We start from the raw sequence: 288,358 nt of genomic DNA, 5'->3' as shown, positions 1-288,358 counted from the left end.
ACTGCTAAGTATTATGTGATCCTTGCACCTATATATATATTTTTTTTTTTATGTAACCCTACATGAACAAAACAGAAATTAATACAAAATGTATATATTATTATTAATATATTTTCCCTCTGCCTTCACACTAACTGACCTGTGTATTTTCTGTTCATTAAAATAACTGAATACATTTTAAACAGATTGATCCACCATGACAGGATATTGATTATTCACAGAGATTAATTCCTCTCTGGCAGGTCCCTAACTGAAAACAACTTATTGATTGATCTGCTTTGTAGGGGACAACAGAAAGTCCAAAATAGCCACCCAGATACCTTTGGTTAGAGGCTTTGGCATTACAAAAATAAAAAAGACATGTATTTGACATAATAGAATCTCATAATTTTTTTATGAAAGTTTCTACAAGTAATTAGGCAGTAGCAGGTCTGGATGTTGCAGTTTGAGTACAGTTGTGTGTAGTGATTTTGGTCTTATGTAGTCATCTCTGTCTGTTTCCCGTCGTGCACACTTTCATGCACATGAAGTAATGTTTGAGCTGCAGCCTTATCATTAATGAGAAGTTTTTAGTGCAGGAGTCCCAGTGGTGCTTTGTTCCTGTTTACCATTGGTAGTACAGGGGTGATGGGGGTTGGGGTGTGAACTTTGAAATTGACTTCTGTCTCGGACTGGAGTAATTCACCTTTATTTGTTTCCGGTCTCTGTTTTCACTGTCAGTTTGCCTTTTCCTCATAGGCAGTTGGAAATAAAACCTTTATATTCTACAGTAACTCTTGTGTCATCATTCTAGATATTAGTCCCATAGAGGTCCCCATAGAGGTCCATTCAAATGCAGAGAGTTTTAGTATCGCTTTGAGGAAATAAGATATCCAGACTCTGATAGATGATGTTAGGTCACAGACGTCAGGAAGTCATGGCATGCAAAGGATATGCAACAAAATAGTAAACATGACTACCTTCATTTAGATAACATTGCTGTGCTCCTAACAGTATACATTATACACCAGAATACATGGTTAAACCAAAATGTATGAAAATGCCCTTTATTCACAGACAATGTAACCACATATCTCAGATTGTGGAGTACAGAGGCAAATAAATAAATAACGGGTCTTTGTCCCAAACATTAGGGAGGGCACTGTATATTTAATTACATACCATACATGTATACAGTATAATAACAAATATTGCAAGGTAGCATTTACATGCTTGTAAGCATGTGCGTGTTTGTGTGTAAACATGCATGCAGTATGTGCATCTGTGTTCTGGAGTCATGTAGTCCTTCAGCATACACTGAACATGGGCTAGACACTTATAAAAACAGCAGTTTCATGTTGTTACAAAAAATACTTTTGTCATTTGCTTAGGTGGTCCATATACTAATGCAAAAGTCATGGTGATATCTTTCATAAACGATGAAAGAAAAGTGTGGGCTATATTTCATTAAAACCTTAAGAATGACTGGAGTACACTGAAGAATATTTCCCTAGCTGTTGCTGTCGAGGAATGAACGGTTCTGACGTAGATAGGACAGCTGTACAAATTTTCCTCATGGGAGACATTTAAAAATCAGGAGTGAGGTTTATTTACAACTTGGTCCAGCTTCCTTTCTGTCAGAAATGGCTCCATGAGACCCAGAGAACTGCTGTTTAATGTCCTTTGTGGAGATTTGACAGTGCGACAATATAGATTCAGACTGCAAGTACGAAAGTACAGCACTCCCGCACATCAAAAGACTTCACATCCATTTTCTGAGTGCGGAGCTTTTTTTTTTTCGGCAAAGCTGGAACTTTTCCGGCTCGTTCTCCTCACAACAGTCCCCGTACATCAGTTAAATTCAGCCATCAGGGACAAGTAGAAACCACAAGGAGTGAGATCTTTAACAGGCTGGGAAGTGGTTTTCTGTGCTGTCCAGCCACAAGTCTTCTAATGGTGTGGAGCTGGGGGGTGCTGAGGGGCCCATAGTTAAAGCACATGTGGTGTAAATTACACTGTTCTGAGGTGCACCCTGGTTCATTTGAAAATGTTCGTTAAACTAAGCGAAAAGTGTAGACATGTCACTTTTCGCTCACTGCAGGCAGTAATAACACTGCTGGGGGAAAATGCTGTATTATTGTGTTAAGTGTTTGTGTAGTGCAGCTGGGATTGAATGACAAGGTTGGACTCAAATATCAGCTTCGACCCCGTTCTAAAAAGCTGTTATGGTTTAGCGCTGTCTGTAATGCTCAGAATGCACTTTGATGAAGAGTGGAAGATTAGACGTTCAACATTATATTATATGACTGCTAAATTATTATTTTGTTTCATACAGAAGGGAATATTGGGGCTGTTTGGCTTTTGTTTGTTTTTCCTTAGTCTTTTGCATGTGAGTATTGTAGCTGTACTGGAAAGATTGCTGGCAAAGAGAAGATCATGGCTAGCAGTTTCTGTCATACAATGTGTCATTTACCAACTGTAGAGAGAAATCAAAGTTTAATCAGTTAATTGGTGTCAGTCTTAAACTCAAGTATTTAGTCTTAGTGAACCCTAAGAATGGTGAACTGCATGTTTAGTGGAAATACTGAAGGATACTGGAAACCTCGTGTTTTGAAAATAATGTTGGCTGGCTAATTGTTAATTACTTTTTACATTTTTATAAGCCCTACTGTAGTTAAATAAGCGGGCATTTACCATTATTTCTGTACTCTTCAGTCAGGTATAATTTGCGTTGGTTCCTTTAAAGGTTCATAATTATTAATGGCCGCTTCTATTTAGAAGGAAAAGTGCATCTCACATTATCATCACAGTAGTCTCACATACTGTGACTGCTTATTTATGCACAAGTACTGTTCTCTCTCCTTAAAACATTTTTCAGCCATAGAAGTGTTCTGTGGAAATGTGAACCTTTGCAATATGTAAATTGGCAAGTGATAAATTGAATGTGTTGAAACAAAAAGTGATTTAAAAAGCCTAGTTCTGCACCTTATTCCCCTCACCTGAAAACACAAGATGCTCCTTTCAATTGCAGTGATTCTATTCCAACTGCAGGCAGTGGTTATATTGTTGCCCCCAAAGCTGGGCATTGTATTGTCAGGGAGTACTTTACATGGTAGTAGCAGGAAATGAATATAGTAGAAAAGTGGAAGTTGCCCACAGCAACATAGCCTTCAGCTTCCTCCTCTTGTCTGTTCATCGCTGGGTGTGGGCAGTTGAGTCCCGGTACAAAGAGATAAACTCACAGAATGTCTGAGGCTTCTGAAGCAGGGGCTACATTAGAGAGACACAGATTTTCCCATCTGATAGAGGGGAACAATTTGAGTAAACCTCAGACATAGCACCCCCCTCCTTCCTCCCTCCTCCTCAATCTCAGAAAAATACTTTCTCAGGCAAAGAGGCCTAAATGATCACATTTTCCTTGAATGCATCTTAGACTTAGTGATGGCTTATGTTGTTGTTTTTGGCGGTCTCAAAAAAAACATGTAGCTTAGTGAGGTCAGCAGCAGAAGGATATGACACAGTTGCAGTTCCCCTGCGTTGCAAGAGCACATGACACATCTCTGAGGCGGACTCAGCCACCCCTGTTGTTCTCCAGCTGCTGGACTTGGTTGTTACTGCTCTTTTATGGGGCTGCTTTTTGCTTACAGCTGCCTTTTAATTGCATCCCACAGACTTATGAAGCTCTCATTTGCCCTAAATAATGACAAGGCTGTTTCTCACCAGAGCTTTGAATCAGACACGGGCCGTCTCTCAGAGTCTACAAATGCACTCAACCGCCTTTTATATTTATGTTGTGTTCCTCTCCCTGGTTGATGAGACTGAAGCTTAGATGATGCAGAGAGACACTGTCTGCCGTGACAGTAGCCTGGCCCTGTGGCTACATGTGGAAGCGCTGTGACAGTAAGAATAGTTTTTAGTGTTTTAGGGAACGAGAAAGCGTTTCCTCTGAACCTATCCAGTAAAGTTTTTTTTTTTTTCTCCTTCATGCTCATACATGCTTAAATTTCTTTTCACCATAATTACAGGACATTGGCCCAGTTACAGTCAGAATGTGACCTTAACGTTGATTCACGAGTAAAGGCATGTGCTACATTTTTTGATGTGGACAAAAAAATCTGAAATCTTAAAATAAAATCTGTAAACAATTGTCAATAAATTGTGTAACTAAGTAACTCCGAAACTATGAAGAGAATAAACACTTACATTTAAATGTGAGCATAAATAAATATATATAAATGTAAACATTTATATAGCCACATTAATGAATGGTTAAGTTAATTATAATACATTGCATTAACTTGCATTTATTGCTATTAATAAATTATTAAAGCATGACATTCACCCTTTTAATCATGAGATGCTCATAATGTGCTGCTCATGTCAATGGATAAAGCATTGTGGCATGGTGTACTAATGATCCAGGAATAAAGAAAGTGTCTCACAAATAAAGACCTATCCAGATGCTACACACATTTTACAATAATAGTTTGAAACAAAAGCTCCTTGTGGAAATTGAAACATGTCTGTAGTCCTCATGCACTGATGTAATGAGATTTTCAGATTTTTTCTTCTTGAACACATCGTACTGCATAGACCTCTATTGGAAAACAAAGCCATTTATTTCTGAAAGACTAAGCCTTTGTATTTTGCCAAAAGGGATAGTTTTATCATAATATATAGGACATGTTGACACCCCTGAATTTGTATTTGTCTTCAAAAAGGTTAATAAGCAATATGCACACTAGTAAGGAACCGTTAACATACTACTCAATACCCACTGGTGACACTTGGTGTCATAACAGAAAGCAAACATTTGTGGAGTTATTGCAGAAATAAAAGGTGCTACTAATTGTTCATGTCCTCCCTTATTCTCCCCTTCTGTTCCTTTCAATGACATATGTGGCATCAAATGCAGCCCTGTATATTATCGACTGCCTGAGACTCTTGGAAAGGTCAACTCAGTTGTCTCAGTTTCTTAGCCCTGTTATTCCTATATTTCAGTGTCTTAATATGGAGGCCAAAAGGTCTCCAATTTTCAATGAAGAGAATATTCTTTGTCTGATGGGATTACATTGGCCATTCCCATAATTCAGTTGGCGCTCAATACTGCATGGAGTTTGACGCCTGCTCTACTTAATTTTACTGCATGTTTTGGCTGTCCAGCATGTTTCTGTGCAACGTCTGTGCAAGTTTCCAAACCAGCATGATAATTTACAGGGTGCTCACTGAAAAATGGCTTCACAGTGTATAAAGCACTCCAAGCTTTGTGCGTGCAGTGGGACTGACTGCTGAAGAAAATATATATATACACAGTTACATGGTGGTCTGTAGCTCATTCAGTTAATCATTAATGTCTCAATGTGACCTTGAGGGGGAAAGGCCTGTAATCCTCTAACAGAGAGGTCTGGCTTGGTTCGGAGACTTGCATAACAGAAAGTCAACAGCAATTCTGAAGAAGTTCTGGCTGAGCTTTGAAACAAGGCACAGGACTTCCTATCCCAGCAAACACTTCTTTCTTCCCTGTGGCTTATTGCTGCCAGATGTTGGAGCATCCTGGGCCATTGGTAGCTCGGTGAAAGGCTGACCCTGCCTCAGTCGGGGGGAACGTCAGGGCGTGTTCCTGAGAGAGAGAAACCATTTATAAATCAAAACTTCTGCCCTTTATTTACAGCCATGGGCTGCTGGGCTGCACCCTGCCGTGGGGAAATAAGTCTTGCGTTTGGTGGACAAACATCGATGAAAGCCCCAGGCCGAGCTCGCAGTGTGTGCTGTTGCATTTAGCTCTCCAATGGACTGGAGTTAATGACCTCTCTGTTTGCCATGTCTGCTCAAGTGCTCCCACTGTACACATTACACTCACTAATGTTCAGACATCACCAACAGACCCCATATGTGTGCTCTGGTGAGCAGTTATCTTATGGAGATGCTACATTTTCCTTTTTGATATGTAAAGGCACCCGGGCTTTGTTTAGATCTTATATGGTTCCCTCATAAAGGGAGTATTTTGAATAAATCCACACACTAAAAAGAACGCCGATACGTTTTGAGAGGATGGCTACTGAGAGTAGCTGAATTGAGAACATTTCTGGCAGTTTTCAGCTGCAACCTTCTGAAGAGTTCTGAACGTTTTCAATGGCTAACTTCCAATGAAAAGGTGAATCCCCTTTGTAAACATGTGATGAGTTACGATGTACGTGAGTGACTTGTTCAAGGGAAAACGTTTCATTTTGAGTACCAGACCTCGTCTTGAGATCATCTCACAGAAGTGAGAGTGAATGTTAGGTAGACAGGGCCCATAAAGCTGTCAACCCTTAGACCTGGGCAGCCAACAGAGGCTCCCAACAGCTCACATACAGGACACACATGTTGACCTTATTACCTGTACCACAGCCGTGACCTAGATCACAGATACAGAGCGTCAGTCAAGACTAGATAACATGACATTTACCAGTCAAGAGTTATCAGCATTACTCCACCAAGAGCAGTATGTCATTGTTTTTGTAGCAATGTATGCAGGTAATTATTTTGAGTTTGTTACTATTTCAGTAACTACACACTTATCACAAATTGATGTGAGATTTGACCATGTAATACACTTTGGACTGTGAGTTTTGACTGCATGTCCATCAAAATAGTTCTCACACTGACATTTCTTGGATTATCTTAGTCAATGCAGGGGGTGTGCTAATTAAAGGAAAGTGTCTCAGCAGTCGGGAAATTGGCACCAGTGTAATTGAAGAGAGGAAGTGTACTGGAGGCAGTGAGGAAGAATGGACAGAGAAAGGAGGGAAAAGCCACATCATTAACTATTGATAGACATGGTGGAGCTGTATGAACTCATTTACAGAAACCACGCATACCCCCTTGGAGGAAACACAAGCTCAGACTGGTGTAAGTGACAGAGACAGGAGGCTTTATCAAACTTCATTTCCATTACCCATTCCCCCATCATACCCCCAACCCCCTGACCACAGAGACTGACATATTGATCTTAATTTCTGCGCAAGGTGACATAGAACCTTCCACAGAACAGAAACAGACAAATATGCAGAAAAGGAGAAAGCTCTTAGATTATCCAGACTTAAGAAATAAGAATCGGATTTGTTTACACTATCCAAATTAATGCATATCACCAAGGCCTGTACATATCATTGCTATTCATTATACAGTATGAGTCATGGATATGTAGGCGACCAAATGCTTAAGTAACAAAAATAACAAAGACCTGTGAGATTTTATATTAAATGAGAAATGTAATGCAGGTAAACTGGAGTTGAGCTTGGAAACCTGGACCCTTTTAAAAAGCGAATGCGAGGTGGGCCACCCACGTATCCTGTTCCAGCCTGTAAACAGCTCGCTGATAGCCGTCTGTGTGGTGATAAATGCAACAGCATGCAGCGGGTCAACCTTCCTGCCACAGCGCTGAGAGTGCAGTGCAAGGTGTGATTAAAACAAACAGCAGGACAGGGGCCCCTCAAAACCTGTGTAAAAATGCGAAAGAGCACTACTGCTGATAATGATACATTACAAACTGATAAAGTACAAAAGAAAACCCAGCTCTGTCCAGCAGTGCGCTGCTGCTTTGAATTAATGTGGGCACTGTTTGAGGCGCTGTAACACTTATCGCGCTGTACTCCTGTTCCTGTGATGGCGGGCTAGCTTTTACCAGTGTGTGGCCCCCTTCTTGGCTTTGTGTATTATCCAAACTATTCTGTGATTACAGGCCAGTGCTCTAAAATGTAAACACTGTGTCAACATGCAAGGGCTGTCCAGCATGGCTTCCATTAGCTTGATTGCTCTGAATTAAACATGCACTTAGTTCTGTACATATACTCAGCCCAGCCGTGTTACCTTTTGCACTACTGGTGATAATTATCAAAAAGAAAGAATATTCATATTTAATTCTCTAACATAACCTTGAATTACAAGGAAACAAAAAGATGTGAAACAATTTGGGACATCCACATTGTGGCAGGCCATAGAGGTCACCAGTGGGAATTCTTTCGAGATGAGGGTCTTGGGATAGTGTCCAGGTCCTGGGGTTAAATCACAGGAACAGTAATACTCTCAATTTACCATTTTACCTGACACCAGAGATGGAAAATTCAGGTTCAGATAGGCTTACCCTGTATTTTGCTCCAAGTACCTAGATTTTCTAATAATTAGCACATTTATTCAGCCAGGAGGTAGAACTAATTCGCAAATTCAGCTGGGTGGAAGAAACATGGCAAGACTTAACTTTCTGACCCCTGGACAAGTCCAGCTGAGGGCACTGCCCACAATTTCAACAATGGAAAGTTTGTCTTGCCTGACATAACATACATACATTCATACTGCACCTGCATGTGTTTATCATTCTGTGGCTATTGTAAATATTGAGCCATGCACATTCTTGGTTGTAAAGATAAGCAATGCGGGAATCGTTAATCCATACAGATGCATTATTTACATTTTTTAGACAACAATTGTAAGAGGAATGCAGTTAGGCTTTCCAGCAAGGATTAGCTTTTATTTGTGCCTGTCCATTGACACTTCAATTCATGAGACTTATATTGTACTTTACTTGATATTTTGTCAACCGGAGATTGAAGAGAAACAATATACTATGCGCGACAGCAGTAATTTAAAGATTTGCAGGAGGATTTTGTGAATTTTGTGCAATACATATTTCTTAAACACTCTTTTAGAAATGATAATTGTTAATTTAGCAGTTTTTACTTGGACATCATTTCTTGTTTTGCGCAAAACAGTTCATTTTTTCCATTACGTTTCCCAAGCCAAGGAGCTCATTTAAGAGAATCTGCAAATGTTTTCCAGCTGCAATAAAGTATTTCAGAGGGAACACTGCTTAGTTGGTCTAGACCACATGTCCTCTACAATTTAAAAACAAATAGCCAAAAATGTACCATAATGACTGCTTCAGGCAACACAATTTAATGTTCATCATTAAAATTTGTCTTTCAATGTCAAAATCAAAGAACAATGTCTCTCTGTTTTCCATGGCTCATCTTTCTCAAAATATTATAGTTCAAAAAAATTGCACTCAGCTTTGAAGATGGGATTTTTAAAGTTCCTAGTGTGTTTCAGACTAAAACCATGCATGCCTATTTTGGTTTGACTCATAAAATCCCAATTATATTATCAGAATCAATGACGATACGATGATGAATATGGTGGTTGAAAGCAGATGGCATTTTCCCACACTGTTTTTTTTTCATATCATATTTTTGGTAATTTATAATATTTACTGCACTATGGGGAAAATGAACTTTTTTGTAAAATGTGTAGTTTTTAAGCTTTTTATGCTATGTGATTTTATGGTAGAGTTACTGAGATAGTGGGTTGCAAAAATTGAGCAGAGTATACACATGCCACAGAAAACACACATGAACCATCTGCTGTACTACAGAATGAGTGCATTGCAACCCTGCCATTGCAACCCTGATCGTGTGAGAAAAATGTCAAAAACTGTTGCAAAACAAGAGGAAACTCTAGCATGATGTATGTCTCTTCTTATGAAAAATGTCACTTCTGTATGTTCGCAAGATGGTGAATAAAAGAGGCTACATAGCGATGGGAATAGCAGCTGAGACACAGAGCCAGGTCTAACTTCCATGCTGTTTGATTAGGGCTTAGGGGTCCGGGGAAAAACCATGCCTGACAAGCATGAAAACCCAGAGGTTGTCTCAAGGAAATTACCCTTAAGTGTTTCTTTGGGGGTTGTGGCTTCTTTGTGTAACCTCGCATTCACTTGGCATTCCATCACACACACATTTCACAAGGCTAAGATTTAATGTAATACATATTTAATATTAATGTAATCGCAAGATGTTAGCTTAATAATAAGGTAGAAAGCGAAGACCTTCAAATCTGAATTCGCATCAACTGGTGTAGTCTGCGTTCTGTAATAATGAAACTCAAAGTAATATTTCAGTAATATGTAACATATGGTAGTAACCTTGCTCATATTGTATGTCCACAGGCACCAAAGCTAATTCAACATGTCCCAGTATGTGGCAGTGTGTTGTTTGTTTGATCAAACTGAGGAATTCTTATTAGTGTCATTATAGATTTCTATCGCAAAATATCTATATGTCTACACTATATGTATCTGCAAGGCTGTGTATAATACTTCTAGAAATGAACACTTATTTTTACTGTAATATGACCAATCAAATTAAATATGTGTGCTAAATTTGTATTTTAAAAAGTATTTCTGAATACTGATACTCGAGGCAGCAAAAATGTGTGAAGTGAGACAGCGTTTTTGTCTGTTTTTGACTTCTGCTCCCCTCCCTCTGCGTTAGAAACCTGATGCCTCGGACATTGGATGGCCAGGTCACCATGGAGAAGACGCCCAGCTACTTTGTGACCAAGGAGGCTCCCCACCGCGTCTTCGCCATGAGCCGTCACACCAAACTCATTGTGGTGGTCCGGGACCCTGTGACAAGGGCCGTGTCTGACTACACCCAGACCCTGTCCAAAAACCCGGGGCTGCCCACCTTCCAGAACCTGGTCTACAAGAACTCGAGCAGGGGGCTGATAGACACCTCCTGGAGTGCTGTCCGCATCGGTATCTACGCCAAGCACCTGGAGAACTGGCTGCAGTATTTCCCCCTCTCGGGTCTACTGTTCGTCAGCGGGGAGCGGCTGGTAACCGACCCCGCGGGAGAGATGGGCCGAGTGCAGGACTTTCTGGGCCTGAAGCGTGTCATCACCGACAAGCACTTCTACTTCAATCAGACTAAGGGCTTCCCCTGCCTGAAGAAACCGGAGGGCAGCAGCCGCCCGCGCTGCCTGGGCAAATCCAAGGGTCGCGCTCACCCCCACATCCCCCCCGAAGTGCTGCTCCGGCTCAGGGACTTCTACAGACCGTTCAACCTTAAGTTCTACCAAATGACCGGCCAGGATTTTGGCTGGGACTGAGCACATAGGCCTGGTCTTCTGAAATGTTGTTGAGGGGGCCAACACAATGTTTTCGCTTCTCATTTGATGTTTAGAGGAACTGACTATGCTGCAGAAAAAAATGACATTAGAATTGAAGAGTACATATTGTCCAAATGTGGTTGGTGATGGCAAAATAATTCTATCTTCTTGATACTTTTCTGAAAGGCATATATTATATGAATTTGTTTGTGTTCTTTTGAACTTTTTTTTCTTTCAAATTATACTTTTGTTTCACTTTGAATGAAAACTTGTATGACTTATCGCTGCCTGTTCTCCAGTATTGCGCGTATCAGGCAGTAATGTGCCTGTCTGTACAAAACAAGATAACAGTATCTTAAGAGAACAATTATTCATTTCTTAAAAAGGTCATGAGTGAAAAGCACAGATTTGTAATCTTGGGTCAAATATTTCACAAGCGGTACTCATTGTGACCTTTGACATCAGGAGCTTAAAATACTTGGGCACTTGTAATATGTTATGAAACTGATAAGCCATGGTGTTAATAGCCTAAATACAGTGTCCATGTAAAGGCATCCTTATCTTCCATCTATTTCAGAAACGTACATGCCTGCATTCTTTATTTATTTTTGCTTTTGGGAGAGTAAATATGTGTATCCGAGCATAGTTTTTTGTTCTTTTGTCCAAGTGGACATGGTTTTGTGGCAGTTGGTTGTTGGCAACATTCATATATCTGATGTGACAATGCTGGTTGTTGTTGAGTTTCTTCCCTTCACTATAAAATGGTTGGAGATTCTGAGGTCCATAAATGCAATCCATCATCAGCATAGAGTCATGTTTTTTTTCAGGAGGAAGTAAAGCTATTTACTTTAAAAACAACAATGAAAATGGCACAGTAAAATCTACAATATTTGTTCTCCTTGTACAAAATGACATGGATTGTTTTTATTACACAAGGACCCTTTTAATTTTTTGCTCACACTATACTATAAGCATTATGCACACACCATTACCACTTAGCTATCTCAGTCCAGCTCAGTCCAGGGTGAGAATTAAGAAAGCACAGATTGAATGCATTCCCCTTTTTCAGTCGCACAAGCCAGAACCATTAATATAAAAACAGTGGTTCCTTTTCACTTACCAGAGAAGAAGCACTTATTTCTGTATGTTTTGGATGTGTTAAAGCTACAAATAGACACACATTGTCACATACTCTACCTGACCAGTGTGAGGCTGCCATAGGTCTGATTTAGGGACACCTACCCAGGCTTCAAATGCATCTAGGGGACATTATAAGTTGAAAAGGGCTATATTTTTTTATATGTTCCCAAATCTATATATGACCATACAGGACATAAAGGAATTTCAAGGACGCCCAGGGGTCCTCAGACCTGTTAAAAACCAAGGGTCTAGTAGTGCACCATATAGAGAATGTGACAGTTTTACGTTCTGGCACGTTTTTGTGCTGACAATGTATTAATGATATGCTAAGATCACTGTTTTACAAACTACTACCCAACCCATGAGGTAACACAGTAAATGCTGATATTATATACTGTAGATTGGGGTGCACAACTCCGGTCCTTTAACATGCTGATTCACTCCTGTACTTGAGCCCAGTAAAATTGTATGAATACCCTTGCAGTTTGCAGCTCCAGCTGGTACTTATATACATGTCAAATTAAGATATGATTGAGCTAAGTACTAAGTGAACCAAATTGGCCCATGTTGTGCACTGCTGGTGTAGAATGACATTACATGAAAAACCCTCCTTTCATCCCTTTGCCGAACGTATTATGCAAAACCACCCCTAGCTATTTAGAAGTGAGAAACAGGATTTATTTATTTATTTTTGTTTGGTATACTGAAAGTCTTCAGGTATTGAAATAATATTTAAAAAGTGTTGCAACAGTGGCTTGAGAGATTTTCTTTTATAAATAAAACCCTTCCTTTTTCATAGAAGTTGCTGTTGCTTTATTTAAAATCCTATTCATTTGCTATGTATTTCACACATTTCATTGTTTATCTGTGTACATTTATGTACAGCCATCTCTGCTGGTCCTCTCTGATATCCTTTACTTGCTGTAAATTTCATTGAGATGAATGCTGGATTTCTGTTGGCGTTTGTCTTATTCTCCCGGTACAATGTAAATCTATAAAGAACATAAAGTATATGCGATATTCACTGTAAATCACCACATGTAATTTATACTGTAAATGTCATGATATTGGGGATCATGGTCCTATGTACTGGACATATGGAAAAAGGTGTTTTAATCCTTATTTTTTCTAATCCAAAACTAATACTATTCTTTTTATGTACAAAAATGTATTGCTAATTTATATTAAACAATACTGTTCTCTATAGATGGCATGTTTTTTGTGTATATTTAATTTTAACTCTTAGTAAACATTTCAAATGTGTGCCTTATCTGACTCATGGAAGATGTCCCTCATTAATTGTTTCACTGTAGTTCTTGCTATATATTTTTTGGCAAAACAGGTATAAGGAGTCTGCCCATTACACCTGTTGTGCCAAAAAAGAGGGCAATTAAATACAAATGCACAGATGGGTCATGCATTTTTCACCCTCTATTGACATGTAAACATCTCACAAACTGTGGGCTCTGGAAACCACCAAGCAAGATGTGTTGAAATGTGCATAAAATTCATGGATAACACACAATTGGTGCAGTTTGTATACACACATTTTAAACAAACCAGGGTTCCTTTTAAAATGGAGTACTCCAGAGCTTTGTGAGGGAAAGGGGAAGAAGAGGTCATGGTTCCAAGGCTAAATTTGAAGTTAACATAAAGGGGAGTCTTCTGAATGTGTAAGCAATCAATTGGCAAGGGTCATTTGAAACCTTAGGAATGGCATTCTTTGACCCTTGCCTCCCCTTTGACCCATGTGCTGTGTTGCATTAAACTGCTGACCACTGCCACTGGCCACAGGAGCTGCTTGGCCGTCTTTTCTGCAGAAACCATTTGTATTGCTAACTGAACTCCCAGACCCTGGCCAGAGGGAAATGGTTGAATCAATAACTGCCTTCTTAGTTTATAGGTGCTGCAATATGTGCTTATATGTACTATGTGCCCATGTCCGTTTGATTTAGTTAAGGTCAAGAGTAATACGCATTTATAAATTATTTTTAAGGAATGATTTAATGCATATGCCATACAAATCCAATTGATGCAGGGTTTACAGATAATAGTTAAATGTCTGCTTAGCAAGTACGTGGCATTTCATTTGAGTTGTTCATTAATTATTTTGCCCTCATGGTTTCATTTTGTTCTCTAAAGTCCATACTTCAGATATTCAACGGACTCCTCTCAGTGCACATGGCATTGCTCTCACAGTGAACTGGTCTCATTTCAACAACATTTAAAAAAATTTTTTTTAGAGATACCTGATTGTTTAGGATGAAGGATTTTTGATTGACTAATGATTCCTTGTGAATTCATTTTCTTAGAATGTCATATATACTCAGTGAGCACTTTTTAGGAATTTATTACACTTACATCTTATACCTATTTATCTTCTGCTGCTGTAGCCTATCCACTTAGGGGTTTGACCCATTGTGTGTTCAGTGATGCTCTTCCGCATACCACTGTTGTAATGTGTGGTTATTTACATTACTGTCACCTTCCTGTCAGCTTCGGCCAGTATGGCCCTTTTCCACTGATCTGATCTGCCTGCCTAACTGCTGCTCTCTGGATGTTTTTCGCACCATTCTCTGCAAACTGTAAGACTGTTTTGCATGAAAATCACAGGAGATCAGCAGTTTCTGAGATACTCAAATCACCCTGTCTGGCACCAACAATCATCCCACGGTCGTAGTGACTTATATAACATTTCTTCCACATTCTATTATTTGGTCTGAAGAAACATCTGGAACTCTTGGCCACGTCTGCATGCTTTTACGCATTTAGTTGCTGCCACATGATTGCCGCATGAATCAATATTTACATTAACAAGCTGGTGTACAGGTCTACGTAATAAAGTGATCACTGAGTGTATATGTCCTGTGGGATAAATATTAACTCCTCTAGGATTCTGTTCTGCTGGTAAGTCAATTTACTAACAGCTGTTCAGAAGTCTTAAGGATACGAATCTACCCAAATTGGAATAGACTTGTAAACAGTCCAAAAAAACGTAAGTTTTATCACAGTTGCACATGCTCAGTGGAAGACACTCCCTCCCCATTACCAGGGCAACCCAACAGAGCCGCATCAAAATGCCCGTTTTGTTTCATCCCTGAGTCATTCGCTATGGCTCTATCTCAGCATTCCTGTGCAACTAAAACATATTCCAATGTTGCCTTTTCATGTGCTTATAGCTAAGAGTTCATGAATTTTCATACACACTGCACGCATCAAGACAACACTATTTGTAGGAAACAGTTGATTGGCTATATAAGGAGTTTGGTGAAGGATTGGAGGTAAGTGGGAAACATGGAAGAGGCTAAAGGTTCACTAAAAGGGAAGAAGGAAAAAAACTGGGACAGAGGTACAGGGCAAGGGCAAGGGTCCTTTCTAGGTCATTGTTCTTCCGAAGAGGAGTGTTCAAGTCGAATCTCTTTGGGGTGAAGAGCCTTTGAGAGCTTTTCTTAGGAAAGTGGCCTTTATGAGGCAGGACGAGAGGTCTGAAAGCTGAGATAGTGGTCCTATTTATCAGTTGAGTGGCTGCATTCAGGCCCGGCCATATTGATATGCAAAGAGGCATGCCCGGGGTCTGCAGCCCGGCCTTTGTCAGTGGGCCCTGCTCTCTGCTCAGGCTGTGGCTCTCCCGCCAAGGCGCAATGACATGCAGGCACAGTCCCGCTCAGCCGAGCGCCATCCAGGCTGGCCCTCTCAGCAGCCTCTGTGCTGTCAGAGGGCCGCAGGGCTGGGGCTGGAGTGGGGTGAGTCCATCTACGGATCAGGCAGAGCTGACCTGACTGGACTCGACCTGCCCAACGAACATAGTGAGACTAATTGCTGACCCCGACCACCAGGGTCAAGTATTGGTGTTCAGGGTAATGGAGAGGTGCTAATTCAGGACTGTCCTGCCATGCGTAGCTCATCAGCCTACCGATGGGACTGCAGAGGTGGCTCAATAGGTCTGGATAAGCGACTGATGGTGAATGATTGGTGGATGATTCCTAATTATAGCTATAGCAATGACAACCTTTTCTGACCATAGCGAAATACTGGACATACATTACTGGCATGAAGGCCTACAAAATATAACAAGCACAAAAAATATTGACTCAAAATTAAATTAAGATCTCAACATGTTTAAAATTCCTTACTGTAAACATTAAATCTTGACTTTGTATATGCAGATAATTTAGAAATATGCACACTGGTACGCTTTCTCCATTATCTGAGCTTAGTATATGATTGTCTGCTTGGACTAGTGGACAGCTGGCCTTGGAAATGTCTACTGTCACATCCACACAAGTGGCCACACACATTCTCCACATTTCAACAGACTTGAACAACTGTCCCTGCAGTCCTGCCAGGCCAGTGTGGGGGGCATAATGTGCTCTTGTTGAACTGGGAGGTCAGAGTGAAAGAGCATTCCCAGGCCCTCTCACCTGTGTGCGGCAGAGCCTCTCAAACATATGCTAATCTCGCCAACGGGAAAGTGCATCTCTATAATATAATGATTGGCACTTTTATGTGCAGTTTTGGTGTTAAATCTGGTAAAGATAGAGAAATATTTGTTTTGTACACCCCCACAGAAAACACGAATAAATTATGATTTGGCCAAGTATGAGAGTAGACTGTGGAACATCTATAACATTAACTGTATGGACTCTGTGACTTCTGTGACATGCTCAGTGGAGAATTGAACTCATCTTAAAATATATGCTCCAGTATAGCGATGGTTAATGGAGTATATGCTGGAGAAAGGGAAGCTGCCCCTTAAAAGAGAGAGGTGACAACAGTTGTCATCTGACCCTATCCCCTTTCAACACCCAGGGTAATGGGGTCATGGGAAGACTGGCTGACCGAGAGCAGCACCCATAGAATAATGTACATGTTAGCCCTTCTATCTTCACCCTTGAGAAGGTACACATACAGTGAGCTCCAGAATTATTAGCACTCGATAAATATGCGCAAAACATGCTGTAAACTACAAAATAATACAGTTATTGATACATGCGTAAGAGTTGTGCTCTTCATTAATGATTTATCAATAGAATCAACAACAAAAAAACATTTCCCCAAAAAATCGGGTTTCACAATTATTGGCAGCCCTGGTTCAATATTTTGTGCAAACACCCCTGGCAAAGATGACAGCCATGAGTGTTTTTCTATAATTTGTGGTTAGTAAAAAAATGGTGGATGGATTTTTGACCATTCCTCCATCCAGAAATTTTCAGAATCATTGATATCCTTGGGATACACCGCTCTTCAGTTTAGCCCACATGTTTTTCGTGAAACTTTCATGAGAAGTCTGGAGATGCCATAGCAGAACAAAATTGTTGTTAACCATCATTCCTGTGTATGCTTGGAGTCATTGTCCTGCTGGACAATCTACTTACAACCAAGACTCCAGATATTCTGCCAAGATTTCCTAGTTTGTTGAATTCATTGTGCCATTGATCTTAAAGAGTGCCTCTGGACCACTGGCAGCAAAACACCTCCAAAACATCAATGATCCACCACCCTATTTGACAGTAGGTATGAGGTCCTTCTCCTTGTATGTATTCCATTTTGCTGCTAAGCATGTTGACGGTGTGTGTGGCCAAAACATTCCATTTTAGTCTCATCGGGCCATAGCGCTCTTTTCCAGTTATAATTCAAAAGAGGTTTGGCAAACTCCAGATGCTTGGTTTTGTTTATTGTGCCCAGTAAGTGCTGTCTTTGTGCCACCCTTAAACATTTATGTATTCTTTTTGTACCCATTACCTGACTGACAGTGGCAGTGGTCAGATGTGTCTCCTGAATTGACAGTTCTTTGGCTTTTCCCATGCTGATAGTTGACAAAAGGATTTTGCATGCTTGTTACCTCATTTTTATTCTCTAGTGAAAGAGGAAGTGATGGAATGACACAATATAGTTCCTTTGGACTGAGATTGACTAAATTACAGTAAAACTGTATTGTCAATTTCACTTTGTTTGATTTTATTCACAATCATTTCTAGCGGTGCCAAAACATTTGAACATAAAATATAGATCATTATCCATGTTGTTTATTATATGCAGCCTTTTTCTCAATTGTTATTAATAATTCTGGAGGCCACTGTAACTGTAACTAATTGTTGTATTCCAGTACACAAATTAAACTCATTTCTGCAGTTTAAGTTATTTCACGTGTTATTCCTTCAAATTCAATGACTTGAGTCAGTACTTTGCCAATACTAAAAACCCCCCTCTGCAAACAGACACTTCAATTGAGAAACCAGGTCCTTTATGCATTCATGGGAGGGATCGTGCACTGTGTTATTTTCTCAGACAATCAGGCAGTGGAACGTCAGGACATGAGAATGGGCTTTCCATCATCAGAGAGCTGCAGACACAGTCCCTTACGTCCCCCTGTAATTACATTACCTGGAGGGGTGCACACAGGATGGCTCTGTCTGAATGAGAGCGGCAGAGAGGAGGGGAAGCAGTCTTGTGCTGGCTGGAGGGAGAGTCACCTCTTTCAGCAAAGAAACATGGCTCTGCACGCTCTTTTGCCTCGTCCATGGTGAGTGACTCACCATGTGGAGACGAGAGCCCCTGCACTAGAGCAGATGGCAAAGCCCAAGCCTGGCCCAGCCGTTTTTACATGTGAGGTTTCCTCACTGGAAAAATGTCTTTCATTATGGAATGTGTAGTCTGTCTTTAATAGCATGTTCGTTCCGTGCAGGATTTGCACCCATGTTTCATATTTGTTATGGTTTTGTATGACGTCATCTGCTCCATACTGCATGTGCCGCTATAATGGTTCTCATTATGAGAACCTGCTATTTGACAGTCAGCTGAACATTTAATTTAATAAAAAAGCGAACATAATTTAGGGTATTTTATCATTCTAAACACATGTGGTTCTATTGGTAATTGGCTATAATAATAAGTAATGTATAAGTAATGTAATAATAAATATAAGTAATGAATAAATGTGATCTAAGTGACTTTGACCATGGAATGATTGTTGGTACCAAACAGAGTGGTTTGTGTATCTCAGAAACAGTTAATCTCGTGTGATTTTCACACACAACAGTCTCTAGCTTGCAGAGAATGGTGCGAAAAACAAAAACCATCCAGTGAGCAGCAGTTCTGCTGGCAAAAGCACTCGAGAAGCCTGATTGCTCAAAGCTGACAGGAAGGTGATAGTAACTGAAATAACCATGCATTACAACAGTGGTGTACAGAAGAGCATCTCTGAGTACACAACACATCAAACCTCTAAGTGGATAGGCTACAGCAGCTGAAGACCTATAAGTCTAAAAAATAAGTCTAATACCTAATGAAGTGCTCACTGTGTGTATACCCATAGCAAATGCAACATTTAACTACTAGGCAACTAGCAAGTTAACAAAACTGCTAGTTAGTTCGTAAGCTTATTAGTACTAAGTTACAGTAGCTACATCACTGTTAATGTGATGATAGGTAAAGGAATATGTATAAAACAAAAGGTGCAAGCTACATAAATGCAGATAAATGCATAAATACATATTGGTATCCAGTTAGCCAGCTAATATGCATGCTGCTATCCATTTAGTATGCTAATATTTGGCTCAAAAGTTTGTAGCTTGCCACTTTGGGTAATTTATTGGGGATATTTTCTTCACAGATCCCTGTAATACCCAGTATTTTGGCTACTTCCCCCCATCTGATATCTCACTTAGCTAGTCATTATAATAACCCAGGCTGTCCAATGTGCTTAAAAAGGCACATAGGTGAAACCTATGAATAAGGTATGTGTAGTGTAGGAGCAATATTGCATTTCTTCTACAAAATGCCAAGCATAATCATTCAAATATATCATGTCTAACACAATGTGAGATGATTGCGATGGCCTCTGAACTTGAAAAGCACATCATGAATATCCAAATTATTTATCATGGCATGTGCAACTATGTGATTACCAGCTTAGTTGTCAGAAATTGCCTTATACCCTAATGCAGTAGCACAGTGCATTACGTATTATGGCGAATAAGGCAACGGTCGTCTACAGCGTGCTGAAATGAAATGATGAATTTATAATGATGGAATGATACTGGCCCGTCATCATTTTGGTGGAAAACAGGAGAAGTAAACAGAGCAGACTTGTCCTCTGGTCCTGTTATTAGCAGCAAATGAGGCCGAACTGGAAAGGGAGATGAATCTCAGCCCCCTGCACATAAATAATCTCTCTGCTCTCATCCCCCAGACTCAGGCTTTACTAATGCCTGGAGACAGAGTGCCTATTCTAATAGGCAGGGAGCAGGAACAATGCCCAGTCCACACTCTTTCATAGCACGGTTGAGCGCTCTACTTCCCCACAGTGCTGATTACTCTGCCCGGTCCCTGTACTTGGGCCGTGATTATACAGCTGGCCTCGCACTATGTACGCTCACCACCTGTACTGGGTCCACACACAGGCCTCCCCCCCAGAGAGACCTAGGGAAGGCCCAGCCCCCAAAGGTAAATTGGATGCAACCCCACTTAGCAGCTGTCCTTCACTGCCTTGGAATGGACTGGAGTCAAGAGCTCCTCCTTGTGATGTTGCCTTTGAGACCTGACTCTGACTCGGTAGCCCCCGTTTTGTTCTTCAATGAGGGAGGCATAGCTGCACCCTGAGGGCAACCTGTGATCACTATAGGTTGTAATTTTCCTTCAAGGGATGGTGGGGGGTGGGGGGCAGGTCATTTTACTCATGGGTCTAAACTGTAATTGTCAAGTGAAGCATCTCATTAGGGCTTTTAAGACAGAGGTCTCATTCAGCAAAATCACCAGGCCAACAGGGAGTTCACCTTGTATTTTCTGCTGGCAAATTACAGGTAGCTGTGTGTGTAGAATATGGTTGACAGGATCCAGGACAATCCTTGGACCGGATTTGTCATTGGGGACTTATTCATATCCTGTAGGATTAAAACTTTTTACAACATATATTGTTACATTACATCCCCTCATGTCCAGAGTCTACCTTTAAGGTTTTTCTTTCTACATTTATAAATTCAGTTTCCGCAAAACAGAAACCGTGGCAATGCGAAGCATGGTCGTAGAAGTCGCTCTGTGGGAAAGGGTCACGCAGCCAGACGGTGGAGGGTCTCCGCAGAAATGCGATATTATTTCTTGTGATTAGTGATCAGATCTGAGACAGTGTCCACTTCCTGTGCCACTGTGGGAGACAAGGCTGCTGATTATTCCCACATTTTCAGACGCACGGAAAACAGCCACAGAGCCAGGAGGCCCCCTAGGGCAGGCTGTAGCTCCTCACTGTTTAATATCAGACTACTGTATGCAGAGGCTGCAGGGAGGTCAGAGATTTACCACATATGATGTGTTCAGTAACAAGGCCGTTACAAACAGCCCCGGACCCACAGCTGAGCAGAGGGGATTTGTTCCCTGCATCTTCCTGAGAATGGAGTGACCTCCTCTCTGTAAGAATACTCTGAGGGAGTTTAGTTCTGAGAATAGTTCAGAGAGACCAGCACATTGATCAAATGCCTAGAACTTGGTTTCCTCTTTTGAGCAGAAGATGAGTAAAACGAAAGTTTTAAATATTCGTTTTAAATGTTTCATTATCTGTGCATACTGACCATCCTCTGCTACATTTTGAAAGTGTTTCATTTACGTACGTCGTTCGCAGGAAATATAAATTGCATTCGCTAATGAGTACCTGCAGTAGAATTGATTTAAATGGGCATTTCGCCAGGACTGTAGCTGGCACCCAGGACCCGTCTGCTCTTTAGATTTTCAGTAAAAACGAGTTGCCCTGTACAGAGCCGTGTGTGTTTAAATGTTTAAGGGCTAAAGTTACACGCAGCACTAAGCTCCCACTTGGCTCTCTGGGACCCTTCCTGACCACACCTCACCTTCCCTGGAGCAGGCACATTCCTCCCCCTCACCCACTCCGCACATACCACTACGGGGGACGTTTTAATGGCCTGGCCCGCCGCATAGCCGATTAGTGGTTTCAATGCAATGAAACGCTATTGGCATCCAGCTTCTGCCAGCTTTTATTTTATTTTTTAATATGGCTGCCTTCCGCTGCTGATCGCTCCTTTTCCCGCAGACAGTTACTCAATTTGTGCCTATTTGCAGCTCCTGCTGCCAGCTCTACTCAGGACTCAGAAGAGTAAAGTGTCAGTACCACCCCATCGTCTGCAGGACAGAACTTACAAATACAGCAGCGTTTGTTCATCAATGTGTTACAATCTGTGTAAAAACCTCAGTATGCAATGACGTACGGAAACCTCAACACTCAAACTGTCATGTTTCTTAAAAAAGAAGGCAGGGAAGGCCGCCCATGAAGGCATTTGAAGGCATCTCCTAAATATTAAGAGGAATATAGGAAAATCTAACAAACAGAAAAAGATACCTCAATGCATTGACATCATCAAAAACAAAACAAAAGTACTACTTTATAACTGTGAAGTCTAAACAGTGACCCATATGCATAGAGAGTCATATAACAATGACACTTGACATCAGTGTCTGAAGTCTAATATTTAGGTGAAAAGCATGTTGCAGTGCTATATACGTTATCTACAGCTGCAGTGTGTTTTCATTACTCAAGGTGCTGTTTGTGTCAGAATGTGGTGGCCCAGTTACAGAACAGCCTCTTGATATCCTGGCTTTTTCAAACCTTGTATAACTGGTATTTCTTCTATGTAGTTTCACAAGAACCAAAAACCTTGTGCAGGACTATGACAAAATTAAATGGTTCAGTGTATTACTTATGATGAAAAATATGCACCAAAAGTGACTTTGGCTGGGTGACGGGGGAATAGAGGGTCTCATGGCTTTTACCTATGCTGCAGCCCCTCGGTTCATGAAATCAGATTCATTTCAAGTGTCAGGACCATTTAATCTTCACATTATTGTGCCAACAATGATTTACAGTCTGTTTACGAGACTGAATATTCAATCATGCATTAACCCGAATCCAGTTAGCTGATATTAATATTCAGGGCAAAAGTAATTTAATTTTGTCCAATGTTTATGCTACGGGAGGAGCTGAGAGGTTCTGCTGGGTCACACGGTGAGGGCCTCCTAATGGAACACATGCCATTCACCTCTCTAGCGATCGATCGGCAGCTCAAAGCAGCGCGCTTTAATTTCGTCCCTGCCACCGAGGGCCGCGACATGCAGAAAAGGTTATGGAGCGGATTGTAATCCGTGCGGCAGCGAGTGACGGCAGGGCAGATCAATAGGGAACTATGAGGACAGGTAATAAAATATTGATGGTCTGGGTGTGAGCTGAGGGGAGCAGGATGAGCGGGAGGGGCAGGGGAAGTGAGGGGGGAATGCGGACGTATCCTCAGGACACGTTGGGAGATGACATAGCAGTGCATCTATTAGAGCACTTTCCCTCAGTCCCCTCCTGTCTGGCTAGGCTGGGCCAATGTATCACAGCACAGTCGCGGCAGAGGGAGATCAATGAGCCTGAGAGCTTGTTAATTGGAGCTCTACATTAGTGCTCGATTTGACACCTTGTCCCAGACATGCCAGATGTTGAGGCAGCAGAGTGACATTCACACTTCAATTAAAATGATGCATCATCATTATCATAGAGGTCTTTTTAAGTGAACAGCAATTCCTTATACGGCTACATAATCCTGTGGAAGGCAAAGATAACTATGAAATACAGTACAAAGAGATTCTACAGAAGCCATGTGCAATTGGGACTGGTGAGGAAGTATAATATTCACCCCATCAAATATCCTGCTGAGAGCCGGCAGCTACTGCTAACTCAAACTCAGCACACTGTGCACACCAGGGATTCACATGCATTCACAAGTTGTTCATATTCTTATGAGCCATGTTTATCACACATCTAATATCTGAGTGGATACATGCCTTAGGGGGCTCAGGGTATTCACACATGAAAGCGATGACATGATCATTTAACCCATTGAAAAATAAACAACAATTCACTTCAGTAAATACATATGATCATTTAAGAGAGTTTTATAACCTGTGGATTATCTGAGACGGATTTCAGTATCCTGGCTCTTGCAGCCCTGAGTCCAAATATGCACCATGGTATCTCCTCGATGTACATGCACTCATAAAAACTGCCAACATTTAAGCTGTAAAGGAGCCGATTTAGACCGTGAATTGACATTGTAAAACACAAGCCTTGGGTATTTGCATATGTGCCAATAGAAAGGTCCCTTTGTGGGCTTGTGTGTGTGTGTATGTGTGTGTTTGTGTGCATGTGTGTGTGTGTGTGTGTGTGTGTGTGCGTGCCTGCGTGTGCGTGTACGAGCGTGCGTGCGTGCGTGCGTGCGTTCGTGTCTGCGCGCATCTGTGAGTGAGCATGTTTATGTCTGAGGTGCAGTATATTAATTCCTATGCTGAAAGGGTTTTTCATCCATTCGTTTTACTCCCCTTGAATGGTCGCCTGATCAAAGTGCTCGGGCCAGACTGTGAATGGGGACAGAGCCTCAGACAGCCCGAAGCCCAGAGAACAGCCAGAGCTGGGGCCCCTGAAACCTGTCTCCTCGGATGATACGGTCCGGAACAATCCGCACCCCCCTCTCTACCCAACCTTTCATCCTTTCATCAAATGGAGGGAAAAGGAGTGTTTAATACAGTAACACTGTGGGGTGTTGAGGAGAGGGTGTGTGTTCAGGGGCAATGCAGCCCTTTCTCGGTGAAGCCTAACAATAGTAAGATGTGGCCAGTCCGCACGATAGCCCCCGCTGGGGACCTAAACGAATTCATTCCTTCAGAATTACCTAGCAAGCTATTAGCAAAATAAACGCATATTTAAAAAATAAAAGCAGTCTTCTTTCTATTTAAAGCACAAAGACTGCCACAATCTCTCCAAAGAGTACCAATAGCAGACCATTTTAATATACTGCAGCAGGTTAGCATGCCATTCCTTAAAGTTCACAGAATGCAGACACAGAAAGCTCCAATGGAACAGAACCAAGAAAGAAATCTGCGCCAATTCAGACCAAATCATGCCCTAGGTGCTTCAGTTAAACAAAACATCTTCCAAATTATCTAAGAACAATCTAACTTTCAGGCATGGTTTTAAACTTTTGAGTTGGGATTTCATATCCATAGGAATTTACTCATTACTTAAAGTTATCCTCAAACAAGTATACATTTTTATTTTCAATGTTTAAAGATGAAAATAAAACCTATTATATCTGACAGGCATGAGGTTATAAGATACTTGTCCTTGTATGTAGTTCATAAGAAATTTACCCCACAATTAAAGTAAAGGCATGCCATAGTTTCATACAATTGCGGCTTTTTTGCCTTCTATAAAAAAGATGAATCCAATTACAGTTCTATAACTATGGAAATTATATTATGCATTTTAAGTAGGATCAGATTGTGGCTGTTCCTTCAGTGCATAGAAACAATAATCAGAAACACTGAGGATGCTTGGAAGAACATATGGATATTTTGTATAAGAAAAGTCTAATTATATAGAAATTGTAGCTTCACAATTTTCTTTTCCAGAAAGGAATTGACCAGGAAGGAAAAAAATCTATTTATCTTTATATTATGTAGTCCTCTGAAGAATAACTTTGAACTATTTTAAGGGTTTATTCCCTTTTCTATTGTTCTGAAATCATCAGTGTGTTCAGAAATGAACTCAAGTCTATTCAATTTGGGATTATTTGGGTATACCATACATAGATATATGCATTATAGGACCAAATACTATAGAGTCATCACAGTGCAATTCTCTCCCAACATACTTTACAGCACACATGTGGGCAAAATCTCTTCTTTTCCTACAGTATGCAAAGATCACTCAGTTAAATTTAGACTATGTATGTTTGTGCTTTGGAGAGTTAACCAATGAGCAGGCACATTTTGTGAGCCATCACATGCCACGTTCAGCATATGTAAATTCCCATCTTCCCAGTGTAATTTATTGCTCCATTTGCAGTCTTTCATTCAGCAGGGTACTGGCTGCCAATGTCTGCAGCAGTGACCGGGAACTTTTCCCATATTTCATTTTGTGTAATTGAATTGACCTTTTTTTACTTTTACTTGTATGTTTGTACTTATTCGTCTTCTTTCTTTTGCCAGTTGTTTCATCTCCACAGCAGAAGCCATGCCTACAGGTCTTTGGCTTTTTCCTATAATGTGTACTTATTTCAGTTATTTTAGATTGGACTCCGACTGAGCTGTGTCAGCGTGGTTGAGGAAAATAAAAGTATCGAAAGGTAAAAAGTTCAGAATTCCTCTACTATTATGACTCTTCATCCTGCTTTCTGATCACAGAAGGGAACCTTGTTTCCATACATACCGTGACCATCCATAGGGTTGCCTATCCCAACCGTGGAACAGACCGCAGGGCTTGACTGGTTAGCGTCCAGTAGCCTCCTATTCAACTGAAAATTCTTGATCTGAATCATGTTTCCAATTCATGGAATTGTATTTGGCCATCCTCATACGAGGTTCTGATTGGTTAATAATACGTTCCATGCTTTTATTAAACAGAACCACTCTGTTATTAATTCTTCATGAATAGTTGCCTATAACAAAATCTGATTGCTCCCATATGTAGCATAACACCCAGTCAAGCGTTTACCATGCAGAAAGGGACTGATGCAGGAGACAGGCAATACCAGCAACACACTCTGGATCTTTTCCCCTCGTGGGCAGAAATTAGAGAAAAGAATGTCCAAAACACATCCATTTACATCTTCCTCAAATATCTCAAAGCAAGGCTATTAGTAATAAGTTATTACTAATAACTAGTCACTGCAAGTAATCCCCTTTTACTTACATGTGTATCTTCTGATAATTGTAATTATCTATTGAATTGTAGCTTCATTGTTTCCTGGACTCTGAAGACAAATATGGTTACTTTTACGTATTTTTATATTTATAAGTGAGCACCATTTGTCACATTGATGAGATGTGGGCTCCTGGGGGTAGTGGGGAGGCAGCCTGTAATGTACATGACTGAGACCCACGAGGTTGGTGGTTCATGCCCCAGTGTAGCCATGATAAGATCTGCACAGCAAGACTAATAACACATTGATCCTGGGTGGATTGTCTCCTGCTTAGTCAAATCAACTGTAAGTCACTTTGGATAAAAGCATCAGCTAAATGACATGTAATGTCATGTTTGGGAAATGGTCAGAAAACTGTCAAGAACAATAATGATGTAACTAGCTTTGTTAACTGCTTTCAATGGAAGATCAGGAATAGGTCATGAAGTCATAAAAATGGATAACTTACAGTATGACATTCACATGAGCCAGTATTTTAAGATATATTTAAATGATTAAATATGAATGTACACACATATACAGCACATATACTGTGCAAAAGTCATTCAATGAAAGGTCTTAAATAGACATACTATACATTTTACATTACATTTTAGTAATTTGGCAGAATATTTAAAAGCTGAATCAAATCAATATTTTCTGTGACCACCCTTCGGTATTAAAACTGCATCAGTTCTCGGAGATAGCCAACGTTGTCCTGCAGTTCTATAAGACAATCAGCAGGGAAGTTGCTACAAGCATGTTGGAGAACTTGCCATAGTTCTTCTGCAGACTATGGTTGGCTCCTTGCTTCTGATCTCAGACAGCCTTGATAAAGTATTTATGTAAAAAGTAGACAATTACTTACAGTAATATGTTAATTTTAAAAATGAAATACAGAAATGTCTCTGTAAAATAAAATCTTTTGGAAAATGAATATTTGGAAATGTGTTCTTTTATATATAAAAAACATATATATATAATAAAGTCTAGGGTACCTAAGACTTCTGCACAGTACTGTACAAAAATCTAAAAAATCTAAAAGCTAATTTTAACTGTTAAACAACAACAGCCAAGATTAATTATCATGTTTTGGTACTGTACTACATATCATCACATAAGTGTGCAGAATAAACAGACTGCTTAGTGTATAACACCAGTGTCAAACTAGGGACAGAGCACAGCAGCCAGTTGGCCCAGAGATTGATGCTTTCCATAAGTCTGTCAGGCATGAGAGTCTGTCTCAGTTGTGGGTTTCAGATTCACCAGAGCACAAGCACAGCAACTCACACAGGAAATGATCACAAAGGATGGGACTGCATGTCAGATTTCACTCTCCTGAGAAAGAGAATCTTACAAAATTACATTATGTTCAATATACATCACAAAGCTGCTTTTTTGCCCTTCCGGGAATAGGGTGCAAAAGATACATTTACTGCAAGCGTGACACAATATTGTGTAGAGAAGAACAATGAAAGTATTTAAGGTCAGGAAACAGGATGCATCTGCGTTCTTCCTGCTGCTGCAGCTTTTTCCACATTTGTTTTGTGCCATCCGTGTCGAGTCCTGCCCTCGGGTTCAGTGCTTCCAGGCAACGGGGATGTGCTGGTGTGGCTCTGGGCACCATGGAGGACAGAGCAGCCACACCGCTGGTATAACACGGGGCCCCTGGCCCCCTGGTCCCCTGGCCCCCTGCATCAGTCATCTCCTTCACTGGACTCCACTTTCATCACTGGAGTCACTTTCTCATGTCATTGTCAGTCTGACAAAAGAGGATGATTTCAAGGAAAGAAAAGAATACTTACTGAGAAAAAATGCTTAGAATTGTTCAACATTGTAATGTACCTGTTTCCACAATGAATTTATGTGGAAGGTCATTTGATGTGATTATATGGTAGTTAATACAGACTCACATTTGCTTCACCGTGGAGCTTTGCAACCTTTTGACAAATGATTATTCATAAGAGTCAAATATTATGATGAAGTCTTTATTTAGTCTATGAATAGTTTATACATCATTTTTGTGCACATTGGTTTCAGCTAGTACTGCACAGGACTGATCATGTGGATGATACACAGTACAAGACATACTGGCTCATGTTGCCAGACATATTAGCGCTACAGGCAGTCTGTCTAGAGCAGTGTGTAACCAATACCTTAATAATAACACCTAACCCCACTGGGCAAATACTTCTGCACTTTACTAATATTGACAGGAATCATGCACTGTAGGCAGATTTACACATGCCCAAAGCACGTCAGTGTCAGAGAATGTTTTTGCTTTGGACAAAGTAAAAAGTTTTTTACTGACATATATTAATGGCATGCAGATGATACAAGGCAACTTGTTTCTCAACTGGATATTTCTTTGATAATCAACTGCACAATCACTGAACACTTTATTAGGTAGACTTGTACACCAGCTTGTTAATGCAAATATATAATCAGCCAATCAGCTAAAGTCATAAAACCAAGCAGACATGGGCGAGAGGTTCAGCTGTTTTTCAGACTAAATGTCAGAATGGGGAAGAAATTTAAGTGATCTAAGTGACTTTGACTGTGGAATGATTGTTGGTGCCAGACAGGGTGGTTTGAATATTTCAGAAACGGCTGATTTCCTGGGATTTTCACGCGCAACAGTCTCTAGAGTTTGCAGAGAGTGGTGCGAAAAACAAAAAACATCCAGTGAGCAGCAGTTCTGCTGGCAGAAACGTATTGTTAATGAGGGAGTGCCAGAGTGGTCAAAGCTGACAGGAAGATGACAGTAACACGAATAACCACACATTACAACAGTGGTATGCAGAAGAGCATCTCTGAACACACAATGCATCAAACCTCTAAATGGATAGGCTACAGCAGCAGGCCATTAAGTCTAAAAATAAATAATAATATCTAATAAATACCTAATAAAGTGCTCACTGAGTGTATATATTTTACCATATCCCATCGGCACACAAACCGTCACCATTTGAAATGTTTTTCATTTTGTGAAAAACAAATGAATTACTATTAAAAGAGAGAATTAAAGGATCAATATGAAATAGCATCAAACAAGAATAAAGAAAATAGCCTTAGGCTAAAGGAAGGCCTTTAAAGAGGAGACTGTGTTTTCTAGCCTGATAGCATTGTTCCAAATGACCGGGGCCCTAACAGCAAAAGCTGACACCCTTGGACTTTAGACTGGACTTTGGAACAGTCAAGAGTTCCAAAGGATCTCAGATTGTGGTACATACAGGGCTAGACGGTCAGAGACATAGCTAGGAACAAGACCATGATGTGCATTAAAAGTAACATTTAAAATCAATTATAAAATGTACTCGCCACCACTGAAGAGAACTTATTGTAAATACAAGTGATATAGTCCTGCCTCATGGTTTTAGTTAAAAGCCTTGAGTTTTAGAAAACTTAAAGTTTTATTAAAGAATTACAGAGCACTACAATATTCTCAGAGAGAATAAAAGTATGGTAGAGACACAGTTTCCATGTATCTAAAAACGCTAACGGACATTTTATCCTGTATATAAATAATCACCTGGACCACCATCTCAAAAATACAAATCAATAACCAATACATTTGTATTTATTCTTCAAAGGGGACATGACTCATCAATGGTTAGTTATTAATAGAACTAAATGCTATGTTGTACAAGAAAAATCTGAATAATGCTACAATGCAGACAAATTCTCCAAATATAAATATTAGTGGATAACATAATGGATTTATCAAAAACCTAAACTACAGCCCATCAGAGGGTCAGTCACTCATACCATTTCCAAATGTAATTTTTATATGTCAGGATACAAAGATTTCTGCACTCACTTCCCTGAGAAAAACACCAGGAGCAGTGCAATGTCAGTGATAAATAGTGATAAATGTCACCTTGAAATTTCCACATGAGACTGGAGTCAAAGTTCTGAAAAAAAGACAACATATGCAGCTGGTGATGTCAGCAGTGGATTAATGAGCCCATTGTCCTTTGTCATACATCATCGTGACCAACTGTGAAAGTTAATGACTCCCTAAACACGTGTGGATGGTTTACCTCTAAGGGGCACAGTTGGAGCAGGACTGACTGCTGAGATCTCATTTTAAATGCAGGAGTAACCTCCTTCCCATTACTCTGATCAATGATGCTTTACTATGACAAGTGGAACTGCTCGAGGAAGTCATCACTAAAGAGGTTGTGAGGTGTTCCTGTTTTCCTGCAGATATTAGGGTAAATTCAGTCTCATACGTACAGTTTGCACTGATTGAAGCTGACTTATAGTGTACTACAAGTGATCTTCATTCCCGGTCCTTGAGAGCCCAGGCTGATCTGCTGATTTCTGTTCTTGCTTAAATATCAGGAACCAATTTAGGCCAAAATAAAATAATAAATAATAGGTGAGGTGAGTTGACTGTGGAATTATCTATTTTAATTAAGCAATAAACTGGAGAATAAAAACAAAAACCAGCAGACCCGGCAGCTCTCCAGGAAAAGGAATGAATATCACTGGCGTACTTCTTGCATTCTGCAGTTAATTTCTTCCATCAGTTTGTCCTGAGAAAATAATAAAGAAAAAGGAAGCACTTCACTATTTCATGTTTGATGTTACCTCTTGAATGGTAAGGGGAAGATACTTTCCCTGTGGAGCAGGGAAACTCTGATCCTGGAGGGCCGGTCTGTATGATGATTTTTGTCCAAACCAGTTAGTTTTAGTTTTCTGACAGCTCTATAAACCACACTGGTTCACTCCAGTACTTGAGCACAGTCAAATCTTTAGGATTCACTTGCCCTCTGGCTGTGGCTGTGGCTGATGCTTCTTGCAAATGTCAGACCAGAGGTGGAAGTCCTCCCCAGTATATTGTTCCAATCAGCAGGATGTACTAATTAGCAGAATTCTTCAGCAGGAAGTAGGAATTAGTGAAATCAGCCGGTTGAGTTCAGGGGTGGACTTTTTCTTTCTGACCCCTGGAATTTCCACCTCTGTACCAGATTAAGATATGATTGAGTTAATTAAATAATTAAAAGCAGAAAAGCATGAAACAGATCAGCCCTTGTTGTGTACCCCTGCGTTGAAAATACATCTTTATTCTGAGTTAACAAATTTGCCATCTGACATTTATTTTCAAGATGGTTGCATTTGCATGACAGGTACAGAAACTAGCCACGATCAAATACATGAACAGTTTTTTCTGTTAAGTGTCTACAATTTTCAGTTTCCCATAACAGTATCATAACAATCCAATGCTATAACTCTCAGTAGACAAAGTGTACCACCCATTTCTGTGCAGTAGATCTGTACAGTGCACTGTGTGACAAACTGTAAATATTCAGTTATTCCGAGTAATAACTGCAAATATGTGTCTTATAAAATAGAATGAAGCTACCACTGCTTGACAGTTGCTGTTAATGTTCTCTCCCTTATTTACAAAGGAGATCTAAGTGTAAATGAGAGTGTGTGAGACAGGTGCCCCCTGTGGGATTAGCCTGCAGGCAAGGAATGCACGAAGGAAAACCCCAGTCTGGAGGCAGCTCTCTGTGCCTGACATTAATGACTGCCATCCAAGGCCTGTGCTGTTCATCTGGCACTAAAGTAAGGGCTGCCCTTTCTCCTTGCAGGTATAATCTCATATACTCAAACATTTTCCAGAAGAAATCCAGTAAATGGGAACATTTCAAAACTTTTAAACGTTTTTTCAATTGAAATATATTTTATGGCATCATCTCTGATGCTGTTTCAAATTCCTTCACAATGACTGAATAGCAGGATCTGTGCAGACCATGAAATAGTAATTAATTCCCTTTTCATTCCCCTTTCTGGGCCTGCTCAGAAGCAAAATGGCCTCATTGTTCTGGAACATATGCAACTCAGAAATGAAAGCTCCCTCTTTATATATTTTGAGTTCTCAAACAAGTTTGTGTGCCTTTCTATTTACCACTTGAATGACCTGTTTTATTGATGGAATGAAAAACATTTGTCAAACCCAGATTTTATTTATTTATTTAAAAACACACTTAATACATATACTGTACAGAGAATAGACAGCATAAGAGTGATGCACAACACAAATGAAACACTCAGTGAATGTTTATCAATGGTGTTGTACTAAAGACTATTATTTACAGCGGCATGCTCTTTTATGCAGTATTTCAAGCAGCCTTAAAACAGAATATGAGCGAAACATTCCTACTGTCGAAAGAAATATGATAACATATCTGAGATTATAGTGACTACACTGTGTTCACCTATGGGTTTATTAATATGCATTTATATGTACTGGTATTCCAGATTAGTCTTTACATTGTGCATTTATTAATTCATAGTTTCCCATATACTGTATAGTGCCCAGGAGATTGTGAAGACATTTGATGAAAAATGTATGCTTTTATGTATTCTGAAAAAGTTGAACTCGACTCGAATTTCAGCTCATATTTCCAGAGACATAGAATTCAATAGTATTGCAACAATACCACTGCACATGTCTCTACAATGATGAATGGTGATGCATTTATAGCCTGCATACCATTCTCCTGTTTGCTCTGACGTAACAACTGCACATATTGGCAAGAAGGAAGTTAGTAGCATAGGCCTCATTTATTAAACTTTTGATCAATTCAGTTGAGTAAATAAGGTTAAATTCTTCACTATGGTAATATTAATCAAGATAGGAATCTTTTCTTATCTCAGATGATAAGAATTTCCCAAGTAATTACTTCACTTTGACATCAAGCCATCAATATCCATTAGTGGCTTAATAGCACGTTTTTGCCAACTTAGGGTACAGCATTGCCTTTTGAAGAAGGTCAGAGGCATGCCATTTAGAATCAAATGAATGAGGCACTTTGTCTGGTCCTCCCTATATTATATTTCAAGAAATAAAGCGTTCCTTCAAACTGACTACTAATATTTCACCCAGGATTAGGTACATTTCTGTGTAGCTATGGCACAAAAACCAAAACAATCTATACTGTATTTACAAATTGTGCATGAAGACATCCTGCATTGATACCAAAGGTGATGTGAGGTCTTCGATAAGTTCAGCCAGCTATAATTTCATCCAAGCCATTCATTCAATTCACTAAAACAGCCAATGAATAGATTGGTGCTGGTGCTTGAAATTAATATAGCAGATGCATTATTTGAGAAGAGAAACGTTCGAGCTCATACACGCTGATTGCTGACATCATGCGGAGCTGTCTCATGGCCTTCCATCTGTGCTGTTTTTCATCAGCATTCAGCACATTATGAATGCGATTCTGGCCCGCTGCAGAAGGCCAGCTTCCGCAGACCTGGGGGAAACAGACTGCTGGCTTTGTTCAGCTCTGAGCAGGTGATGGGAGTTACAACCTGAGAACTAAGTCGTAATGTTCTCTGCCCAAATGAATGCACCGACTTGTCTTTACCTGTTTCTCTTGTATTACTTAAGGCGATCACATCCGTGGAACTGGTTTTGTCATCAGTATAAAAGCTTCCAGTGATCTTTCCCGGTCCCTTTGGCTTTTAAACAAGGTAAAGTATCCGTGTCCATGACTCACACCCCCCCACCCCCCCACCCCATCAAGAAGCTATTTAGAAAGTCAGTCTATGCAATTGGACAACATGACTGACATAATCACTCATCTTGATCTATCATCAGGGTTCAAAGAATGTCCATAGCATCATGCAGGCAGACTGAGGGGTTCCCATGGATTTGCTTTCAAAGATGACATTTAGTCTGACTGCCTGTACGGAATGGTGATCTCATGGTGATATGACTCTATCTTTATTCATAGTATAAGTGTTGGTCACCAATATTTGAAAGGAAATCAGATGTATCAAGCTGTTATGACTTCCTCAGGTTAGCAATATAAAAATTTCTTACGGTCAGTGTGATGAATACTATCATACTGAAATATGACTATTGGATATTGACAATTACATATCAAAATGAAGATAACACAGGTGATAAAAGATAAAACATAGTACTGGAGCTATATCATCCATATTTTGCAACCTGCACATCAGCTAACAATGTGGAATCCTTAGGTTCAACAGCATTATGTCAGGCAAAAAAGCCAAAACAGCCATTCAGATGGATGTTTAAATCACAAGACTGTGATCTGTCTGTAATTGTCTTGCACATGACAAAATACTAAATACTAAGCATATGTTTATTGTCCAATTCTTGAAGACTTTTCAATACAAAACAATAACCGTCAATTAAAATTCAAAATTGCCTCAATTAATAATTATGCATATCTCTTTCTTTAAAAAAAAGCCAATAATACCTTTGCCTTGCTACACAAACAACAGTCATAATTTCCATATTTCAGTCCTTTGGGAATCTACAATGCAGGCTCATTCAGCAAAGATGTTATATCACAGGTCTGACTGTAAGGAAGCGCCATTGTTTGAGCCGGGTGGGAGGCTTTTGGTTCACAGCCTCCGTAACCCTGCCCCTGAGAATATGAGGTAAACCCTCTCGGTCTCGTATGGCTCTTTCTCATAACCACAGTAATTGATTGCACCTCTATTTTCACTCAGTCTATAACTACTGGGGCTCACGCAAAACCTGAGAGAGTTGCAGGCCTTTGATGGTTATCCCTCTCAAGAGGAATATATTCACAAACAAATGATATAATAAGGGCAGTCTGGGGAGGAAGATGTCTGCTCTCGTTTTCAAGGAGTCAATTAACTATAAAATAATCAATTAAAAAAAACACTTGGAATTGATCTTGACCATGTTAGAATTTATGACAAAATGTATATTTTATAATTTTATCGATTGAATAGTACAATACATGTAATATTTCTGTGTTTATGATCTGACACAGCTCTACAAGTAAGTGTGCGTGTGTGTGTGTGTGTTAACTGCAGTAATGCACATAACATGCTTGTTATGTAGGGAGCCATGCCATTTAGGTTCAACCCAATATTCTCAGTGTTTTCATGAACACATTTTTGTGCACTCAAACCTCTAACTAAAATGGAGTTGTGACAGAGCACAACTGTGTATTTCATTACATTACATTATTGGCATTTGGCAGGCGCTCTTATCCAGAGCGACGTACAGTTGATTAGACTAAGCAGGAGACAATCCTCCCATGGAGCAATGCAGGGTTAAGGGCCTTGCTCAAGGGCCCAACAGCTGTGCGGATCTTATTGTGGCTACACCGGGATTAGAACCACCGACCTTGCATGTCCCAGTCATTTACCCTAACCGCTACGCTACAGACCGCCCCTGTATTTCCCCTGTACTGTCAGCCCAAATATGTCTAGGGCACCAAATTTACAATGTTCAACCAAGGAAACCTAATATGAATTCCCACAGTTTGATTTCATACATCAGAGAGTAGGCAACATGCTTAGTAATCTGACAGTTACAAGATACATTGTTCCAGTTCTACATGTACACTTTCTCATTGACTTAACACTGAAGATAGTGTTAAGTCACAGTGTAATGTTACTTATGACCCGTATGACTCTGAGTATGTGTGTGTGTGTGTGTATGCGTGATCACGCATGTCAGTGTTCATGTGTGTGTGTGCGTCTGTGTGTGTGCATGTGTGATCACGCATGTGTGTTTTAATGTTTTTCCTTCCAATCATGGAATGCTGCAAGTGAAATTGTGCCCTGAAGGTGGAGTTTCATCTTTTCTGAGGGATCAGGTTACACAGGATGGGTCGGAGACAGCCGGTGCCAGGACTCTGAGATGAGACATGCAATGCAACCTGGAACAAATTCACACCCAGAGAAGACCAACAACTCCAAGTCATTATAAGAAAGAAGCCTTTTCCCTGGCTTAGAGGAAGGAGATGGATATGATGACATATGAAGTCATGTTGAATCACAGTATAATTTATGGAGTCATTTATAAAATATATCATAACGGCAGAAGTACAGATAAATCTGACATTTGCCTACCCAAAAGCCAATTCGCAAAATGTAAACCTATAAGTGCAAATCAACCGCTGGAATAGAGATCCATAAGTAATGTACTTTTGGAAAAACAAGAAGAAAAACAGCCAGTGTGAACGGTTTATCCCTAAACAAGTACATATGAAAGACTTACGATGGGAGCATTAGGAAAGGTCTGATGAAGTGCGTATTGATGACCCCTCTGATATGACTACAGCCGTCTCTGGGGTTAACACCGCAGCCCCTTCAGCTGAGGGGAAGTGTAGCACAGTTGATTAACAATCCTGGGGTCAGCCATTTCAACTCTGACCTCCCTGCAGTGCACTCCTGGGAGATGCCTCCTGATGTTTGTGCGTAGTTGTAGGGGGGGGGTCACCCTATTACAGCACATTCCATCACTGACTACCTTTTATGCATTGGGCATGTCTTTGAGGATGCCTTTATTCAAGACTGCTGAAACTGCTGATATGTATACATATTTTAAAATTCAAAATGCGTTTAATGGTAATGTGACTGTCTGTTACAGAAGCAATGTAATTTAAAAATGATGAATGCAAAGCCAATGGCAAAGGAGGTCTGAGAGAATTTGTGCTTTGGTCATCCGGGGAAGATTGACGACACAATGCCAATGGGCTGTCAATGAGTCTGACAGCCCAGGGTTTGTAAGGGGAAAGGGTTTGGTGATTTAGCGGTGTTAGAATTATCAAATTGCTTAAATTTAAAGTTAAATTTAAAGTTCTGTGTACTAGGTTGAGTAAGTGAACAGCATTTTGTAATAGTGGATTTTCAGTTAGCTAAACTGTGTACGGTCACAGAAAGATCAAAAGATATGTCAATTAACTCAGATACTGTTACTAACTCCTAACTCCTTACACATCACAAAAGCATTTACATGTTTTGCTTCACTTTAGCATTCAGAGAGTATTGATTTCTGTAAAGGAAAATTGAAAAATAATTCATGCATTCATTTGTTTTACTGTGTCTGAATCAAAGCAGGCAGGCACATGTGGTTCAGATGTGGGTCCCTGTCCCCTCCCAAAAACGATTGTGGTGTAATCAAGTGAAATATGAGTATTTCTATTGTTTGAGAAAACTACAATGAGTTCAAGTTCAAAGAGAAAGACCATGGGCGCAATTCTATGACAAATGAAGCTATGTGTCAGTGGAAGGTGAGTATACCTTTGGCGAAGGTGAAGTAAATGGTGATTATGGACATGAATGAGTTAGTTATAGCAGTTATATATAGGGTTTCCAATTATACAGGCCATTTACCTTAAGTAAAACCAGGGCCATTTTGTTATTACAATTTTGCTCAGCCATATTGCATGATCAATTCAAAAGCCAAGTCCAGGAGGAGGTGCACCTCTGCATCTACATTCACATCTAGAACTTCACCAGCTGAAAAAAATCAACAAAATAAAACAAAATAAAATGCTTTTTCTGTTACAGTTGAAAATAAGGGAAATCAGCCTTTCTGCCTGACATGGGCCTATGATTGACTGGTGTCCTGATCATCACAGGTGTACTTGTTTATCAAATCTGCTTTACCCTCGAGATAAGTTAGACCCCTTGAGATTTACACAGGTTCCAAAGCACCCATGCTGTTAGAATACAAGAGGAGATCATATTGTGCTTCTATTCTGCTAAAACATTTTTTTTCAACTGTCAAAATTGCCTCTAATTAGTGCTGTAGTACTGTGTGGCCTCCAGTATGGAACCTAGCCATGGGCCTGGGGGTGAGTACAACAGAGGAGTATGTGCACTTCAGCATAAGAGCTCCCTGGGACACGTGCAGGTGGCAGAGCAGTCATGTATATTAATAACTGTACTGAATGAATGCATTACAACTCACTTATTTAAAGAAATATTCAGACATACCACTATTATGTGGATGCGAAACATGAATACAGAAATACAGTGCTGCATGGGAATCAACCTGCACTGAAAACTTGATCCCAGGAATAATCCTAAGGATTAGAACCCCTTCATGTGACTGACGACACCTGGATGAAGTCTTTCACCTTTTGATATCCTGGTGCCTTTGTAATGCCTGCTGTATCGCATTCCAGGTCCAGCCCTGTTCTTCGCTGTGCCTCAACGTATCGGGTGGAAGGATGGCATGCCATAACTGTCTCATTAAATAAATATAGTACAGAATCAAAGAGAGGCTGGCTTACAGAAGAGAAACAGACTGGGACAATGCCGTGCCCTTAGGCACCGCTCCCCTTTATGTGGTAACACTGAACCAATCTAGCTGGCCTAAGACCTCTTAGATGCAGGTGCACCCTGAACTTTTGTCCCATTAGGTACGTGTGTTTGAACAGCTGCAACTCTTTATTGGGGTGTTTGTATTAGAGCTAATATCTCTTTAAAATAAAATTGAGATTTGCATGTCATGCCGCCATTCAAATCTGATGTGTATCAGGAAGCAACTGAGTGAATTGCATTACTGAATTGAATATTGATATACGTATAAATATTGAATGCTGATACTCACTGTATAAGCATTCAGTTATAAATAAACATGCAGTATCTTCTGTTTAGTGGGGAAGGCATATTCATCAGGGTGTGCACTCTGTCCAAGGTAACAATTATGGAAAGTTAATAAATAAAAGCTTGACTGCAGCTTAAATTCTGTGACAAAGTTTGTTCATCATGTATGAGCATTTATTTTTTGTGAACATTTATTTTTATTTTCAGAAACTTAGTGGGTAAGGCATACATTTACAGAGAAAATCATCCATAACGGGATAGCATATCTGTGCCTCTCTCCCACCACCCAACCCCACAAACAATGAAAGAAAGAGAAAGAAATGGTGGTGTATAAAAGGATGAATGATACTTAAAAATAAGTGCAAACAGTAAACAGTATAGAGTGGTTTACATATATGTGTATACATGAACAAAGGACAGCCCTGCCGAGTGCCTCTGGCTAAAGTGAATGTATGAGCATTTCTTGAAGCAGCCTACCTGAATGTTCTCAACTTTATAACTGGAGGTGTGCATTTCCTAAGGAAAACGCGGAGTATTATTGCGGTAAATCAATGGACTATTGCCATTACTGCTAATACTATGATGTTTAAATATTTGCATTCACAAGCGGTACCTAATAAAGTGGTTTAATTGGCCATACAATTTTACTTTAATTTAGTTGATCTCAGTCTAAACTATAAACTATATTGTGTCATTCCATCACTTCCTGTTTCACTAGAGTATGAAAATGAAGTAACAGACATGCCCTTTGTAAACAATCAGTCAAAGTCAAAGAACTGTCAATTCTGGAGACTCAGTAATTTACCATCACAAGTCAAATAATGGGTACAAAAAAATACAGAAATTGTTAAACACACCACTTAGCACTGTAAGGGCAATAAAAAAGGTGTAAAACATAGCGAACAGTTACAAACTTGGCAGGAAGAGGGTGCAAGTGCATAGTATCCCCACTGACAGTACGGAAGATGGTAAGGAACCAAAAGAACTACCAGCAAACTCTTTGGAAGGGTGGCACAATAACAGCCCTTACTGAGCACAATAAGCAAAACCAAGCATCTGGTGTTTGCCAAATTATAACCCGAAGAGAGTGCTATGGTCAGGTGAGACCAAAATTTGGCCATACACACCATCAATGTTTGGCGGCAAAATGGTATGCATACAAATAGGGTGCCAGTTGTCCAGGGGCACTATTTAGGATCAATGGCACAATGAATTCAACAAAGTACCAAGAAAACTTGGCAGAAAATCTGGTTGCCTCTGCTAGGAAGCTGAGTCTTGTTCGACTCCAAGTATACATCACAATCCACACAGAAATGGTTAAGTAAAAACAACAACCATGCTGCAATGGCCATCTCAGTCACCATACTTAAATCCCATGAAAAACCTGGTCTGAGGGGAATAAGAATCCCTCCAAATGTGTTCTCTAACCTTATCACAAATTACAGGAAAAGACTCAGGACTGTCATCTTTGCCAGGGGAGTTTGCATAAAGTATAAATCCAGGGGTGCCAATAATTGTGGAACCTGTTTTGGGGGGAAAAATTTTTTTTTTTGAAAAATGTACGATTTTGGTTGATTCCCTTGAAGTGCACTACTTCACAAATGTTGAAAAATACAGCTAATGTCAATAACTGTGTTATATCTTACTTTACAGCATGTTTTGTGCATATAATTCTGGAGCCCACTGTATAAGCAGTAGTACTGTGCAGAGGGACCCAGCTAGCTGACATACAAAACTGTATTTACTTAGTTTATGCGGCAGCTAATTAACGTTACCAAATGCCAGCCAGCCACTTGATTAATGGTTAGCCACCAAGGCTAATCTCTAAAACCCAGTTCACCACCGTAGAAGCTAATCCAAGTCTCATTTTACCCTCCCTCTATTGAATCATAGAGTGTATGTGGCCTGATGAGTTTATATAATAACAAATACAAGTACACAAGCAAGGTATTGGGCAGAAGCGAACACAGACACCAGTGTATCATAGTAAAGACTGAGACTGTTTTAGAATATTTTCAAGATGAAAATCCTGCATAGTAAGACTTGGCCAGTTTGTTCACCATGTGTTCATCATTAACTTCATTCATTTGCATGTTTCTTGGAAATCGTCTGAAATAGTGTAGTGTTTTTTCCACTTATTTTTCATCCAAGTTGTGTAGTATAGTGCAAAATAAAGCCATGCATAGAAATCTGCGCTCCCTGCTTTAATCAGCCTATATTCTAAGAAACATAATAGATTAAAAAAGATGCACTCATGTTTCATTGACACCTGCCAAACTTCTGATCTTTGTTTCTTTATGAACAATGCCCTACTGTGCACATTTAAATTAGACAGCTACAGTCCTATTGTACTATTGACCTTAACAAGTGATAACTGCACCTCCAGAGGGGATTAGTTCTTTGAAGAACTACTTTCTATTCACCCCCTCTTTTTTAGTGAAAATTCAATTTTAATCACAGACAATACGTAATATTGATGTGGTAAGTCTCTTTACCATTAGCAACATATTTCATCATCAATACACAATTATAATTCAATTTTACAGGTGAAATAAATATGAGCCCAGGTGGTTTGTTCCCCATCATGCAATAATGCAATGAAAGTGTTTTGTAGTACTGTGCTGCCACACTGTACTTCATTGACAGCACAGAAAAGTGAATCACTGTATAAGGCAGGATCATAAAATCTCCCACAAAGGACAGGAAGAACCATATATCGCTATGTAATGTAATATATCAAATGGAAATATGTTTCAAAAAATGTTTACGGTAACCTCAGAAAGGCTCAGAGGACTCATCTCATAATTTGTGGCCCACTCCATTCGAGTGATTATTTTATTATGAATAAATATATAAAAAATAAAGGAATCTAGCCTCCCAAATATGTAAAGATATGTCAGGTAAAAAAACATTTGTTTAGGAATTCAGGAATTATATCACAAAATAATAATTTTATATGTGGATTTGCAAGACATGGTAAAATTGACTATGTTATAGTCATGATTAAAATTTATTTGCACAGCATACCTATACATTTGTGTTTTACGTTTTACACATTGTTTCAAGGTAAACACTCCCTTTGATATGTCATAGAGCTGAATTTCACTGTGAGAAAGCACAATGCTCCTTAAACACTTATCTATTTCCTTTATGAGAAATGTGTAAAGGTCCTTATTCTACTGTATGTTTAATCCCTGTTTATGCAGAATGCTATGTCATAATTTAAGGGGGAATGGTGGTAAGGCTGATGAACATCAAAAGAGGCCTTGCAAAACATCTTTGGACACATTGAAAAACACAAAGAAAACCCTGTTGAACCATCTGTGAGAGATGGCATCTGTCAAATATTGAGTTCAATTCTGCATCTAAATCCACCAGCACACGCCAAAATGTGAACAGTGGCATGTTCTTGCATTACTGGAACATTAAAGATGAAGTGAAAAATAATAAAAAAAGAAAACAACAAAAAGACCATGGTTCTTAAATACACAGACTACTGTAAAAGCCAGGACAAAAACCGATTTTAAGAAACACCACACAATAAAAATGAGTTAACAATACATCATGTAAAAATGTTTGAAGAAATGTTTCAGAAAATTCTAAGTTTTGTGTTTACAGTTTTATATAACTCCATTGGCATTTGGCAGAGATTATGTGCTAACTGTGCCATGCACAACCACAGAAAGAATAAACTGGATAAAATAAAATGCCAAATATTTCGTAAATCGAATGTTTTCAACAATAATTAAATGCCAATTTTGAAAGGCTACAATACACTGTGGCCTTGGAATAATTATATTCAATATTATTTTACAATCATGGGCATATGTCCTCCTTCCAAGTCGGAAAACTGCTGGCTCCACACAGATTCAACATAATGTAGGATGCATACAGAATTTGAGTCTCCAAGCAAATCGTTTCTTACACATAATCCATTAAGAATACAATACACTCCAAAACTTGGATTAAAATGGGACAAAATTGATAATGTTTAAAACTGAGGAATTCATGAAAGATAAATCCAATAAAAATCAGCAGTTTAGTAGACAGGGCAACCTAAAATTCTGTTTTCCTCAATATTATGATTAAAATAGGCTAATGATAGTACCTGAAATGTTCTGAAACCTGAAAACTTACTGCGGTGAAGTAAGTTTTATATTCGATCGCAGTGTTTGGGTACTTCCCTGGAATGTTAATGGGAGTATTTTGTGACCTTTTTGTGGCCTATGATATATTTTTACGGCAAGGTTTCAAATATGCCCTTTGTGCTAAATGAGCTGGCTGAAGCAAAGTAGCGCATCAAACTACCTGACCAGCTAGCTAACTATCTAGCAATAGTGCACGCGCATCATGTCATGTCCCGCTCGTGCCGCATTGTCAGTCACGTAACTGGGTAATGTTAAATTAGCCAAGGTTAAATATTACTGTGGTAAGACTAATTTAAATGTGTACGCTATAAGCGATGATTGATATCATACTTTGGAATATAATACGAAGTGTTTCCTGTTGTCATATATGGGATAACGTGTTGTGTGAATAATATGGCCTATCTTGTTTGACAGGAATGTAAGTTAAATTTCAGTATTGTTTTCGTCAGAAAATAAATTGGCTAGCGTTACCGCCAAACGTAAGTGAAGCGAATTAACTTAACTAGTTAGCTAAGTGAATTATCGAAGGTTTGAAGTTATCTATGTATCTAAGTTACATATAAATAAAATATAACTGATGAGCCTTCCTAGCTTTAGCAAGTCAACCTTCGTGCCCTTGTTTATATGGTGACCTCGGTCGTGCATTCTGTTTTACTTTCTGGTTTCTGGTTTGTCTAGATTATTCGAATGAAAATGACGTACCATGCTCATACTTATGTCGCCATATCTGATTTACATCCAAACTGTACGCACTCGGTGAGTTATCCAATGTGTTTATTTACCATGAATATCGCAGTGTCTCGGAAAATCTAGGTTTATTCGCATATTCCATTTTTGTCCTCCAGGCCAAAGCATTATACAGTAACAAAATTACAACCTTCCTGATTTATTATTGAATATTTGTCACACTGAATAGGCTAATAATGAAAAAAAAAATTATTTAGCTGATGCTTTTATGCAAAGTTACTTACAGTTGATTAGACTAAGCATGGTACAATCCCTCCTGGAGCAATGTGGGGTTAAGGCCCTTACTCAAGGGCCCAACAGCTGGGCAGATCTTATTATAGCTGCACTGAGGCTTGAACCACCAAGCTTCTAGGTCCAGTCAGGAACCCTAGCCACTAAGCTACAGGCTGCCCCCTGGCAAGCTTTCAGATCTTTAGATACATTGTAATATTAGACAAAGGGAACCTGAGTCAATGTGCAAAACACATTCAAAAAATATATTATTTCATTTATTTAATGCAATAGGCATGTCATCTGTGTAAAAAGCAGTTGCCCCCCTTAAACATAATAACTTGTTGCACCATCTTTAGCAGAAATAATGCAACCAGATGCTTTCTATAATTTCATGTCACATATAATTTGATTTTCACATTGTAGGTTCATGAGCATGAAGTGCTCATTTCAGGTCCTGCTACAGTTTTTCAGTTTTTGAAAAAATTCCAAAAGCATCTTTTCACTTTGTCATTATGGGTTATTGAGTGGAGATTTTTTGGTGATTTTATCCATTTAAAATGAAATCTACAACGCAATAAAATGCAAAAAGTGAAGGGTCTGAATATTTTCTGAAGCCACTGTATCCATCTTAGGTAGCACAGCATCCCCACACCATGACACTACCACCACCATGTCACCATGGCTGGGTATGATGTTTCTACTGTAAATTTGCTTTATGCCAGATATAATGGGACCCATGTTGTCCAGAAAGTTCAATGTTTCACTCATCTGTCCATAGACCATTATCCCAAAAGGCTTGGGGATCATCCGGATGCTTTTGAAATGTGAGACATTGATGCTTCTCTTGGTTAGCAGTGGTTTCTGCCTGGCTCCTCTCCCATGAATCCACTTTTTGCCAGTCTTTTTGTTATTGTGGAGTAATGAACACTGAACCTAGCTGAGGCTAGAGAGGCCTACGGTTCTTTGGATGTTCTTCTGGGATCTTTTGTAACTTCCTGGGTGAGTTGTCCCTGCACCCTTGGATAGATTTTGGCAGGCTGGGCACTCCTGGGAAGATTCACCACTGTTCCAAGTGTTCTCAATTTGGAGAAAATGCCTCTCACTGCGGTTCAGTGGAGTCCCAGAGCCTTAGTAATGGCTTTATAACCCTTTCCAGACTGATATATTTCAACAACTTTTTTCCCATCTCTTCTGGAATTTCTCTGATCATGGCACAGTGTGCTTGTAGAAACTTGGTGGCGACTACTTCACTCTGATGGCAAGGTCCAATATGAGTGAGCTTTAGATTCAACAGGGCTGTGTTGAATCAGAAGAGTCTCATTATCAATTAAAAGTGGCTGTTTGATTGAGTAATTATGGGGGCAATTACTTTTTCACATGGGTGTTGTGGGTGTTTGATAACATTTTCATGAAACTGATAATCTGTATCTTTTACCCTGATGATAAAAAAAAGTTTTGTGTTAACTCTCTTTGTCTGATATTATATTTTGTCTAAACATTCAGTGTGACAAATATGCAACAATAGACGATATCAAGAAGGGGGAAAAGACTTTTTCACGGCATTGTATTTCACTTGGTTGGAAATTTAGATTTTTATTTATTTTCGCTTCATCTGAATTTATTCTGTTATTTTTCATTTGCAGAACATTTTAGGGGTTGTTATTGGGAAAACTGATGTCAAAGGCTTTCCAGACAGGAAAAGTAAAGTATTTTTTTCCTCTTAAAAAATAACTTTTTGGTTAGGTTTGTCAATGGTCGTAGTAAAATAAATGTGCATTTTCACATATTCCAAGGTTCACAGTATTGATTTCTCACATTGAAATGTGAAAGGCTTTCTACTGCCCTCTTCTGACAGGATTTCAAACATACTTGACAAAGTCTGAAATTTTTTTACTCTTGTGTTCATTGTGTAAATGACCAATTTTACTTGTCAGATATTGGTTCTGAAAGATTCACCTTCAGCTTCACCATTAAAGACTCACCAGACCATTTCATCAATGCTTCTTCATGGGGCCGAGATGATTATATCCACGGGCTGTCCAACAGCTTCAGAATTGGAGACTGTGGTAAGATCATTCAGTTTTCTGAATTTATTTCATAATCATGTGACATTATTTACCAGTTATGTTACAAGAATAGTAATTGCAATCTACAATGAGATTGTCAAATCATTTCTAAAGGGAAAATATTTCTGCCAGCAAAATATATTTGGTATTATGCATAGGTTAACTGACTATTACCATTTGATTTTACCATCAGATTCTCAAATGTCTTTTATCTAATTATTTTCATTTCAATTAATACACCCTTCAATTTCAAAAGTTAATCTTAGCAGAGGATAATGAAAAGACATATTCTCAAACTAATTTCCTGTATATACCATAGGACATTCAGGCCCAGAGCATAATTATGTATTTTTGTGCCAATGTTGGTAATAATAATAATACTTTTATTCCTATCTAAGAGATATGATGAATCAATAATTAATATCCATTGCTACAATGCAGAATAAAATTAACTTTGATAATTCAAGGCATCGCCCTTTTGTTACACTTCACTCTGAAGTGAAAGATGCAGATCCATTTTACTGTATAATCTGTATAATCCATTTTTCAAATGGTTACAGTTTTTGTTTTCAAAACCAAATAAAATTACTTCATCCCTTCCAGTGTTTATTTACGCAGACTTCTAGCTTCATGAAACCAAATGCTTCATCAGCCTTTTTCCAAAGCCCTGTAGTGAGTTTGGACTGCTGACTGCAAAGGAAGAAGAATCTCTGATTCACACAGTTACATGATAATCTGTATCTTTTACCCTGAGGGATGAGGTCATGCTTTCTTATGATGAAAACATTGTCTTGCAGTAATGATTGAGAATCCTTTAGTCGTCACTAAAGATGCTGAAAAAGAGGACAGATTTTGCCCTTCAACACCAAGGTAAAGATTTATCCTCTGGAAGAGGCGTAAAGGACATTATTATTTGCACCCATAACTTCATATTTTCTTAAAGATATTGACTGTGTGAATCTTGTCTTTGTTATTGCTGTCAGTACTGTGTGTATAGAACAAGGACTGAAACTCCTGTTCTGCACTTGCAACACGCAACAAAATATATCATTGCCATTATAAGTACATATTTACATGTAAATAAACATTATAGTTTAGATGTACGAAGTTTCGTTACTGTCATTTGTTTTATAAAATAAGATAGTACAGTACAATATATACCCAAAATGTATCTGAGTAATGGTCTTTGCTGTATGTCTCTGATTTAAATGTCTAATTATCTGGAAGTGTAATTTGAAATCTGCCCATGTTTTTTACATTTCAGCTTCTACAGGCTGTTGGTGACTGAAAACCATTCTGCAATACGAGTGTACCCAGATATGGAGGCAGATGACAAGCTCCTTGCTCTGCTCCATCTGCCTGTGAAGGATCCAACTGACTTCTATTCATTGGGGGATATTGTGGCAAATGGGCAGACCTTGGACAGCAGTGTGATTAATATTCTCGCAGCTGTTCAGTCGGTAAGATCCCAGTCGCAAGAAGGCTGAATTCCGGACGAAGACAGCGCTCTTCACCTCTGTTTACAGCAGTAGTCGGTTCATTAAGTATATTCCATATTAGATTTATCATCTGAAATATATTTCCACTGCAGATCGGAGAGCCAAAGTACTTCACAACCTCAGACGGCCGCAAAGGGCAGAGGTGTGAGGTGAAGCTCTTTGATGAAACTGAGACACTGTTTTCCTTGATCTGGTGAGAAGACGGGGCATTTTTTCCAGTAGTTACTGCCTGTATGTACATGCAGTATAATTACTCCTTCTGCCTGCTGAAATATCACCTCTATTTCATATAGCTGGGACAGAGAAGCCATTCAGCTGGTCCAGGCCTGGATACCCAGAGAGACAGGTGCAGTGGTATTGTCTTCAGTGTGATGAACATACTTATTGAAATACATTTTAATGGTCACTGAACTAATTATTGTCTTTATTTTTATTTTAGTGCTCTTCGTTGCAGATGCACGTGTCAGTTTTGATAACTTCCGCAAATGTATGGTGGCAACAGTTACCTCAAAAACAGTCCTTACTGTCAACCCTGGTAAGAAAATCCATTGAATTAATAGTCTTATAAATGACAAATAGAAAGGGTTATGCAGTCTACAAACTAATAATATCAGGGCATAAACTGAGAAGCGACTGTAAATAAGTAAAGTGAATAATTTTCTTTCATTGATAAGACACAAAAGAGGCCAATCAGCTCTTTAATTACGCCAGAGAGTTCTCAGAAACTGGAGGACTGGATGATCAAGAAAAGCAGTCTGGAGAAGTGCCATGTATGTACTCATATATTGTTTAAAGATGCCAGAACCTCATTTCAAACTGCAATGATTATAACATGCATGTAGTAACCAAACAAAATAGGCACATCAATGAGAAGTCAATAAATAGCGTGTTTGGCCACCACTTGTGGTTCTACATCACCACTCTTCAATGAGAAGGTCAATCAACTCCTACTTAGCTGATGTAATTGAAAAATGCTGTTGAAGTCATCATTACAGCATATCCTATAAATGCTGTGTGGAGATGTGGTGACTGAGAAAGCCATGACATAGGGATAATGTGAGTGTCATGCTCCTCCTTGGATGACTTCATGTGCTGTGGACATTGTCATCTTGAAACACGCTGCTCTCTGCAGGAAATACATGCTTTACTATGGGCTGGAAATGGTCACCAATAAGCAGTTAGTGATTGATATTGACCTTCTCATTATGAGTCCAAACTATGGCAGGAAGTTGTGTGACGCTGTTACATAATTGGCAGAAACCATCATTGTTGGAATGCTGTTGTGTTTCCAGGTCTGTTTTTTGCTCAGCACCCTATGCTCACCATAATGCAGTTGTTCTATACCCACTCTTATTTTTAGTGGATTCCATTGCTGATGTGTTCACTGTGAACCAGTTGAAACTCAAAGCCCAGGAAAGTCTTGAGAGGCAAGACACCGTCTACGGAATCACATATGGCTTCGTGACCACTTTGAGGATTGACTCCTCTATTTCCAAAGTCATTCGAAGCAGGTGGTACGTGTACACGAATATTAAAAACACGCACGTTTAATGCCTGAGATTACTTGAGGAGTTGTGATTTCTCTAAATGTGACATAAAGCACTGTATATTTGCTCATTGCCTATTCACTGTGTCATGTTCGAGGGGATACTTTTGCAGTCGCATTCATTTTACTGCTTGTTTTGGCATTAATGGGGAAGGTGTGTATTTCAGTGCGAAGTGCAGATTTCAGGTGAATGAGGAAATGCAGGTGTGCTCCAACGCTGCGTGCCCGGCACAGGGCCAGCCCCTGGAGGCCACAGCAGGGTTCGACCTGCTGGTGGACATCACTGACCACACTGGCACACTGCAGTCCTGCGCGCTCTCTGGCACTGCAGCCGAAACCACGCTGGGATGCACGGTGAGTCAGAACAAAGGCTGCAACAGGGAGGCCACCGCGCATCGGCCAGTTAATCCAGGTCCAATGACAATACAGTGTTAAGGCTGCAAGGCTCCAGCCATTCAATTCCAGTCGCCTTGGGCTCATCAGAAGCAGCTGAGTTGGTGTGATAGGCCATACATCTTGATAGTCATACTTTAACGTGTTGTAAAGTTCCCACTGTTGCTTGAGGCAGAACTCATGATGACTGTTTCAAGTATTTATCATTACAATAAAATGTTATTGGGCATTGTTGAGAACAAATGCAGTTTACGACAACTATATTGTGATTAGGCTGCAGGTACCAAGATTCACTTTGAAACAATGTAGTTTGTCACTCAATGTGGAAACATAGGATGCATTGTGGTGCTTTAAAGCAGGTTTGGTGTCATCCAGTTAACTGGGATTTTGAGGTGAAACACACCTTTCATTAATACCTTTAATTGTATTAAATGTATCATGTAGCCTGTGTGCAATCATGCAATGGCAGAATTGGATCAAATGTGACATTTGAAAGATCCAGCATAGCTAAATTGAAGTATTAGGCATAATTAAAGGATAACATTTAATAAAAGAGCTGATTAAAAGAAAAGCTCATGTTTGAATATTATCTTTAAACGTGTTATTTTATGGCAGGCTGAAGACTTTGTTTGTCTGACAGAGGGTCAGAGGACAGCTCTGAAATGGAGATTCCTTCTGGAAAGATGCAAAGTTTATCTGAAGGTACATATACGATTTTATCAGGAACACATGTACACCTACTTATTCATGCCATTATCTAATCAGCCAATCGTGAGGCAGTGGTGCAATGCATAAAATCATGCAGATACGGGTCAGCTTCAGTTAATGGTCACATCAACTATCAGAATGGTGAAAAAATGTGATCTCAGTGATTTTGATTGTTGGTGCCAGACGGGCTGGTTTGAGTATTTCTGTAACTGCTGATCTCCTGGGATTTTCACACAGTCTCTAGAGTTCACTCAGAATGGTGCGAAAAAAAAAAAAAAAAAAATGCACAACACATCGAACCTTGAGGTGGAGGGGCTACAACAGCAAAAGACCATATCGGGTTCCACTTCTATCAGCCAAGAACAGAAATCTGAGGCTGCAATGGGCAGAGGCTCACCAAAACTAGACAGTTGAAGACTAGAAAAACATAGCCTGGTCTAATGAATCTCAGTTTCTGCTGAGGCATACAGATGGCAGGGTCAGAATTAGGTGCCAACAGCATGAATCCATGGACCCAACCTGTCTTGTGTTAACAGTCCAGGCTGGTGGAGGTGGTGTAATGGTGTGGGGAATGTTTTCTTGGCACACTTTGAGAACACCTTTGGGATGTGGTAGATTCCTAGCATGAATGTGCAGCTGACAAATCTGCATAAATTGCGTTATGCAATCATGTCAACATGGAACAGAATCTCAAAGGAATGTTTTCAACATCTTGTGGAATCCATACCACAAAAAACTGCAAATGTAGGTCCTACCCAGTATAGTGTTCCTAATTAAGTGTACAGTTTTACAATACATATTTATCTTACAGTGCCCACTACAATTATCTAAGAGAGATCAAATCTATCGCAAATTGAAAAAAACTTTTTCACCAAAGTGCACTATTCCCATTTGACATATAGCACAATCTCGGGCAAATCTTTTCTTTACAAACATTTTCAGTGGAAGATGTGCTTAATTTCAGGTTCTTCCTTCTTCTAAAGCCAGAACTGGGCTGAGAGGGAGCATCCTGTCCTGCACGTTAGCTGATCCAGGGGAAGTGCGTCAACATGTTCTGACTGAGCAGTGCAAGTAAATAACACATTCTGGGATTCTGGGTCAATGTTGTGGCTTTCAATGTACTTGTGGAAGTAATACCTTCAGTTATTACCATTTTGACCTGATACGTTTGAGTGAATATAGTAATGTTTATATAAATTTCCTGATACATTTATTGAGTTAAGTAATTTGATGTGTTCATTTTTAAAAATAAGGTGTTGAAGTATGTGATACTGTACATTACTGTTGGTTACACGTGGATTACAAAATAAATAGTATAAATAGATACAAAATAAATGTTTCAAGTATTACACAGTAACGTTTATCATTATGTTGTCATATTATATTACATCTTGCATCCCTACTGAAATACATCATTTTATATCACATATTACATTTCTGATAGGTACATTATTTCATGGAGTTGGGAGTTAAATCTGCTGAATCAATGTGATAAAAACCTATTTATTTGGTAATATTTTACTGAACAAAAAAGTAATGAATGGCAATACTCTTTTCCCTGAGTCATGTTGTCAGCCAGAAAGGACATGCTGAGAATGTCCTTAAATGTCAGCCTGGTGTGAATCCCCCTTGGGTGTCACCAGAGCACCTCACAGACAGTGGAGAATGGCACAGGAAAATGGCTGTAGCTTTTTAGGTCAGCTGCTCAGCTTTACAGAAGCATATCTCATCATCCATCCATCCATCCATTATCTGAACCCGCTTATCCTGATCAGGGTCGCAGGGGGGCTGGAGCCTATCCCAGCATACATTGGGCGAAAGGCAGGAATACACCCTGGACAGGTCGCCAGTCCATCGCAGGGCACACGCACCATTCACTCACACACTCATGCCTACGGGCAATTTAGACTCTCCAATCGGCCTAACCTGCATGTCTTTGGACTGTGGGAGGAAACCGGAGTACCCGGAGGAAACCCACGCAGACACGGGGAGAACATGCAAACTCCGCACAGAGAGGCCCCAGCCGACGGGGATTCGAACCCAGGACCTCCTTGCTGTGAGGCGGCAGTGCTACCCACTGCACCATCCGTGCCGCCACCATATCTCATCAGTGTACAGAATTTTATATTCAGATGAGTCCTACTCATAGTAAAATGAAAATGTGCCTCAGTTTTCTGTAGAACTATGTAATTGTGTGATGGTTGTGTTATCATTTACATGAACGTAGCAGTGAATGCATATGTACAGTTCAGTCCTTTGAGTATTATTAGTGCCAAAGCTTGTCCCATTATTAGTGTTGAGTGCAGCTGTACATCTATGCTGGGAACACTGGCTTTAGCTGTGCTGTGCTTTTACCAAATAAGACTGTATATGCATATGAATCTTTATTTGCATACAGGATGCGTTTTAACTTAATCTTGAAGTCACCATATGGAATAAAAATGTAAAAGAGGAGTATAGAACAATCATTGTTCGTCCAGGTTATAAGTGTACAACACTGGCAAGAGGCTTACCGTTTCCATGTCATTTTTAGCTGCAAAGGTCAGGGTCTGTGACTAACAAGCTGCTAATGGCTAATGAGACAGTGCAAGCAAGGAACAGATGTGACTGTGTACTTACGGTTAGTCACAGCCATTAGACATCGCAGCACATTTTGTAAAAAATAAACCCCTAATTACCACGGTTTTATCACTAGAAATGGAGAAAAATAATACATGACAGTATATACAGTATATATGCTGCCTTTCATGACTTTTCCCATAGTTGATATGGACCTTTAATTTTGTGAACTGTATGAACCTCATTAGAACATACCCAGCTTCCCTTGATCTCATGTACCTGTGTGTACATGCAGTAACTCAAATGATGGGATTTGTTATGTCTGGATTACAGCATCACAATTGCTCAGGGGGGTCCTATATTATTATGTAGAGATGATTCATGGCTATTGGTAATTGAGTCTGCAGTCTTTACGATGCAGAATTCAATATACTGATCTATACACAATGTCAATGACAAATTATCATATGTTGTAAAATATATTTAATTAAATTCATATATTATAAAACATCACTTACATGGTATTTAATATGCAAGAAATCAGAGTTTAATCACATAAGCATACTTTATCATATTCTGTGCGTATTTCAGACTTCACGGCTAATATCACTAGCCATACACTTGAATCCTCCATTAAAAGTTGGCACGAAAACTGTAAAACCAACAGGAAGAAAAGCCTGGTCATTTTTATGTTGTTTCATGCTTAACCAGGATAAATCCATGTAGTTTTTTTTAGATGGACTTCACTGCCACACACACTCTTAGCAGGCTGAGGATTCTCCACAAGGGGGAGCTAGTGCAACTAAAGAGTGGTGCTTTGCGTCAATTAAACTCCATGATTTTACTGCCAACTGCAAGGATTTAAACAATAAAGCAATTTTAAATAAAATAAAATCAATGGAGTAATACAAAATATATACCTGTGTCATTGACATGGTTGAGAAGCTAACACACATTTAATTCTGGTTTACATACGTGACAATACGTGATGACTTTTGGACTGAGGGCTGCAGACAGAGAGGACGGACAGCAGCGTGGCAGAAGCAGCGTTGTGCGGGGGCCCCGCCCGCCCTTCAGCTGAGTCCAGGCTGGACTCCACTCTGTACTGCACTGTCACCACTTCATGACCAGGCCGTTGGTGTTTTTGGGCACGGCGTGGAATCCCGTGTGCAGCAGCTCCCGAGCCTTCTCCTCTCCCACGTGCTGCAGCCAGGTCTGATACAGGTGTTCCACCGCGGCCTCCTCCTCTGGAGCCCGGGTCTCCTCTGCGCGGTACAGCTCCTCCACCTGCTCCAGCACCTCCTTGCTGGACCTCCCCGGTACCGGCTTCACCTGCCCACCCCCGTTCACTTTCCCTGCCGTGACGGTCACAGAAACGATACGCTCAGTATCATATTGTCCCAAACATCGTCAAATATAAAGATACCTTGCTGTACATCCTTCATTATGCAAGGGCCAGATTCAATCCCATTACAAACCACTTTATTAGCACCCCCTCTATGACACTATTTCTTCAAATAGTGACAAATGGTATGTATCGGTGTCCATAGCTATTACCTTCAGCAGTGTGGCCGATGGTGTGACAAGGAAAGTAACCATGTGCCTTACTGTAACATGCCGATTGCCTTTCATCTACCAATGGCATTTTAGTACACAAAATGCCATTAGGAGACTCCGAGAACACAGCATTCAGGAAACAATCAAAATACAGCAGGAATCTCACAGCTGGGAATGTTGAATGCTGAATCATTGAACTATTGCACTTAATCAATCGCATTATTACCACTGGTGTAAGGCAAGGATTTCCTTTCATTGGCCACCCTAGTGGAAAAGTTTCCTAGAACTGTAACGTACATTTTTACAATTACCTGCTTTCAATTGCAAGCATTTGTAATTCAGTCGTATCAAGCCAAATGAGATTTCACCAGCATTTTGCTGTTGAATTACATCTTACCACACCCTAATTTCTACATTCTCTTTCATTTCCTGTCCTCTACACTGCGGCAAATAGTGCACTGGTCCTCTTACAATTCCAAAAAGCTGTCTACATTTGAGAAATCTTGAGAAATGGGACAGTTGTGCTTAATGTTTGTTGAGCCAAGATGCGGGACAAACAACTGGAAACTCTTCATTCCCTCACCTGAAGGACAAGCCATCACTTCCACAAAGTGATAGGGCGACTTTCCTCTCTTTAATTTCTGCACCAGGTTCTGGATATTGCGGAAGCCATAACTGGTCGCAAAAGACAGCAAAACCGTTCCGTCCTTCTCCAGGGTAACTTCCTGGAAGTCCTTGTTCCTGAAGATTGACAAAGGAGGCCAGTCAACTGCTTGCCTCTAATGAGGTCTTTAAAAAATGAACGTCTTTAACGAAACGTCACAACTTCACCATTCTGAGTGATAGTAGTTCCTTACACACCGTAGATCACACAGCAAACTTGACAAAACCCCATTTTCTGACGACACATTTGACATACGTTATACGTGTACCACCAGGCCTTGCTGCAGGGCTTACTTGACGGTCTTGTACGTGATGTCCTTCACCTCCACTCCAAAGAGCTGCTTGGCAGCGTGCATGTACACATGGTGCAGGTATCCTCCAGAGCTGCTCCCCTCGTGACGAAGAAGCTCGTCCTCACGCACGCTACTGAACCTGCAGCCACACAGGACACAACTCACTCAACTTTATGCTATATGCTATACATTTAGCAGCACATTCAAAAATATAATGCTTTGTTTGGTATACACTTACTGAACCTGCAGCCACACACAACACAACTCACTCTCCCTTACCTCAGCTCGTCCTCACGCACGCTACTGAACCTGCAGCTACACACGACACAACTCACTCTCCCTTACCTCAGCTCATCCTCACACACGCTACTGAACCTGCAGCCACACACGACACAACTCACTCTCCATTTTATGCTATATGCTATACATTTAGCAGCACATTCAAAAATATAATGCTTTGTTTGGTATACACTTATCACATATTCCTGCAATAAAAGTAATACAGTTTTAGATACGCTAATGGGGGAAAGCTCACAGGGTGTCCAAAGGCGCTGGCTCCACATCATTCAGAGACAGCCCCTCCTGCTCCAGCATCTTCATAACCTCTCCTGCATGTCACAATTCATATCATTCTCAGGTTATTTCTAGGAACGTAAGAACTCGTCAAAATGTTCTATACCTCATACAGTCATACAGCACACAAGGCAGGTCACATAATAAGTTTATATATGTGCTATTGTTCTAATATGAACATAAGATCCAGCCAGGGTGACTTACATTGGTCAGTGTCATTCATGGTGTGAACCTATATGAACCTTGGTGAAGACTAGAAGAGGTTCTATGTTTCTTAAGCACTCCGAAAAATGTCCGTCTGCCGTTGTTGTAAACAACAGTTCATTTGCACTCCCACAGACAGACATATAGTATCTAGCTCAGCTCTATATAGAAATCTTAAATGTGTCACTTGTTCGTCAGCTTTTTGCTCCATACCTGACGTGATGACACAGTCCACCTCTCGTGTGTCTGCCTGTTTCATGAAGAAATCTGATCTAGACGCCTCCAGCTTTTTGTCAAAGCAGGGCATCACTGTCACATGGTAGATTTGTTTTGGGGTGAGGTTCTGCACAAACAAAATAACCAACATCACTCAGCACACACTCATTTCAAATGGAAACACCAATTTAATTGCTAAATAGGGTTGGAAAGAACGTTTTTTTGATTAAACTAGCTGCCCAAGCTCCCCCAAAACGTGCAGTCCTTCACCTTCTCACCTTGCTCTTCAAATGAATGCACAAACATCACAGTGCTTCAAGTGACACATACCCAACCTACGACTCAGGTCAGCGTATATCAACGTTGTACGGTTACTGAGCGATATACCATTACGTACGTGCTGATCAGCGAAGTAGCTCTTCACCAACGAGCCCATGACCTGCTGTGGGGATCGAGTGGTGCTGAGGTAGGGGATGATGAAATCGCCGTGAGTCTTCTCTGCATAGCAGACCCAGCCTGTTCACCATGCACACAGGAGCACAGGACGTGTGTGAGGACTAGAACAGATTCTACGCTGCATCGATGCATCAACGCTAGTTTGGTGGGAGCTGGCGGAGGATTGGTATGGCCAACAACATATAAAAGCAGTTCCTGGGATTCATTATTTCTTTACATTTTACCGAAAATATACATTTATTTAAAAGTTTATCGATCAGACTTCTTGATTAATAAAAACTTAAATATAGCATAGTTTAATACTGATATGGAGGGGTAACTAAGAACACTGTTTTTGCCTTCTGGCCAATAAGAAGGAAGTAGAGTGACTACCTGGACAAGCAGAGGTCAGCATTGGCAGGGCCTTCTTGTCTTGCTGTTTGCGCTGGTACCGTTCCACAAATTCTCTCTGGCTCTCCAACAGGCTGAAGTTCCGGCTGAAGCCAGTGTCAAACACATGGTGAACCCCTGAAACACAACCACCAACACTGACATTCAGAAGCCAGTGTCAAACACATGGTGTACCCCTGAAACAAAACCACCAACACTGAAATTCTGAAGCCAGTGGTCAAACACATGGTGCACCCCTGAAACACAACCACCAACACTGACATTCCACAACCAACTTCCACTTTCTAGACAAAAGTTGTGTCTATTGGGGTGTATATTATTTTATTAGCTTAGAAAACTCTTCTTTTTGCCTTCACGTTATAGTGCAGACATTCTGTCCATACTTGACGTCATCAAAGCTAGGGTGGGTCAGTGACAACCCACACATATCCTATTAAAACATTTTATGCAGCATTATCACCAAAATAGGGCAGAAGGACACCTGAAAACAGTCCAATACGCCGGGGAAAATAAAGTATAATTTCATCACTTGAAAACAGCTGGACTAGCACAATAGACAAAACATTTTGCCAGACCCTTTTGTAGAAGAGCAGGGAGAGGCAGACACTAGCTGGTGATAAAGCTGAGGTCAGTAGGTGAACACTCGAGTACAGTGGTCACTCACCAAGGTTTTTGAAGAAAGCAGTCAGCCTCCTGGCTGTATCACTGGTGCTCATGTTAAACCGTGCTGCCAGAGAGGCCCTGGACTGTGGTGACACAGACACCACCACCACGGTCTGCTCAGCGCTGTTCTGCTGGATAAAAACAGCACAGTGTGTGTAAAATACATATTTCATATCACCTTTTATAGTGTAAAAACTAAGAGTAAGATTAAGTTGTGGTGTAATTTTCTTCACTGTTTTTTAGTGATTTTGATCTCTTGTTGCTGTAGTTTAATTAGGAATATGGTACACTGTTGTGTTAGAGGTACAGTATATGGAAGGGGTACACTGTATAGGTCTAGTACTGTACCTTCACTGCATAAGCAATAGTTTGGTACAAGGTTGTATAAGGAGCACAGTATTCATTGTCATGCATTTATGCAAGGGATACAGTGTTTTACAGGTACTTTGTGTTGCTGTATATGGAAAACAGTATTGAGTATATAGTTAGGTAGGATGTGTAATGGGCGCAGTATATGGTTTGTAGTTATGGTGGATGTAATGGGCGCAGTATATGGTTTGTAGTTATGGTGGATGTAATGGGCGCAGTATATGGTTTGTAGTTATGGCGGATGTAATGGGAGCAGTATATGGTACGTAGTTATGGCAGATGTACAGCACACAGTACCTTGTTGTGTTGGAGCACTTTGTATAGCTCATCCTGACTCTGTTGGGCGATCAGTACAGTCTCAGCAGATGTTACACAGCCACTGCAGGCCAGGCAGTCATTCAGTGTAATCTTCGCCTTTTCCAACTTCTGCAGCCCACCATCCTGCCAACACACAGTGTGTGCACCTATATTACATTCACATTACGTTTAAGGCATTTTATGCAGCAATATTTTCACAAAGTATCCATTAATAGAGCTGGACATATACTGAAGCAAATCAGGTTAAGTATCTTGCTCTAGTGTACAATGACCTTGGAAATGAACGTGTAACTGGGTTACAACAGTTTTCTAAATATTAAACTATACTGTCGCCCATTATCCATTATTAAAGTTCCCACTTTCAGCCCATAGTATTAGAGAACAGCTGCATTTGGTTGAATATAAACTCAGTGAGCACTTTATTAGGTATTTATTCTACTTATTTTTTTAGACTTAGAGGTTAGAGGTTTGACCCCTTAGTGGTTTGATGTGTTGAGTGTTCAGAGATGCACTTTTGCATACCACTGTTGTAATATGCTGTTATTTGCGTTACTGTAACCTTCCTGTCAGGTTTGACCAGTCTGGCAGAACTGCTGCTCACTAGATATTTTTTGTTTTTTTGCACCATTCTTTGCAAACTGTTGGGCATGAAAATCCCAGGAGAACAGCAGTTTCTGAGATAATCAAACCACCCTGTCTGGCGCCAACAATCATTCTGTCACTTAGATCACATTTTTTCCCCATTCTGATGGTTGATTTTCTGAAGCTCCTGACCTGTATCTGAGTGATGTTATGCATTGCACTGGTGCCACATGATTGGCTGATTACATAATCGCATTAATAAGTAGGTGTATAAGTGTTCCTAATAAAGTAGACAAGAAAATGAACCAATTTGTATTTTAAGAGAGAAATGTGTGAATAAATGAATTGCAATTGCTTGCATTTTTACCTGGTTAACCTGAAAATAACTCCCATCATCTTCAATTTGAATTTTGGCAATTGATTTCCCAGGCTTCTTCTCCAACTTGACTGGTTTTACACACGCCTGTTAAACAAAAACACAATTTACACAATGTATACTTGTCAGAAATGCATCAGCCCTCAATATAAGAGATATCATAACATGGTACCCTGCAATACATCAATTAATGCAAGATTGTTACAAATAAAAAAGTAAATACCTCCTCAAACATACAGTAAATATACACGACAGCAAGCTATCGAACTAAACTATCTGCGATTTGACCGCAAATATTAATATGGTTTTACAACCACATATATATAATACAAGGAAATAGTAGCATACCCTGTTGAAAAAACAACTCAATCTAGGTTTTGAAACAGTTAGTAGCTGGTAATTTCAAACTGGTAATAGCTGGATTTTACATCAGGGTACATTGAAAGGGACATTTGAAATTCCAGTACGACTGATTGAGTTAGTCCAGGATGTGAACAGAAAGGGTTAAAGTCAATGTCCAATGTCAATGTCGCGTAGTTAAATCGTTTAACAAAATGACGAAAATAGGGCCTGTTAATATCAATTTACTGTTTTTACTTAATACCCGTTAGAACTTGTTATTCCTGTCTCTCTCGGAAAGATCGTTACTGAAAAATGAGTTTTTACTGGATATGAAAAATCTCGTTACAAAATGATGAGTTAGCTCAGTAGCTAGTCCACAAATGCGTATGGTCCTGTAGATCTACGTGGTCTGCTGGCCTTTGTTGCTAATCAGCAATTGACTAGTACCATAACAATTGACTCGTTAAAGCACTTAATTATACAGCTAACTCTGGTCACTTCGTTTCTGGTCACATTTAGTCACATGCATTCTAACTGTTACTGATCTTACGGTGAAAAGAAAAAACAGCAGACTGAGACTGTGGCTCTCCAGGAGCAGCACTGGGGATCACTGAATAACTAGCTAACTAACTAACTCGCTGAATCGTTCAACATACTGCGTGTAAGTTGACTTGTACCGTTAGTTACCGTTAGGCTATATAGTTAAGTTAGCCATCTCAGTCAGCTAGTTAACGTTGTCAAACTGGCAAATTTCTGGATCACCCTCGCCGGTAACCGGCTAGTTGGTTAAAATATGCATACGGGTTACTGGTTTGGCAAAATATATTAAGTCGAGCTAAATATGTGCGCAAAATGGCAATGCAATTAGCTAGTCATTACCTGAGATGGAGTAATAAAATCATCCAAATCCGTTAGTTGTAAGATACCACTGAATTGCGATGCCATATTTTACCCTCTGTTTTGAGTCCACGAGGGTTAGCTATAACGATACAGTACTATGCTCTGTGATCAGCGACTGCAACTGAGCGAACTACGTCACTATTGTAAACGTTGTACAACTCTTATCCTGTATCACGGAATTAATCTAACTCACAGGGAAAAAAAGGTTTAGAAGCAGGTTCGTTTCATAACTAGCACATAGATGGCAATATGACCAATCAGTCATCGCGCCAACAACTCTTAACCATTTCCGTAAATAGCCGTAAAATGTTACATTTACATAAATGAAGGAGTTCACGAGTGTCAATTCAGCTCAGTGACGTTACTGTACTGTGTGGCGGTATTATATATATAAATTGTATAGAAATATTACACAGATTATCGATAGTTTTACATTCACTACATTCTAAAGCCAGCCGAAATATTACTCACGCAATTTCTGTTCTCTTGATCTTGTCAAATGACTGTCAACTCTAGATGAACGCGAATGTGGTACGCCGTTTCTACTATGGAACCATCTATGAGAAGAGTTTAGTGACGGTGGGAGTGTTTTAGGGTGAACACCATAAAGATCAACTGCGCACAGATTCTGAAAAGAGGGTAAATGTGAGCTTTGTGAATATTAGACAGTTGGCTTAACTACTTATGCATGTTTGAAATCGGTTAGTTGTTGGATAAATGTAGTATCTGTGTAACTTAAATTTAAATGCACAGCGTGTCATTAACCGGAGTACATAATTGTGTTATACTCAAATTTAGCAGACTTGAGAATGGTAACATTTTAACGTAGAGCTAACAAAAATACACAATGTTTGGCTTTGTCCTTACGTGTGCATTTCCACCATTTCATTTTGTTGCCTTGATATCTTTGGAAGTGCTTTCTTGTATTTTAACTTAAAAGACGGCTGATCTATTTGCTGTGTCCTTTGCTGTGTTTTTGGTATTTACCTCGGGCCTGAATGTTCAAGTAGGCAAGGCTAGCTGTAATGTCTGTAGCTGTCTGTGTTTTGTGTGCGCAAGGGACTACCACGTCATAATGAAAAGCATGTGGCCGAATGGATCGAATATTTCAATAAAATTAAACAACTAAGTTGTCTATATTCTGACGTGCTATAATGTGAATATCCCTCCAGGTTCGGAGCGGCTACAAAGTTTGAAGATGAATGTGAACCAGGGAACAGTTGGCAGTGACCCCGTAATTCTTGCCACTGCTGGATATGACCACACGGTGCGATTCTGGCAAGCACACAGCGGTATCTGTACAAGGACAGTCCAGCATCAGGACTCGGTATCCTTATATGATCAGTCAATTTTTCCTCGAAAAAACACGTACTTGCATATTGTAACTAATGAACTAATTTTAACAATGCAGAAAACACATTTGTATTTTCTTTTATTTTTAGGTAAGTATTTTGTGAGACGATAGTCATCACACGTATAAATCAGCACTGGATGTGGTTATATTTTTAATAGTAGCTTTTTTTCCAACAGGGATTTAGACACAACACGATATTGTTCAGTGACAGACCCCTTTCTCCGCGATGCAGCTGATGTATATGTGTATTATTTTGATAGTTGATCCTGGTAGAATTTTATTTCTCTTCAGGACTCAAGGAACTGAATGAGCAGAACAATACTTGCACATTCACATTTCATTTCCTTGACACAAGTTTCAAGCAGGTGAATTCCCTGGAAGTGACTCCAGATCGGAGTATGATCACAGCTGCAGGTGAGACACACAAACACACCCTTGCAAAGAAAAATGCTATTTCATTGAACTATCAAGGTATGTGAGGTGGACACACACACACATACATTCCCAAAACATGTTTTATACCTTTTCGCTGAACCCTGTTTCAACAGGTTACCAACATATCCGCATGTATGATCTGAACTCTAACAATCCCAACCCTGTCATCAACTATGATGGTGTCAGTAAAAACATCACATCAGTGGGCTTCCATGAAGATGGCCGCTGGATGTACACAGGAGGAGAGGACTGCATGGCTCGTATCTGGGACCTGAGGTACGCTTGTGTCTTCTCCATATACACCACTGTAACTGCTGTCTCTTCTCCATATACACCACTGTAACTGCTGTCTCTTCTCCATATGCACCACAGTAACTGCTGTCTCTTCTCCGTATACACCACTGTAACTGCTGTCTCTTCTCCATATGCACCACAGTAACTGCTGTCTCTTCTCCGTATACACCACTGTAACTGCTGTCTCTTCTCCGTATACACCACTGTAACTGCTGTCTCTTCTCCATATACACCACAGTAACTGCTGTCTCTTCTCCATATACACCACTGTAACTGCTGTCTCTTCTCCATATACACCACTGTAACTGCTGTCTCTTCTTCATATACACCACAGTAACTGCTGTCTCTTCTCCATATACACCACAGTAACTGCTGTCTCTTCTCCATATACACCACTGTAACTGCTGTCTCTTCTCCATATACACCACAGTAACTGCTGTCTCTTCTCCATATACACCACTGTAACTGCTGTCTCTTCTTCATATGCACCACAGTAACTGCTGTCTCTTCTCCATATACACCACTGTAACTGGTGTCTCTTCTTCATATGCACCGCAGTAACTGCTGTCTCTTCTCCATATACACCACTGTAACTGCTGTCTCTTCTCCATATACACCACTGTAACTGGTGTCTCTTCTTCATATACACCACAGTAACTGCTGTCTCTTCTCCATATACACCACAGTAACTGCTGTCTCTTCTCCATATACACCACTGTAACTGCTGTCTCTTCTTCATATGCACCACAGTAACTGCTGTCTCTTCTCCATATACACCACTGTAACTGGTGTCTCTTCTCCATATACACCACTGTAACTGCTGTCTCTTCTCCATATACACCACTGTAACTGGTGTCTCTTCTTCATATACACCACAGTAACTGCTGTCTCTTCTCCATATACACCACAGTAACTGCTGTCTCTTCTCCATATACACCACTGTAACTGCTGTCTCTTCTTCATATGCACCACAGTAACTGCTGTCTCTTCTCCATATACACCACTGTCACTGCTGTCTCTTCTCCATATGCACCACTGTAACTGCTGTCTTCTCCATATGCACCACTGTAACTGTCCCTTCTCCGTATGCACAACTGTCACCACTTTTTCATACAGTGGTATGTTTTCACTTCCATGAGAGAACCACTTCCTTGATATATTTATAATTACTTTCTCTTTCACTTGAAGGTCAAGGAACTTGCAGTGCCAAAGAATCTTCCAGGTCAATGCTCCTATTAACTGTGTATGTCTACATCCTAATCAGGTAGGATCAACGTTGACGTACATTTTTACAAAGTGGTGCATATAACGGCTCTTTCACATCTCCAGCAGTATGATAATGGCTATATCTTGTCATTTAAGTAATTAAGTAAGAAATGCAACTGCGGTAAGCATTGCATAACAATGTGGAGTTTGCTCCCCACGTGTTTGTGTGGGATTGCTCCGGGTTTCCTCCCATGTCAAAAGACATGCATGTGATGTTAGGCATTCTCCCGTAGTTGCCCTTGACCAAGGCACTAGCCTCAGAACTGGAGTTGGTCCCCGGGTACTGCACTGTGGCTACCCACTGCATTTACCTGGGATGGGTCAGATGCAGAGGACAAATTTCCCCACAGGGTTAAATAAAGTGTATATTATCTCTGTCTTCTTGTTAATAATAGAGAAACAAACATGGTTGTGTGAATCACAGTATATATGGTAATTAGGTGGCACTCTATTTATTTCCCAGCATTTCCCACTAGAGGGAGTAGCAAGACTAATTTTCAAAGACATTCAAAAAGTGAAAATACACAATAGGTTACTGGACAAAATGGTGATGCCTTCATAAATCTTGGCTGTGAATATATCTTTTGATCCATCAACCTGCTTTGGCAACTAAATCTACAGACATTGAATTCTCCATCAGCTACTTGACAGATTCACCTGGTCATGTTTACTTTGAGTTCAACACTGAGCTTCTTCGTCCTTTTTTAGCTGTTTTTAGTGTGTTGGATAACTGAACATGAACATGACCTTACAGCCATCGAAAATTTGGCACAATTTGTAAAAATTGCAGTATTGTCTGGCTTGACCTTGACCTGGCTTGACCTTGACCTGTCTGGCTTGACAATGTCTGTGTCACGTATTTAGGGATAAGGTATGTCACACTGTTAAATCATAAGTGGCCAGTTTCATATTATAAATTATTTTGTTTTCAGATTGTGTAATGTTTCTACACTTTACACAATGTTTTGTGGTTATTGCAACCTTTAGTTTTTGTATGTTGAGTTTGCATGTGGCAGTCATTACAGATTACAGATTACAGACTGGGTAAAATAGCTGTATTGCATGCTTCTCTGTAAAAGAAGCACTTTATGCATTACTGTCTGCATTTCAATCTGTAGGCAGAGTTGATAGTTGGAGACCAGAGTGGAGTGATTCATATCTGGGATCTGAAAACGGACCACAATGAGCAGCTCATCCCAGAGCCGGAGGTTTCAGTCAACTCCGTCCACATCGACCCCGATGCCAGCTACATGGCTGCAGTCAACAGCTCCGTGAGTTCCGGCTTCAACCTTTACGAAGCCGTACAAACCACTCCCAACATAATGGAAAAGACATAAATCTGGGATGCTTACTCCAATTTATGTAAATATTTGCTATGAGAACTAATGTATGCAGAAATAGAGACTGATGCTTCCTTCTGGCGTGGGGAGGGATGGGTATAAAACTGTGTGTTTCTGACAGTTATAACTATGTGTGAGGGTCTGTGTTTTTGGGGGCCAGCCCTGATAGTTGGTGTTGGAGTTGGGGTGTTGTGCACATTCTGCAGAGCTTTACAGTCACCCTCTCTTCCTCAGGGGAACTGTTACGTGTGGAACTTGGCGGGAGGAATGGGGGATGAGGTCACCCAGCTTATTCCCAAGACCAAGATACCAGCTCACAAGCGTTACTCCTTGCGATGCAAATTTAGCCCCGATTCCACGTGAGTGTAGTCGGCCCGTGTGATATCAGACACGCATCCGACTCGCAGTCCATTTGTTCAAATGAATCCAATGTACCATTCTGAAAACTCATGTCTTTGCCACAGACTACTGGCCACGTGTTCTGCAGATCAGACGTGCAAGATCTGGAGGACGTCCAACTTCCAGCTGATGACAGAGCTAAGCATCAAGAGCAACAACCCCGGGGAGACGTCTCGTGGCTGGATGTGGGACTGTGCCTTCTCTGGAGACTCTCAGTACATAGTCACAGGTCAGTCCTCCTGCATGGCTCGCCGTTATGATGTTTAAAGTGATGTTTAAATGTAGCAGTCATGGCATAGTGTGGAGATACTTATGAGATGGTTCCAATCTATATAAATGGTGAAACGTATTTTAGAACTTGAATACCTGTACATGTCTTGAAAATAAAGCGTCAGTGAAACTCAGCTGAAAATGGTAACTGTGCATGAACTAAGGTAACAGCAAATTGCTACATATTCGTACTTTGTGTGCATACAGAGATTTCCAAGCATCAAGCATTGCTTTCATAAAATAAGTAGGTGTAGAGTGCCTTTGGTCAATATGAGCAGTAGGAAGGAATGTGAGCAGATATCTGAATAATGAAGTGTGTTAGCTGTCATTACACAAGGTTAGCCCTGGTAAGTATTTCATCAACAGCCACAAGTTGGTCAACATCAGTTTTGAAATCACTTGCCTAGTTTTGTGTACAGGCAGTTGAGTTGGCTAGAGTCTTGTGTGCCAGACCAGAGCATTACAGTATTGTGAAATGATCTAGGTACTTTTTGAACTGATCAAAACCATGCTCAGGCATTGCAGTGTCAACTCATTTTGTCTTTATTATTTTCATCAATCACATTTTTTACACTAAATTTGAATCAGGCTGGACTGCATCCTTATCAGTAACATGGAAAGTTCTAGCAATTAAGTATTAGTTTAACCCCAGATTTTGAATGCTCAGTACCATTTCATTGCACTCTGAATGTTTTAGGAACTGGGTCCAATTTTGAAAACCATTTTAAGAACATAAATTGAGTTGAGCATGGAACAGAATGCCTACTATTAATCTGTTTAAATGTGCAGATGTTCCACAACTGAAGTGGTATGGTGGTTAGAATGAATGAATGAGATTGTATGTATACTGGTAGTCTACCTCTGTGGAAGTGAGGAAATTTAATAAGGATTGATAAACCTCATACAGATATATTGGTTAGCATTGCAGGAATCACAACTAAAATTTCTGAAGGAGCTTGAGGAATATCAAGCATCATCAACGAGCCAATCAATAGACAAAGCATTGTCCATTTTCTGTTCATTTTACATTCCTTTTCCCCATTTAATCTAGTTTGACTTGTCTGAACAGGCACAGTGACCACATTACTGGTTCTCTTCTGTCAGAGAAGACAAAGGTAGCCTGTTTTTGTGTTGTGTAGATGGCCTTGTGTCGAGTTGATGGACTGATTGGGCTTCGATTGATTTCCAGCCTCCTCTGACAACCTGGCGCGGCTGTGGTGTGTGGAGACGGGCGAGATCAAGCGGGAGTACAGCGGCCATCAGAAGGCCGTCGTGTGCCTGGCGTTCAACGACAGCGTGCTTGGCTGAGCCGCCTGGGGTCCTCTGAGCTCCAGCATCACTCCCAGCTATGACTCTCCTCCAGGGCCCCGGTGCACAAGCTAATCTAATCTCACTTCACCTCAGAAGGAAAGGAAACTGCATTTTAAGCTCCTTATTTAAGGACGGACCAGATCGGGTATAGCTCTGATGTGCGTCTTGAACCAGATGTATGCAAAAACTGTAGTTGTCTGTCTGACCAAGAATGACCAAATGTAATAAATATTTAAAAAATGGAATTTAAAGTATCCACAAGTTCACAATAATGTTAGTATTTACTCTGAAATTGATTTGTGTAGGTTTGATTTTATTGTTTTATCATTCTCTAAATTTGGTGTTGCTTAAAGGGAAAACCCATGTTTGTAAAAATATTTATTTACAAACCTTACTTTGTTTATGCAGCGTGAGTCTCTAGGCTTTGATTACATGAACTTCTACAGACAGTGGTACCTTGTATAATGGTGCTTTATTGTTGAGAAGAGACACTCCAGCCAACAAGAATGTGTCAAGTCATGAACTGCAGGTTAAAAGAATCAATGTATCAATGGATCTTTTCATCTCCAGTCAAATTCCTCCACCCAAAAAAGTAAAAAGTAAAAAAAAAAAAAAAAAAGATGAAAAGGTTTGAGATTAGCAGATGGGGGTTCCTTCTGTTACCCCCCCCCCCAACCCCCACCCCCCCGGGAGGATGAGCGGCTGCAGCCCTGTATATTCCGCAGGGGAGTGGAGACCCAGCGCATGTTCCCCTCCGTGCTCTTTACAGAGTGGCCTTCACGGTGAAGAGAAGGGGCACGTTCCCTGGGCTGTCATATTCAGCACTGCCGCTCACTCTGGCAGGTAGTAGAAGCACACGGAGACGCAGATATTGCTGGGGAAGCAGATGTCGATGCAGAAGTAAATCAGCCTCTGTTTGCCGGGCCCTGCAAAGAAATGGAAGGAGTAGCGTCATTAAGCTGAACAGGGTTTAACATAACAGGACAAATCCCCTACACTGGCCTAGGGCCCTAACCACACAGAACTGGTGTGTGCAGTGGGTTCCCTTTAAAGGACACGGTTGTTCTTGTTATTTATGCCATCACTTCAAAGGTCACTCTTCTGTTAGATTAGGTTTCAGCTGGCTGCATAAAGAGCAGGCAGGGAGCTGTGCCACCCGCTCACACTTCAGCCTGTTGCTTCTGCCATCGTACAAAGTGGATTTTAGGACATGTGGAGAGATTTTTATTGTTAATATGAAGTACAAATCCACAACCAGGTTCTATTTGAAGTGGGTGCAGATGAACAGGCTCACCGTCAGTTCTGCGGGTCCAGTAAATTGTGCTCTGCAGGCAAAGGGTCTGGAGGGGTTCCTGGAGGGTAGAGGCATCCACGTGACTTCCCCCTAGCACGCCTAAAAACTCAGTGTGCCTCTGTGTCTCATTGCCCTCCAGCCAGAACTGGTTGACCTATGAAGAAATGACAGAGATAGGGAAGTCATTTTGTGTGGGATATTGTCTGACTAGAATAGGCAGGTCAGATGCAGTTGTGTCATCAAGCTATCAAGTAACGCTTAACATTTCTTAAGATGAGAAGGTACACGGTAATCCTGGCATCTGTCTCTGATCTGGTCTCATTTGTCCTCTGCGATATGTGCTCATGTAATTACACCATTTAGTCTGCTAATAAGCCAGATAAGCACAAATAAGTGGTGGTCAGGGCTGGATGGACATTTTCCTCCTGGCCTCTCAGCGCACCATATTCAATAACGGATACAAAGCACAAAAGGTTTTTGTTTGAATCAGCATTTCTGTCGATGTATTTTCATTATATTCAGATAGCCAGGAAGGCAGTAATGGAATCATTCCTCACCCTGACAAATCAGTTTTTCTGTTCAGAGAGATAGTTTTTAGCTGTGAACTGAGTAATTGGTGGTTGGAGATCCAAGTTCCCATGCAATGTTCCAACTATGTAATCCGAACTTTAGATAGCCAGAAGAAACTCACAGGGCAGTTGTACCCACAACCAATTAGCCCTATGAAAAGCATAATTTCTAGGGTATTGAGGTGATTACAATAATTCAGACAGAATTACATGGCTTATTGACTTTTTATAGATCGTATATAAAACATTTATTGAGCAAGTGAAAAGATGGTGTTATCAGAAATGTGTAATCCTGACCATTACTTAGAGCATTTGAACACGCCCGAAACAAAACGCCTCCATTTCGTACCAGCCACAAATTACCAGAGGAACACCCCATTAATGGACTATGAGCAAAGAGCTCAGAAGAAGCCCTTTGAATCTTTGATGGCAGGGCATTTTTCCAGGAGCCAATTTTAAAGGGAAAGCCAACAGAGCGGCCATTGTCCGCACCCTGCCCTCTGAGGTCCCGTGTGGTAAACGGATCCAGGAGAGGGCTGCAGGATCAGGTGTGCAGAGGAATCCGGGAGTGGCTGGACTCTACTACTCTGCTTCATTACATCCTTTCTAGAGTCGCAAGGGACAAAACGCCACCTGAGCTGCCTAATCCCTCCGTGCAGACCGAGGTGGCGCTGTGGCACCTGTCGATTAACCACGCTACCATTTAACATCTCTGAGTGCTGAGTTCATACTGTCACACAGCTAGCAGCCAGCCGTATCTCCACGTCCAAGTTTGAGGCGAGTTGCATTACAGTTAAACGTAGCTAGGGCTGTTCTGTGAGAAAGCTTTTTATTTTATGTACATTTACATTTCTTGGAAGTTTATTTATATTCCATATGCATTGCCCATCTAATGGAACACCTTACCAGGGTTTACTTTTAAAACGCACAACCTTTTCTGAGGGAACCAAAAATAACTAGTATACGTGCATCTAACAAAGGATTTGTTCAATGGCAACCTTGTAATTCAGAGAACACCATTTAAACCCATCACTGATGGGTTTTTTTTTTTGTATGTCACAAGCACTAAATATGAAGTTTCAAAGTAAAATATGTTGGTACCTTTTTCGATTTGTCCAGAAGCATGTGAACATTTTCATAATCAGTTCTCTCCATTTTGCGTAGAAAGCAGACCTCCTGGTTGTCAGGTTTGTAGCATATCAATTCCTGAGTGAGTGAAATATAAGAGTTGGTGACCATCAGTATGATCATGAGAAGTGAAATCATGGTTCTGAATGCTCCCTTAAAACAAAAGAAAGGGTCTCACATGCTTAATGTCAAACATCACCGTGGAGGTATGGTTGGCAACGGAGGTCACAGAGTAGGTCACCACATCGTTTTGCTTGTCCACCAGTGCTGACTGATTGACCAATGTGCCAGTCTGATCTGGAACTGTGATCCTGACCACCTGTAGCATAGACTATTGGACATCCTTACCTCACAAGTTTACTAGCTTTAGAATATCTGACACTTCAGTGAATTAAACACTCAGATAGCCAACCATAGGGTAAACAGAACTGTACAATTCTCATTATGGCAACAAGCATTAGTTGAGGCTGTGAACTTACCTGTGGTTCTGGCTGTCTGAACCCTATGTGTCCCATGATTCCGAGGGCTATGACTACCATAAGCAGGATGGCACTGAGAGTGCCCCAAAATGCCCTGTGAGGAAACTGGGGGGACAATGTTGGGGCCTCATCCTGTTGAGATGGAAACTGAGAGTACTTTGTTTGCTTCTCCTTTACCTGCAAATCACTGCATGCTGAACATAATTGATCAATACTATCAGTATACTATCAATATACAAACACTAGACATATTTCCATTCAATTTCTCCTGATAAAAGTTTAAAGCAGATAGGAATTATATTAAAGGCTCATGGTAATGCATACCGTCACTAGTATTTCTGAAGATAAATCTCAATTAGTGCACAATACCCCATCACATTGAGTAATCATCAATAATCAGGAGACACAATGTAAATATTCAGAAGTGAAAGTGTGTGGAAGGTCTCACCGAGCATGGCGATACTGAACAGTTCCAACACCTCTCCATCCTGCGTCCCGTTACGCAGCTTCACCGTGTCTCTCACTCCGCTGTGTGTGTCGAACTGTGTGCATGTCCAGAGTTGTATGAGCCAGACAGCACTACACCTGCCGAGTTACTCCGTGTGGTCCAGTCTCCCTCTCAGAGACGCACGTGATATGATTGGCCAGGCAGTTCACAGACAATGGACAAAGAGGCAAGAGAGACTCGCTCCTGCGGACAGCAGCTGTCACAGCGAGGTGGAGGATATGAAACGTCGGCTGTTTTACTTCCAGACGTTGACAGACCAAGGTGACTCAAAGCACTGTAGCAATTGTGTGGTAAAATGCAGTGCAACAAACTTTACCTTGTTCAACACAAATAGAGATGGGGCTTAGGGAAGGCGTTTGAATTATACTTGTTAATAAACCTTGACCATTGTTTCATTTACACATTATTTTTGGCTGAACACTAGGCAGGCTCATTTAAAGCACTCATATAATATTCCGTCAATGTAAAACTATTAACCCACAAAATACAACTTGACAAAATATAGTAGCAGACAGTACATGACTAAATTGATCTCAAAATAGAATTGCCACTATGGAATGGTAGTTTACTATATGCCACCTCTTACATTTGTACATGTAATGATAGACAAGAAGCTATATTTAAAAAAAAAAAAAAAAAAAAAAAATTTTAAAGGGTACTTTGAGCAATGTAGATAATGAATACACAGTAGACCACAATAATTGCAGTTTCAAATACTGTTTTATTGCCTATTTTTACTCTCAATGAAACACAATTACCATTCATGACCTGGAAACTAGCAACATTATTGTTCATACTCATCATACTTGTAGTTGATATTATGGAAGTAAACTTTGTTTTCACGATATGATAATGATATCATATCGTCAGGTTGAAGCAGTCTGAAAACATCTGAAATCTAAGTTATTTTATTTCTATATGTACAGTACATGTGTTCGAACAATATGCCTATTAAAAGACTTCAGGTTTCAACAATTCATACTGAAATAGAGTAAAATGCCAGTTTTTACTTTTAGCAAATGTAGACTTGAACAATGAGGACTATCATGCTTAATTAATATGTATTACACTTCAGATACATATAGACATTACTGTGATTGTGAACAGCTTTCTACTACATACTCAAGACACATTTCATGATAGCAAACAAAGTGAATAGTGAAGTTTAGCTTCAGTATATGAGACATTTGATAAACTTCAGCCTTGCTACGTCTGGACCTTTTGTTAGATATTGCACCGGTAGTAATTACTGTAACTGAAAATGACAACCAATGTTTTTACTGCAGTGTGACAGTTAACTCAAGTTCTCTTTGGAGAAAATGCTTAAGATGATTTATTATTTTTGTTGTCATAGCAACAAGCACCTTGAAGTTTTTTTAAATTATGATTTCATGCAAGCCTATATCAGTTCCAATTGGACAGAATTGAGAAGGGGCGTGTAATGGCTGAGTTTTAGGAAGCTGTTGCATGTCATTAGCGTAGCAGTGCTCACCTCTATGGGGCTATATTAAGTACATTTGAAATGTATTTTTTAGAACATGGGCTGCTTTTACAAGAGAAGGTGCTATAAAATACACTTAAACTTTGCATATTAAAAAGTAAAACCACTTTTGTCTAAACAAATGCTCATCTCCACATAGTGGCACAACAGCTTAATATTAATCATGAACATGTATGCTATTAAGAACTTTCCGCTCATCTCCAGTTAATAACGTAATGTATATCTGAGAAAGGTACATTGCTTTGTGTGTGTGTCTGTGTGTATGGGGTAGGAAAAATGTAATTATGAAATGCTCCATTCATACTCTATACCAATATACTGCATTTACAAACAAAATGAACACTGCAAATCGCTGAGTGCATGTCATCCATGTAAGATTTGCAACAAAAGAAAAGAAAGAAAGAAAAGTGTATCCATAGCACTAATGGAGGTAGTTGAAAACAATTAATTGTGCAGTTTTGCATCAGCAATGCATTGCTAAAATCATAAACACAAGACCTTAAGACCCAACAGATGTGTACACAGACATATCTGCATTGCATCGTTTCTGTCAAACAACACAAAACAGTGTGTTGAAGGTACATAGTAGAAGTGCAAAGACATTAAAAACAACCAAAAACAAGTAGTGGGTGATATTGATTGGGGTCATATTTTTACAAGATTTGACATTCAGATTAAGAATACTGCCTTCCTTAGAATGGCAAAACTACAATCCATTTAGAGAGGACTGCCACACGAAACCATACTTGAAAAAGGGGGATTGATCACTTTCTTTTTGATTCAGTTTTAGAATGTGCTTTCGTTATTGCATGAAAGATGTTTTCGATGTTTATTGAAGTTTCGGATGACCTGCTGGATTTACAATGGTTGGTATTGGGAGCATTCATGGTTTGAGGTCTAAAGAAAACACACTTCAAGTAACTCCAAAGTATCTTCTAAAGCAAAGAGATTGTATGTGTGTATATGCATTACCTAATTATTCTTCAAGAAATTATATTTCATTTAATTTCATTTCCAATTGTAATTAAATACTAAGGTGTATGCAAACTGAGACTGCTACACTTAAGAAACTGTGTTATGGAAGCCAGTATCAACATTACTACAAAGGTGCTTGAAGAGCTTGCAGTGTGACAGAACTGTGAAGGGAAGTACAGTACCTTGCTCTAAAACACTTTGTTACTTGAGTTACAAATTAATGAGCATGAACCCATTCACACAGAAATATAATCGCTAATATTATTCCAAATGTATTTTAAATTAAAACTGTAATCTCTATTCATATTTTAAAATATATATCTGGTAGTTTTTGTTCAATTTCTTTCAGTGCATATTTGCCAATTGAAGAGTGAGGTTTGCTCAAGTCATGGTTTACCCCTGCAATGCTGGCAAGAGCTCAGCAATGGACTCCACAAAGTAATCAGGCACCATACCAAGGCGTTCTGGGCAGCCACTCTTTTGGTGCTCCGTGGCATCAGCGACCGTGGACACTCCAGTCAGGGTCAGCAGTGTCTTCAGGCCACAGTTGGAGCCCATCAGAATATCAGTGTCCAGTCTGTCCCCCACCATCAAGGTTTTGGCAGGATCCAAACCATACTGGCTGGACAAACAGTTGAACATAAAACGGTTTGGCTTCCCAACCACCTGGGCTGTGCGCTGGGCTGCAGTTTCCACCGCCTTAAGGAGACAGCCAGTCCCTGTGGCAGTAAACACTTTATTTAATATTCATGAAAAACGACATTGCATTATAAAACTGATGAGGAAAGTTATATTTGCAACCTGTATCAAAAGCTTCAGTTTCATACCTCGTCAAAACATTCACAAAAGCAGAGGCTCAACTTACGTCAGCACGACCGCTTTCACGTACCTGGGACAGCTTTGCCTCCTTCTAGTGGCAGCCGAGTGTCAGTGTTGGTACCAACGAATATGCATTCCGTGTTGCTGAGGTACTGAAGTGCTCGGTTTAATTTCATATAGCTGAAGTGCTCATCAAAGCCAACAAGAACGGCTTTTACTTCGGCATCCAAAGGAACGTTGGCCCAGTCAATCTGAACCCCTGTAATTGGATCTGGACCAGCGCCTACTTGTTCGATTCCCACATTTAGAAGCTCCTGTTTCATTGCATTGCTACCAATCAGATACACTTTACCCTTCAGTTTGCATGTGGACTTTAGGTACATTGCTGAGCAATATGCTGTGCCGAACACTTCCTCTTCGGTGGCACTGAAGCCCATTTTAGCCAGTTTATCGGCGTACATTCTCCTTGTTTTAGTGCTGTTGTTGGTGACAAAAAAGACACGCTTTCCATTTTTCTTTAATGAATTAACGACATCTGGGGCTCCGGGGATAGCTTGATCTCCTCGCCAAATTACCCCATCGCAATCGAAAAGAACGTTCTCTATGGAATCTAGCAATTCCCCTATCAAGGACCCACATAAACGGTTGCATTTCGACATGGCCATTGCAGCAATATAGCCTAATATGGAACTATGTCTGTTCTTCAAAGGCGACGAGAAAATACTTTTCCGTGCAGTATCAATAAGAAGTGACTAAATGAATTCGATATCTGAGTTTTTAAAAAACGAGTTTCTATCAGAAGCAATGTATCGTGTCAAAGGAAATTCATACGGACCGGTTGAGCTCGCTGACCTTATTCTGATCCTGACAGGCGAACTGCAAGTACTTCCGCAATCAGCGCCGACTGCTAAAGCCACGAGGAAGACTACAGAATGTCAATTCTGCGTAAAGTTTACACAGCGCGATGGAAGGGTGCTTGTGATTCTGGTCAAAACTATGCGAATGAGAAATTTTGGAGGATAAAATAAATAAAGAAATACAATTTAACCCTAAATATATTATTTAGCATACTATGGATTTACATAAATCAGATTCAATGTAATTATAATCTTTGAATTTGAAATATTTCCCCAAATCAATAGTCATTGCTGTCAAGTCTGACCGGGGACCTCTACAGTACCTTCAACCAATTTGGCTACATTAGTTTTAGTTTTCTGACAGCTTTATAAACTATGCAGCTTCACCGCTGTCCACTTGCTGATGCTTTTTAGGTAAATACAATTTAGCACAATATGCACTACGTGAATAAGGGACTTATTCTTTGTGATATGCATAGCTATTTCCGACATACTTGTGTGCTCATAACGGTAAATAATCCATCTAAAAATTAAAAGCACCTAATTAAGAAATAAGTAATTGCAGTCTCCTTATCAAAATACAGGGACTGCAATTGCGGTAGCAGATACAGTAGTAGGCTACCCTAGGACCAAGTTTGAAAACCACTGCCTTTAATTGTGAAATAGGCTCAATTAAACTCACCAAATGGCCAATAGTGTAGGCCAATTCTCCCATGCGTTTGGTAAATGCAGTAATCGGTGCACCCAATTACCAGCGTCTTTACCTTCGAAACCAAATAATTGGATGGAAGGTGCTTTTTATGTAAAAAAAAAAATTGTTTCGTTGAAAATAAAACTCTTTCTGGCAATTTAAGTTGTCTTACGTTTCAGAGGCGTTTACACAATTTATCCTATCCGTTCTGAACCTATCTGAAAAATCTTAAAGTCAAAGTCAAACATCCAAAAATGTACAAATAAAACTACATGAATTACAATAAACACATTAATCTGTCTTTTTAACACAAATTATCATCAATCTTGGTTTATTTTCCGTTCATGTTGTTGCCTTTCTACTTGCACCACTGATCCGCATTCTGCATTTATTTTATGTGCCCTTTTTGTTGTTATGACTACGGGGTCGTAAATCCGCCATGTTTCTTAGTTGTGAAGTTGCGACAGGGACGGAGAGCTTAAACATGAGTGCAGAAAATAATACGGCAGAAACACCGACTGATCAAACGGTACCCACAGGGAACATCATCACAATCCACACCACACTCGGAGACGAAGGTAAACATTCACATTTTACGGTTTTATATCCATGATATAACCATATTTACAAGCTAAATTAGGAAAACTTGTTCAGGCCTGGGTGTGGGCCTGCTCTTGAAGAACTAGGCTGCCAGCCCGCTAGCCAGCTTGCAAAGATAACGTTAGTCAGCTAATGTTAGCTAGCTTGCTCGGTAGCTTGCTAGTCGGATAGGCAGACTGATATAATCAAGCGACTGCGTTGTTTATCCATTATGTTGGTAGCGGCTTGTCTCTCGTAATTGGCTAGCTGTATGTACCCTTTCCTTTTAAAACTGAAACTGAAAATGCCTAAGTAATTAACGTAGCTTACAGCTTGCTAACGTTAGCCACAACTTGCGCCAGCTGCCTGTTTAGCTAACGTTAGCGTAAGTAGCTACCTATTTGGCGACCAAACTGGTTAGTGAGTGAAGAGACGATTTAGGCAAATAATAATATTATGTACCGGCTATAACATACTGATAATGTCTAAAAATGACAGTTTTGCATAGTATTGCTTTGTCTTAGGACAATAATTCGTCCGACCCTTTCTATTTTAAAGCTACTCGCATAGACATCAGCTTCGGTATTGCTACTATTACTGACTACCACTGCGTGAAAAGAATGGTAATGTATTAGGTTTAAAAGGCCGCTCCTCCTACAATGTTTAATTACAAGTAAAATGTAACATTCTCTCACGTACGAATGCTTACAGTATCAATCCCTTGGACAACAAATGTTGCAGCAATCACATGAGCAGATTGTTTACAGTAGGCTAACTATAATAAAAATCGACTTCCCACATTAATTGTCATGTTTGTTTGAAGTAAATTAAAGGACGAGCACAGTAAAAACACGCCTTGTCCTTAATTTATGGTAATTTGTTTTGGGGTAGATGAAGATGTGCACAGATGTGGACGTTGCCAAGTGGAGTTCACCACCTTGGAGGCCTTTATTCAGCATAAACTGCAAAACAGCTGCCAGCGGGCTCAAGAGCTGGGTCCTCCGCAGCCTACCAGTGACACCCTCCATGGCATCAGCCCAGAGGTAAGAACTGTTCATTCTTTCCTTAATGAAGCTAAATGCAAAAAAAAAAAACACCCTTCTCCTCATGCTATGTTTTCTGGGAAGCTCAAGAGGTTTAGTTGTCCTTGAGACCAAATATCAGAATGAGGAACACGTGATCTAATTGATTGTTTGTGTTACAACAGTGACATTACATTGGTCTGGAAAATAGTGGTGGTAATGCTTGAATTGTAGAGCTGAAGTAATTTCTGCCATTATTAAATGTGATCACAAAGCAGTAGAATTGTATCGATATGATAATCTAACCAAAAAAAAACAATGCAAGTAAAAAAATTCTCAACTCTGTTTTCAGCACCTACATTAGACTGTTAGAAGTTGAATGGTGATTGTGCCGGTGGTCATGGCTGGATCACATTCATTGTACATCGTTAGCTCTGTTTATGTGGTTAAATAGGGATGTAGTTCATACATGCTGTCGTTGTGACTTGAGGCATTGCCTACCTAAAATATTAAGTAGTTTAGTAATGTATTTTTTTTATGATTGATCATTAAGCCTTGTTTTTGATACTTGTTTGGTTTCCAAAAGCCTTTTGTGTAATCTGCCAGGTAGTTCTGATTGAAGGGAGCTCTGTTACTGCAACAGAAATGGATGACAGTGCCATGTCCTCAGAGGAAAGTGAAAAAACAAAGCTCTCAGGTAGGGCAATGCTACCCTCCTCCACCAAGAAATAATTCAGCATTTATGACGAGTGATTTTTGTCAGGAAAAAAGCAGTCCCGTACTACTGTGTGTATTCCGTAGACGATGAGTCTGTTGATTCTCTTGGTGCAGTGAGGGGCCCTGCTGCCTCTGTGGCACGCCGCAGAAGACACTGTGCAGCAAGGAGCTCTGGGGTCGGTCAAAGCGCAGAGGCCCAGGAGGTCACCAAGATCCTCGTCAAAGTCAATGACGAAGGGCGCTACGTCTGCCAAATCTGCGAGAAGACCTTTAAAACGGTGCGTCACACTGATCATTGCAAAAGTACAGCTCTCCCTAATGTAAATGTAAAGTAATAATAATATATTTTAATGAATAATATTTTTAAATTGAATAAAAATAATGTGTAGTTCTGAGAAATCAGAACTAATGGCACATGGAGCTGTATTACTTTTGCCTGCATCAGTGAGTGGGAACCTGTGTATTCTCAGAATGGATCAGTCAGTGATTTTTTTAGCCCGTTGAAACTCCTAAGAATATGTGTCAGACCTGTGCACAGTAATAAAGTGTAATTTTCCCGTAGGCTAACATCTTAAGAACACACTTGACCACGCACAGTGAGAAGAAGAACTTTCCCTGTAAGCTGTGTGGGAACTCCTTCAGAACCAAAGGCTCTCTGATTCGACACAACCGTCGTCACACAGGTAAGTGAAGGGAGCCGTGGAGAAGGAGACTTCTCTTCAAAACGTCTGCAGATGTTATTTAGACCTGGTGATGTCGGGAGCCCGTCTCTTACAGTATTGTGTTGTCTCCCAGATGAGCGTCCTTATAGGTGTAATCTGTGTGGGCTGTCCTTCAGGGAGTCTGGGGCTCTGACCAGACACATGAAGTCCATCACTCCCTGCACAGAGAAGATTCGGTTTAACCAGTGCAAGGAGATTCTGGTCAGCAAAGATGGAGTGCAGAAAGGTATTGGACTAGTTTGAAATTGTTTTGGCCTTTATTTTTCATTTAATGAAACTGGTGAAAATCAGATGGAAAAATACGACAGCCTTAAAAAACGTTTTTAAATCCATGTTGGTCAGTGTCTCATGAGGATACTGTGTCCTCTTGCTGTATTTTCATTTGAAGTGCCTGTGAGCACAGGTTCCAGGGCCAGAGATGTTGAGCAGTAGATGCTATTGTACGGTCTTGCTGTGCTCCAGGTTTCAAGCAGGGGTCCTCTTCAGTGGTTACATCTGAGGAGGAACAGCTTCATGTGGTCAGTGTGATGGACAACTCTGAGGAGGTCGTTCATGAAGTCCATGTCCAAATGGAAGTGGACAGCACCGAACAGGCCCAGCAGGTCTGAAACCTTCTTTTTGCTATTTCCTGCCTTTCTGTGAAGTGCTTTTATGAGCATACTGTGAGCTCACCGAGTGTTTGTGTCCGTGCTCAGGAGCAGGAGCGGGAGCAGGAGCACGCGGAGCTGGTTGCGGAGGGAGACCGTCTGCTCGGCCAGGCCATCATCAACTCCGGCATCGAGCTGGAGACGGAGAGGAGCGAGCAGGATGGGGCCAAATCTCCCGTGCATCCCCTTCACAGCAGCGACCCTGAGGGCAGGATCACCGAGATCCAGGTCACTGAAGAGTGTGTGGAGCTGGACACTGACGATGCAGCGGTGAGCGGGACTAACCGAACCCATTCAGGATTATAAACGCCGTGCACCACGCAGTGTTTAACTAGAATTTAATATGTATGTACTGTATATAAACACACACGGCTGTATCATATAGTATAGCATATGCCTCGTACCTCATTCTTGAGATGTAATGTATGTTTTGTGCTTCCTTTTAGGACCCTGTGGAGAAAGAAGGCGAACCATCCTCTCCAAAAGTTCACCGATGCCCTCACTGTAGTCGGTGCTTCAAGGCGTTAAACTACCTGCGGGTCCACGTGAAAGGTCATCTCGGTTAGTATGTGGTACTGTAATCTCCCATAGCATGTCCACTTAATTCCACAGTGCCAGTTCACTTGGCCATTTCACAATGTCACCATTCACAAATAGTGGTTAATTGGTATATTAAAAAGCCCTTGGCCATATACTTTCTTTTTGCCATTAATCCTTACATGTGGGCACATTTAAACAATTAGGTGGAATACATTATTTATTAGGACAAGCTGAATTTATGGTAGAGCTTAATCATGTTCTAAACTTTTGCCAAGGTGCATATATATATATCCTAGCATGCGTTTCTGGTGTTAATTTGCCAGTATTGATTTATCACCCTTGCAACACGGTGTAGAAGCTTCACGAAGTTGACTGTATATTCTTCAGGGTTCAAGCCTTTCAAGTGCTTGGTGTGCCAGAAGGAGTTCCTCACAGGGTACCTGCTGAAGAAGCACATGGAGGCTCACCTCAGCGAGCGCCGCTTCAAGTGTGGGGAGTGCGGCAAGCTCTACAAAACCATCGGCCACGTGCGCGAGCACATGAGGGCTCACTCCGAGGAGCGCCCCTACCGCTGCAACCGCTGCAGCAAAGGCTACAAGACCAAGGTAGAGAAGCACTGACCTCAATCCACTCTGACTACTGCTGGTGTCAGGGATAGAGCTCATATCTCTCTCCTCTCCTTCTCTCTCAGAATGACAGAGCTCATATCTCTCTCTTTCTCTCCCAGAACGCCCTGCAGGTGCACCAGCGTACCCATGCACAAGACAGGCCCTACGTGTGTCAGTTCTGTTCGCGAGGGTTCAGGGAGAAGGGATCGTTGGTCCGTCATATCCGCCACCACACGGGCGAGAAGCCCTTTAAGTGCTTCAAGTGCGGGCGAGGGTTCGCAGAGCACGGAACGCTTAACCGCCACCTGCGTGCCAAAGGTGATTTTTACTTCAATGACCGAGAATAAGCCTCATAAATGTGCTCCGCTCGTTTCCTTTTCAGACTAACATGTTTTCCTCTTAATTATATCCATTAGTGTTTGACAGTTAGGCTGCCTGGTTTAGAGGGTGCACCAGAATCATTTTAGTTTATTCTAGTCAAAGGTGTATCCGGCTCCCTAAAAAATGATCTTATCGTTGGAGTGATTTGTGTATTGATTATATTGCTATTTGTGCTATATTCATATTTTAATACGCAATGTTGCATTGCCAGTTTTGTTTTGTCTTCCAAAAGATGGCAGGCAGTACTGGTACTTGATTCTTAAAACGTTGTTTTTTTTTTGTTTTTTTTTGCTGTATGTCTTGTGTGCCAGGGGGCTGCAATGGTACTCTGAAGGAGTCTGAACAGCCTGTGGTTTTGGAGGAACAGCAGTCGGCCAACAGCATGGCTGCCACCATCATCTCTGAGGACCCCCACGCGGTGCTGGTGGAGTTCTCCTCCGTGGTGGCAGATACACAGGAGTACATTATTCAGGTGAGCTCTCATTAACGCTGACACCAGCTCCCCACAGCAGGCTGGCTGGCAGACTGGTTGTAACCTGCATGTGGCTGCCAGCTGTTCGATTTGCATGCTGACGCATTTGGGACTTGTTGAATTGCAGGTGGGCATTTGTATCGCTTAAAAGATGTTTTTGTTTTAAAATGTATTTCAGGCTCCTCCAGACGTTGCAGAAGCAGATGGTGAAGTAGCTCTCAATAGGAATGAGGTTAGTTGAGGACACGGGTGACTCAAGCGTTTTGAAAGCAGTCACATCTTTGTTTTTATTCATGCTCGTCAGCAACCTGGGCAAAATGAATGCTAAAGCAATTGCTTCGGAACAAACTTCCATACCTTATATGTTTCACTCCTGTTGTAGTCTGAACTCGTTGACTGTTTTTACTTTACGTTGCCGGTTCGATTCCACCCTGGGTGTGTCGGAAGTGTCCCCGACACCTAATCCCCAAATGCTCCTGACGGCCATTTACCATTTACCTCTCCTCCATCCAGGTGGGCAGCCACATCATGAAGGTGGTGCAGCAGATCGTCAGCCAGTCTCAGTCAGGACACCAGATCATCGTGCAGAACGTGTCCATGGACGAGAACGCGGCCCTCTCCTCAGACTGTGGCGACACCATCACCATCGCCACGCCCGAGAGCCTGACGGAGCAGGTCGCCATGACGCTGGCCTCGGCCATCAGCGACGGCGCCATCCTGACGGCCGACGGGACTCTGGAGACGGCCGACGGCACGGTCACCATGGTGGAGTCCCGAGACATCGAGGTGATGGAGCAGGTGGAGGAGTTCGTCATCACCTCCCCGGAGGAGGTGGAGATACAGACTGTTATCGTGAAAGACTAAAATACGGCCATGCTGATTTCAGTTACTGAAGGAACACCGCTTTATATGCTTGTGAGACATGACAAAATGTGTGTTCTTAATATATGAGAACACTGAACTGGTAGCAGCCCTTAATAGAAACACGGTCACATTGCCTTTATTGTAAGCGTGAACCTGAACGTGGAAGATTTTCAACCATTTTGGAAAAATCCCCAATCTGTTAAAATGCATTTGAGTTGCAAACCTTTTTTTGATAATATATTAAGTTCTCATTGTGCGCTGCTATTCTGATTAGACTACTATTTTAGCAGTTGGGGATTTTGATGACAAAGAAAAGGCCAGTTCTTACCCAACAACTACCTAAAGCTTTTCTGTTGGACAGATGCCTACCTTAACTATAAATTGGAACAATGTAAAGAAACAAGTGGTCGTTCCTAACGTTGATTGTGCACCGTTATTTAGGGGAAGATGCTTGAAAAGTTTACACTGCTGTTCTGAGCTGCCTTGGTGCAGATTTCAGTCTTGTGTGCTAGCTTGCACAGTTCTGAAGAGGTCATTTGTTGTTTTTGCAGGATGGCAACTGGGCCAGCAAATGTAAGAAGCAGAAGTTGTAAAAACTGATATGAAATTCTGTATTTTTTTTATGCAAATAAATGCCATTTTTCAATAATTATTTTTGTTGACTCAAAAATAGAGCTCAGTGTGTGCATTTGTGGGTTGAATGCATAAGGTGTCCATAACTTCAGCCCAACAATGCTTGCTGTTTTCCTACTGCTCCATTTACCGATAAACTAGATGCTATCTAGCACCATCTCGAGCATTGCCTTGTAAACCACCAAAGTTTCTGCCTCCACTACATGAACCCACTTACTATAATAGCTAGGTTCAAGAAGCACTGTTAAGTCTTAAGTTTCACTTTATATTCATAAAATACATAATTGACATTCCAATCGGGGTAATTTAACAAACTTTATTTTTCATGGAACCAAAAACCATTGAGATGTTTACATTTGTACAAAAGAAAGTTAAAAAATCCAAAGTACAATACACTTTGTGATGAGAGCTGGTTATTTCTGTTTCTTGCGACTGTAAGTGAGAGGCTGAAAAACTTCTCTCAGGTTCCGGAAGATGCCCCTACTATAGAAGCCTTTTGACGGAGTGTGGCCCGGCGAACACTGGTGTCCTGGTGTGGGATGGCAGTGGTGGCAGCCATACTCTATGCGCTTGTACCACTCATTCGAGGTTTGATTCACCAGTGCCAGGTACAGGTGGAACACTGCATATCCCGCCAGAACCATAAATAAGAAAACTAGGAATCCCAGCATGAATACAATCCTGGGAAACGTCAGGAAAAGGTGCTGCAAGGCAAAGGTAAACTACATAAGCACTGCTGTGTGTACATCTTAAGTAAATAGGTTTAAAGCAAAAATGTTTTGTGATTACTTGCGTGAATGTGGTTCTGAGGTTAGAATAGATTTTCATAAATTTTTCATTTACTTACTCCCAACATCCATATGGTACTATCCTCCCTTATGTTGGGAAAATTAATTTCTGTTAACACTGAGATAGTATTTCATTTCATATTAAAAATAAACAGTGGCAATATACTGTGTGCACTACTGTACCACACAAAATACAAAATTGTAAATGCCTAATGTATATATTACTTGTTTTTAAGTATTTTTAATCAAAATTTGGAACATGTAATCACATTCCTGATTCGATTAAGTTGTGACGTTACTAAGGAGCTCTTGTAGGAAGCACCATGACTTACTTGTATGATGAAAACCGGCCCTGCTGCCTGTTTTTCCCCCTGCTCGTCAACGTAGTGAGCGTGTAGAAGGCCAGATTGCAGCACGACATTAAACAACATATCAGCAGTCAGCACTGCAATGTCAGCCGCCATAGCACACAGGAACACCAGGTACAGCAGGAAGTGTCTGGTGTTCTCAGCTCCAATACAGTTATTGACCCAGACACAGTGATGGTCAAAACGCTGCACACACCTGTTACACGCACCTGTTCCAGATAAAATGGGAAAACCACACAAATGTCTGCTAGACTTCCAAGCTGCAATGTAAACACAGACTCATTTCAGGGCAACCATGACCAAACTAGCATCTTGATTATTTGTTGAGTCAAAAGCTGTTGCACTTGTGAGCCTATCATTCCTTGAAGGAACATCTGAAGAAAAAAGGAGCAGGGTCATGCTATTCTTTGGAAATGTACGTACGGCAGTGCTTGGATCTGGCAGGTTTCACTAAAAGACATGTGGGGCAGGACACCCCGGGGTGGAACATGCTTCTGTCATACGGATACACCTGAACTTGGGCAGAATGCTTTTCCTTCGTCACTGTACCTGCATAACACAAGGTAACACAGTCAAACACATGTTATTAACACAGTGGCACACAAATGTAACTTCTGTTTAGGGAACCAACAAGTATACAGTCCGACTAACCAGGGTCTCTGCTGCAGCACTGATAGAAGAAGTAGGACTGCACAGCCAGTAACACATAGGGCACACACAGGCTGGCTAAGGTGGTATCCATCTCTCTGCAGAAACCGAATACTTCGTAGGAAAATTCTGCATACACTGCACCCTCCAGAAACAGGTTGAGATAAAGAAATAGCCTGTTCCTGTAGTTAAACACAATCATTTGACATTTTAAGGCACAAAATGCATTGAAATATATTTGACTGATCTAATACATGACACGTCTGTGAAATACTAATTATATTGTATTACCCAGTTTAAAAATTATAATATTTGACTATTTAATCAATGCAAATCACTTTTTGTGCCATGGAAGGGTGAGAGACAATAGGTTTCTTTGGGTCTGTACATACCGCTGATGAAACAACCTGTGCACAGTTTTGTAGCAATAATTCTGAAACCATTGTGGAATCCAAGGTGAGGTTATCTATGGAGAAAAATGCAATGTTACCAAAATACACAACTAGTGTAAGTGGTGAAACGTGTGTGAGATTGCGAATGACTGAATCATTTTTAAACCGGTTTGTCCTGAATAATAACCGGCTATAATAGGCTACCAACAAGTAGAATTGAAATAAAAAATAGTTTCAGCACATTGTATAGTATAAAATTTCAATTGTACGGCAAAGTTGTATGACATGTTCTATTAAATATGATGTATTACAAGTTCTCCTCTCCCCCCTTTACCCTTTACCAAAGGAAAACGATTCGATCGATTTGGTCGAAACCCACAGCAGGGCTACATAGCGCCATCAGGTGGGTAAGATACGTACCTTTGTAAGAGAGCTGAAAATCCTCCCAAAAGGAGTTTGTTGTTGGCCAGAATATTTACAAACAAGAACAATACATGACAGAACAAGCACCACATATATTGCGAAGAGAGTGAGGAAATCCATTGGTTATCCTGCACAAATTGAAATGTAAAAAATGTTTAAACATAGCTAGCTGCCACAAAACAAGCATTAAGTACTCCATCTTACCACTGTTCAATAAAATTGCAATTCTATTTCATTCGTGCATCCTCTCACGACCTAGCTGTTCACTCCCCGTTTAGCTCTAAGCATCTTACTAACATTTCATAACATTTCACCATTGATAGTCGGCAGCTTCGCGGATTGAAACTTAGTTAGCTAAGTTAGCTAAAGAAGAATGTCACATCAAAGCATGTAAAGTGATACATGACGTTATTCGCTTCTATCAATAAACAATAACGATATAAGTCGTGCCTTTACTTGCCTTTGCAGCATAACATGTTAGCTAGCCCATTTCTTGAATAAAATTGTTCCCGACAACCTGTATTCCAGCCTCATTTCCTGCTTCCTGGCTGGAAGGCTGTGGTGCCTTCACGAGTATCAATTTTACACGAGCGCTCCTTGTGCTGAAGTGCGCAGCTGTACTCGTGCGCTCACTTAGAAATGAATTATTGATTATTATGTTCCATAATATGTATATGTAAATATTTGTCATGTACTGTAGGTTAGGGAACTACCACTTTATAAATGCCAATTAAAACATGTAGCCGAGATTAGTATTTTCTGCCTGCAAAATGTCTCATTTCGTACAGGAGTTATTGTCATAACACAGGCTACATGCTAAACACGTCTTTGCATTATTCAGTGTTTTTCAGTGTTCATATAACCAACTGACTGGCTATAAGAAAGATTTACCTATTATGATGAACATTTATGCTGTTTTGATAAACTTGCTCCTGTCCTAGTATTGTGAGCTATTAGATCTGTTTATGAAACTCCAGTAACTTTAAAATAAATTGTTATTCATTCAGTTACACAAGTGTTGAGAGTTACCCCAAGTGGCTCTATTTGTCCAAAATTCACTTTTATCTTTGTAGATATAATTTTTGTATAATTTTTGGTGTTGCTGAGCTGGAAGAAAGTTGTCTCCCCAACCCCAATTAGTTATAATATAGGCTACTTCCTGCATCTGGAAAAGAAATTGATATGCACAGATTTCACAGAAACGGGCAACACCTAATAATAATAATAATAATAATAATAATATCATCCATCCATCCATCCATTATCTGAACCCGCTTATCCTGATCAGGGTCGCAGGGGGGCTGGAGCCTATCCCAGCATACATTGGGCGAAAGGCAGGAATACACCCTGGACAGGTCGCCAGTCTATCGCAGGGCACACACACCATTCACTCACACACTCATACCTACGGGCAATTTAGACTCTCCAATCAGCCTAACGTGCATGTCTTTGGACTGTGGGAGGAAACCGGAGTACCCGGAGAAAACCCACGCAGACACGGGGAGAACATGCAAACTCCGCACAGAGAGGCCCCGGCCGACGGGGATTCGAACCCAGGACCTCCTTGCTGTGAGGCGGCAGTGCTACCCACTGCACCATCCGTGCCGCCAAATAATAATATCATGTTAATGAAAATTATATTTTGTATTAACAGTGCCATCCATAATGTTTGGGACAATGACCCAATATGTCATTTGGAATCACACAAGTAACATGTGGTACTCATTCTCAGATTTAAAGAGTATAAAGAGTATATGGGGTGACATGGCTCTGGCAGTAAGAGCAGTTGTCTGGCAGTTGGAGGGTTGCCGGTTCGATCCCCCATCCGGGCTGTGTCGAAGTGTCCCTGAGCAAGACACCCTACCCCCAAATGCTCCTGACGAGTGGGTTGGTGCCTTGCATGGCAGCCAATCACTGTTGGTGTGTGAGTGTGTGTATGAATGGGTGAATGAGGAGCATCAATTGTACAGCGCTTTGGATAAAGGTGCTATATAAATTCCAACCATTTATTTTATTTTTTTACACATTTTGGTTTCACCATGCAGAAATTACAGCAGTGTTTGTGCATAGTCCACCCATTTCAAGGCACCATAATGTTTGGGACGCATGGCTTCACCGGTAATTGCTCCGGTGTGTTTAATTGCTTCCTGCAGGCAGGTATAAGAGCGGTCGCAGCACCTAATCTTTCCTCTAGTCCTTTGATCACCTTTGGAAACTATTATTGCTATCAACATGAGGACCAAAGATGTGCCAATGAAAGTCAAAGAAGCCATTATGAGAATAAAATGGTTAGAAACATTGGCCAAACCTTTGGCTTACCAAAACCAACTGTTTGGTTCAAAATTAAGAAGAAAGAGAGCACTGGTGAGCTTACTAATTGCAAAGAGACTGGCAGGCCAAGGCTGATGAGAGAAGAATTCTGTCCATAATAATAAGTAACTGGTGATGTCCATGAATCGCAGAAAAGTCATTGCATGCAAAGGATATGCAACAAAACTCAGCTGAGGGAGGGAGAGGGATAAAACATTTTTTAGCCAATTAAATCAGGAGATGATTAGGTGGCAGGTTGAGAGCCATGTTGGGAATTTAGCCAGAACACCAGGGAAACAGGGAATCCCCTACTTTTTGCAAATTAGTGTCCCAGGATCTTTAATGACCACAGTGAGTCAGTATCTCGGTTTAACATCCCATCTGAAAGAAGTCTCCTACACCATATTGTCCCCATCACAGCACTGGGGCATTGGGGTTTATGTGAACAGAGGGAAGATCGCCCACCAATTACAGCAGCAACAAGAGGTCTCCCATCTAAGTGCTAACCAAGCAGACAATTGCATAGCTTAATCCATTCAGCAGGAGTAGGGTCCTTGGTGGTATGGCTGCTTTATTTTGCATCTCAGTAATACAAGACAGTCTTATTCTTTATTTTACATCTCAGTAATACAACACATTATCTTATGTCTCATTCTTATTCTGAAATTGTTTCAGGCTCCAGTCCAGATGGGTAGATGGGAAGGGAACATGATTATTTATTTATTCACTTTTTTATTTGTATTTTATTTTAACAGCCCTCACTGTCCTGCTGTGGTTGGCAGCAAAGGTGATATCAATGTGTCATATCTCATCATGTATTTACAGTAACAATATATTAAATGCTATTTTAATCCCTTATTGCAAATACACTTACACAGTCTGTTTTAATATTCAGAAAACATGAATAAGCATATCGGGTGATCAGAAGAACACAGCCGCAAAATGAAAACATATTCTTTATCATTTTACAGCTATTTTTGCTAGGTGCTCTTTTTATCAATGGAATAAATAGATTCTATTCCTATGGATCGCTTTCAAGTGGCTGAATCAACTCTTAATTTTTGCCACATAAAATGTTGCTTCTTTTCCAGATCAATTAAAATGTGAGACTTTGAAGATCTAGTGTGACTGGATAACTGAGTTTCTAGTTTCTGAATTAAAAAATGAGTGCAATATCTGAGTCATCGATCGTTAGTTTGCATGGGATAACCGGCATATTATGTCACTCATGATTTATGACTCTCCCCATACTCCTACACTGGACCTGTTATTTTCTTGCGTTTATGCATGCTTTAGCACAGCAGAGCTGGGTAGTTCACAAGTCAGTATTTAAGTCTTTGTTTAAAAGGATAACTGAATTAGTAAATGGAAACCCATATGGATCCAATGTGTTCCACGTTCAGTGTGTCCCACAGAGTCTTTCACATTGGGCTGGTCTTTTCATTTTTTTGCACACCGGTCCTAAGGCATCATGTGACACCTGCCATTGGTTTGGGTTTCAGGGCTTCACCTGTTCTCATGTTACACAGTCCAGAGTCAGAGTTAGAGGAGGAACTTAATTCATGGCATTCAGGCTATGTCAGGTTGTAGCTCTGCTCAGACACTCTCATGTGTTTCTGACATCTGTTGAGGCTTCATCTGGGTCATATTTTATTGAATAAGGTGAGAGAGTACTTTAATTGTTATTTCAACTATTCAACAGAAAAACAACCTGAAAGAATTTTAAATAACCAATGTTCCCCTGTTTCATTTAGCTCAAGAAAGGATTTATACATCTAGTAAGAAAAGACAGTTAAAAATGCTTTATGGTCTTATTTTGCTTGTTATTTTGATTTGTGGTATGTTTAAAATGAGTCAGTATGCAGTTTCTAATGTTTTGGATTTGTGACAGGTATCTGAGCTGCATTGTAGAATGAGTTAAAAGTGTAATAATATATATATTTTTCATATTTTGGGCAACCTTTAGAACAGAACCTTATTTCTATTTATTTAATAAACAGTATACTGTACATGTCAGTGATGGCATGTTCAAGGATACAGTCAGGATCATCATGCCAGTAACAGAATGGACAGAGTGCTAAAATAGAACAGCCCAAGCTGTGTCATCCGAGTATGTGTGTCACTATCCTGATTAGCCTGCATTTCTCTTCCCTAAGGGGATGTTTAGGCAGGAATCCAGTGAACAATGTAGCTGGCTTTTTCACACTGGGAGCTGAAGGACGCATGATGGACAAAACTCTCCCGTGTGACAAGTCATCTCATTGGCTAAATAAGCATTCCTAGCTCAACTTGGATTAAGCCTCCATCCTCGCCAGTATATATATCGTACCAGTAACCATTAGCTGTCTGCAGTTATACCATATTTTAATATTCATCCTTCTGCCAATGCAAAATAACAGAATAATGAAGATAAATTGTCTTAGCTGTCGATGACTATGCTGTCAGGGAATTGTGCACAAATAATTGTTGAATGCTCATGGTTTCAACTGATATGGCATTGATTTGCATTTTTGCATTGTTGGTTGCAAGGCGTTTTCAAGTACATAATTACAAAATATTGAATTAGTTTACTTTAGTGGTTTACTTATTTTCATTACCCTGATTGACACGTGATGGGCTGAGTAGCCTGTTTGGGTGAGGTGTAAGTGGAGAACGAGGCTAAGGAGCAGTGTCTGTTTGGAGATGTAAGCAGCTCTGTTGAATTATTCAGCCGGTCCTGCATAGCTCACCCTAGGCATTCTTCAGTAAATGATGAGTCTAATTACCTGTAGTGGCCATGTTTCTGCATATTATTTCTCTGTTTGGTGTGGTTGTTGTGGATGTTTTTCTTAATTTTGGTATTACTTTCATTATCAGCATGTCATTTCTGAGTTTATACATTCGTTTACTTGAAATTGAATTGAAATACTGAAGGAATCACCTGTAGTCAGCAAACAGTTTTCCCAGTTGTCTTCTTTTTGATAGTCATTGCCTGAGAGATGGGGTGGGAGTATGGAATAGACCCTGCCCTGGTAACACTGAACATAACACGCAGTTATGTGAATTTAGTGTCAACAGGGGGCATTATGAAGGTCCAGATTAAATTCTAAACATTGTACTCAATTGCCTTAACTGAATGTGCCACGCAGTTGACCCTGAGAAATTTCATAATTGACCCTAATTCTAATACTTTAATTAGCAATTAAAATATATTGTCAAAAAGGATATTGATTGCTACCAGGAAAAAATATAAAGCGCATATTTTTAGGGATGTCAAATTGGAATGAGCGAAGTAGCTAGAAAGCTATATGGGCCATATGCTTCTGGAAATGGGGAGATATCAATGCACCTATGTTATGTTAACAAGCAAAACGAAATAAAAAAGTAATTACTACTATTACTACTACTACTACTACTAATATTATTAATAATAATAATAATAATAATAATAATAATAATAATAATGAAGACAGTGTTTCAAAACGGATATGGCAGTGTGTAACGCATAATATAATTCTTAAATTATGGTAAGTAGAAGATTAAAAAAAGGCAAGTAGAAACCATCACATTCCATCATTTATTCACATTGAATGTGCTGCTGGGTGGCAGTGTTGAAGGCTGAATGGTTAAATAACTCATCTCATACTTCAGGTGTCACATTTGATTCCCAGGTGAGGCACTACCACTTGTCACTTTGAGAAAGGTATTTCACATAAATTTGTGAAATTTTGCTTCAGTGAACGCATACGCTGTAGGAATAGGTTGTTCATAAGACGAAATTGCTCTAGATTTCTAAATTGATTGTACTGGAAAGTAGGCTTAATTAAACTGAGCTTAGTTAATGCTGCCTTGATTATTAGCAGGACCTCGCCACCAGTAGCCATATAGTAGCTAATATTATGGCATGGCTGCCAATAGAAGGTAGTCTAATACAGTAAGGACATGGCTCTGGCCAATCACAGGCTTTGATCATAGTAAGAAAGACACTTTGAATGACATTTAATCTTTTATGTGATCCTTGCCAATGATTTGTTGTTTTCTTCTTGATCAGTGATCAAAATGATAAATTCAGAGATCACAGAATGGTAATCCACAAAAGGACATGCATAAACAGTCCACAGATCATACTGCTGTAGAGTAGAGCACTCTGAAAGGCAGGAATTTGCCTATGATTATGTCTGAAATATGAGACAAGTTCATTACGTCTTAATAAAATTAAATTGCAGATTCCAAAAACCTCTTTTGAACAGCCCACTTTTGGCAATTGAATTTCCTCGTTTAAGACATCTTGCAACACCCACTAAGGCTTCTCTGGAATAAGCAATAACAGATGATTTGAGCACTATCTTGTTACATACACAAAATTGGAGCTGTCAATGCAGCCAAAACAAGAGGCTGTTATGGGTTCATTTCAACCGCAGTTGAAACATTTAACATTTATTCTAGAATATTCCATGTAATTGGATAGGCATTATATAAATAGACAATCTAATTTCCCATAAATCCAAGTAAATTAAAAAGTATTGATGCTGCCTGCCTTCAGACTAAGAGTAATTGGTGAAGTGTGAGGTCTCAGGAGGGCTTTAACAGGATCCCCTGTCTAAGCCCAGGTAATTGGGCCAGTTACGATGGGTAGTATACTGTCTCTGTCCCTGTTATTCCCAGCTCAAGCCGTCATTTATGATAAAGGAATAGCGGCTGTAATGCGTATTAAGGACACCAGAAGGTGTCACTCAAATTGGGTCCATTTAAAATATCAAACGGGGGGTCCTTTCACACATCGGGGACTCCAGTTGACGTAGCTGTAACTATGAAGTTCATCTTCCCAATACAGTGAGATTTATCATTATCGGTGTGCTACCCTGACAGAAGAGTTCATCTCCCTGCGTAGCTGAGAATATCAGCTTCAGATGCTCCTGCTAATCCACCTAATCCAGGCCAGAGGCTTAACTGGCCTTACCCTTCAGTAATATACCACATCTATACATCCAGACAAATGTAGTCATTGCAGCTAGTGCCATTGTCCTTTCCTGGCTCACACACACTTTCTGGGCCAGTTTACGTTCCTTGGAGAGGTACTGAGCTGGGAGAGGGAGGGCGGGAGAGAGACAGAGGTATTTATAGAAAAATGGGGCCTCACAGTACCCTTCCTGGAGAAAGAATTATTAAAGAACCAAGCTGGTGTGTCCCATTTTTATGATTAGCACTCAGCAAACAGGCATGACTGGCCAAACTCACCGGAGATGCTGAGCCTACTAAATGACAAGATTTCAGCAGGACCTTTCTCTCTCCTTCATTTTTTATTTTCATATCCTGGAGGGGGGATGTGCGTAGTAATTGTCATATCGAAGTGATGTTTAAAGGGCCAGGTTCTTGTGCCTGAACATGGGCTCGACTGGAAGTTGATTTTGCTGTTGTGACATAAGAGGGTAGTGGGTTTCCACTCTGGATAGAACCTCTCAGGCCTTAACCTGACACACGACCAACCTTTCAACAAAATGAGGAAGTTTCTTCAAAGTCGGAAAGGCAGGTACTCTCTGCGCCAGAGCAAGACTGGTGCTCGTTGTGTACCCAGAGACTTCTGTAAGTAATATTTTATTCCATCTACAGTACCTTTATACTCTGCTTCAGAGTATAAGCAATGTATAATAAGAGCTGAGTCTATCCAGAAATCTCCACAACATTGTCTAGTTAGCCTGGTTGTCCCTCTCTCTCGTGCGTGGCTGTAGCTGTGTTATCACTAACTGATGTAGCAACATAGACCCTTTTCAATTATACTGTGTGACATTACTTGGAATGTGAGTAGTGCTGGGATCAATTCTAAATGGAGCTAGAATATCTTGATCAATTTAAATGTAATCCTAATTCAGCATGCGAGAGCTGAATATAGGTTAATGCATGTGGATCCTATTTGAATGGATGTCATTTCATAATCTGTAAATCACTTTTTAGTTTACAAAAATGAAATAGCCTACTGGATTTAATATAGTGAGTGATATAAAAGGGCAGCCAGTTTTATTCCTAGATATAATTGTAACTACAATGTATGTAAAATATGCAAGCAATATGACTGTGGATAGGCTTTCAGATGATTTGTAGCTTGTGTCTAGTGATGTAGTTCTGAAATTAGCCATGGCATCAACTGTGTTTGTATGTATACTATCAAAGTGGTTAAATTCAAGGGGCCTCATTATGAAGCTATGGTGAAAAGACACACACAATTGAAAAGATATTTGTGTGTCTGTGTGTCATTGGTATATCAGTGTGTGTTGCTGTAGCAACTGTGTCAAATTATTCTGAGCTCAATTAGCACTTAATTTATGAAGTAAGCTCTAAGGGTTCCATTTGTATTATAAAATATATTTAATAATTAAGGATTAAATGATGCTGAGATTGTCAGCTCCATTTACAAGGTTAACAGTCTAGCGTGAGACACAAAATGGCAGCCATGCCAAAATAAGTGACCCAGTGGATGAAACCAGTTCATCCGGGGCTGTTTGACATCATCATGGCACGCAGCCAAAACACTACAGTAAGTCAGAACTGTTGTTAAGGGTGGTCCAAAAAAGCACCCTCAAAGAAGAATGGGAAAAATATGTTGCTCTGTGAAATCAAATCTCAGCCAACATCTTGCTTTAATCCAGGCAGTTTTTGTTTTTGCTTCTATCAAATGGCAAGACATCTCAGGTTCAACTGGTTCACCACAGGGTAAATAACAGAACCTCAGGAACGTGTTTTCATTGTCCATCTTTTTGCTTCAACTTGATATGCATTTAGTTCTTACACATATTAACCCAAAATCATACATTCATTTTTGTCAGATGGACTGGAATTTGATTTAATATTTTTAAAAGTACAGTATAATTTCGGTTCATGATTAAACATTCTATGACAGTTGCTCCTGGGCTGAAGGCTTTTATTTGACATAGATTATAAATATAATTTGAACATGAATTGCGTTTTCTTCTCTACGTCTGTGAAGTCCTGACCATGCCAGGCTCCAACCAGGGCTGGCCGGAGGAGTTTGGCTTCCAGCTGGGGGGAAATGGGCCCAGCTACATTCTGTCAGTGGAGGAGGGCAGCAGTGCCCATCTCGCTGGACTACAGCCAGGAGACCAGGTGCTGGAGATCGAAGGCCAGAATGTTTCTACACTTGGTACCCAGGCGGTAATCACCTTAGCCAGGACGCAGAAAAACATCCCACCTAGCATTGGAGTGGTGTCGCGCATACAGCAGGTCAGAGTCAATAACGTCACAATCTGCCACAATCTCCCACTGTGTAATTATGAGTCTCCTCAGTATTATGAGTCTATTCAGTATTATGAATGTATTCAGTATTATGAGTCTATTCAGTATTATGAATCTCTTCAGTATTATGAATGTATTCAGTATTATGAGTCTATTCAGTATTATGAATCTCTTCAGTATTATGAGTCCATTCAGTAATATGAGTCTCTTCAGTATTATGAGTCCATTCAGTCCATGTCTCTGTGCCCCAGATGGACATCTCACCAGGCCCCGACGGCCGCTTCGGCTTCACGATCGTGGGAGACTGCCCTCTGCTGGTGGAGGACTGCTCGCCCAACTCCCCGGCCGGGCGCGGCGGTCTGCGAGCGGGAGACTACGTGATGGAGGTGAACGGGATCCCGGTGAAGCAGCACGAGACGGCGGCGGCCATGATAAAGGCGTCTCAGGGCCGCACGCTGCGTCTGGGCGTGCTCTGCTTGGGCAGCCGGCAGAAGCACGCCAGCGCCAGCATAAAGGACTCCCTGCAGGGCGGCGACATCGTGCGGCACGACCGCAAATACAAGGCCCTGGAGTTCAACAAGAAAGTGAGCTCCTTTGTGGTGGAAAGAAGCCATTGGTATCTGTAGGGAATGTAAGGGTGTGGTATATGCAGTGTAGATGGTTCTTGATGAGGTGAATGAAAGGTCCTTTATGCCTTTGTCTGAGACAGATTGAGGAACTCCTGGGGGATGAGCCTGAAGTTAAGGAGAGGCTGTTTGCTGCGTTGAAGCAGTATGCTGCAGAGAGGAAGGTGGACCGCCTGGCTTCCATCCTCCCAGACATCCTGACTGAGGAAGAGCACCAGCAGCTAATTGACAGCATCAGGTACAGATACAGTACAACTGTTCCTTTCACTGCTGTCAGTGTTTCTTGCTGCTGCCTTTGCCATTTAGTACTAGTATTCAGTACTATCTGTCACTTTCAGATCTGTCAGTTCTTTTTCCCAGTGCTCTCTTTTTGGTGTTCCCTACAGTATATCCTTCCGTGCTGTCTTTTTCCAGTGCTGCCTGTTTTATTCCATGTATGCGTCAGCACAGCATGTTCCTTTCAATGATATCCCTGTAGCTTTCAGTGCAGTCTGTTCCTTTCAGAACGTGCTGTTGTTTTTAGTGTGGGCTGTTCTTTTTAGTGCTGGCTGTTCGCTTTATGGCTTTTTATCCAAGTTGTGCCCAACAAATTCATCGGTCTGTGGCTTGGCAGTATGCACTTTTCTTGGGTATGTTTGGCTATTTGTGCTGTTTATACATGATTTGTCTTTGGATAGTTTCCAGTTTAACTGAAAGTGATAGACACCCACTGAGCACTTTATTATGTATTTATTAGACTTATTGGTTTTCTGCTGCCGTAGGCTGTCCACTTAATAAGGTTTGACATGTTGTGTGTTCAGAAGCTCTTCTGTATACCACGATTGTGTGGTTATTTACATTACTGTCACCTTTGACCAGTCTGGCCCTTCTCTTCTGACCTCTCTTGATAAGGTGCTGCTCACTGGATGTTTTCTGTTTTTCGCACCATTCTTTGAAAACTCTAGAGACTGTTGTGCATGAAAATCACCGGAGATCAGCTGTTTCTAAGATAATCAATCCACCCTGTCTGGCATCAACAATCATTCCATGGTCAAAGTCACTTAGATCACATTTCTTCCCCACATGGCCAATAGCTGAACCTACTGGCCATGTCTACATGCTTTTATGCATTTGGTTGCTGCCACATGATTGGCTGATTAAATATTAGCATTAACAAGCTGGCGTACAGGTCTACTTGATAAAGTGCTCAGTGAATGTATGTTCCAGTCAGACTGAAAACCCTGATCTAAACATACACGCTCCCATTACATTTATTGCTCTCTGTGGTGTATAAATGGTGGTGAAGTTGTTGAATGTAGGTGGGCTGATTGTGAACACTGCGACATAGCTGAAGCATTCTTGGAAAGAAAAATTATATTTGCATGTAATAATAATTAATGTTGAGCTCATGCATGTAGGCAGCAGTCCGTCACGTTTCTGACCAAGACTAATTACTATCATAATAGCTAGTTGGCATTATAATTATGAATAATGTATGAAACATAGGTTGTTTGGCTGGCAGATTGTTTTGATGGAAGTGTATTTTCAGTCACTGCAGAATTTTAATTAGAATGCGAGTAACATTATTTAATCAACGCAGCCATTGGGGACTGATTTTTGGAAAGAATCTGATGGATATTGTGCACTGTAAGACTTTTATCAGGGTTAATGTTTTCAGGAGCTCAACGTAAAACAGATTCACAAGGTTTCTGTTTAACAGTCTATATCTGACTAAATTAGAATATTTAGATAAACATTTCACAACCCCATGTGTAGGACTGGATATAGAAAGACTGAGAGAGTGGCTCATGGATATAAAGACTTAATTGAGTCTCTTGACCTCTATTTTGTATTTATAGGATTGATAGCCACGCATTCATTCAGCATGAATGGCTAATATGCAGAATCTACATTATGTAAAAAATGGTATTCACCCATTCTGAGGGCAAAACTTAGAGGGCAAAAGAAGATGAGAGGCTACAATGTTTTGCAGTATCACAGAAATAGCCTGTACTCTTGGACATATGGAATTATACTTCATCCCAGATCATTATCTTCAAATGTATAGTAGGTCTGCTCCATCTGGTGTGGCAGGCGGGCCAGAGGGTTAACAGCTAATCCAGGAACCTTTCAGTGGGGGAATAGAAACAACCAGCCTGACAGCTCTGGGCGCCTCAGTTTACTGCACTGTACCAGTCAATAGATTCAGGGGTGCACATTGTGTGACTCATCAGCACACTGCAGTGTAAGGTTTATATTATTATTTATTCCTAAATGTGTTAAAATCAGAATAGTATTTGGAAAGATTCATATGAATTTCACTCTCCAGATAACAAGTTTGCTATAAATATCTGTAATATTTTATCTGAATACTTCTTACCTAACAGTAAAAGAAATTAACTGTGATGCAAATTGCCTTTCAGTACTTGTCATGTAATGTTAATTTAACACTATACTGTATGGGTTAAATAGAGAAATATGATCCATTTAATCAGTCAATCATTTTCTGAGTGGATGATTGAGTATTATTAGATGATGGCTCCATAGATTGCACCCAGGAAAAGTTGTAGTTTTTCTTTGATTCTTTTATTAGATCTTTAAACATAACAATATATACCATTTACTGACTGACCTAACTAACTAACAAATTAGTGTCTTTACTGTATGTTGATGAATGCAAGGCTAAGCACCATGACTACTTTCAAAAGATTCATTGTTTTAGCCTCTTTCTAACAAGACCAAGCATGATATGTTACGGGGGCAATCCAGCTCAGCTTTTTACCACATCTGAAAGTTAGAAATGTACTTTTAATAACAGATGTAATGGTTGCAAATTCCAACCGGCAGGCCTCAACATCAAGTTCTACATAGACATTAGGATATAATGAGATGGTTTCAATGCAATGTCACAGATTTTGCATTCAAACATAAAGTGGGAAAAGAAAGCTGTTACCCTCATGGCTATGTGTGGCTACACTGGGCCCTGAAACTCCATAAATAGCTTTTTTCTGGTGTCTCCTCTGAGACTATTAAACTCAGCAGCAGGTGAGACCCATAGATTGTACGCCTAGATTAGGGTATCAGTGTGACTGTTAATTGTCCCAACGGTGTTTCCTTTGTTGTTTGTGGAAGGGAGAACAGGTGGCATTCTTAGAAACAATATTACAATGTATGGACCTTGAAGTTTGCCCCATCCAATTTCCTTGTTTCTCTCTAATCTCTCTAATCTATACATATGTGACAAATGGAAAGGCCTAGTAATATACCAATAAACTAAACTGCTACATTTTATAACTGTTTAATGTTGTCTGTTGTACAGTCATTTTGAATTTTGTTTCATCAACTGTCAGAACAAATTAATTCTCTTTCATCTGTATATCAAAAGAAACAGTTACAGAGGAGATTACGTTGTCTCAACACGTGTAAGAGGATTATACACTCAGTGAGCACTTTATCAGGGAGACCGGTACACCAGCTTGTTAATGCAAATATATAATCATCCAATTATGTGGCAGCAACTAAATGGATAAAGGCATACATACATGGTCAAGAGATTCAGCCGATTTCAGACCAAATGTCAGAACAGGGAAGAAATGTGATCTAAGTGACTTTGATTGTTGGTGGCAGACAAGGTGGTTTGAGTATCTCAGAAATGGCTGATCTCCTGGGATTTTCACGCGTAACAGTCTCTAGAGTTTGCAAAGAATGGTACGAAAAATGAAAAACATCCAGTGAGCAGCAGAATTGTTAATGAAAGAGGTCACAGGAGAAGGGCCAGACTTGTCAGAGTTGGTCATTACTCATTATGAAGTCTGCCAAAGAGGTAATAGAACCCTGAATGAGATGCCGCCATAAATCTTACACATTGAAGTACTCTAACCCTTATCATATACCTATCACCTTAAACCAGCTACACATAAGAATGTGTCTGAATCCCGGCTGGGCCCTTTCTGTGTGGAGGTTTGATGTTCTGTGACCGTGTGGGTTTCCGCTGGGTACAGTCCAAAGACATGCAGGTCAGGCTAACTGGAGCGCCTAAATTGCGCGTAGGTATGAGTGTCGGCTGATCTTGTGTCACTATATGAAATGTTTTGCCACGGTCTAATCTACAAGTTAACTACCTTTTGTTCATAACAGTTAATTGGCTAAGTAGAAACAAAAACCTCCATACACATTGGCCCTCCAAGAGCAAAGATGCCTATGCCCACTCTTTAGTCTACTGTATGTGAGCTCATCCAATCAGCACGTCTGTGCACATCTGACTCAGTACTGGACACCCACTGTGTGCTAATTTGTCTTTCAATCAAAACTGTAACAAGCTGTTCAGAATGATAATGAGCTGTAAATAGTGATTAACACATTTAATGTCTTTGAAGGATTGAAGTATTCATCCTTCAAAGGTCACATTACGTCAGAAATAGCTGTGCCTACCACAATTATCCAACATTCGCATCCCATGTCTTTTAATCAGATCAACTAATGCTTTCATCTTCTTTAATGTGCTATATGGCAAGCAATTCCTTCAGAAATGTTTTAAATATTTAATGGAATAAATTATTGATTGGCAGTTGAATTCAGTGGGTTGTTAATTGCTGAAATTGTGCCCACCTGGTCTCTGATACTAAACCATTTTGAAGAAACGAAAATGTGAAAGATAGAGAAGTGATATGATGTAAATTTCCAACAAGATAAGTCAATGCCAATGGGTGAAATCTCTACGGTGAAAAGTTTAAGAAAAACTTAAATGTCCATGTTGAACAACCTTAATTAATCGGGGGATTGCAATTCCCCCCCAGCATCCGCCATCAGACCCCTCCAACTTATCCAGAATGCAGCAGCTCGTCTGGTCTTCAACCTTCCCAAATACTCACATGTCACCCCCCTGCTTACTTCCCTCCACTGGCTGTCTGTCATGGCTCGCATCAAATTCAAAACATTGGTGCTAGCCTTCCAAGCAGTTAAGGGGCCTTCCCCAGCTTACCTACAAAAAATCATCAGACCCTACACCCCTGTCAGACCTCTTCGTTCAGCCTCCACAGGCCGCTTGGCACCTCCCCCTCTCCGAACTTCCACCTCACGCTCACGACTACTGTCTGTTCTGGCTCCACGGTGGTGGAATGAACTCCCCGTTGAGGTCAGAACTGTAGAATCTCTCCCCACCTTCAAGTGCAAACTGAAGACGCACCTCTTCAAGCAGCACCTCTCCCCGTCCCTCCCTACCTCCCTGTGAACCTTAATTGTTGTCTTTCTGTGATTTACTTTTTTGTGTATCGGTATTTTTAGTTTGCTAGGTAAGCAGTGTTTGGCTAGTTAAGTTTGGTCACTTTTGCTTTGTTGTTTGTTTGTTAAAATTTTATTAAAAAATAGGCCCTGGTCCTTACCTTTGTTGTACAGGTAGCAGTTGAAATTGTACTTCCCTCTAGGGTCTTTCAGCGCACTTATCCCTGGTTATGGGTATGCACTTTGTTGTACGTCGCTCTGGATAAGAGCGTCTGCCAAATGCCATTAATGTAATGTAATGTAATGTAATGTAATGGATTGGCTGCAACAAAAACCTACATAATTAGAGAACCTCTGGCTTGACCTAGCGCAGGCAGCTCCCTGTATAAACAGGCTTGGCAAAGGCAATGATAAACACATAGGCTGATTACCAGTCTACGTACTTAACTGTGTATTCCAGTAAGACTGTCCATGGTCCTGAAGGCCTCCTGGTTTTGGGAGCCTCCTGGTTTTGGGTTTTTTCATATAATTTTCACTTTCAGAACCAACATTAAACCATCCTCCCCTTCCACAAAGCTGGCAGCCTAACTACATTTTAGTATTGTGTGCAGGGCTTTAAACTAACGTTTTAGCTCACCAGCCGCTGTGGCAAGTGGTTGTCCAAAGTCACTAGCCACTGAGAATTTTCACCAGCCAATTGCCCCCCAACCCCCACCACACAACTGTGTCTATACTAGTTCAACAGCAGCAGATTGGCCACATTTCATGTCAATCAAATGTACCTGAAGCCGTAGAGGGAAGAGGAATGAAAATGGGAAGAATCAAAATTTGAACTGATGCATTTTTTCAAATGACATGCGATCTACCAGCATGACCTCTGCGATCGATGCATTGGACACCCCGGGTTTAATGGGTTGGGTTATTCCTGTGGCAGTTTGAAAGCTCTTGGACTTGGGGCCAGATTGCCACCACTAGCATATGCTGGAATTACAGGATGCAGGACGTCAAAGGGCTTAATGGGCAGTTAATCATTCATGCACATACATAAACATATAAAGTCTAAATCTACATATAGATACTTTAATTTCCTTTTCCTGGCTTGACATAATTGAAAACTCCATAAAGTGATGAGCTGCCTTTGGTGAGTAATTCTGTTTGCTGGAAACCTGCCTAACTTTATGAATGCATAGTTTATCAGGCAGCCATATAAACGCCTTTAATGTATCATTTTAGGGGAAGCTGGAATATTATTTAACTCACATGTGGTCAATATGCAAAGAAGTTACATATAAAAAAAATGTGTGTGGCCAAAAGTCACAATGGCCATTCTTTTAGCAAGGCAGATATTACTGGAACCTCATGTTCAATGATAGTTGGTCATAAATCGTTCAATGATTTATTACATATAGAAACACAGCATTATTTTTTTATTCTGCATCCTAGACAACGCCTGAAACATATAATCCTGTGTGCATGTGTATTTGTTCATCAACTGCAATCATTAAAATAATATATGAAAATGATATTGGAATTTTAGTTTTTTTCCTACTAGGGCAGCTTTGAATTTTGTGCGTTTTGTGTTTATCAGGATAGTGGGACAGGAAAAATGGAGATTATGGAAACAGATTAAAGAAATGTTTCTGATGCTAAGAAATGCCAGAAATATTTATTTTCTATTAGGAGACCAGGGGATATGTTGACTTTTACTTCTACTTCTTTCTATAAATAATATTAACAGATTGAACATTGGTTATGTTTCGATTCAGGACTATTTGCCATCTAAAATGTGCTACTGCTTGGTATTGTATGCCTTTGCCTTGGTTTCATGCTTATGGGTTTTCATAGTTAACTAATGGTACATTAGCCCTTTAAAACATTGCAAGTAGCTTCTGTCTCTGGTTTAAGAGTATTGTTAATCTGGTTTATGTCACTGTTTATCATTCTCCTAATTTTACTTGCAACTTAAGACACTCTGATTAAGGCTAATGTAATACATTGTAATTTATCATAATAATTTGGATAACATCCTCTGTATGTACTGAAAAGCATATGTCCAATAATAGAAGGATGTTCCATGAATCATATTAGACCACGGTTTCCTTAGGTCATTGCTATTTCAGCTACTGTATCACATGGTAGTCTGCTATATGGTGTTACAAGCTACTGACAGCTAGCCACAATAAAATATCTACCTAGTTGTTTCAGTTGGTGGGTGAGCTTCATCATCTTGGGGATGTAGGCAGGGTTGAGAATGGGTGTTTTTGATTGTAAACACAGGAAGGAAGCAAGGAAAGAAATCCTGCATAGTATGCCTTTAAGCTTGTTAATTGTCTCTAAATGGCATTAATTGGTATTTCAACAAGATTATTCAGGAATAATGACATGAATGTTTGATCTTTAAATAAATGTTCTCACATGTTTTATGCTGGTAAGATTAAGACATTTTGGATGGACTTGACAGAGTTTCATAAATGTTCAGTTCCCTCCAATAGTATTGGAACAGCAAGGTCAATTCCTTTGTTTTTTATGAACAGTGAATACAATTGAGTTCAATTTCAAAATATGTGCATGAGATGACAGATCTGAATTTCAGCTTTTATTTCCAGCATTATTTCCAGTGAAGGGAAAAACCCCCGAAACAAACAACAACTGAAAGAGGCCGCAGTAAAAGCCTGGAAAAGTGTCACAAAAGAAGAATGCAACAGTTTGGTGATGTCAATGGGTCGATGTAGTTATTGCAAGCAAGGGATATGCTACAAACTATTATGTGTTATTTACTTTAATTTACATAAATACTCTGTTTCAATACTTTTGCTCACCTAAAAATTGGGTGGTATGATACCAAAGAGGCTATGTTGTAAGCAGTTTAACACATCTAGGTGTAAATACCAGGAAATAAATGCTGAAATCTCTTCTGAGATCTATTTATCTTCATCTTTTTATTTAGTGTATTGCAAAAACAAAGGAATTGGCCTTGCTGTTCCAATACATTTGGAGGGGACTGTATATTAAATCAGTATGTACTCTTAGTTAATGCTGTGATGTGAGCCTGCTCTCCACAGAGAGTTAAGTGGTGGTGGCCCCTTTAGCTCTTCTGCTGAGATTACTGTGTAACAGAAGCAAATTCAGGCCAATGGCTCTCCTGCTCACTTCATTAGCAATGGAGAATCACACATGCCAACTTGCCATCACAATTCAGGAGGGAGCTGTGCTCTCCCTCCTTTTCTGCTCATTTTCTCTTCCTGTGGTTCTCTCTAACATGAGCGCTGCCACAGCTCATTTCCCAGCAGTCAGAAACAGGGCAGCTCAGCCTGGGAGACCTGCCGCGGAGGGTGTGTGAGGGCACACAGGAGGAGCAACGGGAGGGAAATAAGACCGCATCTGCGGAGGGTAAAGACGTGGATGAAAGTGTAGCTCAGTTTTTTCCTGGCTTCAAAGTGCCATGGACAACATTCTGAAAGAAATAAGCGCTGGTCTCCAAACCCACCATTCCCTTTCTTCGGGCTGGAAAACATTATGAAGATAGACATGAACTACATGTGTACAAATTAACCGATTAATTCTGTCAGATTTACCACCAAAACAGTAGAAGACCGATGGGACGGAACAGAAGCCTCTACCAGCACTTTCGGTATTGCGTTCTCTTCACTCTTTGTCTCTTTAAAATATTTAAGGATTTCAATTTTTTGGAGATTTGGTTGCAGTTTGGATAACAGTTGCTAAGGCCTGTTGCAAGCAGTGGTCCCCTGCTTTCATACTTTTTTATTGTGCATTGGTAAAAGACAGGGCGGAAAGAAACTACTGCCATTTTTTAATATGGTAGTTTAGATATATTTAAAACGGAGTAAGTATTATTATCAATATTATGTTTTGCTTGATTTTAACCTCAAATTTTTTGGTGCAATAGGTTGCTTTCATCTTTATTACCTGTCCTAAATTTGCCACTGTAGTACATTTATGATTACAACAGAAGCTGCCATTTGGACATGAATACAGTTCAGTTCTGTACATTTTATTTTGCACTTGTCAGCATTTTTCCAACAGATGATTGTGTTCGTATATACATATAGTAGCTACTTCATAAGATGCTTAATAATAATGTATCAATATTGATACATTGTTTTAAAAAATAGCTGAATAATGTTGTTTAAATATTCAGCTAGATTGTACCGCTGACCACACCCACAACAGGTATTTTTGCATGAACAGCTAAGGCAAAATTCATGTCATGACATCACTGACTGGGTGTGGCCAGCAGTGCAAACATGTTAAACAATGCAAACCACAGAGAGCGCTGCCTCAGCAGTTTTCCGCCCTGCATTGACTTAAGGGCATACATTAATTTCTGACTGGTTCGGAATATTTCATTTTGTTCCATTTTTAGCTCAAAGTAATAACAACAGCGAACAATTCAACTTCACAGAAAACACCAGTAGCCCCAGTATAGAGTGTTATATTTTAGTGTAGCAGGAGCTTATACCAATGCTAAATCCAGTGTCTTCTGATGTATTTTTTTTAGATGGCAGAATATGATTTTCATTTGTTGGATTAAATGCGGATCATTGCAGTTATTCTAACACTCTGGATATGTTCAGATCTGTCTGTGTACAATCATCTCTGGGGATGACTCAAAGAGATTAATGCTGTTCAGTTTAGTTTCAAGCTGGCCTTGATATGCAATTTTCAGGAGCTGTCACACTGTAGCTGTTTATTGTGAGAGCCTTGGATTCTGCATATAAAAACTCCTTTACACAAAGGCACTGAACATTAATCAGCCTGCATTGTTAGAGCTTTGGCAGGCTTACTCTGAAAAAAAATAAATGAAAAAAAAAAAGATTAATTTTGCATTTAGCTGATACCATGCTGTTTACCAGCAGATGGTTTGCATTTTCATTTGATGAGGGTGAACAATTAAAGAGGATTGGTTCTTGTGTTAGACATTGATTTTTACTGGTTGTAATATACTTACATATTACAATACATTGTTCAGAAATGGAAAGATCAGCACTTTGTTCATGTTAGTCCAACTTGCTTGGGCAATGCTTTTTCATGATACCCTTCATTTGGTTGATGTACTTGTGATAATGATCATGCTTCAGCATGTACTGTACATTTTTGTGATTTTTTGGCTCCATTGATATATTTTAATTCTGATAAATCACTTTAGAAAAAATAATTATCTTGAAATGTTATGCAATCATAATCTGTAACCAACAAGATTTTTTCAGTTTTATAATTTAATTAAACTGTTTTGCTAAAGGTGAACTGCGCTGAAATCAACATGTAACTGTGCAACTGTATTCATGCAGGCCTGCTGGTTTCTACTGTACAGTGGAGAGCGGACTTTGATCCTACACAACCCTCTTAAATGCTATTTAGGGACCACAATGACCTAAAGTGACCATAAAACTCTGCAGGTTTTTTATTAGATTTCATACTGTTCCACTCTCTTTAAAGCGTGTAAATGCAGTGAATGTGTGGACTGCTGTAATGAGGTGTCCCAGCTACAGTGTGCTCCGCAGCAGTTTGTCATCCGTCCCTCTGAAAAGTTTGTCCTTGATGTGCCTTCCCTTCATCGTGATTAATTTTAGAACCGCTCTGAACTCCTTCTAAATGAGGTGACCTCAGAAACCAAATTAGTTTTAAATACATGGATAATTTAGGATTTCATTTCTCCAAAAATATTTTCTTACTTTTTTTGCTGAATACTAAAGGAAAAGAGTTGCACTCGGTTTTCTCAATGGATAACCAATAAATGGTTGAAGGAAAAAAACATATTTCTTGATCTCTACAAGATGCATTTGCAATGAGTGTAATGTTTAGACTATAGAACATGTGACGTTGTGATTGTGTAAAATGTGACTGCCCGGAGAATGCCTTTGGGTATTGAATTATGATTGGGACAGGCAGCTGGTCTTGAAAAGGTGTAGTCTGTAAACTTTCACTCCTTATCTCATTCTGCAATTTACATGTTAAATGTAGCCTGGATGGATAGAATGCTATGGCCATTCACTCAAGCACAGTACTTTACATTACATTAAATCAAAGGTCTATCCATTACTTTGAAGCAGCATGAGGATTGAAACTAGCATTAGTAGCATGGATCAATTTAAGCATAGATTAAATATTTCTAAATTTTTTCTTTTTTTTCTAAAACACAAGGAAAGCAGTAATGAAGGATTTCCTTTGTGCTGGTCAGTGGTTTATGGTGCATCATGGCTTTCCCTATTTTCTTTAAACTGTCATTTAAAAAAGTGAATATAATTTGCTGGATCAACTGTAAAAGACAGCTGCTTTGTTTGGAATCTGTGCCTGAGGGATCGTAACAGCTCCATGAAGTACAATGGATGTATTAGATATAAAGCATCAAATGAACAGCATAAACCTGCCTCCCACTACTGCCATTTATCATCTTAGTTTCCATGGAAACTACTGCAAGAAGAGCTTGCTTTAGATGCCTCTCTTCCTCAGCTCTGCTGTGACATATGTGTGGATGCAGTGTGTTGTCAACAGGTTGGTACTCATCCACTTCATATAGATCTGGATGCAGGGGTTTTTTGTTATAACAATAGTAATTAAAAGGTACATTGGGGTTGAAGAGGCATGTTTTTCCCCCAGAACTGTTTCCAAACATCTGATTCAGGCCCTCTTATGGCAGCATAATCAACTGCCTCTGGCTTAAGTCTAGAGCCTAGGTATGTGAAAATCACATTTGAGTATCAGCCTAGTGTGAGTATTGTTACACTCTTCAAGATGGTTAGGATCAGGGAGATGTATTGTGTCATCAGCTTAACTGGCTTCTACAATTTATGAATCATACACGCCATCAAATAAGCTAGATCCAAAGAACACATGACGTGTCCTTGCTATGGTTCAGTAAGCTGTTGACAGGGTTTTGTGCCCAGCGTGTGTTAGTGATGGCATCTGGCTCCCATAGGTTTTCTTTTTGTACAGGTGCTAGGGAGTGGGACCGACCTTCCATTGTTTTTCTTCGACATTCCGTCCAAGATCAGTGATCTTTGAACCAAACTAGATATCTGATCTTTTTCCTTGACCTTCATTTTTAAATAATTATCCATATAGCATATTTAAAAATGTAATCTCCTCCTTACATTACGATTGCTTCTGTTCTACTACTCAGGGGTGAGTTTCCCGAAGCATGTCATGCAGTAAGAATGTCTTGAAGTATCTCTTCAAGCCATGCACTCATTTCACAAGTGATATTAGCCTCTGTGAAATCTTTTTTATCTTAGGACTAGTCATGAGATTCCAACTATTGTGTGTGCCATGTTAAATTGTACTTCGTAAATCGTAAATTTTTGGTTGATTAAAAAGGCTGCCTCAGTAAATTTGATAGCCTATTGTCTAACTTCAATAATGAAGAAAGTGCCATTTTGATTTTGATTCCATATTGTAAACACATCTGAAAAGTTAACTGAAGTCAATGCTATCTTCAGGTAACTCTTGTTCAGAGTTACTCTTGAACAAATTATTTTGGGAAATGCACATTACATTTTCAAGAGCTGTCTTGAATGTTTTGTATGTTGTGCATTTTAAAGACACGTCGCTATTGGTAAACTCACTAAACTATTGGTGTAGTGTCGTGTCATTTGCTTGCAAGTACCAGTTGCTATGGTAATTGTGTGCTTGTTTCAGTTGTCAAGATGCATCATCGTACCTAAATTACAAAGTGACATAACAGGTTTCTATTTTTAGGTCAATAATTTAAGCACTTGGAATAACTTCCAACATATTTCTGCCCATGCTACATATAGTTATAGGCATTCTGTAGGAACCTAAGCAAATGAAAAAGCAGGAAGATGGAATTACGGTGTGATTCTTATCACACCATGAGGAGTTGTACAGTTATATACACAGTACAAAATTATTGGCACATATATGCACATAAATACTGTAAACGAAATACCATTATTGATATAAATCTTATTTTCCAACATGTGTAAAGTATTGTGTTTTATTAATGATTCAATAGAATCAAAGTGTCATATTCTTCAAATTTACTTCCCCCCAAATAAAACAAGTTTCACAATTATTGTCACCCCTGGTTTAATACTTTGTGCAACCGCCCCTGGCAAAGATGACAGCCATGAGTCTTTTCCTATAGTTCGTGATAAGGTTAGAGAACACGCTTCCTAGCAGATACAACCAGATTGTCAGCCAAAATGTCCTGGTACTGTGAGGAATCCATCTTAAAAAAGCCACTGATCTTAAATAGTGCCCCTGGACAACTAACAGCAAAATATCCCCAAAACATCCCAGACCCAGCGCCATATTTGACAGTAGGTATGAGGTGCTTCTCCAATCACCAATCTGTCTCTTTTGAATTGACAGTTCTTTGGCTTTTCCCATGGTGATGGATTACAAAGAAATGACGCATGTGTGTTACCTCATTTTTACACCCTAGAGAAACAAGAAGTGATAGACACAATAGAATGCAACAATACAGTTCCTGTTGACTGATATCAACAATATTAATATTAATATTATAAATATATTGAAATAAAAGCATATAGTTATTCCATATGTTTGAACAAAACAGATTATTATGTGTGTTGTTTATTATATGCAGCCTTGTTTCTTCATTTTTATCAAGGGACCAAAATTATTTTTACCAAGAAATCTGAACCTGATTTTCCACAGTGCTATAAAATAGCAGCCCGGTAGTGACACTGGGCATCTAAGTAATGAGATTTCCCCGTGCTATCACTAATGAGCCATGGAGCAGCTCTGGCTTCCTAAGTACCTCGTTGCCGCTCCTCCTGGGGGAAATGCTGTGTGGTGTTTTCCAGCGCATGATGCTGACTTTGCAAATTCAGAAATAATCCACAAACAAAATAAACATACTGTAGCCAAACAGAATAAAACTTCTGTTCTAAGGTCTGACTGAAAGGCACAGCGCCAGCCTACAGGAATGGCTCAATATAGCAGGCGGTTTAGAATGAGCTCATTTACTGCAGGAAGAGGGGGGCGTAGCGCATTCTCTAGAGGTGGTAGTGTAATACTGTGCTTCCACCCACACCTTGCACTGTTGCTGCACTCTGGAATTCGCACCCAGAGTGCGCGTGGAGAGAGCCTCGCTGAGAGACGCAACGCTCTGGGGCTCCGTGTGCCGCACAGGGGATTTCACTTCCACAGAGATTTCTCCACCTCTTTGTCCACCTCCATCTCCACATCAGCATTTCCCCAGAGGATTACAGCTCTAACAGATGAAAAAAAAGATAGAAAGCTCTACTGACATTTTTTAATGGGCTATACTCCTGCATTCTTTTAGGAAATGTCATCGGTTGTTCTTTTCTTATCAGCATAATGGACCAAGCCAAATTTGGTCTATTTTTTTTTCTCTTTAAAGTGATGATGGAGTTGTCAAGCTGGATGCTGAATGGACCACTACAGTCCAATCATCAGTCTGTGGTTCATTCTGTTTTTCCTCTTGTCTTTTAAGCGGCTTGAATCAAGATTTTCACACACAATCAGAACGATTCTCCCTCACACTATTCTGCCTCTACCTCTTCTTGCCTGGATCTTTCAGCCTCAGCCTGGATCGAGCGTGACCTTCCCAGCAATGTTTCTCCACAGCCGGCTGAAGAGGGCCACCTGGTAGCCCGCAGCCCTGCGGCCGTGACCGCGCAGACTCCCTGCCTCTCTCTTGATGCTCTGCTTTTGTGATGTTTGCCAGGATCTTCATCCCCAAGAAGCACCGGCAGCGCTTCGACGAGGTGGTCTCGCAGAGCCTGATCAACCGGGTGTGCCGGCCGAAGGGGCTGAGCGAGCCGGGCCAGCAGAACCGACTGCGCCGCAGCCGGAGCGAGGACCACCCTGAGCGGCTGCTGGTCTCCACGCGGGCCAGCTCTGTCCCCCGCGGCGGGGGGGACGAAAACGACCCCCCCGCCCGAAACCTGAGGAAGACCACCTCCCTGAGCGCCGGGCACTCAGCCACCGCAAACAACCGCAGGTTAGTGCCCCTGACCTCCTCACCCTCCTCCCCCTGCGCCTTCCAAAACTGACTCCCAATTACCCCACTGGCTGCCAAGTGTTAAATGTCTTCTGTTCTGAATGCGCTGTACTCGCGATACGGCTTGTTTATACGTCACTTAAATGGATCTCACATACAGATAGAGATATGATACGTCCTCGCTCCTGACATATGCTTTAAGCAAAGAAAATATCAAAAATGTATTCCTGGTTGGGTGGTTAGTCACTGCTCCTGGATTACTGGCCGTTTGCAGAAAACGTGTTTCTGTAATTTTATTCACTACAACGAGCAGGTGCGACTGTGTGGGATAGGACCTGAGTGGGAGTTGTGTTCAGCCTATTTTAGTATTGCTTTGATGACAGGATGTACTTCCCTGGTAAGAGGAACATCATGACTCTGTTTTCGCAGGAACGCAAATTCTTGACTCACTCCCGTTTTGTCATAGGGGAATGCATTCATAAACCAGTCAGTATCAGCATGTGTCTTCAGTCTTATTTGGCCCTAATCTCCTGATCGCATTGCAATATTGTATAACGTCTGCTCAATTTAACAGATCACACTAACTGTTTGAATCTCAGGAGATTACAAACGTGGTTTCACTGTGTGTAGAATATGAAGCAGATTTAGGGAATCAGGATTATTTGAATGGTTAGTAAATCTGAATGAATTACAAATGACTTTTATGAACATTATCAGGGTAGACAGTCACACATGAACACATTATGTAGAGGGATTGATTCTATACCTAACACAGGGCTTTAAAGTTGTCCATGTCGCACATGGCATTTGTAAGTATACAGATACAGTATGACATTTAACTTACTGTACTTTTTGAACATATAATGGAAATCCTCGCAAACTGTTTATTTGCTCTGCTATTCTTGCAAGGCATGGTCATTTAAATCGCCCCACTCCAGATTGCTCAATGCCTTTTCTGTGCTCCATATGTGAGTACAAACTTAGAAGCTCATCATGAGAAGCACAGGGTTTCAGAGATATTAAAAAAACTGATTATAAACAGGGATTATTAATATTTTATATACTGTAGGTCCCGGTCAAAGTGAAGATTTTCTGATGGAACTCATTTGTACTTCTACAATGTAATGTTCCCATTGCAAAGAAATCCATCAGAGAAATCTGTGGGGAAAATTGTGTGAAATGATCAGATCAGGTACCAGGGCACACAGCTTGTTTGAGGCGTGAGCAGACTGGAGTCCCATCAGAGCAGGAGAAACCCCAGTTCCATTATCAGTAGCCCACCAACATCACTATTTCATCTAAAGGGCTGTGGCCTTTTATCTGCTTTTCATTTACACCTTTGTTTAGCGTGCCCACTTCTTTCAAATACAATATTCAAACCACAACTGCCACTTAGCTTCATGACAGCATTGTGCATGGATGGTAGGAGGACGTATCAAAAGAGGATTTTTTCCCCCATGTTTACTTATGTAACATCTCTTGGTGTCGCCTTGAGGGGTTTCCACAGCAACCACACAATATACTCTTCATTCTGATCTGTAGGATGTTCACAGGAGGACTTATAGAATCTAGGCATAATGACATGTTGTTAATTAATGCCTGCAACACCTCGCTATTAAATTGTTGCATTACATTTGATTTTCCCTTTTTTTTGTTGTAATAGGCAGAAACAAGAGAGAGGAGCAACTACTGTGTGCTTATCATGTTGACAGCTATGAATATTAATTGTTAAAGAGGCCACAGAATATCTGTTCGGCTTATCGTATCTGTAATTCCCTTTGGTGGCTGCAGTTTCTATTTCATTAGCCAGTAAAGGGTTTTCCTTTCCTATAAAGTTCTATTACTTTGTGCAAGTACACATATTTATGCAACCATTGTCAGCTGAGTAGTATATTTTTACATGTATCTGAACTCTACACTGCATAAATGTAGAAGTGCTATACTGTATCAGTCATTAAAACAAATATAAAAGCTTCCCTATTTACAGCACAGCACTTTCATTGGTTAAAATCAGTCACTGAAAGTACATTTAAAACACATTATATCCCCACCTATTGCCACGAGGTTCACAAGCCACATGTACCACCACTAATTTCTGCTCTATGGAACGCAAAAATCAATATCAAAATCAATTTACTGTTATAGGACATTGCGGGTGTACAGAGGAAACAAGAGTTTTGGATTTACTCTGCGAGGTCATGCTCCTGTGTGGATCGACTCCGTCATTTCAGGTAAGGTGCTGCGGCAATTACATTACATTACATTTCATTTTAGACATTTGGCAATTGCTATTGTCCAACTGACATTCATTATACCTAGAGTTATTATACTATATGGCTGGTTAAGTACTTCATATAAAGTACATTGCTCAATGCCCATTGAGGAATATTGTTTTACTGATTACCATTTAGTTGTTTGTGCTTTTGTGCTGCTGTAAATTAGATTTTGCAGCAGAAGTCAAAGTAACAGATCCTCTTGCTTAGTGATGAAACTATATTACAAATACAGGATGGTGTACAAATATTTGGGACACATGGCTTTGCACATGTTTGCAACTGAATCACAGATTTCAAGCAGTCATTGCATGTAAAGGATATGTAACAAAAAACTACTTTCATCAACATAACATTGCTGTGTACCAAACATTACGGTGCCCTCAAATGGAGAGACTATATATAAAAAGTGGTGGAATTTATACACGGTGAAACCAAAATGTATAAAAATGCCTATTATTATGGAGGGCACTGTACATAACCTGACAAGGTATAGCCCTGGAGTTTTGTTAGCCCAGTGTCTCCCAGCCTCATGTAACTACCATATTGTGAAAAATACTTTGAAGCCATTTTTCTCAAAAACATGGTTTGGTGGAACTCAAAATGCAATGGGACACAACACCCTTGATATCTAGAGTACATTACATTACATTACGTGGCATTTAGCAGACGCTCTTATCCAGAGCGACGTACAACAAAGTGCAAATCAAACACAAAGAGTAGAGAGATTGGTATCATTAGAAAGCTTACATTAGCCTTACAAATAGTTTCTAAAACTAACTAACATTTTGGGGTCACAGTGACTGATTTTGATTACAGCAGATCACAAATATTTTTGTGACACACCACAAAATCACAGTGAGTATATAATTACTGTGATGTGGAACCTGGAGAGGTCAGTCCCCGAAACAGGTAACATTCATACTTTGAAACAAACAGGGAATAAGAGTTGTATGTTCCTTTTTGACAAAGAAATCTATCCAAGGTGTAATCCTGATTTTAAAATGCCATGGCCATTTTAATGAGGAAGTGTGTGTGATATTGTGCACAGTGTTTGAGGGAGGGGATGTGATGCAGTCGAGTTTTAGAGAAAATTGTGCGTAATACAGTGAGTTTTTGGGAGAGGATACTGTGGATCGTTGTGGAGAAGGCGGGGGTGTGAGTGTTTGTATGACGACAACCACCCACATTAGGGACATACTCAGTCCAAGCTGGGCTGACTCAGCAGGCCCTAGGGGGTGGCGGAGGAATGTGTTGTGGCCATGCCGTGCCTGAATTCCCCGCAACCATCCACAACCAACCTTCAGATGTAGGTGTGAGTACATAACGTGTCCCACACATGCAAACACACTGATCATGCTTTCAACCAGCAGTCATACATCACTATATTCCCCCAATCTCTCCAGGTAGTCCAGCGGAGAAGTCTGGCCTTAAACCTGGAGACCGCATCCTATTTCTCAATGGACTGGACATGAGGTGTGAGCCTAAATAATGGTCATTTTATTATGTTCCTGTGGACTTGTGGTTGCAATTCTGTCAGGCTGACGGGGATTGGCAGTAATGAATAGGATATATGGAAGTGTTGGGAAGTATGGATTCAGTTTTCAGTTTTGAATCATTTTAAAGGTACAATAGGTAAAATTGTTACAAGACCATTGTAAATCCCTTCCTATTATTAAAAAAGGCTCTTCCTCTACCTGTGTTTATAGTCCTTAAATTTGGGTTTCAAAATATACAGTTGACCCACCAACGCTGAAGCGCACGTGGCCAGTAGAAGGAAAAGACTAAAAAGAGAAAATGTTTGTGGAGCGTTTTCAGATGGATTATTGCAGGAGAGATAGGGTTGCCTTGATAGCAAACGTAAGGCTAACCAAATGGCTGCTCAGCGGTCGGTAACTTTAGGTACATTAGCTGCCGTTCTTAGCTAATTAAATACAGTCATGTTTGGCAATGTTAGCTGGCTAGTCATAATGGCCCAAGAAAGAAAGAAATTTGGTGTGGGTCAAATATTTTACAAAATTTACAAGTTATGGCTGGAGAATAAGATTCCATTCCACTTATCTCAGGTCATATGGGCTAGCTAGCTATCATTAGTTCATTAGAGGAACTAGCCCACCAGTTGGAAAATTCTACAATCCTGTACTTCTAGTGTACTTGTTACTGCTTATTGTTACTATTTGTTACTGGTATAAATGTAGCTATCGCTGTATTTTTGAAAGAGGCATGACTCCAACAGTAGGAAGTTGTAAAGCTACCAACATAGCTAGCCAGAGCAAAATATCTAGTTTTGTTGGTGTGTGAGCTTTGTCATCTTGAGGGTATAGGCGGGGTTAAGAACGAAGATGTGTAAACACAGGTAATATTGACAATATCATTTTGAATATATTCACTGCAGAACAACTGGTAATTACTTCTGCATGAAATGCTCATAGTTCCTCTATGGTCAACAAGTATCTAATTATCTTTTTTCCGTAAGATTAATAAAGATCACAGGTGCTTTTTCAAAAATAGAGTGCTGGAAAAAGTGCAGGAAAAATTGAGTAAAACAAGATGAAACAAAAACTTGAATCATTGATGAGTCACCCTGACATATTCCCACTCAAACGCACGTTCTTTAACTCATTCATTTCAAATTGTGTATGTGTGAATAACTCTATTGACAAATATTTGTCCAATTATTGATCTGCATAGTTTGATCTATTTAAAATGAATCCAACAAAACCAATATTATTAGAAATTATTTAAATGTAAGTAAGTGAGATGTAATTTTCTTTAAATCTGAATATATTCAATGGTTCTCAATGAGTTAATGACTGTAATTACAAATTACATAATGGTAGAGGATGATTCCAAATGAGGAACAGCAATGTTAACAAGGACAAGTTTAAACCTCAAATTCAGGATAATTATGCAACTGCATGCTGCAATTAATTTTACACTAATTCAAAATATAATTTATCATAACTACTTCATACTTATTTTGTAATAATGACTTCAAATAATCACTTTAAGATATAAAGTATGTATATAATGTACATATATAATTTAATAGTAACTTTAAAATATATATATATTCCAAACTACTGTATATTCATCTGTTCAGTACAATATATATGTACTCCCTCCAGTAGTTGAAAAAGGGACCTGTAGCCTCCACTCAGGATTTTAGTATGGCTGTGTGTATGTCTGCTGACCAGGAGCTGCTCCCATGAAAAGGTGGTGTCCATGCTGCAGGGCAGTGGTGCCATGCCAACCCTAGTGGTAGAGGAGGGGCCTGTCACCTACTCATTGACCGAGCCTGACCTCCTGGACACCCCCCCACGCACTCGCTCCCCAGTGCTCAGCTCCCTGCAGTGGGTGGCTGAGATCCTGCCCGCCAGCATCCGAGTTCATGGCCGCACCTTCAGCCAGCAACTCGACCATCTCCTCACCCTCCAGGAGCGCTACACCATCTGCAAGGCTCTCGAGACCTTCTTCCAGCACAGGTAGAGCAGGGCCACCACAGCTCTGAAGGATAATACATGATTATATTATTCTATCATCCAAAGGGTGGTGCGCTCAACTTGAAAATCTCTCTGCTGTCTTGTGAGCAGGAACGTGGACACCCTGATCGTTGATGTGTTCCCTGTGCTGGACACCCCGGCCAAGCAGGTCATCTGGCAGTTTGTCTATCAGCTGCTGACCTACGAGGAACAGGAGCACTGCCAGCAGAAGCTCTCTCGCTTCCTCGGATACAAGATTGATGGTGCGCATTGTCTTATCCTGTGTGTGTGCTCTATATGTACTGTAAGGGCTGCACATGTGTTTACGTTTAACTGTGCTGCGTGTCTGCTGGCAGAGGGGGCGGACCCGGAGCTTGAACCAGAGACACATCGGCGTAGCAGCTCGATGAGAGTGACTGGGACTACCTACAGGGGCAGCATGCGCGGGAGGAGCTCCGATGACTGCATCATAGGCACTCACTTGGGAATGGGTACTCAAAATCATATCTGACTTTTTTTGTTAGCACACACACCAGAGCACCAATACCTTAACTCTGATAACCAGTATTAGAGATTATTTTAAATGCGGATTCCCTGAAATGGGATCTGTCCGGATCTATGAATTCCTCTCCTGTCTTAATGTTATCGCTTACAACCAACAGGGATTTTTTTTTTTTACTTAAAGTTCATTGCTATGGACACATTAGCTAAATGTAGTGTTTATGGTAGGGGCACTGGCTACCATCGATATGTTCTGGTTGTTTGGTTTGGAGTTGGGAACCCATTTGCAACTTTGTCTTGAAAGTGAAACAGGAAATAGAAGCATCCCCATATCTGGACAGTCCTCAGTTCAGAGGCCCAACAAATATCCAAAACTCTTTCTGTAAGGTCTCCCATTGAAAAACAAACCAATGCTTAGCTTGCTTAGCTTCACAAAACTGCCAAGAGGAAGGAAGACAAAATGCACACTGGTGTCTATCAGTAGTGTGGACACTAATAGGACTGTCTTTGGGAAGGGACATGTCAGTGTTGTAAATACAGCCAGGTATGTTGGTCAGATAGCAGGCCCTCTCCTGCTGTATCTGATGCAGATCTCATTTACCAAAGCATTCTGATCCTGTCACTGACATTGCTTGTGTGCTTCTGCTTAGACATGGCATATTGAACATTGCTGCCTGTTCGGTTGTGGTACCTTGTTGGAAATGTTATTTAAGTAGAAAGAAAACAGTCAATTTCAATATCATCAAATCAATGTAATTGATTCTTGAGCATTCCTTGTAATGCCAGATGAAATGCCATTTTAAGGATTTGATGTGATCAAATGCCATGTCTGAAATAGAAGACGTTGCTTGTTAGTATAACATATAAACACTGAAATGAACGAGTGTGTATAAAACAGGAATAGGACAGAATGCATAGAAAATGCATGATGTATATTCCTCTCACAATCAACAGACTTCACCAGGCTTTTGTTTGCCTCTGGCACAGTATGGTTTAGGTTGCTTGTGAGGGCACACACTGCTTGTGTACAGTGTCCTGGACAGCACCTTTTCTGTGTCTCAGGGTCTCATATTGACTCTGAGGAGGTGGGGACCATGCCGACATCAGGCGAGAGACAATCCGGAGATGGGACGTCCCTCCCAGAAACCCCAAATGTAAATGTGGGTACCTAAAAAACGCAAATCATTTCTGAGATTGTCAGTAACCCATTAAGACCAGACCACCTCTGAAAATGTCTCTTCCAATAAACTAATCATACTGCAAACCATAGATTTCAGCAGTGTATGGCGAGCTGGAGGGTGTGAATTCAGAAAAGAGTATGAAGTCCCTGCAGAGTGGCTCATCGCCTGTTCCAGACAGCCTGGCTGATGCAGAGGCCCATTCTCACACCCCCTCTCCTTCCATGCACACTAAAGAAGGTACACCAAGTTCTTCCCACTCTCCCATTCCTGTTGAAGGGCTTCTTCCCTGTTTTACTTCATTGCCGGGAAATGCTGCATTGAAGGATCAGATGATCATTAAGATGACATTAACATGAGCTTGTCTCCATTAAAAACCCATGGCTCAATGCTAACATCAGCGTTGCTTTTTGTTTGCATAGAATTGTGAAATGGCGATGAGCATAACACTGCCAAAAAAATCAATATCACGCTTTATGTTACATACACTGAGAAATAGCTCCTTGAAAACAATTAGCGGTAGTTATTAACTGGAGTAAGTGCAGTACTGTGGCCATTGTGTTCTGTGGTTTTCATTGTTTGCTGTGCTCTACAGGTAACCAACCAGGCTTCTCTTTGTCTTGGAAAGATGCCTTGCCAAATCCCCAGTCTCGACTGTACCCACAGCCTATTCCCTCCCCAGGCAGCGTGGATTCGAACCCTTACGTTAGCCTGGACAGTCCCCTGCCCTCGCCCATACCTATAGAGTACCCTCCCAGTCCACTGTCCCGCCGTAAGAAGCTCTTCACTTTCTCACGGCCCCCGCGCAGCCGAGACACTGACAAGTTCCTGGACGCTCTCAGCGAGCAGCTGGGACACCGTGTCACCATCGTGGACGACTTCTTGTCACCGGAAAATGACTATGAAGAGGTAAGCAATTATTTACAGGAGTGCTGATTACAGGGTGTAATCATAGACCGTAGGAGACAGAGTGACTGTGACGTCACCCATTGACTTTCCATAGGCTTGTGAAAAGTGCTTTGTGACGGAAAAAGGGGGGAGTTTTATAAGGTCATGAAGTGAAGGCCCGTTCTGAGTCGCCCAGTAGGCGCCTGAGAAACAGCCTCCCCTGAGTGATGCACTGTGCCTCAGCACTGGGACTGTATTCATCCACAAATATTGAAATATTGTCCAAATTACATGGGACAGAGAATTATTAGACAAAGAACAAGCACATACTGTGACTACATTATTGTAAAAAATGATTGTCTTTGTATTTTGACCGTATTGGTACCATTACCTTCCATTGAAATGGGTTGCTGATAAACCTATACTGGAGAGACCGCACTGGCACTAGTGAGTAAGATTTCTCAACAAAACCCGGAAGTGAGCCTCAAAACCGAACCCCTTTTTTCCCTGCTTGTGTGTAATCAGAACACCATTGGAAGTTGTTCTCAGGTGTAATAAGAACACAAGTTATGCCTATTTTAAGGCAGGAAAATGGGTCTTTGGAAAGTGCATCTTAATCCCAAAGATTCATCAAAGAGAATGACGTTCACTACGGTCATTGGAGATGTGCTCTACATGTACGTGAGAGTAACTGGGGATCATTTTCCAGATGAGCTTCCTGGATGAGCAGGAGACGAGCTTCCTGCCCCATGAGATAAGCAGTGCTAGCAGCGAGTATCACAGCAGCAGTGAAGACGCCAGCTCCCTGTCCTACTCCTCCAGCTCCGACCACATCCCGCCTCCCCCACAGAGCCCCCCACCGCCCCCGCCCATCCAGTTCAACGACCCGCCGCTCTACATGGACTTCACTCCTGAGCATTCTCCCAGAATGCACCTGTGCACCTACCAGCAATACCCCATACCCCCCCCACCTCCACCCCCCCGCGCTACCTTGCCTCACCGGCATTCTTCACACAAGGTTCTGACCACCAGGGAGGACTTCCAGGACCCCCTGTCAGCCCATCAGTCCTTTTCTTCTCGCTCATCACATCATCCTGCACACACAAGCCACTCGCTGCTCCTCCGCACAGTGCCACCTAGCCTATCCCCTCACACATCCCCTGTACAGTCCACACAGCCCAGCCAGCTCCTCCACCAGTCTCTTCAGACCTACCAGCCCCAGGCACCTCAGTCCACCCATCTATCACTGAAACGCTCCACCCATCAGAGTCACCAGGCTCATTCTCCGCACCTGTCCCGTGAGAGCCCTCGCCCGACTCATCTGCCAGCTCCACCTCCCCCTCCTCCACCACCACCCCCACCTCCCTGCATACCGCCTCCTCTCCCCCGGGCCTCCCACCATTCTGACTCCAACCACATGAGTGTGAAACGACTGCGATGGGAGCAGGTGGAGAACTCAGAGGGAACTATATGGGGACAGGTAAGAACAGCATGGAGATATCTTATCTCTCGCAGAGCTGGTATCCATAATATGAAACTGTAGATGATGCAGAACAGTTCCCATGAACACATCATTTATTTTCCACTGCATGTCATTTTTCCACAGCTTGGAGAGGATTCTGATTATGACAAGCTGAGTGACATGGTGAAGTACCTTGACTTAGAGCTGCACTTTGGGACACAGAGGAGTTGCAGTAAGTATAACATTGTATATAAGCACATATGTTCTGTTCCGACTGTACCATGCCATCACCAGAATGACTTTTAGTAAAAGGCATACCTCTTAACAGGTGTCACATCAGCCATTTCACAAAGTTTCATTCAAATCCATGTTTTGTTAAAGATGGATTTCATAGGAGCCCTAATATAGGCTACTTCTAAGGCAAGTTGAGAATTAAAACAATTTTGTAATTAGTCTTGATAAATGTACAAGTACAAAACTAAAGCCAAAAGCATCTCACTTTTTACATGTCTGTTCTTATTTCAATATCCTTGGCAGGCCAGGTATTGGATTAACTAGTTATATTTCCAGTGATCTGTGAATTGTGTTAGTACTCTGAAAATGGTACAATAGGTAATTTCAGACCCCTAACGGTCAAGAGAGGAATTGCAACAACAGACATCTCAAACCACAACACTGTTTATGCTTCCCACAGTCTATAAATATAACGCCTAATATAAATCGTTATTATACAGTTCAGTGTTCTCGTGCACTGTTTTGGAAAGCTGACAGTGACAAAAGCAAAAGAGCCCGCCGTCTTGTGTTGTGCTACACAACACTATTTATCGAACTTTAGCTAACCAACTATAAGAGCAAGTTATTTGGCTGTGTTACTAGCTGGCTCTATACCTAAGATATGATAGTCTACCACAAACGATGCAACTGCAACTTACAGTTTGAGATAAATGAAGGTCTACGGATGATTGAACACGTAAAGAGACGAAAGGAACGTGGAGCTGACCAAATTGCACTCCAGACAAGAATACCAGTTCGCTAACAAGCAAATAAGCGATTACGAGTTAGCTTCTCGAATGTACAAATATCCACCTGAAGCACAACGCTTGTGCAATCGCTGTTCGTATAGACTATATTTTATCGTAAGTGGATATTTGTAAATTCTTCAAGCTAACTATAGCTAATTTGCTTGTTGCTACCGATAACAAACTGGTATTGTTTTATAACTAGTTATGTAGTCCTTGCTTGGATAATAAACAATAGCGGCAATTTGGGCAGCGACGTGAACAATCAGAATAAGCCCTCAGAATGCCATTGGCTGTGGCAGTTGGAACCATTTTTCAACAAATAAGCTTTAATCGTTGTACAGCTGTACAATGTTTTGATAGATTTGACGGCCTGAAAAATGTACACTTTGAAACCTGAATTTAAGGACCATAAACACAGGCAGAGGGTGAGTCAACATTTTTCAGTGATAGGAGGGGATTGTAACAATGTTTTAACACAAAACTCTAACCTATTATACCTTTAAAACATTTTGTGATATCTTTATTGCCAAAAGAATATTCAAATGAATAGTGATTACGTGTCATAGACTATTAAATGCAGTTATCTGTATCTTAATGCTTCAATAAGTAATCTCTCCATAGGTTTTCTCATGCATTTATGTTGTGTTTGCCACTTTTCAGCTCAACGTGGGCACCGTCTCCCTGGAGACTTTTGAATTCCTGAATTCAAGGCCACACCACCATCCTCACTTGACTAATCGTCATCTTCCTTTCATGGTTAATCACTACCATTCATTGTGTGTTTCCACAGCTGGAGCCAGGAGAGCACATCCTTACGTTGTGATTAAATGTGTCAGTCTCTCTTCCAGAGCCCACCTTTCTGCCCGAGACCTTTAAAAAGAAAGACGTGATCGAGATTCTCTCACACAAGAAGGCCTACAATGCCTGTGAGTATAAGTGTGACTACCAGAGGAGAGCTCATCAAAATTAGCGGGTGCACATAAGACCTGGTTGTCCACTGAATACCTTGTCCAGCTGCATGGAGCGATGTGTGTTTGACGTTGGCTTGGATTTTTATGGACAGCTCCAGTCATATTTATTTCAGTAACTTTATATGAATATACTTTGCGAAGACTGTAAATGCTAAATATTTTGTCTAGTCTGTGTCTGAGTCAGCTGAAGACTACTTAAGACTGGAAAGAAACAAGATGGCTCATTTGTGCCTAGTATTATAGTCCTTCATGTAAGCCCTTCCGATGCCTAATACACTCATTCAGTGGGTTGAGTGCATAGTGTAAGTGTTCCTCCCACACTGGCCTGGATTCAATCAACATTTAAACTAAATTTTAAAAAGACTGCAAGTGATATATTTTTGTTTCACAATTCATTTTGGTGAGATAATATCATTACATTTAAGGACAAATGTTGATTAAAGCCAATCTCTGTAACGCTTTGTGTATGTGTCCCCAAGGCACTGTGCTTGTAGTGTATGCTCCTGTGAGATGGTGTCAGTGGCGTATGTGTAGTGAAAGCGTCCCTGTGAGACTATGCCTGTAGTGTATGCGTCCTCACAAGAAAGGTGTGTGACCTGTGCTCTGACCCCCTCACTGCTGCTCCTCACAGCCATCCTGATCGCACACCTGAAGCTGTCTCCTGAAGAGCTGAGGCAGGTGCTCATGACCATGACCACAGAACGCCTGGAGCCCTCCCACATAAAGCAGCTGCTCCTGTACGCTCCTGATGAGGAGGAAGTCAAGCAGTACAAGGAGTTCAGCCAGGATCCAGCCAAGCTTAGTGCGCCTGACCAGTTTGTTCTACAGGTAATGTGTCAGTCTCAGAAGAGGGGAGGAGAGTCCCTCTGACTGATAAGGGTCTTCGGCAGAGACGGAATTGCCTTTTAAAACTATACATTTATATTTGTGTGCATGTGTCTTTGTGTGTGTGTATGTGTGTGCATGTGTCTACAGATGCTATCAGTGCCTGAGTATAAGACACGTCTCCGGAGCCTACACTTCAAGACCACGTTTCAAGAGAAGACAGAAGACATGCGAGCAGGTTATGAGTGCATCTACAAAGCTTCCCTGGAGCTCAAGAACAGTAAAAAACTGGCAAAGATTCTAGAGGTACAGCATTTTCTGCAGTCTCCTTATCACTCAGAGCACAAATTGTGAGAAATGAATAAGCCATAGCTTATTCCTAACTGGTTACTCGTTTAGTTTGCTGTGCTTATGAAACCTTTACATGAAGAGGATATAGCTAATATGCATACAGCAACAGTGTGTGAAACCTATCTGCAGTGGTCCACTGAACAAGGGCAATGGAGCAATAAATGGGCTTTCACTCACTCTTTTCTTCCACATATTTCAGCCAGGAAATAAGGTCTGTGCTAAACTTATTTTTAGGTCACTTCTGAAGCACACAGCTATATTTAACTTTTGGCCAGCCTAGTTAATCGGGTTAAAAATTCAAGTACGGCATGGTAATTTCACGTTGTCACTTGATTTCAACGTTAAGAGCAAAGCCCTTGTTGATACCACCTCAGCTTCTTCTGACTGTCTTGACTGTCTCTGACTTATCTCTGCCTACAGTTTGTTCTGGCAATGGGGAATTACCTGAACAATGGCCAGCCCAAGACAAATAGAACCACAGGATTTAAAATCAACTTCCTCACTGAGGTATGCACTTAATATGTTAAGTTTTATTCTTAAAATCTAATAAATAGTTAAATGAATCTTATCGAATGTGCTACCAGAGATATGCATCTCCTATAATGGCATAAAATAGTTTGAACAAGTTATGTATAAAAAATGGATATATTATATTGATGGGTGACTATCCTGTATTACTGTATGTCTCATTACTATGTCACTGTCCTGTAGCTCAGTACTACAAAAACTGTGGATGGGAAATCTACATTCCTGCACATTCTTGCCAAATCATTAGGCCAACATTTTCCAGAACTTTTGCATTTTGCCAGGGACCTTAAGACAGTACCACTTGCTGCCAAAGGTAAATATCTGATACCTGACACCGACTGTCTACAGGAGTTTCTCCTGTTCCATTTAAATTAACTTGTTTGTGAAAACAGAATTTCTGAGTGTCGTATATTTCACAGAATATATTGCGTGCATTTATATTCCGAAATACTTCCCATCCCTTTATCCTTATAAATATTTGAATCTGTTCAATTTAAATATGATAAATAATTCATTTATTGCTATTTTGGATTATTCCTTGAAGGAGTGAATTTCTGAACCCATAGTTTTTAGATGATTTAGGAACTATTTTTTAGATTAGGCCAAATGTTGAAGTTCCAGTAGTTATAGTATTTTACTTTTTATTTAAAGGCATTATTATCTTTATTGATTTCAATTCAGAATCATTTGCCCTCAGATTTTATTAAAGCATCGAATGTTAACTTCTTATTTCCAACTGTCTTATATCTCTATTTTCTATTACAGTAAATCAAAGAACCATCACAATTGACCTTAATGACCTTCACGCAACCATTCAGGACATAAGAATGGCCTCCCAGACCATGCCTGCCACTGCTGGAGATCGCTTTGCTACAGTAATGAGTGTATCCTTTACCGACCTGCAGAAGTCTCTACATCATATTATGTTTCAAATTCCTTGATGTCATTAAGAAGTTTAAACCACAAAATGTAATACAGTGCATCGTATGGTACTATGGAGACAAAAAGTGGCATTTTGTCTCTTTGTCTGTGACCAAAGCAGCTGTTTGATTCATGTTTTTGAAAAAAGATTATCTACTCAGAGATACAGTATATGGTGCAACGGTAAACTTGGCATTGACCCCTTGACCATGACGAACCAGAGCTTCCTGGAAAACACTCATCCAGCAGTGCAGTCACTGGACTCCCTGCAGCAGCGAGCCATGGATGAGTTTACAAAGGTGGCCTCCTTCTTCGGTGAAGACAGCAAGGCCACCTCCACAGAAGCCTTCTTTGGCATCTTTGCTGAGTTTATCACTAAATTTCAGGTAATCCAGCTTCTGTTTTAACACTCTTCTAAGCAAGAAAGGTTGTGTTCACAACATGGGATCTTGACACATGTAACACCAAGAAAGTAACTTTGTGACCGTATCAATACTTACAAGCTAATTTGCTCAGTCTAACTGTGTATGCTACGCGTAGTATCTCTGTGACTATTAAATTCACAGGTGCCAATCAATAATGTCGAATGGGCTGGATACAGCAAGATTTTGTTTCATGTGTCTGTTTAGATATTCCTTGCTGTCCTGTACATTAATGGAGTTGTTTTACAGAGAGCACTTAATGAGACTCAGGCCACAGAGAACACCAGGAGCCCCCGAATGGCCTCTCCCTTGGCCTGGTGAGGACAGACATCTCAACTCTCCTAATCCTCCATTGTGCCAAGATGACCCCAAGGGGATATACTTATGCCTGCCTGGGAACTAGCCCACTTTGAAGCATAGGGATGGACTTCAACAGAGAAAACTAAAAATAAATAGAATAACAGAAAATATATCTATTTAAAATACATACTGATTGAGAAATATCATATTTTATATTTTGTCAAATATGCAAGGTAAGAAAAAAAACTAGTTTGTACAGTATGTTTTTAGCACTTCTGATGTTTGCACATCTTAGAGCCCTTAAGTGTCTGACAAAGCCACCACTCAGATGTTAAAGAAAGAAAAGTTATATATCACATATACCAGCTGGTCATCACATTAATACATATAAAAAAGCAATGTATTTCAGTGACCCAGTTAGAATGAACAGGCATGCAGTCAGATGATATTCATAAGTAAACCTTATGGCAGACGGTACTGTTACTCACAATGAAACTATATAAGTCATTGCATTTGAGGTTAAGATGATAAAGTAATTAATAGAACTGGAGCGCTTCACAGAAAAAACAAGAAAATCTTGGGCACAGAAAAAATTTGGATTTGATGTTAGTGTTTTCAATCCCTTTATGAAAAAGATTTCTGAAAAAGATTATTACAGCAGGCATCTGATATTGCGGGGGAAAAGGGGTTTGATTTACTGTAGTGGATTTAAGACCACCCCAGTATTTCTGCAGGATGTAGAAATGTAGAAATTATGTTTACATTTCTTGATTGGTTGTGCTTCAAGCCCTTGCCTTTTTGGAGTATGGCTGACATGAGGAGAGTGACTGACATTGGAGAGTTATGGACACTGTACTACTAATCCCATGATGTTCAAGCACCCTATCCTAACACGACATGTGGTTTACAGTACAGTCACATTCTGAAAAGGGTCTAACAGAATATCAATATATCAAATGGAATGATATGATATCATGATATAATAATGTTAATATTTTACCAAGAATATAGAAATTACGAAAGTACAAAGAAATTATATTGTGACCAATATTTTTTATGTGCAGAATGATTGTTGAAATGGTACAAAAGGACTCAGCAAATAATTTTATTCTAAAGGTTTTATACACAGATCGATCTGAGGTTCACATAAAGTATATGAAGGCAAAGGCATTAACTGTAGCATTTGGAGGCTTATTATCCTGATGTCTCTTGCTCCTTGGTGGTTCTTACTACTCCATTAATCCAATGAACCAGGGGTGTCCAATCGTATCCGAAAAGGGCCACTGCAGGTAGAGGTTTTTGTTTTAGCCCAGCACTATGACATCACTATGTGATCAAGTGCATGTGATCAAGTGCATCCCAAACTCAAGTACAAAAACTGGTATGTACGCATCAAATTCACCGGAAGTTCTCTTGTTGTACTTGGGAGGACCAAAAATTCAATGCAGCTTCGAAGCATAATCTCCGTTCCCAGTAGTCATTGCACTTTCAGAGCTGACCGCAAAGAAAACATTTGAATTTTAAATATGCAATCAAGTATAAAGGAATGTAAGCTATCGAGCTAAAAATACAATGCCGCAGGTAATCTCACTTGATGACTAATATTAGCCCTAAATATCACATTCTCTCATCTTAACCTTATATATCCATATACATACTGCTAAGCATTTCCCCCTTTTAATTTATTAATAAAAATATACCAATATACGTTCACCACAAATTTGTATAACAAATATGTTTATGTGCTATAACGTAGCTAGGTAGCCAACTGTCACTTCAGATGTCAGTTGCTGCTGTTGAACGGATGCATGCCATATAACGATCAAAAGAGTCATGACGTTATAGTACAAGTGCATCTCAAACTAACAGATCTTTTACTTTCTTGCATTCTAAGTAGTTGACTTGGTGCACTTGTAAGTTCAGCTCATAACAACACGAGTGCACAGGTACACGAGTGTGCAATCTGAGACACAGCCTTAGATTTGTAGTGCTGGGTTAAAATTAAACCTTCACCCACACCATCCCTTTACGGATGAGCCAGGACACACTTGCAATAAACTTTTAAAATGCATTATCATTTTCAAATAGACCCCTGAATGTGTATTTGCAGTTTTTATTTCATTTAATTCTCTGCTATGTGTCCGTATGTTTGTACATACGTATGTGTATATTCAATATGCTACCCCAAAAATTTTCATTTTTCAGTTAAATAAAACATAATTTGTCATAACACCATAGAAGGTATATTACATTATTGTTAAGAGGTTTGTGTAGTTACACTAGAGGAAATACGTGGATATTGCCCACCAATACCTCTGGCCAAAGGTGTCAAAAGCACAATTCACAGGGCTCCATACAGCTTTCTCTGGTCAAATTGCTAAATGTTTCAGTATTACAAATGTGGCCACAGATAGTATATTGTACAGATATTTATTTTTTGTGTTGTTGCAATAACTTGAATGGAAAGAATCATTGTAGTGCAATGATAATTGCTGAATGTTAAAAAATGTCTACATTTTTTTTCTTATTCTGGACATGTAGTGTAATATCTGAGCATGTTTATCTACAATACAAATACATGCATTTTAATTATATGCCATTTGTCATGTTTAAGATTCGGTGTAGCTTATTCCACATCAGAATCATTTTCACATCTACCGAATTTCACCTCAGTTACCAAAATGTGTTGCATTTTAAAATGGAAGCATTACGGGGCAAGAGAATCAGAAGTCACTTTTCTGTTGCCATTTCTGCAGTATTATATCTATATCTAATAATTATTTGTGAAGACATAGGTTGTGTAAATGCACTTGTGAGAATTAGGGTAATTTTGCTGTCCATAAATTATGCATTAATTGCTTAGCCTGTTTATTAATATATTTCTGAAATATTTGATGATTCATCAAAATATACATTATTAATTTTATTTGTTTTGCTGTTTTAACTTTTAGTTTTCCTTTTTGGTAAATCTAGTGTGTTGCTGTTGTGTACCAGTCAATATCGCCTTTAATTAATGTGGGCCAAGCTGCTCATGGCACAGAAGACTGTGTTTTGTTGTGCAAACAGCGATGACTGCTACCATGAGTAAATAAACCTTTATGGAGTCAAACTTGACTGTGTTACTACCTTATTTTTGAGTAAGTCATCTCAGCTTAAAACATGCAAGACATTCACATTTAACCTCGAAGTATATAGCAAAGAGAACAAATGAACATTACAATTGGTCAAGTCATTTGTGCAGGCTGAAGGCGAACCTACTGTTGGCTGAAGATGGCAATATTCATCACACCTGGCACTATCTGGCAAAAAGTCCACAACATGGTGCTCTGCATGGGAAACATTTGCATGGGCCAGCACTTAAGGTGCATATTCTGCTTGTAGGCCTGGTTATGGGAAGCATTGCTGGAATTACCCACAGTAAAATAAACAAAGTACATACCCCTCAGCCAAAGAACGGAAAGAATGAGCTGATGACCGCAACTGATGACCATGCTCCTGTACCCTGGCAGGGAGGTGTCTGGTTCTTCTGTGAAAGGCTAACAAAGTGCAAAGTACAAAAGTTGGCATGAATCCATGAACAGGTGGACATCAATCAATGTGCGCAACATACACTATGCAATGCATTTCTAATTAATTCAAGTAGTCCGATTATAGCCGCATTGACATTTGTTGCATGTGAAAAAATCTATATACCTGTTCGATCTGTTCTCGTTAGCGAGGTTATACGAAACTATACAACGGTCAGTTTTATTGTTCTATTGGTTAGTTTGCGTTCCATCCACGATATACTCACGGCTAAATGGAATGTTCACACATCTTTTAATATTACTCCACATTTGAATCTACTTTGTAACCAAAATGAACTTAACGTTATCATCATTTCGCCGCTAGTAAAACAAAATTAGTGATTTTAAAGTGTCCTTTGACCTTATCTGGGATTTGGAAAGGAGTAGGAATGACAAAAATAAAACTGAGGCAACATCCTCGAATCGAAATACCAGCAAGACCACCAAACCCCAGCGAAGCAAATTATGACTCATAACGACGCTTCTGAGTTATCTCAGTTATTTCAATAACTACGTTATCTGGCAGTTATTAACCAACCACATCTATTAATACAGTGCCAAATGTACCCTCTGGAGTTGCATTTAGAGTGTGCTACAGTACCTCTGTCAGCTGTAAGAGCCATAGCTTATACCATGGCTAATACACGTAGCCATAATGTGGCCTCCTGAATACTTTTATGCCTGACCTTACCGCGCGACGTTTTATTTAAATCAAATTAAAAGCAGCGACAAAATGGCTTCCAGTACAGGACCTCAAATCAGTAGTACAATTAGTAGTGTGGGGCAATATTTTAACACCCACAAAAAATCACTTTATGAAGTTGAAAAGCAGAAAAACCATTACAAGGTACAGTATGCGTCACCAAATAGGTAGGTTAACTTAGTGCTTAAAAATATGTAACGTTAATTTAGGCCTAATTTAAGTAACTTACTGCGGACTGCAATGTTAGCCAACAAATCGGTGAAATATCCGTGAAACTCACTAGGCACAAACCTCATTAATCACTTGACATTTAATTTAGATGGGACCTTATCTATCTATTAAGATAGTTCAGATTTTCAGATCTAACTATAGCTAGCCTAGGTAACGTCAACTAGCTAACATAGTTAACTCTATTTATTAGCTCTATATTTTTGTTATGCGCAAACCACTAGAGAATTTCGATCTTGCAAGCGTTAAAGGTCTTGTTTCTTTGTCAGTTGAATTTTGTTCATAGATTGGTTTATGTGGCGAGGACCAGGGAAAATCCAACTCGTGAGGATAAACGAAGCGAAATTGTAGGTAATGGAAGTTAAATTACCGTAAGAAAGCAATCTATTCAGCTTTAAACACGTTAAGTGTCGAGGTAGCTAGCCTAGTGCACTTTTTTCATCTAGATAAAAGTTTTTGAAACAGCAGGTTTTAGACTTACTGATCTTCTGCTGCTGTAGGTATGATGCGTTGTGTGTTCAGAGATGCTCTTCTGCATACCACTGTTGTAATGTGTTGTCATTTGCGTTACTGTCACCATCCTGTCAGCTTTGACCAGTCTGACCATTCTCCTCTTACGTCTCTCATTAACAAGGCATTTTTTGTCTGCAGAACTGCTTCTCACTGGATGTTTTTTTAGTTTTTCGCACCATTCTCTGCAAAATCTAGAGACTGTTGTGCATGAAAATCCCAAGAGATCAGTAGTTTCTGTGATACTCAAACCACCCTGTTTGGGGCCAACAATCATTCCACAGTCAAAGTCACGTAGATCACATTTCTTCCCCAGTCTGACATTTGGTCTGAAAAACAGCTGAACCTCTTGACCATGTCTGCATTCTTTTTTGCAATGAGTTGCTGCCACATGTTTGGCTGATTAAATATTTGTATTAACTAGCTTGTGTACAAGTCTACCTAATAAAGTGGTCACTGAGTGTAAGTTTATCTTATGGTTTGCAAATGTATAAATATTAATGTAAGTAAAACATTCATTAGTAGCTAACAAATTAAATCTATTAACTAATGAAAAATAAATGTCATGCTTAATGTATTTGTACATGAATTAATTCATGTTAACAACTGCATTAGTTAATGCCAATTCATGTACCCTATTCTAAAGTGTGACCGAAACTTATAATCACTGAATGACCACTGAAGCTTTCTTTGGTTGTTAAATCACCCTGGGTTTCTCCAATGAATTTAATGGGCAACAAGCCCTTTTGCCCTCAACATGCACAGTAGAGACTTTCTCCAGTTACTTCCTAGGCTTCACCACCTGGCCCCACTTACCCTCTCCAGTTCCTATGTACACACTATAGGTACAATTGCAACCACACAGTAAAAATAATAATAAACACCTACTTGTTGTGCAATTGTTTATATAGTCATTATGCTGTATTATATACAACGATGAAGGAAGCAAGATGATTTGACTTTATGTTTTGTGGTCCTAGAATACTATGAGAAATTTCTCTCCACGTTCCTGAAGAATATGTTCATGGATGGAGTCACTGGTCTTCTGCTTTTGTACCACAACTGTGTCATTCATTTACTGGAGGTAATCAAATTTATTTTGTATTTTACATGTAGCAGTTTAGTTTGTCATAGCGATGAGAGCTGCTAACCTGTATAGCAATGCTCCAATCTTACGCGTGTTCCTTACTTTTTTATAGGATTACATTTAACACTGAGTGGTGAAAAAATGATGAATTACAAAAATATTGTATTCCCACTAGTCCACTGCAGAGGTTCAAACTGAAATTCTAAAAGATCTGGGTACAATGGAAAAAATCCCTGGGTAAGTTCCACACTGTATCTATGCAATCAAATATGTGTTACAGTATATATTTTTAAAAACTAATGGAACTAAACGTTCTTCCGGTCTTAAAACTTTACAGGAAACTTTTACTTAGAGTGAAGTAAATGTTTTTACTCCTTATAGTGTGAGATTTTTACAGATATTGCTGAAAGTATTAAAGCTTGATTCTTCTTTGATTTAGTGCTCTCCTGCGGGATATCAGGATTTTGGTCATCTCTCACTGCATAGAAAACCGCATGTTCCCCTCATGGAGGTACCGCTTCCTGAACCCGTGCCTACAGGATCCAGAACTGCAGTCACAGCCAGTAGAAGTACTGGTTCTAGATTCCCTCACTTTGGTATACCGTCTCGGTGTTCACCTGCTAAACCGCCCGGTCAGTATGTCGTTTCTGGAATTTAATCCCTGCCTATGTAGTCCCAAATCAGTCCATAAGAAAGGCCTTGAAAAATTCCAGGACCTGTCTTAATCCATGTTACCATCCTTTCAAGATGGGACAGTGTGATATAACCAATGGGCCAATGATGCAGGAAACATTCTGTAGATGGTGTAATGTTGTACTTTATAGTGGGAATGGCTGAGGCTCTGGTGTACTGTGCTCATTTGTGTCAATACTACACACCTTGTGGGCTTGTACACCCCCCCCCCCCCCCTATTTATTTGCATTATGATCAGGAATATATCATCAATTTATGTCTCCGAACAGCTCACAGATGGATTTTCATCATTCTGGACTGATTGGTTTCAGTTCGGTGATGTGTTTTTGTGTTCACTTCAGGAAAGTTTCACAGAAGAGGTTGAGGAGGAGCACGATCTCCTTGTGGATGAAGGTGTAGTGCTGCACCTCTGTCAGAATTCGGTGCTGCGTTCCCCTTACGCTTTCTTGAAGGCCTATGACCAGCCGATCAACATTCTTCCAGACTCTGGTAACTATGGATCAGCATCAGACTACCATGATAAGCTATTCTTTTGTTGCAATGCAAAGCTATTAAACAATAACTTTGTTCTCTTTTTAGAAATAGTGTGTCCAGCTCCACGACGCCTTTACTGGTAGCTTTGGAGTGAGTTCAAAAGGCATATTCATCACATTGCATTTTGAAGTGACCACAATGCAGATTTGGATGTTGCATTTCAGAACACAAGCACAGTAGTATATACGCTGACATTTAAAATCTAATGTTTAGATCCGGCTGTTTTCCAAAAGCAAGTGGTATGTATATATAAAGTGGCTTCAAGCATTTTAAAGAATGCCAAATGCAGAGGAGAGCTTTCTTTGGCAATGCATGCATTTTAGCCATTTACAGTAATGCAGAAAGCCGAGAGAATTTAAGTTGCATCTTGCTGTATCTTGTGGGATATCAAGCAGTCTGCAGTAACACAACACCTTACCGTGAAGAAAAATGACAAGTAGCTAAAATTAATAATCAAAAATAAAAATGAGTTCCCCAAGACAACTGACTCAGCTGTAGATTTTCAGAACGGTCACACAATATTTAAATGTGTAAATCACCATGAAAATGACATCAAACCATTCATCAGGAGAAGCTTCTGGCGGTCAATAAATACTGACAACATGAACTTGGCAACTGTATTTCAAAGGATTTTCTTTATTTTGAAAAGGAGTATTACCAAGCATTATACATTTTTGTAAATTTATATATTATTAGAAAGACTGCTGGGCTTAAATGCAGCATAAACAATTCTATGAATATCATTGTTCATTTTTGTGAGCCTTTACAAAAAGGTCTCATGTGCAGACCAAGGCAAGACAGCGAAGTGCACTTAATATAAATGTATAAGGCAGCAAGGAAAAGAGGATTTCAACAGGCAAAATATTTTTTGGAAGATGGCCATTAAGAGAACTGAGAAATGTACAAATAATCTTTGATGAGTCATCAAGGCAGCCAAGACTTGGTACCATTTTGGATCTGGTCACTGAGCACTGAGTACTGGCTTTATATAGAACAAAAGCCTAAGAGGCTTTGTAGCCTGAAGAATTTTTCACCACTTCACTGTTTTACAATTGTGTCTGTTAATTATATAAAAAAACAAAAACAGCTTAGTGGAACCAAGGAAAGACCTCAGTGAGGTGCCTGAAAATGTTAAGAGTGCGTCCCTTGGGTTTGAATTCTGCTAATGTGCAGTTTTCATGAATGCAATGGTTACTACTTTGATTCAGGAAGAACCAATCATGTCCTACATTTACCGTCATCTAACCAGTCACATTGTTGCCATGACAAGTGGGTTATTATCAAATGGCAATGAGGTTCTAGACGTAAGCATAACATCATCAATAACACTCCCAAGAGTCCATTTGTTCTTTGTATATCCCCTGTAAGCGATTATCAGCATGTACCGCTACTTACAATATAGTGGTATCAATAACCCACATGGTGCAAGAAACAAAAAAAGGATTAACACTTCAGTCACAGGGAATGTGTCCATGGAAATAAATAGATTAAATGAGCAGAGGACAGGCGTAAACTGTATGAACTGACAACTGGAAACCTGCAGTCACCAGTTACACTTACAGCAATACGGTTTTTGGTTTCTACTTTCACAACCCTCCTTCTCCTGTACTTACATTGTTTTAAAATATTAGCTACATCAAGAGGTCATATGCTTAGCAAAAAAATAAATGCATCCCAAAAATGGAAAAGGTACAATAAAGGCCACCTTACTTCAATGAAACGAAAAAGCCATTTTTTTCTGTCCAAAACATACAAGCCAATGTCAACAGAACCACCCCAGATGAAGCGGTCCCATTCATACACTTGATCAGTTTGATTTCCAAACTTCATATTGCATAAATTCATTGCCCAGTATAACCAGCAGCTTTTGTAAAGCCTCCTCAGAGCTGCAGAATGAGGATTCCCGGCTGCTGTGGCCTTTTGATTGTCTGGTGCTCTCGCTGCAGGAATGTAGCACACAGTGGAAATGTGGCGGTGGCTTCAGGTACGTGTGGGTATGGGGGACAGAGCAGCGGGGTACATGATTGGCTGTTTGGGAGGCTTTGGAGAGAGTGGCATCTCAGAAGCAGGGGCAGGTGTTCCTTACAGGGCGGTACTCTCTGAGTCCAGATCTGTGTCCTTGGGTGGGGTGATGGAAGACTCCTGGCTGGCAGGGCCTGTGGCCTGCTGCTCCGCAGCAAGCTCTGGGATCAAGGCACGACTCAGCCTTTTCAGAGCCACAGTGGAATCTGCACAGGCACAAGAGCCAAAATGGCAGGTTAATCTACACATCACCTCAGCAATGATCTTTTCCTGCACAGCTGGGTTATGGCAGAAACTTCACCTGATAACAATAGTCCTGCTCTCTATGGTTAAGTAAACAATTTGATATAGCCTACATTCTCATAGTAACAACTCTTACAATAAATATAACTTTTATTGGAGTGGTTTTATGTGGAAATTAATTCTTACATAAACATCCAGGTTTTTGAGGTGCTTTACAATTTGGGCACCTTTTTCAAGTTGTAAGCTTCCTAACATCGAAATTAGTATTCTGCACATGAATGTGAAAAAGTCCCCACCACAGCTTACCTGATGATGAATATTCACACAATCACCCCAACTTTTGTCTCACTAAGTTCAACACTAGTACACTTTGTTTAAATGTTTGAACAATACAACTTTTGTAAAATAGTACTTGTATGTCCTAAAGAGTCATTGAGAGTTGTTAGGTATTCATAGCATTTGAAACCCCGGACATGACTGATTATAGACTTAATATCCCATGCGTGTTAGTACTGGTAGACACTGGCAAGCAGGGTTAGCGCACATGCACACATTAATAGGCAGAAGAGCGGTTTGCTATTCATTAGCTATTGGCCAATCATATGCCACATGTTCTTACCCTTGCCTGCATCACAGCTCTTAAGCAGAATGGCATGTCAAACATCTGCAATATTTAATATTTAAACTGTAAACTGTAAATTCACAGCATATACTGAAGCTGATGTATATGCTCTTTGTATCAGCTGTCTCAAATGATTACAGTAAAATGCAGGCAAAACTAAATAAAAAATATAAACAGGCTATAGTTTATAGTGGTATAGTTTATATATAGTTTATAGTTGTATAGTGTATGAAATTACAAAGAATCATACTTGGTCTTAAATATGTGCGAGTTATGATTCTGTGAAAAAATTACCACAATAACTCCACAGTGCACAATGGGTATATGGTTTTCACCCCCCTGGACTTTTTCCAGATTTTAATATAATTAATATATGTTATCACAGCAGATTTTATTTGTGTGTTTTTTTGTGGCTTTTTTTTTTTGGCCACTGATCAACAGAAAAAAGAAAAATCCTTCACATTGATAAATTAATTAGATATAAAATATAACTGCATAAGTATTCAGCATTCAGTATTTATTATTACAGTCAGGTCCATAAATATTTGGACATTGACAAAGTCATTGTTATTTTAGCTGTCTAGCACAGGATATTGGAGTTAAACAGACTTGCATCTAAATCGGGTGAACGTTGTAGGAATTACAGCCTTTTTAAAAAAATCTTTACAGGCTCAGAAATGAACAATCATAGATTCAATTGTCTTTTTTTTAAATATTTGGTTGCTTATGCTTTGCATGCCATGACTTCCTGATATCTGTGACCTGTCAGCATCATCCGAGTTTGGATATCTTATTTTCAGGTTGTCCTACAAGCAATGCCAAAACGTCTTTGCACTTGAATGGGAATTGGAGGGTGGGACTAGATTCAGCTGTAAATTATGCTGATACAGTATAGAACACATTTATTGGCTAAATGGCTTTAAGTCATCAAGGGTCCAATGTATCAAATGAGCCTCAAACCATCATGCTGTTGTCAGATATGCAGCAGATATGGATGGATCACTTCAAGGGTCGTTTCTCCTGAATTATTTATCCATTGGGTTCACTAGGACAATTATTCAGGAGAAACAAACCTTGACATGTTCCATCGACTGCATATCTGGCGGCAGCATGATGGTTTGAGGCTCTTTTGTGCCTCAATAATTATGCAATTCAATGATGCTGTTTTATAATTTATTTGGATATTTGTGTGGAAATTTTTTTAACTCTGATAACTTGTTTTCCTGTTTATTATGTGCCAAGAAAAGCAGAATTAAAACCACTGTGTCGATGACAAGTCCAATGGGGGTGAATACTTATTATGCCTGCTGCATGCTATTGGGAATACTTCTTTGGAACAGTATGCATCAGTATCTTATAATTAAATGAAAATAATGGAGCAGTTGATTAAATGATGTGGCATTTTAAATTAAAGCATTTCTTCATGCAGATTACTGGAGCTGAGAGCAGCGCCCCTGTGTCAGAAATGTGTCATCAATATACACTTCAGAATACATTAATGGCCAAAGCACACTGGACACAAGTGGGGGGTAAGGAGAATGCTGAAAACCTTTTCATTTCAGTAAGAAATTCTAATTAATTGCTTTTCTATTGAAAAACACAACTAGAACGTCAGACTGAACATAAGCTGAAGTCTATTCCTGAGTGTTAAGACTAGTGGTAGTAATCATTCATTTTCCTGTTCACACAACAAACAGCACATACTCTTCAACATGCTGCCAATAACTACAGTTTCCAAAAGACATTTGCAGTTAAACTAGCACATTGAAAGACAGCTTTTAGCAAAATGCAGCAATGCGGGAGCTATGCAAGTGAACAGCTGTGCAATAAAGTTGCTAAATTATGAAGCCATTAATGGACATTTCTAAACATGAATAGCATAAAAAGGTGAGGGAACTGACATCTGAGACATTTCCTTTACTCCTTCTGTTTCACAGAACACCTTTTTGAAATTTACAACAAATATCCTGTGAGGATGAGAAAATTAATGTACTTATTAAATGGATGTAATGAGTTAGGGGTTGCAAAATACTTTATGAAGATAAACTGACCAATTTATTATGAAAGCAAATGTAAAATAGAAAACCAATTTGATCATAATTTTCAATTAACAATTTACAAATGTAATTTGCAAGCCCTAATAATTGTTGGCAAAAGGTTTTGGAGATTAAATGGAAAGCTATGGATGACGTAAACTGGTAAATGTACCAGCAGGAAAAATACCACAAGCATGTCTACCATAATGAATTTGCGGCAAATGCAAATAAAAATGACAAAGCTGAGGGCAGATGCTGAAAACGCAAATATCCTTTAACTACAAACCTTCCACACTGAAAGTTCCTCAACCTGTGAAGGTATTGTAACAGAAACTACTATTAGTGCTTAAGTACTAACAAACCACAGTATTATAGGAGCAATACAGAGCACAAAGAGCAGAACCAGGGACAAGAGGGCTGAAAACCCTAGAGGGAAGTACAGTTCCAAGTGCTAGAAATGACCACATAAAACTTGAACCGTGTAGATTAATCTGATGAACAAACTAACCAAGAAGCAACAATAGAACTATTTCAGCAAATACAAGAATAATTCCATTACTATTACTAACAATAATTATTACTATTATAATAATAAATAATACATCTGTTTACACTGCAGTACACCAGGTTAAATTTCCTCTTGATGATGGATTTGTCCATTAAGAGAGGGCAATTGATACGATAGGCCATGCTACACATAATGTTTGTGTAATATGAAAACGGAGGCACAGGATTGGCCCACTAACTCACCAGTGATGACCTTTGAGGCGGAGCCGGAGATGCCGTTGGTGCTGTCGTTGCTGGGGGCAGGGGGCTGAGGGGGCGGGGGCACACTAGGCCGGTTCCTGGGTTTGGGGACGGGCCGCGGGCGCGGCAGGGAGCCGGACTGGAACGGCGGGAAGGCTGTGACGCAGGGGCTGTCGGGGGGAGCGGCGGATGGAGGGGGGGTGTCGGGCGGGGTCGGGGTGCTGGGGGGAGACTGCTCCGCTCCGCCCTCCCCTGCGGCCTGACTCATGGCTTTGGTGTGGGGCGGGGGGGTGACCTGGGAGGGAGGCTGGGGGGGAGGGTGGCTGGGGGCCTGGATCGGCGGCTGGTTGCTGGAATGGCGGCGGGGCGTGGCGGAGGGCTGAGGCCCGGGGCTCTGGTTGGTAGGGGAGTGGCCGGAGGAAGGTTTGGGAGGCTGCACTGAAGGCTGACTGGCTGCTGAAGATGAGTGTGTCTGACCACTGTGTGGTCCTGGAGGGAGGTTCACTGGTTTAGGTGGAGCAGGAGCAGGCTTCTTGGTACCTACACACAAAGAACAAAAAAGTAAATTGGGGGTCTACCAAACCAAAACTACATTTTAAAAGCGGTTTACTTTTCTTTAACTAGCCCATTACATCATTCAAATTCATCATTTTTGGTACTCTTTTAATCACCGGTAAATGACTAAATATATTTTTATTTAACCCTCTCAGAGTTGCAAGCCCAATATGAAGGCTTTGGTTGAGAATTTTGTAGGATTTTAATAGGGACTCAAAACCATAGTATTGCAGTCATTCTGATTGGTTGAAAAGGTATAAGGTCAAGATTTTACAGTTGTTAGGCTTGAGTGCCATATGGGACTGAAAGGGTTAATGCAATTAGACATTATTTAAAATAAATAAATACATTTTAAAAAACAATGGGGGAGGGGGGGCATGCACAACAAAGTAGCATTAAATGTGGGGTGTACTCAAAGCTTCACCATATTGTGTGTATTCACAAGACACCATGTTCTCACCTTTGCGCATCATGTGGGGACTGGGGCCCATTGAGCCAGCCTGCGGGGCCACCACGCCCAGCTGCCCGGGGCCAGGGGCTGCACTGGGGGCGCCCGGCTGCACTCCTGCCCCTCCGTTCCTCTGAGGAGGCGGCGTGGAGCCAGGGTCACGAGGCTTCAGCGAGCTAAAGGTACACACAGTTTATCAACTCGAAAATCACTTCAAAATCTAAAGACATGGAAAACCTGCGCCGGTTCCATTCATAAAACGCTATGGCTTTCAGGCAAACAACTTTTCACTCGACTGAAAACTCCTCAGCTTTCAAATACACACTTAATTGCTGATCTCACTCATATAAACATTATGTATATTGTTATTAAAGGGTAAGGTATTAAAATGTTAAAGTATTAATGTTTCCATTAGCTTTTTAGTAAATGCCTGCTTTTCCAGAGGAAGGTCCTAATACCAGTAAGATGGGTATTTGTCATTCGCAGTCAATGCTCCATTTCTAATACTTGTGCATTTTCGGTTTTAAATAAACTACACTAATGAGCGACTAAGACCAAGAGTTTTGTTTCTACAGATGTATACCATGTGTATTTTTCCATCTGGCTATTATAAGAAAACTACAAATTTCACAAGACAGAGGTAAGACGTGATGCAAGATGTTCTCGTGGCTATCAAAACATGTAGCAGCGCGTTTCTGGCGAGGCTATGAATGGTACACGAGACTTTGTCTTACATCTACTAAAACTACAGAGAACTGAGAAAGGAGACGGTCTCATGCTGGAGCAACTGCAAGAGGCCTCATTTACAAAGTAAAGAAAATAAAATGAAAGAAATGTAGGATAAGTGCCCAGACACAACAGTGACTCAGCATTAGGGGGTGACCGCGAACTAGGCCTCAAACAGCAACATGAAAGGCAAGCACAGCTGCTGGAACTGACAGGCGAGCAATAAAAAGCATCACGTCTCAAATGTGGCGGAACACTGGCCATGCACTGAGGACCTCATCACAAGCATTTTATGGATTCCTCAGCACTGTCTCATCACAGAATACATTAGGCAGGCTAAACCAAAACTACATTTTAAAAGCAGCAAAACACAAATTTGTAATTTTGGATCATTTTAAGGCCACTACTGAATGGAAAAAGACTATTTTTTTTGCCAATTTGTTTGAATAAGTCTAAAACCTGACGGGGGCATTAGCAGTGGAAAGGAACACAAAAGAAGCTGGTGGGTGTGACAATGCTGCATGCTGCATGGTGTGCCAATGCTGCGTGGTGATGCTGCGTGGCGTGGTGATGCTGTGTGGTGTGACGTTGCTGCATGATGTGATGCTGCGTGATGATGCGGCGTGGTGTGGTGATGCTGCATGATGTGATGCTACGTGATGATGCGGCGTGGTGTGACGATGGTGTGTAGTGATGCAGCGTGGTGTGCCAATGCTGCGTGGCGATGCTACGTGGTAGTGATGCTGCTGCATGGAGTGACGATGCTGCATGATGTGGTGATGCTGCTGCATGGTGTGGTGATGCTGTGTGGTGTGACGATGGTGCGTGGTGGTGATGCTGCGTGGTGTGACGATGGTGCGTGGTGGTGATGCTGCGTGGTGATGATGCTGCTGCGGTGTGACGATGGTGCGTGGTGGTGATGCTGCGTGGTGGTGATGCTGCGGTGTGGTGATGCTACGTGGTGTGACCATGGTGCATGGTGATGCTGCATGATACAATGCTGCATGTGGTGATCCTGCGTGGCGTGGTGATGCTGCATGTGGAAATGCTGCGTGGTGTGGAGATGCTGCATGATACGATGCTGCATGTGGTGATGCCGCGTGGTGTGGTGATGCTGCATGATACGATGCTGCATGTGGTGATGCCGCGTGGTGTGGTGATGCCGCGTAGTGTGGTGATGCTGCATGGTGGTGATGCTGCGTGGTGGTGATGCTGCGTGGTGGTGATGCTGCGTGGTGGTGATGCTGCGTGGTGTGGTGATGCTGCATGGTGATGCTGCATGGTGATGCTGCATGGTGATGCTGCATGGTGTGGTGATGCTGCATGATACGATGCTGCATGTGGTGATGCCGCGTGGTGTGGTGATGCTGCATGGTGGTGATGCCGCATGGTGGTGATGCTGCGTGGTGTGGTGATGCTGCATGGTTATGCTGCATGGTGCCAGGAGCCTCCGTGCAGCCCTTACCTGTTCTCCTCAGAGTGCTGGCCTAGAAGCAGCTGCACAGCCGCTGGAGCTGAGGCCAGAGCAGCGCTGGGCTGAGCAGCCTCAGGGCTGAAGCCCGCGGGCTGGGCCTGCTGCGGGGGCTGAAGCTCGGTACCGCACTGTACCAGCACAGCCCCCCCGGCCTCCACCGGGGGCAGGGGGGGCTGGAAGGCGGGCGAAGCATGCTGCTTTCTATTTAGAGTGCCGGCTCTACGAGGGGTGTGCTCCGACAATTTGTTAGCAGGGCTGGAGAGAGGAGATAGTGAAGACACGAGTGCCACAGTGAAACACCAGGACAGAGACACACCAGGCCTCCAGGTAAGCAGCGAACGTGTATTACTTTACACCAAGGGAAGAGGAGGGGGTGTTAAACTCACATTACCAGGTTCAGAATTATACTTGAGCACTGAAAGTGAGTTTCTTTGGACCTTCACAGCTCTTGAATTACAGACCAGTATAACAGAAGAGGACAATGAAGATCCTGCACTGTTCAGAGCAGTGCGATTACAAATTTTTAGATTTGCTACATTATATCTAGCAGCTAAATACACTCACCGAGCACTTTATGAGGTATTTATTAGACTATCCTCTTAGAGTTATGATGCGTTGTGTGTTCAGAGATGCTCTTCTGCATACCACTGTAATTATTTACGTTACTGTCACCTTCCCGTCATCTTTGACCAGTCTGGCCATTATCCTCTAACGTCTTTCATTATCAAGGTGTTTCTGTCTGCAGAACTGCTGCTCACTGGATTTTTTTGTTTTTTGTACCATTCTCCAACTCTAGAGACTAGTGTGCGTGAAAATCCCAGGAGATCAGCAGTTTCTAAAATACTTAAACCTGCCACCAACAATCCTTCCACAGTCAAAGTCACTTAGATGACATTTTTTCCTCGTTCTGATGGTTGATGTGAACATTAACTGAAGCTCCTGACCCATACAGCTACATGATTGTATGCATTGCACTGCTGCCACATGATTGGCTAATTAGATAATTGCATGAATATGTAGGTGTAATAAAGTAAAAATGTTCCTAATAAAGTGCTCGGTGAGTTTGAAAGCAAGATTAATTTTTAAATACCCAAAGCAGTTTGTGGCTCTTAACCACTGAATCAGATGTAGAGATGTAACAAAAACGTAGCAGCAATGATATAAACTGAGTAAACATTAAAGCTATGAAGACTAAGCCAGTCTTTCACATGCACCAATTGAGTAGAAATGGTGACAGACAATATGAATTTCTTTCCAGAGAGCTGTGCCCTGAATATTTGACTGGCTGCTTGTAAATGCAGGAACATAATGGGCTGATGGGAATTCAGGACTTCTACACAAGACCAATGTCACTAGCTATTGATTGAGCTTGGGAAACCGGAGGCCTCGAGGCCCGTCCTCCAGGTGAGAGGTGCCAGTGCTCCGGGTTTAGACCGACTGTGCGTGCGTGAAGGACCCCACAGTGAAAAAACAAACAGTGAACGGGGGAAGCTTGTCAACAAGCTGAACCCACAAACACAAATGTGAGCGAGTAACACATGGGTCTGCTCATAGATTACCCTTCAGGTTAGTAAGGTTAATCATTCTTCTTTAGTAGCCATCAGTGACCATGAGTAAAAAAAAAAGTACTTTATTGATTACATTGCCATTGTTCATACATAAAAGAAAAAAGAATAAAGGGAGAATATGGATTCTTAACAAAAAATTAATTCAATTAAAAGCACGGGCTATTCGGCTTCATTTACGCCAACTGTGATGGATTCGTCAGACACGACATACAGAGCAGACAGAGGGTTGGACTTTGAATCCTGCCTTTGGATACCCCTGGGGTGGGATGGATACCTGTCTTTGCGAGGACCGTCGCCCTCCGGCACCACCATGCTGCCTGGCCGCTTTCTCTCTATGGTGCCCGAGTCAAAGTCAGGGGTGCTCAGATGGTTGGTGTGGTTCGCGAGAGGGGTGGGCATAGCGAACATGCCCGACACGTTGAACTCCACATCTGCAGGGAGACACGCGGGGCGTTACGGCGGAAGTGATGCTGTCAGTTTGAGATCATTTTATTTATTTTGAATCATCCCCACAGTTTCAGACGTTTTCATTTAAATGGAAGATTTCTGATGAATTTCTATTTCTGCAGTCCTACAGGACTCTGATGGCAGATTTAGTAGAGTAAATGAGCCAAGAGTTAAATTGCCTTGGAAACAGATCAGCTACCAAGATGGTAAACAGCACTCAGTAATTATCTTCTGTCACAGTCCAAGTTCAGTGTTATGTTCATGAATCCCCCAAAAAATACTGCTTTGCAACAGAATAATGGAGTCAGACAGGATGTCCTTACCACTGCTCACAGAGAAAATTGTGAGCGCTCGCATACCATATGCATAAATCATCCGCATTATTCCAGACACAACAGAGTTCTCTCCATTTGTATATTACATATAAAATCTTGGAATTGATGCTTTCCCACCAAACTGAGAACTGCTTTTGTGGTCCATGAACAGAAAAATCTCATCTGTGTGGATGAACAGAAAGGCAAAACAGCCACATATGCAACAGAGAAGCAGCACTAGTGCCTATTCCCAGTGAAAGGGAGGCTAGGTGTTAGTCAGACTGTACCCTCAGGGAAGAACCAGTCAGCATGCTGGATGATGGGTTCGATAATGGTCACCACGTGCACAGAGGTAGCGGCAGCCATCTCAGCCAGGCTCCTAGCACAAAAAGAACGCCAGATATTATATACATTTTTCCACTCACAAATCACAACTTGCAGAGTACATGGTAATAACCAAGAGAATCTATTGCCAGTGCATTAATGAACCACATCAGGTTCTAAAAAGCATGAAATGAATCCACAGTGTATCCAAAGAGAACCTGCAATAGGTAGCAAGGGAATTCTCCCCAGTGAACCCCTCACCCTTCAGTTTTGGCCCACAACAGATTGGGTCCCAAAACAATGGCAATGTTGCTGGGGGTCATCTTATTGACTTCACTGTCCTGGGCAAGCTTGGCCAGGAATTTCACCAAATACCTGTAACACAGGGCCAGAAACAATTACATTTCAAAGGATACTTTCACATGAAATGGAATATGCTATACTGTACCAGATTCTGCAAAATACATTAGTAGAAAAGGAAGCTCACAACAGCAGTGACAAACAATATTGCGGGGATCACAGAGTGATATTTTCCAGCTGCATGATTGTTAGGAACACTGACAGAGAATCAAAATCCATCCAAATTCACAAGACTCCATGTTCAAAATGGTTATTTACAGAGCGTTATCGTTCATCAGTGTGGATGCTCACACCGTTATAGTTATAGTTCATAGTTAGTTCTCGGTGTGGATGGGCCTCCACACAGGGTGCTACTGTGAGCTCCAGGGCACTTTATCATGAGACTGAGGCCAGGCGGTACACCAACCTGAAGTTTGCCTTATTGTTCTTTGGCAATTGGTCACATGTCACCCACAATGCCTGCAGCCTTTTGTCTTGGTCAGGCACACTGCGGATGAAAAAAAACAACAAAAAAAAACAGATCAATGACAACACTCACTCAGACGGCTGAAAGACCAGTGAAATTCACTGAGTAGTTTGTGCTGCTGACAAATTTGTTTTAAGTGTGCTATAAAGGCAACCCTCATTTCAGGGATTCTCAATCTTACTTGGATGCGTGTATCCACTCCTCATACAGCTGGAAGGTCATTAAAGGCTCTGGCAATTCTCTCAAATAGGACTTCAGGGCACCTGGCCAGGGAAAAGAGCAGCATTTTAGAACAGAAAGACATGCGTGTTCAGAGCAGCATTCAGACAGAGGGGAATGAACAGGAGAAACCAGGATTCAGTCACCCGGCCACTTTCCAGACTGCTCACCATTCAGAAGGCAAACCCCTGAAGCACAGTTAGTCTTTGTGACATGACCTTCACTGTAAACTGCCAAATAGCCTTAACTGACCGCAAGTACACCTGGGGGCCATTTCCTGATGATGTCATGATTGAATGCCTGTGTTAATTACATCATTATGTATATTGCAAATTTGCAATGGACGTGTTGCCAAACACTCTTACTCGACCACTGAATATCAAATGCAAAACCTCTAGGGTATGCTGGTTGTTCATTTGTTATAGTCCTGTAGTAATGTATGCTCTCTAATCTCAATACATCTCATTATGCATTCAACTATTTCAGGAGTACTCCTGCTAAAATGCTGCTAGTAAAACCATAGCACACCTCGGTGGTAAATGTAGAGCTGTAGTGAAATGATAAGCATCTCTATGCAGGTTTGTAACACCATGGAGCTGAGCCCAGTGCACTTCACTGCTGCCAACATGACTTTAAAATGATGACGCGAGCAACAACAGCACCAAGCTCATTTACAGACAGTCTGTGGTAAACAGGAAGAAGGCTGTACCAGCCACAGCGTGAGGGTCAGAGTAGAACTCCTCCAACTGGGAGGTGGAGCAGTCCAGCGCCGCCTTCAGCTTCTTCAGCTTGGAGGCCCCTGCTGCAATCCTGAACAGGCCCTGAGACAGACAGACAGACAGACAGACACAAACAAAGACACAGACATGGGTCACGCATGCCACACCACTCAACCCACAAACTGAACCTGCGTCTAGTTTCAGTAGTATTTTAATACCCGACAAGACCTGTGGCTTTTTTATTTTCGCATTATTGAGGGTAAAGAAGGGAAGTAGTACAGAGCAAGTAAAAGCGAAACAGCAGAATGCACCCAGTGCTCAGTCAGCCGATGGCACCCGCTTTTAGCATCGAGCAGAACACCATCACGCAGACGGCGGTTTCAGGTTCCTCTCGTACAAATACCCCAAGACCACAGAAATGAACACTACGGGCCCACATGAAAATGCCGCAATTCCGGAAGATGTGGCGATGCATATGCCATGGTTGGTTTGCAGAATGCAGGAGCACATTGTCCTGAACTAGAATGGATTTTCATTTTCAACAGACACCTTTGGATAAATAAATTAAATTCAGTTATTTTGCCCCTTAATATTCGCAGCTGATCAATCAATTAGACCCACTCTAAGAAGCCAAGACTCCAATTCAATGGATCATTCAGAATCGGTCTCAAAGCGAAGATAGTTTCTGGGCTTTCTCCAGGAATAAGCTTATCTTGGATTTGTTGCAGTACAAAGACGGAAACATCTGACAAAGGACAAACAGGTTGAAGCACTGTCCGTCTCACTCATTTTAATAAATATCACCAGGAAGAATTTACAGCAGTTTGCGGGTATCATTTCTTTCCTTTGCGTTTTTCTTATTTACCTAGCACCTGCGCAAAATACCTGCGGATGTGCTCCTGCTTCTATTATACTAGCCGTACAAATACACCGTCAGAGCATAAACTGACCATTTCTCTGACCCCGTGCCTGAGACATTGTTGAAGATTTCTGATTTTTTATCAGCGGTCCTACGGGACTCTGATAGCAGAGAGACAGACTGCTGGGTTAGGGTGTGTGAGACGTGTCTGGTGTCAGGGGGAGCGCGTCCGGCTGTGTCCCACCTCCTCCTTCATGCCGGTCTCCAGCAGCATCATCACGCACGCCTCCATGGGCAGAGCGATCTCCCGCCCGCTCCTCTTCAGGTGCTCCTCCAGCGCCGTCCCGAACGCAGGCTTTTCAGTCCAGCTGTCTGCAGGGGTAGAGGTCAGGAAGGGCCGTTAGCCCAGAACAGCAGGGCAGAGCAGTGGACACGGAAATCACAAGAGTATGGCTAAATTAGGCTACATAGGCTACATATTGAAATGATAAACTGCTGCAGTGGGAAGGCATGTTCGGTGACCGGGTCAGCTCTTACAGTAGAATAAACAGAAGGTTGAAGCATGTGTGTGTGTGTGTGTGTGTGTGTATTATTTTAAAAGGGGGGGCGGGGGTGGGCTGAGGGGCCAGGTGGGAAAGATCAGAGAGTTGTGAGTCATACGCTGGAGAAACAGGACAGTCTCCTCAACGCCACAAATGAACAACAGTGCAGAAAAAGATGCATTTCCAGTGGGAGTTTTCCTGTTTGTAAAAACTGGAAAAACTCAAAGCAGCCTCAGTCCTCAAAAGAGTGAAGAAAGAGCAAAGATTCAGAAATCTGAAAGAGCACTGCTGACTGCACTGAGAAAAGACTGCTAAGGGTGATTTCTCAATGCAGTAGAGCAAAGATTAAACCAAACACTTTCAATAATAGCCCTTCGGTGTGTAGAGGCCTGTAGCTCTGCTGTTCACATAGTAAGGGCAGGAGAAACACCCTTTTCCTCATAACAAGCCCGTCTCCACACATCTAATCCACTTAACTGAGGCAGAACAGAAATAGATGACCTTTGAGTCAATACAAACTTAATGTGTTCTTGCCAGTTATTAAATCATGAATCAACCTTATCAGGAACTATGGAAAACAAGGACTGTAATTAATACAATACACAGCGTGACATCAGAATACACTTCCTGCCAGAAACTACCGACAACAGTGAATATGACCCTTGCATTACACCTAGCAAACAGAACGCAATTACTACTTGCATCATAGACTCAATATCCACTTTCATTTGAAGAAGAAATGACAGCCACACAACCTGAAGTACTGATGTACACAGGATGCACCATAACCTGGGAGATATTGCATAAATCTAAAGCAGCACCTCACCCAACAACTTCACACCATCTATTCAACAGAAATGCCATCAAACATCAATGTACATATAATAACATTGCAATCTCGTGCAGAATTTTGAGGCCTGTGAATAGGCCGAGGCCTGCCAAGGGCAGAAACACTGTGCCATCGGTTACAGATATCTCCGGGCCACACAACTCAAGTGTTTTTTTGTTTTTAAGGTGATTTAGGTGATGTATTATTGAAGCACTCTGGGGCCACAAGTGTCTTGTTAAGGGCCACCAAATCCCCAAAGCCATCTCTGCCTATGACGGTGGTTAAAACAGTTATTACAGCGTGTACAAGTACTGCTATCCATGGTAAAAAGTTACAAACTCATAAATTGTTAGCAAGCTACTTTAAGCCATAAACAGTTACGCATTTGCTAAATGAATCACAAGCCAACTCTGGATTTTGTTTTATGAGACGGCATCGTGAGTGAGCGGATGAACCTGTACGTAAACTGTAGAGCAGGTACTAAGACTGACTTACAGAAGTAGCATACAGAACTGAAAGTCGCAAGTAAAGCAGCAATACATTTACTGGAATTGCAGTACTGTGGTAGAAAATGATGGTGTCATTTACGGTCAAGAAAAAAAGAAAATAGTTTAAAGGCCAGATATAGCAGTCTAACACAAGCAAGTCATTACACAAGCATGGTTGCTGATGTACAACTTCTCAGGCACCTCGAGTATGTCAACTGAGACTGAAAGAAATAACACGCATCTCTCTCAGCCTCTGTTTCACTGACCTGACATCAGGCTTAATTAAAAATCATATGGAATCAAACTAATTACAAATGCCAGACTGCTTTTGTTACGGGAACAAAAAAAAAAGAAGGGAACAACAGCTTTTTCAGCAGTAGTAATGAGCCATAAAAAATGCAAAACATCAGGGACGGCAGCTCTGGAAAGAGAAAGCAGATGCTTGTGGACGAGGTAAGCCAGTGAAACCGTACCTTGCTGTGCTTGGATGGTTGGCAGCACATTCTCCAGCACTGCTAAAGATTTTCTATGGTAATCGGCTTGTGCTTCCAATAACTGGGAGAATACATTGAGAGGGAGACATTCTAAGTCACAGTCATACGGCAGAGTAAAAGACAATGAAAGGAACAGAAGTAAAAACAACCTTAAACAGAAAAGATATGTGAAACCATAAAGAGTACACAAGTCGCTGGTCTCTCAGTGAATCACACGTACATGTTCCAAGACATATATCACTTCAACCACGTGACATTTACAGTTGTGTTGCAATTAGAATCAGTCATCCATTTTAAGCAAAATGCATTGTATGGTTTTGTTCACACCTGATTAACTAATTTATCCCAGATATAGGGCACATCATGTCAGCCACAGAGACACAGGCCATTACTGTACATAAAACCTTCTACCTTATGGTGTCACAAAAATGTGTGTCTGCATACATGTCACGCAGACACAGACAGACGCAGACGCAGACGCAAACACAGACGCAGACACTCACCATGACGTAATAGCGGGCATAATCCCCTTCTTTTGAAAAGAAGTTGTACATGTCTGCAGCCAGCTGGTCCTGAGCAGAGGGAGAAGGAACATTTGGCAGTTGGGACTGGGCAGTATTCTTCAATACATGCGGACACATATTAACCCTTTTTTCCTCCTCATCGTTTCAACTTCCAATACTCTGCAACAGTATTATGTATATACAGTGTGTGTGAGTGTGAATACTTTGCTTCATGCATTAATTAAGAGCATATAAGATAATAAATAATAAATAAGAGTCTCCGCATTCTTCACTGACAGATTGTCTATGATGCAAAGTAACATACTAAAGAAAACCAAGCGATACACTCCAACAACGCTTATGGAGAAAAATTAGGACAGATTGAAAGCACTGCAGCAATATTGTTAAGAATTCATAACGCGTAACTGAATGGAAACTTAATGGTTTCGTTTACACCACTCGCAATACCTAATCAACACAAAAATCAATATGACACTTTATAGCCGGTATTTTCTGAAGCAATACTTCCGCCAATGACACGGCAAGGCAAAGCGGCTGCACGTGGAAGGTCATTAATGTTTCATAACCCAGCTCACTTCACCGCAGAACAGAGTGAACAGAAAGTGCTATGGAGGGGAAATTAGAGCTCTCCACATCCTGAGTGCAGGAGCAGAGCAGACACAAGCGGCCCTGCGGAAAGGCCTGGTCTGATGACCTTCACAGATACACCTGAGCCAGGACACTGCAGACTGACGGCATTCCTGAGGCCTGAATTCTTATCTGGAGCAACAGTAATGAACCATATTATTCTTGTTTGTTTTTGTTTTTTTGAGCAATTCACGATTCACAGTAGAAGTCATTATTTTGAGTGAATAAATGATCTCATACTTGGTAAATGTTAATGTATTAAGCATACGGAAATAATTTATACCCCCATTAGTCTTTTTGCAGTGCCACAGGTGGACATAACTAAAAACATTGACTAAGACCCTCCATACACATTCCATAATAATAAAAGCAAAGTAGTAAAGCACTGTGTTCCATGACTCCGGTATTTCTGAATACGTTTCCCAGTCTTTATTCAAGTCTGAACACACTACTAGTAGTGCTACCAGTGCATAAGATCCGGGGGATAGTCTACTACTGTTTTTGTTACCTGTTTTCTGTCAAAAAACTTGGATCACACTTCCCCAACAGTTTTTTAATACTGCTTTTGGTTCCTTCTTCAGTGTGTTTTAAATAGGTTTTGCCAGCAGAGTGTAATACGCTGCCCCAAAGAAAACCTCACACACCTTATTACTGTAGTATGACTTTCTGCCCTCTATATATGGTACACACACTCAGTAAGCACATTTAGGTATTTATTGGACTTATCTGACTTACTGTCTTCTGCTGCTGTAGCCTATCCACTTAAGACGTTTGACACGTTGTGTGTTCAGAGATGCTCTTCTGCATACCACTGTTGTAATGTGTGTTTATTTCAGTTACTGTCACCTTCCTGTCAGCTTTGACCAGTCTGGCCCTTCTCCTCTGACCTCCCTCATTAACAAGGCAGAACTGCTGGTCACTGGATGTTTTTTTTCCGCACGATTCTTTGCAAACTCCAGAGACTGTTGTGTGTGAAAATCCCAGGAGATCAGCAGTTTAGATGATTGGCTGATTAAATATTTGCATTAACAAGCTAATAAAGTGCTCAGTCAGAGTATGAGGATAAATCAATGGCCATACCTTGCAGAGCTCCACTTTGTTCTTAGCTTCATCCACCTCCTCTTTGAGAGAGTCCACCTTGGCTGTCAGTGCTTGAGTGTTTGTTCCTGAGATTACTGACTTGGTTGCCTGAAAGCATCTGGAAAAACAAGCAATCCTCAATAAGACAGCGCAGGGGCAATTAACCTGGGACTGGAGCAAAGTAGCGGAGCGTAAAATCCTTCAAAGCAAAGTATCCTTCGCTGCCATTTCTACAGAAACGCAGGCCTTACCGAGCTTTAGCGGAGTCATAATCCAGCACCAGCCGGGCCAGCTGCTTTCGCTGCTTCAGGATGTTGGGAATATCAACCTGGGATTGGAAGATGGATGTTATGAGTGTACCCTGGCAACACTTTAACCAGCTCTCAGTTTTCAAACAAAGGCAATCAACAGGCATAAATATGAAATGCACTTCACTTAAAAAGTTTCACAAAAAGGTTTCACTGGTGCTCCAAAAATCCATGTGGTCATCAATGCAAATAACAGCATGCATTTATAGAAAAACCTAACAGTGACACAAACCATAGCTACAGCAAAGCAGAGGTGTCACCTATACTGCATGACAGACCAGTGCTGTTGCAGAAGACAGCGAGAGGAAGCATGTTGTCCATATAGGCACTCCCTGCTTACCTCTGCCAGCTGGTTAAGGGGGTCCAGGACGTCCTTTTCGATCTGTACCTCGTGCAGCATCAGCTCAGAGGCCAGGTGGTTCTCTGCCTCCCCACACACCTCCATCATCTTACTGAAAGACACGCGTAACATTTACACATTTAAACATTTTCTGTATTTCAATGTCTTGGAAGTGTCGTCTTGTTTTAAGAAAGCATACTTTCATGGCCCATATCGATTGATATTCTTTAACCGAAAGTGTATTCACATGGTGAAGTTAAGAAAATCACTTTAAAAATAGAACTAGAAAACTTGGCTATGGGAAAATGTTCAAGAAAACTGACCTTATGTTACTTATTTTAAGAACATGTGCAGAGAAAATTGGCCCACATAGCTATATTTCTCAGTAAAATTACTGTCGAGAAACTGATTACCCTGACAGTCACTAATAAGCTTTTTTGCTAAATTAGTATTTTTTTCTCAAGAACACATTATTATTGTGGTTCATCAAACTGTGCAGGGAATAATAGCAGAAACTACAAATTAGTACTATCCACTTAAAGAACATGTTCTTCTTTTAAAATATAACGGATGTGTATATTTTAGCACTGCATTTCTCAAGGTGAAAGCGGATTTAATCACCACATTATTCTTAGTAGTCAGTAGTCTCCGCTGGCCAAAACCAAGTAATGACTATACACAGGTTGTTTAGACAGCTGCACTTTCATTCCAACAATATTCATAATGAAGCCATTGCTAATTGCTCAATGTGCATGACATATATCTTATCTACCCATTTCTTACCACCCAGCCAGAAATCATTAATTGCCTAAAATTATTTTCAGAACCAGTCTCAGGTGTAGACTGTTTAGGAGCACTTTGGTAGCTGCCCTTTTTCTACAACATTCATATAGTTATTGTCATTACCGCAGCCAAACCAGTGATTTCTATGAACACAGCCCTAATGCATCCCCCTAAGGGAAGGCTGCTGATTAGTGTAAAAGAGAGATTACCAAAGATAATTATGAAGGAGGCAAACAACTTGACTTTTTCACTGGTAACACGGCGAATAGTTTTCATTTTATGGAGAACAAAAAAGGTAAGTGCTTGCAACTTCATTAATGACTAAAGTTGCCATTCTTTCAAATTCATAATCCCAATTTTTGACCAGTGATTGGGACCAGATATTTTATTTTAATGACTTTGGCTTAGCATTTTAAACCTTAAACTGCCATGAATGCTTAACTTCTCCATGGTATTTGGGAGATTACAGGTGAACAGAAGCCATAAATTGTGACAACTGATTAGAGTTTTGTTCCAGCTGTTTGTGGGCTTGTGATGGTTTTTGTACCATCCACCACGATCAAGCAACTATGCATTTAATTTCGAGCAACATCCTTTTTTTGTTTTCTGTTGGGTCTGGAGTCTGAGTTTCACTTCTCCCAGACTGAACATGTAGCCGCCGTCTGTCTCTTACACATTCCCAGCAGGGCCTTTTAGCGATCAATACGCCTGCTCTCAGCAAGGATAGTGCTCCCTGGCCACTTCAGCACATATCTACAAAGGTCTCCATTACAGTGCCTTTAAGTACCAGAGATTAGCCATGTTTTCGCTGGCCATTGCATAAATTAGCCAGCAATAGCTTTTGTTTCCTGCAGTAGGCTGTGAACTACAATGTCATGTGTGTAAAAACAAGTTTGGTTCCACTGGGGCACCAGAACAACAACTGCTTGTTTTGCCAACTTGGGTCAGTTTGCTTTGGAAACACCGCTTCCCCTCAGGTACAGGTAAGCCACTCTAAAATCAGGGCTGCTGAACACACCGTTTACATAAAATCTTTTTTTAGAAAAGTAGGAGGCAGTTGCAAACTCCTGAGTTGTTATTTTCCCCCAGGAGCTAAGTCCCTAACCTGCACAGATTATGTAGACGGGGTTGTTTTGTGGGGAAGAATCAATTTCTGATTCAATGACCAGGAAAGCGAAACTGAGCTCACCCAATCAAAGACTCTTCTCCCAGCTGGGTTCCTCCATCTTGCATGGTCTGCGATAGAGCCGTGAGGGGGAGTTTCTTCTGTGAAGGGGAAAGTTAGCAGTGTCAGGAACAGCGTCCTAGGAGAAATGCCTCCATGGCGACAGCAGTGCGGGGTGAGTAGGGGGGGGGGGGGGGGGGGGCACCAGGGTGACTTACGTGTCTCTTCTCTGCATCGGTGCCGAGGTGGCCCTGCAGACAGGTGATGAGCTTCTTGTGCGTGTTGTGAGAGACCGCCCGCACCATCTCCATACGCCGCTCGATCTGACCCAGGCACAGACACAGCATCAACACAGCGCTCATCCCGCACACAGTTCAGCCAATGCTCACTGCTCAAATTGAATCTAAACTCAGAAACGTCAGCCGTCATTCAGAACTTCTCGATTTTTATTTAGTGAGAAAACTGTAAAGAAGCCTACGACTTAAATATAAACATATGATCACTGTCCATCTAAAGACCAATCTAGAGGATCAGACAGAACTTCTGTTCTAAGTCTACAGTACTACAGTACAGTAGAACGCACAGATGCCAGAACTCTTCTGTTAAAATTCCTGGCCCCTGTCTGTGCTTTGATATGGGAAGCAGCAGAGCTATTCCACCATAGGACACAGGGCTTCAGACTGGGGCCCCTGAGCTCTGCGAGCAGTAAAGTTAATCTGCGAGTGATAACGGCCCCTCCAGAGGAGCTGGGCTAAAGACCTTAAAGCCTATGAGTCATCTGTACCAATTAGCCTCAGACGCTTCCAACTGTTTATACTGAGGTTCAGTCCGGCTGCAGTCTTTAGATACAGAAGTCATCCAGGATAGAAAACAGACACTGAAATGGACTGAAATGTACACTCCTATTAGAATTCAATATCTCTAGCTTTAGGCTCCCAGTCTGAGATAAATAGGTTCGCTGGTCAAAGCATTATTTCTGTCAAGTACTTGTAATTTTTCAGTGTCAACTAAACAATGCAAGATTCATTCAACTTTTTGTCCATTTTGTACAGGCAGAGAATAACTGAGACTAAGTACCTTGCTAAAGGATATCATGGCAGTATCACACTCAGGATTCAAACCTGAAACAACCTTAATTTCCAATCTGTTCTAAAATGACTGCCTCCAAGTTAAAATAGAGCTGCACTTATAATTTTCTGGACAATTTTCAGGATTATTAAATTACAGCCTTGAGAACACTAAACAGTGAGAACATTTTATGCAAGCAAACATATTTATGACCTCCTAATCGCTACATAATTACACAAGACTTGCATTTCACTCAGCGGTTAATAGTACTTGTGTTATCACCCTGAAACAAGGGCCTTCCTGTTTTGACTTGACCGTGCAGCACAAGAAAAACTATTTTCTTTGGAAGGAGAAAAGAAAGTGACTGAGCAAACGCAGACTGAAGGAAACGCGCCAGCGATGAACAATCTGAGCCGTGAACGGGGGATCAGAAAAAACCGCGCACAATGGCGAATCCTGCTCTGCCAGCGGCCTGAAGGTCAGGCATTCCACAGGCTGGAAGGAGAGATAACCGCCCCCGCCCCCGCCAGGACCTCCCGGGCTGGAGCGAGACAGCTGGGTCAGCACTCTCCCCCGGGGAGGCTCCGGCCGGGCCGCTGAGGACCCGTACCTGGCACAGTGCGCCACGGAGGGCCATCCTGTGCACGTGACCGCTCTCCGTCTGCCTGAGGACCACTTCCCCTTTCCATTACAGGCAGAGCGGAGGCTGTAAACAGGGAGCCGGCTCTGGGAAACGGCCTGAGGAAAACGACGCAGGGCGGATGGGGAAGCTCTTTCTCTGAACGGGACCAAGCATCCTGCATTACTTTAAGGGCTACATTTACTGAAGCAAAGAGGCAAAGACATGTACAGGGTCAGTTGTTCCTGGAAATGAGCACCAATCCCTGGAGACATTTCCACTGGGGGCATTTCTGAAATATGACTGGCAGTCCCAAGGATCAATAACTTCAATATTAAGTGAGGGACATCAATGTCATGCCAGGTTAGGGAGGGTAAAAGCTTGCTTGACTCAGGCTTTTTTTTTTTTTTTTTTACTGCTGTGAAAATGGCAATGAAGGGCATCTAAAAGCTGATGACGCAGCATGAAAGGGGGGGCAGGGCCTTGAGGAATGAGAACTGAGGCCAGGAGTCAAATGCTCTGCATATCTGCAGTGCCTACAGGGCCAGGCTGTGACGCTCCTGTGGGACAGCTGTGAGTGGGACTGCAGGACACTGCTGAGATCCACACTTTCCAGCAGTCTCTATTCACACTGCACACTCTAACCCTCCTCCCCTAGCCCAAACCCTCCTCCCCTAAGCCTAACCCTAACCCTCATCCCCTAAGCCTAACCCTAACCCTCCTGCCCTAACCCTAGCCCAAACCCTCCTCCCCTAAACCTAACCCTAACCCAAACCCTCCTGCCCTAACCCTAGCCCAAACCCTCCTCCCCTAACCCTCCTGCCCTAACCCTAGCCCTAACCCTCCACCCCTAACCCTAACTGTCCTCCCCTAAGCCTAACCCTAACCCTCCCCACCTAACCCTAGCCCTAACCCTCCACCCCTAACCATAGTCCAAACTCTCCTCCCCTAAACCTCCCCTAACCCTACAGGGCTAGGCTGTGACGCTCCTGTGGGACTGCAGGACACTGAGATTCACCCTTTACAAAGCAGTCTCTACTCACACTGCACACTCTAACCCTCCTCCCCTAACCCAAACCCTCCTGCCCTAACCCTAGCCCAAACCCTCCTCCCCTAAACCTAACCCTAACCCTCCTGCCCTAACCCTAGCCCAAACCCTCCTCCCCTAAACCTAACCCTAACCCTCCTCCCCTAGAAAGGGTTGTTTGCTTTTATACGCTATGTATACATGCTACTTTTTATGTTGGAAATGCATTGCATGACAACCAGACATTTAGGAGGCCATTTTCAGAATTAGGTCAATCTCACATCATTAAAGTGGAGTGAGAGGATGGGATAATGGAGATCAAAAGCACTGCATACACAGCAATGTAAACTGGTTTAAGTGATTCTTATAGAGTCGTATTCCTCCAGCTCAGTACAAATGTGTTAATTATTATAATACACTCAAAACCATATCAGTACTTTGCTAATCTGACCGGAATGCAAACTCATCGTTTCATTCCCATGCATTAACACTGCATGAGTGCAGAGTAATCTACTATGGCCTTATGAAATAATCATTTGAAAAAAAAACAATACTGCTTATATATGAACAGATCTGCGTTTAGCTAACAAGCCAATACAGCAATCTCAAAAGTTGGTTTTATATGAGGCTAAAGTTCGTCTTGTGTTTGTTGCATTTAGGTTCCCGAAAAAGACTTATTAAAATTCAAAACCATTTTTCAGAAAAACATGGAAACATGCTTTCTCGGACTCAGGCAGATCACCAAAAATGCTAAATCTCAAATATCTAATATAAGAGCTTTGGGCCGATAAAACAGAATCATATAGGGTTATCTGCTAATGATTAATAACAAGAAAGCAGAATGTTACCTGTAAAAGGTCATCACTAAGAACTTCTGTCTTCTCAGCTCTGTAAAAAAAGGACAATAAATATATGATAGATTGTACAAACATCTTCAAGCAAGTTCCAGAAAAGGGACACTTTCACTTTTTTTTCTGGTGAACTGTGTCACACAGGCTTTCATGGGCCAATATGAAGAAAAAGTACTGTTAACCATTTCAATTGTTTTTCATGGCAAAGTTAAACTAAAGGTCTACTGAAAATGTATTTAATTTAAACGTATTTTGAGGGTAGATTCAAATAGAAGGTTCAGTGCTTTTTAAGCACAAAAACAGAACACACATTTTATATATAATATATATAAAATGTGTGTTTTGTGTATATATATATATATATATATATATATATATATATATATATATATATATAGGAGTAAGAACACAATCAATTTGTTATTTTCCAATGTATCCATATCTTTCTTAATTGACCATATCTAAACAGAAAATAGTTTAAACAGGGTTTAAACATTCTTAGCGATATCCAGTCCACATCCGTACAAGCCATGTTTTGCAGGTTTATTGCTGGTAAACCTGTGAAATATGTCAGAATGTGAAATATAGTTAGTGTTTGTTTGTTCTGTGAGGAGTGGCCAGCAGAACTCTGAAATGCGGGAGGTAACTCAACAAGACAAAGTGCAGCACTTATGCCAATAAAACTGAACCTTGGCACCACTTCTGACAACACTCAGGTGACACCTCAATACCTGAGCCTGTGTGGAGGATTACAGAGCATTCAGCTTCAAATCCACTTCTGACACTAAGAGCAAGAAAGAGCACTTTTCAGGGACAGAAATGACTTTAGTCAATGCCCATATTAGTGCATTTTCTAGTGCGCCTATGATGGTGCTCATATTACAATGCGGAATCTACTCAAGCTAGGCAGCAAGTGAGGAACACAATCTCAGCAAAAAATGATGAAGGCACAAATAATTCCCTTTCCCCAAATACAAATATCAAAAGCAGCACACGCAAAAACAATTCCGTGGGCGGTCAGTCTTGGGATTCATCATCAGTCGCAAGACACCTTCTCGAGAGCAGGCAAGGCACGCCAAGCAGCTGTCTGGAAAAGGTGCCATTTAAATACACTTTCCCAGACTGTTTCTGTGCACACAAATCAGGCACACGGTGTCTGCACATCCACAGTGCTGCTGGGATATTAATAGCAGACTAATGGGAGGCTAAGGGTCAGACAGACTGCATTCGAGAAAAAAGGGAAAGCCATAACCTGACACCACAGGCTAGCTTTCTGAACACAGAGATACACAAACGCAGAGATACACAAACACACAGATACACACGCACACAGATACACACACGCACACAGTTACACACACGCACACAGTTACACACACGCACACAGTTACACACACGCACACAGATACACACACGCACACAGATACACACACGCACACAGATACACACACGCACACAGATACACACACGCACACAGATACACACACGCACACAGATACACAGGCACACACAGATACACACGCACACACAGATACACACGCACACACAGATACACACGCACACACAGTGGGGCTTTAGTGAAGGCTCAGTAGGAAAAGAATGACCATGGAGCCAGCCTCCCAGCTCATACCTCAGTCATGACTCATAGAATAATGCTATCTGACACACTCGGTTGTAGTGCTCTTATCAGAGCTAGGAGTGTTCCACACAATACTGCTATCAAAGTACAAGCCAGTTAATGCCTGCAATATAATCCATTTTTAGGCCCGAAAGCAGAGACAACTTAGATAAAAGATGCAGTCATTTAGAGATGGTTAAAATAGGGAAGTAATTTATAAATCGGTTAACCTAAAAATGACAACATGCAACATAAGACAAATTACTGAAATGAAAGACGGAAGTACAAGGCACGCACAAGGCTACTTGAAGTAAAACTTAAGTCATTTGCAAATAGTCTGATAAAGAAAGTCCCATCTGGAAAAACACAAGGCATGCATTACTGTAAATGTTTTTTTTTCCAACTCATTTGAATCACACAATAGATATGTACCGTTACAGTAAAATGTATATTACATCAATGTAATGTTTCAAGGCTGAGTTGCGCTGCTGTTGGTACTACCTTCGCTGGGCTCTTGGCTTGTTTGTAGGGGCTTATCTTTATTTTGATTGAGCGTACTGCTGACTACTGCTGTTGTAGCTCTCACAAAGCTTGCTGTGGAGTTGTAAGTAAGTGTCTCCCGGTTACATAATTCAAAATGAAACTCTTCAGATTGCAGGGCAGGAAACTAACCCTTTATGTCCATTAGGCAAAGTGGCAGGGCATCCCAAAAAGGTGTCAAAGTCTACCAAACATAGAAGACTATACCAGCAGGATTACAGAGGGTACACTACAAGGTGCAAACCACTTATAAGCCTGAAGAAAGGCTAAAACCCCTTAAAAAAACAAACCAAGAGTTCTGCAGTCTTGTGGACAGATGATACAAAGATTAACATGTACCAGAGTGATGAAAAGAAGATGGTGGAGAAATGTCCATGATACAAAGCACCCACCTCTTCTGTGAAACATGGTGGAGTGGGTGTTATGGTTCATCGGATATGGATGAAATTGCCCTCAAATTAAAGCTGACAGTCCGCACTTCAACCATTGTATCATTTCAAACTTACAAATACATACAAAACCACAATAACAAAAAACATTGTCACTGTCCAATAAGTTATGGTGCTCACACATCAGTAAAACGAAATAGTATTTATTTGCTCTCAACTGACCAATCAGAGTTCTGTTGGTGAGTTTAGTTTTGAAGGTATTACAATGAAAAAAATGTACATAATTGCAAAGACCACACATTGCGTTTGGCTGGAGTGCTTCTACAACACAGGACCAAGCAACAGGACACCGTAATGGAAGAACGATGAAACAATTTGAACGATGGAAGTTCTCTCCCGAAGTTATCAACTGTACTGAGTAAGGGAAAAGCAGTCTGTGCTAAACATTCCAATGATGTTTCTGCATAAAAACAATCCATGATTCAATCTCTTCCACCAAATCATGCACATAAACCAGATGCTAAAGGTGTGAAATGGGTTTCCCCCATCACTCTCCATCAGACTTGGCTTGACCCCACACTATTGAAAAGACAAAAGAAATCACATTTTGCCGTTCAACTTTCCCCCACATTGCCGTTTTGCCAAAACCATGATTTGTTATGGAAGATGAATTTATAACTAGGCAGGAAATCCAGGACTCAACAGCTGCCTGTCTCCATACTGCGAGCAGACGGAGTCATTCCCGAAGCAAATCTGTAACAAACCGTAATAATTAGCAGTAATCACTCTTCTTGCCAATGGCTGACAATTTCTACAATTAATATTGCTGCAGACAAATATGTACTGTGCACGGTACAGATTTTCAATCAGTCTAGTTGGTAGCTAGGCCAACAGAGCAAATTATGTGGCCATTTTTTCCCATAACAATTGCTTCCATAAACTGTTGAGTTCCTTTGATGATAAAACCTGAGCATGACAGTGTTCACAGTGAGACCTTTTCCTTCGCTTTTGTGCAGCCGGCTTGCTGCTTGCGTCTGTACGCCAGATGTCTGCTCCCCTCCTGAAGCTCCTCGCATCCGTTTACAGAAATGAAACTCCCGCTCCTGCAGTCACCGTCAAACAGCCTCTGCCCCAAACTCCCAACACTGTCTATACACTATACACCAACCTTTACAATGTGACGGGCCTGGTCCATGGATCTTAATGTTGTATTGACATTTAAAGGTACAATAGGTTAAGAGTTTTGTGTTAAAACATTGTTAAAAGACCATTGTAGTAAATCCCTTCCTATCATTGAAAAAGGCTCACCGACATGTTGACTGTGTTTATGATCCTTAAATTTCAAAATATGCAGTTGACGGGCTGGCACTCTGTACCAAAACATTGTATAGCTGTACAACAATTCAAGCTCATTGGTTGAAAATAGTTTCTAATTGCCACAGCCAATGGCGTTTCAACATCAGCGCATTCACAGAGAAGGGGGAGGGATAAACAGTGTTGTGGTTTGAGCGTGTTTGTTGCTGCAAATCCTCTCTCGACCGTTAGAAGTCCAAAATTACCTATTGTACCTTTTCAGGAGACCACTAGGTTTAGATATTTCGGCTTTTGCTGCAACAGACCACACAATGATCGATGCCATACATGACATTTTCTCCCCTCACTTTGAATTCTAGTCACTTTTTTACAGAAATGATGAATAAATGCAATTAGTTGGCACATTAGCTAGCGTTCCGCACACGGCGTCACACTGCAAGTCGGCCTCTCGTCCAAAGCCCGCGCCCGCCTGTTAACCAACAAGACGCACTTCCTGCTCTCCGCATGCCTCTGTGTTTGTTATGGTAACAGCAGGAGAGAGCAGCGGAAGGAGGGTCCTGTCAGCGTGCGACACATGTTTGTCATCCGTGTGGGAGAGTCGAGAGGAGAGGGGAGGAGGGAAACGCCTGACCCGTAACCCAATTCGTCAGAACGGCTAAACGCTATAACATCCTCCCTGCCCAGAGGTCACAGTGAAGAAGGCGTTTACATGAAGCTGTGAGACTTTGCCCTCCCCGCCGCTCTGTCGTCATTCATGAGCACGCTTCAGTAAAAGAGGAATGCGTGGGGCCAATGGGGCACATCCAGACATTTTACCAACTTCCTGGAAACGACTCGTACACAATATGGATGCAATTCATTGACTACAGAAACTAGAAGATCAGAATGAAGGGACCTGTCGTTCTTGGTATTTATATGGATGTAATAAACTGGCACTTTTTTTGATAAAAGCTGCACAATGACTAAATTGTGCAATGCAGTGTTACATTAAAGACCATGCACAACATTTAACTGCAGTTGCTTCAGGCAGAGTGTAGGCATTCATTAACTGGATTTTCGGCCATCCAGTTTTTATTTTTATTTTTTTAAGAGACAAAAATAAATTCTGGAAACTAGGGACGAACATGCCTGATTAACCATTTGGCTCCAACCCATTCTCGCTCCACCACCCTGTCAAGTACCAACTGGATTCATCAGTACTTACATGTAGCACAAATCAAAACAGGAGGAGTTAGAGTGTAGTGTGAACTGGGATGCAACAGCCCTGCTTCCGGCCACTGGCTGCGGTAAAGTGTTTGAGTATTAGCTCTTGGGGCTGGGGGGGGGGGGGTTGCTGAGGGCAACGTACTACAGGCTGGCACAACACGTACTACAGGCTGGCACAACACAACTTTCACTTTCAGCAGCAGGACATTTAAACAGTAAAAAGCTTTGTTATGAAAAGTATTGTGTAAAAATACAGCTGCTGAAAGCGCTGATGGAATAATCAGCCTGATTATCAAATCTGGCACTACTGCTCGCCATACTAGAAACAGTTCAGTTCTCAAAACTGCCTTCTGGCAGCCATTGCTTTCCCCCACTCCCCCTCCTGTACCTCTGCATTGCTCAACTGGCCTGCCAAGTTACCCACAAAACGCAGTCCCTCTCCTTCCAAAAAATGTTCTGTTCACTGTAGTAACCTCGTGACAGTGGCCTGCAGCTGCTTCCAATTAAAGAGAGGGGGGGGGGGGGGGATGGCAGATACAGACAGAATTCCTGGGGAACTGCTGGAGGATAACCCGTATGAAACTGCTGAGGACCGATGGAGACTTGTAGCGAAGTCCTTCCACACATCTCAGTGACATAGTCCACAAAGTGTGAGTGGCACTACTCATTTATATTTACACTTAAGGTCCACTCCAAACAAACAGACTCTTGTATCTATGGTACCAGAAACTATTCTGTTTAGCTGTTGTCATACAAGCAGAACTGGTTTGCTCAGCGCACGGTCCAAAGGAGGCTTGCAGCTCAGCTCACGGGAGACGAGGTCTCAGCTTTCTTGACTAATGAACTGAGAGATAACCTTCAGGGATGCTGCATCCTCTCGCTCTGTTTGTGGAGGCAGACAGCGATATGACTGGTGGAGACCACAGCTTGCTTATGGATGGACAGCACCGCCCGGAATATACTTCCAGTTCGCAAATGTAAGCACATAAAAAACTCAAAGATGAATTAATCCACAACTGAGCCGTCATTAACAAAACAATAATGTAACTTCAGCCATTGACAAAGATATTCTGTTTTCAGTACTTTTCAGACTCATTATTCACCAGTATGGGATTACTGGGTCTCTGCAGTAATGCAGCAATGTGTGTTCAGCAGTTGAGGCATTGTGTCACTCTCCAGCAGAATGCGAGAGAACACAGCGAGGCTGGAACGTGCTGACACAGCGGACCCTGACACAGCTGTGGGCCTTTATCTGCTAATACTGCGAACAGCGCTGCTTCCTGTCCACTCCAGTGTGGAATCCCCTCTGCTGTACATAAATAATCAACAACTACTCACATGTAATAAACATACGCCAATTATGTAATACATTTCCCTTACTTTCTCCCTAATTTCTCAATAGCTACATGAACTGTTGCACAAACTGGCCACAGCCCTTTCTCTCCACATGCTCTGGTTTCTGAGAATCCCCAGACAGAGACTTTATAGAAAGTTCTAGCAATCCACATCTGTGCTCAAAGGAATTCCCCCATTGAACCAATTACATATCAATACTATAAAGTTTCTCTCAATCAATTGTACATTAAAATCATAAAATGAAGTCTGACGGGCCATATTAATATTCAGCAACTGCCATAAAAAAAAAATTTAAAAAAAATACCCAGTGTGACCATCCTGCACTTAAATGTTCTTTTGAGCCTCTCGTTTACGATTGAGAGCATATGCAATTTACAATTCCAGGAAAGCAGGCTTTAAAGATGCATCAAGAGCTCAAGGCGTTGTGATTACGCTGGCACTGGCGTGAGACGCCTTTGAAGTCTGCGCTCTGCCGTTCGGGCCCGCATTAGTATGTTTCCGCTCTGACGTTACGACTGAATATACACACGTGTGATCGCAGCGGTTCCCTGGCACCAGCAGCAACGTCAGCTGCACAGAAGACAGTCAGTTTAGGACAGAACAGACTGAGCCCGCTGTATTGCTAGGACGGGCCCTGGGGGCCCTGACGGGCGGGAAGGGGGGGGGGGGGCTGCCGAGGGGCTCCGAATCCAGCCCCTTGATGTTAGACAGCCTGGAGAGTCAGCTGCAGAAAGAGCATGCCGGAAATGAAGAAAAGGCTTTTTCTTCTGAGGGTGCTCATCATCAAATCCCACCCCCCATCTTTCACTGCCGCTGCTTGTCCAGACCTAGACTCCCTTAGATGGCGGAAAGATGGCTGATTTATGGACAGGGGCTCCTCTGTAACAGGGGAATGAAAGAACTGACACTCATCCACACGGATTTAAGAAGAGCACACTGTGTGCTAACATCTCAGCATAAAGTGAATGCCCAGTACAGGCCCTGGTCTCCCTGAATTTATCATCAGGTTATATATGCTACTCAGGCAGGTCTTTGGATGCTTTGTCAACCCTTTACCTTCTTATATACAGTCTGGAAGACATCAATTGAGGGTCTAGGAAAATCTGTATTATGACATTTCAGGCATTTCAGCACAAAATGTGTCTTTTTTTTCCTCCATCAGATTGTAATACGGCTTCATAATAAAGATTTTTGCAGGCAACGTCAGTCAATACGTATGGCGCACACACCGCACCACGGCTTTGTTTGAACGCATACAAATTCCTATCAAAACACACAAGAAAGCCCACGAGGATCGTCAAAGGCCAATCCTGTTTATTTGAAATAACAGTGCATTTTCATACAATATAAGCCATGCCCTTTCACTTGACCCACCCAAACAAATGGCGATGACAAGCTTTTGATGAAAAACAATGGGTGACAAACGTGCGCTTAAACGAGTGGTGGAGAGATTACCCAGCGGCCGCAGCACTCAATGGGCGGATCGCAGTGTCCATGGAAACCTTGTATCAGAGAGCCTGTACACTGCACGAGGAGGCTGTTATTGGAAAAGCAGAGCTGGTGCCGACGTCTCCGAGCAGCCATTAAGAGACAGAGGAGCAGAAAAGGGGCACGGTTCTGTACTCTGGCAGCTACAGCGCTACACTGTTAAGGGAGCACCAAGGAAGGGTCTTTCAAGACTAAGGCAATAACCCCATTCCCGGAGTTAGAGAGGGACAGCTCCTCATACTTTGGAAGCACTTTCTGCAGAAAGATTATTACCATACAACAGAAGGTTATTCAGTACATACACAGTAACTCATAAGACTGAAATTCAGAAGGACACTTTTAATGCAGTTAAAGCAAGTTAAAGAAACTTTTTTTACAGCAAGTACAGTGGAAGGCAAAGTTAGGTATTTGATGTGAGCAAGGATCCACGATCACAGTATATTGATTTTATATACTGTAATATCAAAGTGGGGTGATGTGCTTGCGCAAAAGTCTTAAGACACTTTTCAACTTCTAGTAAACAGTGATAATACATACAATACCTAAGAAATTTTGAGTGTGACATTGAATAAAAAAAATGTATGTATTACGCCTAATGTAATAACCTATTTTTTCAGTTTCTTAATTTAATTAGCTATTTATTTTTATTATAATTTTCTTTTCTTCTTTTTTTTTATAACTGAACTGCAACTTAATGAATGTATAACTTATCGGCACAATCAAAACTCTCACACACATTCAGCTAAATTTAACAGCGGACATGGTTATACCTTTTGATCCTGAGCCACTGTAAAAAGGCATGCAGCAAACATATCAAAACTCAAAATGTGAGCGCTGAGTGTGTCAGCAGGCTTCGGTTCCTGTGAGGAAATTAGCCACCTGATTTTTTTACATGTAGGCAATTCTAATCCAACCAATTCACTACCTTTCCAGGTTTTCGGTGTTTTCAAAGACAGAAAAGCCATCCAGCCCTCCCAAAAGGGATTTCAATGGGGTCTGCAGCCATTTTCCCTAAAGCCGACTGTAGATCCTTGCTCAAGATGATGATTTCTCAGTACTAAGTGGAATCACATTCCAGCTGCAACCTCAGCTTTTTAAATTAACTAGATTTGCATTGTAAAATGTGGACTATGACTTCTCAGAACAGAGACAGGATATAAGTATGTGAAAAGGGAGGCATTCTGAGTTTCACATAGTTTATATTATGTTTTCACATCTAGTTAAAGCATGCATGGAAAAAGTCCCTAAGGCATGGACCAAGAATGTAGGCTATAGATAGATCAAATATGTATAGATATGGCAAGACTTGAATGCCATTCAAAATTTGCACAAGAATATCTAGTCTGTAAAAGTCTAGTGCTGTAAAAATCACAAAATGTTTACACAGGGTAGTGTCTGTCGCAGTCTCCATAAAGCTGTCCATGGTCTTCATCTTGCAGACAAATAAACCTAGGTTTACACAAACATAGGTATGTAACAAATGTGAAGACATAGTCCAGTGTTTCCAGAAGGATTTTGGAAAACTGTGGTGGGTTTAAGGGCCTGCCCCGCCCTTGGAGAAAATGTTGCTAATTCTTACTTAAATGCATCACTCAGGTGCACTTTTAATCCAATCCATTCATAAATCCATGTAGTTGTATCACCTTTTAGATAGTTGAGCCTACCCTCGAGCCATCAAAGAAATGAATCACACAAAGTGACTTGTTCGTGCCAGACGTGGTAGTTTGAGCATCTCAGGAAATGCTGATCACCTGGGATTTTCATGCACAACAGTCTCAAGAGTCTATAGAGAATGGTGCAAAACACAAACCCCCTCCAGTGAGGGGCAGTTCTGTGGGTGAAAAGGCCTTGTTAATGAGAGAGGTCAGAGAAGAATGGCCACAATGACAGGAAGGTGACAGTAGCCTAACTCAAATAACCACACGTTACAACAGTGGTGTGCAGAAGAGGATCTCAGCATGTTGAACATTCAAGTGGATGGGTTACAGCAACAGAAAACCAATAATCCATGTAATGACTATTCTGAAAATCAACTGCATTAGCTTTATCTGAGCCACTATCATGAGGATTTTCCTCACAAGAATAAATTATGTTCACATCACAACACTCAACCCATTTAAATATTTTAGACGGTGATGCACAAAAGCGCAACAGCACCTACACAATGTTACCAAAAACAAAAAAAGTTGCCTATAACTGTTAAGCTGACAGGGCTACAGAGGGAACAATTTATCTGGCACTTCTATATTCAACTCTGCAATTCAAAGTGTACTACTGAAAACTGTAAAGATGACAGGCCATGTTTCTGTGCACTGTCAAGACAGCGGACATTGTTACTGTATCTGGACACAGAGCACAGCTCCTTCGCTGAGCACCTGTTGCTGTACATTGGAGAATTTAAGTCTCGTTTCACCTTCCTTTACACTGCCATTGTTTGCCCGCTATTGTTACCCCCATTTTGTCATATAGCCAACCGTGTCATTTACACACTCAAGAGACTGACAACTTGCTTTAGATTAGCTTGCTTTTAAAATATCAGAAAAAGCAAAAGAAATGGTCAACACGCCATCTTTGGGAGTATCTCAAAGCTGACAAACTTTCTATACAGGGGATTTTGCCGAATTTCAAATGGCACAAAATGCTCTAGGCCAGCCATAATTCTTAATGTCTTGCAAGCTACCAGTTACAACAGACTAATCATCTCAGCCATACAATAACCAGGACACTTTTCAAAACGGCTACAAAGGCTAATGACTGCAGGTAACAGGGCAGCAGTTTTGTATTATATATATATTTTTAAGCACACACAACGGACATGTAGGCTAATGGACGAGGTCTCTCAAGCCAGGAGCACTAGAGGACAGATGGAACATCCATTCACAGATGATTTATACTTTTGAAATGAAGCCTTCCGTTGTGTGAATTTCCAGCTTCCACATATGTAAGCAACCTTTATGCTCAGTGGCCTCTTTATAAGGTCCACCTACCTAGTACCCCCTTCTGCCAGCAGAACAGCCTGAATTCATTCCAGAAGGCATTTGGAGAGGTGCAGGAAACATTCCTTAGGAATTTTGGTCCATGCTGACTCGACAGCATCACACAATTCCTGCACATTTTTCAGCCACACATTCACATTGCGAATCTCATTCAACCTCATCAAAAAATGGCTCTATTGGATTGAAATCTGGGGACTGTACAGGCCACTGGGGAAAACACGGTGATGCTCTTGGATTCAGCTTGAGATGTTGTGTGCCTTATGATATGGCACTGTAGGAAGTATCCATTAGAAAAATGGTCGATTCGGCGATACACACGGTCAGCAACAATGTTTACCGTAGGTATGCTGCGGCATTCAACTGCAGCTCAATTGGTATTAAAGGGCCAAATGTGAGCCAAGAAATAAGTTACACTGGCACCAGCACCATTGAGACGAGGCAGGATGAATCCATGGATTCATGCTGCTTATGCCAAATTCTGCCTGTACAACAGCATGTGTAGCAGAATTTGAGATACATCGGCGCAGGTGATGTTTTTACAATCTTAAATTGTCCATTTTGGGTGATCACGTGTCAGCTGGAGCCTCATCCTCCCATTACCTGACATGAGCAGAACCAGGTATGGTTTTTTGCTGCTGTAGCACATCCACTTCAACATTTGACTTGTGCATTCAGGGATGCCCTTCTGCACACCAACCTTGTAAACAGCAGTTATTTGAGCAATTATGGCCACCCTGTTAGCTTGAACAAGCCTGTCCATTGTTCTCTTGCCTCTTTCATGAATATGTTGCTTTTGTCCACAGAACTACTGCTCACTGGAGGTTTTTTTGGTTTATTGCACCATTCTCTGCAAACTTTAGAGACTGAAGCGCATGAACTTCCCAGGAGGGCAGCCCTCTCTCAGAACCACCATGTCTGGCACCAATAATCATACTAGAGTCAAAGTCACTTCGATCACACGTCTTGCTCATTATTAATGTTTGGTGGAGCAAGAACTAAAGCTCTTCCTGATGCCTGCAAGCTTTATTGAGTTGCAGCCACATGAATCCCTGTTTGGAAGAGCAGGCCGTTTGTGTTCACAGCCACATGTACCTAATAATGTGACCACTCAGTATCCTTGCTGTCAGCAGAATTACCATTTTCATAAAAATGGTCGAGTAAAAAGCTGATGTCTGCTATATGAAATGCGTCACAGCCACCAAAGCATTCCACAACTGTACGATAGTTTTAGAAAGAGAGCCATGATAGAATACAATGTCACTTAATTTTTCTCCAACTGCTATTCTGGATACCATCAATGACCAGCGTATAAATAATTGCAGGGACTAAGATTTTGCACGGCCCTGTCCTAAACTATGTGCCTATCAGGCATGTGCCATGTATCATGAATCTCCTGGGTGACAAACGGCACAAAGCATTCCCACGGGTTTTCAACTTTTGAACTGAGGAAGACAAATGCCATCTGGACTCAACAGTATTCAGCCGTTTCTAAAAGCTCTGAACAGATGTAACCACTCATTTCTTGGGGTATTTTTCTGTCTAAAGAAATAATGGCCTTGCTGACAGAAGTGGCAGTGGCTTCATATTTGCCAAGAGTCAAGCACATCAAATCGTTCCTTGCTTGTACTGTACAAAACAACATTTGGATTTTTTTTTTTTAAGTAACAAATGGGCTTATTTAGCAACGTGACCTTGAGATCCTTCATAGTGCATCTTAGTTTCTGATAAAGAAGTTATGAGGGGAAGACACTGTTCCTTTAAGAGTCATTGTGGTGAATCTCACGGTCACCAATACCATTCATTTCAGTTATTTCTGCCATGGCTTGCATTGCTTCTTATTGTAATCAGAATCCAATACTTCCTTTGAGTGCAATATTAAATCTAATTAAACTGGCCAATTGCTTCTTATACCCAAAGACATTTGTGGCACCCCAGGAATAGTCACCTTGTGACATTGTAACTCTGTTGCTATGACAGCATAAGTATGGCCTCCATTAGAGTTGGCAAGTACCCATTTGTCATAATTAAAAATCCCATCCAGCATTTTTTGCTGTAGGAGTGTGTTGCCTGAAAAGTCTCCCATTTTCCAAACATTTGTCATCATCTCTTGTCAAATGAAAGTTCTGAAATCAAACAATAAAACAATTATCACCTCATCCTAACAGTTTCGGTGTGGACCCCACACCTACAATTCACAATTCAAAAGATACCATTGGTAGACAATGACTATGTGGGATCTCTTGCCTTGCAGTACATTGTATCGCTGTGCAAATGAACTTAGGACCAATACTAGTTTGAGTGGTTCAGCATTTCTCAAACACATCGCTGCTAAATATCTATTACTTTTACTGTTACTGTTTTGTTAAAAAACTACTGGAGCTTTCAGAGATTTCCTCTGAGTAGAAGTACAATCACAGGAACCAACTCCAGCCCCTGTCCCGAACCACAGGCCCCAGACAGCCCTGTTCTCTTAACTCAATGCAGTTAGTTCTGCTTTTTACATCAGTGCCTGTAATTTATCGCTACATTCAGGGAATGAGGAGTACTCCAGCAATCCTTCCATGATCCTCTGATCATAGTTAAAGAAACATCTAATGTGTACACCGTTTAAGTAGGATGCAGTTTCTCCTTTTGCTTTTATTTGCCATTTTAATTCCTGGACACCATGTACATAAACTATTACCACATTGAGCCACAGCAAACAGATACCAAAATGTAAAATTAAGATTCAGAACATAAATGAAATGGGTACTGCCCACTTCTCAAAAATTGCTATGTTAGGAGCAGCCTATGGTTTCATTTCCCTTTTCTCTAAAAAGCCCAAAGGCAATTCAAATAATTCCAAGATGAAAATTGGGTTCTAATTCTCATAACATTATTAATCTGTGTTTTACAAGAGTCTTAACTGGCAAATGCTTAGGTTACTTGCTCGGTCGTAGGGAACTGAGCCTAACCATACATACTGATGCATCAGGAAGGTTAAAGATTAAAACAGACACTTTTCTATAATCACATTAATTTGAACGGCATTTGTTTGTGTGCTTCTCTTTTATCTACATGTAAAAATGAATATGAAAAGTTGTTCCTGTTGTACACTGAAGGCACAGAAGATTTGAATGATACATAGGCCTAATGAATGCATGTGATGTTCACAAAACTCAAGAGGAAGTACCACCATATCAACATCCTTTTTACAACACGAGCAAAATTAGTACCAGAGAAGGCAAACCGCATTCGTTTCATGCCATTTTTAACCATTAGGCCGAAAGTAAAAAAATAAAAAAACCTGACACATTCCATAAATCCTTCATTACTACATTTTATTTATTACTACCTTATAGTAATAACCTCAGCCTAGCTATGTACCTTTCAAAATTGAATTCTTTACAAGAGCCATAGCTAGATATTATTTTGCTAGTCATGGAAACATGAAAAGAACCAATACAGGTATGCCGAAACTGAGGCCCTCTCCCCACAAGTTTCAGATCCATGGCCTTTGAGATTCTAATAGGACAGAAATTGTACCAAGCTGGAAAATAGTGTAGAAACCTTCATGTGGCAACAGAGATGGTGTGCAAGACACCATTGACCCAACGTAATACGTTTTTAAAGCCCTGTGAAATTGTGAAAGGCACGTCACCATGTCTATAGCTATCACAGTTATTTACACAATCAAACAAATCGCACATTGGTTTTACATAGGGGAATAGTAAGGTTTTTGTCACATTGGTTTTACATAGGGGAATAGTACGCCATAACGCATGTAAGCCATGTAGCCAGTGTGTGGTCAATATATAATGTTATTGAAGTAACATTGTGATGAATTGCATATATTCTTGTTTTGAATGTGAACTGACACTGTTCTCTGATATTCATTTGTGAACTAATTCAGGGGAGTCTGTGATACTATTCACAAGCTCTGCATTTGTTGCTGCTAAACTGTTCTGCAGCCACAGAGCTACATACGTCCCCTACTTCATGCAGCGAAAATCTTGATTCCTACAAGTCGCATTGGTAGAATGTGTTGTTTTTGACTAGGGTCAAATATGACCCCAAGGATGTCATCACCTAATCATCACAGCATTAATTAAGTCTGAAACCAGAAGAAAAAAACAACGATATGCATTTATTGTGAACACGTTGTCATGTCAAGAAATGGACGGATCAAATATATTACCTAAGATATCAATAAGAGTGTCCCCAGATTGAGGGATCAACTATTAGCAAACTTAACATCTCAGTTCATAGCATTAAGTCCGATATATCCAAAGCATCTAACGTTAGCTAATATTAATTAGAAAGCCAGTTTCCAAAGTGGCAATACGTTTCAAACTAGACTAAGTTGAGTTAATTCAAGTAACATTGGAAGGAAGCCAGCTAGCGAACTCAGGAATAGCTCAAGTTAACGTTAGTTGGTCAAGTTCGTGTTTTGGAAGACGAAATGTGTTTTTAAAACACAATACAGCTAAATTGATTAGACTATGAATCATCCTTCGCTAATTAATTGCTGTTAGTTAAACATCCAGGACACGCGGAGTAAGTTCTCGACCGTAGACGCGTAAGTTAACGTTAACTTAACCATTAAGGCAATTTCCCACGGACCGTAAGTTACAGAAACAGATGTCATATCAGCACTTTAGAATGCTGGCCAACTATGTTTATTAACATTATCGATAACGTTACCATTTATTTGATAACAAAACAAATAACTAAATAAGACGAAATGTCGCAGCAAAAATGCAGACAAAGTAACTTAGCGGAGCCATTCACCTAACGTTAGATAAGACCGCTAGCTAGTCTAGCTAACTTTTTCAGACACCGTTTTGATCGTTAGCAGCAAGTTGACAGAGTTACCTAGCTAGCTAAGCCCTAAGTTAAGCAGAACGTGCTACATTAATTTTCTGAATAACATGCCAGCTAGCTCTAACGGTCACGTTAGTTCAACTAACGTTACAATACTAACTGTTACTTAGGAAAACTCTACTTTAGATTAGACCATTTTAGCTAACGTTAACGGTCATTAGGACAAATCGGTTACAGCTAAGTCGAACTCGCGAAACAAATCCCGGACAGCAAAGACGAAAATGCTTGGTCACTAGCAAACGCCCGAAACAGTATTTCCATGCTAGCTACCTAATCAAACAGCTAGGCTAGCTAACGGTATCGAACTTAAAATAGCTTGCTATCGTTACTGCTTAAAAAAAAAATCAGAGTAGGACTCCGCAAGCAAACTCATATGAAAATGTATACTTGCCTCCCAACAGTTTGGTTGGCGAGTTGTTTCATCCGATTAAATTGTTTCTTCATTTTCACTTCTTATCCTATGTCTCCTTGTTTTTGTAAGTTTTTAAGTGCCTCCAGTGATATCCTTCATTAGACGTGAATCAAACATTTGATCATTGTAGCAAGAATGCTAGCTAGCTAACTAACTAGCGAAACCGTTGGTCGAGGTTCCACAGGTAAAACAAGTTAGCTAAACGTTAGCCAGTAGTAAAGTCTGACCTGCCAGCCATAAAACTTACGACTATTAGCTAAAGCTATCTTAAATTTTGCAACGAGTGATACTCTGACTCTCAAAATGAATCAACCTGGAATAGTGCTACACTTTGTTTTGCTAGCTAGCTAGCTAACTCTCGAAAAGCTGGTTGCCAAGCTAGCTAGCAAACTTGCTATTCCATTTCAGCTCCGCACGGTTTTGCCTCACACCTTTAGCTCTCCAAGCAGAGCTGATAGCTAGCGGTTTAGAGGGGCCAGGAAGTACACGTAGCATCTACTTCCCTGCACTGAAAAGCTGGCATTCGATAGTTTTGTGAAACAGTTGCATTAATGCAGTATTAATGAGAACTGGTGAATATTCAATATAATAATCTGCCAAGTTGGCAGTGATATTGATTATTCTATATTTAGATGGAAGACAACAGCATTGCAATCAAGGCTTTACAATATTTGGCCATAAATACGATGGTAACGTTATTCGCGTTATAGCTAATCTATAGGCCTGTTTGGGATCCATCATAATCGTCACAAGACTCATCTTTTATGCGAAGGATTTATAATCCTTTAGATACATTTTGCGGTTTCAGACTAGTATCAGATATATCTGCAGCTACTAGCTACCTTCCCAGCACAGTGTACCGACTGGTGGCAATATTTTTAGTCTGTGGTGGCAAGTCAGAACTAGTCACCCTTTCAACCCACAAGTGGCCCACAAGCCTAATATGCTGCAATTAAAGTGGGTATTCACTTGTGAAGTAGCAAGTGTGAACTAGTTAAGTTGCATCGATATATTATATTTGCATAAACTAACTTAACTAGCTTACTACCAACGTGTTCACTCGTCATAATTAAAGTGTCTCCTGTCTCCCCCTCGTTTTTTAATATGGTATGGCATGATGGTGATGGTACTTATTTAGGCTTTATATAACATGGTAAATATACCTTACGTATTAATTAATTTATGTGATGATTATAAGTATGTGGTATCGTTCATATATATGTATTTATTTATTTATTTAAAATACCAGCCTTCCTCCTAGTGGTATAAAGTGAGCAAATAACTGTGCAGTGACACATTTTTTGTTATTTTGGTTCTGTACTTTGAGTTTTAAATTATATACTGAACAATGTGGTTGAAGTGCAGACTGTCAGCTTTAATTTGAGGGTATGTTCATCCATATCGGATGAACCGTTTAGAAATGACAGCACCTTTTGTACGGCCCATTTTAACGTACTACAAGCGTTCGTTGAATTGGCTACTCAGATGTGTTTTGCTAGGCAAGTGTATTCATTTGTGTTGTTGGTGAATGCAGAAGAGAGCTAGTCTTGATTCTAGACATTGCAATTGCCTTTGGACATTGGCGTGATGTTGGGGTGTGACAACATGAGGAAGATAGCAGTGTTGATGGAAATTGGCCATCATAAGTCTCAGAAATGAAAATCAATCAATCAGGAACATTGGAAAAGCCACAGACTTCCCAAATCAGCAGTTTGGTTAATTATTAACAAGAAAAAACTTGTGGTGATCTCAAAAAACAACTGGTGATCTCAGTTATGTCAAAAGATCAAAAACACTCTCCTGGATGCAGGTGTAGATGTGTGAAAGTCTGCCATACATAGAAGACTACACCAGCAGGACTACAGAGGGTATATTATAAGATGCAAACCACTGATAAGCCGAAAGAACAGAAAGGTGAGATTACAGTTGGCTAAAAAGCACCTAAAAGAGCCCTAAGAGTTCTGAAACAAAGTGTCCTGGACAGATGAGGGAAATATTAACATGAGTGATGGAAAGAGGAGAAAAAAAGGAAATGCCCATGATCCAAAGATGATGTGGGGGGTGTATTATGGCTTGGGCCAGTATGGCTGCCAGTTGTCTTCATCGATGATGTGACTGCTGACAGAAGTAGAACAATGAATTCTGAAGTCTACAGAAATAAAACCAAATGCTCAGATAAAACCAAATGCCTCCAAACTTATTGGACTGCACTTCATCATGAAACAAGACAATGACCCAAAACATACTGCTAGAGCAACAAAGGAAGGGGTTTTTGACGGCGAAAAAATGGAAAAACCTTGACTGGCCAAGTCAATCATGGAATCTCACAGTGCTATCAAAAATAATTGTCACTGTTCAATGTATTATAGTGTGTATGTACATACATATGTTTGCCGTGATGGTCAAGGTGATGTGTTAATACATATAACCAATATGTTTTTTCTCCCATTACTCCCCATTTTAATAGATCATGAACTGTTTGTGTTATGATGCATGCATATAATTAATGTGGTCATGATGTGTTATGTATAGTCCCCTGTAATGCCTTGCATGGGATAAATGTAAAAAAAGAAATAAAGTGACTGTAAAGGTAAATTGTGACACAACATGGTAAATTGCGTATCTTAGCACAGATCTCATTTTTCTTTTTTAAATTTGATGTGAAACTAGAAGATCAGAGCTACTAAATGAGGTATCACTTGGCCAATCTGTTTTGGAGATATAGCTTGTTAAAGTATGTGTGTCTGACAGAAAGTGGTTTTGTGAAATCAGCCTTCAAAGTTTCTTAAGCGGCTGTCACAGTTTCTCTCCTAGAAGTGACCTAGGTGTAAAAACTGGCCCATCAACCACTGCTTTGGAGGGTCTGGAGAGATTGGGAGCAGGACATCAGTCTAGGGGTGTCAATGAGCTGCATAACATAGGCATAAGCTTTAGGTGGGAGGCATAACACTTGAAAGGCAGCATTTTTAAATAATAATGAGAAGTTTATTTATATAGCACCATTGCAGTTGAATGCACATCACCTTTTATGGCTTAGAGTGGCTCCACGTTTAGAAAGACCACAACTGGTGGTTGATACATGTCCCCTGTGCTGGCTCTAGCAGGGCGATATCTGACCTATTTCATATCCAACAAAAAAATTACAAATATAATGAAAGAAAATTAACTTGCTAGAGTGGGCGGGGTTTAGGAACAGTCAATGAACATATGCGTCATTTTCATCACCACTTCATTTGCTAAGCTACAGCTGATGCACCAGCAAAGAAGAATCTGGAGGACCAACAGGAAATGCGACCAAACCTTTTTCATGTTTTCTTGATGACATCAAGAATTCCCTGATCTAATGGCCGAAAAATGTTTTAGTCTGACGAATGAATTAATATATCCTCCCATAGTATTTGTATATGGAGATTTTTTTATAGAGAGATTTGTAGCATGAGATATGTGGTGGCATGGTGGTTTGGTGTATATGTCCTGGGTTTGATTCCAGAGTGGGTGGCCTTTCTGCATAGATCTTGCTATTTGTCAACTTTCAATCTCTCTACCGACCTTAACCCTCTCCCAGTCTCCCTCCTTCTCCAATACAATTTACTTGTAAGTGGTACATTTTTGGAGGAGTTGAAGAGGGAGGTTGGGTGGTGAGGCAGTCCAGACCACGCCCATACAATCCTGACATTGTTTTCAATACAGAATTCATGTCTGATTTGAAATGTGTTCTTATAGTTATTGGCATTACTTTGAATAGATATTTGGTGGATGTGTAGTGGATACATCTGGTCATCTGTACGTGAGCTGAAGCTGAAGCACCACTGGGTTATGCAGCAAGACAGTGATCCAAAACACAAAAGCAAGTCCACATCTGAGTGGCTGAAAATAAACAGAATTAGAGTTTTAAATGAAAGTCCTGACTTGAACGCAATAGAAATGCAGTGGCAGGACCTGAAACAAGCTGTTCATGCTTGATCAGTTCATGCTGGAAACCTACCACTTTTGCAGTTTTTACTCTGGTTCCCTTTATCTAATATTACATTTGTTCTTAATACTCAACATGTTGTGATTTTTAACCTGCATGTTTTGTATTTTTTCACTAGTTGTACTTCATCAAAAACATGTTCCTTGTCGAGCACTTGCTGTAAACGGTTTGCGACTAGTAGAGACAATTACACACATTCCAATGCCCATTTTTGATATTAACATTTTTTTGCCCATTAGTTGCCTCTAGGTGGACAAAAATAATCATTGTAGGTAGTATTATCTGGCTAGCCCATTTCCAGACCAACAAGAATATATGCATTACTAAAGCACTAATTAAAATTGCATGCATAATAAGTCCAAAGAAGAAAACCATAAAAACATAACCTTAACAAATAATAAAAGAATAATGTTAGAATAAAGAGTGTTAGGTGGTGGGGATTGGAGGGAAACCAGGATGTAGTCTGTGGGTTTTCAGTCTGTGAGGGGTATTCTTCAAGTTTGGTAACTACCTAAGGGAGATACATTAAGGCCTTTACTATTTTTTTAATGCATTATAATATGAAGTCTTGGGTTCGTCTCTGGTTGAAATGCCGGAAATTGTGCTCGTTCTGCCTCTGCCTTCATTGGATAGCGTCACTAAAATGTGACGTCAGTACAAGCGACACTGCGAAAACCAATCCAGTGCTTCTTTGTTAAGAAGATAGCGGAAGCGGATGCTGGCATGTCGCTGGTCTGTTTTGTTTGGAGTGCTAAAGTGCCAGAGCAAAGTGGAATGGGAGTCTTGTATAACATAATATGATGGTAACTGAAATGCATTACCTAAGTTTAGCATGTAGCGATTTCCAGTGTTTCCAGTGTCTACTAAGCTCTAATTTGCTTTTTTAACGCAGTTCTGATGAGACTAGTTAAAACGGAACGAACAACATCATTATGATATTGAAATAATTGTGTTGTCTCTGCTTTTGTTTCAGCATTATTTTCTTTCAATTAATGTGTGAATGTGATGATGGCTACCCGACAGTCTTTCACAGACTCTGACACTGCTGATGAAGCAGTGAGAGCGACTTGTGATGATGCGTCGATATGTAAAAGGTAGCTAGCCATTTTTCAAATATCCATACAGGTAGCACCACATTAATTCCTACCTTACAAGCTAGCTAGCAGCTTGAGTGACCTCAATGATGAGTGTTTGCGTATGGGGATACAAATGCTACAAGAAAGTAGCGGTCGTCCGCGGTCATGCTTTATGAAATCATGTGCTTTGGCTGGTGGTTGGATCTCATCTATACATAGTTCTCTTGAACTTATGGGTTTAGACTGTCATCCCATTTATAATGGTTTTTTCCCCATATTTCTCGAGTTTCATACTTTGCTCAGCTATGTAGCGTATAATTGAGTTCATAAATTAATTTCCCTTTGAATATGATCTATGAATTCGTCTGGGAGAAAACCTGTATCAAAATACTATATATAGTCAATACTATATGTGATCAGTCATTTATTTGATTTACAGGTTTGCAACCAGTAAAGGCTATTGGAAGGACCCATATATCCAGTACTTTGTGAGACAGATAGGTGAACGGAAGGCTCCTGAGATCAACAGAGGCGAGTCATTGTAGCCTTCTTGGTTGTCACATTGCTTGAATATATTATATTACGTACTGTATGGCATACACCACTATTAATCAGATTACTGGATTACTGATTTTCTTTTGAATAATGTTTTAACATATAGCTGGATGTTGTTCAGACAGACACATTGTGAATGGGTACTGAATGCAGTATATCAACTTTCAAGGTTTCAAACTCCAGACCTGGAGGCCACTGTCTGACTAGTAATTACAGCCTTGAGAACAAGGTGTGCAGATTATATAGCCAATCGACATCTTAAATTAATCATACTGAAACACACTGAAAACCAGCAAGCACTGCAGTCCTCCCAAACTGGATTGTGACACCTGTAGTGTATTTAATGTATTCTGCTGCCACCTAGGGCATATCCTATGAACTACGTTGATAGAAATGCTCTTGCTTTGTCTTTAAAACATTAATAGTATGCTATTGATGTTCACTTCTATATTTTCAGGATACTATGCCCGTGTACATGGGGTCAGTCACCTCCTGGATTCTTTTCTCAGAAAGACAACGTGTGACTGTCAGGTAGTAAACCTTGGTGCTGGGCTGGACACTACTTTCTGGCGACTGAAGGTACATACTGTTGAAGTTGTCCATGTTAATTAATTCACTTGTAAAATATTAGACTGACCTTAATTGTTATTAAATTAAAATAAGTATACTGACAGTCATTGTTTCTACATCATGTTTTTACCCTGTGCTAACACGTGGTGCATTCATTGTAAAATGATGGTGTGCTCTTAATTTTCAGGATGAAAACCTCTTGCCTAAAAAGTACTTTGAAGTAGACTTCCCAATGATTGTTGCCAGGAAGTTACACAACATCAAGTAAGAGATTAACAAATAGCTTTTTTAGAAACTGTAGACTTTAGCAGCTGTAAGTCTTTCAGAGTTGAAGCTCCAGAGTTGAAGTTGTTTCCAAATTCATGGAAGAATTACATGAACACAGGCATGAACTTATGAAGGAAAATATTGCAATCTGAATTTATCCAGCAAAATATTTAAGAATTTATATTTTATTGTGTAACAGAGAACATGATTCAAGAGAGCTACTAAGTCTGTATAACTGGCCATTTATTAATTATGCAAATTAATCACTGCTTTTGTTTACTTTGATTAAGTTCTGGAGACATGTTCTATGGCAAAGATTGTTCAAATGAGTATTTTATTTAAATCATTTTTATGGCATAGTATATGGCTTAGTGTCTGTACAGAGCCAATACTGTGTCTGTCTTCAGAGCGGTACTTTATTGACCTGAAATGATCTCTTCACAAGTAATAAAGGCAGCTAACCTTCATCTGTGATCCATAGATAACCCTGCTAGATAAGGCTGCTGTGTGTGACCCGACACATTTTAAAATGGGAATATTTATTGCAGTGGTCTGTTTACACACGTATAAAGAGTGTACACAGGACACAACTGGTTCACTATCTTATAGTGTATTACCAGCCATCACAGCCTTTTCTACTGTCACCTTATGCCACAGTGTGAATACCAATGTGATTTCAGCCAAGAACAAAGAACGTCAATTAATCAACAAATTAGCCTCATCAGCTTTTTACCTACCATAAAATGGCTAGTTAATGCCTGTATCAAATATGTGTCGGTCTCCAATTGATGCCGCTTCAAAAATAGATAAAGGCAATGTCAGATTTATTTGAAGTCCATTATCACTACTTCTCAAAACAGTTTACAATAATGCAAAGAATGTCCGGTACAGAAAGTAAGAAAATGGAAGAATAAACTGGGATAATACAATTGTTTAATAAGAGAGGCATGGAACCATAATCAGGCACTTCAATAAATCAATGCTATTATTTGATTACCATCCACTATGGTAGCCTATAACAACATGGGTTTTTCACTTGGAGAAGGGGTTGGTGGGAGAATTCTCAAAACTTGCAAAATGCATCTATAAATAAACAGCAGCCTCCAATAACTGCCAGTCTCCGATAAACACCGGGTACATTTTGTTGTTGCGCAAATAAACAGCAGACGATTATTGAAAGTTTTACAGTAATGAAAATAAAGGTGCAGTTTCAGTTGTTTTGTTTTCATGTCATTTCTTTTGCTTTCTTTGTACTTTGTTCATGTGATATCAGTCATTGCGTAGGGCAGCCTCTAGCGTAGTGGTTAAGGTACATGACTGGGACAGGCAAGGTCGGCGGTTCGGTTCCCAGTGTAGCCACAATAAGATCTGCACAGCCGTTGGGCCCTTGAGCAAGGCCCTTAACCCTGCATTGCTCCAGGGGAGGATTGTCTCCTGCTTAGTCTAATCAACTGTATGTCGCTCTGGATAAGAGCGTCTGCCAAATGGCAATAATGTAATGAGTACCCTAATGATATTTACTGTTAACGTTGCATTATTAACTCCTGGTTTATGGTCAATATTAAAATGCTTTTATGATAAACATGTAAGTTTCAGCACACATTTTGAGGGATTTTCACTGAAATATAACAAATAATATTAAATTCCTTTTGTACTATACTAATTGCATTTGCTTTCTTTATAGGACAAAACCTCCCTTGTCAAAACCTATAATTGAAATGCACTCCACGGATTCACTATTAATAGGTAAGGGTTAAAAAATGTCTTAAAAGTACTTTCTGATAGTCTTCAGTGCTGTAAGAATACTGCTAGGGTACCACTGGATTTAGGAATGAGAGTAACAGCAATGCTTTGCTCCAGGGGTGGATATGGCAGTAAATTCTCAGAACCCAGTTGATTTGTCGTATTTATTTAGTTCTATATGAATTAGGTGAAAATGGAACTGCTTTTTGCCAGTACTAAATAATAAAACTGTTAATCTTAAAAACTGGGCTGGATAACATGATATGTTAACTACAGGCCTGTGCCATTATTTTTATGGACCAACACAGAAGACACATACAGAGTTTGGCAGGTTACTGTGTTAACTTATGTTTACGGACAAAAATAGCAAGGCAACAACACACTACGTTACTGCACTGCCTTTCTCCGTTATCAGACGTGGGCTGCTGCATTCTCACCAGCCTTATCACACAGTTGTGCTTACTGCTCCTGTCCCCGGATGCCCTTGTCCCAACAGAGGAAGCTGTTGCTGCTTGTGTGGAATACAAAATACGAACAAAATTAATCTCCAACTAGCAACAAGTGATTCTTGTGAAATGATAATAATTCAAGTCATTATATCTATAATAATAACTAACCTTTCAGAGCAGTCATTTCACTGATTAAGTTTATTGATTTATTGGCTGTGTGTGTGCGTGTGTGTGTGCATGTGTGTGTGTGTGTGCGCGTGTGTGTGTGCGTGTGTGTGCGTGTGTGTGTGTGCGTGCGTGTGCGTGCGTGTGCGTGCGTGTGCGTGCGTGTGCATGTGTGTGCGTGTGTGTGCGAGCGTGTGCGTGTGTGTGTGTATTAAGGAGAGACTGTATGTCTGTATATATCGGACAGGGACTTGGTTCCTGGTTATGCCCATCCATGTTTTTTTTTATATTAAATGACATTGCTTGATTGAGCAGAAAATAGTCATAATTTTGTTTTAGCTTGTAGAAGCCCATGAAATCCTGTAGTGTCATGCAATCTAGGCCAAAACCACAGTCTGACTGACCATCAAAAGCAGTGTCACAATGAATTTTGAAAGGATTCACCCCCTGGTAGCAATGCATATTGTGAACAGCATTGGCAGTTATATTTTGCCTTGTTTACTCATAGTTTTTGATTGAATATGCTGTTTTTCCTTGCCCATGCTCAGTGTTCCTGCCAGCACAGTATCACAGCAACACAAATGTAACAGTTTTGCTGGTCTGTATCCACTTGTTTATCTCATATTTGGCATGGTTTTTGAAATTCCCTGTAGTTTAATTGTAAGCTCGCTATCTAATTAACTTTTTTCTATTCTGACTGAGCCTGTCCATGTATGTAGTGCATCTGATCCAATAAAGCCCTCACTGCAATATTGCACATCTAAAGCCAATGCTTCATGACATTTTACTTTGAGGTATGTAGTTAAACCTGGGTAATGGTTTGTCAGCTCCTCTGTGTGTGTTAATCATATGACTGCTTCTTATGAGCTTCACATTTGTGTGGACAAGGTCCTGACTCTTTCTTTTGTCAACTTTTGTGTGTCTGACAGATGGCCACAGCCTAGACTCAGATAGATACTGCATCATCGGTGCAGACCTCAGGGACCTTCCTGGGCTAGAGGACAAGCTTAAGAAGTTCCAGATGAATCCAGAGTAAGTTGCAGTGTCAAAGGCACACCTTACCTTCACTGTGTTAACTGTCTTTGAATTTTCTTTATCCCATCACCCTGCAACCCTTCCTTCTGTTTATTCTGAACATTGACAAAAATGCAAAGACTCATAGGCATCAACAGAATTAGTCATCAGAGAGTATTTCACATATTGCTTCATATGAACAGGTGATAGAATTGGGTTAAAATTAGAAGGCCACAACTTGTTATCCACAATTCCACATTTATTACATCCGACATGCCGGATTATCCCACGTTATTTTGTTGTGAGTATGTTCTACATGCTATGGAATAACCGCCAAATGGAAATGTTTTGAATGCTTTTTATGGGTCCAAGCACGAAGTGCTGGAACCCTATTTCTTTTTGTTCTTTTTTAATTATTGTTATTTCTATTATTATTCTTCCATAAAATGAACGGGCAGCAAAAACTGCAGGATCTAGTCGTATGAAACTTTGCAGATACGTTCCTATCCTCCCCCACTACTCAGGTTATCGCAATTGCACCTTATGGCCCCATGGTGGTGCTGTTTTTGACCATAACTCATGAACCGTGTAGTTTATAATCCAAATTCCTTTGATTCCTTGGCTTATCCACAACAAAATGTATATTCTCGATTTAATTTGGGTTTGGCGACTTTTTTTTGCCGTTTAGAATTTTCTCAAAAACAAATTTTTTGCTGCTTCTTCTAGAAATTTAATTGAATCTTCACCAAACTTTACATAGTGCATGCTGGGACTAATGTTTTGATGATGTGTGTCCATGACAGGTCAATGAATGTTTGTGGGCATGGCCCATCTGATCCTCACCAACCTTGGCACACATATGTATTCTATGTATGTATCTATGTATATGTATGTGGTGCTATAAAAAGCAAATATGTTGAAATGTTGAAATACGTATTGCATGTCAATTATTTCACTAATAAGGTTGAAATGTGGTATCTTCTATCTCTGGGCAAGATGCCAACAAGATATCTTAAAAATCAAAACATATCTTAACAATCATTGCTGCCATCAGCCAATCAACCGATCAGATTGACATACTCAGGCAGTAAGAGCAGTCGTCTGGCAGTCGGAGGGTTGCCGGTTCGATCCCCTGCCATCGGTGTGAGTGTGTGTATGAATGGGTGAATGGAGAAGCATCAATTGTACAGCGCTTTGGATAAAGGCGCTATATAAATGCCTGCCATTTACCATAGATACCGGCTGCCATTTGCCATTGGGCACTATAGCAAATAAGCAGATTATAGGCAGCCATTTAGATTTTTTGCCATTTAAAATTTTTTGCAAAACCTACTTTCACAAACTAGTCTCTGCACAGAATTGGGCTTGAAAGAATCTGTGGAGTCTAAACCTGAATAATTATCAATGAAGAAAATGTTGGCAGAATTTCTTATATCATTCATACAACATGTGTGCTTTCAGCTTGAAAATTCATGATTGCCGCATGACCCTGTTAATATCCGCTTGTGGTTATATTTAAAAATAATAATGACAGAAAAGCACTTTCAAATTCTGCTCATATATATATATAAAAAAAAAAGAAAGAAATTGCCACAAGATTTTTTTTTAACATAATCATCTGCCGACTAAAATGTGACTGACCGGACATACACTACGCAGTTTTTCTTTGGAGAAGGAAGTGACCATCTATAAAATATCTCTCAGTTTCAGCACGGGAAACACCACGACTGACATAAACCTTTGTAAGAAATGCATGACATAGTAATTTTCTTGCTCAATGTATGTACTCTGTCTTCTCACAACTTATACATAGTTCATAGCCCCATGTAATTAAACCATAGTAAAAATATTCTTATTTTTTTGTTTGTGGGAATATATTTTTGGACTTTGGATAAGAGTCTTGATATTTTCTCTTCACTGTTGAAGACTGCTTATTCTGCTTGAATTTCATGCAGTTGATTTGATGGAACGGATGACTGAGCATCTGTGTGCTGGTACATTTCCCCAGTGTAAACAGGAGGAAGTGTGCTTTTTTTTCTCGGAGCTGGTGTAGCAGGAACTGTTGTGTTGTAAGGTGTTTGTCTCTGTGGCCCGATGGCCCAGGGAACATTGGCAGCATTTCCTACGGAAGGACAAGCTCTATCTCTTTGGCGCATCCCTCATTTTCATGAATCAGGTTGTTTTGTTTGGGCCGACCAGTATTCCACAGTGCTTTCCTGAGGACAGCGGTCACACTGGACATGTCCTTAATTTCCGTTTGTGAATCAGAATTGTATATCTTGCATGACGTGTGTGGATGCAGCTTAAAGAAACCCTCATATCCTTGGGCTGGTTTAAAGCTGGCAGCATTCTGGACAGTGCCTATCTGAGTGTTTATTCACAAGTTCCTGTGAGTTCCGCTCAGCTTGCCCGACTCTGCTCAAGGCAAATGTTGATGCAAGAAATTAATAAATAAGAAATAAAAACACTTTCTCCAGTCTACTATCATTGGTAAAGTAAGACCAGGAAGAGAGTGTACACATTTGCTCTGGAGTTATTTCTTGTTAAGTGCCCATTCAACAATTAAGTATAGACTGGGCAATACCACACACTAGTATTAAATCATTTCAAAAATGAAGTGAGCAAATTATGCATTCTCCTGTGTAGAATCATTTTCTTGCTTTTATAGTATACAGATATACCAAACTGTAAGTAACTTAGGTTACTTAAGTTTAATTGGAAAGCCTTACACTACCTCACATACTGGTGCAGGACACTGTTGATCATGCAGGGAGATATTTTAATTCAAATACAGTATATGATTTGAAAGGCTGCATAGGGCCTGCAACCAATGTTTAAGTCATTTTAGGATTAAGCCATATTAATTTGCTTCCAACAGCACAGGGCAGCGTAGATGCCAGGTGTACCAGTTTTTATTGAGATGTGGTGACATCACTTATGCCTTAGCCCAGAATGTCTCTACACTGTGGCTGCGAGGTTGTCTGAGCTCCTTTAATTTGAGTTGGTTTCGGTCTTCCCCACCTCTAGTTTGCCGACAGTGTTCCTCTCAGAGTGTGTGCTGGTGTATATGACTCCTGAGCAGTCCACTAAACTGGTGCACTGGGCAGCCGACACTTTCCCCACCGCCATGTTTGTCAACTATGAACAGGTCTGTAAGAGCCTTGCGGAGATGGTCACAATTATACATAAACTGTTGTTACTTATAGAAGACGATGACTGCTTTAAAGTAAACCTAGTAAATGTGTTTCTATGTGCAGGTGAACATGGCAGATCGCTTTGGACAGGTTATGATTGAGAATCTGCAGAGGCGCCAGTGCAACTTGGCGGGAGTTGAAGTGTGTCAGTCTTTGGACTCTCAGGTACAGTGCCTAAGATCTTCGCATTCAGTCCTGCTCAGATACACAATACACTTGCATTTAGTCTGGAGAGAACAGCTGTCCTGTGGCTAGGAAATCTCGGTTGAGGTGAAATTACATTGTAATCGGTCATATATTCTAAACTTGGGAAGTGAAAGTTTTCAAGACATGTCTCATCTACACCTAATTTGTCAAAATGGCTTCTGTTTTGTCATGGGGCTGCACGGTAGACTGTTTACAGCAGCTGTCAGCAGTTCTGAGTTATCAAGGCATGGAGTAAAGAGCAAGGTTAGGACCCAGCTGGTGAAGGACTGGAAGTGCACAGCATGGTACAACTGTCAGTGTGTGCGCTGGCAAGGTCATATAGGGCTGTTAGATTTGTGTACTTTGTATCTTCTCAGTTTATGCTTTGTATTTTCCTGCATGTATATGCTTATAGTTTTCCTGTAGGCTCCCATATGATATGCTTAATAACCTGTTAAACATAACCCTGGGCTGAATGCATTCCACCAGGTTTGCTTTGCCTCTTCAAATTCTTATACTTCAAAAGTATTTTCTGCATATACTCAGGTATCAATTGAAAGGTACACTTTCCAGGAATGTATGTTATCATGGAATTGAACTGAGTAGAGCAAATGTCATCCCAGGTTTCCTCCAGCTTTCTAATGAAATGACTGGAGTCAAAGAGCTAATACCTTATTTGGAATTGTTAGCATTGCTGTCGCTGAGATGAATGCCTTGTTTTCTAATACACAGACAAAACATTGCACCTCTGAAACCTCACCCTGCTTTTCCGTTTCAACTGCAGTTCAGACCAAAAAAGTCAATTTAAGTTCAGAAATGTAGCTGTCAAAAGAGGATTAAATGGATTAGTTAAATATGTCCCAATGCCAATAGTGGAATGTCTTTTTCATTCTCTGTGAAATTCCTTGATAAGGCTGTCATTAGGACCTTGGTGTCTTTCTTGCAGAAAGAACGGTTCCTGTTATCAGGTTGGGAGAATGCGGATGCTCTGGACATGATGACTGTGTACGGTGTGCTTCCCCAGGAGGATGTGGCCAGGTATGTAACCAGTATGTATGCATGCATGCATACATGCAGTCCATTAGTATTTACACAGTGACAAAATGTTTGTCATTTTGGCACTGTGCTCCATCACATTGGGTTTGAAATGAAATGATAAATATGAGGTAAATAGAAGAAATTAGAGAAGAAATAGAAGAAACCCAAGAAATTACAGCCCTTTTTATACATAGTCCCCCCATTTTACTGGACAAATGGCTGCTTAGCTGATTCCTGGCCAGCTGTGTGTCCTTGCATCATTAGTTCATGCACAACAGAAGGTTGATTGATTCTAGGTGTGCGATTTGCATGTCTGTTTATGTTGTCTCTGTTCCAAAGGACCAAAGGATTGTCAATGCAGGTAAAGCAGGCCATCATGTGGCTGACAAATCAAAATAAATTGCGTGTGTATATTGTTAGGAAGCAAGGACTCACTGCTGCCCTCAGCATTAGTAAATGACCTGGTAGAAGGATGACCACAGCGGATAACGGAAGAATGCTTTCAGTTGTGATGGAAAACCCCTTTTCAACTGTCAAACAGATCAAGAACACTTGTCAGGATGTAGACATGGATGTGTCAAAGATTAACACAATACATAGAGTCACAAAAATAACATTTTGTAAACGCCTTGTCTGCAATGAGGATTGTCTTACAAAGCATGTTGCCTTTTGAGGATTTTGCCCCAAGTTTCTAGCACTGTTCATTGAAAGTGTATTGTACAGTAAATCAAATTGCTATGTTTTTTCGGTCAACCGAATGGAGACATAGCATTCAATATTATTCAAAATGAGTTAACCACCTTTTGTGGCTGTATCATGAAAAAATCAAGAAAAAATATATTTGTGGGGAGGGAGGGGCGGTTTCCAAAACATGCATTATATACCTACAGTGGATTATTTTCAAGTGTTTTTAAATTACTTCTTTTAAAAATTTTATCGATACTTCCTGTCACTACAGCCTACAGACAGAGAGGCTGAACAGAGTTATGGAAAGTTGTGCTCTCAAATGATAGAGAACAGGCTTAATGGATTGACTGGGCTATCCAATCATTGAGGTGACAGCTGAGGAGACGCTGGACATGTTCTGTTCACACCTGATGGCTAGGCTTGGTTTTGAAATAGTTTTCTTCATTATTCTTTTCTCTTGAAAATTTGAATCATTTTAATTAGACACAATACTGCGGTAGACTGGAGTCAACATACTTACACACTGCACTATTCTGTATATAAAGTCAGCTCTAGAATTATTGGCACCCTTGCTAAAAATGCATATGATAAATAACACCGATAATCTATATGTTATGTTCAAATAAATGGGAAAACCAAATACTTTTATTTCAATGCTTACTCTCATGTTTCAATGTTTAAAGGCATACTTTGCAGGATTTCTCGCTCCTGTGTTCGTATACAAAAAACAACCACAGGATCACAGTTTAAGAATTGAAGAGATTGGTTGCATCTTGGGGTCACCAAGTCTCAAAAATAACCATAAAATAGCACCTCCATACCAACAAACTCTTTAGAAGTGTAGCACAAAGACAGCACTAATTGAGCACGATAAACAACGAAGTATCTGGAGTTTGTAAAAAACATCATTGGAAATATGACTGAAAGTGCTACGGTCAGATGAGACCAGAATTGAATGTTTTGGCTGTACACACCGTTGACAGAGTGGAATGCATATAAAAAGAGCACCTCATACCCAAATACGTGGGAGATATTTTGCTACCTGTGGTCCACAGGCTGTATTTTAAGATCAACGGCATGATGAATTCAGCAAAGTACCAGGAAATTTTGACAGAAAATCTGGTTGTCTCTGCTAGGAAGCTAGTCTTGGTCATAGGTAGATTGTGGTTGTAGACATGGTTATGAAAGTCTTTTGTTGCTTTGGCGATGTACAGTCAGGTCCAGAATTATTGGCGCCCTTGATGAAAATGAGCACCAAGTACCAGGACATTTTAGCCAAAAACCTGGTTGCCTCTGCCAGGAAGCTGAGACTTTGCCGTAGGTGGACCTTCCAACAAGACAGTGACCTCAAACATACTTCAAAATCAACACAGAAATGGTTCCGTGAAAACAAAATCAACGTTTTGCAATGGCCATCTCAGCCTCCGGACTTAAACCCTATCGAAACATGTAGCCTGAATTGAAGAGGGCAGTCCATAAGCGCAAACCTAAGGATATGAAGGATCTTGAAAGGTTCTGCATGGAGGAACGGTCCAAGATCCCTCCAAATGTGCTCTCCAACCTTATTAAACATTATAGAAATAGGCTCAGTGCCATTATCCTTGCCAGGGGAAGCTGCACCAAGTACTAAAAACAGGGGTGCCAGTGATTGTGAAACTTTTTTTTTTCTTTGGAAAGAAATTTATAATCTGAAAAATTCCATTGAATCATTAATAAGGTAAAATATTTTCCACATGTTGGAAAATTGCAATATATCTGAGTAATGTGTTTTTTGTTTCTACAGTCTTTTTTGCTAATTTTCATTGAGGGTGCCAATAATTCTGGACCTGACTGTATATACTGCCATCCCTTACTTATAAAAATACAAAATTTGAGCACATAAAACAAAACCTTACACCACATCTCAGGTGTCCAGTTTTGGTATAGTAGGGCAATTTTTGACAGCTACTCATCTTTCATCCTTCACATACTTTCAGACCCATAGCATTGACTCTTCACACGGGGATGATTGACAGAAACACAATTCTTCTGAACTGAAACAAGTGTGGAGCTTGATTGTTTCTTTTTTTGATCTCAGAAATAAAATATTTTAGTACGTTGTCATGGTGATAGTCTCTGTAGTTTTCCAATTCCATTTATTCTGCATCTTCTAATTTTTGAAACTTTTTAACTTGTTTTCGCCTTTCTTATGCAGCTGAATGATCATGTGTCTAATCTCATCAGAAATATCTCCTTTAGCCATCTTAGATGCACGTGACAATGAAGACAGTTGTTTGTTTGAATTATAGAGTCATTTTTGAAGGCAAAAGCTAACATAACGTCATTGACACTTTTGGAAACAGCTTTTGTTGGGACACATCTGTAACTTATTTGTTTTTTGGAAGGATGGGAGCCTTCAATGGTACTAGGGGGCACAAAAGGAAGAATGGTCAAGTACTGATCTATTTGATATATGGAGTACTGGTAATTACAGAAATGTTTTTCTGTCATTTTCTGTTTCCTGCATTATTGTCTGGCACTCGAAAAAAATATAATTTGCATTGAATCGGTGATTTGACTGGAAACTGAATAAATGAAAGAGTATTATACACAGTAAATATGTCAATGGAAAGGGAAATGGAAAATGGAAATATGAACTCAAATGAACATCCTCTTTCCCTGACAGCTAATTAACAATCTGTCATAATGGTCAGCTTTGAAAGTTTTAGCCATTTTCACTTACAGCAGCCAGAAACTCGTGTAGGCCTGTTTGGCCCGATTAGGAAGAGTGTTGGCAAGTGCTCTGCCTCATAAAAGTTCCTCAGTTTCCAAACCTATGAGTGTCACACACACTCATGCACATGTGCTCACGGTACGCTCATGCTTCACTGTTCTGTTGTAATAGCCTGTTACGTGAGCATTGGCACTATCCTGGACCATGACCTATAGATGTTTGCTCCAGCCTAACCTGTGGCTGTAGTTAGGCCTAACATGATATTGATCACCCGGGGTCAAACATGAAAACAGTAACATTTTATTTGCCCATTAAAAACTGAGTGCAGATAATTTTTTGGGAAAGGATAATTGGATATTGATTATGTAAAGCTTTATTGAATATAATTATCAAATATCGTTAAAGTGAAATTACTAAAAATGTAATAGAATTTTCGTTTCACGGTGTAATAGCTACAAAAATATTGTTGTTATCATGTATTTATGTATTTATTACTTATACTGTATATCTTTAGGAATATGTCTCCTACTCTCAACCACACTTGTCTGTCAGAAGTTTCACTGATGCTGTCTAACCCTGCTGAACGGTGTATTGCAGAATGGAGCGGCTGGAGTTCCTGGATGAGAAGGAGCTCCTGCAGCAACTGCTGCAGCACTACTGCATCTGCTGGGCTGCCAAGGACAGACTGAAATTAGGTACGTTTTTTAACTCTACCTGTTTCTTTACGTCTGCAAACTGCCTGAGAACAAATGTTAATACATTATTGAGGTACATCATTTGGATGCGTTTAAACACAGCCTTGTTCTTTTGACGCCAGTGTGCAAACCTACCATCGGCCTGTATTCAGTCAACATTCGTCCATACCTTTGACTCGCATGTAAATAGTAGTGAATGTGCCGTTCTGTATTTGTGAAATAAATAACAGTTGTACAGTATTCATTTGTGAGTCAGTGAAGAACAAAGTTTGTGAAATGCCAAAAGCTGTGTGCAAAGCTCAGATTTTGGAAATCTTTCCAGAAATGAAATTGAATTGACACATGATATATTTTTTTAGGACTTTCTCAAATTGCATTTTAAACCAAGGAAGGACTGGCATTGTGTAGTGAAGATGAGTTCAGTGAAGATGGGTCAATGTGCCATAAGCCAACAACCCTGGAAATCCGGAAGAAAAAGAAACCATATCGACTGCTGAATTATTGTTCCTTTATGTGGCTTTATTAAAATGTGCTTACTACAAGCAAAAACATTACTCCAAGCAACAGCGTTACTACAAGCTACAAGTTGTATTTGCTTTCATTGTATGTGTGCATGGCATACAGTGACTTTTGAAAAGACAACTTTTCTAATATGGTAGAACTGTCTACAAGATACCTTCATCAACCATATCATCCTGCTTCATTAACTCTATCTTCATTTCAAAAGGTGCAGTAGTACAATGCAACAAATAATTTCAATATTTTTAGCTTACAATAGCACATTCATAAGTCACTTCAGCATGTGCCTGTTCAGTTGACAGTTTAGTTTTACCCTGATTGATTTATTAAAATATGTTGCAAATGCATTCCTGTTTTTATCAGATTTATTTTCTGCCCTCTTTAAAACAGTTGAACATCTGTCATGGCGCTGTGATTTTGCAGAATGCTTAAATGAATACATGGACTTTCACTCAGTTTTCATTCTAGCTCAACATACAATTTGTTTGTCAGATAAAATAACATAAATGGCCATATTCTGACAACATATAAAATGGGAAATGAAGAGGTGGAATATATTTCACTTTCAGTGTGGAAATTGAGTGCCCTTTGGGTAATCTCTTATGCGTCCTTAAGGTATTAGGACTTCAATGGAGCAAAGTGTCCTTGTATTGACAAGGTCACTAATCATTCTAATGGTTTCCCATATTGTGATCAGTATAAAAAGCAGAGCTATGTCACTCTTTGATCTTCTCAAGCTGATCAATTTCGCAACTTTCCATTGCAAACCTCTCCCAGTTAAGCATTAACCTCATCCAATCAGGTGACTTCATATTGTCAATAAACACGTATCTGAACACCTTTACGCTACGTACCGCTTTCAGATCAGATAGCAATGTTTTTATAAGCCCTTTAGATACTGTGTTTATAAAGAATCATGTGTTGGCTCACCACCAGAGAATGTAGCAGCAATATATGATGCATGTTTTTCAGAAATCCTGAATTTAAGTGGATTTCAGGATTTCAGTGGTACTACAGAAAACATCACTTTTAGTAACTGTAAATTCTATCTGTGTTACTTTAGATATATTAATAGGAAGCGTCACTTTCCTTATGCATCTATTTCACAACAATGCTGTGCATAATCTCATGTTCAGTCATCTAAATATATTTGGGAATTATTTCAAAAGAGCATAGGCTTTATTTAAACTGATAAATTATAAAAACAGCTCTATAATGCTGCATTGGTATCGATGTAGTTAATTTTATTTGACAAGAAAAAACACTATTAGTGAATATGATTGGAGCTTGCAATAATTCCCTTGGCAAAAATATACCTGAAATACATTATTAGGTTTTGTTACATAATTGCATAATTATCTTCGGCAATATGCAAAGGCAGGTAATCAAGGATTACAATCTAGGATTAAAATAAATATATATATATATATATATGTCTAACTTCATTATGTATCAAAGAAGTTCAATTTCACACTATAAACGTTATCACTTATACTGTGGATAAACGCTGGCTAAATGTTCACTGCTAGTTTTATTGGGTGCAATGAGATTCGATGTTAATTTTATTACAACCCTTGTAAACAGCTGAAGATATCTATTACATTACCTAAAGGGACTGAGGAATCCTATATAACTGACACCAATGTCCATGTTTTTCCATTTACCACATAAAAATCAAATGTGTAAGTGGGTTCAGTGAAAAGGCTTTAGTCTGTTTTTCTTTTTGAAATGTTAACAAACAAAAGCAGCTACTTTACTGTGTTCAGGGGAGAAACAGAGAAATCATTATGAATGTGATACCCAGAGGTTTTGGTGTGAATAGAATAAACCAATCTGTACTGGGGGCAGCACTGTAATCATTCTGTCCTGTTTCACATTGGGGAATACTTTGTGGAAAATTACATAGCTGAAAAAGATGCAAAGATAATAAGATAACCATAGCCTTTAATATGTGACCACCCCCCCTTTTTTCTCTTATACAATCTCACCTTCACCTTCTCTCGCTGTCCAGAAGTAAAGTTTATATGCGTAGATAAGAAGGGCCATATCCGTATTTTCAGAATCAATGTTCAATTCTTCCATGGCGATCATGAAGAATTTCTGTGTTCAGCAACTGGGATTCTGCCAAAGAACTCCATGCGCACTTCAGGGACTGAAATAACAGCCCCCCCCCACCCCCACCCCCCCAAAAAAAAACTTACAAAAAAAAAAAGACACACACCCCTCACTCATCCCTGCACAGCCTTATCAGTGCGTGACCGTGAGCCTATGTCAGAGGAGAGTACTGGAGCCCTGCAGTGAGATGTCTGTGACAGAGTCTAAGACCGAGCTCTATAACATGGAGAGCTGTGCGGACACGGCCGCCCCGGCCGGGGAGAAGCCTGGCTCCCGCCGCCTGTCTGACATATTTGAGCGCTACGTTCAGCCCTGCGTGGCGGAGCTCCTGGGCTCTGCGCTCTTCATCTTTGTCGGGTGCTCCTCTGTTATCGAGAATGTGGAGGGAACCGGGAGACTGCAGCCAGCCCTGGCACACGGGCTGGCACTGGCCGTGGTCATCGCCCTGTTCGGTGAAATCAGGTAGGGATCACCTTCAAACTTCTCTAGCCAAGCTGCTTTAATTGGCCGGTTTTCTGATCCACGGACACTCGGAAATTGTATTCATGAATGCTGTGTGTGTGTACTGTGTGCTTCACAAACAGATGTTTGGGGACAATACATTTATTATGGTTACTGAAATAAAATGAAATGAAATAAATATATAAGTCTGATGGGACACATTAAATCTACTGTTGGTTATTACATATATGCAGAAGTCAACTAGACCAATTTTTTAAGGAACCTAAAGTAAAACCTGAAGCAGAGTAAATGGAGAATTTTGAAATGCAGATAACTGAGTTTCCTGTGCTTTCAATGTGTTTGCAGTGGGGGGCACTTCAACCCTGCAGTGTCTCTGTCAGTCTTCCTCACCGGGGGCCTCAGGGTCGTTCTGCTCCTGCCCTACATTCTAGCCCAACTGCTCGGGGGGCTGATCGGTGCAGGCCTGGCTATGGTAGGTAGAGTTAAGGATTGAATTTATTTTTTATTATATGTAACCTTGCAATACTTCAAACAGAAAGTTATGAATCTAAGTCAAAGCCACAAACTGCTGTTTTGCAAAGATTAACCTAAAATGTTGTATAATATTCATGAATTATATTTTAAAATATATTTGTATGAGGTGAGGAATTTCATACTGCAGTTTGTAAGCTTTTTTTTGTTTCTTGTCTCTTGTCTGTTTCGCATGTGCTAATATGGACAAGTTTAAAAATACAGACTAATTTCTCTTTTATAGTGATATGATTCCTGTTGTTAATTAAATGAACAGATCATACCATGAGTATTTCAAGCAATTTCTATAGTTGAGGGTTTACAACTCTATATGGCTCAGTGAGCCAAACAATCCTTGTGGCTCTTTTCTTGGCCTCATATTACCAATGGCTGATGTAATTTCAGCTGCCCTATAGCTATATATCTCAAACACCCACAATCACAGGAAACATTTTGATCCAAATTTGATTTGATTCGTATAAAAATCTGAAGATTCGCCTTTGCACCAAATTAATGAATCTGAATAAAACTAGTTCATGAATGTTTAGTTGTCATATTTTTATGTATTTTTCACTCAGGCAATCTCTTCATCTGAGAAGCACAGCAACGCTACAGGAGCAGCTTTTAACGTGGTGAAAAGCGACGGTCAGGTGGGGGCGGCCACTGTGGCCGAGATGGTGATGACCCTCTTCCTGACGCTGACGGTGTGCATGGCAGCCGTCAATAAGAGGACCAGCAGCAGCATGGCTCCTTTCTGCGTCGGGCTGACTGTGGTTGTAGACATTCTGGCTGGGTAAGTCGGAAAGAGGCCGATATTACTGATGTGTATGCTATTGGCCCATGAATTTCCACGATCATATATAGTATAAGAACATGTCCGAGCCTTCAGATGCTCCATCAGTCATTCAGTAGAACTGTTTTTTTAGGACTATGCTGTACTGCTGCACAAGCTGACAGGTCAGTGTCTAAACTGCTGTAACAGTTTCAATGTGAAATTATATAACTTCATATTCATCGTGTTTCACGTAATGTTCCTTTCTAAAATGTCATTCATACGGATAATGACAATACTATTGACATTTCCCATACTCCAAGAACAGGCAATAAGATTTTTGCATCATCAGAATTCTTCGTGTTCCTGATAACAGCTGTGATAATGACGAGTTTGTGTATTTCTGTGACTCAGAGGGGCAGTGTCTGGAGCGTGTATGAACCCGGCGCGAGCGTTCGGTCCGGCTGTGGTTTCCAACTATTGGAGCTACCACTGGATCTACTGGGTGGGGCCTTTGGTGGGGGCTCTGCTAACAGCCACCTTTGTGAGGTGCGTTACATTTGAAACTTGAAATCTCCCTTGGTACCAGTGCGCTTTTACAACTGCAAAAGTATAGGTAGCATGCAGGATCCATGTTTAATTGAATGTAAAACTAATGTTTGGGTTGCATGACTTTCATCCAATATTGCTTCTGAGGGATTCCATTTTGTCACGGATTGTAAATGTACCTTCACTTTGAAATTCACCTGCACGCTCACACACAACCCATGCACGCAAACGCACACACACACGCAAACACACACGCAAACATAATAGCACAATACTTCCACCTAGTGTTTAATTGGTGAGCTGCAGCAATGTCAATTTTTAATTTTCATTTAAAAAGTCCACTTTGGCTGCACAGCTTTGACTGAAAGTTCTAAATTTGAGTTCTCAAGTTAATTTTAAGCATTCAAAATGTAATTGTCTTGGCAATAGATTTTCAAAAAGGTTTGGATAAAGGGTATTCGTTTACGTAATATTGTCTCGTTGTTGTTTTCCTATGAACAGTTTCCTTTTGCATGGCTAATTTTAATTCACAGACTGCTTCTTGGTGATCAGAAAATCCGGGTTCTTCTGAAGTGATCGCCGCTATGGAGAACATGATGCCCAAAGGTCGATCTGCTGAAGTCGGATGCGCCCCCTACAGTTAGCATTTTCATATTCAATTGAGTCCAACCGTTTTTAAAACTTGTATTCTGGGTTTGGACATGTTAAACATTTAACTATGATCTCCTGTAGCCCAAAGGTCGATCTGCTGAAGTTGGATGCGCCCCCTACAGTTAGCATTTTCATATTCAATTGAGTCCAACCGTTTTCGGCCAAACTTGTATTCTGGGTTTGGACATGTTAAGCATTTAACTACCTTCCAAAAAAATCCAACCATTATAAATTGACTATATGTTTCTGAAAAATGCGAGTGTAACATCATGTGACACAATTTGAATATAGGAATGTTGTCACATCTGCAGCTAGTGTCAGTGTCTACTGAACACCCCTTTCCTCCCACTGTCCTGTAACCTGTTCTATATTTACTTTATTTATACCTGTGCTCATTTGTCTCTAACTGTTTTATACCATTTAATTATTTTTGTTGATCATAAGGCATTTTTAAAATGTTTATTACATCAACAGCAAGTCATTTCCAAAACTACTGTATATTAATTGAATTTTAAATTTGTTATCTGCTAGATAATATCCGTTTTTGTAAAATGTATATGTTTTAATATGTTAATATTGTCCAGTATGTTTGTAATGTTTGTAATCTATTGTATTAAAAAAATTACATGTACATCACTCTAAATGTCGATGAAGACAAATTGCATACATCAGTTTGTAAATGTTTTTATTTATTTCATACATTATTTCATCTTGCCATAATGACTGTTCAAATTGAAAAGTCAATTTGCCTCAGGATATTATCTGCAATCCCGAGGATCCAGTATGGCTGGCAGTATGGGACTGTAGAAACCATAAGGGGTTCCTTCACATTACACTTTTACTGTTTTAACTTTTGTCATTAATTAATACCATGCATGCATTTGGGGGATATACTGTATTTGTTCAAATTGAGAGGTAAGTTTGTAGACTTAACTTGAATGCAGTCACTGATTTTCTCAATGGATGTTGTATGGCCAAACAGCCATACAACTGTCTATGAGCAGACAGAACAAACAAGCAAAAAATGAACTCACACACCATAAACAAATGTGTTGTAAAACAAGAGCTAATGCCTGAAAACATGTCAGATCTCATGCCCATGAGGGACACTGGAGCCAATATAATGCAGGAGGTGGAGAAAAGGAGATTCAGTCAAGGTCGTGACCCCGGTCATAAAAATCCCATGGCATTTATTCAGAGTGTAGGGATACATGCCGGTTGATTCCTAATCTAGCTCTCAGTCTTTATCATACTCTTCATCCAAGCTAAACCAAGCAATGGAGAAATGCTATGTTGCGTTATATATTTGTATTGCGTTTGACTAAATGGGATGAAAATATGATTTGATAATACATTTATATTTATCGTCCATGAAAACTGCAAAATGTTTAATTACATTACATTATATTAGAGGCATTTAGCAGACATGCTTATCCAGAGCGACAAACAACGACGTGCAGATCGGACACAGGGACAAGTGTGATGAGGACCTGAGAGGACAGTGCGGTTCTGAGTCCTAGCGTAGCGTATAGATACAATTGGAACCCTTGAAGAGTACATCAACTTATGAACTAGCATACCACGGTTGACCGCTAGAATACCCCGAGTACACCAATACAATACAACAATATCTATATATAACTATATATAAGTGCCATTATAATCTGTGGCATGCACAAGGCTAATCATGGTGGTGAGGTAGGGAGGGAAAGGTGCAGCGTGAAGAGATGAGTCTTCAGTCTGTGCTTGAAAGTGGCCAGAGACTCTGCTGTTCTGACATCCATAGGAAGGTCATTCCACCGCCGTGGGGGCCAGAACAGACAGCAGCCATAACCGAGAAGTGCGGGTATGGGGGGAGGTGCCAGGCGTCCAGAAGTAGTGGAACGGAGGGGTCTTGCTGGTTTATACTTTCTGATCAGTGATTGAATATATGCAGCGGCTGATCCTTTAACTGCCTGGTATGTGAGCACCAAAGTTTTACATTTGATGTCATAACAGGCATCCAGCGGAGGTCGCTGAGCAGGGGGGTGACGTGTGAATGTCTGGGGACATTGAATACCAGACGAGCTGCGGTGTTCTGCATCAATTGTAAGGGTCTGATGGCGGATGCTGGAAGGCCAGCCAGCAAAGAATTGCAGTAGTCCAGGTGTGACAGGACCATTGCTTGAACGAGGAGCTGAGTGGAGTAGGAGGTGAGGAAGGGTTAGTTTCATGTCTATGGATTTAACACAAGATCAACTGCAGCATATACTGCTAATTATTTAGCCATTTTGCTAATTGAATATTGTATATTGCAAACAAAATATTATGAAATATTGGCATACTTCAGTATTCCTTACAACCTTTTGGTATCTGCAGATTTTAGTCCATTATGGACAATACATTCCCATCCTGGGATTACATTCCTCATGTACCTCCTAATAGTAAACTGTTGAAATGCACACACTGCACAAGCAAAGAAAATCAACTGTGTGAATTATTCATACATATTAATAATTCATACAGTATGTATTGAGGGGCAATGGTTATGTGATTATTAATTTCTGACTCCTTTGCTTCCTGTACATAGTCCAAATGTTATATTATAGGAGGGTATGGCTCATTACTACTTTCACTGACTCCATATATGGTGTGTTGCAATGAACCTGAATATGAACTATGACCAAGATAAAGCTTCTATGTTTCAGCCTTGAATCTTTATTAAATATTTGTGTAATTCATTAATAGGTCAGCTACTTCTGCGCATATGGCATCCTGCATGGTCATGTATTTTCAAGTTTTCTATTCAGACTTCCAGCAACAAAATGCTGATTCAGCCTTATAAACCCACATGTGAATCATCAGAAATGGTCACATCACTTTGGTTACCTAAATTATCCCATTAGGCTAATGCTAATAATGCAAAATTCCCCATGCTCATGGCACATAAAATTGTCAATTTTTCTGTTGCATATCCATATCAATAATCCAGACTCTTTTCTAGTTTTTGATTAACATGCATTCAGTTAACACACATTTGTTGGATTACTCCACACCGATTAACTAAATCATATCATGTATTCAACTATAGTAGCTACAGATGCATGCTGTTGATATTAATGGGCAAACTCAGACTGAAGAAAAGGCTGCATTTTGCAGAGTTAATGGTGCATTTTGCATCAACTTGTGTTTCTTAGCACAGCACAAAGGGCCCAGTCAATAAAATTTTTACACCTTCACCAACCTACTTTTTTTATAATATTGTGAAATCATAATCACTGTTGAACTAACACTGACCTTTATAACCATAAAACTTTGATCGCTATTGTTTGACTTTGTTCCATGTGATCTCTCGGTCGAACGATATTTGGTAGGGCTCCAGCTGCTCTTATAAGGCCCTTTGGAGTTAACATCTTTCCATTCTGGGGCTGTCCTTAGAATCACATGGGGGTTCAACGTACAAAAAGTCTTGAAAAGCCGGAAAATCCTCATGCCAATTTTATTTTATACCTACCAAAGTTCAAATAATTTGCAAGTGGTTATAAATTCAGCAACTGTCGAGGATCCCGGAGTAGTCCTTCGCCCTCCTCTACCTGCTAGCACACAACAGCACCAGAGCTGAGCCGAGATGGCTGAAGAGAAGCTAGAGATGAGCAATGTGGAGACTACTTTGATGCCAAACCCCAAAAAAACCCCGCCGCCTCCGAGCGCGTTTGTGCGGCTGATCCAGCCCTGCCTTGCCGAGGTGGTAGGGACCACCTTTTTTGTGTTCATTGGATGTGTGTCGGTCATTGAGAATGTGGAGGCAGCAGGCAGAGTCCAGCCCGCGCTGGTGCATGGCTTGGCCGTGGCCGTCATGGTGGCCTGCATGGACAATATCAGGTAGGCACTACTGCATGCTGTTTGCCTTTTTCCAGAACTTTCCTTTAACTCTGAAACTTTACTTTGCCTATATGCACAGCGGGTGCACAGTATGCTCATGTTGTGTGTTCTCTCTCAGTCATTCTCTCTCTCTGCTCTTTCCCTTCCTCCGAAAAGGAAGAACTTTATTATTGATCTTATTTTCAAAAACAAATTCAGCACAAATATACTGCATACGCAAATGAACTGTAGACGCTCCCCATGATTATTTAAGTAGCTTTTCACTGTCAGAATCTACATTTCACAAAGTTTCCATTACTCGACCTTTGATTTGTTCGGTTCATCCTTCATTGGCTTCGATGCAAAAGACAAGTGCCACCAACTAATAATTAATTTTACACTATCATAGCATGTTTCGCTACTTTGCAGGAACTGAACGTAAAGCAAATGTCAGTGTAGAATTTGAAAGCTATGCCATTCATTGAGCGTTTTTGGAGAAATTCAAATATATCAATGTATTTTATGTCTACAATATGGCTGCTTCAAATCAGAGTCTGTGGTTTTTTCCTGTTGGAGGCTATTCCCTATTAATGGACTGCTTTTTTAAAACTACAAATCTTTGAGATACTGATAAGATTGACAGAGACCATGTAAACATAAACAACATGGATTTGTGGGGTTTCACTTCATGTACAAGCAACACTAGTTTATTAGCTAGCTACTAAGTGTCAAATGAGAGATCTTGTCAAAAGGAGGCTAGTGTGTCTTCTGTGTGCCCAACCCTTTTCCAAGTTTGGTCAACAATCTCACTCATTTACAACTGCAATAACAGCAGAATTTGTCAACTTATATGACTGAAATGTCAGTTTAATAAAGATATTTTCATTCATTTCTTTCTCCTACAATAGTTGAGTTTGAACTTTACAGACGCCAAATTTTATATCTTGCACTGTGGCATTCTGTGCTAGTTGTCTGATATATCTGCCCGTGTATTCAATGAACACAACATGCGCTTTGTCCTGTGCTGTCACTGCTGTCTAAAGGTGACATTGGTACGGTCTAGATACCAGACTGTGGGGCCCATTTATACACTAGAACAGTGCTTCAATAGGATGAACCTTCCCCCCAAGCATCTCTTTTACAGTCAATCAGAGATCATCAGAAACATTCCTCTTCATGTCAAATCTTCAATGTCAGATAGGACATTTATCTTGACTTACTTTACTTGACTTTATTTACTTTATCCTTATTGTCCTTGCTATTTTCTAGGAAATAAAATTGTTAGGGAAATTCCCTAACCATTATATTTCCTTGCCATATGAAGTTATGTGATGAATAATAACTTTTATTTCTGTAAGTCTTAAATGTGGTGTTTTTTGTCTATTGCAGTGGCTCTCATTTTAACCCACCTTTCACCATTGCGATCTACCTCTGTGGAGGCATGCAGCTGACCATGGTTATCCCATACATTGTCAGTCAGCTGATTGGAGGTTTGCTTGGCGCTGCAATGTCAAAGGTGAAATATATTTTCCTTTAAAACCACAAATCTTACACTTTTCTTGTAATACGTTTTTTCATTACAGAAATTAGAATGGAATTATGCATCTTTCAGCCTTAATAGGCCTCAGTATAGAGTTAATGTTAAAACCAAAACTTAAACAAATCTTTCCCTAGGTAATGACCCCATCAGACCGCTACCTTAATGCTACTGGAGCAGCCTTCTCAATCCTCAAATCTGAGGATCAGTTGGCAGGTGCCATCTTTGGAGAAGTGGCAATGACTTGCCTGGTCACCATGGTGGTTCTGTTGGGAGCCGTAAATACCAAGACCAAGAGCCCCATGGTGCCCTTCTTGGTGGGCTGCACTGTTATCATCAACATCCTGGCTGGGTAAGTTACAGAGAGGAGCTGGAAAAACATTTAATTTCACAGAGAGAAAGGAGAACTACGTTAAACAGCTAACTGTGCTTTCTTCGTCACATACATGCTCAGTCATTAACATGCAAACAAGTGGTAATACTTACATTTTGTCTGTCTGTCTGTCTATCTATCTGTCTATCTAATAAAAAAATATCATCTTTGCTGCAGAGGAGATGTGTCAGGCACCTGCCTGAATCCAGCCAGGGCTTTTGGGCCTGCAGTGTTGGCAAACTACTGGACATATCACTGGGTGTACTGGGTGGGCCCTATTGGAGGATGTTTTGTGGCTGCTGCTATACTCAGGTGAGGGTGCTGGTCAGGGCTGAGTGCAGATGTTTTGGGGGGCATGTACTCAGAATGACAAAGGCTACATGAGATAAGCTGGAACGCATGAATGAGTTGGAGCCAAAAGGGCACTTTTGCTGTCTAATGGCAGGGCCCCTATCAGTGCATGGGTCTGGTGCTGATAGAGAAGAATCACAGAGACCACACATGTGAAGCTGCACACAAAAATGTTAATGCCACAACGGGGCCCCAGGATATTGCCATGCGTTTATATATTCTATCCTTCCAAAGGTGATATATTATACTACATATGCAAACACTTGCAAAACAAGCCAAATCCTGTCTAATTTTAATTTGTGAGGTTGCACTGGTCCCTGGTTCTGATTTGCACTGTATTGTACGTTGCTCTGGAAAAGAGCGTCTGCTAAATGACTATAATTTAATGTAATGTAATGCTTATCACCATTTGTGAAAGCCAAAAAAAAGTTGGCTCTTGACGGCAGGTTCATTTGTCTCTTTTCCACAGCTAGATTACAGCAGTTCCTTATTCAGTCTGCAGTATTCATTTAATGGCTTTTACCACTCATTTTATACTTGGGGAATTACTGTAGGCCTATATTGTCAAGTTGTGGCTGAAAGTCCAAGTCTTTAGATTGGCAGTTAAGACCTGTGATGTGCTCCCTGCCCTGGAGGTCGTTATTAAATACGTGTTTATTAAAATATGTGTATTTTCATACACGTATATAAAGTGTTTATTAAATATAGGTGTATATTAAATAAATGTCGCCTGTATTGTATTGCATTACGTTTTGCTGTATTTGTGACATTGTAACATTAACAAACTCTTTTTATTTTATTTCCAGACTTCTGCTTGGAGATGAGAAGATCAGACTTATCATGAAATAATGTGTATGCAGTCACTGTTCTGTGCAGTTTATATTGTATATTAACATATCTTGTAGCATCTTTCATTTTCCAGCAAAGTTGCATTTTGTGAGTGGGTTGTGTCTGAGCCCCTCTCCCCACTCCTTGTAAAAAGAACATGTAAACTATATTGACGTCTTTCTTTCTATCACAATATTGTGTAATATTGTGTTTGATTAAAATGATTGAAAATAAAATTTACTACAAGAATAATAAGGAAAACTATCTTGCACAGACGATGTCCAGTGTGTCTCAGCTGTCACCTCAATATGTCACGGGTGCTTATAGTGGTGCGATAGCAAAGTCAATTCATTAAGCCTGTTCTCCATCACTTTCCTGTTCAGTCTGGAATGTTGTAGTGCCAGAAAGCTTTGATAAAAGAGAAGTAGTTTAAGAACATTAGAAAATAATATTGCAGGTATTTAATACATGCATACCCCACATCAAAAAAAAGGTTAGGAGTTAATTTGCGGGTAGAAATCAGTAATGTAAACTAGATAGGTCTCAAATCTTATAAAATATGCATTATTAAATGAATAGGTCTGTTCTGAGATAATCATGATACAGCCACAAAAACAATTCAGGGGTTGACTCGGGAATTATAATACTGAATGCCATTATGTCTCCTCTCCATTGACTGTTAAACTTTACAATATTCCTAAAATGTGTGACCCTGTACAATGCAATTTCAATTTCATTCAGCAAAATATGCTGCTAAAGCATTAAAGGAGTTTAATCCGGTCAACTCAATCACCTCTCCTGAATCCAACTGAACATACGTTTCACTTTCTAAGCACTATACTGAAGACAAAATGCCCCAGACAAAAACAGGCACTGAAGATGGCTGCAGTACAGGTCTGGTGTAGCATCACCAGGGGAGATACTCAGTGTCTATGGCTTGCAGACTTTAGGCCAGGGATCGGAAAACCTGCTCCTTGAGAGTCGCAGGGTGCGTTGGCTCTCGTTGTTACTCAGCACTTAATCTATGAAAGCAACTGATTACACAGTTAACTCAGCTCACCTTGTTTCTTGGGTCTGAATTGGTCACTGATTTTATGGTGACTCAAAAACTAGCACACCCAGCGGCACTCCAGGACCGGGCACCGGGCCGACCCCGACTTTAGACTGTTATGAAATGCAAGAAACCAAGTGCTACATTTTAGCACTTTATTTCAGTCAATATTAACTTGTACAATTACTTTTGGTTTATAAAAAGAGCTGTAAGGCAGATTACTGAATTATGGATGTCATTTCCACATATCTGTGTGTGCATGTATGTGTGTGTGGGTGTGAGTTTATGTGTAACTGTATTATATTGTGCATGTGTGTATGATTGACAATGATTTTGGATTAGGCTTCAGCTTACACTACCAGCAGGTGGCGATAAAGCCTTGCAAATATGGAGGCCCAAAATACAACTGAACCATAAAAGCTGGAGCTGACTAGAAGTTTTTTGTTTTACCTTGGCATCTAACTACAGATCTCTTGACACCAGCTGGTGAAAGGTAGACTTTGGGGTATCATGTCATACCAGGAGCTGAGAATAAATTTTGTCAACTATTTGTTCAAAAAAATAGAGGGGTTATGCCACAATGTTTGTATTTTAATCATTCCTTCTCATTCTCTAACCCAATAGCCCTATGCTAAAAAGTATGTCACCTCCTTTGCAAATGGCATATGACAGCCAGCTTGAAGATTATAGAGAGGTCCTTTAAGAAAACTTGCTCCAGAGTGCGACCTCAGACTGGGGCCACAGTTCACCATTCATGACAATAACCTGAAGCACACAGCAAAGGCAATGCTGGAGTGGCTTCGGAACAAGTCTCTGACTGTCTTTGAATGGCCCAGCCAAAGCCCAGACTTAAGCTCCATTTTAGATCTGCGGAAAGACCTGAAGATTCACATACACTTCCCATCCAAACTGACATAGCTTGCGAGGATCTGCCAGGAAGAATGGAATAAATTGCCCAAATCCAGGTGTGCAATGCTTGTAGAGACTTACCCATGAAGCTGCAATTACAGCCAAAGGGGCTTCTACAAAGTACTGAATTAAGTGTCTGAATCTATATATATGAGAGATATATTATTATTTAAAAAAAAAGAAATAAAGTTAAAATGGTATTTACTTTCACAAAAAGCTTAGAATTTGATGCAAATACCTGTATATAGTTAATATTTATTTACAAAGCGAAGCACTGTAAAACAGTTTTGCATCTTATAACTGATGTAGACTTTTTATTGAAAGATGGTCATTTGAAACAAAAAATGTTGCCTACAACGGTGAAAATATGGTGATACCGCTGAGAATGTGTTGAAGTGATTTAACGTAACGTAGAGCAGGCGCAGATAGAGATAGGCACAGGTGTCGAACAAACCTCTCGTTCTCAAAAACTACTCATAGTAAAAATGTTTGCGTATAATCGGACATATAATTTTTTTTTTTTCATCTGATATTGTTGTAAAGACAGATAGCTAATTTAGGTAAAATATCCTATTCCTGCTGTACTACCGAGAAGGGGCGTGGCTATGGCGGGGACGTGGTGCCGGTGTGGTTTATATTCACGATACACGCACGGCTAAATGGAACATTCACACATCTTTTAATATTACTCCGCGTTTGTAGATCTCCTTTATCTACTTTGTAATCGAAATGAACGCAACTTAGCGTTATCATCATCTCGCCGCTAGTAGCCTACCAATGTAAAATAAAATGAGTGAGTTTAAAGTTTAGAAAGGAGTTGGAACGAAAAAAATACAACTTATTCAACATCGTCGGATCGAAATATAAGCAAGAGCATCAAATCCCGGGGAAGCAAATGATGACTCAAAACGACACTATGAGTGTCCCGATAAACGTCTACAACAAAAAAATTATTTGTGTGTGTCAGTGTCGTCTGGTGTAATGTAAGCTGGCAAACTAGCTAACGTTAATGCAGTGGGGATACATTATTGCAAAAGCGTTGCTTAGCTAAGGTTGGTGCAGTTGCGATACGTTAGTACCGTTGCTTCGATAGTGGAGTGGGGATGCATTATTGTTCGCTAACGTTCGCAATACCGTTGCTTAGCAACCCATAAACTACTGTTCAGCGGAAGAATATATTTACCATAAAACGTACTTCCATTAAAAATATATTAATTTAAAATTTGTCTTGTCTTTCTTTCGTGAAAGATGAATGTGGATATACCACGGATTCGGGAGCGTGTCTATGTTCCCACAGCTCTATGTTCCCACAGCCCTATGTTCCCACAGCTCTATGTTCAGCTGACTTCACACTCAGCAGGCTGCTTGCATGGGACCTGAAGAAATCCAGTGTATGTTTGTGCAATTTAGACACAGTACACGTTCAATTATCTATAAGTTTTTAATGAACAAGCAAACAAGCGAAATAAGAAAAAAAACCCCCACTATTTATGCAGTTCACTTAAAACTGGAAAGGGCTCTACATCAGTACTTTTCAACCTTTTATGTGCCAGGAACAGGCATCTGCAAGTGCTGTCCTTTGAGGACTATTTTGACATCTAAATATATAAAGTTCAGTTTACACGATCAATAATAAACATTTAATTTTGAAAAAAAATTCAATCTTAGAAATATGGGAACATAGGGCTGTGGGAACATAGGGATGACCCCGCAGCCTTTGATATCGCGAAATATGTGTGGAAGATAATGGCGTGATTGATGATGATGGGTCACCTGCAAGGACTGTTTGTTGGCCAAGTAGTTCCAATTTTAATAGAATGGAGAATTTAAATGAATAACCAAATTAATAATACGTTAATTTTGTATGTGTGTGTGTGTGATTTTATTGTTGCTTGCTGTTGCTTGAATTGTAGTTGATTTTTAAAATTATTATATTATATATTAATTCATCCATTCATTATCCTAACCCGCTTATCCTGAACAGGGTCACAGGGGAGCTGGAGCCTATCCCAGCATACTTTGGGCAAAAGGCAGGAATACACCCTGGACAGGTCACCAGTCCATCGCCGGGCACACACACCATTCACTCACACACTCACACACCTACGGGCAATTTAGACTCTCCAATCAGCCTAACCTGCATGTCTTTGGACTGTGGGAGGAAACCGAAATACCCGGGGGAAACCCACGCAGACACGGGGAGAACATGCAAACTCCGCACAGAGAGGCCCCGGCCGACGGGGATTCGAACCTTGGACCTCCTTGCTGTGAGACGGCAGTGCTACCCTCTGCACCATCCACGCCACCCATTATTAAATATATTATTCAATTTTAATAGAATGTTTTAAATTAATTTAAATTAATTAACACGTTAATCCCATGTAGAGATAGAAAGTATTTATCCTGATATTTTCTTTATTTAGTTAGGCTATTTGATTTGATGTTTTTCGTATGTTTATATGAATTAATGACATTTCTATGAATAATCCAAACAATTTAATTAAGCCTATTACAAGTGTCCCAGATGAAGTGACCTGTCCCAGATTATCAAATTCAGGCAGATTTATTTATTTATTTATTTTTGGCACAAAGAACGCTAATAGGATTGGCATCTCTCCTCTGGGTATGATACCTTCATTCTTTCTTCTGGTGTGGTTAGAAAACATCTTAAGGATTTCAGAAAGGTCTAATGTGTTGATCCAGTGTTTGATAGAGATTGGAATGCATTGCAGAAGTCAAAATTGCAAAACAAATGTCCCAGATTACCTTATTGAAAAAAATGATTTACTTTTATCAGCAAATTACTGCCTGAAATGTAAAAATATGATTAATACAATGCTTGCCAGAAGGTTTTGGGCGTTTCTGATTGCTTATCAACGGAAAACATGCAGAGGTCAAGGGTTGAGCTGGTAAGAAATGCTCCTGATATATACCCTGATGCTTGTAAAAAAACAAATTCAAATGCTATTTAATTTTAAAATGTTCTAGAAACCATGCATTTTGGTCAGTAAAACAATTGTTTTAAAACTTTAAAATTATAGTGTTTCATATTCCAGTTAAAATACAGTTATATTGACCTAAGATGGAAGAAAATACATCATAGTTTAGGTTATGACAAATATTTATGAGATTAGACACAGGCAATATGTAGAATATATAGGCCTACAAGAGCACCCAACTCAGGTGTTTCCTCAAAAAGCATTTCCACATGAGAAGTTATCAAAATTGCCTAATTGGAAAAACCCAAATATAACTTATACAACTGATGATGCAGTGCCTTCAGAATGTTTTCAACCATTTAGTTATTTTCACTACTGGCAGCAGTTCCAATTTCCTACCCCCAAACCCCTTCCAGGCTGCATTTATTTATATATTTACTTTTTTATTTTTTTATTTTTTTTTATCCCAGACTTTTCCTAACCTAAAATCAACTGAACTTGTTGACCTCCCACTGGATCCAGCTGACTTCAAGAGGAGAAGGCAGAGATGTGATGCCGATTATCACTTCTTTCACTGCAGATGCACCACACCAGTTATATCCTGCTCTGGTTATTGGAGGATAACGAGGTCAGCATATTCTCCATTGGCATGGTCTGACCAGTTCCTTCCAATATTCACCAGGCACTGCTTACCCTTTTTCTATGACTGTTATGCCTGTTCTCTGATTGACTCAGAACCTCCTGTATTAGCCTATGTTGATACTATGTAGAAAACAGTCTTTGGCTCTCAGGTAGATGAGGGGGATGAGTAGACTTGTTTCTCTTGTAAGTTATTGCTGACATCAGTAACTCAGGGGATACAATGAGAGATTTCAGTAAAAACAAATTGTCTTGCTGCAGAGAAGACACTTGCATGTTGCTGTGGGTAGAGCAGCACACACAAGTGGCTCTAGGTATTGTATACTGTACACCCACTGCCACTAACGCTGCAGCTGGAGTATATGCTGCTCCATTACAACTGCCTACAAATGAGATAATACTCCAGTGAGACAAATCCAACTGCTCTGGATTAGTCCTCAAATGTTAGTCAACAAATGGTACCACCAAAACATGCAATGTGATTACCAAAGTGATTACCAAAATAATTAATATTTATAAATGTGTACAGATGGATGTACTTTGCTCTTTATAATGGAAAGAAAGCAATTTCATACATAAGGACATTAGACTAAAATAGGCACATTCATCATCTGGGAATATTACAGGGCAGCTAATTTAAGTGACCAGCAATCACATACTTAAATATATTCAGTGACCACTTTATTAGGTAGACTTGTACACCATCTTGTTAATGCAAATATGTATCTGCTAAATGCATAAAAGCATGGAGACGTGGTCAAGAAGTTCAGCTGTTTTTCAGACCAAATGTCAGAATGCGTAAAATAATATATGGTATGTGTTGAAAATTTCTATGAAATGTGTTCTATAAATAAAGATTGATTGATTGATTGATTGATTGATTGATTGATTTAAATAATATCAGGGACATCAGATTGTTTAAGTAACTAATTAAATATGATTCATGCAAATAAGCTATCTGAATGGGAGCTAAAAGCACCCGATATAATTATAATGCAATTCGATTTTTACAGCAGGCTATTATGGGCAAAATTTGTATTTAGGCTTATCCCAATAACATTATAACATTGACGAATTTTCTTGCATTGCTTGGATGCTGCTGTCTCATTGTGAGCAGACGTTTTGACGACTGTAAGCTGGGATCTTAGAATATAGTCTTACATTTTTAATTCAGTTTTTGACCTGGATTCATTCCGTTTTCCATGATAACATTTTTCGGCAGCGGCCGGTTGGATGCGGTTAGCTGAAACATAGCTAATCTCAGACATATTCTTTAAACAAAACAGCAGCATTTCAGCATTTGTTGAGAATATGCTTAGTATGATAAGATCATTCCAAGCATTACAATCATACAATAGCGTATATCCTTAAATGAGTGCACATTAATCGCAAGCAAAGGCGATAATGATATTTAATTAGCCTACTATAATGAAACTGAGAATGTTTTTTCATATATTTATGAAATATATTTATAGGAACACCATCATTAACAAGTTTATTTATTTTCCTTAAGGATTTGCTTTTAGTAATTCTCAAAAATTAGTTTAAACATTGCTAGGCCAAACATTGCCGGTGATAGGTGTTTTCCCTGAATCTATTTTTGAATAGAATATTGAAATAAACAATTGTTAACAAAAAATGTTTCAAAATTATTGTAAAATATGTTCTCAATTATGATTGAAACATGACTATATAATAAGCTCTGAATAATATTCAAAACATCCAAGAAGGCTGCAGTCTATATTTGGCCTGAAAAGATAAAGAAAGGGTAACACCCAGTAGCCTATTCACAAAACACTGCCGTGCCCCTCGGTTTTTCAGACACTGTCTTTAGAGGGGCAGCCTCATATATTTCCATACACAAAAGTGCAGATAAGTAGGCCTACACACAAGAAAATTAAGTTAGAACATCTCGGCTTTTCCACGTCTTTTTCCTCTTCATAAGCATTAACAGTTGACATAGCCTTCTCCAGTGAATCTAGGCTGAACAAGCAAATGAATGTGCAAACAGGTGCCCATGAGACAGTATGTGTTTATATGTAATATTAAATAAAATTTAAAGGGTTTTATAGATTATCTAATATAACAACCTATATTATAGTTGCAGTTGTGATCATTTGGAGGATCGATTCACAGTGGCATTGGCAATAGTTCATCGACTGAAACGCAGTAGGCTACTGGGAAGGTTTGCTATTTGACTTGAGATGCGAAAAAGCAGATCTCTTTGCCATAACATGTCACTTTTTTCCCAATAATTACTTATTTATTGTTAATCATGACAGAGTAGCTACTGTACTATTTAATGTCAATTGTAAATGTGTTGATAGAGTCGCAGTATATTCAAAATATGAAAAGCTGTAATATGACAAACGCAGCCTAATGCGTCAACAATTTCCACTGTGAGCAGCTGCTTATTTTCCTTTGGTTAGTTAGTAATTCCGAAAAGCTTAGACAAGTTGCAGTGCTTTATACTTGTATGTGTTATCTTTTAGACACCGAAGGAGCATATCCAAAGATTTATGTCCTATACAATTGAAGACCAGGCATAAGCAAGCTCAGTCTATATTTAGTCCGAAATGATAAAATTGGGCAAGGCATAGTTTCACTTAATTAGACAGCCAATAGAATACGTTTGAAGGTGGAGCATCGAGGCAGACTTCTTTCTGGACCAGTATATATCCGGCTAGGGGAAAAGCCGGCCCAGTCCTGCAAAGTTCTCTTCTTGTCAGGTTCACCTCCAGTATAGAGTCAACATGAGTCTCTCAACCAAAGACAAAAACCTTGTTAGAAATTTCTTCACCAAAGTTTCTGGCATAATGGAGGACATCGGGAATGAAGCTCTATCCAGGTGATTTCGTTAGCTAGTAGTTAAACACCTGACTTTTAATTTGTTATTTATTTTTTAACCTTTATTTGTGCAGGGTAGATTGACTGGACGCAACGCTTTAACCCGACCTGTTAACGCCCCACCCCAATTCACTTAACTTGCATGTCTTTGGATTTGCTACCAAAATAAGTATTTTGCGGTTTGGTGAACTAATTTTACATTTCCCGACAGAACTCTAGTTGTCTATCCTCAGACAAAAACCTACTTTGCCCACTGGAATGACCTGAGCCCTGGCCCCCACAAATAAGGAAGCACGGGAAGACGATCATGGAAGCTGTTGCGGATGCTGTTGATAAAATCGACGACCTCGTTGGAGGTCTGCTCACCCTCAGCGAGTTGCATGCCTTCCTGCTGCGAGTGGATCCTACAAACTTCAAGGTAAGCACTTCTAAGTTGTAATGCATCATTTCTGGGAGTGATTCGTTTGCTAAATTAAAAATAGTAAATAATAAACCTGATCAAAAGGTAAGATATGTGACTTTTGTGTTTTATTTACAGATCCTGTCTCACAATGTACTTGTGGTGCTGGCCATGACTCTGCCAGAAGAGTTCACCCCTGAAGTGGACGTGGCGATTGACAAGTTTCTTGCCAATTTGGCGTTGGCTTTGTGCGAGAAGTACCGCTAAACTTCGATTTTATCGATGGTAATATTAATAAAAAATAAAAAATAAAAAATAAAGCATGCAACCAATCAATTTTGAGATTCCTCATATCTTCTTTGCTATTTTGACGAAATTGGTGTTGATGTATTAGTCGATTATTATTATTAGGGGAGACCGTGGATGGTTCTAACCTTGGGTTAGTTGTACCTCTATCAGTTGGTCCAATAAGGGATGAGCTGTGGTAATATGATGACTACTGTGTGAAATAAATGTTTTAAGCCTAAATAACTGACGTTCTGGTACAAAAAGATAAAGTATCATCTTTAACAGTCACAATATTGTAGTTGCATTTGTTTAACTTCCATGGCAGTACTAAGCAGTTGCTCTAGTCAAATGTGATCCTTCAAATTCATGCTAGCTTTAAACCCATATGTAGGCTGCCCGGGTTGGGGATGGTTGTAACACTTCATTCCCTACCAGAACACACACACACACACACACACACACACACATTTAGAAAGTCAAAATATTTTTTTCTTGAGTTTCTTGGGAATAGGCTGAATAAAGTGAATTCTACAAAATATATGCACACTGTAACAGTCGGCCTATATTGGTTTGGAAAGAAAGTTTTTATATATTTTTTGAAATGTTTAAAGTTTATAAATCTTTAAATGTTCAAAGACTAGAAAGTATAATTTATTCTATTTGAAATATATAATAAAAAAAACGGTGATGTTATAAAAAAGTGATTATATTTGTAAAACGGATATGAAGTTTTCAATGGTAAATGATGTTACAAATAAGCCATTTTAGTAGAATAAACGTCTTTATCGTTCATTTGTTTTATTGAAAATAATGTACTTTAGGCCTATTCAGACATTTTTTCATTAAGGTTATTGTATGTACACATTTTATGTTCCTGTTACATCCATCCCCACCTGGTGTTAAAATTCACCCCAGTAGTGCAACAGTGGAACTCTATGAATTTGACATTCTGTGACAAATATGGAAAGTATATCAAAGTTTGAGAGCTTTAACATTAACATTCAGGTATAAATGTTGGAGCAAGTCTCTCCTATTAGCTTAAAAAATGCATATAACTACGTCGAAATATTATTTTGAATACATTTGGCCCCATTTAACATACGCACGCGCGTACGCACACACGCGCGCAGGCACACACACAAGATTTTTTCTTGAGAATGGAATGAATAAAGTATAGTCTAAAAGATTAGGTAGCTGAAATATTATTTTGAAGACTCAGGGCCAATTTAAGATGTTTTCAATTTGCTATATTAACACACAAATATACACATCTATCTATATGTTTCTAATGTTCCCATCGATAATTTTGAAATTCAAATATTAAATAAAGAATTCAATTCAGGCCTACGTCGACTACCAAATATTAGGCTATAAAGAATGCTATTTAATGTATTTCATTATGTCATTATATTAACATATCAAAGAAAACGCTATTCATAAATTGTACAGTTACATATTGTCTATTACCATATATTAGGCCAATATCAAGTAAGCTAATTCAATCTTCACTAAATTAAGTTATATTTATGGGCTATTTAGTAATGTATCCTAAATGTTTTGCCATAAAATGTTTATTTCTTTATTTATTTATTTTGATCTTGCCGTATTTCACAACGTCAATCACAATTATTTTTCATAATTTCCGCATGGAGCATCCTAAGTGAAACATCTTTGCATCCAAATTATGCTCTTTAATTAAACTATAGGACGACCTCCTCGGTCAACTAACTCTACATGACAATAAAGGGCCATGCTCATCGCATGTTCAGCCGGAGTCCACGTTAGAATTCAACAGACACGATTATAAATATACTTCGATTTTGGATTTATAAGCAGTGATGGCAGCCAATGAGAATTGTCATCACATTAATGACAGCAACAAAGTATTAATCGGCTGCACATGGAACATAAATAACTTATCCGGTTTAGTTCATTTTAGAATGTTGGTTTATCTCTAGAATTAAGAATGGTAACTGGGCGGTTGGAAACTGGTGTAATTGCTTCATGATATTGACACGGATAACTGAACAAGCAAACAATTGCATTGTTTATGGTATATACGCCAACGTATAGCCTATTTAAAAATATAATATTTTTGTTTTGCTTAATCTGTTGCCCGCTAATTCGTTTAACATCATTCGCAACGTAGCATAACTATAATATTCTATGTTATATTCTATTCTGTTATAATGCACACATCTAAACTAATGGGTTGAATACGGTCGATCGGATTCAAAAAGAAAAGTCAGCACTTACGATACAGGCTACAACGTAATTGAGTAGCCTGCGTATACATTCATTTACCTAAAACAGCATTTCAAAAACACAGACATTAGCCTACTTTCCCCCTCAGGAGCGCGTAAAGCTGTTTTAAACTGAACGTGCTTATCTGAACACAAAGCGTGGGTAGCCTATTGGCCTAGTCAACATGAAGTTCCCGTTTATAGGCCACAGAATATGCTGATAGACATTTATTATGTTCAAAAAGAAGCAAATAGGCACAGTGTAGGTTAGACAAGCACATTCATGTAGTCTAGTGATGAAATCGGTGTTACCACAGTTAACAGAAATCCAAATTTCCTTGGAGAAATGCAACTGATAAGTTGTAAAATTATTAAATTCATGACGAGCTAAATACACTTCAAATATCAACGATGATAAATGTTCATTTAACATCAACCAAGCATTCAGAACCCAGCTCAATAAAGATTTGACTTGGCCTCTTACATCAATCCTCCCCACGAGCACAGCCCAACCAATCGTGTGCATTCTGTATTTTTGGGCGGAGTGTGTAAAATGCTTTAAAACCGCTCTTACGGAGAACATTAGAACGGGAACCCAGCTCTTTCACAGAAACAGTACAGTCCTAATTAACTGCCATCATGGTTGTGTGGTCAGATGAGGAGCGTGCTGCCATCTTGGACATCTTTGCAAAACTGAAGTATGAGACAGTCGGCCAAAATTCTCTGGCCAGGTAAGAAATGTGCAGAATTTGAGAACGATAGCTGGATTTGCCAACGGTTTTGGAAGGCCAAATGATTCAAAAGAGTGCCTGCCTGTGACCTGTCTGCACACTTGTCAGGCTGAACCACGGGCCTGAGCCAGAAGTTAATAATGACATGATCCATACCATTTAGGAACAAGTAATTGATTACTTTTGTTAACCGATCATTTTTATTTGAAAGGTCGTGGGCAATAGGCGAATTCAGAAAATGACAAACTACCATAGACTAATTAGCCTATTGTTTGTCATGTGCAAAACTGCACGTGGATCCTGATAACTTCAAGGTAAATGACACGATCCCACGGTCATATAAATACACATAACGAGCACTTTATTATGTATTTATTAGACTTATTTCTAGACTTATTAAGTCTTCTGCTGCTGTATCTTATCCACTTGCAATGCGTGGTTATTTTCGTCACTGTCACCTTCCTGTCAGCTTTGACCAGTCTGGTCCTCCTCTGACCTCTCTCATGAATTTCTCACATTTCTTCCCCATTCTGACTTTTGATCTGAAAAAGTTGCTGCCACATGATTGGCGGATTAGATAGTAAATCTACACTGAATGTAGAATCTATTAAAAAAAAAAAACACACTCACACACTACAGTCATTGCCTGTTTGGGTGAAGTCGAGCCTACTATTTTATAAAGTGGGATCGTTTAAGCTGATTTCGTGCCATTGCATTTGTGTCTCATGCCAAATTGAAATGTAATAATTTTCCCCTTTTCTTCATAGCTGCTGGGAGACTGCCTTACCATTGTCATTGCCAGCCAGATGGGAAGTGCTTTCACACCCAATGTGCAGGCTGCCTGGCAGAAGTTTCTATCTGTAGTCATCTCTGCCCTCTCCAGGCAGTACTACTAGAGCCTCTTTCTTGATTTGAAAGAAAAGCACGTATGTCACTGGGACAATAAAAAAGCATTCATTGAAACTGTCTGGTGCCTTCTTTCTGTTTAAGTAGCCTGGGCCACACTTCTGAAATACGATTAGGAAATGTGAGGCCTATATATTACCACTTTATTACCAGTATGCACATACATAGGCTACACTCAGTGACTATTTTTAGGCAGAATACCTACCGACCAAGTAGACCTGTACACCATCCCGTTGATGCAAATATCTAATCAGCCAATCACGTGGCAGCAACTCAATGCATAAAAGCATGCGGACATGTGGTGCAGTTGTTGTTCTGACCAAACATCAGAATGGGGAGGAAATGTAAGTTTGACCTTGGAATGATTGTTGATAAGTTAATGTTACAATATTACTTTCTATACCAAGTAATGCTTTTCATTGCTTTGTGTATTATACAGAGTGACTTGAAATTAAGTGCAAAGGGACTAGGCACATGAGACAAAATAGAATAGAGAAAACTCACTATACTTTTGCCATAGCCACCACACATCAATAACAAGGGATTTTTAATGCTGTTGACTTTCTTTATAATTTGTATGATGAATTTTGTCAGACACTATGAGAAAATTGATGTGTGATGTGTTCGGAGATGCTCTTCTGGGTACCACTGTTGTAACCCATGGCTACTGTTACCTTCCTGTCAGTAGCCTGTTTTTCGCACTATTCTCTGCAAACTGAAGGCTGTTGTGTAGAGATCAGCAGTTTCTGAGATATTCAACCCTATCTGGGGCCAACAAAACTCGCTTAAGATTACATTACATTCCTTAACAAGCTGGTCTACCCAATAAAGTGGTCTCTGACTGTAAAAAGGCAGTATGTTTAGTAAACAGTCTATATTTTTGAAGGCAGTGTAGTTAGCAGCCTGTTTTGGACAGCACCAACGTGTTTTAGGCCAGGGTTTTCTTTGAACTGATGAAATTACACACTGAGGTGATTCAGTAGGTTCCTAAATGTTGAAAGTGTGGATAACTGGCCACTGGAAATTTGGAAGTTAGTGAAGAATTAAAAGACAAAGAAAATGATGACTTTTAAAACTAAGCTAAAAGAATTCATGTTCTGTGCTATATACAGTAGGAGCAATAATTATTTGATCCCTTGCTGATTTTGTAGGTTTGCCCACTTACAAAGAATGGAACTGTGTAGAATTTTAATCATAGATACATTTTAACATTGAGAGACAGAATATCACAAAATAATCAACATGAACCATTCACTGAAGTGATAGCGGATACCCTCATGTGTGCAGCTACACGATTTCCGGAGGCAATTCCTCTCCGTGCCATTACTGCCAAAGCAGTGGTGAAGGCTTTAACCAAGTTCTTTTCATCCTTTGGCTTCCTTAAGACGCTTCAGACCGATCAGGAATCTAATTTTCTGTCAACGTTATTTAAACAGCTTTTAAGTTCCCTTGCAATAAAGCATAAGGTCTCTTCCGCATACCATCTCGAATCGCAAGGTGCGCTCGAACGCTGGCATCAGACGTTTAAATCAGTTTTACGAAAATACTGTCTGGAAACTGGAAATAGCTGGGACGAGGGAGTGCCTTTTGCGTTGTTTGCCCTAAGAGAAACTGTGCAGGAGTCACTTGGCTTTAGCCCAGACGAATTGGTTTTTGGTTACTCAGTACGAGGGCCCCTTCAAGTTCTTAAGGAACAAATCATGTCTGACTCGTCTGTTAGGTCCACTAATGTGTTGGACTATGTAAGTGAGTTTCGAGAGCGCTTACATCGGGCTTGCTCTACGGCAAAAGAAGCACTTACCACTTCTCAGAGCGCTATGAAAAAGCGTTATGACCGGAAGTCGGTTGCGCGCTCCTTTAGTGTCGGAGGAGATCAGGTGCTGGTTTTGCTGCCTATTCAAGCTTCTGCGCTGTCTGCTCGCTTCTCAGGTCCTTACACTGTGGAGGAGAAGTTAAGTGATACTGACTAATTCGCACTCCTGACCGTAGACGTCAGTCCCGAATGTGTCACGTAAACATGTTAAAGATGTACCATGCCAGAACTCCAAAACTGGAGGAGGATAATGTTTTACCGGTCTCGGCTATAGCTTCGGTGTTCCCGGTGGTCACTTCTGATCTGGCTGGGGATGAGGACGGTCTGCTGCTCCGAAACGCACCACAGCAGTGCGCTAAACTACTAAATTCAGAAGTACTAGCGGATTTGTCTGCCAACCTTACCCATTTGCCAAAAGAACATAGTTCCGATATGGTAAAACTAATCCGATGCTCTTTAATGACACTCCTACACAAACATCAGTGATACAGCACGACGTAGAGGTGAATAACTGTGCCCCAATCCGCCAGCACCCATATCGAGTTAATGCTGCCAAACGAGCGGCCATGAAAAAAGAGGTACAGTAATTGGACAATCAGTTGGCCCGCCCTAGTTCAAGTCCCTGGAGTTCGCCGTGTTTGTTGGTGCCCAAGCCAGATGGTACACTCCGGTTTTGTACGGACTTTCGGAAGGTCAATGCAGTTACTGTACCCGACTCTTACCCTCTCCCAAGGATGGAGGACTGCATTGACAACATTGGCACCGCTCGATATGTGAGTAAACTCGACCTGTTGAAAGGTTATTGGCAGGTCCCCTTAACGTCCCGTGCTTCGGACATCTCTGCATTTGTGACCCCTGACGATTTTTTGCAGTACAACGTCTTGGCTTTTGGTATGAGAAATATACCAATATACCGGCCACCTTTCAAAGGTTGGTAAATAGTATTTTATCCGGTGTTCCGAACTGCAATGCATATCTGGATGATTTGGTGGTATATTCCAGTACTTGGACAGAACATGTACACCTCCTACAAATGGTGTTTGACCGATTAGCATCTGCTTCGTTAACTGTCAACCTTGCCAAATGCGTCTGTCACCTACTTAGGGAAGCAGGTTGGTCAGGGTAAAGTACGGCCTGTAAATGCAAAGATTATGGCCATTACCAATTTTCACAAGATTGTCAACATGCCTTTGAAAGCGACAAAGCCTTGTTGTGCAGTGCTCCTGTGCTCGCCGCTCCGGAGTTCGCGCTACCGTTTAAGTTAGAGGTAGACGCGAACGCCTTGGGAGCTGGAGGCGGAATTGATCACCCCATCTGTTTATTTTCGCGGAAGTTCACTAAGCCCCAGCTAAACTATTCTACAATAGAGAAGGAAGCACTGGCCTTACTTTTGGCGTTACAGCATTTCGAAGTGTATGTTGGATCCAGCTCTGTCCCGGTTGTCATATACACCGACCATAATTCCTTAGTTTTTCTGTCTAGAATGTCTAATCAAAACCAGAGATGAATGCGTTGGTCACTAATAATACAAAGTTACAACCTAGAAATAAAACATAAAAAAGGTAAGGACAATGTGTTGGCAGATGCCTTATCTCGTACATAGGGTAGGCCTAGGTAACAAAATAAAAATTGTTCTTCGGTATTGATATGAACAAATTTACGCGGTATGCTGCACATAGGGTGAACAATTGTTTAGACAACTTAGGAAAGGGGTGATTGCCACCTATGTAATTTTGATTATAGAGTAGAGAGATATTATTTTGTTCAGGGAACAATTCGTATGCATTTTGTTATTAGCTCTATTTGGTTTTGTTACTTTCATTGATTTGGCAACACCCAGGTCCCTTGGCCTCGTACCCCATGTGTCTTTGTCTTGTGAATATTTGTTTGAAATCTGTAAATAGCACATCCACTGTTCTTTTGTAAATACACTTTATTGCACCTCAAATCTGGTTTCTTCGATCTTTTTCACTCCCATAACGCTCAAATATATCCTCCCGGTCATTTTATTTAATTATAATTTTGTTGCGTACTCCCTCCTACCCCTGGACGCCTGAGAACGTAACACAACATCATATAAATTTAATATCATATTTTCACATGAAATAAGTATTTGATCCATAGAACAATAGGACTTAATACTTGGTGGAGGAACCTTTGTTGGCAAGCACAGCGGTCAGACGTTTGTTGTAGTTTTTCACCAGGTTTGCACAGATCTTGGGAGGGATTTTGGTCCACTCCTCTTTGCAGATCCTGTCCAAATCCTTTAGGTTCCGAGGCTGTCGCTTGGCAACTCGAAGCTTCAGCTCCCTCCACATATTTCCGATGGGATTTAGGTCTGGAGACTGGCTAGGCCACTCCAGGACCTTAATAAGCTTCTTTTTGAGCCACTCCTTTGTTGCCTTGGCTGTATGTTTTGGGTCATTGTCATGTTGGAAGACCCATCCACGACCCATTTTCAGTTCTCTCACTGAGGGAAGGAGGTTGTCGCCCAAACTTTCCTGGTATATGGCCCCATTCATCCTCCCCTCGATACGGTGAAGTCATCCTGTCCCCTTAGCTGAGAAACACCGCCAAAGCATAAGGTTTCCACCTCCATGCTTCACGGTGGGGATGGTGTTCTTGGGGTTGTACTCAGCATTTCTCTTCCTCCAAACACGAAGAGTCGAGTTGATGCCAAATAGCTCTATTTTGGTCTCATCTGACCACATCACCTTCTCCCAAGCCTCCTCTGGATCATCCGGGTGTTCTTTGGCAAACTTCAGACGGGCCTGTACATGTGCCTTCTTCAGCAGAGGAACCTTGCGTGCGCAGCAGGATTTTAATCCTTCATGACTGTGGTCCCAACTGCCTTCAGGTCATTAACAAGCTCCTCCTGTGCAGTACTGGGCTGATCCCGGACCTTTCTCATGATCATTGATATCCCACGAGGCGAGATCTTGCATGGAGCCCCAGACCGAGGGAGATGGGCGGTGACTTTGTGTTTCTTCCATTTTCTAATAATTGCTCCAACAGTTGTTAACTTCTCACCAAGCTGCTTGCTTATTTCTTGTAGCCCATCCCAGCCTTGTGCAGGTCTACAATTTTGTCCCTGATGTCCTTAGACAGCTCCTTTGTCTTGGCCATGGTGGAAACGTTGGAATCTGATTGTGTGGACAGGTGTCTTTTATACAGCTACATAACGATGTAACGAGTTGACACAGGTGTTTTGGGTAATGAGTTGAGATTAGGAGTGCTTCTTAATGGAAAACTAACTGGTCTGTGGGAGCCAGAATTATTGCTGATTGGTAGGGGATCAATGACTTATTTCATGCAAAAATACGATAATAAATTTATAAAATTTCATATGATGTTGTTATTGTGGATTATTTTGTGATATTCTGTCTCTCAATGTTAAAATGTACCTATGATTAAAATTCTACTCAGTTCCATTCTTTGTAAGTAGGCAAACCTACAAAATCAGCAAGTGATCAAATAATTATTGCTCCCACTGTACACTTAAATCTTTGCAGACTGCTTGACTTGTTGTTTTTCCTTTAACTTATTAAGATTGTTTTGAAATTCTAATTTATTTTAATAACACCTTTATGGAATGTCTTTCTATGGCTTATGTAAAGAGCTTTGAGTTGCCTTGAAAATGAGCTATACAAATAAACTTCATCAAAATAAACCTGCATTGTGTTAATAAGTTCACAGAAAACTTATGAAAAAAATAAACAAAAACTACAACTATCTAATTAGGTTCCTACTGTGTAACAAAATTACCTGTTTTATGTCATTGTTGGCAATATAGAACAATAAGCCCAATATTGGAATTTTATTCTTCATGCCATGCATAGGTATTTCTGACATGAAGTGGCTTAAAGGGTTTTTGGGAAATTCGCTTTTCGGCTTTTTTACCCTAAGACCCTGTACTTCTAGTACAAAAATATTAAGACAATATCTACAAGCTGCATGTTAACTGTGCTACCACTATGAATGGCTGCAGGTGGAGGCAAAGTTAGCTCTGCTACAGGAAGAGAAGTGACAGAACTACAAGCATGAGTTTGGGGTTTCCAGGTACATGTATCACTGACTGACACTCCCACTGCAGCCAATAGTACGGCATACCAATACTCACTCTTCCACAGCTACTAATCACAGCAGGCATTGGATGCATATATGGTTATTTTTCAATTATAATTTAGTTGCCTCTAAAACAACTGAGATCTTATTTTTCTTTTTTCTCATAATAAATACTAGAGATGTGTACATAACTCAGCTGCTTTGCAGACACTGTTTCTGCCTGCAGCCATTCACAGTGGTAGCACAGATGGTAGGTAGCATCATTAGTCATCAAAAAGGAAAACATTTTTGGAAGTCATGTTTCTCAGGATACCCCTCTAGAAAAGTTGAGCACAAAAATGGCAACTGAGTGGAGGATGTGCTCTTGGATGAGGTCTTACAGTGGCTGGCACTGGTAATCAAGCGGCAACAAGAAATCAAGACAGTTTATTGTGTCAGTGGTTTTATTTTCAGAATACACAGCGACAAAAATAAGGACCATCTTGACACTAATACACTGAAAGATAAAGAGAGAAACACAACAGTATAATTTAGTTTTATTATAAGTTTAATTACAAAAATAGAACACATAAACCAGTATGCTGGTTTTGTTACAGCCAACATCCATGCTTAGCTAAGACGGATGACCACATGTTTTTAAATAATATCATAATTCTATTCTTAATTTTATTAACACAATACAAGTTTGGCTCATTATCTTTGTTTTCTCTTTGAATTCCTCATAATCTACAAAATTGTTAGTTTTGGTGGCCATGTGTCTACGCGTTCACCAATTAGGAGTATATCGACACACATCAGTCTAATTTGATCAGTTAATTCTTATTCTTATTAATTGTTCATAAATAGTACAATAAGCACAATATGAACATGGGATTGTATTCTTCATGGCATGCATAGATATTTCTGACAGGATATGGCTTTAGGGGCTAAGTAATCCCTCAAGACACAAAAAGCGCAATCAAGGAAAATAAACGGCTAGTTTAAATTCTGGGATTGCAACTTCGAATGAAAACCAACATACACAGGGTCCCCCAGGACCTAGTTTCAGAAGCACTATTTGGGGCTATTTCCAGTCTGTAACACACCACGTAGCTTGTTTGTCTTGACAAAGCGTCCTATCGGTATTTCTCAGCGAGCACAGCAGAGAACGCTGAGAGGAACTTATCCGTGGCGGCATGTGAAACAGCTGTGAACTCATCAGCCATCTTTGCAGCCAATGTCACCAGGAGGCAGTGAGACAGGAGCTGGAAGAAAAGACTATATAGTCAATGTCGGTTCGAAACAATATCAAAATGTACCTGAGAGGAGCATTCAATAAGTAATTTGTACCATAAGTAAGGAAAAAGTATTATGTGGTAACATTCAAAGAATTGAAAGCATTTTCTCCTTTGTTTATTGACTTGTTAATGGACCATAATGCAAACATACAGTGCTCTCCAAAAGTATGCTAACAGTGGAGTGAAATTAGTTATATTTGCTATATACAGGTAAAGCATTTGGATTTCGACAAAAGTACAGATGATCAGCTTTTATTTCATGGTATTTTTATGCATATATGTTTCATATGGACACCCCCTAGACAACTTCATTTTGGGAACTGTGCACTGGGTTTGCCAATCCGTACCCTCAGTTGTGCAAACCGTGTGCTCAATTTGCCTATTTTGCCTATTTGCCTATACCCTCGATTTAGCAATCTGTGCATTCAGCTTGCCTTTGGAAAACTGAGTGTGACCCTGCATCAAGTCTATGACCCACCAAACATTTGGTCATCAAAAACGAAAACCTTTTTCCTCCCCAGGAGCAATATAGGGTTAAGGACCTTGATCAAGGGCCAAACGACTGCATGGATCTTATTGTGGCTGCACCAGGGATCGAACCACCGACCTTGCGGGTCCCAGTCATGTACCTTAACCACTACGCTACCGGGCTTTTTCCATTTTCCCCCTTTCTCCCACTGATTAATGTTTTGGTTGCATAGACAGTATGTGTGTGGTCATTGTCCTCCTGCCAGATGACGTGCTAGCCAATACAGTTGGAGGAATTTCTTTATACATAGCAAGAGAAAATCTCTGTACACTTCCAAACTCATCCAACGCTGCAGTCCTCCATTAAAACATTGCTGAAGGAACAGTCATACATTCCCAAGCCACTACCTCCTCCATATTTCACAGATGAGCATGAGTGCTTTGAATCATGGGATGTTTCTTCCTTTCTCCACACAAGGCTTTCCATTGGTTTGATGAATGCTTATTTTGGTCGCATCTGTCCATAAAACTGTGTTCTTCTTCTGGCTTGTCTTTGTATTTTGGGATGAATTCTAATTTTGCTTTTCAATTCTTGCTGCTGACAGGATTTCAAGATTTGCATCTTATGGTGTAGCCTCTATAATTCTGCTCTCAAAGTCTTTCATCCCTGCCCTCTGAAGACTGTTGGTGATGTCACTGACCTTTGTTTTAGGGTTTTTCTGTCTTCCTCGCCTGACCAGTGTGGTGTTTATTCTTTCTTTTTCAAGACTTTCCAAACTGCTGTACTTGTTATATAAAGTTTCTGTGCAATCCTGAATTAATTCTTCTATTCTCCCCGGTTACAAATGAGTTGATTTCAGCCATAGTTAGCTCTCTTGTCTTCATGGTGGTGTATTTCTCTGACAAATGCATTCTACACAGATGAAAACAAAGCCTAAAACCAAGACTAAGCTGCATTGTCCTTCTTTGGCCTTTTCTCCCCTTTTGTATTGCAAACAGATATCACCCCAGATTTTGCTTTTGAATTAAGACTACCCATTTTCTAGGCATAACCTGCATGTCTTTATTTGGTGCTTTGACCAAAACAGGGGTGGGTTAAAGCAAACACCCCCTGTTTAGGAACTAAACACATGATTACATGTAAACTAGGTATATGTAATTGCCTACAATGTTCCGTGCTTACTCTGTTAATCTCGTGCCACTAGAATGCAGTCTCACAGACATAAATTTATTTAAATAGTATTGGAAACACTTTAGCTTCTCCTATCAAAGCTTAAAAGATGTGTTGTGGGTGAATCATATTGCCGTAACACCTTGAAATTAGTAGGATCTATCCTCAGCTGGTAGGCATGCAATGCGCTGAGAGGTGCCAGTGTGGTGGTCAGCGAATCGATGTTCCGTGCCCCGTCTGCTATCGCCAAAACAATCTTTTTCCCATGAGAAAGAAGATGTGGTGATCGAGGACTGATGTCTAAGTGGGCAAAGTAGGTCTTGGTTTTTGGAAATACCGTAAACATCCTACAAATTAAAAGAAGAAGAAAAATAAATGTGTTACAAGGTACAAAGAAGACTTAGTAAGACTTCACAATACAACTGCTAGCTTCTTGCCCTTAGCTAACTAGCTAGGGGGCTTTTAACTACACTAAAGCTATATTAAAGCTTCTTTAAAGCCACATTATACAGTAGCGTGTATAAGCTGTGAGAACTATTGTTATTAAACACCGAAATAATCACTGAACTGCTGGTCAACAAAGCAGATCGTGATTTTTCAGTTCATATGATAGCCAGTGTTTTGGATAACGATTGTCTGTGAGTTCAAATGCAGAAACCATTTGAGAATACGACCTATTTGCCTACAGTAGCGCAGGGTCTTTCAAACTTGGTCCCGGGGCTGTTGCTGTTGTATTAAACCCTTAATTTTCCAAACAATTGTTTGTTTCAGTGACCAGATTTCAGATTTTCAATATATAGGGCCACATTGACCTGCCTGTCTAATGTTGCACCTTAAATAAATGCATTAGTTGACTAAATGAGTAGGATTGAATATGAAATATTTATTCCTGGCATGCATAGCTATTTCTGATATAATGTGGCCTTAAGAAGGTAAATGTAATCCCCTTCCAGACATTAAAAATGTCTAATTCAGAACAACTAACAGCACATCCAATTGATGTACCTGTACAAAATGGATTCCAGCACAGGGGGGCAGGGTGAATCTGAGAACCCCGGAGCAAGCAGATGTAAAGGTACAGTAAATAGGTTCACATCCTCTTTCTCTGACAGCCTCAGTGGTGAATATGATCCCACCATGGCTACCGCTATGGAATTCCTCAGATGTAGGCCTATGCGCTATTGCATATGTACTATATGCAACCACATTGGGCACAAACACTATTTAATTTCACTTTTACACAAATAGTATAATTCTGCTGTACCTGCTAGCTAAGCCATGAGATCTGAAAAAAAACTACCTTGTGTAACACTGGCATAACATTGAGACAAGGCATTGAGACTTGGTCCTAATCAAGCAGACCCGTTCCTAGATAACATGAGCCCATTTTCACCCAGTCAATGTGGGCAAAATGACTTCAACATATAGAATAGGGTGCCATCTAGTGGATAATTGTATCTCATCCTATCATCGGCACTACTTGCTTTACTAATAAACGCAATAATAATAAATGCAAAGTAAGTTTTACTCACATTTTAAAGCTTGCGAATTTCCCTGTTAGATTTAAACGTAGCCTATCTTCGATCTCTAAAATATAAAAATACATAGTTTGCCAATAAGTATGGCTTTCCTTGCTGTTCATTTCTGTTCACTTAAATTATTGCGGTTTTGGTGGTCGGTTTTGTCTTTGTAACTTGGTGTTTTACGTCTGGATCCCCTTGCAAATACTGTAGTTACTGCAGCATACCCATGTACGTATGCAGGCCTAGAATTTAAGCAGTAAATATTTTCGTTTCCACAACCTACTGTCAGGTTCCATTACGAATAAGACTCTTTACAGGCATAGACATAATAGTCCAACGTTACTACTTACCACGGGGTACTGACGAAGATGGTCGAAGAAAAACAGTAAAAGAATTACAGTATAAGTTAACATACCTTAAAAGTGCCTCAGAACCGATGTCTTCAGCTATAAGGGACATTTTATCCCAAATGATAACAAGAAGCTCCTTCTCGTGTTTAGAGAGCATTGCAACTGCGCTCGAAGTGCAGCCTGCCCAGTTAGCTTATTCCCTCTGCACTAGAAACCACTGAAGTACATTTGCAAAACAATGCACAGCATGATTCTTTCATCCCGAAATTTTGGCTACATTAGACTTTAAGAAATTTATCAAATACAGCTGTCGAACGAAACTATTTGTATTGCCCTCTGACTCGTACCAGTACGCGTTTTTTGTGATGACGGTTTACTAGGTATGTTTACGGCTCTCAATCAAGACAAGTATTAGCCAAAGACATGCGCAATTGCGCATTCCAGTTAGACCCGTTCAGCATAGAGTTATACTGTATATTGACCTGCATACGTCTTCCCACCACCCACTCCCCAGCCGAACACGTTTGTTTTCTGCTAGTAGTGATCTCATATATTCATTTATGGTCAGCACTGGATCTCATCGTCACAATACATACACGCAGTGAGCACTTTATTAGTTATTTATTAGACTTATTTTTTTACACTTATAGGTAATCTGCAGCTGTAGGCTATCCACTTAAGAGCTTTGACGCGTAAACATGCGTAAACATATGCTGTTCTCTATACCACTGTTGTGATGTGTTGTTATTTGGTTACTGTCACCTTCCCGTCAGCTTTCACCAGTCTGGCCATTCTCCTCTGACCTCTCTCATTAACAAGGCGTTTTTGCCCACAGAACTGCTACTCACTGGATGTTTTTTGTTTTGTTTTGAAACATACTTTTTTTTTGTTTTGCGACTGTTGTGCGCAAATCCCAGTTTCTGAGATATTCAAACCACCCTGTCCGGCACCAACAATCATTCCAAAATCAAAGTCCCTTAGATCACATTTCTTCCCCATTCTGGCATTTTGTATGAAAAACAGCTGACCCTATTGACCATGTCTGCCCGCTTTTATGCATTCAGTTGCTGCCACATGATTGGCTGATTAAATATTTGCATTAACAAGCTGGTGTATAGGTCTACCTAATAAAGTTCTTATTATAGATTATAGGTTTAATACTGACACCATACACTCTCAGTAATAAACGTACAGAGGAGGAACGTTTAATTCTCAAAGGAATACATTTCCCTAAAAAGGTACTGTACAATATTATTATTTGGGTACTAGTAACTACCTAGGTACAATTTTATGTACCTATAGGATATTATTCCAGTAGCAAGCATTTTTAGGCACTTAAAAAAAAAAATTGAGACTATATAAGGTACGTAAGTTGAAGGAGAATGTTGAATAAATGCAGGAGGTATGAAATTATACACAACATTCATTCATTCATTATCCTAACCCGCTTATCCTGAACAGGGTCACAGGGGGGCTGGAGCCTATCCCAGCATACATTGGGCAAAAGGCAGGAATACACCCTGGACAGGTCGCCAGTCCATCGCAGGGCACACACACCATTCACTCACACATTCATACCTACGGGCAATTTAGACTCTCCAATCAGCCTAACCTGCATGTTCTTGGACTGTGGGAGGAAACTGGAGTACCCGGAGGAAACCCACGCTGACACGGGGAGAACATGCAAACTCCACACAGAGAGGCCCCGGCCGACGGGGATTTGAACCCAGGACCTCCTTGCCGTGAGGCGGCAGTGCTACATATTTATTTATTTGTTTATTCATTTATTGTCAATAAATATGGCCAATTATCAAATATTTGAAATATTCTTTGGCCCAGTTTCAGAAGTGGCTTTTTCCTTAAAGCTTATATAAAGCCTGCTTCCTGGATTTGTCTCTTCACTGTTGCAGATGAAACTGTTTTGGGACCTTCCATTTCTCCTTCTGTCCTGGGTAGAGCCAGTTTGCTTTCTTCTTTCAAGACAGTAGTGCACGCCTTTGTATGGAGTCTTCTGTATATTGTGCATGGAATAGCTGTATCCCTCAAAACAACAATTGACTGATGGGTTTCTGGAGAAAGCCATTTATTTTTAGCCATTTTAATCCAAAATAGAACCAAAAGAAAATGTCAGTGTACTAGATAGTGTAGCACCTGAAATAAATGTATTCTTTAGCTTCATTAAATTGCACAATTGGGAGTGGTTCCTCTAATACCAAATGAGTAATGGTCATTTATAACATCAATCATTTAATCAATCTGATGCAACCTTGATCAAAGTATGAAGTTTCTTTCAAAAACAAAACCATATTCCAAACTATATGTACAATATATCAATGAGAGTTGTCTTATTCAGATCTAAATACACGATAAAAAAACTCTTGCCCCCTCTAGTGGAGATTACCTTGTTTTGGAGATTAATTACCTTGTCAAAGAGACAAGAATAGGTACTCACATGAAACATTGAATTCAAATATTTCTCACTGTCTCTCCCTCTCTTCCTCCCACCTTCTCCCCCTCTCTAATTGACTCTTGGCTATCATGTCTTTTCAGAAAAGGAGTGTGCTGAAATGTAGTCATGATAAAACACCAGTGCTGCTGCTATCTGGAGGCAGGAGTTGGGTGGAGACCAGGCCGCTCAGTAATCATCCTCTACAGTGCAGCCCTGCCCTCCTCTCTTACGTCAGCAGTGTGGTCTGGGTAAAGTGCTGTGTCAAGGTCCCCAATGTAACTCAAATCAACCGAAAGACGTCTTAACAGTTCTTCACTTAATTTTTATTCGGTTTGTAGCCATTAACTGGATAAGAATATTTTTTCATACCCACACAATCATGTTTATATTTTCAAGGGTCCTCCTCTTGAAGTCTAGGAGCAAAACCTCAATTTCGGGAGAAACAGCAAGCATTAGAGACAATGGATACCCTCCCTATTAACAATTTTGCTCTCCTCAATGATCATGCTCCTCTCAATTCATGCTTCTGTGGGTATTGTTAGCTTTACCACTTCAGATCTGCTTATGGGCCCAACTGATACAGCACATCCACCAAGTTACCTGGGGAGGTCTGCTCCCCAGCTGTTTTGATTAGCATTCCACAAGGCCGCATATAGCCATTAATTTACAAATAAGTGTTCCTTAAATGTCTCTGAAATCACACATCACATTGCTTCTTCTTATATGCTCCTTCATCCCAAATTTCACAGCTCTCTGTCCTTACCCACTGCTACCTTATCCCTGCCAGCTTTTTATGCTCTTCTGCGACTGGCTGTCTGTGTGCCCACCCTGCCCCTTATTCTCTTATCGCCATGTCTGGAGTGGGCTTCACAAGTCACTCATCTCCTTCTCAAGGCTCCTTGAGATGTGTTGAACATTGAAAAGACAAACGTGTATGATGATTGTAAGAGGAATGTGAACGCGATGTGGAACAGGGACATGACTCCACGCCTCTTTTTGGGGCTCTGTTTTAGAACCTGCAGCTGCTTGCTGGGGTGTCCGCTGGGTACTTCTGCAGGTACTGTGCCTTTAGCTCTCACAAATGGATTCTGTTTTCTACAGACAGACCCTTGTATGCAAATATAGTTTATTAGGCTACTACATGTAATTACAATGATAATTACTCAATATTGTCTGATTCTACTTAATACATCAACTCATTGATTATGACATTGAATGGACTTGCATATAATGGCAATCCTACTATATGATAACGTTTGTCAAACTGACCAAAAGTAAAATCTCAGCTGTTTAGTCAAGTGTATTCAATCACCTGACTAATAATCTTGATTCTAGGCTTTTGATTGCCTTTTGAGTTTGTTATGGGTGTCTGTCAACATGAGGACCAGAGTTGTGCCAATGAAAGCCAAAGAAGCCATTAAGAGGCTGATAAATAATAATAAAAACAGACATAGACCAAACAATTGGCTTACTGAAACTGTTATGGAACTGTTATGGAACATTGTTAAAAAGAAGGAGTGTCAGCGCATGTTTTGGGTCATTGCCCAGTGAGCATTATCCAATGAGTTTTGTCACCACCATGTTTCACAGATGAGGGGGTTGCTTTGGCTAGTTACATTTAGCCTTCACTCTTTGCTCTTGCCATCACTGATACAAGTAAATTCTGGTTGCATCTGTCCTTTTTCCAGAACTCTGCAGGCTCTTTTAGGTACTACTTAGCAAAATGTAACCTGACCATACTGTTTTTGCAGCTAACTACTGTTTTGCATTTCGCAGTATAGCGTCTGTAGATAAGTTTGTGAAGTCTTCTGTGAAGAGTAGCCATAGACTAAAGAGCGTTTCTAATCTGTCGGACAGGTGTTTGGGGGTTTTTCTTCAATAAGGCAATACTTTTTTTATCATTGAGGTCTTACTTTGCCTCCTAGCCCCTTTGCAATTACTGAACTCACCAGTGTCCTCTTTCTTCTTAATGATGTTCCAAATAGTTTATTTTGGTAAGCCTATTGTTTGGCTTATGTGCCTGACCCTTTTTTCTTATTTCTCAGTCTCATAATTCCTTCCCTGACACAACTCTGGTCCTCGTTTTGGCAAACCGATAACATACGATCAAAAGCCTAGAATCAAGACTAGATACTTGAAAGCTTTCGTATACCTGCACTAAGTACACCAAACTAATCAGAAAAGGTTGAGAAGCCAACTGCCCTACTATTTTCAGTGACAGTGTTTTTGATCTACTTTCAGATATCTTTGGAGTGGTAAATTCTAATCTGTAGTACAGGACAGCAGTTAATGGTTATCACTTGTTTTGCAAAGTTATGAAAAAGTGTGCTACTGTACATTTCATATTTTAAGTAATGAGGCAATTTGAGTCATCATGCAAAATTATGCAAAAAACTGAAATTGTATTGTAATTCACTGTATCAATGGAATATAATATATATTTTAAATTCATACATTTATATTTCAGTTCTTTTTCAGGATTGCCTCAATTGAAACTGACCTCACCCTGGTAGCTGGTGTGACTGAGGTCACACTGCCACCTTGTGGAAGAACACCGTATTGTTTGACCTCTTAATTTGTAGAATAAATCATATTGTTATGACAGGTGCAGATGAATTGTTGAATAGATGAAAACTATTTAGAATGTTTTTTTTCATTCTCAGTCAAAACCCAAAATACTGTGAAAGTCTCTATAATATCCTTCTGAACAGAAGCAGCTCTGAGCTCCATTAAGTAATCTGATCTTTGTAGCTGCATTATCTAGAATCAGTTCTCTTATGTTTATTATTAAAATAAATGTGCAGAGAGGAAATTAAATATTTAGTCTTCAAACCATCTGGAATCTGCTGAATCTACTGAATGTCAATCCAGTTAAAAGAAAACTCTTCCTGTATCTCAGCCACAGCAGAGTTTCCTCAATTTACAGTAGGAGAGAGCACAAGGGAGAGATGAGACTGGTGAGGATGGGACATTGCTTATGAGTGCAGTCAAATGAGACATTGCTCTTGTCTCTTTTGTCTGTGCAGTGTTTCCGAGTATAGACCACAACAAAAGAAAATGACTGCTCTACAACGCTGGATTCTTTAGACTCCAGAGTTGTGGGGTTACCAGAGGGACACAAGAAGCCTGACAACAGTCTGTCCTGATCTCTGCCATAGGAGGTTCCATAATTACATACACATGTTTGCTACCATACAATTAATAGGGCCCTTATGATTGTAGGTGAGGAAGAAGGAGATTTGGAGAGTGAATGGAATGCTAAAAGGAGGAGACTTTCAGTTAGAATTATTAAACCTGGGAGTCTCAGAAGGTAGTGAGGGAGAACCTTAGCTTTACTTTTGGAACATATTTTATTCACAATGCATTAAGGCCAATGTATAGTCCAGTGACAGACTGTCTCTCCTCTGAAATCGGAGAATGTTCATGAAACTTCTATTGTCGCCCAATGTAGACTGTGGTCGTTGTTTTCAGCGAAAGGTATGAAGGCACTCCAGTCCCCCAGAGTATAAACCAAATGTTGCTGCGACAACAATATATAATTCAACTACATATTTTCTGATAACTGTACATTTATTTGATTACCATTCCATACATACAGTAAACGCTAATAAAAGGTTGGCGTGAGGAAACTTGCTGATCTAACAACATATAACATACATATCACGCAAGTCTGCTGTCTATCTTAATTTTCTAGTACCGCTGTTGTGCTTTTCATGACCGTGAGAGCCAGCAGGAAGCTAGACCTCCTCAAGCGCATCAAACGCTTCTTTCTTGGCTCCCTTCAACTCGAGAGCAAAATATCTGGACACGCAACCCGCTGTAGTCATAAACTCAACATACCACAAAGAATAGGCTGTTACCAGAACTCCCCAATTCCTTATTGCCAGACTGATTAATACACACAGCCCACAGCCCACTGCTCATTCCAGTCCCCCTTCTGCACAGGACTTGTGTTTTTCTGTTTTCTTCAGCATTGTATTTTTCTTTCTATACACCTATACTGTAGTAGTTTTTGTGAATGTATTATTTGGGATATAGCTCATCTACATAATCTTATGATGCAATGATGTATGCAAATTGATGTGTGATTTCAGTCTAAGGACTAATAAACTCTACTACTATGACCACTTTCATGGCTGCTGCTGTTTTGTGGGACATTGACCTGCTTCCACATGCTGAGAGGGGAGAGTTCATCCACACAGCTTCCATTAGCATTAGCATTCCTCTAATGCCTGGATATCAGCAGCTGCATTGGGCTATAATGAAGCACACAGGTATGTGCTAAGGAAACAAACACCAAAGACTTTCCTGCCCTGAGTAATCTTGGTCAGAGCTTTGGACCTGGGCCCAGAGAGTACTTTACTTTGATTGCCTCAGAGAAGAAAACATCCATTCAACCAAGCTGCAACATGGAAATCGATTTATGATAATGTCAACCATTAGACCCCAGAGATAAATTCCCCGGCCATGTTCTCACATCTGCTACCCAATTATCCAAGTTTTCTTCTGTGAATCTTTTCTGAAGAACACACTCCTTTTGTTGTTCAGTTCTGAGAATTGACAAGCTTGTTAACATTTGCCGAGTTTTACGTTCTTCAGACCATATATGTTGTGAAAGGTGAATTAGAATAAACCTTGAGTGCATAAAAAGTGTTTTTTTACTCAATGACCTGGTTTCAAACAGGCATTGCTTTTGAATGAGGCTACAATTTTTTTAATGCAGCTCCATGTTTGCCCTGGGATACATCTGTCTATCATAGAATCACTCGTCTTTGCCTCTTCTATAAGAGCATACATATAAAACTGTCATAACCTCTGGGGGGAATTAAAATACGTGTAGTTGTTGCAGAAGGGATTGATTCATATGCTTAAGTGCAGTTCATTCCAGGGCATTGAGTAAATCACTCAATGCAGTGAGCTCTCTTGTGCACTAGTCTATGTTTGTTCTATACTTCTTCATATTTTTATTACTGCTGAATTCAATTTGAAATTGCGTATTTATATTTCTAATGCATTGCACAGGACCTGGCCCAACCTCGTCTGCACCCACAAAGAGACAGGACTTCAGTTTGCCATGCAAAGTTCTTTTCAAATACTTTCTCTATATTTTGACTGGCACTTTAGGAAGTAGGGTAGGGAACCATAAAGAACTGAAACTATTTAAGAAGAGTTATGGGCTCTCATTAACTGTTCCACTGACAAATTGAAACAAAACTATTTGGTTGAAAATAAAAACTGTTGGCAAACAGGCAAACAGTCAAATTTATGTGGCCAAACAAGGGAAGGACAGAGTGATAGTGGTGTTTATTATATCATTACAGGACTCATTACAATGGACAAATCTTCATGGATTTCAAAGCAGTATCCTGAAAATCAGCAAGTAATAAGATGTCATGTATATTGCAAAATGAAATATAATTAAAAGCTGTTTTACTGATTTTTAAATTGAAAAGAAAATCTGTGTGGGATTATGAGCTAAAACGCTGGGAACAGTGAATGGGTAAATCAAAACAGAAAACAGCCATGATATAAGAGCAGGTGCAGTGCGGCCTGGAGTCTCTTCATGCTTCCAAACCCCTTTCCCTTCATCCCCTCCAAATGTAAACGAAAGCAGATTTGTTCAAATTGGAAAAGATCAGCAAGTGTCTTTTTGTGAAAATAAAAGCAAATTCCTCTGAGACTCTCTTTGATCTATTTGTCTCTAAAACATTGGAATCAGCAAGCTAGGATTTTGAAACCCCTGGTAAGAGAGCCTGGGTGTTGTTTCTTGCACACAAAATATAAAGATTTCTTTGTGATGAAGAGCAAAAACATTAATTGAGCAGACCCAATGTGCACTATGGCTAGAGTTTGTACAGCATGATTGATAATCTCTGATTTCATTTGCATTCAGAAACATTGCAAACTTAAATACAAAAGCAAATGTAAACTGAATTAAAAAATTAACACATATTACACACTTTTTAGATTTGTTGTGGCTATCACCTTTGTGTGAACTTTTAGAAAATATTTCCTTTAGCACAAACACAATGGTTTTTTTTTTTACTCCAGGTATTATACTCAGAAGTAAATCATGTTTTAAAAATCACAAGCAAGTTATAAACTCGGCAGTTTTTAAAAAATGCACAAGGGCATTTCCACTGAGGGAGCCTACACTATTCCCTTCTGTGATCAATCACTCTTGTTGCATAAAGATCCTAGCTAAAGAATAACATGTTTAAATAGTTATTCCAGACTACACAGCCATTCCCATGCCACCCTGGTCACCTCCAGGACTTCAGAAAGACAGAGAGGGAGGGAGAGAAAATGAAAGGCGGCCAACATCAGAAGTAACTCACAGCTCAGCTTTGAGAGGAGCTGAATGTTAGAAACATCTGGAGAACCAATGGAGCCAACAGAAAATATCTCATACAGGCATGTTTATTAAAGAAAACAGGTGGGAGATAAATAGGTAGCCAAACAGATCTTCTCACAGAAAAACTAAATAAGCTGCAGGTGTACTGTGTACGGTAGGATAATATCAAACATTTAAGCCATGGGAAAGAACAGTGTAAGCAATCAAAAGCAAGCTCTGGGGAAAAGAGACTCTGAACTAATCGTTTTCTGGCATTGCATGCTTTGTCTTATTATTTCCTCTAAAAAGAAGATGGGTTCATCCCAGGATGATGTAGGGGTATCCTAAATAAGCTTCCCGTAAATTATGAGGACGGAACATAATCTGCCTGACTACCACATCTGTCTGTTTCCCCAAGGAGACCATCACCTTCTGTACATGGACAGATTTTGTTGAAGAAGAGTTACACCAAAATTTCACTTAAAGATGATTTAACCACAGCAAAATTGCCTCATTCACAATGAGCTTAGTCATTGTCTCCTGTAAAATTAAGAAATGTGCACTTCCTATCACATTACTATACATGTTGACTGTTAGAAGAGGGAGATTCCATTAGTAATATGCACAGTTCTACTGCTGTAGGTTAGTGGACAAAGCATTGCTTTAAAAAACTAAACCTGCTGTAGTGTATGTTAAAACAATTAGCAGATGGTGTACTGAGGATATAAGAGGAACATCAATTGAAAACACGTTTAAAGCGAGTGTTTTAATAACATATAGCTACATGATTCATACCATGTAAACTTGTCACCAAATTCAGGCAGGGATGTCAGAAAAATAAGCTCGAAGTAGACAGGTTGGGTTGCCTTGTCTATATGGGATTTCCAAGATGGGTGAAAACCCCCATTGTGTCAGAGAATATATTGCGTACTCATCTATGCCTGCAGTATCTATACAGGAATGCCTAGGACTTGGCACAAATAGAGGAGACAATGTCCTGTAGAACTTACACATCAGGAACCACAACCAACCTCCCTACCTGTTCACCCAGCGCTCCATGCTAGCTGCACCAAGTGCAACAACATAGCCACTCCCTCTTGGGTTTGTGCTGAATGTGCCGGCTTTGTCTGGCCAGATATCTGTGACTACTTCTTTCCAGTGAAGTGCTTATTCAGTCTGTGTTACCGTAGGTTAGGGTGTGTATGCTGGATTTTAGCCTGGATTCCTCCAATATGAGACACTGGTCCCACCCCCAAGACTACGGAGTACACAGTATCAAAGGTCACTGAAATGCAAACAAAAGAAAACATGTGGGTCCAACAGCTAGTCTGGAATGAATATCTACATGTCCTCTGATTGGATGGTTGCTGGGATCATCTCTCCAATGGGTCAGCCAAAAGTAGAGCTGTGAGTAAGTTTTTCTGCCCAATGCTTCAGTGCCAGAGACACTGATTTCTGTGCAGTTTCCTGCTGGAGAAACCACACTGAGGTTGTGTGCTCACAGTCATCACTCTGAGGATGTTAATCATTGCTCCTCTGAGGAACTCTTACCATCATCATACCACACTCTTCTTAGTCAGATAACAAAACACAGAATCTGCATATCTTGTGGTAGACTCGGTATTTGCTCTTTTGTTGCTGGAATTGTATGCCTCAGCTGACATTTCACTACATTTCCGTCTTCTAGTTGAAGCCTGGATGTGTTTGTCAGCATTGGCAGGCCAGGAAATGGACAGAGACAGTGTGATGAGTGAAGTGTGTCCTTAGGCTCAGGAAAATTAGCTTGTCTCAGAGGCTGCCCCACCCAACAGTGGGGAGAGGGGTGGGACTGAGCCAGTATTTCGAGTTCTCGAACACCAGCCAGACCCAGCAGAACAACTGCACCACCTCATTATTTTCTATTAAACGTTGTTCGGAGCTCAATGAAAGTTGGTGGAAAAAGCTCAAGTTGGCAAGCGTACCACAATTCTGTCACCATCATCAAGGAGAACATACACTTTGTACAATTAATATGGATCATTAGTGGAAGAAAAAACCCATGTTTTTAATTTATTCTATCTATAATAATTTACAGTTCAATTGGAGTGCTCTTACATATTTCTAAATGTCAGGGCCATAGCCGCAGTCCGCTCAAGTCTTGACATTCTGCTGATTCCAAAAGCTTTCTGTGGAGAAACTTGGATCTGGAATAAATGCTGGGAGACAGTGCTGCCCACATGTTAATCTTCCATAAGTAATATGCTCATAAGAAGCAGTGGGACTGAAAATTACATAAAACTGAAGAATACAAAACTGATATTGGACCCTGTTAATATAGCAAACGTACCTGTGGTATAAGGCTGGTAAACCAGCAAAATTGAGTTTCTCATAATTTAACCACTGTTCCATTGTAGGAGGGAGATGTGTCTCGCTTCTGGATACAATATTAAGTTCCATGTGAGAGGACAAGCTCATCTGTAATGACAATATAGCACACCGCTGGGGGAATACTGGGACAGAAAATTGGAGCTGAAACAAACTGTTTTATATGAAAATGCTCCCATTCATCTTGTTTTAGTTCAAACTGAAGTCATGCTGAAGTCAAGCTTTCTCTAATATGACTGAGTGAGTGAGTTTTTAAAGTCACCGCTGGAACCCATAATTCCAGCACCTATAATCTGGTTCACATTGTCATTTTTTTAAATGAGGATTTATTTTTTTATCATGTGGTATGGATTCAACATCATGCACTCACTGTGTTTCCATCCACTTTCTAACTGCTGCGGTTGACGTCTTCAAAAGAAAAGCTAAAACTGCAAAGTTTAATAAAGAGGTTGTGGAAATTCTGTACTTTTACAATGGTCTCTGAAGGTCTGTGGTTCCCTCTCTGTGCACCTGATGTGCTCTCCAGACCACCTGGCCTGCCATGTACATACATCACCAGGCATCCAGTCATGTCTGGCCCATCTTTTCTCCATTTACAAAATTGGCAGCAGCAGTGCAGATTCTTCCCAGCAGATGGCATATGTGTGCCAAGACTTTCTTAGTACAGAACCATAAACATGCTATATGCGGCTAAGCATCTTCTGCAAAGCCGCATATAAAAGTGTTTTCATCTAAGCGTTGCATCATAATATACTATGTGAGATTCGAAACAATACTATTTCTATTTAGGGTTCCGTCACTTCATACACTATTACTGAACAAATTGAAATGTGGTTAAATTGTTGTTCTATAGCAATTAATTCAAGCAGTCGTGCATACTGTGACTTGTATTTCTGTGTTGCGGTTTGGAAGGTCATAACCAGGCAGCCAGACCGAACTGAATGGAGCTCAGAAGGGCAAGGCTCACCACAGTTCCAGCGCCTGAGACAGCAGTTCAGCCCAAGCTGCCAGGCCCACACACCAGCAGAGCGTACTGGAAGCAGGGAAACAGCCAGGAAGCATGCCAGTTCAGTCTAATATGCCAGTTGCATTAATTTTGTTATCTGAGCCTGCAATTAATATGGATGATATCTTAGTGACGTTAAGGCCTGCAAAAACACTGTAACCCAGGGCCGTGGCATAGACTACTAATGTAATGTGTTTCCCTGCATAAATGAGGGCTTCCTGTCACCGTGTCTCCTGTTTAACAGCTTGTTTAGATGCAAGCCAGCATAGTCTTTGTCCATTCAGGGCTGAAGAGTTTTTTTGTTTGCATTCTAATTTAAAATAACGAGAAAACCACACAAATCCGGTTCTGCCTGCCATGTCCTTAGATATAGAGTCATGTGATCTTTTAGGATTTGACGAAAGGATGCACAGTCATGGTCAGGATGTACTCATTGTGTAGGCTACGTCATGCCTGTAGATTATCTGGCCTACTACCACAAAAAGCATTTTTACTGACTACGATTAAGTTCCACAAACATGCTGGAAAATGTGACATTTTATTTGCTCATAGATGGTCACAGATTTGCTCATTCATCTAAACACTATCTATTACTCAGACCTCTCTTTGTAAAACAAATGCTTGTCAGCTGACTAGATTGGTTGGTTAACTAGCAATCTTGGTAAATATTGCTAGCTAACTGTGGTCTAGCGGTTGAAACGCCAACAACCCAGCATTTTACTCCCACTAAATACATTTCAATCAACCCAGATTTACCTCCAGTTCTTACTGTATCTGGAAGTCTCCATCTCATTCTGTCAAAGTCACATCCATTACATGCATATATGAAATGCTCCTGAGCACACGTTCAAAACTTCCATAGATGTGTTTCATACTGTACACTGTATTTACAGTACAGTCAGCTCCATATTGTTTCGGACAAAGACATACGATTCATGTGTACACATGCAAGTATCTTACATTACATTAATGGCATTTGGCAGACGCTCTTATCCAGAGCGACGTACAACAAAGTGCATACCCATAACCAGGGATAAGTGCGCTGAAAGACCCTAGAGGGAAGTACAATTTCAACTGCTACCTGTACAACAAAGATAAGGACCAGGGCCTATTTGAAATTTTTTTTTCTTTTTTTTTAATAAACAAACAAACAAACAACAAAGCAAAAGTGATCAAACTTAACTATCCAAACACTGCTTACCTAGCCAACTAAAAATACTGATACACAAAGTAAATCACAGAAAGACAACAATTAAGGTTCACAGGGAGGTAGGGAGGGACGGGGAGAGGTGCTGCATGAAGAGGTGAGCCTTCAGTTTGCGCTTGAAGGTGGGGAGAGATTCTACAGTTCTGACCTCAACAGGTCATTCCACCACCGTGGAGCCAGAACAGACAGTAGTCGTGAGCATGGAGGTTCGGAGAGGGGGAGGTGCTAAGCGGCCTGTGGAGGCTGAACGAAGAGGTCTGGCAGGGGGGTAGGGTCTGATGATTTTTTGGAGGTAAGCTGGGGAAGACCCCTTAACTGCTTGGAAAGCTAGCACCAATGTTTTGAATTTGATGCGAGCCATGACAGGCAGCCAGTGGAGGGAAGTAAGCAGGGGGGTGACGTGTGAGTATTTGGGAAGGTTGAGGTGTCTCGTACTGTATATACAGTGAGCTTCATAATGTTTGGGAGAAAGACATATTTTCTGTTAATTTGGCTCTGTTTTGTATTTGTATTTGTAATCCAACAATTCACATGTGCATATTCTCAGCCAATTTAAATACATTTTTCAACATGTAGAAATTACAGCAGTTTTTATATATCTTTCATACATAAAATTGTGGAATACAGAGCCAAATTAAGAATATATGTCTGTTCCAAACATTATGGCACTCACTGTATACAGTATGTACACGCAAGCATATGCTAGCATTTCATGAGTATATGTTGCACAGAAGTGTGTGCAAACATATGATAGTAGTGTATGTAAGTATTCCCAAGTAGTGCCTCATACATTACTGTGTATGATTTAGGATTGTTGATCTGTAAATTTCATTTCTGGCAAAACATTCCAACTCTTATTTATTTATATTAAATATCAACAACTGAGGGAGGCTAATATATATAATATAATATAAAATATAAAAAAACAACACTTTCACCCACAAACATGATTTTCTGGAGCCAACATCTGCAGGACTGAAAGAGGCCAGATGGAAGCCATCAGCATCTATCTGTATTCCTTAAGGGATAATATATTGGAGCCCTTCTAATTGCATTTCCTGTTATGACCAGCAGTAATCTCCAACATAAATTTGTATGTAAATGTTTAAATGGGCAATAATGTGGAAAATTATTATCATTAATAAATAATTTTTCATGAAATATTTTGTATTTAGTTTAACCGGTCATATTTAATTCCATAGACAATATTAAGGCACAATATTCAACATTTCTAAAATGAATATCAATATTTCCTACATCACTGAGATGAGCTGATGCCGTTAAGACAAGGCCTCAGCTCTCCTTTGTGTATGTTCGGCTGCTCCTTGGTGGGAATCCTATACTGTGCACAGCTCCTTGAGATGTTCTGTAATAAAACATGATTCCTGCTTTTCATTAGATTAGGCTGCCAAATTTAGATCACCAGTTTTCTTGGGGAAAAGTAAGGATGGTTTTTAAAAGACTTCTGACAACTGAAGTGAAGGCGATATCAACAACCGTAGACACCACATTCACTCATATGAGCGAACAAAGCATCAAGGAGGAAGTCCTTTTCATTCTTCATTCTGTTCCCATGAATCAGGCCATCTGCATCAGTTTACTTTGTTTCAGACTGACCTGCGTTCCTTCCCATGCTCCTCTCTAATCCAATTTAAGAAATTACACCTTATAAGGCCTTGCTGATCAGGTTACATTTTGTATCAGAAGAAACAAGGGGCTTTAAATATAACAAACTGGACACTTGATCAAATTTATCCTTGGCCTAATGGAATTAGGCTATACTTTGGACAAAGGCAGTCAGATACATAATGGTTAGACTACATAATGGTTAGATACTACAGGAGAAGATATTGACTATGACTCCCTTAATGTGTGTTTTAATTAATGGTCTAATTTAGTTTGGTGCTGTAGCTCAGAGGTCTCGTGTGGGTGGAGGGATAATTGGCAGAGAGAAGAACGGGTTGGCCAGCGTGACTTACAGCCAAGAAGTTGGCGGCTAAACCCTCGGCAAATGCATTGAGTACACAACATAAAACAGAATATCCATGTGATGGATGTCTGCTCGAAGGCATAAAAAGACAGGGTGCAGAGGGGAGAGTCCCATCAGTTCAGGCAGTCTTCAGATGCATCCTACACACTTTAGTTGTTTGTTGTTCAGAATGTGGACTATTGAAAATTTACATCAATTTTATCATCCTTCTCATCCTTTTGTCACTGCATCAGTGTAGATGTTGCTCATTATTGGATCTTCAGCCAGACGAGCTGTCTGTTTGGGATCGATGTCAGCTGAACAGAATGCAAACTGGTGAATACTGCCTCTGTGTCTGAGCCGAAGTCTGTATCTCTCCATAAGCCCTTACTTTGCGTGCGGACTTTGAGTGGACTCATAAGCCTTTGCATCGATTTCTTTTGGCCCTCAGATAAACATGTTTCTTGTCCGTTCTCAAAAACCACATGAGCAGAATGTTGGTAGGCTAATTAGTAGGTAACCGTATTACTGTATATATTTAATTCCAGGAGAATCATTAGAGAATCCCTTTGCACGCTGCATCACTGCTTTACATTTTCCTTTCATCCAGATCAAATCTGAGATCTTCTAGAAACTTCCATGCAAACAGCCTGGGAATGAGTGGGCGGGTCTGACATCTGTGAAGATATTTATAATCAGAACCATGTGGCTGGCGGGCCGATGCAGGAAGGACTGGCTTTTAAGCGTGGTTCTTGAGAGCCGTTCCCTGGTCTAGAAGGCCGACCTTGGCGATCCGATGTGTCTTAGAACAATCAACTCCCTTTCAGCGCAAAGCCCTTTCCATGTTCCCATGACTCGCAACAACAAGTGTGAACAGGAGAAAGTGTGAAGGTGGCAAGTCTGGATATTGGCTCTGGAAATCAATAACAATGCAATTACTTTTTGGGTGAGAGCCAAGGGCTGTTTGTGACCCACTGGGACAGTGTAGATACCAGAAAGGCCTGTGTAGACTCACAAGTTTCTCTCTTTCTGACCCTATAATGAACCATTCTGTTGATGGTGGGAGTTTACTTTAAAGTATTTTCTCTTTATCTAAATTTTTATCCATTGACTTTTGGTCTGAGATATGATGTGGAGTGCACTGGGTGGAAATGGAATTTGGGTCAGCTTCCTGATTTATTTCTTTGTATTTATTTTTCTGTTGTTAATGTATTACAGTACATTGTGTCACTTTCAACAATGACAAATTGGCCTGTTGTGTTTGCACTACTTAGGAAATTCCCCATTGTCTGGTGATGCCATTTCATCTGAATGTCTCCTACAGGGAGAACACATGAATGTGGTTAGTTTAGTGCATCCTTTAAATGTTACATTCTTTAAGTCCTCAGTTTGGAAATATATGATTATACATTTCAGAATATAACAATGACTTTGAGAGAATTAGAGATGGATCTAGGATGTGCTTTGTGACATTTATCTTGTGCTGTTTATCTGTCAGTCATGAGAGTTCTCAACAGAGCCTCTCTCTAATAGAGATGATTGGTCCCAGCAACTGTTCTTCCAACCATTGAATCCCTGTGGTCATTAGTTACCCTGCAGCTGTGAGCCATAGGTAGTGGCAATCTGCATGGTCCGTTTATCACAGCCTCAAAGAAGGTGTCAGACTGTGGAGGCAGGCACAAACACATTCAAAGGAGAGAATGCAGCACTAGCAAAGGGAAGAAAGCAGAAAGAAGTGGCCAGACTTAATGCTGCCCCACCTCAAATAGTGCAGCATTGATAAAAGTTGGCAGATGTGGCTGTCAGTTTGAAAACTGGGTCGTTATATTTTCCTGGTGTGGAAATTTGCACACACGCTCCCCACCTAAGAACATAGTACATTACTGGAAAGTACAACCAGGAAATGAGTCAGCATTCAGTTCCGTTCAACGGTATTAAAGGTTGTTTATTTAACCTATAGATATGACACAATTGTGACAATCTGTCTTTAATTCTGTGAAAGCACCCGTCATGAATGAAGAATGAAGGTGGGAAACATTTGACATACACTATACCACCTTAGAAATCTGACCTGGGAGTTTACATGATGTATTCCTGTCAATCTTGTCTTCACTAGGGCTGCATAGTCACTGTCATCATTGTTATTGAAAGTGACGTGGCAAGACCTGTTTTGTAGTGAGGGGGCAAATGCACACGCTCAGTATTCTGCTCAGAGTCCTGGCACTGTGCATTGGAGCTTCGCTGTGTGTGACTACTCCCCTTTCCACACTGAGCTGGAGGAGATGGCATTGAAACCTCTCACCGCATGTTTGTGTTTACTTGCATTCAATTATGTTGCCATTTCTTTACGGGAACATTTTGCAATAAGATACTGTGCACTTATGCTTGGTTGGTATGCAGTTTTTCAAAGTTGCGAAGAATAAAAGGACAGGAGGGGATTAATGCAATTAAAAGTTTTAGGTTAATGATACTAGTCTGTGCATTTAAACTTTTTGGCCACAATGAGGTTGCATTGTTTGAGTACGTTGAACAAAAGTCTTGCATTTGAGGCATTTATGTTGCACTTGGGTGGTTTTTAACCTTACACAATCAGATTTTGTGGATGTAACATGAAAATATTTAGTGGTTATCGGAAATGTAATTACAGCTGTGTTCCTGGTGCACAACATGATGTTCATAAATAAACAAAATGTATTTGCCTATAGTGTCTAGTTATCTAACATATTTCTCACTAAATATTCCAGACATATTCTAAGTAAAGTTCTTAAATTTACTTTTCTTTACTTCAAATGGCATACACTTTTTAAAATTATGATATAAGCTGTGTAAGACCTTTACCTTTTCACCACTTCAGATGTAAGTAGCATCGTAGCTTGAGTGTTGTGAGTGTGCACTTGACATCCAGTGACAAAATACTTTTTAAAATTTCTCTCTGAAAAATGTTGCTGCTTGTGTTCTTTCACCAGCTATCCATTCTGGAATGTCTGTGTCACCACCTATGAGAACACTCTGTCCTTTGTTTTTGAAGAAAATACAACTTTACGAAACTACTGTCTTCACCCAAAGCTTTTCCCCAACGGTAGCATATGATTCATAAAAGCAATGGGTGATACAGACATGACACATCAACCTCGTTTTACTTTAAGCACTTACATATTTATCCTCATAGGGAGGAGAAATTACATATGTTCCCTCTTACAGCCACAGTTCTCTAAATGCTGTCCCAGGCTGTCTGTCATTTGGCAACAGTTAGCAGTGTTACAAGCCAATAATTTAAAAGCCTATAGCAGCTTGGCATTGATGCATATCTCCTAGCACTACAGATGGATCATGAAAATACCATTGGCATAATAATGCAGAACAAGTCTCTATGGTATAGGTGAGGGCAGAAGCCAGACATCGCAGGACAAAATGCAGAACATTGGTGGGTGGGTTACTTGAGGCAAACTGGAATGTCTTTTTTTCCTTCAGATGTTGAGGAGGTGGTTATTCTTATGTGACATACATATATATTCTTATAAGTTCAGCTAATCTACAGCTTGATTCTGCCTGTTTATTTTTTTTCACTTATGGAATTATCTTCTCATGTTAGAGTGGAGTGTTTCCTTAGTTTCCCCCCGGAAATTTGCTGTATGTACTTTTGTTCAAATTATTTCCAACTTTCAACTTGGTTAAAATAAGCTGTTTGTTCAACATTCGAGTCCTTTCAAAATTATTTTATGGTAATACAATCGCTCTGAGAATAAATATTTGTTTTTAAAACCATTCCTTTAAACAAAATCTTTCTATGCTTTCTTTGGTTATGCATGTGCTTGTAGACTGCCCACAACTTTTTAATCATATGCATGCCAGGAGATTGATGCAGCCATTGCAAATAATGTTGTAGTCACTGAACCATTTCTTGGTTGATATTCATGTATGGTGGATATTTCAATGTATGTTGAAATATCCATTTGCAGCTGAGTTAGGATAGTGGTTTTTGGGACAAAATGTCTTGATACATTCATGATTCCCTTGACCTTAGCAAGAGCCACAGGATGAGTCGATGCAAAAACAGCCTCAGAACATAAAAGATCCCCCAACGTCCTGTATTTTAACGCAGGTATGGTGTCCTTTTCAACATAAGCATCCTTCCTCTGACGCCAGACCCAGCAAATGAGTGTTGTGATCTTTGTTTTCTGTAGATCTCTGTTTTTCGTAAGAATGCTGCATTCTTGTTTGTATTCTCACATTCCAATTGTGCCTTCTAGCTCAGGAAATTCCAGACTAATTGAATGTATTAAAATGCTACAGACATTCCTAAGAATATACAAAAAGTAATATTAGGCATTACTAATTATTATTTTCAATTCAATGTATCAATAGTGGTGTATTTAAGACTCCAGCTTGAGTTATCCAGCTCTTATGTGTATTGCCTTTCTCTGTTCTGCCTTAGTGTTTATCCCAGAGTTATAATTTTAGTGTTTATAAACAGTGCCAAGCACTTAATGCCAGCTGCCAGGAAAGCAGGAAACAGGCAGAGCCAGCTCATTCTGCTTCTGAGCCATATGTCAGCCCAGTAGTGTTGCCCTGGCTTTGGAGTGGCCTACACATTCATTATGCTGCCTGAAGCCTCCAATTCAGAGAGAGCTCCACATTCATCCATACAATGGCAGCCAGTTCTCCGGCCTGATGCTGCAAAAAAAGTCCCTGGATCACTCTGCAAACAGGTGTTAGTTATACAGCATGTGTCCCCTGTGATTTGTGATTTACAATTCCAAATTTCCTGGCTTTTCAGCATTATTATCAATATTTATTTTTTATTTTATTTTTTGTAGAGGTACAGTGGGCTTCGCAATTGTTGGCACCCTTGATCAATATGTGCAAAAGTGCTGTAAACTAAAAAATAATACAGTTATTGACATAGGCATTATTTCCCAACACGAGTCAATGGAATCCACCAAATAAAAAAAAGATTTGCCCAAAAAATAGGAATTAGTGACACCCCTGGTTTAATGCAAAAAGATGACAGCCATGAGTCTTTTCCTATAATTTGTGATAAGGTTAGAGGACATGCTTGAAGGGTTTTTTGACCATTCCTCCATTCTGTCATCATCAATGACCCACTGGCATATTTGACAGTAGGTATGTGGTGATTCTCCTTTTATGCATTCCCTTTTGCTGCCAGAGATGGTTTATGGCGTGTACGGCCAAAACGTTCAATTTTGGTCTCGTCTGACCACAGAACTCTTCCAGTCATAATTACAATGAGGTTTGGCAAACACAAGATGCTTGGTTTTGTTTATTGTGCTCTGTAAGGGCTGTTTTTGTGCAACCCTTCCAAAGAATTAGCAGGTATGGAGGTGCCATTTTATCTATGCATTTCTTAAACTGCAATCCTTGGGTTACCATCTTCCTTTCCGTCCGTGAGGATAATATGCACTTGCGTTTTCTTCCATATGTTTTACGCCTTTTTATTATTGCCCTTACAGTGCTAAGTGGAATGTTTAACCATTTATGTATTTTTTTGTATCCGTTACCCAACTTGTAATGGTCAATTACCATCTGTGTCTTCTGAATTGAATTAATGTGTCCACACTCATTGTTTAGGAGCCCGTTGATTCATCTCAGTCTTTAATTTGATTAATTAAGCATTTTTATCTCTTTTTTACGTAAATGCTTGAAATATACCACAGAAAGCACAATATGAACAATCTTTGTGGCATGCAAAGCTATTTCTAGCACAATGTGGCTTAAGATCATAAAGAATCCCTCTAAACATGAAAAGAGTAATTAACAGAAATTAACAGCTTGTTAAAATACTGGGTCGTTTGGAATAAAAGCCAGCGTACACAGGGGGTCCACCGAGGGAACCACTGTTCTAGTCAACTCTATATTCTATGTTCTTTTGAAGCTAAATTAAAAACAAATTTGCCCAATGAGATTCGTAGGATTGATAAGGAGTATATGGTAGCTCAAGGATCTTTTTCTTTGTTAATTGAAAAAGCTTTAGCCTGTCTTAACATGTGTAGGGTTATACAATATGTGTCTGTAATAAACAATATTTCCCTCATAATAATAAAGTGAAAAGTCTTTGAAAGTCTATTTATTCGACTATATTGTTGTCAAGCAGGCTATTTTTTCTGTCATTGTTATCAACATGCCTGACATCATCCCCTTATCCATTATTCAGGTACTGGAAAAACTACTGGAAACTAGTGCTATGGTTTGAAAGGCTTTTTTCTCCCCTCTTTAACTGATTTACACGTGCAGATGAAAGATAGCCATTTGCTTCTGATGACATTTTATGTACCCCCCTTTTCTTTGACCTTGACATCTAAGTTTGGGATGATTTGTCAGACATTTTATGATTAAAGCATGTGATAGTTTTGAGGAATTTTGGAGTCTGAAGTAAGCCGTAGCTACTCAGTAAACCTCAGATGATTTAATACAAAGAGCATACTGATGGTAAAGACTGAAGAGTGGGTACTTGGAATTGGACCTCTTTGGCAAGCACTTCAAGGTTGCCCTTGATATTCATTATTTAGTTTGATGTCGTTTAGCTGGATCCAGCCTTTTCCCCTGATCTTTTTGTAGGCTTACAAAGAAACAATGTGAAAGATTTATTATGACTGGAAACTCTGAGCTGGTTGAAATGAGGAGAGGACGCAAGGGATTACTTTAGATTACCTTCTGCCAATAACAGTTCAATGCTGAACTGTAAATGCATTGTACACTTAAACAAATGTTTCCAGTGCTGCCAGACTATTAGTACTTATTAGTTTTACAGTTAAATTTGGTTGTATACTTTAGAGTGAGCATTCATTCTGAAGTGTTTATGTGAATAACTGTTCAGCTCTTCAGCATTCCAACATTCAAGTTTGGATATCCCAAGCCCCTGTATGATGTCATTACCTGCCAGTGAAATCTATAAATCGCAGGCTAAAATAACTTGGTCATCACGCTGGCCGTGAATTGCTGGCAGTTTGAGGAAGGATACGTTACGTTTGGTGAGAAATGGAGAGATGCCAAAGAGAGGAGATGAATCCAGCTTCCTGAAGCTGTGTTAGTGGACTCTCCACAGACACATCCGACTCCTCGCTATTTCCAGCTAAGGGCGACAGCTTGTTTACTCGCATATCACTGTGGCCATCACTAATGTAAAATTATGGTTGTAATTGTTGAAATTTCTCATTGTTGCACTTTCTTTGCCACAGATGTGGATTTCGGCCCTCTCTCCTTCCAAATGTGCTTACAGCCACTTGTGTCACTGTAAACAGGATTTCCGTGAGTGACGCTAACTCCTCCTTGTGTTTATTTGAAGAGGGAGGCTTGAGCAGCTGGGAGCCTGCCTGGCCCGCAGTGCACAGGCAGTGGGGTAGGGAGAGCCTGCAGGGGCCCACTGGGCTTGCAGGGGATGAGGAGGTCTCAGTTCCTGATTCCAAACAGCCTGTGACCTTGAAGAATATACTCTGAAACAGCATGCAAAGCTTTTATTGAATAAAAAATAGAAAAAACTGTGTACATGGAAGAAGAGTTAATGTGCTGGTGTTGAAAGGGCTGTCTATGTTCTGTTGGCATTCAGTGTGGAACTCTCTGAACTGAAGTTGTTTATTTACATGATGCAGGAAGGGACTTGATGATGATAATGGGTGTTTGCATGTAAGTGGGAGGAAATTTAGAGGAAATTGATCATCAGAAATTATCACATTGTTATCACTTCCATAAATACTCGAGGGCCAGTCTGCGTCAACTCAAATGAAATGCACGGCAGTTTCACTTCAATTACTTTGATTTGTTGTGTTGTGGTAGGCAATGATGAGGAATAGAAAATTTGAGCTTGCTGCTTCGTTTTTGTACTAGAGCCTTCTAAAATTTTGGGGGCCATCACAAAAGTGCCTAATTGCATGACATCCAATTTTGAAATAGCCATAATTCTACAAGCAAACTGCCAAATCATTTGATATGTGGCATCTTTGGAATGCATACAGTAGTATGTATAATTCAAAGTATCAAGGGGTCATAGAAATTTAAATTATTTTTAACATATATAATTTCTTGTCTGTGTAAGTCTTTGTGAGACTGTTCTCCCATAAAAAATGCAAGTACATCAGGTGATTAACAAAAAGATAGCTCATGAAAATGCAATTATGTTCATTTATGCATATTTTCATGTTCCCGAAAAATCTTAAGTGTCACCATCTGCAACTTTGGATATGTTGAAGATTTACTTCAGGAAGAAACACCTTTCATGAAAAAAATTTTTGTGTCTTCATAGGTTTGGCAGCTTCAAAAACTCTTGCCTCATACAGATGATTTGTATAAATGCTGTATCAAACAAGAGAAAATGGAATAGTCCAAAATAGCCCTCTAAAACAATGAACAGCTACAGCATATCATTTTCAGGGCCTAGGCAGTATACAAAAATACAATTGAAAAATCTCTAGAAAAACACCACTGAGTCAACCAGTATGTGTGTTTTTTCCTCGAAAAAAAACTTTTTTTCTTGCTGTATATCTGCAGTAGTTTCTATGACTAAGTGATGAGTGGTCATTTCTAGTTCTTTCCTCACTGGTCCCATAAAATGGGGTGACTATCTATCAGAATGGCTGTAATTCCTACACAGATCCCCTAATATGGATGTAAATACCCTCAAATCGAAGCTGACAATCTGCATGTCATCTTATATTCATTGTTTTATTTAAAATCCAATGTCTGGAGAATACAAAAAATTGTGTCACTGTCAAAATTCTTACAAACAGTACTATATATCACTTGATAATATGCAGTGTGTTCCAAATTTACTGTCCATTGCTCATGTAATAATACAGGCACAATGCATCTCTTGATCTCTCCCTTGTCTCAGAGAAACGGGGAGAGATCTTGTTTCTTATGATTTATTGCTCTCTGGTGATGTGTCCAGCCACCATGTCAGTGAGCAGATTCATGTTTGGTATCCCAAAATTTCCCTGGGAATGAAGTGACTATAAAACAGCCCTGAAATCTGAGAGAACGGCAGGAACAGAGACCGTGGCAGAAAATGGCATTATGTTTCTGTTTTAGTATCCTGCAGTTCAGAGCAATTCCCATCGTTTGCCTGATACAGTACACTACAGTATATAGATATGCTTGTGAGACTATATGATCAACTGTCCACAATTGACAAAGCATGCCTTTATTTTTTGCAAAATTAGTTCCACTGTGACCGACCCAATTCTAGTGTATGGGTGTGTTGTTTATCTATGCATTGTGAATTATTTTAGTTATCAGTGAAAGCTAATTTATTTTAGGTTTACTTTGTGTCGTGTTTCATCATGTTTATTATTTATTCAGTCACAGGTCTGGATGGCTGCATTATAAATCAATTTAATTATCTTTGAGAAATTTGATAAAAACCCCCATGAAGCGATAGATCAGTGAGTCCTGGCCCTGTCACTGCCTTTGTTTTAGATCGTGGAGAATATGAGACTGGGTTTCACTTGACAGGCTTCTACCATTTCCTCAAAGTGTGTGAAAACAGGGCTGTCTGCGGCAACACACCGTATCTAATTGGTTCTCCTTGACGTCTTGACTTCTCCAACACACCCAGATGATAGGCCAGCAGCAAGGAGAGCTTGATTTCACTCCTGCTCTCCTCTGGATTCTTCTAATTCAGCTATTTATTTATTTTTTAGCAATTTGGAAAAGCAAGTAAAATAATTCTAAATGTTTTTCTTTGCAAATGTGCTGTATTCAGAATTGTTCCCAAACCTGTATTTTTTCCACTTATATTATTTTAAATAAATGGTGCATGAGTTTTCCTGACAGAGCTCGATACACAGAGTTATAAAAGAGGCCCTCCTCTCTGTGTGATGAAACACTTGGCCGGGAAAGAGGCATTTGGCCTAGTCTTGTCTTAGACAGTATGGTTCACAGACCTGCTGGTGGGGCTGTCAGGCGAGGGTGTGGGGCCAGGTCTACTGAATGCATGTCTCAGACACGTGCTCCCCGTCGTCCTGCCTACTCCTAACCCCCCTAAAACAGTCCAGCTGGCAGCGAACACAGATAAATACAAGAACACAGAGTGACATGGTCAAACCCCCCCAGTCCCCTGGCTCACTGACCTGCTGTTTTGAAGGCCTGCCAAGCCAGCTTCTTGCAGAGGGCCCCACAGGGAGGAAGGCACTTGGTTGCTGTGTGTTACTGGGCAACAGGCAAGATAACCTGGACAGGTGGAGAAGGAGGAGCACACATATGAGGCATTTACTTCCACCAAGGTTACAGCCCCTGGGACAGAGCAAAACCGGTTGCTGGGCTACCATCAAGCTCATCAAACATGGTTTTATTGTCGGTATATTGAATATTTTATTGAAAAACTTGTACTTTGTCCTATGATACTGTTTATGATGTCACTGCAGTATCTTTACCTCACAGATAAACAAGGTCAATATATACGAGGTCGATCATATTGAGATCATATACATATTACAGGCCATATAATCTTATGTGGAATAAATTGCATGCCTGTTTATCTATTTGTGTGAGTGTTTTATAATGGTACAGCCTAATAACTTCCAAGTAACTTCTCAGTCATGTGGTTAATTTGAAATTTGAACATGGATATAATATCACATGATACTATAATAGACTCTTAAATGTGTACTCAAAGTAGAGTATATTCAATACATGTAATACTATCTAGCTACTAACACTATCGCAAGTCTATTCTTGTGAATTTTTAAGTTCTGCAGAAAACAGTATAGTGTAACACATTCACACACTTGTCATGTTTCTGTGTATTAATTACAGAATTACATGACACAGGGTGTCTGCTCAGTGTAACCAATTCTTACAGTTCATTTTTATTTCTGATTGAGGCCCTTAAAGTGATTGGTGAACGGGCAGGTTCATCCTGCAGGGTGAAGTATGCCTGCTGTAGTGCCTCTGTACCAGCAGTACCAGTCCACCACAGCCCTGTGCAGTGACTGATGAGCCAGTCACACACCCACACCCAACACTGTCACTGGACAGCTGGCTCTGGCTCTTCTCATGCAGCAGCAGTCCAGGCCAGCCACTGTGCCCAATGGGCCTGTGCTGCCTCTGGCAGGGCAGCGGAGCAGTGCATCAGAATGCCGCCAGCACAGCGCAACACACAAAGCGCTTTCAGAGCGACATGCCATTGGATGAGGCTGTTGTGTGTCTGATGGTCTGGCTGGCTCTCTGTCATGATAGCCTGGCTTTGTTTCATATGTGTGACAGTAGGTTTTGAGATGCTAACCAGGCTGGTGGCTATTTCTACCAGCACCGGCACCCATGGTCCACTAATCGCCTTTGCTCACACTGAGTACTTCCTGTGAGCCACTGGCAGATGCACTCCCTCTCTGAGTAATAATATCACTAAATATATTCAACAAGGTGTGCTGCAGTATCTGTTAGAGACCATTGTTTCATGGCTTGTTACAATAAATAGCTATTTTATTAGCTCATCTCTAGTGAAAAACACCACTTGAACATTCAGCAAACCAAAAAAGGTATTCACTGAGTGACCACTTTATTCGGTATTTATTAGAGTTATTTTTTTACTTATTGGTCTTCTGTTGCTGTAGCCCATCCACTTCAAGGTTTGACATGTTGTATGTTCAGAGATACTCTTACCACTGTTGTGATGCATGGTTATTTGAGCTACTGTCACCTGAACCAGTCAGACCAATCTCATTAACAACATTCTCTGTAAACTCTATAGACTCTACTCCCAGGAGAATCCCACCCCATCCAGGACCAACAGTCATTCCATGGTCAAAGTCACTTAGGTCATATTTCTTCCCCACTCTGAACAACAACTGAATCTCTTGACCATGTCTGCAGGCTTGACTGGCTGAATAGTTTATTTACATTAACAAGCTGGTGTACAGGTCACAGTAATAGTGTGGTCACTGAGTATATTTACATAAATTGTGATTATGTTAATTATTTGAGAACCTTCTGCTGGGAGATTTAATTTACAGTTGCATGAAGGATATGAAGGTTTGAAGGACAAGAAGTTATAGAAAATTAAATGCTGTGTGTAGAATAATGCATGTTGTATGTTTGTATTGGTTTACTGATGAAATGTTTAAACAGGCAGATGGCAGCCCTATCTTATTTCAGACTGTTTGTTGAGACCACCTGCTTGGTTAACAGAGGGAAAGGATGGTAATGGTTAGAGAATTGTTTGCTCCTTAAACATGAGCCCTTCTATACACATGGCTGGTTACCTATATTGTAACCTTCATATGATATCTGTGTTTAACTATGTCTGGCCACAGAGGATGTCCTGACTCACTATTCATTTTAACCCGAGGCAGCTGCAGATCGCTCTGAGGTTTCCCACATGCGGGCTTCCAGTTCTCCGCTGGTTTCACTATCCTGAGCGTTCTGTTATTATGGAATCCCCCTGTTTCTTCAGCCAGCTCACAGGACACTGATCAGGTTATTCTGTCTGGGGTACCAAATACCGCACCCACCATCTGCTGGAAAAGGACCCTGCCCCTGCCCCAGCCCCCCTCCCCCTAGTCCACAGTAGAGCGGGTCACACCTCGAGGATCCTTTGAAGTGTGATCCGGAATCTGGGAGATTGAAATAGCCGGGATCTGACTCACAGGTCCATCCGAGTCTGGCCAAGAAGATGAAAGTCGGTTCCAATGGCGCTCCAGAGGCCCCTGCCGTCTGCACTGCCGAAATACTGTACACAGTGCACCGAAGACATCCTCAGGGCGAGGCATCTGATGACAGACAGTGACTGTCTTTCCACTTTCTTAGACTGCCATCTCTCTCCAGGATTCTGTAATATTGCTCTGCATTATGATATCAATGCCAGGCTTATTGGAGGAGTACTGCCACATACAGTAACTGGGTACACTTGTGAAACATCTGTGTGACACCTGTTGGGTTTTTGGAACAAAGCTTACCTGTCAGATAACTTTGTGTCTGTGGCCCTTACCACTCAGTTAACTTTGTGTCTGTGGCCCTTACTGCTCACTTACCTTATTGCTTACTGCCCAGTTACCTTTGCTGGACCCTTGCTAAAATTAACCTGATATCTCTGTCAGCTGACTAGCAGTTCCTAGCGTTACAAATTGCTGGCTCCACAGCCAGAGCCTGCTCTGAATTCCAATGGATTAGATTGTTGAGAGAACCCCAACAAAACACACACACGCGCACACACACACACACACACACACGCACATGCACATGTGTACACACACACACACACACACACACACACACACACACACACACACAGACAGACACTCACATACATAGTATGTACACATGTACACATACACTCAGTGATCACTTTCTTAGGTAGACCTGTACACCAGCTTGTTAATGCAAATATTTAATCGGCCAATCATGTGGCAGCAACTAACTGCATAAAAGCATGCACACGTGGTCAAGAGGTTCAGCTGTTTTTCAGACCAAATGTCAGAATGGAGAAGAAATGTGATCGAAAAGACTTTGACCGTGGAATAATTGTTGGTGCCAGACTTGAGTATCTCAGAAACTGCTGATCTCCTGGGATTTTCACACAGAACAGTGTCTAGATTTTGCAGAGAATGGTGCGACAAACATGCATGAACAAACTGAGCAGCAGTTCTGCTGGCAAAAACGCATCAGAGAAGAAGGGAGACCGGTTGACGCTGACAGGAAGGTGACAGTAATGCAAATAAGCACACATTACAACAAGTCTAAAAATAAGTCCAATAAATACCTAATAAAGTGCTCACTGAGTGTACACTCTCTCTCTCTCTCACACACACACACACACACACACATCCTTCCCAGACCAGTCTTGAATAATTCTGGCTATTGAAAGTTGCGGAGGAGAAAAGACCCAGAATACAATCATTGAGGGCTGCTCACTGTGAGCCAGAGACTGGGGGGCCTGAGGAGTCAGAGGCAGATAAAGGAAGTCTTTATCCGTGCAGATGGGCACAGCACAGCGTCTTTCCTTTTTTGTCAGTTGTATTGACTTCCACTTTTAAAGGGACATAAAGTTGACAGTGTTTAAGTCTACTTGGGTCGGCGTCAGGGCTTTACCCCCCCAAAACACACACACACACACACACACACACACAAACCGAGCCCATCTATGCTTCAAATCCCAGACACGCTGCTTCAATTTTCCCCCCACTGCAGGACATCACAGAAAGGGAATTTGGAGAGAAATGGGTCTGCCATCCTCTGGCTGCATCAGCTGGGTGTCTGGGGGTTTTGCACAAATTATGAACAATACGCGGAATGCTAGCTGTGTTTAATCAGAGCTTTCCAGAAAGACAATACATTACCTCACCGAGCGTTAAAATGGGTGGGGGTTTTGTGGAGCAGACCTTTCACAGAGTGTCATAATGTGAGTGGAGCAGTCTGGACTCAGACGGGGCTTTTCCTGTGTGAAAGGTCATCAGCCCTCATGTGCATTTGCTTAGCCTAGAGGTCCCCTGCTGGTCATCCAGTATCTTGCTTCTACAATATTGCAGCTGTTCAAAGAGGATTTAAATAATGATTTTGTGTTTTAGCCTGAATTGATCCCACACAATAAAGTGGTGTGAAATTGAGAAGGTTTGGCTGTATTGATCGCTAACCAAGCATTTGAACTTGATACTGTGCCCTGGAGTTTTCAATAAATAGAGAGGAAGCGCACTGTGGAATGAACTCTAAACGGCTTTTGATTGAAAACCACTTTTCATTTCTACCTCAACTGTTCTTTTCAACTTTGTTCATACATTTTTCATGTGGTTTCAGTCTGTGGTGGTAGTTATTATCGGATAACTGAAATGAAATACATTTTTACTGTGTTTTCAATGCCAGAATCAAACCACAATGAATGTTTTTTCAGTTTGACTTGAGTTCTGACCTTCATTGTGCTTAAACCAGACACCCAGGTTTGGAATAAAAAGTCACATGATCCATCTTAGACAAAGGAACAGCAAAGGGACAGATTCATTAGCATACATATTTTGTCCTTAGAATCATTATAAATAATATGATGTGATGTTTTGTGGTTAGATTGGATCAAATATTTAGAGATCATGAATCTACAATCTGCACCTTTTTTGCAATCTCGAAATACTACATGCAGAGAACTGTTATAATGTGGAAACAAAACCCTGGACTGCCATCCAGCATTTTCACCAAATTTGTTCATGACAACCTTTACTGCAATGTAGATTATCTGTATGCCTTGTATGTTTTCTGTTTACAGTGTAGTCATATTTTAGTATAGCTGTTTTGAGGCTGGCGGCACGGATGGTGCAGTGGGTAGCACTGCCGCCTCACAGCATGGAGGTCCTGGGTTCAAATCCCCGTCGGCCAGGGCCTCTCTGTGCAGAGTTTGCATGTTCTCCCCGTGTCTGCGTGGGTTTCCTCCGGGTACTCCGGTTTCCTCCCACAGTCCAAAGACATGCACGTTAGGCTGATTGGAGAGTCTAAATTGCCCATAGGTATGAGTGTGTGAGTGAATGGTGTGTGTGCCCTGCGATGGACTGGCGACCCGTCCAGGGTGTATTCCTGCCTTTCGCCCAATGTATGCTGGGATAGGCTCCAGCCCCCCTGCGACCCTGTTCAGGATAAGCGGGTTCAGATAATGGATGGATGGATGGATGTTTTGAGGCTAACCTACATTGTGTGTACATATGGAATATGTATGCAATGGGATGGCCATGTACCGGCAATGATGCTAATATGCACTTCAACACTAGCTTAACAGCAGAGCAGAAGAAAGATGTTACAGTATACAGCACAGTATCCCCTCAAGCATCATCCTCCACTTTGATTTGATGCTCTGAATTTTTCATTTTGAATCATAAATGATAACAGGGCCTTTGTGTGTATATGTGTGTGGTGTGTTGTGTGTGTGTATGTGGTGAGTGTGTGCTGTGTGTGTGTATGACTGTGTGTGGTGTGTATGTGGTATGTGGTATGTGTGCGCATGCATATATGTGTGTGTGTGTGTATGAGTGTATGTGTGTGTGGCGTGTATGTGTGTGTAGTGTGTGAGTATGTGAGTGTGTGTGCATGTGTGAGTGTGTGTGTCGTGTATGTGGTATGTGGTATGTGGTATGTGTGTGTATGCATATATGTGTGTCGTGTGCATGTGTGTATGGTGTGGTGTTTGTATGAGTGTGTGTGTGTAGAGTGTGGTGTGTGTGTGTGTGTGTATATGTCTGTGTGTGCATGTTGTGTGTGGTGTGTGTGTATGAGTGTGTGTGTGTGCATGTTGTGTGTGTATGTGTGAGTGTATGTAGTGTGTGGTGTGTGAGTGTATGTGTTTGTGGTGTCAGGTGTGCTGCAGATGCAGGTGTCAGGTGTGATAGGGATCTCAGTGGGAGGATGAGTGCGGGTCACTCCCATCCTTTGGGACGAGCACAGAGACATGTGTCTCAGAGGCTTTATCAAGTGCATGCTTGAGGAGAAACAGCTGGCTGATCTGCAAGCCTGCTTTGTTCTTCAGTCCCCTCCTTTAGTGCTGCCAGATTAAAATACTTCCTGCTTAGTGAGTGTGTAAAATTCATGAGATCTCATTTATTTATAGAGGGTGGCCCCTTCAAAAAATAACAACTCTGAAGCCAAAGTCTGAATAATTTGTGTTGAAATAGCTCAGACGTTTTTTTAGCCTAGCAGTTCTGAATCCTGCTAGTTGTGTAGCTATAAATCTGAGAGAATTGTTTTACAGTATGGCTGAATGAGTTGTGTCTCAGCAGGTTAGAATGAGGTACTGTAGTATTAGATCATAGGGCGTAATGCTACAATATGGGTGACTGAATCGTGTTGCTTGAGGTCAGAATGACTGCACAGAAGCTGTTTTGAATTATGGAAGCTTGATAACAGTAGGTCAGATTAATTCATGCAGCAACAGGTCTGAATGATTAGCCAAGAGGCCGTTTTGAATTATGATAGTTGTTTTATGTGTTGATCAGCTTGACCTGGGCATTAACGTTAGTTGATTTGAATGAGTTATGGTGAGCCTAGTGTTCCTGGCAGGCTCAGGTCTGCTTTCACAATGCATTTCATCCTGACAGAGCGGAGGAGACACTTTGCAGTAACGCCTCACCCTGACCCCAGGGGTGAGGGGGTTCATTGGCCTGCCCTGATAAATGCTTCCTCCACTAATTTCACACCAGAAGAGGAGAACCACCTTGTGCCCTTTCCTGGGAAAGCAGAGAGGCCTTTGGCCCTATCTGAGCGCTGGGCCAGGGGTCTGCTCAGCACTGGGCCACAGCTGCTGTCTTTATCTGCAGCAGGCTTGGCTCCCCCCACACACTGGGCTGGTGTTTGCTCCAATTTCTCCAACAAAAACACAACTCATCTGTCTGTTATGAGGGGTGCTATTGCATGATTCTTTGGCAACTATTAAAGCCTTTCTAAATGTGTGTTTTTTAAAGAGTATATGTGGATATTTAAACCTCCTTTAGGTTTCTACTCTAAATGAATGTGATATTCCGCTGGGTTTGGCAGGCTTCCCAGTCTAAACGCTTCCTTACGACGGTGCATTTTGCAATTAAATCTAGCCGACAGAGTGAGCGCCTTCCACAAACATTCCCAGGAGTAGCTGTGAGAAGAAAGTATCCTGTTCTCCCTGAAGGCAGTTTTCGCCGTCTTGGTGTTAATAACCAGCAGAGCTTCAGCAGCAGTGGAGTGGTAGAGCTGGTTCAGGGCCTGGGGGTGTATCGGGGTGGGGGCTGCAGGCCGCTCTCCCAGCAGTGGATGATGGGGATTAGGGTCTGTTGTCTTTTGCCCAGGAGCTTTGCCGCTGTGGCAGATCTGCGAGGTCCAGGGATTCCCGTCCTGACAGGCGAGCTGACTGTTTGCTCTGTAGCTGAGCTGCCTCCCTCTTCCTGCCCCTTTGTGACCTGGCATACAGCATGGACCCTCCCCTTTCTCAGCCCTTCACATATGTATCACGTTAGTTTGGGAGCAAACAGATTGACATATGGAGAATTGCGGACATATGGACACCAAAATAAATAGCAAAACTTGGAAACAAAGTTTGGAAAGAAAAAATAAAGAGCAGAAGGGAAGTAATGGTATCAATTAATTCTTAATTTCTACATGCGGCTTCATGTATAATCCACTGCATACAGTAATAAGTCAGTTTCCCAATACAATCCCTGTTGACTGGTAATTGTAGAACAAGCTGACATTAGTCAGATATTGTGTCACTGCAGGCAGTGCTTCAGTCAGCTGTTGATTTGTCAGTCAGTGATGTGTATCTGTTGGCCTATGCAGTGTAATCCCTTTCTGGAGGAGAGTTGGGTTTATTCATCTGTGCTGAACGAGAGCCGTGGATTCTGTGCTCAAGGTCTGGTGGTGACCTCATCTAACCAGCCTGGATTCCTGCCCCTCTGGTTCTCTGGCTGATTGACTCAAGTGGAGCGTGTTTATGGGCCTCTGACGCTCTTCCTTCCTGGCTCATTAGGGTTAAACATTTTCTGTGCCCCTGGCCCTTTTATCTGTTACTGATTAACAGTGGTTCAGGGGGGGCTGACTGCACTTACAGGTTTGCCATCTAATCATTGGCTGTCCCTCAGTTAACGCTGGCCCCAGGGAGCTTTCGATTATATTGGGCTGATTTAAATACTGCTGGGCCCGGCTCCATCATTCTGGGTGTCCCTGTAGACTGTATGCTTCCCAATACATTTATTATCTACAGCAATGGCTGACACACTGTTCCAGCAGTTATGAGTCTTTGGCGTGTATTCATAAAGGCACACAGCCCATGTGGTGTTTTACAAACCCAATGAAGTGATTTATCTTTCTTTTGGATCAATGAAATCGTAAACTATTTAATTCGGAACAATAATCTTATGAAAGATTCAGCCCATTGCGAGTCAACTGAATACACACTGCTTATGTGTAGAATTAGGCCATGTCTTCTAAGTGCCAAGTCTCAGTCGCATCAGTGTCATGAATAAATATTTCAAATAAATCTCACCAAATAAAAAGCTGATTCAAGCCCACTGTTGGAATAAAAAACATGGAGACTACAGTGTTCATTTTGGACTAAAACTGCAGAATGGAAGATTTCTGTGAGGTCACAGGAAGCAGGGTCTATTGTAAAGCTTTTAATTAGGTGATTAAATGTCAGTGCAAATCAATTAGGCAAAATGGTTATCTGAATTATCTGTCAATAATGAAAGAGCATTTATTTTGGTTTCAAACAGTAAGTGGTGAGGTGGCCAATTTAAAGTTTATTCTTCAGGAGTGAGCCAGGAAACAAAAGTGGGAAAGAGGACTGAGTATGCTGTGCCAGCCACACAACGCAAAAAATGTGAGCTTTTATGTTCCTACATTGGAAAAGAAGAATAGACATTAAAGTGGCCACCTCACCACTGAATTTGTATTTTTCTATGTTCCACAGTTGCAGCATGAACATTCAATATTTTACTGCTTCGTAATTTTTAAAAAATGCACATACCTGGTGCTTGAAAGAAAAACCTGGCCTTGCTGAATGGCTAACTCACACCCTAAAGTCCTTTTCACACACTAAGCCTTCAAGCTAAACAGCACCCACCAAATAGACAAGATAGGCAAGATCAAATTTTATTGTACCTCCAATGTACTAAACAATGTAAGTCCCCCAGTTTAAATCCTGAGTAAGAGTGATGTCACTGGAAATCACAAGTGGTCAAATAAGGCCGAGGTGTGTAAAACACAAAATTCTTCTGACAGCTTTTCGAGCAGGCGTTACTAAGAAACCTGTTTCGGGTTAAACTGAGGGCTCTGCCATTTAGGTGCAGTCATTGCGGTTTCAGTGCACCATAGTTAGGGAAGTGTGCTGTGTGTTTGTGACTCATTAAGGCTGTTTTCAGGATGATCTAATTAACCAGTTCCCAAGCCAAGGCTTCAAAGCTGTATAAGCACTGGTGAAAAGGTTCATCATTTTCTGTATTTAGCCCTTGGCTGTTCAATGTATTGTCTTAGCTTTCCCTTCTAAACACAAAAATGTTCAGATTTCATCATTCCAGAAGTAAGAATGCACTGCCTGACAAATAATAATGTCTTACTGCAAGCACATGCCCTGATACTGGACCCATTAATGTGCTTTAACAGGCAAACACTGTAAAAGATTGAATACTGTCCCCTGAAAAGGAAGCTCTTATCCCAAAGAGACCACTGTAAGCTTGGAAAAAATGCCACCCTAACAAAATACCTCTTCCGCAGTTAAGCTTCTAATTAATTGTTGCCTTGTGTGTTGGTTCTATAGTACTGTATATTATTCAACCTTTCATTTGATAATTGTGTTTGAGGCCTGTCTGTTGATTACAGTTAAGATATTCGGAGTCAGACTGATTAGTTACCAGTTAGTTAGTCCTGAGGCTGCTGCTCAGACGCACTGGATCCAGTGATGTGAGACAGTGCAGGGGAATTCCTGACAAACTGACATATGTAATAGGAAGAGGAGTCCTTTGATTCACCAGGAGACTGCCTCCAGCCTAAACAAAAGAAAAAATAATAATCCTTCCCCAAAAGCAATCAAAGTCTCTCCTCCATTAATTGGAAGACGGGCCTTGTCTCCCAGCACTGGCACTGATGGCCACTGCAGTATTTCACCCATTCTGTGACATAAGTCTTTCAACTGGACCACCTGCCAGTTGGCCAAAAGTCAAGCAGAGATTGCCAAGCTGGGGGGTAAGGTTAGGCACATGTCAGTGTGTGGAGAGTGGTGTTATGTCCCTGCACAATGTGCCCTGTCTGTGACAGCCTGAGTTTCAGCTTTTCAGATTCAATAAGGGTGCCCTGGAGGGGCTTAGTGCGGCAGCGTGATTGCAGCAGTCAGACATGATTTCACTCAATCCACCAGACTGATAGATTGTGGCCACAGTGGAGGCAGTGCTGTGGATCAAAGCACTTGCAGTTAATGAGGCATCGACTAGCGAGGATAACTGACATCACTGGCCTCTGCCTGCCTCATGACATTAGGCAGACCGAAGCTCAATCTCCTCCAAACCTTCCATTCACTCTGGGTAATCTTGGAAAAACTTTATCATCTCAGTGCATTGGTAAAAGGACCTGCAGTCAAGGCTTTGAAATGACTTAGCTTGCTGGTGTTTGTCACTGATGTGCTTTGAGCCTGGAGCCAGGACTGAGGCTCTCTGACTGGAGCCCAATACTCGGCTGTGCTGAGTGTTCTGTCTGGTGCTAATTTCAGGAGCTAATCCTGCCAACTTCTAAATTACTGACTTCTAACAGTCAGTACAAGTCAACACACACTTCAGGAGCTTAAGTTTCTTTTTAAAAGAGACCAGAAGTAGTATGTTTTACAGCCACAACATCTGTAGTTTGTTTCTTACAAAGTTTGGAGACAAAGCAAAGTTTCTGGCATATATGATTTAAGGAGCTGGGTTTGTAGGACAACATTTGCAGGCTACAACCTCTGATTACCCTTGGGCAAGATACCGTATACAGCTGTTAATAATACTCTAAAATTATGCCCAGTACCTTAATAAAAACAATATTGTCACGTTTCAGGTCTGTCTCGCCATGTTTTATGTTTATTTATGTTTATTTATGTTGTCTTAGTCACGTAGTGTCTTATCATGTATTATGTTGTCTAGGTTCGTCATGTTGTTTAGTTATGTCTCGTTACGATTTATTTTCTTGTCATGTCTAGTTATGTTTTCGTACGATTTATTACCTGGTTATGTTGAGTGATTATCATCTTAGTTTCGCTTTGTGTTATGTTTTGATGCATGTTTATTGTTACGTTAACTGGTCGTTGTTATGCATACACTTTTACATGTCTTTCCGCAAACCTTGCGTTCCGCCTTTTCTCTCTCTCTCTCTCTCTTTCTGTCATTCACTCCCTAAGTGTTTCCATTTGTCTATTTACTAAAACTACTTACGCTAGATCAGGATTGGGTAGAGACTAACAAACTAATCATGTGTTCATGTTACCTTACGTTTCTCGTGCATGTCATTTACTAATTTACTAATGCTAGGGCAAGATAGGTTTATTACTAACGATTACTAATCTCCTTGTTAAACTTGTCCTCCATCGCACCTGTTTTCCATTTCCTTGCTACGCTCTAACTAATTGTATGCACCTGTCTACACCCGCATTTATAGCCCAGTCGCGCTACTGTTCACTGCGAAATTGTCTGCCTCTAGTCTAACTACGCAACTCTTGAGCATTACTACTGTTTGTTTACACGTTACGATCCAAGCCTGTTATCGACCATCGTCCATTGATTTCTGTTTTGTTGACCACTGTTTGTTTTTTTGACTACGTCCTCGCCTACCGTTTTTGTACTTTTGCCCCGCTGATTGTTTCATGGTTTCGACTCCCGCTTCGCCCACGACTACGCCTCTGCCTGCCGTGACTTTATTTAACTATTGTTTCTGAGTCGTGCATTTTGGGTCCAACCCCCACGCACCCCTCTCAGAACAATTTCGCCACTATGGACCCTGCTGACTCTACTGCCATGTTCCACGCCCTCCAGGAACAAGGAGCCATCGTCCGGCAGCATTCTCAAGGAATCTCCGAGCTTCACCTGGAGATTTGTGAACTGTGTGCAGAGATGAGGAGGCTCGCCGTTGCGGTCCTGCCACAACCACGGGAGGAACTCACCCACCCACCCACTTCCCCGGCGGTCAACCCCTCGGGAGCCTGGCAATTCCGGGAGCCCCAACAACCCCCTCCGGAGAGGTTCGGTGGAGAACCCGAGAGGTGCAAGGCGTTCCTACTCCAATGCGAGTTTGTATTCAAACAACAGCCCCAGACCTACAACAGCGACGACCGTCGGATTGGCTATGTGATGGGACTACTCAAGGGGAGGGCGTTGGATTGGGCTACGGCGGTGTGGTCCGGGGATTCTTTCCCTCCTCGTTACCCAGCCTTCCCTGACGAGATTTGAAAAGTGTTCCAACACGCATCCAGCGACCAGGAGCCATCCCAGAGACTGATTGCTCTGCGCCAGGGACGGAGGACCGCGGCAGACCACTCCATCGACTTCCGCACCCTCACGGCGGCTACTAGTTGGAACGATGCAGCTTTGGCGAATCTCTTCCTGAGCGAGACGCTCCAGGACGAGTTGGCGCGACTGGACCCCATCACCCAGCTCGACCAACTCGTGCGCACCACGATCCGCCTGGACAACCGTGCCAGACAACGCCGGTCGGAGAGACCGATCCTTCCCGGCAACCCGTACCCCAGGCAGGGGCCAAGTCCTCGACGAGAGGAGCAGCAGTCGGAGGGATCCGAACCCATGGACCTGTCCCGGGCCGGTACCAGGGTCTCTACCGAGTAGCGAGCACGCCGCAGAACCACCGGTTCGTGCTTCTACTGTGGGAGGCCGGGTCACACCCAGGCTCGGTGCTCCTTCAGGACCAAGCGACCAGTAGAGGTGAGAGCAGTCGACAGGCATGAGGGTGCTGACAGAGAGAACCATCGTCCCACGCTCACCACGCTGTTGATTCTTCCCGACAGAACAACCCAGATTAACGCGTTGGTGGATTCTGGAGCGGACGCCAATCTCATCGACGAAGTATTGGTGTCCTAACTGAACATCCCCACCCTCCCTCTACCCCACCCTGAGAATGCGCGGTCGCTGGATGGAAGGACTTTCTGCCGCATGACGCACATCACTATTCCCTTACAACTGATCATTTCTGGGAACCATCGGGAGATGATCCAGTTCCGCGTCATCCAGCCCCCCAACTCATCTTGGGATTACCCTGGCTCCAGAAACACAACCCCACGATCAACTGGAGTTCTAATCAAGTTCAAGCCTGGGATTCTAAATGTCATCTGTCCTGCTTGTGTTCCGCTCCGCCACCAGCAGAGGGAGCACTAGCTCCACCACAGACTCCCAAGCCCTCCCTGGCAGGGGTTCCCACACCTTACCAAGACATGGGCACGGTGTTCTCTAAGACTCAAGCTCAGTCACTGCCGCCCCATCGACCCTACGACTGCGCCATCGAGCTCCTTCCCGGTTCATCACTCCCCTCTAGTCGCCTATACAACGTCTCCAGACCAGAAAGGGAGGCTATGGAGAAATACATCCGTGACTGCCTGGCTAACGGACTGATTCGCCCATCTTCCTCTCCCGTCGGTGCTGGATTCTTCTTCGTCCAGAAGAAGGATGGCTCCCTACGCCCGTGCATCGACTACAGGGAGCTGAACAACATCACGGTGAGGAACAAGTATCCTCTGCCCCTGATGGACTCCGCGTTCCACCCACTTCACGAGGCCACCATCTTCACCAAGTTGGATCTTCGCAACGCATACCACCTGGTCCGGATCCGTGAGGGCGATGAATGGAAGACCGCCTTCAACACCTCTCTCGGACACTTCGAATACCTGGTCATGCCATTCGGCCTCACCAATGCTCCTGCTGTGTTCCAGGCCCTGGTGAATGATGTTCTTCGGGACTTGTTGGGTCGCCATGTGTTCGTCTACCTGGATGACATCTTGATCTACTCCACTAATGCCAAGGATCATGAAAACCACGTCAGGCAAGTTCTACAAAGACTTCTAGAGAACAAATTATTTGTCAAGGCAGAGAAGTGCGTCTTCCACTCCGACACAGTTGAGTTCCTTGGGTTTATCCTTGAGAAGGGACAGATCAGGGCGGATCCCAAGAAGATTCTGGCGGTCACCGACTGGCCCACACCCACCTCACGCAAGCAACTCCAGCGCTTCTTGGGATTCGCCAATTTCTACCGAAGGGTCATCCGTTCCTATAGCCAAGTAGTCTCTCCTCTAACCAAGCTCACGTCCCCAGCGGTGCCATTCCGGTGGAGCCCCGAAGCTGAGACGGCCTTCACCAAGGTCAAGAGACTGTTCTCTTCCGCTCCCATCCTGGTACACCCCGACCCCACCCGCCAGTTTGTGGTCGAGACGGATGCTTCCGACACAGGGGTGGGAGCAGTGCTCTCTCAGGTGGCGGCCGCTGACAACCGACTACACCCCTGCGCCTTCTTCTCCAAGAAGCTGTCCCCGGCGGAGAGGAACTACGACGTTGGAAACCGTGAGCTGCTGGCAGTCAAACTGGCGGTGGAGGAGTGGAGACATTGGCTGGAGGGGGCCGAGAAGCCGTTCATCGTTTGGACTGACCACAAGAACCTGGCATACCTCCAGACAGCCAAGAGGCTGAATTCTCGACAGGCTAGATGGGCGCTTTCTTCGGGAGGTTCAACTTCTCTCTGACCTACCGTCCAGGTTCGAAGAACGTTAAGCCCGACGCCCTGTCCCGTCAATTCAACACCTGTTCTGAGCGTGAGGTCCCCGAGAACATCCTTCCTGCCTCCTGCACCATCGGATCTGTCACATGGAAGATCGAGGCGGTGATCCGGAGGGCTCTGCGGGAGGATCCCGATCCCGGGTCCAACCCCGGATTACGCCAATACGTTCCCTCAGCCGCTCGGACACAGGTGCTGCAATGGGCCCATTCATCCCTCCTTTCCTGCCATCCCGGCTTTACCCGCACCTTGGCGGTGCTGAAGCGGAGATTCTGGTGGAGTGCCATGATCCCCGACACCAGACGCTTCATCAAGGCTTGCACCACATGCGCCAGAAGCAAAGCATCTCACCAGGCCCCTGCTGGACTGCTTCAACCATTGCCGGTGCCCAGCCGACCCTGGAGCCACATCGGAGTGGACTTCGTGACCAGACTTCCCCTTTCCGAGGGTAACACCACCATCCTGACGGTGGTGGACCGATTCAGCAAAGCGGCACACTTCATCCCCCTGGCTGGATTGCCCACCGCCCAAGAGACCGTGGATGTTCTGGTGAGAGAGGTGTTCCGCATCCACGGACTTCCCTCGGAAATCGTATCTGACCGCGGTCCCCAATTCATTTCCCAAGTCTGGAAAGCGTTCTGCGTGGCCCTCGGGGCCACAGCTAGCCTCTCCTCGGGCTACCACCCTCAATCCAATGGCCAAACTGAGAGGGCCAATCAGGACCTGGGGGCCGCTCTACACTGCGTATCGGCCAAGAACCCTATGTCCTATACAACATACGGAGAATCCGCCCCTTTCTCACCCCCTACTCGACCCAGCTCCTGGTCCAAGCGATGGTTCTGTCCCGCCTGGACTACTGCAATTCCCTCTTGGCTGGCCTCCCAGCGTCCGCCATCAGACCCCTCCAACTCATCCAGAATGCAGCAGCTCGTCTGGTCTTCAACCTTCCCAAATACTCACATGTCACCCCCCTGCTTACTTCCCTCCACTGGCTGCCTGTCATGGCTCGCATCAAATTCAAAACATTGGTGCTAGCCTTCCAAGCAGTTAAAGGGTCTTCCCCAGCTTATCTGCAAAAAATCATCAGACCCTACACCCCTGCCAGACCTCTTCGTTCAGCCTCCACAGGCCGCTTGGCACCTCCCCCTCTCAGAAACTCCACCTCACGCTCACGACTACCGTCTGTTCTGGCTCCACGGTGGTGGAACGAACTCCCCGTTGAGGTCAGAACTATAGAATCTCTCCCCACCTTCAAGCGCAAGCTGAAGACACACCTCTTCAAGCAGCACCTCTCCCCATCCCTCCCTACCTCCTTGTGAACCTTAATTGTTGTCTCTGTGACTTGCTTTGTGTATCGGTATTTTTAGTTGGCTAGGTAAGCAGTGTTTGGATAGTTAACTTTGGTGACTTTTGCTCTGTTTGTTTGTTTGTTCAAAAAAAAAAAAAAAAAAAAAAAAAAATGGCCCTTGTCCTTATCTTTGTTGTACAGGTAGCAGTTCAAATTGTACTTACCTCTAGGGTCTTTCAGCGAACTTATCCCTGGTTATGGGTATGCACTTTGTTGTACGTCGCTCTGGATAAGAGCGTCTGCCAAATGCCAATAATGTAATGTAATGTAACCCAGCCGGCTGGGGCAAGATGCTTACCTGGGTGGAGTACGCACACAACACCTTACCCTGCGCCGCCACCGGGAAATCCCCATTTGAGGTCTCCCTGGGCTACCAACCTCCACTGTTCCCTGACCAGGAGGCCGAGATTGCTGTTCCCTCCCTCGCCATCCACATGAAACGATGCGCCAAGGTTTGGAGGGATGCTAAGACCGCGCTGTTAAGCACGGCAGACCGTAATCGGCGCTTTGCTGATCGCCACCGCACTCCAGCTCCAGCCTACAAACCAGGTGACTCCGTCTGGCTGTCCACTAAGGACATTCCCCTCCAAGCCACTTCTCACAAACTGCAACCCCGTTTTATTGGTCCCTTTAAGATCCACAGAATCATTAATCCTTCCTCTGTAAGATTGTCACTCCCTGCTTCCCTTAAAATTCACCCCACATTCCATGTGTCTTGTATTAAGCCTGTATCCTCTCATCCCATCCCCACCACCTTCCCCCCGCATTATTGACAACCACCCTGCATTCACAGTTAAAAAACTCTTGAACATTCGTAAGAGGGGCCGTGGGGTGCAATACTTGGTAGACTGGGAGGGCTATGGCCCTGAGGAGCGTTCCTGGGTCGCTCCGAGTCTCATTCTGGACAAATCGCTCATCAAAGACTTCCATCGTGACCACCCTGATAAATTCCAAGGACCGCCAGGAGTCGGTCGTTAAGGGGGGGGTCCTGTCACGTTTCAGGTCTGTCTCGCCATCTTTTATGTTTATTTATGTTTATTTATGTTGTCTTAGTCACGTAGTGTCTTATCATGTATTATGTTGTCTAGGTTCGTCATGTTGTTTAGTTATGTTTCGTTACGATTTATTTTCTTGTCATGTTTAGTTATGTCTCGTTACGATTTATTTTCTTGTCATGTCTAGTTATGTTTTCGTACGATTTATTACCTGGTTATGTTGAGTGATTATCGTCTTAGTTTCGCTTTGTGTTATGTTTTGATGCATGTTTATTGTTACGTTAACTGGTCGTTGTTATGCATACACTTTTACATGTCTTTCCGCAAACCCTGCGTTCCGCCTTTTCTCTCTCTCTCTCTCTTTCTGTCATTCACTCCCTAAGTGTTTCCATTTGTCTATTTACTAAAACTACTAAAGCTAGATCAGGATTGGGTAGAGACTAACAAACTAATCATGTGTTCATGTTACCTTACATTTCTCGTGCGTGTCATTTACTAATTTACTAATGCTAGGGCAGGATAGGTTTATTACTAACGATTACTAATCTCCTTGTTAAACTTGTCATCCATCGCACCTGTTTTCCATTTCCTTGCTACGCTCTAACTAATTGTCTGCACCTGTCTACACCCGCATTTATAGCCCAGTCGCGCTACTGTTCACTGCGAAATTGTCTGCCTCTAGTCTAACTACGCAACTCTTGAGCATTACTGCTGTTTGTTTACAAGTTACGATCCAAGCCTGTTATCGACCATCGTCCATTGATTTCTGTTTTGTTGACCACTGTTTGTTTTTTTGACTACGTCCTCGCCTACCGTTTTTGTACTTTTGCCCCGCTGATTGTTTCATGGTTTCGACTCCCGCTTCGCCCACGACTACGCCTCTGCCTGCCGTCCGCCTGTTCATCTGCCCCGCTGACTGCTCTCCTGCTACCGGACCTCCCTGCACGTCTACCGACTACGAGATTGCCTCTTCCCTCGGCACCGTGCTTTTTGTTTGTTTTATATTTGTTTGGCTGGATCTTCGTGTATGGACTTTGCTTGTGTTGACTGCGCTCCTGGGACTCGTCCCGAATAAAGCCCTAACGGGACTTTATTTAACTATTGTTTCTGAGTCGTGTGTTTTGGGTCCAACCCCCACGCACCCCTCTCAAATATTAATAATACAATTAGAATCAGAAGAAGGGAATAAGAAACAAAAGGAGTATTACAAATCATGCCTATATGTATTTTTGCAGTCTTGCAATATTATTCCTGCACTCCACTCTCTGTCAGGAAGCATGGTGATGTCAGTCATGCATTGCGTCTGCCTATGACAGTGAGAGCAAAGAGGGGAGCAGCACTGTGTCTCAGTGCCAGGTGGCTAACTGACACTGAAGATGAGTGGTGTGACCTGAATCGAAGAGATCTCTCTGGCATTGATGCCAACTTATACTCTCCCGCTAGCAAAGCCCCAGAGCCCTCCAGTCTTACACTGTCCGGACCCAATGTTGGGAATTGTAATGTCTGTCACTCTTGGACACTGGCTTGTTGCAGGCTTGTCTTCAGTAAATGGCGGGGTTTGAGGGGTTGACAACAGGTTTGAAGCTAATGTTTTCCATGTGCAGATGGTGGCCTTCTGAAGACTCCTATAGTATTTGCATTCTATAGCAGTGTGCCATAAACAAGCTATCTTTCCGAACTCCAGACATATGGACATCTTGAGCTTGAGAAACAATTATTTCATAAAAGCTTATCTATTAGTTTTCCACAAAAACATTTCTCTCAAATTAAAGTCTTGAAACCTCTCTGTGCATGGGTTTACCTGTTTTTCAGCTTTAGCTGATTGATGACTTTACTTTTTTACAGTTTGCCCATTACATCCATCCATCCATCCATTATCTTAACCTGCTTATCCTGAACAGGGTCACAGGGGGGCTGGAGCCTATCCCAGCATACATTGGGCAAAAGGCAGGAATACACCCCTGGACAGGTCGCCAGTCCATTGCAGGGCACACACACCATTCACTCACACACTCATACCTACGGGCAATTTAGGCTCTCCAATCAGCCTAACCAGCATGTCTTTGGACTGTGGGAGGAAACTGGAGTACCCGGAGGAAACCCACACGACACAGGGAGGACATGCAAGCTCCACACAGAGGTGTTTGCATGTTTGGGAATCGAACCGAGGACCTCCTAGCTGTGAGGCAGCAGTGCTACCCATTACATTACATTACATTATTGCCACTTGGCAGACACTCTTATCCAGAGTGACGTACAATTGATTAGACTAAGCAGGAGACAATCCTCCCCTGGAGCAATGCAGCATTAGAAGTGGTGTTAGTTTTTTTCAGGAGCAATCAGTAAATTAGCCCTGTGCATATAGAGGAAGCTGTCTTTTCGGTTTAATTAATAAAATATAAATATAATTAATAATTTGACAGCTTTTCTGTGTGTGGATGTTTCCAAATGTGTTTTTGCACAAAAAAAACTATTCCATAATATTAATAAAGACAAGAATAAAAAACTGTAATTTGCCTTTGTCTGTAGGTGTGTGCAGGCCTGTGCTTTTCTACTCTGTGTTTTATGCATTGTACATAGTAGATATATTATGAGATAATCACAGGGTGTCTATCAGCTTGCCTCTGCAGCCCTAGGGACTGGTGCTAATCGGAAATTAATGGTCTGCAAAGAGTGTCAGATTGACTCAGCAGAAAGGTGATGAATTTCTTGACCCATGGGCACTGGTGATGGTGGTACTGGAACTGTGAGGAACAGGGTGAACTCAAGGCAAACTTTACAAGGAGAAAATATGTATTTTGCATTGCCAAGTGCAAGGCATATTTGTAGTATTGTGCCTCTGTGGTGGTTATGAAATTTACATTATGAAAGTTATGAATTTTTTAAAAATATAATTGTTTATCTGATGCATTCAATGACTGCATATCTTTTGGTTACAGGTTGGAAGTCAAGAGCTAATGCAGCATAAATGTTGTTTTAATCATGGTATTGTTAAAATGTTTGCTTTCAAAATATACATTTATTATACACTATAATTAAGAAAACATTTAAAAATGCACTCAAAAATACATAGGCTCCTTTCCACCATGATGAAAATTATGTATATATTTAAATGTAATTACATAGAGCTCCACTGTTTTCTTTACAAATGTATTGTACATTTTAATATAAATGTACATAATCATAAATAATAGAATGCAATGCTGCATAAATATTTGTCAGTTATTTTTCGACTATTTACAGTTAAACTGAGCCACGTTGGGAATAGTGAAAAAATGAAACAGTATCTTGTACAAATGACCAATTGAGCAGTGATCATCAATCTCTGTTCACAGACAGACACACACTCCTCAACATACAAGGATTACACTTGTTCCCTTCACATCTCTAACAACCGCTGGCAGAAACAGAGAGAAGCATGCACCAATAAAACATGCGCTTGAGCATGGCAGTAGGGAATGATATCAGCAACCAATAAATCATCCCACACTGGGTGACTTAATGGGAAATCCATATGTCAGTGAAAGGCAGAACTCAAGCAAACAAGATTCCAGTGATGGAGGCCTCAAGTAAAAATCGTCCAAGAGCTGGAAGGAGTTTGAAATCAGTATGGGAAATTCCCCATACTGAAGACTGGCCATGTCCAGGAGGAATTTCAACAATTTTAGCAATGGGGAGGGACATCTGTCGGCCTTTGCACCAATATAATCTCTTTGTCTTAAATTCTGATCGTGTTCAGAGACATTGTACTAGTGGACAGACCTGCTGATTTTTTCCACTTTTACTAACACCATTCTTTATGAAGAGGGCATGTACCACTGCATTATTTAGCCAGGTGTTATTTTAAGATCGTATCTGGTACAACAAACCCTCACTTTGTGAATTTCCCTCCTGCTCTATTTATGACTTCTTCTCCTCCTTTTTTACAACATTGATGGTGGAGCAGTTAGGGCACCCCTATAAGGCTACAAAGTACGGCCTTCATGTCCTGACAAATGCCCCTTTCTTCCTGTAACACTAGATTTATGCCATCCTCTCTCATTCAACACATTGTGCAGGGCTACAAACCCCACTACTGTTGCTAAGGTTACCAAATGGAGTCACGTAGGACGCGACTATACCTACTCCCTTTGTATCCTGCAGCAGATCTACTTCAGGGCTAGGCTTTAGTTCACATTTTAACTCATGATGTTTAACTTTTAGTTGACTGTGGTTCCTTGTTGATTTACTTTGAAGAGTAACTCCAAAATAGGTTTAAAAATATAAATAAATTGAGCAGGAGCAAAAAAAAAAACCAGACTGCTGTAGAATTTACAATCATGATGTTACATTGTCCGAAAGCGAGTAGAAATTCCATACAAACCCTATACATGCAATTACAACTTGTGCATAGGTCTGCCATTTGATCCTTCAATCTCTCCTTGCTCACCACGTCTTGTTCAACACCGTAATCAGGACAAGAGAGGCAATTGCTGAATTGTTATCCGGAGAGCCACTGCAATTATTGCCTTAATCGCTGCAGGTAGCTATTCACATAGACATGAACAGACTAGTCCTCCATTACATCCCACGCAGGGGAAATAACACACAGGTTGTAAAACGCCCATTTCCAATCCCATGAAATAAATAAATAAATAAATAAATAAATAAATAAATAAATGAATAAATAAACCAACACGAGAGTCATACCAGAGTACAAAAGTTCCATCTGGTCATCTAAAAGCTAATACAAACTGGCAGATGGACAGATCAAAGGGACTCTGCCATACTGTATAGGCATCAGCAGGAAACATAGCGCCGGACATCACACGTCACACGTTCTGTCTGAACAGCAAATCCAGCAAGATACAGTGCACTGTGCAGAGGTCATCTTGGTGAGGAAGTGCACACACTTCATTGAAGCCACCTGAGGGTCATTATTCATGCTGCACCTTCCCCTTTTATCCTTGCAGCGAGGCTGTGTGTTGTCTCACACAGGTATGGCCTTCTGCTGTGTTTGCCTAGCTTTGGACCCTTCTACCATGTAAGCCAGGTTTACTTCGACGTATGTCCCAACAAAGCACAGAGAGTTATGACTATAGAGCAGTGCGTGGAACAGTCAGTGGACCGGAGAATCAAGGTAATGGGTTCAACAGCAGGTAGAACAGTCACTGTAGCCACCACTGGAAAAAGTATGCTTATGCCACTGTGCTTATGAAGTAATACATTGAGCTTACTATTTATATCCTATTATTTAACTAGGAAACTGGACGTGTAGTCATATTGTCTTTTAAAATGACACTTCTTTCCTTTTCTGTTCTCAGCATTGTACTGAAAAAAACAAAAAAACTAAATGAGTTGACCTGCAAGTAGCCCAGTGTTTCATTTTTAAAAATCCAGTTCTCCCGAACTGTCAACAGTGGCCATCAGTCTTATTTCCGCCCATAGAGGGTCAATCCCACAGAACGGTCAGCCCCGACTGATAAAGTAGCAACACTGATTGGTTGTGGCATCTGACAGCCGCTCAGCCGTTGCCACCGACAGTTTGCCTTTCTGCGTAGTGGGCGGGACTTTCGGTCTGTGAAGTACACAGTGCGTAACTGATCCCGGTGGAGGAGCCCAGGCTGGTGTGTGGGAATGTGCCGGGCATTGCATGGAAAAGAAAACCCAATCAGCGATTTCTCGGAATTTCAACATTTCAACTCGCCCGCGCTGTGAGACGCTTACCAATATTTCTCTTTTCCTCTGAAACGATTTTAAGTTATCGGGATCATACAGATTTTTCCACCTAACCATTGGCTTTTCTACAGTACGATTATGAAGTGACATAAAAGCACCATATCATATTTAAGCAAAGAGGACCCTCAACATATAAAAACTCGTTTTTTGGGGGGTTTTTTCTACACCTGAAGACCAGAATATTTGCTTCAAGGGTAAGTTACTTTAACTTGGAGTAGGCCTATTGATTTGTAACATTTGATAGTTAGCTTTAATTACTTAGCAATTGTTTATCTAATGTTGACTATTTCGCGTCGCTATCTATGTCAGTGAGTCGTTTGCAGCAGCTAGCTGGTCAGCTAGACTAAGCATCAGTCCTGTAACTTTAACTAGTCGCCTATGCAGTCCAACTGTCATCGGTTCGCACTATGGATATTTGTCATGATGCTGCCGAGTTAATGTTGATAATTGAATAAAGGAAAGGGTTACTCCGGTGTAAAGTTGATTGTTGCTATCTGTTTTCTAAATAGAGTATCCTACGTTAAGTTTGTGAGCTTAAAAGTAATTGAATGAATATCTCAAAATCAGATCGGTTTGTAGTCCTACATTCTGACCAGGGGATTTTGCCTTAACAGATACAGTGACAACATGCAGCTGTAGTCATAAATGGTTTGCTAAGTGCTGTATGGCTACATTGCAGACTTACATAGCTGCCCCTAGTAACATTAACGTTGTTAACTAACGTGAACTAATGTTGTGCCTGCTATGTAACATTAACGTCGTGGGACACCTACTTAAGTTATAGACAGCTGTTTACAACACTTTGACTTATATTTAGTGCTAATGTGAAAGTCACTCGGAAGTAAGAAAAACTAAAAAGATTTTACGATCAAGATTAGGCCTACAGAAACATGAACAGTGATTAAAATACCTAGATATAAGGAAAACGTGCTTCTGTTCTGTAAAGGCGAAATTAATCATCTTAACAAATGCGTTATAAGAGTATGATTTATAAAACACCGATGAAGTTATCATACCTACATGTGTTCAGTTTAATGCTCTTTAGCGAATCAATTGCAATTATTTATATTTAGAGATTTACGTTACGTTTACGTTTCTACACGCTACAAATTGTAGTGATTTATTTAGTGTCGCCCACGATTCCCTTTACAGAGTTCGCCCACGGGGCGGCAACATGACCGGTAGTCGAAGTTGCTTGTTTTTGTTTCCTGCCTTGAGAAGGACCTTTCTGAACAGGTCCAACCCCTGGAGACTCGCTCCCGCCTTTTAAAGTGACCTTTTTTGTTCATTGAAATATTTCTGTTATTCCTGAGTGGACTGTGCCTTCCACTACCCCCCACTTTCTTATCCTCAAACACTATTACTGATCATTCAGTTTTCCATGTGATTGAAAAGCCGGTCTATTGCTTGTGCTGTAGGCCTATTTCATTCTTATTTGGTCCGGTTTGTGCATCTGTCTATAAAAAAGCCTATTATCATAAAAACTTACGTTATATACATTGTACTTGCATCAGCTGCTGTTACAACAGCATGGGGATATCTACACTGTATTTTGGTATAGCCTAGTCATGCTGAACCTCTCACCTAGACAAAGGTCGTTGTATTGTTGTTTCTGCATGCAGTTTCATGGTGGTCTGTCCAAAGTAAGTTTTGCTTAGGTTGGTCATTAGAGGGAATGTGTGAAACTATTACTCATTGATGGTGAGAAAGGCCACCGAAAGTTCAGAGCCGAGTTTCTTCTTTCTTCTCATGGAAAGGTGAAACAACAATTATGGGGGGTGGGGTGTTGGTGGAACATGATTCATTCTTACGGAATGAAAATAATGTACATGAAAAATGGTGTATCCTCTCATCCACTGTATTCCTAACAATATACTAGGTCTGATAGATGTAAAATAATTTAATTACTTGTTAATGTTTTTACTGCTTGTTTCTGCTGTTAGTTATATTTCACATATAAAGGGCAGCAAATGATGGCATGTGTGCATTTTTTCCAGATGATGTTCCACATATTGGCACTGTGAGTTGTGACTGGAATGTGAAACACCTGTGTGCTTGCCAGTGTATCTACAGTAGATGAACAGAGATAGAGCATGTGACACTGTGGCTTTCAGCTCCCGGACAACATTATCGGCTGTAGTGGGATCATCGCTGGGTGATGTAATAGCACTGGTAAAACTCTCCCTGCAGTGTGATTGCAACTGTTAAGATGGCTGCTCTCTTTCGGGTTACATCCATTGCTGCGCCCTGATGTTGGCAATGGGCACGGAATTTTATAATGATTCCACTCTGGAGAGGGCGAGCTGGGTCAGAGCCCAGACCCCCAGAGCCAGGGCTTATAGTGAAGGGAGCAGGTGGAATCTCCGGTCCGTGGCTGGGCTGTGGATGTGGGTCTGAGCTGGACCCTGGGAGCTCTGGAACCATGCGTGTGTGTGAGTCATGATGCAGTATCGGCCTGGCCTGGCTGGGAGAGCAGTACTGTAATTGCACGCTGTGTTGTTTTTATTTGAGGCAAGCCGCAAGCATGGGGTCCTGAGTGTTACACCCAGCAGTTCTGTCGCAGTGTTCATGGGGGGGCAGCGCTCCCCCCCCCCCCCTTGGAATTTACCGTACTACCCCAATGTACTTCTCTGCCTCTGAAGGCCACCTGTCCACAGCACACTTACTAGACTATTTTTGTTATGAGTTCCATGCTTGTGGCTCCCTTTCTATTATTGAACTTCACACTTCCCAAAATCTGAGGTTTGCCTCATTACCGCTATTAACAATGTTTTTATAAGTATTTACTGTGGCACCTGTACCCTTTAGGGATTTTAGTATTGTTCCACTAATATTCTTGCTGTATTCAGACCTGTATTCATGCGAGAAGGTCCGGTTGAAGTGACATTATGCAGTCACTTTGCTTTCACTTATTGTAAATCTAGGTGTGCAGCATTCTCGGCTATAAGAATTTATATGTATTTTTATCATTTGGTTTATTTGAAAAAATGGAATTACTCCAGGAGTGAGTGAGCGAGTGAGTGAGCGAGCGTGTGAGTGAGTCTGCGCGTGTGTGTGTGTGTGTGGAGTAGTGTAGCGGCTATCCTGGTCTGTTTAGCACATGATCCTTTAAATCACTCGGCTGCCATGGTATAGGTCGAGAGCCTCTATGCAGTCATTGAGATGTAAGCCACAAAAACAGAAAACTCTACAGGCTGTCTTCCTCTTTGCTCACGCTGGACTCCTGTCTGTTTGCCTGGTGGAGCCTGTGTCAGCCGCAGGGCTTGCTCGAGTCTGTTTCCCCACCTTGCGATATGTATCTTCCGGATCTTCAAACATGAGCAAGCAAGTTGGTATTCGAGCAGGAAAATAAGCACAGGCAACAGTGTCTCTTTCCCATGCTGCTCCGGTTAACCAACTCGACCTGCAACTTTGGAAACAATGCAGGCTGCGCTCGTACAAAGCAGATCAGTTCAGACCAGTCCCACGGAGGCAGGCTAATGAGTGTGTGTAAAGGGAGGCAGCTGAGAAAGAATTCCTGCTCAGAGTGGTAGAACAGCCTCCGACCCCCAGCTCAGGTGCTTCGGCTGCTGAATCACACACCTTAATGTGCGTGTGATTTGGACTTCAGAATGTGTCAAAGATGTCAGGAATGGCCGATTATCAAAAAACATATCAGAAGCTTGCATGCCTGTAATATTTCCTTCATTCTTTCCCGTTGTCAGCCAAAGGTTTGGTGAGATTTATGCAGCCTAGACCTTATGTTAGGAATGGGTAATTATCATAAACGTATCAGAAGTTTGCATGCCTGCAATATTTCCTTCAGTCCCTCCTGTTGTCTTTATGCTTCTAGACCACTAGGCATGATAGAAATTTTAGGTTGTAACTCTGCCTTTAGCTATTCTTAAGTTCTCTTTTATGGGACAGTTCCTGTTAATTTCCCATTGTCATTCACTCAGAATTGAGGTTAATGTATCTGTGACTAATAACATGGAACTCAGTGATGCATGGTAAGTATGTAGGTACTTGCATACACTCATATTGTGGGGCTTTGGAATTCTGAGTAAGCATTCATCAGCATCTTGGATCAAGGAAAAAAAAGTGACCTGGGAAATCACACAGACAGCTGGAAACAGGAATACTGAATTCTGGTTTCATGGCCAGACAAGTAGTAAACCACTGTGTGTTCCACCATTAGCTTCAGTCGGCTTTTGTCACTCGGGTGTTTTGTGTACTCGGAGCTCCCCTCCCCTGGGTCTTTGGCTGAGGATATTCAAAGGAAGCCTTGCTCAGCCCCGCTGTGTTGTTTCCTGTTTGTAGCTGGTGTGTATGAGCCCCATTGCCAATGGTGCCAGCTCTGCCTCGCCCTTTATACCGTGGAGGCGACCGGGAACAGGCCTCGACATGTTTTCTACAGGACTGTAAATCCGCTGTGACGTAATGTGGCAGGTTAATTTCAGAGCCCCAGAGAAGTAGCAGTACAGTCTCCATTTCCTCAGACCCAGCGGTCACCCTGCATCCACCATTAACCTGCACCCCCCTCCCCGACTACCGTTGCCTCCCCTGCCTAACTGAGCGTCAGGGGGCTTGCTTGGGATCCCAAAGAACATCAGGAAGGGAACAGGTCAGGAAGTCTTAAAACGACCCGCTGTCTTATTTTGACTGCAGCTCCCTCGAGCGGAAAAGGAAGTTCAGTCCTTTCTTCACGTGAAGCCCAAGTGTTTTTATGTATCGTGTTTTTTTTCAGTCGATTGTTTTGGCATTGCCACAGAGGGAAAAAAAAAGATACAAATTTGAGTTGATCCTTGATGATCTGGGATTTTATTAATTTATTAGTCTCTGTGCTGTTGGGTAGAACATCAACTAGGCGTGTAGGTTTAATGGTTGCGGCATGTGTGTTAGGGTGTCTCTTAGTTGGAAAAAATAGCTGCCAAATGCCCTGTAGGTCTTAGATCATGCACATGCAAACACCTATGACACACACAAAAAAAATTAGCCCACAGTAGTGTTGAACTCAAGGAGCTCCACGGAATTTCACCCAATTGCATTCCCTTTCCTCAGCTGAATTACCTCACCTCACCACTACCGTCACCCTGCAGAAAGAAAGCGCATTTCACTGCTTGGAGTTACTCAAGATAGAATGTAGGTTGTGTTTGAAACCTACTTGTACTAAATTTCAGGCTAATTTTCATTGAAATGCAGTATGAGTAGTATGCTAAGTATAAGCCATAGATTTTATTGTGAATACTATATATTTTTTTACGTCAAATCATAAAATATATTGGCATGTTGATATGTTGTCATCCCTTTAATGACATGTTGTCTGAATGCTCCGGTTTGTCTCTACCTGCATGAACTCTGCATACATCTGGCCTTTCTTGGCCCTGTGTCTTTAAAAGCCTGAATGGGTAGTAGTGAGGGGCCCTGTCATGGTGATATAATATGGGATGGCAGGGACAGTGGGAACGAGAGTGTGATTATATTTAGGCAGTCGGCCTCTCAGATACTATCTTTGGATTGGAAGGCAGTCGGACCCTGCGGGGCCTTGGAGTTTATATTTGCGCTTCAGGTTGATAAACTTGTCTTTGCCTGAAGGTATTCGCTGGTCTGTAAGATCTGTTGCATTCCCATACCTCTGTGATCTGGGCTGTGCAGGGGATATCTCAGTTTGAGGAAAATAAGGATCATCTCAGGAGTCACATGACCTGCAGCGCACCCTCTTGGTGTCTTTCCCAATATAGAGGGACCGTAGAAGGGGGGGGGGTTACCGTTTTGTAACTGTAACTGGGGTGGAGTATTCCCAAGGGACTAGGTGGAGAACTGGACTGCGAGTAATAATATCTAAGGAATTTCTGCTGTAGCCACAGTGAGTACGCTACACATTACTTCAGACATGGGAGCTGTCAGCTTGTTTTGCATGTAGACAGAAAAAGTGCCTCCATCTCCTGACTGTTTTGGATGGAGCACACTACGCTCCTATCACATGCGACTGTGCTGTTTACCAAGGATATCTTCAGAAAGTCTGCTAATCCTCTGTTGATGGTGCGATATAAGTTTTGAAAGAGGGAGATTTTGATATTGGAGCTTTTAGGCTGACGTAATGCGTGCGTGTTTCATGTGCTCTCTTGATGATGATGTAATTGTGCCAGCTTGGCTGGAGTGTAACGGGCTCTAGTCCACCTTAGTGCTAATCCTCTCCCCAGCAGGTGCCCACTGCTGTCACACTGAAGAGTCATGCCAATTGTCTCTATAATTATCCATTAGTCATCTCCTGGCCTTGGTGTGTGGCTGCTGAGGTGATGTAAGAGTTCTGTACTGGTGGCACCTCGTGGGTCACACAAAGACACAAGTGACTTTGAGTGAGGTTGATGCTGCCTGTGCTTTAAAGTGTCTACTGAGATTGGCTACTCTACTATCTATTGAGATTACATCACATTAATGGCATTTAGCAGAGTGACGCACAGTTGATTAGACTAAGCAGGAGACAATCCTCCCATGGAACAATGTGGGGTTAAGGGCCTTGTTCAAGGGCCCAACGGCTGTGGCTACACCGGGGATTGAACCTCCAAACTCGCGGATCCCAGTCATGTCCCAGTCATAACCCTAACCCACTATGCTACAGGCCGCCCTACAGATGGGCTACTCTACTGAGATATGAGGAATCTGCCTTGTTATCAGTGCGAAGTTGCAGTCAGTGCCCAAACAGCAGCACAGATCCTCCTAGTTCTCACACACTCACACTCAGACTCACACACCAACGGCGATATGCTGCTCTGCAAGGTACCCATCAGCTCGTTGGGGGCAACTGTTCGACTGCCAGATGACCGCTCTTACCTCCTGAGCTAATGTCTGCCCCTAAATCGCTAATGTCCCAATGGTCTGCTCAAGTCATTATGTCCATGCACTGTTAGCAGCAGCCCTGCGACCTACAGAACCCTGGACATAAACCCCATCTGCTGACATTAGGCTCATAAGTCACATAAGTCCCATCCAATTCTCTGCATGCCTCTGAGTTATGATAGTTAGAAGGGAAATGTGAACTATGTGATAGCCCCCCTTCCCTTTCTCAACAAGGTTGGAATACCGCAAGGAAACCACATATAGATAATATTATGAATGTCTTGTTGTAGTAGTCAGGTACTTACACTACATTCCGATGATTATAAGAACATGTGAGGTAAGAGTGGAGGAGATGAAGATGATTTGATGCGGCCCAAACTCACATTAGTCAAAGCTGTTTTTTTACAGAGCAGTATAAATAGTGGATTGTTTTACTAAACATTTGAGGTCACTTATGCTTTAGTACATGTTTAGCACGAGTTTGATTGAAGTCATTTCTTTAATAAAAGGCACAAATAATGGTTTGGATGATGTTCTTTTATAAGACAGTGAGGGGATTAAGCTATGCTATGTGCAGTCCAAATAGCTCTCAATTAACATAATTTTCTCAAATATTCTTTTCAATGCACCCCCCTTTGCAATGCAGCTTTATGCAATTTACATTTTGATAGACTGTGAGCCAACAGAGGAAGCCCTTATGTTAAATCTGCTGCTTGAAGATGTGACATAATGGAGTCCATTATGCTCCCTGCACAGTCTCAGACAATGGCGATCAACCACTCACTGCGAACAAAAGAAGCCTGCCACTGTAGTGTGGCAAAGGCTTCAACTCTGGCCTCTTGCCCTTTCAGTGGAGATTATGCATTTCTGTTCGATATCACCTTAAGACCTGCACTTTAACCACACCCTCCATTTTGATCTCCAGGCTGGACAGTGTGCACCACTAATACTATGTTATAATACAATAATCATAGCTGTGTGCTGATAGCTTTACCCTACATGGTCTGGAGCTCAAAGCTCTTACCAGGAAAATGTGTTTGCATTGTGTTTTGGAACAGCGGGGAATACCAGATCTTTCAGCCTGAAAGCAGAGATGGTTAGATATTGCAGTAGATTGTACCGGTGGAGGTGATAACCGCATTGTTCACTCGTTGGGAAAGGTGTGTACTGGTATCTGACATGATGAGCAGCCTGTTGACATTGCTGTGACTTGGGCTGTCCCACAACGCAGACCTCTTAGTGTACTACTGACAACACAGCCTTGCCCTGTGGAATCTGACACATTGCACAATTTTTTTTACACCACAATGCAATGTGACACAGAATACACCTTGCCTATTAATAGCTCTCCTGCGCAAATGATTCATACGCATTATATCTCTGTGAGCTGAAGCCCTGGGAGATACAGGAAGTCACGTGAGGCCAGCTCTGTGTGGCGTTTCGTACAGTTCTGGTCTTAGCAGCATGTTGGCTCTGAGTTGCTGATGGAAAGCTGAAACATTTCCTGAATAATTTAACATTCACCTCTGTGGGGTTCCTTCCACAGCTCAGGTCACAATAGTTTAGGCTGATGAAAGCTACGAGTGGCTCCAGATCGGAGTCTCGGTTTCAGGTAATTTCCCTCAAATTGATGTACCTTGCTCACGAGTTCCACGTGAGTGACCTTTGATTTCATAACGCGTTGAGTGAGCATTAAGCTCTGTGTCTGTCTCGGTTGATATCTGGGATAGCGTGTGTATGGGGAAATTACCATAGGGATGCAGACGGATGTCCCTCTAAACAGAGTGATGGCGGGGAGGGAGGGGGCTCCGGTCTTCCTTTGCCTTGGCTTTGGACCTTGGAAATGGGGACGATATGCAGGCAGATAGAGAGTGTCCTTCCTGCCTCTGTCGGTACTTTTCCACATCCTGTTTCTCCATTAGCACTCTTCTGCTTGGCACTTCCTGCCATGGCTCAGGCTGAAAAGCGGTGGACAGAGGGAAGGCCGGCTTCACTGTGTGCTGCGTGCTGAGTGTCAATGTACGCTTCGACGGGGTGTTTATTTTGCCTTCTTAGTGTTTGTTGTTGTTGTAGGGCAGAATCTTTTAGCGTACCCGTGGGAGCACACAAAACAAATATAGGATAGGACTGACTAGGCTAGTTGTGTAATACATTACAAGTCCAGAATTCACCCTTGCTCTGTCAGTGCGGGTATAGGAGGTAGGTACAGAAGTGCGATGGTATTCGCTGTTGTTCGGTTGGTGTAGCAGGGTAACAGAGACTGAGTATTTGAGCATACCGAAGTGTCTCCTCTGGCTCAATTAGATGGACCATCCGGGACCGGAGTGGTCTCAGTGTTGGCAGCCAGCACTGTCTAACAGCTCAAATCAGCACAAATGCACAATAAGCCCTTTTGTGGGAGAGTTGAGGCTGATATCATGCTGGAAAGTATTTAAATGGAGATCACATGTTGTTTAGGCATACTGCTATGAATCCCTTCTTAGCTCACTTAACAGGAAAGTTTCTGACTTCCTTCAGACAATAAGGCGCTTGTTGGAGGAGCTGGGATGCATCAGGGCGACTCTGAGCAGCCCTGCTCAGGGCAGCCTTCGCTGGAATATGCCTTTTTCCCCTTTCTCTGTCTCCCTCTCTCTCTCACACACACACACATACTGTTGTATCTGTTTAGGCTCCTGTGACTGATAACCCGCCCTCACAGGTTGGGCCAGGTGGAAAACTCTGGGAGAGCCATGTAGAAAAGTCAAATGTGAATAGCATACAAGTGCTGGATATGGATTTTCCAGGGACAGAGCAGCTGCAGTGACAGTATTTCCCGTTTCCCCACCGGGGCTGTGAATATGCTGCCTGTGTGTGGGACTGTGGGTCTAATTTCTTCAGCTGTTGTTAAAAGGCAACATATCCCTGCTTCACTTCACCATTTAAGGTTGTCCTGGCTGTCCATGGGCTTAGCCTTACCTGCACTAGTGGCTGGGCTACAGGTAAAGTACCTGTGTCTGGGGCTGAGGGCAGGTTTGTGGAACGTTAGCAACAGATGCAGAACCATCCGCCCCACTGTGATCTGATTGGTTGGTTGGTTCGGTGACTGACAGTGGGAGTGCCCTCAGCAATGCTCATGAAATCCCCTGAACTCCCACTCTGTCTAGTCTCCAGCAGGCCGGGGGGAGGGGTGGGATCCCTGCGTGGGCTCATGGCCGTTGGGAGATTAGAGCATTTTCCATGAGGATGAGCTCAGGCCTGGCAGTCTGGGGGCCACCACGCCAGGATCGAGCTGCTGCAGCTCAGATGACCTCCCCAGAGGAGCATGAGTTCTCATCGCAGTTTGAGTTGTATGGCCAGGTCACACCAGGCCACCGAACCTGGTGAATAAGGGGAAGATGGATGCTCTTTCAACAAGAGCTTAAACTTAGACTTTTTTTATTTATCACATAGTGAAAGTGAATCATGTATTAA

The 288,358-nt window shown here is 40.9% G+C and overlaps 16 protein-coding genes across 25 annotated transcripts in view; 10 read left to right on the top strand and 6 right to left on the bottom strand.

The window, feature by feature from the left end:
- The window catches only part of si:dkey-121b10.7 (heparan sulfate glucosamine 3-O-sulfotransferase 6), a 23,788-nt gene extending 10,539 nt beyond the window's left edge, over positions 1-13,249 (top strand). Inside the window, exon 2 of the mRNA XM_061231337.1 lies at positions 10,287-13,249. Coding sequence (XP_061087321.1) covers positions 10,287-10,905 — 619 coding nt within the window. The 3' untranslated portion in view covers positions 10,906-13,249. The remainder of the gene's footprint in view (positions 1-10,286) is intronic.
- A 30,732-nt stretch (positions 13,250-43,981) lies between these two features.
- Positions 43,982-51,535, top strand: meiob (meiosis specific with OB-fold). Its single transcript, XM_061230480.1, has 13 exons — positions 43,982-44,044; positions 45,892-45,949; positions 46,183-46,314; positions 47,112-47,184; positions 47,579-47,774; positions 47,906-48,006; positions 48,107-48,159; positions 48,253-48,348; positions 48,488-48,583; positions 49,174-49,327; positions 49,527-49,713; positions 50,368-50,454; positions 51,425-51,535. Exons 1-13 carry the CDS (start codon positions 43,982-43,984, stop codon positions 51,533-51,535), a joined length of 1,407 nt encoding a protein of 468 aa, XP_061086464.1.
- A 1,950-nt stretch (positions 51,536-53,485) lies between these two features.
- On the bottom strand, positions 53,486-61,199 carry narfl (nuclear prelamin A recognition factor-like). 2 transcript variants are annotated; one of them, XM_061232767.1, is made up of 11 exons: positions 60,901-61,199; positions 59,671-59,766; positions 58,701-58,844; positions 58,036-58,165; positions 57,354-57,488; positions 56,923-57,041; positions 56,523-56,652; positions 56,068-56,140; positions 55,534-55,671; positions 55,160-55,317; positions 53,486-54,374 (listed from the first exon to the last, which is right to left on the bottom strand). In XM_061232767.1, exons 1-11 carry the CDS (start codon positions 60,964-60,966, stop codon positions 54,133-54,135), a joined length of 1,431 nt encoding a protein of 476 aa, XP_061088751.1. In that variant the 5' UTR covers positions 60,967-61,199; the 3' UTR covers positions 53,486-54,132. The 2 variants fall into 2 exon arrangements, with proteins under 2 accessions (XP_061088751.1, XP_061088752.1); XM_061232768.1 differs by having other exon boundaries at positions 58,036-58,162.
- Positions 60,549-68,042, top strand: mlst8 (MTOR associated protein, LST8 homolog (S. cerevisiae)). Of its 4 annotated transcripts, XM_061232770.1 has the most exons (10): positions 60,549-60,682; positions 61,438-61,560; positions 62,094-62,248; positions 62,638-62,689; positions 62,824-62,986; positions 64,193-64,268; positions 65,389-65,541; positions 65,845-65,969; positions 66,075-66,238; positions 67,469-68,042. In XM_061232770.1, the coding sequence occupies exons 3-10, from the start codon at positions 62,120-62,122 to the stop codon at positions 67,585-67,587; spliced, it is 981 nt and encodes a 326-aa protein (XP_061088754.1). In that variant the 5' UTR covers positions 60,549-60,682; positions 61,438-61,560; positions 62,094-62,119; the 3' UTR covers positions 67,588-68,042. The 4 variants fall into 4 exon arrangements, with proteins under 4 accessions (XP_061088754.1, XP_061088755.1, XP_061088753.1 ...); XM_061232771.1 differs by lacking the exon at positions 61,438-61,560 and having other exon boundaries at positions 60,557-60,682; XM_061232769.1 differs by lacking the exons at positions 60,549-60,682; positions 61,438-61,560 and adding an exon at positions 61,563-61,622.
- A 240-nt stretch (positions 68,043-68,282) lies between these two features.
- On the bottom strand, positions 68,283-71,148 carry bricd5 (BRICHOS domain containing 5). The gene is made up of 5 exons (XM_061233251.1): positions 71,061-71,148; positions 70,760-70,900; positions 70,555-70,659; positions 68,885-69,038; positions 68,283-68,516 (listed from the first exon to the last, which is right to left on the bottom strand). The coding sequence occupies exons 1-5, from the start codon at positions 71,118-71,120 to the stop codon at positions 68,422-68,424; spliced, it is 555 nt and encodes a 184-aa protein (XP_061089235.1). The 5' UTR covers positions 71,121-71,148; the 3' UTR covers positions 68,283-68,421.
- Positions 71,149-72,269: 1,121 nt separating this feature from the next.
- pgp (phosphoglycolate phosphatase) lies at positions 72,270-75,769 on the bottom strand. The gene is made up of 2 exons (XM_061231231.1): positions 74,934-75,769; positions 72,270-74,763 (listed from the first exon to the last, which is right to left on the bottom strand). Exons 1-2 carry the CDS (start codon positions 75,526-75,528, stop codon positions 74,438-74,440), a joined length of 921 nt encoding a protein of 306 aa, XP_061087215.1. The 5' UTR covers positions 75,529-75,769; the 3' UTR covers positions 72,270-74,437.
- A 1,089-nt stretch (positions 75,770-76,858) lies between these two features.
- e4f1 (E4F transcription factor 1) lies at positions 76,859-83,612 on the top strand. 2 transcript variants are annotated; one of them, XM_061231848.1, is made up of 14 exons: positions 76,859-76,989; positions 77,882-78,033; positions 78,619-78,709; positions 78,844-79,007; positions 79,292-79,412; positions 79,525-79,677; positions 79,914-80,053; positions 80,147-80,368; positions 80,545-80,659; positions 81,026-81,243; positions 81,366-81,564; positions 81,939-82,099; positions 82,278-82,331; positions 82,613-83,612. In XM_061231848.1, exons 1-14 carry the CDS (start codon positions 76,896-76,898, stop codon positions 82,961-82,963), a joined length of 2,235 nt encoding a protein of 744 aa, XP_061087832.1. In that variant the 5' UTR covers positions 76,859-76,895; the 3' UTR covers positions 82,964-83,612. The 2 variants fall into 2 exon arrangements, with proteins under 2 accessions (XP_061087832.1, XP_061087833.1); XM_061231849.1 differs by lacking the exon at positions 76,859-76,989 and having other exon boundaries at positions 77,943-78,033; positions 78,599-78,709.
- A 286-nt stretch (positions 83,613-83,898) lies between these two features.
- On the bottom strand, positions 83,899-86,810 carry zdhhc4 (zinc finger DHHC-type palmitoyltransferase 4). The gene is made up of 7 exons (XM_061232215.1): positions 86,676-86,810; positions 86,213-86,343; positions 85,793-85,866; positions 85,404-85,582; positions 85,176-85,301; positions 84,717-84,961; positions 83,899-84,300 (listed from the first exon to the last, which is right to left on the bottom strand). Exons 2-7 carry the CDS (start codon positions 86,333-86,335, stop codon positions 84,010-84,012), a joined length of 1,038 nt encoding a protein of 345 aa, XP_061088199.1. The 5' UTR covers positions 86,336-86,343; positions 86,676-86,810; the 3' UTR covers positions 83,899-84,009.
- An 18,363-nt stretch (positions 86,811-105,173) lies between these two features.
- grid2ipb (glutamate receptor, ionotropic, delta 2 (Grid2) interacting protein, b) lies at positions 105,174-129,783 on the top strand. The gene is made up of 21 exons (XM_061222046.1): positions 105,174-105,208; positions 111,275-111,550; positions 113,696-113,781; positions 115,230-115,299; positions 117,021-117,308; positions 117,417-117,568; positions 117,662-117,796; positions 118,869-118,966; positions 119,077-119,224; positions 119,580-119,893; positions 120,582-120,808; positions 121,178-121,352; positions 121,479-121,566; positions 123,205-123,282; positions 123,959-124,155; positions 124,303-124,458; positions 124,924-125,010; positions 125,215-125,344; positions 125,797-125,915; positions 126,174-126,338; positions 126,624-129,783. The coding sequence occupies exons 1-21, from the start codon at positions 105,174-105,176 to the stop codon at positions 126,693-126,695; spliced, it is 3,096 nt and encodes a 1,031-aa protein (XP_061078030.1). The 3' UTR covers positions 126,696-129,783.
- A 4,828-nt stretch (positions 129,784-134,611) lies between these two features.
- On the bottom strand, positions 134,612-175,576 carry arhgap17a (Rho GTPase activating protein 17a). 3 transcript variants are annotated; one of them, XM_061228614.1, is made up of 21 exons: positions 175,051-175,576; positions 158,887-158,926; positions 155,543-155,647; positions 155,349-155,425; positions 153,377-153,488; positions 152,980-153,056; positions 152,729-152,846; positions 151,001-151,069; positions 150,477-150,558; positions 148,389-148,516; positions 147,276-147,387; positions 146,529-146,610; positions 146,288-146,368; positions 145,783-145,896; positions 145,485-145,576; positions 144,711-144,867; positions 142,860-143,123; positions 140,681-140,844; positions 139,669-140,205; positions 139,205-139,228; positions 136,089-136,223 (listed from the first exon to the last, which is right to left on the bottom strand). In XM_061228614.1, exons 1-20 carry the CDS (start codon positions 175,101-175,103, stop codon positions 139,224-139,226), a joined length of 2,469 nt encoding a protein of 822 aa, XP_061084598.1. In that variant the 5' UTR covers positions 175,104-175,576; the 3' UTR covers positions 136,089-136,223; positions 139,205-139,223. The 3 variants fall into 3 exon arrangements, with proteins under 3 accessions (XP_061084590.1, XP_061084607.1, XP_061084598.1); XM_061228606.1 differs by lacking the exon at positions 139,205-139,228 and having other exon boundaries at positions 134,612-136,223; XM_061228623.1 differs by lacking the exons at positions 139,205-139,228; positions 142,860-143,123 and having other exon boundaries at positions 134,612-136,223; positions 175,051-175,575.
- A 4,149-nt stretch (positions 175,577-179,725) lies between these two features.
- Positions 179,726-194,262, top strand: lcmt1 (leucine carboxyl methyltransferase 1). The gene is made up of 12 exons (XM_061232246.1): positions 179,726-179,847; positions 180,018-180,138; positions 180,560-180,651; positions 181,133-181,254; positions 181,433-181,509; positions 183,197-183,258; positions 184,799-184,901; positions 187,911-188,031; positions 188,141-188,242; positions 189,210-189,301; positions 193,299-193,396; positions 193,756-194,262. Exons 2-12 carry the CDS (start codon positions 180,050-180,052, stop codon positions 193,776-193,778), a joined length of 981 nt encoding a protein of 326 aa, XP_061088230.1. The 5' UTR covers positions 179,726-179,847; positions 180,018-180,049; the 3' UTR covers positions 193,779-194,262.
- Positions 194,263-196,162: 1,900 nt separating this feature from the next.
- Positions 196,163-199,617, top strand: aqp8a.1 (aquaporin 8a, tandem duplicate 1). Its single transcript, XM_061232056.1, has 5 exons — positions 196,163-196,492; positions 196,838-196,964; positions 197,581-197,795; positions 198,189-198,323; positions 198,857-199,617. Exons 1-5 carry the CDS (start codon positions 196,218-196,220, stop codon positions 198,897-198,899), a joined length of 795 nt encoding a protein of 264 aa, XP_061088040.1. The 5' UTR covers positions 196,163-196,217; the 3' UTR covers positions 198,900-199,617.
- Positions 199,618-202,421: 2,804 nt separating this feature from the next.
- On the top strand, positions 202,422-206,054 carry LOC133122350 (aquaporin-8-like). The gene is made up of 5 exons (XM_061232298.1): positions 202,422-202,835; positions 204,204-204,330; positions 204,489-204,703; positions 204,902-205,036; positions 205,882-206,054. The coding sequence occupies exons 1-5, from the start codon at positions 202,582-202,584 to the stop codon at positions 205,922-205,924; spliced, it is 774 nt and encodes a 257-aa protein (XP_061088282.1). The 5' UTR covers positions 202,422-202,581; the 3' UTR covers positions 205,925-206,054.
- An 8,140-nt stretch (positions 206,055-214,194) lies between these two features.
- Positions 214,195-214,955, top strand: LOC133118984 (hemoglobin embryonic subunit alpha-like). Its single transcript, XM_061229340.1, is given in 4 exon segments — positions 214,195-214,289; positions 214,500-214,561; positions 214,564-214,706; positions 214,827-214,955. Coding segments are annotated over 4 exon segments (429 nt in total).
- Positions 214,956-225,159: 10,204 nt separating this feature from the next.
- hbae4 (hemoglobin alpha embryonic-4) lies at positions 225,160-230,032 on the bottom strand. Its single transcript, XM_061232600.1, has 3 exons — positions 229,589-230,032; positions 227,793-227,997; positions 225,160-225,978 (listed from the first exon to the last, which is right to left on the bottom strand). Exons 1-3 carry the CDS (start codon positions 229,678-229,680, stop codon positions 225,850-225,852), a joined length of 426 nt encoding a protein of 141 aa, XP_061088584.1. The 5' UTR covers positions 229,681-230,032; the 3' UTR covers positions 225,160-225,849.
- Positions 230,033-277,954: 47,922 nt separating this feature from the next.
- The window catches only part of LOC133121635 (inactive rhomboid protein 1), a 49,458-nt gene continuing 39,054 nt past the window's right edge, over positions 277,955-288,358 (top strand). For all 3 annotated transcript variants that reach the window (XM_061230950.1, XM_061230951.1, XM_061230949.1), the window contains exon 1: positions 277,955-278,283. The gene's annotated coding sequence lies outside the window, so the exon portion shown is untranslated. The remainder of the gene's footprint in view (positions 278,284-288,358) is intronic.

The sequence above is a fragment of the Conger conger genome, chromosome 2 (assembly GCF_963514075.1).
Source record: "Conger conger chromosome 2, fConCon1.1, whole genome shotgun sequence".
In the NCBI taxonomy this organism is placed as follows: Eukaryota; Metazoa; Chordata; class Actinopteri; order Anguilliformes; family Congridae; genus Conger; species Conger conger.
This window is presented reverse-complemented; position numbering and strand designations above follow the sequence as displayed.

What these genes read in the sequence shown, in the direction of transcription:
- meiob (XM_061230480.1), top strand. Translation starts at nt 43,982, where the DNA reads ATGACGTACCATGCTCATACTTATGTCGCCATATCTGATTTACATCCA. An exon ending in CTGGATACCCAGAGAGACAG is followed by an intron (nt 48,160 to 48,252) that starts GTGCAGTGGTAT and finishes TTTTTATTTTAG; the next exon opens with TGCTCTTCGTTGCAGATGCA. An exon ending in GCAGTCTGGAGAAGTGCCAT is followed by an intron (nt 48,584 to 49,173) that starts GTATGTACTCAT and finishes TCTTATTTTTAG; the next exon opens with TGGATTCCATTGCTGATGTG.
- narfl (XM_061232767.1), bottom strand. Translation starts at nt 60,966, where the DNA reads ATGGCATCGCAATTCAGTGGTATCTTACAACTAACGGATTTGGATGAT. An exon ending in GGACTGTGTCATCACGTCAG is followed by an intron (nt 56,141 to 56,522) that starts GTATGGAGCAAA and finishes TGTGACATGCAG; the next exon opens with GAGAGGTTATGAAGATGCTG. An exon ending in AGTGATGGCTTGTCCTTCAG is followed by an intron (nt 54,375 to 55,159) that starts GTGAGGGAATGA and finishes CCGTCACGGCAG; the next exon opens with GGAAAGTGAACGGGGGTGGG.
- mlst8 (XM_061232769.1), top strand. An exon ending in TATGTCTACATCCTAATCAG is followed by an intron (nt 64,269 to 65,388) that starts GTAGGATCAACG and finishes TTCAATCTGTAG; the next exon opens with GCAGAGTTGATAGTTGGAGA. An exon ending in AAATTTAGCCCCGATTCCAC is followed by an intron (nt 65,970 to 66,074) that starts GTGAGTGTAGTC and finishes TCTTTGCCACAG; the next exon opens with ACTACTGGCCACGTGTTCTG.
- bricd5 (XM_061233251.1), bottom strand. Translation starts at nt 71,120, where the DNA reads ATGGTAGTCATAGCCCTCGGAATCATGGGACACATAGGGTTCAGACAG. An exon ending in TCAGACAGCCAGAACCACAG is followed by an intron (nt 70,901 to 71,060) that starts GTAAGTTCACAG and finishes TCTATGCTACAG; the next exon opens with GTGGTCAGGATCACAGTTCC. An exon ending in TTCTGGACAAATCGAAAAAG is followed by an intron (nt 69,039 to 70,554) that starts GTACCAACATAT and finishes ATTTCTTCATAG; the next exon opens with GTCAACCAGTTCTGGCTGGA.
- pgp (XM_061231231.1), bottom strand. Translation starts at nt 75,528, where the DNA reads ATGGCCATGTCGAAATGCAACCGTTTATGTGGGTCCTTGATAGGGGAA. An exon ending in AGGAGGCAAAGCTGTCCCAG is followed by an intron (nt 74,764 to 74,933) that starts GTACGTGAAAGC and finishes TTACTGCCACAG; the next exon opens with GGACTGGCTGTCTCCTTAAG.
- e4f1 (XM_061231848.1), top strand. Translation starts at nt 76,896, where the DNA reads ATGAGTGCAGAAAATAATACGGCAGAAACACCGACTGATCAAACGGTA. An exon ending in TGAAAAAACAAAGCTCTCAG is followed by an intron (nt 78,710 to 78,843) that starts GTAGGGCAATGC and finishes CTCTTGGTGCAG; the next exon opens with TGAGGGGCCCTGCTGCCTCT. An exon ending in TAGCTCTCAATAGGAATGAG is followed by an intron (nt 82,332 to 82,612) that starts GTTAGTTGAGGA and finishes TCCTCCATCCAG; the next exon opens with GTGGGCAGCCACATCATGAA.
- zdhhc4 (XM_061232215.1), bottom strand. Translation starts at nt 86,335, where the DNA reads ATGGATTTCCTCACTCTCTTCGCAATATATGTGGTGCTTGTTCTGTCA. An exon ending in TTTTCAGCTCTCTTACAAAG is followed by an intron (nt 85,867 to 86,212) that starts GTACGTATCTTA and finishes TTTTCTCCATAG; the next exon opens with ATAACCTCACCTTGGATTCC. An exon ending in TGCCAGATCCAAGCACTGCC is followed by an intron (nt 84,962 to 85,175) that starts GTACGTACATTT and finishes TATCTGGAACAG; the next exon opens with GTGCGTGTAACAGGTGTGTG.
- grid2ipb (XM_061222046.1), top strand. Translation starts at nt 105,174, where the DNA reads ATGGGACGGAACAGAAGCCTCTACCAGCACTTTCG. An exon ending in TGGGACACAGAGGAGTTGCA is followed by an intron (nt 121,567 to 123,204) that starts GTAAGTATAACA and finishes TCTCTCTTCCAG; the next exon opens with AGCCCACCTTTCTGCCCGAG. An exon ending in AGTACCACTTGCTGCCAAAG is followed by an intron (nt 125,345 to 125,796) that starts GTAAATATCTGA and finishes TTTCTATTACAG; the next exon opens with TAAATCAAAGAACCATCACA.
- arhgap17a (XM_061228606.1), bottom strand. Translation starts at nt 175,103, where the DNA reads ATGAAGAAACAATTTAATCGGATGAAACAACTCGCCAACCAAACTGTT. An exon ending in GCCAACCAAACTGTTGGGAG is followed by an intron (nt 158,927 to 175,050) that starts GCAAGTATACAT and finishes CTTTTTTTACAG; the next exon opens with AGCTGAGAAGACAGAAGTTC. An exon ending in TGACCCTCACGCTGTGGCTG is followed by an intron (nt 146,611 to 147,275) that starts GTACAGCCTTCT and finishes TTCCCTGGCCAG; the next exon opens with GTGCCCTGAAGTCCTATTTG.
- lcmt1 (XM_061232246.1), top strand. Translation starts at nt 180,050, where the DNA reads ATGATGGCTACCCGACAGTCTTTCACAGACTCTGACACTGCTGATGAA. An exon ending in GATGCGTCGATATGTAAAAG is followed by an intron (nt 180,139 to 180,559) that starts GTAGCTAGCCAT and finishes TTTGATTTACAG; the next exon opens with GTTTGCAACCAGTAAAGGCT. An exon ending in TGTTTGTCAACTATGAACAG is followed by an intron (nt 188,032 to 188,140) that starts GTCTGTAAGAGC and finishes TTCTATGTGCAG; the next exon opens with GTGAACATGGCAGATCGCTT.
- aqp8a.1 (XM_061232056.1), top strand. Translation starts at nt 196,218, where the DNA reads ATGTCTGTGACAGAGTCTAAGACCGAGCTCTATAACATGGAGAGCTGT. An exon ending in GCCCTGTTCGGTGAAATCAG is followed by an intron (nt 196,493 to 196,837) that starts GTAGGGATCACC and finishes ATGTGTTTGCAG; the next exon opens with TGGGGGGCACTTCAACCCTG. An exon ending in GTTGTAGACATTCTGGCTGG is followed by an intron (nt 197,796 to 198,188) that starts GTAAGTCGGAAA and finishes TCTGTGACTCAG; the next exon opens with AGGGGCAGTGTCTGGAGCGT.
- LOC133122350 (XM_061232298.1), top strand. Translation starts at nt 202,582, where the DNA reads ATGGCTGAAGAGAAGCTAGAGATGAGCAATGTGGAGACTACTTTGATG. An exon ending in GCCTGCATGGACAATATCAG is followed by an intron (nt 202,836 to 204,203) that starts GTAGGCACTACT and finishes TGTCTATTGCAG; the next exon opens with TGGCTCTCATTTTAACCCAC. An exon ending in ATCATCAACATCCTGGCTGG is followed by an intron (nt 204,704 to 204,901) that starts GTAAGTTACAGA and finishes TCTTTGCTGCAG; the next exon opens with AGGAGATGTGTCAGGCACCT.
- hbae4 (XM_061232600.1), bottom strand. Translation starts at nt 229,680, where the DNA reads ATGCTCTCTAAACACGAGAAGGAGCTTCTTGTTATCATTTGGGATAAA. An exon ending in GGTTCTGAGGCACTTTTAAG is followed by an intron (nt 227,998 to 229,588) that starts GTATGTTAACTT and finishes TTTAATTTGTAG; the next exon opens with GATGTTTACGGTATTTCCAA. An exon ending in TAGATCCTACTAATTTCAAG is followed by an intron (nt 225,979 to 227,792) that starts GTGTTACGGCAA and finishes CTTTTCTTCCAG; the next exon opens with CTCCTGTCTCACTGCCTCCT.